Source organism: Protopterus annectens, chromosome 10.part0 (assembly GCF_019279795.1).
Source record: "Protopterus annectens isolate FY-2018-M chromosome 10.part0, PAN1.0, whole genome shotgun sequence".
Classification (NCBI taxonomy): domain Eukaryota; kingdom Metazoa; phylum Chordata; order Ceratodontiformes; family Protopteridae; genus Protopterus; species Protopterus annectens.
Window position 1 is genome coordinate 906,303,131 of NC_056744.1, and position 288,358 is coordinate 906,591,488.

Sequence of the window (288,358 nt, forward strand, 5' to 3'; positions counted from 1 at the left end):
CTGTACCTATTGATAAGTCATATAGTTATACAAGAGAGTTGTTCAGTAGACATGAGTGTAGGCAGATGGCTCAGTCAAATTTCAGTTAGAACTATTTCTTATAGGACATATAGGTGATTGTATGTTCACTGTCCTCTGTGGTACTCCCATTGTGATGATTAATTGATGTACTTTCATTGCTTCATTTCTTCCAGGCCCATCCTACCTGCAAAGTGATGAGACATCTGCACATGGTAAGCATTTTTTTTTCTTTTTTTCTTTTCACTATATTTAGAAATATATTATCTTTATGTGTTAGTATGGTGTAATGAATGTCTGCATTGCTGTAGCATCTGTAATTGTGCAAACAGTGTTACCTTTTCTTTAGATATTTTGGGTTAACATTTATGGAAGTAATACTTTCATTCCTGTGTTTGTTGCTTATTATCACAGGTGATCCTGACAGTGGAAGTGTAGGACACCTACCACTTGATGTCAGAGTACTGGTAGGCACTGATGATGATGGTGGCCAAACACAGGCATAGTTGAGGGGTATAAAGGTTGAATCTGAAACTAAAATTGTGACTCACACATCTCCCAGATTTCCTTCAGATATATTCAGCATGGCCCTGCATATCCATTCCACTGAGCCCTCAGATAATGGACAGGTTGAGGGTGGCAACAGTTGATCAGGGTAATGTGGTTACTGTGGTTTCAGTGCCAGTTGACAGTGGCCATAGCCAAAGTGTGGGTGAGGTGCCATGGAGAAGGGTTGATAGGATTGATCGGAGTAGGCCTGTTGTCCGCCCTCCACCTGATGTCATTATGTGCCATTCAACAAATGTTTAGGGATGTCATGGAGGCACAGGCACATTCCAATATGACCTCAGAGGACGTGTTTAGGGTTCTAGATGTGGCACAAGCTGACATGCGTGACTGCCTCCACAATGTATCCGATATAATGGATCAGATGAATGCTACAATGGAATGACCAGTGTCTGTGATGGAACATCTGCTGGGAGGGGGACAGCATCCATGTGCCCATAGGGTTGCAACATCATCTGGTGTTAGCCAACATGGCTGTGTCCGATCACGCTCTGTAGTGGCACTGCATCCACTGTACATCAGTGGTCAAGATGTCCACACCCAGATGTGGTAGGCCACGGGGTCGTGAACCTGGGAGTAGTCATCAGGAGAGCTCATCCAGCAGACATTGCTTATGTTCAGGTAGCAAAACCACATATGACCATGGGCATGGACATGCCAGTGCAACTCTAAGCAGAGCCAGTCCTCATGGACAGGGGTGATGACAATGAACTGATACCTCTACCACACATGGCTCATGCCTGTCCGACATGCCGGAGCATTGTGCTAGCACAGAACTTGGCTATGGTCATGGAGACACACACACGCACACACACACACACACACACACACACACACACACACACACACACACACACACACACACACATTTCACATTGAGAGCCCATACAGATAACCACACATACCAGCCACATGAGGCATTAATGAGGGTTACAGTCTGTCTCAGTTGCCATTTCATATTATCTTCATTTATGCATGACTGTTTTTCTTACTTGCACACATTCATTACCTTGGTGTCAGCACTGGCCTCCTTTCCCCACAAATCCCTACCCTGTGCAAATGATGATACATGTGCCATCACCTTGTTTCTATCTTTTTTTTAAACACACTTTCATTGGATTATCATTTGTGACATAGGCAATTTCCATTTATACAAAAGTAATCAAAATGTATTAACAAATTAACATTATCAAATATTATACTTCACATATATTGCTATATATCATATAACCTATGCAAAATTTCACAAATTATTCAATTCCTGTCCCTTTTCTTAACAAGAAACATCTTTATTAAATCATCATTTATGACATAAGCCATCATATATAATTATGTAAATGAAAACAAACCACACTAACATAATCCTAGTTGCAAGCATTTTACATCACAAACCATACTGACACATTCCCAGTTGTAAACATTATACATCACCTATAATCTACCCAATCATTTTCAGTCAAACATTGCATAGCTCATTTAAGTCCTGCCTTCTGTTAAACCTCATTGCTCCCCTGTATGTATTTTCCCACAATTCCCATTTTTTTCTTGGGTAATTCAGGGTTACTGCCTTTTTTAACTTCTACAAATCTTTTGGGTTTCTAATACCATCACAGGAATGGACCCCCCTCCTAAGTTAAAGTACAATTAAAGTTCATGAAACTAGTATTGTTTCAATCTTGGATGTCAGCCAGAAGTGCTTTTCGCAGCATCCGCAATGTACCCAGTAATGACGCCTTCTGGACTTTGTACAGAATTACATGTATTGGTAATATATCTAAATACAACTGTAGATTTATTTTTCATAACACCCATTGTTCTTACTACTATTGGAACTGCCTGGGTATCTTTCTTCCACATTGCTTTCATTTCTACGTGCAAATCCTGGTATTTTATGACTTTCTGTCGCTCTGTACACAAGACACTGTAGTCACTGGGTGTGGTGATTTCAGTGATCGATGCTACTTTTGCCTTCTTTTCATGGACCACTATATCCAGTTTTCTAGCATCTATCTTTTGAATTGTTGGTAATGGATGATCCCATATGATGTAAACTTCATCATTTTCTATGATGCTTTGTGACTCACATTTCCAGTGTTTTTCAGCCACTTCCAATTTCATAATGTTTGCACAATCCCCAGTGCAACAATCTTGCCACATTATTATGCCTGTCAGTATACAGTATTCTGCCATTAGTATGTCACAAGCAGCAATGAGGTGTGTGACTGTTTCCAATTTGGTTTTACAAAACCTACATTTGTCTGTTTCTCTCCCATGTTCAATGGACTTTGTAAACCAATGCGTATGCAGCCCACTATCTTGGGCCGACAGCATTGACCTTTCATCTCCTGTTTTGAATTGGCTTCTCCTTAACCATTCCTGCATTCGTTGCTGATCAACATGAGGTTCTTCCAGAAGTTTTCCGTACTTACAACTATATTTATGCATTTTCCACATTTCTTGCCTTCTCATCTGATCCTTCACCTGATATTCTTTGTTTTGTTTTTTAGCACATTCAGTTACTGTCTAATTTTTATCTACTGCTGGCTTGATTTCCATTCCTGCTTGACACTGATATGCTTCTGCTAGATTAAGCAGAGAAGTCATCTTAGATTTATACTCCTCATGTTTCAAAACTTTTACTACATTTGGGTCTTGTGAGATCAGCAGATATGTGTGGAGTCCCACAATTGCAGAGCTATAAATGTAATCAATTTCAAGGAGGCCCATCCCTCCTTCAGAATGGAGGAATATATAATCTTGGTATGCACTGATTTTTATAAATCATTTGGTGAGCATGAAACATCCTTCTTGTTTTCCTGTCTAATCTATTCAACACGTTTTGGGGCCAGTCAAACATTCCAAAACTGTAAGTTAGGACAGGAAGAGCAAATTGGTTTATAGATTTGGTTTTGTTCCTAGATGTCAACGCTGTTTTCAGGATTAATTTAAGTCTTCTAAAGTATTCCTTACTAAGTTTTATTATTGCCTTTTATTCTGTTAGTGATATCTTTTTGGCTTAATATACTTACCTTAAACAAATAAACAAATTTCCAGTGGGATGGGTACACTCAATCTGTCTCTGCCTATACAACAAGGCTGCCACTGGCTCCACATTTACTCTTAAAGCTTGTTGTCCTGCGAAGTGTTCACCCTCTCTGCCTATGCATATTGCCTGCAGCATCAGCTTCAGCTTCAGCCAGTAGCACACACATCTGTGTGTAAAAAGTTACTGCTACAGACAATATCTCTGTGATGACATAGTATGTTTACTCTAGTAATTTCCACCCCAGCATATGAGAAAGGGGTTGTAATTTACATTGAGTTCTTATATCTTGTTCATTGGTTGCATGTGATTGACTGATTATACTGAAAATCAGCTGTGTAGGCTGCAATTAACATTTCAGAAGCACAGATTGGTTCAGAGGCAATCACTTGCTAATGAGAACCATGTTAAAAAGGTAAACATCAAGCTAGGGGAACCATTGTATATGAGAGTTACTTTGCAGGGTGAACACATTGGCACAACATTTATATATTTGTACCTTTCAACAGAGGAGTATTATACTCCATCAGGTATGTAACCATTTTGTTTCCGACATAATGCATATGTTTGACTATAGTTAGGGGGAATGGGGATTACATCATTAAGCCTTTCTTGGAACTGTACTGGTGACATGTCATTGATCTCCACATATGTTACACCTACAGAGGAAGTAGAGTACAGTAAAGGTAGAATGCTTTGTGTTAAGTAGGTACACCGGTCTCCTGGAAATTCCCCTCGATAGCAGTTGTATTAGTAAACTTCTATTGGTTTGATATGGTTGTTTTTATGTATTATAAGAGGGTTTACCTCTAAGGCCCACACTACAATGGACTTCTGTGTTGGCTATGCGATCATACATTAGTATCTATCATGGCACAAAGAGGAATAGCTTACTATTGCTACTATCCTACTTGCATCCACACCCTTTGTATGTTTTCACACTGTTGAATATGAGATGTGTAATCAAGCAGTGATTACTGCTAGCCATTCTTTATTGATGTATCTCTACATAATCTACTCCCACATATGTGATCCTGACATGTATTCCCATTTTGTTGTCTTTCAGGAAATATGTATTCCCAACACCAGGACCCTTTTACAGACACTGAAAATGACATCATCCTGGAGGCCTTGCATCAACACCATCAACTCCTGCTGTCCAGGGGGAGGGCAAACAGGGAAGAGTGGGCAGCATTGTGGGCTGACCTAGGCCATGATGTGAATACTATCAGTCACTAGAGCAAGACATATCAACAGTTGCAACACCGTGCCACCAATATGATCAATGATGCACAAAGAAGAGCAGTGAACATGGCAAGGGATCATGGATTCACTGGTGGAGGGCCAATGGCAGAACAACCACTGTCAGCCACTGAGGAATTCCTGATGAACGTAGGAACACAGTACAGCTCCCACACCTCCATCAAACAGTATGTCGTGGATGTGGGTGCCACCATTTCCATGTAAGAGAAGCATCCAAGTATGTTTAGCTGGATTAGCATTGGAACACTGTAGCATTCAGTGTGCCAGGGTGTACATATTTTTTGTAAGCGTCATGTGTTTTTTTGGGGGGGGGTAGCAGTACTTTGAATTTCATGCTCAGCTTGTAACCAACATACCAATTAACAAAGTAGCTACTGTAAATGTGGGATCTTTGGATGCAGTATCCTGTTATAGTGCAATATGTGGTACTGTTTACATTACCTATCCCTCATATTTTCACAGGGCCGTCAGGAAGCAGACGAGGCCATGCTTCTGCTCCTGGTAAGCACAACACTGTTTTGTTAGATATGTAAATTTAATGCAATGCATTCAATAAAGTGTAATCCCAGGCCTGCTGGCTGATTTGATGTACTTTCTTCAGGACTGCTAACTGCACAGACATTTTCTGCTGTACACAGTTTAGACTCATACCTATGCCTTGTAAGTGTGAGCACATTGCTAAATTTCACAGTATTCTCAGGACATTTAGATTGCCATATGTGTCAGCTTTGCAGAGTTTTGCCAACTGTCAACAGTGTACATCATTGTTGCTCATGAGATTCCTGTGTAAAGAGCTGTTATTTATAAATAACTACAGATGTTTGTTAGAAAAGAATGTCCTCATGTCCAGCTATATGAGGTTGGATGTTAAACAAGTCTGTAATAGTGGCAGCAATGTATACAGCTTAACATATATTGCAACATAGTACTGCAGAGCATAGTAGTGCAGGTATTAATGTACTGCTTTTCCCTTTTTATCAGAGGTGACCAGGAGGGTTGATCTCTGTCCCCTTCACAACCTGATGTCAGTGTCTCTTCAGACTCTGAGGATGATGGTGGTCAAAGTGAGGCACAAGTAAGGATTGCAGGGGCTGAATCTGTCACAGAAGTTTACATCCCTCTTCTGACCTTATTATTACCGTACACAGGCAGTACGCCTACACATACCCAGTACCCTGAGGCCCAAATATTGGACAGTCAGAGGGTGGGGACACTGAACAGGAAAGTGTGGCTGCTATGGCTGCAGTGAGTGTCGATGCTGCCCATAGCCAAAGAGCTGGCGAGGTTCCATACAGGCAGATTGATAGGAGTGTTCATAGGGGGCCTGCTGTCCCACCACAACCTGTTGCAGGTGTCTCATCATGTGTCACTTGGTGTATGTTTAGGGCCATCATGAAGGCACAGGCATCTTATGAAAGGAACTCCAGATGAATGCTCAGGGTTATGGATGCAGCACAGTCTGACATCCATGACTGCCTCTACTGCTTTGCTGATACTCTGGATCGGTTGACTGATGCAGTGGAAACACATTGGTCTGAAACAGATAGCACACAATCTGTCCTGAAACACACATTGTCAGTGATGGAACATCTGGTTGGACTTGAACATCGGACTCATGAATGTAAGTGTGCAACTACATCAGCTGAGTCCATGTGGCTGTGCACAATCACGATCCCATAGTGGCAGAACATCCAGTGCTCAAGAGGGAAGTGTGCTGTCTACACCAAGACATGGCAGGCCATGGGCTCATGGTCTTGGACATTCCAGTGGAGGACATGGTTCCAGCAGACAGCAGTCACCCTCAGGTAGTAGCTCCGCTTCTGACCTTGGACATGGAGGTGCCAGCGCAATACATGGGAGAGCTAGTTTCCACATTTGGGGGTGGAGACGGTGAACTGTCAGCTCTACCATGCATGGCTCAAAGCTGTCCAACATACAGACACACAGAGCTAGCACACATCTTGGCTGTGTTCATGCAGGCACTTACACACCACTGTCACAATCATGTCGCCTACAGACACACATGCCACATTTCCATAGTCCATCTTGCTTGCTTCCCTTCCTCACTCACACACACGCTTGCCAACCTATTGGGTCAGCCTAGGCCTCCAGCACCCCCACAAAACACACTGTGCAAGTGATGATACCTGTGTCACATCCCTGTCATACTTGTCATCAATGCATGGAAATAAAGCTATGTGTCTAATGCACAGGGTGACTATATATATTACTATGTATTTGTTTCATCCATTGTTGCCTTTGACATTTCACTTGTACTGGTTACTGACAGATATTGTATGTTGCCATTTCTAATGAGTAAACCACATTATTTTATGTACATTACATTGGATGATGTTGTAATTGCTATACATTCACAATGAAAGATGTCTCATAGAACTGTTTATGTTTCAGTTTCAGGATTGTGTAGGACACAGCTATGGGTACACAGGTACAATAAACCCATAAATGTCAGAACAAAGGATGGAATGTCAGCACAGAAGACAAATGTCTTCAGAGAGGTAAAGCAGTATAGGTGTATGGCTCCATAGATTCATATGTGTATAATAGGCTAACAAGAACAATGGCTTCTTTCAGCCTAGTCATGCATCCCTAATCTCTGAAAAAGTGTGATACCCTTGTTAAGTGTAAGCAAGGTTTTGGGAGCTGAGACATCTACAAGCTGTGGCGTGGGAGATGAACCATCTACAATTTCCCTGAGTCCATCAGACACGTGTTCTAAACCAGTTATGATTGTCTTGTTCCGCATCTTATTGTGAAACTTGCACATGATGTGTGTTACAACGGAAGTGTACTTCACATGGATGGGGATCCTGTTACATAGAGGGTGTAGTCTCTGAGTTACATACCTCACTTTCCAGCATGTCTTACTTACACCACAGTCAAGGTGTAGGTGTGCAGAATAGGTAATTCTCGTGCAAGTCCTTTCTTGGATATGCAGGAGATACACAGTGGGATCTGACACCTCCCTATATCGCAGCCATACACCTCCCCTCCAAAGCATGTAAGAGACAGAATACATAGTTACAGCCTTGACATGGTCTGCATAGGATATGTTATGTACACTGTGTATTGGTTTACTGTGGAACCTTTGTGGCTGTTACAGTTGTCTGATATGTCTGTGTAGTTACATACCAAAGGTGGCATTATACTTGATAAGTGTGAAGGTGCCAAATACAGTGTAACAATGACATTCTAGGATTTACATGCTATACTTTTCTCTATAGGTTGTGCAACATTGAATAAATCCCCACATCTTACTGACCCATAAAAGTCAAAGGCTATATCACTCTCAGTGTCCATAAGATCCTGACTACTGGGTCAACTGTTGGAGTTGTGTGGACACTAAAAAAGGCTAAGAAAGGCTCAGATTGTTGGTGAACTTGTACTCAATGATACCACATATAATGAGCCTGTAGGCATAGCTAACCCATTGTCTAACAGGTTCTTTGACAAATACACTCCCCTATCCTCACCATACCTACCACATGACATCCCTACAACCTCTCCCATACCTTCTATATCTACAGAGCAGGTCATAAATGGCCTCTCTAAGGAGGAAACACAGCATCTATTGGATCTGCTAACATCCCAGGCTGCATCCTACATGGGATCCAGCAAGGATTAGTATCAGCATTGTGAACTCCTTGCAATCATAGTGTAACCATTGGCTGCATTCCAGCTGACTGGAAAATGACAACTGTTATCCCCTTGCACAGAGGTGGTGCATCCACCGACCAAGGGAATTATAGATCTATTAGCCTGAGTAGCCATAGCTGTAAGCCTATGGGGCAAATCATCTTGGACCTGATCAGCAAAGATATATGTAATCTACAAACAGTTGACCCTACAGAGTTTATATTTCTGAAAGGAAAATCATGCCTGTTAAATTTGGTGAACATGTATGAGATGGTCACCAAGGACCTGGATGAGGGGACCATCTGTACATACAACCCCCTGGACTTAGCCAAGCCATGTGACACTATCCTCCACTCAGGCATCATTGACAAAATCACCAAAGTAGGCATCAACAGTAATATACTTAGAAGGGTCACTAAGTGGCTCACTGATAGAACTCATTCTCAAAATAAGGGAATCTACCTCCAACAGCTGATCTGTAACTGGTGGTGTTCCACAAGGCTCAGTCATGGGTCCTTTACTGCTTGGAATCCATTTAACCAAAATACAAGCACAAAGTGAATGTCAGTGGCTGACAAGGTTGGCTGATGCCTGCAAACTGTGAGCAGTCATAGAATTTCTGTTATGTCAAAATCCTACAAGAAGATCTTCATAAACAAATGCTTGTTGATATACTCGTGGCTGTATATTCCATGTAAATATGTATGTAGTAGCATTTCCATCAGTAACACCAATGTCCCTGGTAAGAAGCACATCGGTAGCAACACCTGATGTATGTACTCAGGGTTGGATAGACCTGGGCACACAGGCCCGGCCACACAGGTTTACACCTACTTTACCTTAGATCACCATGTCTCCCCAGTGATAAGATGGGAATTATATCTTGCTCATACCATAACTGAGGTACTGTTGCCCAAAAATGATGTAGTTATAACCTCCATGTACTCATCCCTCAGCAGGCCAATATTTGAGAGCAATGGCCATTTTATCATGCACCTTTCCAAGTACTAGTGCAATTGCACACAGCACAAAGGTTCATAACAAGGGAACTTCAAGTCTTCAGTATCTGTCATATGGGGATCTGTCTGAAATAACTGTCATTGTAGCCTGTGTGAAGTTGACTATTCAGAGGTGATCTTTGCTTTGCATAAGGGGCAATGTCTGACCCTGCTTTGGAAATGCTGCATACATGGAAGTGGAATCATACATGGATTGCTCACTGTAAGGACATTAACATGGTATGTGACATAACTAATACATGCTGGTGGAAGATATATGTCTTCCAGAGTTTAACAAACCTTTGAAACAGACTCCAACCTAATGCCAAACAGAGCACCTTATTGGCCCTCTTCAGATGCAATCTGTATGATTGGATAGGTAACTGCCATTTCACCACAGGGCTTCTGGCTGTGTCCCTTGTGGACATGGGCAATATGTGCTGATTGTGTAAATAAGTGTAAGAACTCAGCTAGGATTGTAAGGGCCCTAGGGCCATTAGGCTAGTAAAGTGCAATGATCCTATGATCCTATACACTGATGTAAAATGCTCTAATATCCACACACACACACACACACACACACACACACACACACACACACACACACACACACACCTGGCTACAGTGTGAATAGCACCACTACCAATTAGTGTTTACAGAACACTGCACAACACACACACACACACACACACACACACACACACACACACACACACACACACACACACACACAGTTTAAGTTGAGGTTGGCTGTAATTAGATTAAAACTCCTACCTATCTAATGGTACACACTACAGATCACAGTATTTAATGCATGCACTACAGCTCAAGTCTGCTGTAAACATTTCTTTGGGTAATCTTATGCTAGATGACATCAGCACACCTTGTTGTGGTCTCGATATGGAGGCCCACGTCACCTGCTACAACCAAAATACTGCAAAACCCTACCTCTTTGTAAGTCAGTGTGGTGATCAGATCATATTTATTTTGCAGGGAGATACATACACACACTCACGCACACGCACATGCACGCACACACGCATGCATGCTCACGCACGCACACACACACACACACACACACACACACACACACACACACCAAGTGTCCTGGAGTGAGATGGGAACCCCTACCTACCTACTCTTACACACTACAGATCACAATACTTACTGCATATGCCATGGCTGAAATCTGACATAAGAATGGCAGTTGGTAGTCTTAAGGTATGTGACATCAGCAGGACTTGTGGAAGACAGGAGTTTAGAGGCCGGCATTAACTGCAAGGGCCAAAAAGTGCAGAATCATTGCAGTTTAGCAGTCACTGAGGGAATCTCATTTGTTTGGCAGGGAGATGTATACATATACAAACACACTAAGTGGCCTAGAGGGAGATTAGAATCCCTACCTATCTAGTATTATACACTACAGATCACAGTAGTTATCACACACGCCACAGCTGAAGTCTGTTTTAGACATGACTGCAGGTGAACTACTTGTGGAATACATAAACTAGACTTGTGTTGAACAGTATGTGTGGCCTTCAGAGTGACTTGGCTTCTTACTATTATCTGCATCTAGTAGCCTAGCAGTCAGATAACTGTTTCTTATCCTAGCTATGAGGCTACAGTAGCCATTTTAGTCATATGTGGCTGCTTGCATTTGGATGGGCAAGCCTGTGGGCAAAAACAATGTGCCCTGTCCATCCATGCATAGACAACAATATACATTACAACATCTGTTTACCTGTTGGTGTATGTGTGGTGACATCCAGCAGGCTCAGGAGGCTATACCAAAAGAAGAAGCAACACAGTGTATCCAACTGCCCAAATAAATCCTGCAAGCATGATGAATTAATGTACTGTTTATTACAAAAAACAAAAAATCACATAAAGTGCTTTTCATCAGGCCACATAGCCCAACGTCTTCAGATAATTATACAACATAGGACATACATCATATAGGAAGTGAAAAGGAAGTGAAAAGTCAGCTGGTTCCTGAATCAGCAGGAATCAGCTGTTCTTAAAGTGGCAACCACCTTAATTCATTACCTGAAATATATAGCTTAAACAGCTCTCATCTAACACATTGTTTTAAAACAATATTTTAAAATAATAGATGAATAGTGTAAAAAATCTAAAACCAATAATTATCTATTATGAAATATTAATGCGGTTAAAATTAAAATTAACAGTGTATGTATGTATTTATATTTTTATTTTTATGTTTGAGTATAATAAACCTTAAAAGCATGTAAATAAAAACATGTAAGTAAAAAAACAGCAAAACTTGACTTGAGAAGCTGAAAGTCAAATACACTCTAAGACAATAATATGCATAGACCATTTTAAACACAGCATAATAGTCAACTCCTAACCAAATTTTTAAGTTGTAGAATGCACTTAATTGAATACATTTTGTTAATGCCCGGAGGGTAACATGCAAAGGTATGTAATTGCCAACTCAATTCTAATTTCTCTAAGAGCAAGGATAGAGGCCCTCCTCTAGGGTCATAGGCAATACAATCTATAGCCCTAAAAGTAAAACCATGGGTGGGTGCTTTCATAATGTGCCTGGCCAATGCATTCTCTGATTTGTTAGACCTAATAGCGTATGTGTGTTCATAGACCCTGTCCCTAAGCCTTCTATCAGTTTTGCCGATATAGAAGGCAGGACAGGTATGACACTTAGCCAGGTATACCACTCCCTTGGAGTTACAATCAAATTTGTACTTAGTATTATATTCAAAACCTCTTATACATGTTCCCTGCTCCATATATTTACAATAGGGGCATGACAGACACTTGTTCTTACCTGCATGGTTAAATGTAACAAAGTTTGAGTACCGAGTTTCCACTAGATTCTTTAAGTTTTTTCCTTTTCTATAAACAATTCTAGGGAAGTCAATCGGACCACTTGGTAAATGTGTATCCATGTTTATCAAGTCCCAATTTTTCCTTAAAATATTAATAAAATCATAACTGTCTATACAATATGTAATAATAAGTCTGTTTTCATTTTCATTTAGCGTCCCATCCTGTAATGTACAACTGTTTGTTTCCAAACTCTGGTTACTTGATAATATTGCTTTGTAAAAGCCCACTTCTCTTTTATTTTTCACTTCCTGACAAATTTCTTGTAGGAGTGACATAGGATAACCTCTCTTTTTAAACATGTCCGTAAGTGTTGAGCATTCTTCAATGAACTGGTTGTCATCCGTAACCATTCGAGCTGCCTTTACAAATTGGCCCTTAACAACCGAAAGTTTTTGATGGGCCGGATGGCAGCTACTATAGTGAAGAAATGCATTTGAATATGTTTCCTTTCTATAAATTCTGGCTTTAAAACATTGATTTTGTTTATCCTTACTTAAATCAACATTCAAATAAGCAATTCTACCCTGTGAAATATTATATGTGAATTTTAAGAATGTACTAGTGTTGTTTAAGTAAGTTAAAAAAGTTAGAAGCCTCCTGTTGGTTACCCTGGAACAGGATAAATATATCATCCAGGAAACGTGTATAATATTTAATCTTACTTGTTTATGTAGTTACACCAAAGACATGTTCATGTTCCCAGTAGGCCATTACTAAATTTGCAAATGTACTACCACATTGAGAGCCCATCGCCACTCCTATTTTTTGTAAGTAGTATCTGTTGTTACAAATGATGTAATTGTTGGAAAGAACTGTGTCCAATAATTCAGCCATCAATTTTACTTCATTCTGGGGGGCTCCTATATCATGTAGTAATAAACTCACCCATTCAATTCCCTCTGTGTGGGGAATTGATGAATACAAGTCTTTCATATCTATTGTAAGAAAGTTTAAATCATCTTGGTATTGTAGGTGGTTTATATTGCCCAAAAATGTCCAAGAATCTCTACAAATGTACTTTTGTTGAACCACATATTTCTTTAAAATGTGGTCAATAAATTTAAAGCAAGCATAAGTAATACTTGCTCTAGCATCGACCAATGGTCTCATGGGTGGATTGTCTATGCTTTTATGTATTTTAGGTACTCCAAAAATAGTAGGTATCCTTGGGGCCGACATATGTAAATAATTTGCTACAGTCATAGCTATCCTTGTTTCAATAAATAATTCTTCAAGAAATACCTTAACTCTTCTATAAGCTGTGTTTAATTCATTCTTTGATACCTCCTCATAAGTGTCACTTTCTAAAATGGTCTGAATTTTATTGTTATAATCATCCAAATTGAAAATAACTATGCTTCTTCTTTTGGTAGTACGTATCCAATTTGTGTTTGTGTCCTAGGCACAGGAGGTTGTAAGTAAGTGCATTATCTAGTGTTGAGCCCTTACTTTTGGTACTTTGAGCAATGTTAGATGTGTGTCATAGTGCTATTTTACTCACCATTATCAGGGTTTGTAGGACAATACAGACATATACACACATATAAACATATATAGTTATGTATATAACAGGGACGTATATATATATATATATATATATATATATATGGAGGTGTGTGTGTGTGTGTGTGTGTGTGTGTGTGTGTGTGTGTGTGTGTGTGATATATATATATATATATATATATATATATATATATATATATTATGTAGATATATGTGGAGAGACAGTATGTATGTATATATATATATATATATATATATATATATATATATATATATATATATATAATGTAAATATATGGAGAGACAGTATGTATGTGTTTATATCTATATATATATATATATATATATATATATATATATATATATATATCTATATATATATATATATATATATATAATCTAGTCAGGTAGATCCATATATACATATAGAGAAAGCTAAATATCTATAGGGGGATAGAGACAGAGACATATATGTATATATATATATATATATATATATATATATATATATATATATATATATGTGTATCTATAGACATATCTATACATAAAAAGTCATTTTGAGCGAGGCAACAGAATTGTACTCTGCTTAACTAAGTGTATGAGCATGCCCAGTGGGAGTTTAACTAGTTATAAACTGACTCCAGCCCACACCTAACTGTAGTCCAGTCCGGGATTTTGTGTGTTACACAAAATGACATCTGTCTGTGTTTCTGCACTGCTGCATTCACTCAATTTGGCTAGGACTTTCTAAAGTTGTCTGATGTAATTAATATATAACAGAGGTTAATAACATTACAACACACACAGAATGACAGTCTGTAAAACGCAAAGTGATAATACCTCACTTCCAAAAGAAGTGGATACTTCTAGATTAGAACCATGAACACCCTCACACAAGCTAATTGCCCTAGTCTTTGAGCCACACAAGCAGCCTGACAGACAGGGGTCATTGATCACACAGTCACCTGCATAAATATGTAAATTGTTATTCCTGCATTATGTTGTGCACTGACTGGCCACACTGCACAACAAACACAGACTACCCTGGTAACATAGTACTGAAGTCACAGCACAGTTGTCATCATATACACTAGTGGGGAGAGACACAGTGAAAGGTGCTTGTACAAGTTTGGCTTTCACATTGAGCTATTTGTTTTTAAACGCAATGGTATTTGTCCTGCATCAGATCCTGTAGCCATTCCCTTATTAATACATTAAAAAAATCAATCCATGGTACAGTAAAATTACTGCACTGTTGTAACTGGCATTCATCTATTAACATTGCTAACACTGGATACTCAGATATTTTTAATTTTGTCTTCAGCAGATTGTTAATGAAAGCTTTCTTTCATTACAACTGCTTGTTGAATCACTTTGGTATTGTTTTCATTATTTTTTGTATATTTTTCCATAGGTCTCTACTGCCTATTCATTTTTGTCTACATTTAATATTAACTGCCTCAGTCTTGGTATCCACTTTCAGTTAGTTGTGTGAGAAGTATTTGGAGGATAGCTGCAGTTACTTTCCAAGGTACCTTCAGATGGGCCTCAATAACTGCTAGGTGGACTTTTCAACTACAAGACTGCACTCTATTACACATAAAAGGACCCTCTATTTCCACAGTCAGGAGTAGTGAAAATTCTCTCAATAATTTCTGTGTGACCTTTACAACCACATAACTGCACTCTGTTTCATAGGTTCATAGGTTCGTACTAGGCTGTCTGCCCTAAGGCAATCTCCCATCCTCACTCGCGAATTTCTCTGAATAGAGAGTCAGAGGGGCTCTGCCCTAACATGGACTGGATTCTGTTCCAGAGTGACAGATCACCAATGACCTCTTGATCTAGAGATGAAAACCCTTCATGATAAGGTGGGCAATATAGAGGTCTTTCCTATCACTTTGGCAATGTGAGTGTCAAATGAGAGGTTACTGTCAACCTCCCAAAGGGCATGACTATATGCCGAACAAGGGTCCCAGGACTGACCCTGTAAGGACACCGCAGGACCAGGCTTAGAGTCTGACATAGCTCCAGCAACTCTGACCCTGTGGGTTCTCCTGTCCTGAGTAGTTTGCAACCCATCTTGTGACACATATGGGACATTTAAGCTGGTGAGTTTGTCTATGATGCACACCATCCCGGCCCATATTGATGCTTTAGCTTTTTAGAGAGGCTCTCTTCACCTGGGCATCTGAGATGTTAGGGAGGCTACTTGCTGACCTGTCGCCAGAATGTTGGCAAATGTCAGTGGGTGCTCTTCACAGAATGCTGGCAATGTCAGTGGGTTCAGTGTATTTAGCAAAAAGGTGCCCAGACTCTGTTCAGTTAGGATAAGCTGAGAATGTTGAACAAAGTCCATCTGCTGCGACAAGTTGTTAGACTGCTTACAAAGGGTCTGTTTCCATGATCCCATTTATGTGTTGTGCAGCCTTAAGTAAATAGGAAAATATGAACCAATGTTTTCAGAATGAAAAGATGTGAACCTAATCACATGAAAGGAGCAGTAATTCATTTTTTCCCGATAAGAGGTCAACACAGTGGAACTCCGGTCCACTAATGATTGGCAGTAGATTTTTACAAAATGCCGAGGTGCCAGCTCGACACCAAACTTTCAACGAAGGCATGCACATTTACGCACGAATGTCTTTCGAATGCTACCCAACCAGGGGGGGACATACAGACTCCACACAGAAGGCACTCCCAAGCCATACTGAGAATCGAACGGGAAAACCTCTTGCTGTGAGGTAACAACGCTACCGCTGTACCACCGTGGAATTTTTTAAGCCTTTCAATAAACCGTCATATTTAAATTTCTTATTCTAATTGCCATATGCTTTTAGCCCAACATTTCATAGATATATAAATCAGTGATTTCCAAACATCTATTTTAAAGCTTGTTTGTGTTTTTTTTTTTACAGACTCCAAAACTACTTGTTACTAAAGCAATTTGTAGCAGTTTACAAAACATAATCTGCGTCAGTCAGGTACATCGAATGCTCATGATCCTATTCTCCTTGTTTGAAGGTTATGAGAATTAAATTGCCAGTATGATGTCAAGGCAGGTTAGCTGACAGGTTTAATTTCCTCAAGACTAATTCCTTTTTCATTGACAAGACATAATGCTAGAAACCCATTACAAGAAAGTAAGCTTGTACTTTGTTAGGAAAGGAGCATTATTTGGTTCTTGCATCACTGTTTTACATAAATACATTCCAAAGCTCTTTACAGTTGAGTATGTATATGCAGTGTGTGTGTGTGTGTGTGTGTGTGTGTGTGTGTGTGTGTGTGTGTGTGTGTGTGTGTGTGTGTGTGTGTGTGTGTGTGTGTGTGTGTGTGTGCGTGTCTGTGTGTGTCTGTGTGTGTGTGTGTGTGTGTGTGTGTGTGTGTGTGTGTGTGTGTGTGTGTGTGTGTGTGTCTGTGTGTGTGTCTGTGTGTGTGTCTGTGAGTGTGCGTGTGTGTTCGTGTGTGCGCGCGTGTGTGTATTTGCATGTGTGTTGCAAGGTAACAAACATCACTACCATTTGGGCAGAAAAAGGATAATCAATTATGGCAAATATAAGAGAGTTTAGAAACAGAGCCTAAGCATGTGGTGTTTAAATGGCTTGCCTGAAGGTTAACAATAACTGGTAGTTAAGGGATTTCATCTTTGATCTTCAGATTTGTAGTTCTGAATTCTGCTTATCCCATGAAAATGGGGCTTACCCTACGAACTTTTCCTAATAGCAGTAACTAAGACTAAATAGGGACAGCAATTACAGTACTGAAAATCTGCATAATTACCAGTTCTGGTATCAACTCAGAGTTTCCTAAACTGCTGATTAATCTTTTTGATCCTTAATATTTATATCTAGGCAACTGTTATACATGTTGTCGCATAGTATGCAGCAATGATAACTTGAGCCTAGTAACGTTTCTCAGAGACTACAAACCTGGCTTGTCTTGCTAGGATGGATTGAACTTTTGTAAGCTGTTACTGGGGTCTTTGGGCAGAACAAACACTGCCTTAAACTTAGTTGTGAGCTGCAAACCTAGGCTATAATTGTACTGATTTTATTTTTATAAGAAAAATGTACTTAATCTGTAATTTGCATACCAGTTTACATTTTACTAGTCAGTCATGAAAACTTAATCTGAGCAAAACATGATTATTCTGGTTATATTTTGCATTCTTTTGTTACTTCTGTGTTTCTGAATAGAAGTATCCAGCAATCTTACTGACAATTGTAGGGGTTATGCTAGTATGAACACACATTTCACATTACTTAGCTGATCATATTTTTGGCTAGATGTACCTATTTTCCATATTTCAATGTCTGCAGGTTGAGAAGATTGTATGAGATGTGGAAACTAGGTAAGTAAATCTCAAGGCTTTCTATCATGTCAAGGTGAAGACAACACTTCCTAGAAAGCTAAAGCTGCATTTTTAAAGAACAACAGCATTTCTTATCTCTTCACATTCATATTCAGCCCATCAATATTAACAGAGCATATAATTATAATCCAGCTCTATGGGCATAAAAGTAGAATAAATGTATGCTAATGGAAGAAACATTAAGGATATATTCACATAACAAAGTAAATGAGTAAGATCAGGCCCTCCAGCAGTTATATAAACTAGACTGACAAGTGTATATATTACCACAAATAAAGATTGTCATAAATTCCGTTGAAATACAAATGAAGAAAAAATCACTAAGGGAAGGTAAGAAAAAGCTTAGAGCACAGGATTATGGCTAGGAGCTGCTATTAAACTTCATCCAGTGGTCCAAAGCCCAAAGTTTGAGTCCTTCAGTTTCAATCTGCCTGCTTTGCGAATCTGAGCAATTCACCTAACCAGAGCGTGCTCCCAAATCACATCTGAAAAGAGAATAGTGTTTAGTGGGTTTATCCAGCTAATAAATGAATACAAATATTTATATGTATTTTGTAAACAATACTTTCAAGATTTGGGTAAAGCTCATTGCTCTGCAGGGCAGTTGGGCACCCTCTATAAATTACAATAACAGGAACTGTTTAGCATGCAGCCTTGTTTTGTTACCAGTGCAAAATAACATAAACCAAATGAAAGAAATAAGAAGATAAGTAAATCTGCAGGAAGACAGGATATTTTACTATAATTGCTATATGTCTATCTTACCACAGCAGGATAATAAAGATAGAAAAATATGTCTTTCCAAAAGCATAGTGACAACTGCGTAGTGGGCATGCTACAATAGAGGAATGTTGGTAGTTCTGAATTAATATTAAAAACAAGAATAATGTTTATATACTGGCTAGATATAACTTACAAAATATATATATATATATATATATATATATATATATATATATATATATATATATATATATATATATATACATGTGTGTGTGTGTGTGTGTGTGTGTACCAATTACTTATCTTTACAATACAACAAGCAATCAAACTCTTTCCTATGGTCCAATACCCATTAAATCACTGGTAAGAAAAATGTTATATAACTGAGTTTAACGAACAAAAATGCATGTTTAGAATAATTAAATTAATACAGTCCAGAAGTAAATAATCTCATTCAGCTTGGATAACCCTCAGATCTGAATTGACTAATGCAGAAGATAATAAATAATAAATGGGGCCTGGCCATATAAATACTTGCCATTTTAATACGTAATAACCCAAAGATAACAGGTATAAATATATATGACCAATATATTTCTAAAATAATGATGTTTGCTGATGATGTCTTGCTTACCTTACCCAACCCTAAGGAAATGTTAGGTGAAGTGGATATAGTAACAACAAATTCCCAAAAAATCTCAGGACTCTCCTTCAATAAATCTAAATCAAAATATTTATTATTAAATAAAAAAAGAACATACAGGTTCCAGTTAATCATATAACTGGAAACCAAGTTTCAGCTCTAGGCTATTTAGGAATAGTCCTAGGCAAGAATATAGAGGAAACCTTACAGCTTAACTATGCTAAAGCTATAGACTTAATTAAGACATTAATAAGCAAATGGAATAATTTGTTTATAACATTTGATGATAGGTTATGACTAATAAAAATGGTTTTGTTACCTAAATATTATATATAGCACAAGCCCTTATACTTCCACCAGGAAAGAAAAGCCTTAAAGAAATCACTTCAGCTCTGATGAAATTCCTATGGTACCCCAAAAGAAATAGAGTGGCATATTCTCATCATATCAGAAAATGGGAACAAGGGGGTTAAAATTCCCAGAGATTGAAACTTATATAAAGGCATCTATAATTAAAATAGTGATGAAATGGATAAATCTTAGATACTCTTCCAACTGGAAACAGTTACACTCCATTATACTAATGAATGAAAATTGTTTATCAAAGAATGCTTTGGTAACTGACAAAGATAACAAGATATGGCACTATTTAAGTTTAAATTTACAGTATAGTACAACAAAATTAACTAAACTAACACTAATAAACAATATTTTTGATGTGTTTAGAAAATTCATTAACACAAATTTAGATATAAAACTGTGGCATTGATTTTTAATACCATTTACTATTACAAGAGATTTCCCTGATAAAACACATAAAGAGATTTTTGGTTTAGGGGGAAAATAACCTATTTTGTTGTTTGCAATGTATTGAAAACTAACAAGCTTTGAATACACAAAGTATATTGTCATCCTATGGCCTATCCCCTAATGACTGGTTGGTTCTTCTGAGTGCCACAGCATACATTAAGGATCTGTGTAAAATAATACATAACTCATCCTTTAAAACCGTACCAAAAATTATAAACTGGATTTTTGGAATTCTATATAATAATATAAATGTTAAGAATGAATTATCATATCTATATAACACTTTAATCATCTATAAAACAGCTCCTAAAGATTCTTACTGGCAATACCTGACTAAAGGGTTTCAAGTATCATTATCAATGGAAGATAAAACAAACATTTTATTTTCAGTTAAACTAACTTCTTACTCACAATTCTGGAGGATTTTTCATTAGAAATGTCTACACAGATCCTTTTTGACACCTGAGAAACTCTCAAAAATGAACCCTTCAAACAGCAAGTTGTGTTGCAGATGTAATCTGTCCACTAATGCTGACGGTCTCATATATTTTATGGCTGTACTAATATTAAACCATATTGGAATGAGATTAACAAATTTCTTCAGGCTATCTATACTGATATATTTGTTTTGACAAAGTCTTTAATTTTATTGAATGTTGTTAATAGTAATAATATGAAGAAAGATGACCTGTATTTGTTGTGGACAATGTTGGCAATAGCCAGAAAATGTATAACTAATAGATGGAACTCTAATGTAGCACCCACAATGGAGGAATTTCTATCATCACTGAAGAAATGCATACTAACTGAGAAAAGAACTAAAGAGTTAAGAACTTTTCCTAAGCCATTGGTTAGTAGTCGGTGGAGGAAAGTTTTGAATTTGATTGATACCCTACAGATGGAACTAAACTCTTCCTAACTATCATAGTTTATATATTAACGTATTATTTAACTACAAATGTTTTTATCTGAATCATTTTTGTCAGGCTGAATGTAAATACTGTAAATAGTTATTGAATGTTATGAATGTATTAACTTATTGTGTTATTTCATTAAAATAAAAATCATTTGAGTAAAAATAAAAGATAATAAGTGGGGCAGTGTATGCAAATCTAGAAATTATATGTATTTGCTCCAACCCTTGCGTACATATTCCAATGTTATAATATAAAAAGTTATTATAAAGTTGAATTATGAGCGATAATATTATAAAATATTTAAGCACCTATGTAAACTGTAGACATAGCAAATAATTTACAGGCAAAGGTTAAAGGAGGGGTTCGAAAATGTAGAGATTTTAATTCATAATGCCTGAGGTAGAGGTTAAGTTCAAACACATTTAATTACCTTTCTACTTCAAAAATGAAAGTCTAATGCAAAACATAAGGACAGAAGATATAATTTTAAATAAAAAGGAAACAATGAAGATATTGAGAATAATTTTATAAGAGACATCCCTCTTGATCAGAAGGAAAAGGATTACTCTGGGTACTTCAAGGTTCCATGTCTCCAGCCTTATTAAGCAGATGTACCGTAACTTAAAATTTAACATTAAAAATTAGCTTGACAGACATATGTAGTGTTGAAACTTTAACATAAGAACTATAAACTGAAACTAAAGCAGAGCTGCAGTCATGTGATCACCTCCACTTCTGAGAGCCCCCACATCTTCCTAAAGGAACAGCCTCACTATTTCTGCTACAAACAGAACAGTGGCATAAAAGTAAATTTTTTAATTTAAAAAAAAGTAAGTAAAAATGTTATTTCATGTTTGTTTTCAGGAACATAAAAGGAAAACATCAAACACCAGATTTCAAAATAATATGTACTGTCTTATAGAGATTGCATATTTTGCCTAACAGGGCTGTGGAGGAAGGAAAATAAGATGGTAGACTTACTAAATTGTCAGTTAGTATCATCATTTGAATGATTGCTAAACATGCCTTCCTGAAGGAGGTTTGGTAATTCAATAGATAGTATTATTGACTTAAACATACATTTTTCTTTTGCCTGAGCACTGTAACACACAGAGAAAAAAACACTCTACATTAGTTTGTCACTAAAATATCTAGACTTATTTCCAGTCCCCATCAACCACTAATTTATCTGTAAGCACGACAGTACCTCACTTGGTAATCCAGAAATGGCTGCAAGAGGTGTCAGCACTTAACACCAGATTTGAAGTAATTGCTGTTAGGAAGCATATACATTAAAGTGGTTAAATTCAGTGTACAAAGGGGAACAGTAAAACCTGGAAACTTATTTTGGGTACCATCAAGTGCTAGCGAAGGTAGTATGAAGTCTTACAGGGAAGAGTTAGCATAGCAGTCCTGGAGGAGAGAAGTAAGTTGTCTGTAATCGGAGAAGCCCTTCTGGATTAAATTGTCAGAGATATCCAAGCAATATGCTGACAATGGTTTTAAAATGAGGTCACTTTCAAGTCTTCGCATTCAGAGTGAATAACATGTATTACATATTGTAGATAGTAGATCCAAACTGGAGTCACCACATGGAAAAGCCAAATGAGTAAAACGTCTTTTATTGTTCCATAAAAACACAAGCGCTTTCACGTAGATAAACTATGCTTCTTCAGGTGTAAATGTCATGAAAAAATCAAACTTCTTTTATACACAGCCTTTTGGCGCGAAAAACAAGATACAAAACAATAATGAGTCACTGATTTAATTAACTTCTCTTACTCTTAAGTCGGCGATGATCAAAATTTTAAAACAAAGAAAAACATCACTGATCACCTCATGGAAAACAGGCATATAAAAAGCTCATTCACTTACAATACTATAAACATTTAAAACAAAGCAAAATTGCAGTGTAAATACTAAAAGCGTATAACCGCTATAAACCTAGTTAGCGTTAAAAGCTAGACCTCTGCTGACTTAAGCTGACAATGTGTAAAAAAATCCTAAGAGGTTATATTATGTCCATCTCTACAGCGCCAACCTGGTTGATGTCTAGTTATATACTTAGAACATCTGAACCGAATAAAATTAAAATTAAAATTACTTTTGAAATAAGTGTGCTCGCTACATATAGTAATTAGTGTCACCAAACTCAAAATTGTCTAAACAGTGAAACTAACACAAACATTGCCGCTTGAAACCCATATATTCTGTAGCTCAAAGATTGGCACATATTCCACAGCTAACAAGCTGTGTTAAGCATAAGAGGCACTGTTTCAGTCTCCATAGAAACAGTAAACGGAAGACACAAAACATGTCGCCCAGCTTCCTAGACTTATTTCTAAAGCTATCTTTCAAATCCTAAACCTTCTGAATCATGAAATGCTAGTACTTACAATGAAAAATCATTCAACATGAAAACGGACTATCTACACATCCTATCTATTTGAGCCTTAGAAAAGGCTGTCAATACATTACTGACTATACAACTGACATTCATTAGAACGAGTTCATAGTAGTGATATAGTTATTCCGGTCGCAAAATGCTTTACGCACAAAAGAATGCATCTGTTTACTCATCTGTTACCTTTAATAGTATATTAGATTTAATCATTGTACAATACCGTATTTCAAAACTTTAAATTGCAATCAGCAGCTAATAGGCTGCGATAAAGGTAAAAAAGTGCAATATATTAGGGCCCATATATACGGCGAACAATAGAAGGGGAAAGCATAACCCAAATTCCAAAAGAACTTTCCTAAAATCAAATGTGCTTGTCATTTCCCTTGTAAAACATAAAACATCTAAGTGTTCCATGACCAGTCCTGCAGCACAAAACCATTACTGTGTACGGTCTATGCGCTGGAACATGAGGGAGACAGTAACTAAACATAGGCCATGTGACTAATGTATGCTGACTTAAATTCTCAGACAAACATGGTCCAATTCAGCTATATAGAACGTCTTACTCAGTGTAGTACATTTAATCACCCATCTCTTCCACACTGTAATAATATAAATTTAGTTAGTTGACAATATCCCATCACAACCCAAAAAGAGTAGTAGGGCAGTAACTGTAACAAAATCATGTACATTTACAATACATAAACTCTTTGCATCTCCCAAATAATCAAACATTGACTTCAGGGAACTCTCACTCCAAAAATCTGTGAAAATCATAGAATGCTGCAATTCACTTGTATAAAGAAGAAAGATATTCTAGTGACTATCTGTGTAATCGAAATATTTTTATGGATTAACTGAACTGACTGATGTAATTAATATGGTTCTTTCTAATTATCATATAAATACTATTGCATAAATATTTATATCTAACTTATAAAAATATAATATGTATAGACATAAAAAATTATGACAATGACTTTTATAAAAAATACAAAATTGAGAAAATAATAAATAAACACGCTAAATTTTATATGAGTATAAATACATAGTGATCTGAATATTTCTTTGTTAATTGTGATCAAATGTATTAATGAATTTATCTACAGGCAATTGAAGTTAGTGAAATACACCTCTGTTTTAATATTTCTTCCTGTTGTTCAAAACGGGCTTAACTGATACAGATTGATTGATCCCAGGAAATATATGTGCTTTCAAGGTCAGGATCCATTTCAACTCCCTGACGGCTAACTGATTGTTATTATCTCCTTCTCTAGGGTTCAGGGGCAACTTCTCTAGCACTTTAAAGCCAAATTTATGGGTGTTATATTCAATAATGTGTTTGGCTAAAGCATTACTTTCTTTCCCTTTTCTGATGTCATAACAATGGTTGTAAACCCTATCACGGAGCCGTCTTTTTGTTAATCCTACATAAAATACGTCACAGTGATCACATGTAGCCAAATATATCAAATTGCTGCTGTTACAATCACTGAAGAATCTGGGAATGAAGGTAAATATGCCTTCTGGATGTATAAAACTGATATGATATGAAATGAGGTCACTTTCAAGTCTTCGCATTCAGAGTGAATAACATGTATTACATATTGTAAAATAATTATTACAGATATAACTAACAAAAAAGACTAATAACTGAAAATTCCTCCAGGCAGGAGAAAGAGATTCTATTTGTAAGTGCTACACAGAAATTAAAGCAGAGAACAGGCCAGTAATATATGGTTGAAGGAAGAGTCATCTCAATTAAAATAACCATATATAGAAAGAGAGAGGGAGAATAACAAAATGTTAATATCTAATTCCAAAACTATAAGCTTTTAGCCTGGATATAGAGGAAATCCTGGTAGAACACAAAATGAGGAAGAGAGACAAGTCAAATTCACTCTTACATAATACAGAAACACAAATGTTAAACATCCTTTGTTAATTTATGCATTGAAAGTTACAGTGGAGCCCATACAGAAAAAAACAAAACAAGTACCTTCCATTTAATTTATTAGTATAATTCAGTATGCTGAGGCACTTAGGATTTTGATTAATAAAACAAGGGGATAGCACGTTTGGTTTCCTTTCTTCTTTCATAATTCATATATGAATTGTCCTGCCTAATATCTCGTTAATAACTTAAGAAAATGCTATAGTGGTAAGAGGTGGAACTGCCTCACTTCTTTTTTTTTTTGTTGAAGGAGTAAGAGAAAGTGAATTCATTTTTGACTTACACTGTCACTTCTCTTTCGAATGGGACACATTCATGGCATTCTCTGTACTCACAACTTCCAGTCTTCACAAGGAAACAGTAGTCTGTTCAACTGATGCATGTTTCTTCCATCATGTAATGAAAAGAAAACGGGAATTTGTAAGTTATCTTAAGTCAGGGCAGTTTAATCAGCAAAATCAATTCTTCTCTCTCTCTCTCTCTCTCTCTCTCTCTCTGTTTTAATAGGGTGACTTCATAGCCACTGTCAAAGTAAATCATGTGACAGCAGAAAAGTAATCTGCCCACTAGTATTGTGAATATTTTGTGATTTTATTGAAAATATGGGGAATGTAAACAGATTGAGACTGACTGTCTCTGAAAGAATTTTTGAACTCTTTCCAGAGGAATATCTCTGTGTCTTTTTTTATAAAGTGTTTTTGAAGGTAGTCTTTCAGGAAAATTATCATTTCCTTCAACCAGATATGCAAATTAGACTTTATTGAATGATTTTATAAATCATTATTTATTTCTGTCAAAAACTAGTTTTGTTTTTTGAAGAATTATAGTTTTAGTTCCATCCCCTGCAGTTACTTGTCATAAACAGAAGCTATAAAGATCTTAAAGATAATAGCTTTAAGTTCACCATGTCATTCAAGAACCATTTTTTTTTTAAATTAAGCAATGTTATCAAGATTTTTGCATTTTGTTACTATGAAGGACTGTTCAACTGAGCCATAAGGTCAGCTTTCACTGATGAGATGTATGCTTGCTGAGCAGATTTCATGGCTTTGAGGTAAGTGTACTTAACAAATAAGTAGTGTATGGAGCATGGTGATTACACTCTTGTTTGTGTCTTTTGGCTTTTCCTGGTTAGGGGTCGCCACAGCGGAACTCCGGTCCGCTAATGATTGGCAGTTGATTTTTACGTACTGGCTTGCCAGGCCTGATGCACAACCTTCAACGAAGGTATGCCCATTCACGCATGTCTCCACGCAGAAGGCGCTGAGAATCGAACCGGACAGCGTCTTAGTGTGAGGCGACAATGCTACCGCAGCACCACCACTGCTAATATTTGGAAAAAGACAAATCCATTAAGTGCCACTATAGCGCAAGACCCAAGTTTAACAAATAAGCACCCCTTGATTAACTTGTTACAGTTGGGTCTCATGCTAGGCAGTCAAATCCGATAGTAATGACCAGCAAAGACAGCGGCAGAATAAAAAAAACTGTTTTTGTCTGCTGTCCGTGCTGATAATGTGTCCCTGATTTCCTGTTATAAAATTAGAAAATAGCTAGAGTAACAAGATATGTGTTGCCCTGCACTTTCTGATACTGCGGTGGTGGTGCTTTGATAGCGTTGTCGCCTCACAGTAAGTCGTTGTCCTGTTCAATTCTCAGCTAGAGCGTCTTCTGTGTGGAGACATGCGTGAATGGGCGTACCTTCGTTGAAGGTTGTGCGTCAGAGCTGGCAACTCGGCACGTAAAAATCTACTGCCAATCATTAGCGGACTGGAGTTCCACTGTGGCGACTCCTAATCGGGAAAAGCCGAAAGACACAACAACAGCATCTGAAACTCAAATGTCTATCATTATTTAATGAAGTCAATCTTCAGAGATTTGTTAGAAAACCTAAGATTTTATGAGATAAAGACCAAATGTTTGAGGCAAAAATTTGGACATTCTGCAAAGATCTGGACAGTTGAGAGGCATGGAATGTGAGTGTAATCACAATAGACTATGTTATACAACCTTTCTGACAGCATTAAGTGCTTTATGGCTTTGAAAGCTGGCTAAGCACTTAACGCTTTTTTCATGCAACTAGTAATACATGAAACAGATAACCTCTATGCACTGTAAAGAATTATGATTAGATCTCTGATCATAGTCTTTAATTATGTGGTGTCAATATAGATACCAACAGTCACATCTTCAGCTTCACTCTTGAGAAGAAATTTCCTGTCCTCTATATCTCAAACACATATGTTTGCACTTAATTTTAAAATCGTTTTTTTCTCAAAACTTGCATATTTTCTGTCTTTGACCTAGCACTCTTGTGTGGGGTCATTTACTGCACTGTTATAACTTGATATTACTTGTGAACCTCTGCTATCTCTGAAAAACAAAAACAAAAAAAATCTTGCTTTTTTCCCACTTTTCTGAGATTTAGAAAAGTTCAAGTTACAGGCTTGCTGTTCTTGAACTGTTTTGTAAGTTTCTGTGAGGCCATTTTTGCTTGGGCTAAAGGAAAGTCTCTCTGTTGATCAGTGGCAGTGATAAACATTGAGCTGCTTCCCTGCCCCCCATGGGAGTGGTTACTGACTTGAAACTGTAGTTTTATTGGCTGTTTTGGGTCAATTCCTGGCTCTTTCCAGCCCCTGCTATCAAGCACGCTTTAAAGTGCTTTAGCGCGATTTAGCACGGAGTTGCCACTAGAGCAGCATCGGGCAGCGCCGGTTTAACAAGGTTAAACTTTTTCTGGCTCCATAAAGTCTGTTCTTCATTTTTTCCCTTAGAACTGCTCTACTATCTAAACAGTATATCCCTTAACTAAAAAGCGCAGCACTTGTTCCTAAAAGCTTTTACTTGTCTTAAAAGCATCTTCTTTTCAGGTTTAGCACTTCTGTATTATACAAAGTCCCCCCCCCCCCAGGAGTACCCACTTCCTTACTAAGTCCTGTCTTATTCAGTTACACCCCTAACTTCTAAATTTCTCTAGCATGTCGAAGGGCCAGATGCTGGCGCCCTCTCCTGTCCAGTTGGTGAATTTGGGAATATTGAGGCAATGTTACAATTGCCTCATGTACACTGACAACCCTCTCCTCCTCCCACATAACACAAATACTTGCGAGAGATGCAGCTATTTAGCCAAACTGGAGGCTGAGCTCTCTCAACTCAGGACTGGCAAGACCAGACAGGAGGAGAAGGCAACTACACACACCACAAAACCAGTCTCACATAAAGCTATCACAACAATGAATCAAACACATAAACACACAAAGTCATATTCGGAGGCTCTGAGCAAAAATTTACCTAAACAGCAGAGGCCTCCAAAGCAGACATCCAAGCAACTGCCACCTCATGACACACCACAGGCAACACATAAACCACAAAATCAGTGTGCAAAGCAGTCACAGCCCTTAAGGCCAAATACAACACCAAACATACTTGTCATAGATGACTCCATAGTCAGACACACTGACGTCCCACTCACCAGGCTGAACAATGAGAGGGTCACAGTAAGCTGCCTATCGGGCGCTAGAATCCGCCACATAACACAAGCACTCGGGTCACTCCACAGCAAGTACAAATATGACACAGTCATTGTTCATGCTGGTGTGAACGACCTGAGACGTACCTCCCTGGACTACATGAAAAGAGACATAGAGGAGCTCTCTGATTATATAGCCCAGGCAGGTATGACCCTGACCCTGAGCAGTATCCTTCCTTCACCAAGAATGATGCCACAACATAGAGACAAGATGATCAGCTTTAACAATTGGCTTAATTTCTGATGTCATTCAAAGGGGATCCAGTGTCTGTCTGCCTGGGATGACATGCTTGACAAGCCACGCTGCTTCGCAAGGGACGGCTTGCACCTGTTACCCCTGGGATTCCGGATATTGGCTAAGGCTCTTGCCACCCCCATAGTGCCTTTTTTAGGCAAGGCTCAAATTCTAAACCTGCCACCCTAGAAAACAAAAATGGGAAGAAACTAAGGGTAATGTTGCTCAATGCCAAAAGTCTAAATCTCAAAATGCACGCTCTCGAGGCCCTTCTCAGTATGGAGAACATCGATGTCTGTGCTGTGACGGAAACCTGGTTCAAGACTCCTGAGAGCACCCCGGCACTATCAGGTTTTACCTCATATCATGCGTTCCAGCTCCAAAACCCAGACCACACCACAAAAGGAGGGGGTGTATCCATATTCATCAAGGATACCCACACCTCCAGGTTGGTGGCAACGCACGAAGCATCGGAAACCATCCAGGTGCAATTAACCATAGGCAAAACCGCTCTACAATTTGTAGCATGCTACAGGCCACCCTCTCAAACTCAGGAACCCCACATAGCCTTCCTGAAGACACTGGAGGGTATAAATGTATCTCCAAACACCATTATATTGGGTGACTTCAACTACCCGAATATAGACTGGGAACATTACTCAAGCCCAAACTTTCTAGCCCAAAGGTTCCTGGAGTTCATAAATTCAAATGCCATGGAACAACTAGTCACCGTTCCCACAAGAGGAGAAAATATACTAGATCTCATCATCACAAACATGGGGACAAAATGCTCCACACGAAGTATATCCCTCATTGGTGAGATCAGATCACAAACTTATCTCACTGGAAATCCACATCCCGCCCCCCCCCCCAACAAAAAAGACCACAGTGAAGAACTTCTCTAAAGCAAACTTCACACTACTCAAGACTGGTGTGGGATCCTTCAAGGGCCCCGAGCCAGTGGAAACCACAACCCAAGCTGTGAAAGCCCTTACAAATGCCTTCTATGAACACCTCCAGGACTGCATGGATCAGGCAATCCCTAATAAAACCAAGACTCTTTCCACCAAGGGCAAACATCCAGTCTGGTGGACCCCAGCCATAAACAAACTTTACAATAAGAGGAGAAAGCTGTTACATGATAGAGCAAAATCCATAAAAGAGAAGACACCCTTGATCATTATTAGTAAAAATACGAGCACTCATAAAATCATCCAAAGCCAACTTTGAGAGAGAAATTGCAATAGATTCAAAAGACAATCATAAGGCCTTCTTCAGCTATGTTAGAAACCTGGGTGGAAACTCCCAGATATGCAGAATTAGTCCAAAATTATACAAAAATTACTGAACCCACAGACATTGCCAACATACTGGCAGACAGGTTCAGTGCAAACTTCACCCCTCTCCCAAAAGGAGAGATAACTATCCCAGCGGAGTGTAGCCTCCCAGACATCTCAAATGCGCAGGTGAAAGCTGCTCTCTCTAAAGCTAAAAACAGAGCATCAATGGGACCGGATGGTGTCCCTGGCTGTGTGCTACACGAACTCAATGAGGAACTAAACCCACATATAAGGCAGCTGTTTAATCTTAGCCTTACCACAGGATACATGCCCAAGGAGTGGCGTCACGGCAACTGTGGTCCCACTCCACAAAGGCGGTACCTCTACGGACCCTGAAATTACGCCCCATAAGCTTAACAAGCCTGGTCTGCAAAGCTATGGAGAGGATCATAATGGAACTCATAAACAAAGACATAGGGGACTTGCAGACATTGGACCCGACCCAGTTTGGCTTTGTCAAGGGCAGATCATGCCTTTTGAACTTGGTCGACTTCTTGAAACAGTCACCAAGGCCATTGATGAGGGAAAGGCAGTCCATACATCCTACCTTGACCTTGCAAAGCTTTGACACAATACCCCACTTGGGTATTATAGAGAAACTTACTAGCTTAAATGTAAACCCATATGTCACAAGATGGGTTGCAAACTGGCTAAAGGACAGAACCCACAGGGTTAGAGTTGCTGGCGCCATGTCAGACTCCAAGCCGGTCACAAGTGGTGTCCCACAGGGCTCAGTCCTTGGCCCCTGTTGTTCGGCATCTACTTCTCAGAAGTACAGGCAAACATAGCAGGACTATGGCTGACAAAGTTTGTAGATGACTGCAAACTGGGCGCCATAGTGGAAAGTACATCGGACACAGATATCCTTCAGAGGGGTCTCACGGAAACTGATAACTCGTGCCAGAGCCATGGCCTGAAGTTAAATGCCAAAAAATGTATAGTCATACTCTTCGGGAAAAACAAGGTAACCCCAAGCTACCATATAGGTGGCAATCCATTAAGCACAGATGAGGTTATCAGGGACCTGGGGACCCAGGTTGACAGTGGCCTTTCTTTTGACACTCACATTGCTAAAGTGGTTAGAAAGACCTTCTACATTGCCCACCTGATCATGAAGGGATTCACATCCAGATCAAGTGAGATCATTGTTCCTGTACTCTTCACTTATCAGACCAATGATCGAGTACAATGCCCCATTCGGGATGTATCTCACCCGACACCTGCAGCAATTGGAGAGACCCCAAAAGTTCCTCACCAAAAGGATAAAGGGACTCCAAAATCTGTCATATGCTGCCAGACTGAAGAAACTCCAGCTCTATTCAGTCGCATACCGCCTGCTCAGAGGTGACCTGTGCCTGACATACAAGGCCATGTCCAACCCGAATTAATGGACATGCTCCACCTCAAAAATCCAAATCTACCAGATCCACTAGAGCAAGTGACTTAAACCTTAGCACGGATATAAATAGGACATGCTGGAGGGATAGATTTGTCACCCAGAGACTTCCTATGCTGTGGAATAAAATCCCAGTCCATGTGAGGCAGAGCACCTCGCTGGCTCTGTTCAAGAGAAATCTTGACCGGTGGATGGGAGATCGTAGGTTTACCCTGGGAATCATCTCTGTGTCACTGCTGGACAGAGGCACAACAAACTAATGGGCACAGTATTTTTTAACATAAGGGGTGGCGTAAGCCACAAACCTTTGGGCTAGGCTTATAAATGCCTTAGGGCAGATAGCCTCGTATAAACCTATGAACCTATGAACCTATAATAAGCAGGTTATGATCGGCGACTGGCTCATAATCCTCTCTATTGGATCCAGTGATCAAAGTGGATAATTTTCTTCCTGTGGCCATTTAAAAATCTTCAAATTAAAACTGGATTCAGGTTACCTCTTAACACCTGTCCAGCATGTGAAAAGTTATGAACATCATGCCTAACTTCAGAATAAAAAGTATGCATTATAATACTGCTGGCAATAAGAAATATTTTGACATGCATGATATGTGCTTTTGAGCATATAGAAACTAATGTAGGTAGCTTACCTGTTATACTCAATTGTTTCATTAAAGATTTTTATAAAGAAGCACAGTGTTTCTAAGTGTACCATAAAGTAATAAGAAATTTATTTTACAAGCATAGATGCAAATTATACACTAAGATACCTATATTAGCATAAAATGCACCATAGCACCAAACCTTCCAAATCCACAAAACACCAACATAAATCATTTAAGTAACTTCTGGCTTATCATAGATGAGACAAATTATTCAGAGCACACCTGATGAAGTACACTAACTACAAGAAAGGCTGTCAATCTTAGGACTAATGGAAATGTCAGGAAAAGGATCTGATATCAGGAAGGGTATTTATGGCATGTACGAGTGTTCTGTTTCTTTATCTGTGCTAACCTATAAGTATAGTACATAAGGTAATAGTAGTATAACAACTTTATCAGGAAATTACACTACAAGGATGTGTCTGCAAACATTTAGGAACATGCAAGCTAACTTTTTTCTAGTAATTACTTTCCTTCATTCATTCATATATGCGCCAATTACCTGCTTAATCCAACTTGTGGGTCATAAGGAAACTGGAGTCTGTTCTGAATTTCATTTGGGCATAAGAAAGAAAAACAAATCCTGGATGGGGTACCAGGCCATCACTGATGACATACACTCACTCACACATGACAGGTAGTCATGCAAGTAATTTACCTAAGGCATGGCAGGCCATCACTGGAGACATACACTCGCTCACACATGACAGGTAGTCCTACAAGTAATTTACCTAAGGCATGGCAGGCCATCACTGGTGACATACACTCGCTCACACATGACAGGTAGTCCTACAAGTAATTTACCTAAGGCATGAGAAGACATCACAGGTGGCATACACTCGCTCACACATGACAGGAAATCCTACAAGTAATTTACCGATGGCATGGCAGGCCATCACTGGTGACATACTCTCGCTCACACATGACATGTAGTCCTACAAGTAATTTACCAAAGGCATAGGATTGGATGCAGAATACCAGATCACCCATCAACAATGTATGCAAATGCAGGATAGACATCCAAACAGCAGAAAAAAGGGCATCCCCACTGATGAATGAACAGCAGAATCAAGTACTGCAAGGCAGCAACACTATTTGTTGCATCACTGAGCCACCCCAAACTTATGCTTTGTAATCATCAAGGTATGCAACTGCACATGGAAACCAAAGTGGTTCTTGAGTCCAGGGGACCTTGAGTCCATCATCTTACCCACTTAACCAGACCACTTTACTAGATATTATTCATTATAGGATATAGATTTCCCAATTTTGCACATTTTCTGAAGTTATGTGTGTGAAGGGAGAAGTGTAGAGATGGCAAAAATGTATAATGAATACAAGATATTTTCTTTTTGGAATCCATCATGTTTCAAGATAGATTCTAATAGTTTTAGTCTATTTTTGATGAGCTGTCACCTGCCAACATGGATACTGCTAACATGGGTAGTGCCAGCATAAAAAAGTTCCAAAGTGGAAGATCAGAATGGGTGCCTAATATGGAAAGGCACAGATAAATGGTCAGCAGATTCTTAGGCAAAAATAATGCAAATGTGTTTAGTTTTAATTGGTCAGTAGCTACAGTTTAACAGACATAAAATATTCTTCTTGTAATAACAATAATATAAAAAAATGAAGTTTCTTGTGTTTGGTAGACAGGACCTTGCTTGCTTAGTCGCCCACATTTGCGTGGCCTTTGCAATAAGGAAGATTATTCTTCTCTACGGAACTGCATTTGTATCAACATATTTTAGCAATTTGGTGCCATGAAGTCTCATATATTTTTGAGCCATTTGTGAGTTGCTGCAGCAGAAATTACCTCTGGGCCCATTTTTACAGGTTTTCTGTCTGGTGAATATCTGGTGTGCCAGCACACGACTATACTCTCTCACCTTTAGCAGAGTTCGACATCTCTACAGGTAAGCTTATGCTATATAATATGGTAATTTTATGACAGTGGGTTAAAATTGTATGAGAGCAGGTTACAATACATATATTTTGCATGAAAGTGGTATCTAATCATAAGAAATAACAAGAAAAACACCCTTTGTTATATGAGAGTGGGTGTAATTACATATACAAACAAGAATGACAGTGGGCCGGAACAGGACTGTCTAACTTTACAGAGTATTCTGTCATATTCGCAAGATTTAAGTAGAATAATTAACAATTCTTCATTTAAAGAAATACCTAAATTTATGAAATACATATATGAAACCATATATAATGACTTTGACATGGGAAACAGTATTTCAAAATTTTACAAAATATTGATAAACTATAAAACAACACCCAAAACCTCCTATTGGAAATATATATCAAAAGGACACTCAATACAGTTAACTGAAGATATTAAAACAAATATCTTATTATCAATAAAATATACATCCTTTACACAATACTGGAAAGTTTTTAATTGGAAATGCTTGCACAGAGCATTCTTAACCCCAGACAGAATCAGTAAAATTAGTTCCTCCATAAAAGGAATATGTTGGAGATGTGAGGAAGTACACAATGCAGATTGGAACCACATTTTCTTTATGTTAAAATTAAGCCATTTTGGAAAGGTATTAATAACTTTCTACTAGCTTTATTTAATGAATCATTTTATTTAACTTTTAGTTATGTACTCACCATAACTTTAGATGTTTGGGATCCATCTCGCCTACATTCTGTACTGATGGGTTCGATGCTAGCTCCATTCGACATCTTATGCTATAGAAGCGAGGCACTCTTATTGGCTGAGCTATCTTTATCCATCCCCATGATCCACTAATCCCCCAGATCTTGTTTGTCCGCATTCATGCACATGCATAACTTGATTATATAACATTGTTAGAACAACAGGATTGAAGTAAAGATGTTAGGACCTGATGATATCCTCTGATCTCCAAGGAAGGGGAAGGAGGGTGGTGTGTGGGAATGTGAGATGGATCCCCAAACATCTAAGAGGTATAATCTATATGTTAAGATGTTATGTGATCCTATCTATGCATTTCTGTTTTGATGGGACAGCGTCCTATTTTCATCCCTAGTGGCTCATTGGAAACACTCCCTGAGCACTGTGGAACCCAAATGAGCTAGTCCTCTAGATGCCACATCTAATTTATAGTAGAGGAAATAAAGGAATTATTGCAGGGAAGACCATGTAGCCGCCAGCACAAATGTCACTAGCTTGAAATTGAAGAATGAAATGCTATCGAAGTAATCCCTTTGTAGAATGAGCTTTGACAGAGGCGTAAGCTCCCTGATGGGGACAGCCGCCCCTAGCACCTAAATCCCGGGTGGCTCACTGGAAAACACTCCTGAGCACTGTGGAACCAAATGATCTGAATTGAATAGATGCCACATCTAATTTGTAGTGGGAAATAAAGGTGCCGCAGGAAGACCATGTAGTCAAGAGCAATAAATGTTACCATTATGTTAATGAAATAACAGTAGCTAGAATGAGCTGACAGAGGCGTAAGCTCTTTTGTCGGAATAAAATAAGCTTGAGTAATACAGTCCCTGATCCATTTGGCAATAGTGATCTTTGTGACAGCTTTGCCCAATTTATTGTCTGCAAAGGATACAAACAACTGATCTGTTTTCCTTGATTGTTTGGTCCTATCTAGATAAAAACGTAACTGTCTGTGGACATCTAGTGTGTGGAATATGAACTCCGCTTTGTTAGAGTATTTTGGGAAAACTGGAAGCTCTAACGATTGCTGTAAGCAGAAACTAGAACAAACTTTAGGGACAAAGGAAGGATTTGGCCTGAGGGATACTCTGTCTTTGTGAAAAACCAAGTGCGGGGGTTTTACTGACAAAGCCTGAAGCTCTGAAACTCTTCTGGCAGAAGTAATCGCCACGCAGAAAGGCTGTCTTCCATGATAGAAACTTTAGATCACATGTAGCTGCCGTTCAAAGGGGAAAGAAGTCAAGGCGCGTAACACTATATCGAGATCCCATGGAGGTGCAGGATGAGAAATCGGAGGTCTTAATAGAGCAGCACCTTTCAAGAAGGTCTTACACAATCTGTTGCTCATTAAAGGTGGGTCCATGGATTCGTGAAAATTAGAAATTGCTGCCAATTGTACCTTGATGGTAGAAACTGAAGAGCCTTGATTGAAAAGAGAAGTCAGAAATTTTAGCACTTCTGCCACGGAATAGAAATGGGGTCCAGGCCCCGAGTTGAGCCCAAATAGCAAATCTTTTCCATTTGCTAGAATACAGTTTCTTCGTAGCAGACTTATGGGCCGAAGATAATATGTGAACAACATCTGGATCCAATGTATGACTCCTGACTATCGTCGGAAGAGGAGGAGCCAAGCCGTCAATTTTAAGGTGTGTAGGGACTGGTGGAATAGTCCCGACTGATGAACCAGTAGGTCTGGGATCTGATCCAGGAACCATGCACCTCCCAGGGCATGTTTCCGAAGATAGGGGAACCACACTTGACGAGGCCAGTAAGGAGCAATTAAGATAATTTTGCTCCCCAAGAGAGATGCCTTTTGAAACACTCTGGGAAGGAGAGGAACTGGCGGGAAGGCATAAAGCAAGCCGGTGGGCCAAGGATGGACTAATGCATCCATAGCTCTTCCCGAGGGTTAGGGAGAAGAATTCTTTGCACTTCGCATTCAGAGGAGTCGCGAAGAGGTCGCAACACGGAACTCCCCATTCGCTGAAAATCTGACTTGCAACTGTCATATTCAGAGACCATTCGTGAGGAGAGAGGATGGTTCTGCTCAATCTGTCGGCTATCACATTGGACTTGCCGCATGTGAGTAGCCACTAGGAACGCTATCGAGACTGCCCATTCCCAAACTCTCATGGCTTCTCTGCAAAGAGGATAGGATCTGGTCCCTCCCTGTTTGTTCAAGTACCAAACAACTGACATGTTGTCTGAGTGAACAGCAATTACGCCCTGAGGGAGATAATTGTGAAGGGCTTGAAGGGACAGAAGTACTGCCTCATTTCTAAGATGTTGATATGAAGCAAAGTCTCTTCCGGATGCCATTTGCCTTGGACTGTCCTGCTCAGGGAATGCCCCCATCTGGGAGGCCCGTGGTCAAAGTGGTCTGGAGGAGGTAGAACAAAGGGTCGTCCCTGATCCAAGTTGGAGGGCACTAGCCACCAGCGAAGGTCCCGTCTGCAAGATTCCGTGATCCATACAAGGTGACTGAGGGGAAGTTCCTGAAAGGACCACTGAGCTGAAAGAAGCCACTGGAGAATTCTCATGTGCAACCTTGCCAAGGGGACTAGAAGAACCGTGGCGGACATGGATCCTAATAGCTGCAGGACCATTCTGGCTGGGGCTTTGGACCTGGGAAGTAAGGCTCGAACTTGAGTCTGTATGGTTTCCATTCTGTCTGTAGGTAGATAGACCCGCATTTGGTTTGAGTCTATCTCTACCCCTATGAATCTTATTCGTTGAGATGGCAGCAACACAGACTTTGGCCAATTGAAGGTGATTCCAAGGAATTGCCCAGAGATATAGTGGCTTGTAGGCTCCGCAGAAGTAGATGCTTGGAGGTGGCAGTTAGGAGCCAGTCGTCTAGGTACGGAAACACCTGGAATCCTAGACTTCTCAGGTGAGCAGTCACGACTGCCAAACACTTGGTGAACACCCTGGGGGCTGTGGTGAGACCAAAGGGCAGCGCACGGAACTGAAAATGACTGCCTCCTAGGCTGAAGCGCAGATGTCTCCTGGATGCTTGATGTACCATGATATGATAATAAGCGTCCTTGAGATCTATGGAGCACATCCAAACACCTTTCTCCAGCAACGGGAGAATGGTTTGTAGGGTGACCATTCGGAACTTGGACTTTCTGACTGAACGGTTTAGGATGCTGAGGTCCAAAATGGACCTCAAGTCCCCGGTCTTTTTTGGCACCAAAAAGAATCTTGAGTAAGTCCCTAATCTGATCTGGTCTGCGGGGACCGGTTGGATGACTCCTTTTTGCAGCAGCTTTGAAACTTCTGAGGCTGCAGTATCCCGTTGACTGGGTGGCGGGTCCGGGATTTTTTTGGACTGAGGGGGGTGGTGAGAGAATGGGATGGAGTAACCTCCGGCGATAATCCGAAGCACCCATCGTTCCTGGGTGATACCTTCCCAGGCCTTTAGGTGCTTCGAGAAACGACCCCCGACTGGCTCCGGAGCAGCACAGCCAGGCAATCCCTCAGGGACTATGAAAGGCTGAAGAGCCACGAAAGGACTCGCGGTCTCCAGTGTTGCGAGGGCCTCTGCCGCCTCTGGGATGGCGTCTTCCTGAAGAATTTCCCCCTCCTCTGCCTCTGGAAGGGGAATCCTCCTGCTGAGAGGGGTAAGGCTTCTGAGATCTCTGGAACTACATTTTCCCTCCTCTTTTAGCCTTGGGATGAGGCCGAAAGGGAGTGGAAAATCATGCCCCTACGGCAGTCAGAGTCTTACCCTCCTGTTCACAGCGGGTTAGTGTGTCCTTTACCTTGGGTCCAAACAGGGAGGACCCATCAAAGGGGGCGTCAGCAAATGAAGACTTAAAGGCCTCCACAAAATGACACAGGCGGAGCCAGGCTTGTCTCCGTAGAGCAATGCCTGTACTGCTGCTTATCGCCTTCGGCTGCATAAGAAATGAGCCTCATGGACGAGTTCGAAATGGACGACATTGTAGCCAGCTGAGAGCCAACCATCTGGGCCAGCTCCTCAGGCAGTTTACCCAAGAGGGTATCGGATAGCTCCTTAATCAGATCCCTCTGAAATCTGGTAAAGTGCGTAAAGTAGTTCAAGGACCTCAGTGTAAAGGCCGCTGAACTGAGGGTGCGCTTTCCGTACCGATCCATGCTCCTAGACTCCTTATTAGGAGGATGGATGGACGTAGAAGCCTCTGCTACATCTTGCTGGGTAGCAGATGCCACCACCAAAGCATCTACAGCCACACCTTTAGTTAGGAACTCTCTATCAGGGGGCGCTGAGAGAAATTTGTTCGGATGAGCAGGCACCGGTTCCACAGAGTCTGGGTGTTCCCACGCCCTTCGACAGATCAAATCAAAGAGCTCGGCGAGGGCCGGAGACACCCAGGAGGTGGAGGGCTGAGCCCCGAAGGCCTTCAGGAACACCGACTCATCAGCAGAGGGAGGTTTGGACTGCCAGCTGCCTCATTGTTTTAGGGCTTCCAGGATGTCTGCAAAGGAGACATCATCCGAGGATGACTTGGGGGACCCCTCTGCATCATCGAGATCAGTGTCGGATGTCAGAGACTCATCAGGGGAGTCAACGTGCTTCCTCTTGCACAATCTCTTCCTGGGGGGTTCTTCCCAAGAGGCTTCAGAAGGACCTCCAGGAGGGGAGAAACCCCAGCAGGGGTAACCTGAGGCCCGGGGCTCCGCTGTCTAAGGACAGGGGACTGCCAATGACCCAGTCTCCGTGATGTAGGGAAGGAGCTGGGAAAACCGCGGAGGTAGCCAAGGAAGATTTGGCTAAAGCACTCCTCATAGCCCTGAAGGCGGGACCACCAGAATCCTGGGAGGGTCCCACCTCCGTGGCCACGACAGTGGACGGCACTCCCGCCGACGACTAAGAGGGAGACTTGGGACCGAAAGCATCAATCCCGAAGCCTCCCCCCCAGGGCCGAAGGAAGAAGTCCGTGTACTGAACTCCGACCCAAGAGCCGGAGTTGGAGCAAGGGTCGGGCCCGACCCTAACACCTCCACAGGTTCCACCAGCACCGGCTCCAACGGTGCTAAAGCTGTTGGAGGAGGAACCACAGTAGGGGAGTGGACCATCGGCTCCAAAGCCAAATGGGCTGGAGCCGAAACTAGCTTTTGGAACACCGGAGACTGGAAGAGTCGAAGGAGCACCCTGTCGATGTCCGAATCAGACATCTTGGATGATCTAGAGGATACCGATCGGGCCCGAACCGATTTCTCCATCGGCTCCGAAGGGCTCAGGGACCGGCTCCGAATGGACTCAACAACTATCGGCTCCGAGGGAGGTTTCAAGGAAATTTCCCTCGGTGCCGATAAGGACTTCGGCTCCGAGGGGGAAGAGTCTGAGCGGTATCCTTATCGGCTCCAATATCAGTGGAGCCGATGAGGGTGACCCGCCTCGATGCCCCAGACCTCGGCTCAAACCAGAGGGTCGAGGCTGGAGGCATCGAGGCAGACCGTTCTGACCTCGGCTCCGAAGTCCATGGAGCCGATGGAGAAGTCTGCTTAGCTTTTTTAGCGGTCGGTTCCGAGTGACTGGTCGGAGCCGACGCTTTCTTCTTTTTAGAAGGAGACTGAGAGGAAGATAAAGCCTCCTCGAAGGAAGGCTTGATTAATCCCTTGAGGATTAATTTGTTTTTCCTCTCCTGGAGGACTCTAGAAGAGAACGCGTGGCACACACTACACGACTCTTGTAGGTGTTTAGCACCTAAGCAATAGACGCACGAGGAGTGGTCGTCCGTTATGGACATTTTAAAACCACACCTCGTGCATTTCTTAAACCCGGAGGGTTTGTGTTCTTTAGACATGACTGCTATGCCACAGAACCTATCTAAGAGAAAAACACTAAACTCTAGTTAAATTCAACAACTTTAGCAAATATATATATATATATATATATATATATATATATATATATATATATATATTTTTTTTACACTAAACAGTTAGTAGACAAAAACGAGAGAGAGAGAGTCAAGACCCTCTAACTTAAATGGGTACTTGACCCAAGAAAGAAACACAAGCAGCAAAGTAACAGGGGAAGGCCCCTCTAACTAAAACGGGAAACCTTCCCTGACTAAAAAAATCACGAATTTACCAACAGAAATTCACCAATCACACTAATATAACAACAATAGCTGTAAAAACAGCTTTTGGGTTCAAAGTAAGGAAATTTGTGACAGGAAAAGGCCTAATAAATAGTACTTAGCCCAGCCAATGTTGAGACCACGTCTAAGCTTGTTAGCGGCAAACGAGATCTGGGGGATTAGTGGTGGTGCATCCTGGGATAAAGATAGCTCAGCCAATAAGAGGCCTCATTTATAGCATAGCGTGAAGGTGGAGCCGAGGGATCGGCTCCGAACCCATCAGTACAGAATGTAGGCGAGATAGGATCACATAACATCTAAAGCTCTGTATTATTAAATGTGAATGAAGGTCCTCATTTGAATAGGTCAAACATGTATCTAGTATGGACTATACTTGCAATTTCAAGGAAGTGTGTAACAATACAAACACAGTACCAACTTTGGAAGACTTCTACAGCCTACTGAAGACCACATCATTATTGGAAATTAAAATTAAAGAACTAAGAATTCATCCAAAGCCATTTATCAACAACCCTTGGGGAAAAGTCTTATCATTGATTGACACTATACAATAATTGATCAGACACTCTGATAATGGATTGGACATACTTATAAAGTACCTGTATACATTAAGATCTGTTATAGTGTCAGGCTAATGTAAATAATATACATAGTTACTTAAGATGTTATGTATAAATACTATGGAACTCACTCAAATGTATTTGAAAAATAAAAAAAAAATTTGAGAAGAATGACAGTGGGCTTTTAATCCCATCTGCATATAATTTCATGACACTAGGTTTTATTATATGTGAATGGGTAATATTATCATTGTATTGAAATAACAATAAGTGCGAATGTGGGTTTATTATAAGAGCCAGAGTCTGAGACTCCAGTCAGACATATGTTTAATAAATATGGCTGAGATAGTTGTACTTATTTAGTAAAGTGGTCTGAGCTCACTAAAAATGATAGTGCAGTGCAGTTCCCTGAAGATGGCACTTTTTAACTAGGTTATTTTAAAGAATCTTAAAAAGAAACTGAAACAGAAAGGAAATAAATTACCTGTCTCTAATTTTTCAGCTTTTAATGACTGGCAAGAAAAATCTAAATATAAGGAAAAGGAATCTCATTGTAGTCTAAAATATAATTCAGCTAGATTAAAAACACAGCTGCAGGCAACTAATATGATGGTAAATACATTACAAAAGTACATAGAAGATAAATATTGTGGCACCTGGGGGCTCTATTCTTTAAAACAATTAGAAAAATTCAAGATTACTGAACCTGACTCCTTTGACAATGATTGGCCTCTGATTCCTTCAGCCCCAGCTTCCACCTTATGACCATTCTGCTTCTTACGATGCAGACAACCTTTCCTCTCCAAGGTATCAGATGGAGGAACAATTCACAAGTAGCTCCCTTACTATTTTGGCTGATAATTCCCAAGTTGCTTCCAGCACTGCTGTCAATCTGCAAGGATCAGTTTACAGCACTAGATTTCAGAAGCAGTGACAGCAACACACTGATTTATATTCAGGTAAAATGTTAATGAGTATAGCAAATAAGGATAACCAGATGTATGAAAAACACAAACATGCATCTGGAACAAAACATACCAGTAAGTTAAAATGGTTTGGTAATAAAAGCACCCCTTCCAAAACAACTACATTAAAAAAAGTTTAAAAACCTAGTTACACTGTTTCCAATAGTCATTGATGGAGAACAATACAGGCGTAATTCACCTTCTAAACAATGTTCCAAGAATGCATCAGCTTCTGAGTCATCCTCTGATACTGACAAACCCACCACCAATATGCCATCTGATACTCAAATTTATCCTTGAGGGAGGGACCTAGTACTTTTGCAGCTGGGGACAGTGAAGTTGAACCTACCATAAGGATAGCCCACCTATGAACTGCAGTGGACTTTCAAACTATAGTAGATTGACTCCCTCCTATTCAAACACACTCAGCTAAATATGGTAAAATTTTAGAAGGACATGTGCAGTTACAAAACCCAACTACTGAAGATTTACAAGTAGTTTTGAAAGCTTCCACACCCCCAGAAATTTTCAGAAAAATTTGGGGAAAATCACCAATAAAGGATAACACTCCAAAGCACAAAGATGAAGATTTTTTTTAACTGCCAGAGATAAATGCTAAAAGTAATTACTATAGCATGTCCCCAACACCTAACTGGGCAAGAATTAAGGCAATTGTGCAGAAAGAGAACAAAACCATTAACGCATCTCCAGTGCATGATAGATTAATTCAAAGCCTTTTGTGGACACCTACAGCCTACAGAAGGAGAAGCAGCCAGTGGACTGTCAGCAGCCGGTGTCGGTGGCTTATTACCACCAATATAAGAACAAATTAACAAACTTTGCTTAAACTGGCCCAGCCTAGGTATTCATGAAATTGTTAATCAAGTACAAAATGTGGCAGACAATATAGTAAAAGAGAAAAAGGAACAACAAAAGAAATTGTTAGATGTATAGCTCAAATAATTTAACACCGATTCATGGGGATGATGGTGGAGGAATTGAGAGGAAGAGGAAGATTCAGATTCTTTCCACAAGCCCCACTACAATGTTAGCAAAATTTTTACCTTCCACGTTTATTACAAACACAGCAGCACGGGGAACATATTAGTCCTCCTTTTTAAATTGTGGTCAGAGAAGACACTGAAGTGATGAATGTTCTTTCTGTCAGCAAACAGATTTGTCTATTTAACCAACCATTCCAACAAATATCCAAGCACCACAGCAAGTGGAAAGACAACCTCCTACTTGGAATACCAGTTGGCAGCCAACAGCATAGCAATGAGATCATTAGGAGAGCCATGAACAGGAGTCACAGCTATTTCCTTTGGTAGCAATGAATCAAGAAGGGCCTTTTGTTGACATTACAGTATGCAATTCTACTGTTTATTTATTTATTTTATTTTATTTTACATTTGTTGACCAGGAAAGTCCAACTGGATTCATATCCATTTTCAGTGGGGGCATAGGGAGAAAAGCTCCTGAAATAGAAGTTATGTTAACAAATACAAATAAAAAAAGGACAATACCAACAGTTCAGCTACAATGCATGCAAACAGTGATTACAAGAGATAATAAGATGAAAGTAAACAATCTGAGTTGGTTTTGGGTACTAAAGTATATAGTGTAGAGTACTATCTGAGACAAATACCAGGAAAAATATGAAAGAAGATCAAAAATATAATTCAAAACCCATTGCCAGTAATAACCTGGCTACTCTTCCCTTTCTTGTTGACACTGGAGTGACTCAGTCTATGATCATCTCATCAGCTGCAGAACATCTCCCTCTATTCACAAAGACATTTGGGGGGTTGGGAGTCTCTAGGGTTCCTTTTGGTTATCCAGAGATAAAACCTATTCCTGTACAGATAGGTCCATTAAAAGAGCAACATGCATTTATTGTAGGAAACACTGTCTTTTAAATCTTTTAGATCAAGGTTTATTATGTAAATTGAAATGCACTGTATTTTGCACCCCAGATGGAGTTTTTCCTTGATATTCTGAATGATCCTTCCAATTTGGGTCTATATTCAACTGTTGTTTGTGCAAACAAAGATACACTCTGCTGTGCCAACATTGGAACAAACCTCTAAGCTGATTGTGGGGGGGCTGGAAAACATTTTTCCACAGCTGTGGAATACCCATACCATGACGTACAGCTCAAAAAAGATGTTGAACCCATAAAAGTAGTTTTAGTACTTTATGAGCACCTACCCATTGTAGTTCAGTATCCATTATTAACAGACGCAGAGAAAGGAACTGAACTTTCGATTTTTGCATTACTGCAATTAGGAATAATTGTACTGATTAGAATCACACATCATACACCTATTTTACCAGTTAAGAAACCAGGCAAGAACACCTATGGGTTTCTACAAGATTTAAGATCAGTTAATGTTGTAGTAGTACCAACTTTTCCTGTAGTGCCCAACCCTGCTTCCCCACTGCCAGCTACCACCTTTTCAGTGACAGATATCTCCTCAGCCTTCTTTTCTATTCCTATACACCCGGACAGCCACTATGTGTTTGCCTTTACATAAAAGGGACAACAATGTACTTGGACAAGATTACTTCAAGGATTTGTAGAATCACTTACTCTTTTCTCTAAAGAAATGAAGAAACAACTAGATAAAATTCAGTTCCCATGTGGGTTCACCTTAAATATAATATGGTGACCATTTCTTTTAGCTTTTGGTTCCCACCTTGGTTGTAAACAAGGCACTGCTTTTCTTTTAACAAAACTAGTTTAATTAGGATTTAAGGTTAAGAAGGCAAAATTGCAATTGTGGAAACCACAAGTACAATATTTAGGACATCTTATCTCAGAAGGCTGTCAGCAAATTATATCTTCTGTACTGCTACTCAAACTGCATCATGCCTACAGCATTAAAACAGCTGCACACTTTTTTGAAGTTGACATGTTTTTACTGGCAATGGGTTTCTAATTATACAGTAGCAATAAAACCATGTTGGAATTGTTAAAGAAAAATGCTTCTGAACCCTTATCCTGGCATGAACATGAAGAACAAGCTTTTGTCCAGTTAAAGACTTAACTTTCTAACACTCTTGCTCATGGGTTGTCTGATTATTCAAAGAGATTTTTTTATTTTGTTGTGAAAGAAATAAAGTACAATGTAAAAATGATGCCCCCAGATTTAATAAACTCTGTGTAGGAATAGTGTAAGTCCTACATGGAGTGCACTGTGGCCGTGTCTGCATATCCCCCTTGGCATATTAATGAAGGCGCGCTACTGAGAGAGAACCATGTAACATGGTACAGAATCAGTGTAGGGGGTGTCCGCAGATGAGTAACACAACACTGCACTGTTAAAGTGCCAGACGGCACTTAAATAATAAAGTGAAACACGTTCCTCTAAGGTTTTTTTTTTTTATGTTTGTGCGGCGTGGCGCAGCACTTAGCAATAGACATGTGCCAGACATAGAAATCAGATGCATTTAATTAGTTAACAAAGGTCACGTTTAAGCATAGCTAAGTGGGTTTGTGTGGCACAGTGCAGTGCTCAGCAGTGCTTAAACATAAGTGAGAGCTATATAGAAATGTATAGCTCTAATCACCATATCCTCGGTAGCTAAATGGCTAGAGTCATAGCCTCATGTTCAGTAGGTGCATGGTTCAAATACAGGCCATTCAGCTTTTTACATGCAATAGGGGAATGTCATAATTTTTTTTTTATCATGTATACATTGACATTTGTTAACTGGGTTATCCCAGCTTGACCAGAAGCCCATTGTCATTGGAAGACCACGAGGATAAAAGCCCCAGTTACACACACATGTCCAATGCATTAAAGTTACACTCCAAGATAATGTAGTGAAAGGCATATGTTTAGGAGATATAAAGTAAAATAGATACACATAATAATACAGTATTATTAATGAACAATTACTTTCAATAATATTTTTGTATTTTTGAAAAACTCTGGTTTGCCTATAGCTGAGCTCTGCTAAGCATTGCTAAGCCAAGCCAAGCAATGCTTAAACAGGACCCATTTTAGCAATACTTAGCAACATGCAGCTCTGTTTAGCTGGTTTGAGCACTGCTAAGGAATGCCCATTTAAGCAGTCCTCGGCTCAGCTAAGCTGCTTTGGGCACCACTAAGCATTGCTAATCAATGTCAGTTTAAGCACTGCTTGGCTGAGCTCAGTAGGTTTGCGTGGTGCTAAGCTTCACTTAGCATTTTAAAAAATGATCCACTGCTGGCAAAGGGCAGGAAAACCGCCTTATTTAAGCTGAACAGGTGGGAATACAGCCAGAACCTGCTGGAATTTGATCATTGCAGGAGCTATGGCTGAAGTTGGAGAGGGTGCACACTTCCGGGCACAGCGCTGCGGCATTTTGGAGTCCAGGGTTATGGTTGGGTTCCTTGTGAAAGACCATGATGACCAGCTGCTGCAGGGTCAATACCAGGGCTTCAAATACAAATCAGAGGCCTAGGACCGGCTGCCAAGTGACCTCACCACTGCAACTGGCATACCCTGCACTGGTGAGCAGGTGCATCATCATTACAATGACCTGAAGCATAGGAAGGGGGGCTCTTGGCCCAATGTATCCAAGACACTTGGGCCCGCAATGCTCCATAAGTTTCTAAGTATAGGCACCACTGATTTACCAAATTCTAGTATGAATATCTGATAGACAGGTTTGCATGATGGTGCGTTTTCCACCCACAACTACAGAGGAGAGGGTTCACAACCTGGAGGCCCATACAGGGCACCTGGCCAGGATGCACCAAGAGTCTGGTGAGTACAGATATAGCTTGCAATATATAGTGATCTAATTAAGAAAGAGTACAGTACCAACTGCCAGTAGGTATATTTCTATTGTGAGTCTACTGTAATGAATGTGTTCATAGACCTGGACTAATATAAGTGAGTACTGCTAAGTACAGTTTACTGTAGATAAAAGCATGGAACATGCTAATGTTATGGAAAAAAAGTTAATACTGCATTAATAATGTTTGGGAACAACATGTCTTGTTGTGTCTTTCGGATTTTCCCGGTTAGGGGTTGCCACAGTGGAACTCCAGTCCGCTGACTGGCAGTTGATTTTTACATGCTGAGTTGCCAGCCCTAACGCACAACCTTCAATGAAGGTATGCCCATTTATGAATGTCTCCACACAGAAGACGCTCTAGCTGAGAATCGAACCGGTCAGCGTCTTACTGTGAGGTGACAATGCTACTGCAACACCACCACCACTGTCTATACTATATTAATACTACATGTTTTGGTAATAAAGTACACCGGCATTGAAAATGTAAAGGGAATACATTAACTGCATTCCTAATCTACAGGAAATACAACTGCAGTCAAAATTGTGAAGAAATAAAGGTACTACTGCATAGATTGTATAATAACAGCTGTCTTCCAATGCCTGCATTATTTAAAATGTAGAACAATAAAGATTGTCAGATGTATACCAATCACTGTGTTATGTCACCCTCAATAAATCTGTATTCTGCCATTTGCTGTGTGTATTCTGGGCTGTTGTTCAAGAAATCAAATATTACAGGTGCTGTGAAGTAAACATGGATATAACACCATGAAGTGACTGAAGGTTGGCCAATAAAGAACTATTATGCTAAAGTGTAGATGTGGAGCTGTGCTAGAAGATATAATGCAATATGATATTTGTTCTGCTCTAAGATCTGAATCTAGAGTAGTACTGTCTAAGGTATTATAGTGTGTTTCTCCCAGGATTGTCTTTTATTAACCTTTGCATTTCAGCTATAAGCATCCCTGAATGTAGGTATACTGATGCAGGCAAATATGAAACTGTAATGGCTGTAGACTGCAAGTATATCATCTGCAAATATATATGGTCAGGTAGGCAACCCAGCACCACGGTATGGTCTGTACAGATCACACATATTCCCATCCACTAAGGGTTAATTGTGTACACCTGCATTCCAAGTATTAATAAACAGTTCACCTACTATCTCTGCCATGCATGAATCTCATGCATGTATGTTCAACTGTCACTGCAGTCTTGTGTAACACTCTACCTATATTACCATGTCAGACTTTGTCACCAGGTGAGCGTTAGGTACATATCACTCAATCATCATAAAGCAGTGGCCCAGTAGCTCAGTGTGATAAGCAATATATATGTTGTTCATTTTGCCACACACAGTCCGGAATTTAAATCCAGAGACTGGTACTAAGATATATTTCTAGTAACAGACAAGTAGTACAAACAGTTATATATGGTTAACAGATATTCTCCCCACAGCACTTACAGGTAAATAAATGTCTGTAGTTGCTGTATGATGGGTATACTAATGTCTGTGTCCAGATGTACTAGTGCATAAACAGCATTGTTCAGCAAGTTGATAAGACTCCATTAAATAAAATGACATGAAGTACACTACTATTCCAAGTTAATAAGACAAATTAAATGGTCTACTGTTGGTACGGCTGTATGCCTGGTGTGTTTGTGAATGTCTGCTAATAGTCTAACCTCATGCCTGCCAGTGACAGCAGGATAAGTGTAAACTCCCTGTACTGTGTACGATACATGCCTGTCAAGTGTCATGCTGTCATGGACAGTGATCACTGCTACCAAAAGCCTTGGACACAGATATAAACTCAGTTGAAGTATGCCAGTAGCACACTCATACAACATCAGTGCAGAGTACACCTTGGTAGTCATATATGTTCCCCTGACATGTAATAGTCCCCTGTAGTTATGTACCTGTAGGTGTTACAGCTTGGCCCATACCATCCATCTGGATAGCTTGAGAGGTATGTACATGCTACAGAAGCTATAGGGCACTTGTAGTCATAAAGTAAGGGCAGACCTGTAGTGTACTGAGCAGTATTGTTGTGAAAAATATAGCGTATACAGTTGGTAATGGAATGCCTTTCTCTCCCCCCACCCCTTATCTGCATCACAAATTATTATTCTTATACTATGGGTATGGTTCCATTTTCACATATGTTGTTCTCAAAACCTAATGTTGGGCCTTGTGTTGTATTATTGGTTATACCTTACAATGGTTGCATACTAACATGCCTTGTTGAAATACCAATGTTGCTGGCCTTTTGCTGTAACTGTTACTGGTATGCTGTTACAATAATGACTGTTATTCCATTTATGCCTGTGTTCTGTATGCTATGCAATTCTATTGTTCTAGGTTAATTGGAACACCCATGCATGCTGTTATAACTAATGTTGAAATGTTCTGTTCATGACTAACCAATATACTTTGACAAACCTCAACACTATAGCATGATTGGGTAGGCCAGTTCCAGCGGATTCACCTATCCCACCTCATCTGGTCATGGCACTGGGTCCCAGCACATCTGGGACCCAACCTGGATCTGCCCCCTCCAATCATCCTGCACCATCCATGGGTGGAACCACCTCAGGGGATGGGGCCCACCTCCTCAGGTGCGGAGAGGGACTGGTCACCCAGCAACAGTTTCCACGCATGGTGCGTAAGGTTATCCTTCCAGTGTGATTTGGATGACTGACTGCCCCAGATCAAGGGCAGACTGGTGCACCTGAAGGGGCAGGCTGGCCCCGGCACCCAGCCTCCAGCACAGCCACCTTTAGGGGCGTGAAGAAGCAGTGGTGATTGCCCATGAGTGGTGATCTCAGTCCCAATGTTGCTATCTGGGGGCACGTGATCCTCTGATTCCCAAACACCTTCCCTGTCCAAGATGTTTACCTCCCTCATGTGTCATACACTGCCCCTGCCTGCTGTCTTGTCTGTCTGCAAATGCAACCTCTCCTACCCAACTTACCTCCCCAAACATACCTACAACTCTTCCCCAACATTCCACTCTCTCCTTAAAAAAGGGGGCATCTGTCCCACAAAAAGTATGTCACCCCATACATAGCCCTCCATTTCGCCCCCACATATACTGCCATCAATCAATCATCCCAGCAATTAATCAACAAAGTTATGTCACCCACACCCCTTCCTGTGGGATGTGAGGCTCCAAATTCCAAATTGTCCACAACATGCACAGCTGTTGCTGTACAAGAAATGGAGAGTTATGGTCCTTTCTTACACCTGTCCTGCACATCCCTACCTTTGTTTCATATTGTCTTCCCCCCCACTTGCCCCCATTTCACCACTTTCCTATAACCCCTTTTTTCTTTTCTTTTTTTGGAAATAGCGCAGGTTTAACGGGACTAAGTGCTGCTTATGTAAATGTAATATATGTATTTTAAAAATATATATTATTATTTAATGATTTGCATTGCTTTCAGGACTCACTGGCCATAGTTTTGGCCATTTGCATGCCTACAGTACCATATCCACCCTTTTTCCTAACCTTTTACAGCCTCTGTGTGATTTTTGCAATCCAGTACACAGTTTGTATCCTCATACATTGCTTCTACTAACATGGTACCTACATGGGTGCCTTTCTGCTTATTGGTTCATAAATCAACCTTATTTGCATGGTTTTCAGCAGCTTATGAGATGATTTGCATTCTGCGGACACCTTCTTGTCCACACACTCATGCATGCCCCTCAGCCCTGTTTCCTGGATCACTTGGTCGTCCATGTTCCATGTTCAGGCTGTAACAATATGCCTACAGAGAAAATCACTCTGTGTAGGCTTTATTGAATTCTCCCCATGGTTTTTAGACCTGTTGCTTATTTTAGTACAAACCTTGATCCATTAACAGCTGCCCTCTCCCAATGCATTAGGACAGTGGCCACAATGGTACATAGTAGAAATCATGGCTGCCCTAACTCTTGGGCATGAATCTTTTGTGGCAGTACTGCAGTCTGTAGGAACTTTATAACTAAAAGCTAAAATGCAATATTTATCTGCTGCATAATTGTCTAAATATGAATTGTCCTTACTTAATAACTTTTTTTTTACAGATTATTAGATGTCCACCTCTTAACCCTGCTTGTTTAATTCCTACTACAGACAAATAAGAACTACATTATTGTGTTTATGCAGTTAGCCATGAGCTTCCTCCTAGGTCAGATTTGAAAGATACTCCATTACCAAATTCCAGGTTACTTTTATTTGTCAATGGATTTTGTGTTCAAAGGGAAGATAGCACATTAGTGGCAACATTTTGCATGTGCACACAAAATAACATTTTGATGACAGGCCAACTGAATGTAAATGTGTCTGCTCAAATAGCCAAACTTGTAACTATTACTTCTTCTTCTTTCAGCTTTTCCCAGTTAGGGGTCACCACAGTGGATCACCTGTCCACTCATGATTGGCAGTAGGGTTTTATGGTGTTGAGTTGCCAGCCTGGCACCCAACTTTCCACAGAAGGTACACACATGCACACACATGCCTAGAGTCAATTTAGAGTGTCCAATCCACCTACAGCATGTCTTTGGGAGGAAACTGGAGCACCTGGAGGAAACCCACGCGACCACAGGGAGGACATGCAGACTCTGCACAGAAGGCACTCCAGCCGAGGACTGAACCAGAGAACCTCTTGCTGTGAGGCAACAACACTAACCGCTGCACCACCGTGGCCGCCCAAACTTGTAACTATTACTGAAGCTTACAAATTAGCAAAGGACAAAAAATTATTAAAAATTATATTTTTGTTCATGAACTACTAAAAACACTTCTATTGTCAAAAGAGGTAGCAGTGGTTAAATGTGCCACAAATAATACAGATGATGCATGTATTTCTACAGGAAACAGTTTTGTTGATATGGCAGCTGGACAAGCTGTATTGCCTTATTCAAGCTTCATTTTTGCAGCAACTTCATGAAACAAATGTATCTGTTTCTTTACAGGAATTTTCTTTTCAAGACCAGGCTGATGGTCCTGAAAGAGTAAGGTGGATCTGTGATGGTTACAGCCGCCTTCTGGATTCTTTGTGGCACCACAAGGATGGGAGGCTAGTAGTCCTACCCCATTTTTTTATATCAGTTGGTTTGGGCTTATCATTTATAGGTTCATAGATGTGTACTAGGCTAATGGCCCTGGAGTTTTTACAAGCCTAGCCCATAGGATTACCCAGGCATTGTGCCACCCAACCTTAGTTCCTAGTGCCTCTGTCAAGTAGAGCCACTGGAGTGATCCACTCATCAAGATTTCCCTTGAGGAGCGCCAGTGAGGTGCTCTGCTTGACATGTATGGGAAGTCTATTCCATAGCATGGGCAGTCTCTGGGTTATGAACCTGTCCCTCCAGCATGTTCTGTTGATTGTGGTAATGAGGTTGAGGTCTCTGGAGTGTGTGGGTGTGGAGGGATTCAGATTTCTTTAGCTGTAGCATTTCTAACAGAGCTGGGTCAGACATGGCTTTGTAAGTCAAGCACAGATTGCTGTGGATGAAGGCAAGGTGTTTCATACAACCTACCTTGATCAGGCCAAGGCCTTTAATACCATTCCCCACTCAGGAATCACAGAAAAGCTCACTAAGCTATGCATCAACCCCTATATCACTAGGTGGGTTGCACACTGGCTCACAGATAGAACCCACAGTATGAAAGTAACTGACTCCAAGTCAAACTGCCGACTAGTCACGAGTGGAGTCCCACAGGGTTCGATCCTGGGTCCTCTCCTGTTTGGTATCTACTTCTCTGAAGTCCAGGCCAACACAAAGGGACTCTGCCTAACAAAATTTGCAGACGATTGCAAGTTGGGAGCTATTATTAACTCCCCAAGTGATGTTGACATCCTACAGAATGGCCTCACTGAGACCAACGACTGGTGTCAGAACCATGGCCTTAAGCTCAATGCCAAAAGATGTGTCATTATGCCCTTTGGGAAAAACTCGGTTCCCATGAATTACCACATTGGTGGTAGTCCACTGAATGCAGAAGGTGTTATAAGAGATCTGGGAACACAGGTTGGCAGCAACCTCTCTTTTGATCACCACATTGCCACTGTGGTCAGAAAGTCCTTCTATGTGGCACATCTCATTACTAAGAATTTTGCATCCAGGAAGAAAGAGGTCATTGTCTCCCTCTACTCTTCCCTCATTAGGCCAATCATCAAGTACAGTAACCCATTTGGCATGTACCTCACTAGACACCTGCAATAACTGGAGAGGCTGCAAATGTACCTCACAAAGAGGATCCTAGGCCTTAAACACTTGTCCTATATGGACAGACTCAAAAAACTCCAACTATTCTCTGTCTCATATCACCTACTTAGAGGTGATCTCTGCTTGACTTACAAAGCCATGTCTGACCCAGCTCTGTAGAGAAATGCTACATCTAAAATCCTACATCCCAATCCCTCTGCACCACATGCTCCGGAGACCTCAACCTCATTACCACAATCAGCAGAACGTACTGGAGGGCCATGTTCATAACCCAGAGACTGACAATGCTATTGGAATAGACTTCCCATACATGTCAAGCAGAGCACCTCGCTGACCCTCTTCAAGAGTGGGGAAATAGAAAATTCACTCCAGGCAATAACTCCAGTGGCTCTACCCGACAGAGGCACTGGGAAATAAGGTTGGGTGGCACGATGCCAGGGTAATCCTACAGCTAGGCTTGTAAAGGCCCCAGGGCCATTAGCCTCATACACACCTATGAACCTCTGAACCTATGATTTGATACCTAGATTTGGTGTTCCTTGCTGTATCCAGTCAGGTAGGGGAACCCATTTTACAAGTCAGGTAATGCAACAAATATGCAAGGCTTTGCCCACACAGACCACAAGCTTTAGGAATTGCTGAGAGAATGAATCAAACAGTTAAGGTTAGACTTGCAAACCTGTGTGAAGAACCTGACCAGAAGGACTGCCTTTAGTTTTATTTAAAGCATGCAGTGTGGTAAGTAGTACTAGAAAATACTCCCCTCATGAAATTCTCATGGCAAGACCCATATGAATGCCTGATTCCCCTTGCTGAAGAACTGGAGTTGCCAGATGTTGCCAAATCTGTTTTTATTTATTAAAAATTGATTTTCTCTATCCTGCAGCACCTACATCAAAGGGTAATAAAGAGGCTCAAAAACATCCACGGTTAACATCATAGCATGATATCCAACCCAAAGATACTATTTTCATCCAGTCTTTCTCCAGGAAGAATTTGCTCTAACCAAGTCAGACAGGGTCCTTCTTAGTTTTGCTTACCACTGCTACTACCATCATATGTGAAGGATCACCCACCTGGGTTCCTGTGCCACATATCAGGAAGATCCTATCTAATGACAGACATCAACAAAATGCCATTACCTCATTCCTTTCATTAATTATTACCCAATCACAGTCTGTACCAGAAGAAAAACCATGGAAACCAATCTATCCAGAAGTGAGATTCAGTGACTCAGCAATGCCACTGCGGTCGTATCCAGAAGTGAGGCCTAGTGATTCAGCAACATCATCACAGTCAGAGAGAGAAGACTTAGTTATTTTTCTTCTTCAACAACATTATCATCAATAAAGCAATTGGAAGTGAGGACTAATGAGTCTACAACATCATCTGCAATGGACAATGACTGGAAGTTGGCCCAATACCCAGACTATAATACTGGTGACCAAGTGTCTCTTGTGGAAGTGCAACTGGCTCAGACTACAGGATGGAGTTTGTTTGGGAATCAATTTTATATGAACTACAAAAAGACAATTTATCATTCATGTTTACAATTGTTCGAGAATCCTGTCCAGCCCCAGCCTTGCTCAATATTCTTATGGACTAATCATTGGGATAGCTACTCTGATTTTTATCATTATTTTGCTGCATTTCCTTTTTTCATCTATAGCCATCAGAACTGTTAAGTACTGAACATTTTATTTTATCAGAGATAAGCGCTTATCAAGAATCAGAGATCGACATTTGGTCAAATTGAGCACAGAACTCCAGATTAGCAATCTAAATTTAATACTTTCTCTGTTGCATTATATACCCATGCAAAAAGCTATGAGCATTAGTTATTGTTGGGCATGTACACACATACCAACTGCACATGATGGGGGTATTCCATTAATCCCAATACTAATAACTGAGGCAGAAAATGGAGCAGCATTTTGCACAATCTTTTTAACTAAAAACGAAAAAGCTAAACATAGTTCCTTGCATAATTCTACCACCCCCCCTTAGATGGATTTTTTTAAAGTTATCAATGACTCTAAAGGACATACCTGTTACATTAAGAATGAGACACTTTATGTCAGATGGAGCAACTGCAATTTCATTTAAAAGATACATGGTGTGAGTGGAGGGCTGGGTATTTCATCATTACATGGGTTTTATTATATCTGTAGAGAGCAAGCTTATCCCTGGTTACCAACAGACTGATCATAATGTTGTTACATAGGCCATGTAATCCCAGCTGTTTGAAATACAGAAACTTTACCTAGTTTAAAGATTTTAAATACTCGGCAAAAGAGGGAGGCAAAAGATATTAAAAATACAGTTAGAAAAATAGAGGCTTCTTGGGTTAATCACCATGCAGTAGAAAATACTGCATTCAAAGGACTAGTACGCATGGATCTTGGTGACAGTATTATTTCAGAGGCAGGACTTCTACCTGCTTATAGGGCAGTAAAATCAATCCGAGAACTGAGAAACTAAGTTATTAGAAATATTAAGTAATGCTACTTTTGAATCAAAACATTGATTACTGTCGAGATGACTGACACATGCAGCCTGGTGCTACAGAACAGAATGGCACTGACTTCACTCATCAAAATGGACTGCTGCTCATTCATCCTAGAGAATTTAGATGCCATTCATAGTTGCTTAGAAATTATACAAAAAAGTGTCTGAGATGTCTTATGCTAAAAAAAACTGACATCTCCCTGTGGGCATCGTCAACCAACCTGTTTTCTGATAGGGGAAGAGGTATTTAAAAATTCTTCGTGTTAATTGCAATTATTATTATCCTTTAAAATACCATTTTATTCGGGTGAAAAATTATGATTATGAAACTTCCCAAAACCAGAAAAAGCAAAATATGCATATTAAAAGTGAAGTAGAAACACTGCCACTGACCAAAACTGCAGAAAATCATAATGAAGAAGATAGAGAATAAAGTGCACTTAAAGATTTTAGTAGGATGTATGAAAATCTGTTTGAAAGTATTCAGTAGAAAACAATTCAAACTGTCTTTTTATTCCATCAATAGATAGACATGTTTCTATCACTAATAAGACCATATTTGCTAAACATTAGTACAAGCAGGGTGTTTGCCAGCGACAAAAAAGAAAAACGTGATGATTGTATGATTGCATGTGATAAAGTGTCTACCCATTTGAAAACTTGTTGTCATTGTCCAGTCATTAGAAAATGTATGACTTGAGTGATGCTTCATAGCATCAAATGGAGGTTTGTAAAGGGAGAAATGTGGAGAAGAAAAAAATGTGCAATGACTACACGACATTTTCTTTTTGGAATCCATCTTGTTTCAAGGTGGATTCTGATACATTAATTCTGTGTTTTTATGAGCTATTTCCTGCCAACACTGCCAGCATGAATACTGTCAACATGGATTGTGCAAGCTTAAAAAGTTCCAATGTGAAAGATCTGAACTGGTGCTTAATATAGAAAGGCACAGAAAAGGGGTCAGAAGATTCTTAACAAGCAAAAATAATGCACACTAAACTATTCCTGGAAGAAGAAAGGCTGGATTACGACATCAGCATCTGACATGGAAGACTCTCAGATGATAATGCCAGACATAAAATGTAAATTCTGCTTCTTTTTTCCACAATCATAAATTACATTAAGAGTTAGAAACTCAAGATGTATTGGCAAATACCCAAATAAAATCTGACACAACTTACGTTTATTTGCTTTTTTTTAATAATTCTTAGTCATTTGCCATTTACAAAAAAAGTCAGTATAGCAGTTTTATTGTTAATGTATATCTCACGAATTACTTTGTTGGCATCTTATACAACCACATTTATCAAAAGATCTGCCAAGTCAGATAGAAAATCTAACAAGCAAATGTTCCTTCTGGAAATTGTGTGCACCAAACAGCATACCAATTAATTTAGTTTAGAAAACAATTCATGAAGCGATCTGATATTACAAAGCCCTATGCAACACAAGCAGAAATAAAAGCTCTGTAATTTGTTTCCAGGAGAATCTTATTTTTGAAAGGAAAGGAAAATGAACTCTGGTAAAGAATAGGGCTGAGTTCCTTTGTCTTTTTTGGAACTAATGAAATCCTGGAATAGAATCTGGATCCTCTCTGGTTTTGTGAGGCTGTGTAGACATACCTCTCAACCTCTAAGGTCAAGAAATCTGGACAAAGCCATAAATAATGGGGGAAAGGCCCACAATTAGGGACAATTGTTAAATATTGCTCTTACAAACTTAAAAAGCTGATAGAATTACAGGTTTTGTGTTAGCATGAATTTTCTTAAGGATATGAAATCTAACTCTCAAATGTCATTATTTTCTGACTCAGTCTTTAATGACATGGCAATGTTTTGTCAGAAAATCAAAGTTTTATGAAAAATGGACCAAAAATATGAAATAGAAATCTGGACATTCTGCAAAAATCTGTACAGTTGAGAGGTATGTTAAAAAATCCATACTGCAAATGAAAAACCAGGTCAGGTACAACAATTTTACTTTGTTTGCTTATCATAAATGAGATTATACCAAATTACTAAAAACACATTTTTTTAATTATTTCTGCATTTTCAGTATCTCAACTGAGCAGACGAATCAAAAGTAACAGCCATATAGTATAGTAAAACTATAAAGATATTGTAGCAAAGAAACACAAAAGTTAGGATGCATTTAGAACAACTAGTAGAATATGGGCTAGCAATCAGTAGCAAGTCACTCACTGAATCACAGATACACTACAGCTGTAACAGGAAATGAATTTTACCATGTGGGTGTCTTTCATACTCCATAGCTACAGTACAATGATGCAACAAGAATATTCCAGATAAACTCCACCCTCAGATCACACACTCTGTCACCTCCTTCTTCACCCTGTTAACCAGTCCCTTTAGAATACCCACAGTTTTCAGTACTATCAAATGCATCATGCAGCATCACAACCATTTTGGCACCTAAGAGTTTCATCCTTTTATTCAGAGGCTATTAGATATTGTCAGTTCTATGGCACCAAGGGATGAATCCCTTTTAGTGTCCCAGGTAACCTAATACTGACTAGTGACCTGGGTGCTGCAGAAGCAGATAAAAGTGGCTGGGAGTGATTGGCTGATATGTGATTGCTCATCCGGGGAGGAAGGTACCCCATGGCCCAACCCACTACCCTACCAACATCCGCTCGAAAAAGAGGTCCACAGCATTCAGATTATTGGTAAGAGCATGCCACATCACTGTGGTAAACTTCCTGGAGCTCGTGCACAAATGAGCACATTTACAAGGGAAAGTTAGTGCAAATGTGAACCTCCAAAGGGAAGGAATTAGGAACAAATAGTGAAAAACCTTAACGGCTACCTAGATGATAGTTTCTTACAATTGGCTTTTGCCCCAAGAATGAACCATCAATCATAAGAGGGCTGCTGGTTGACAGGCAGAGAGAAGAAAACTGATAAAAAAGCTAAGTAAATTAAATATTGTTTCTTAGTATATCTAGTGATTCTTGATATATCAATGAAAGTCCAAATAATATTTCCGGTTCTTGTCTAAAATAGAATTTTTCTAAGAGTAACTTGCTTTTTACTTCTTGATAATTCATTATTACTTATTCTGAAGAAGAATTTGTAATATTTAAATTCCACTTACATTTGATACAGTATTGCTTAGTTCTGTTACCATAAAATTTGTTGTCTGAGTTGGCAAAAATGTTTTGAAATTGTCTGAAGAATGGAAGATGTGAAAGAGCTGGAATATTCATACAGTATGTGTTAGGTGAGCTGTAAGTAAAAAAATACAAACAATAAAATAAAAAAATAAAAATTGACAAAGCCTATATTCACCAAGTTAGGGTGGTAATTCACAGTCTAACTAGTGTGAGCTATTTTTTTAATTTTCATTTAGTTTCACAGACCTATATCCCAAATACTGCAGATGCATAACTAGCCCCATTAACTACATCCTATGAAGCTAAAGAAAAGAAAAAAAAATGTCTAAAGAGACACAATTTCCCAGTACATTCACTTCTTATATGTTTATAACATATATGGTAACATGACTCTCAACTTCTTTCCTGGTGTTAGAAAAATATGTATTAACAGTGGCGGCTGGTGACTTCAAATCATAGGGGGGCTGCAGGAGACAGCTGGATGGGTGTGGCCAACAAGACGGGGTGTGGCCAACAATACGGGGTGTGGCCAACAAGATGGGGTGTGGCCAACAAGACGGGGTGGCTATGGTGCAATGGGATCAATGCTTCACATACTTATTTACATGAAATAAATGCTCAGTCAGTATGGCACATGCTGAATAGTCTACACAGCACACATTACATACACACACATTGGTTTGAACACTTACCTCTGCGGTATACTGCAAACAGTAGTTCATACTCAGTTTCTGCACCTGAGGAGAAGCTGTCGTGCACCTTAGAAGCTGTGGTCTGGAACACATCAGGTCATACTGGATTTCTCCCACCCCCTTTTTCATGGAGGCTCAAAAGGGACAGTTAAGTTTCCCAAAGCAAATAATATTCACATGACCCCCAGCTGGTTCCAAATAGGTGCTTGCAGTCTTTCAGTTGTTCCAGTTAGGGGTTTGCCACATCAGATCTGTTTCCATTGGTTCCTGTCCTCTGCATCTTGCTCTGTCACCACATCACTTCCTGTACCACATCCATAAATCTAATTACAAGTCCTTCCTTTTTTCTTCCCTGGCAGCTCCATCCTTAGCATCCTTCTCCCAATATACCTAGTAGCATATACCTAGTAGCATCCCTCCTCAGCACATGTCCAAATCACACTACCTTTGGGCATGCCTTCCCCTTCTAGAGCCAACAGTAGCCTCCCCCCAATTTCTGCCTTCCCCCTCTTCTAGAGCCAACAGTACCCTCCCCCCAATTTCTGCCAGCACCCTTTTGGTAAATAGTAGTACTGGTGGTGGTGATTGTTAACTTGGGGCTCGACCAATCCTGTAACAAAATCTGTATTGCCCCACAATTTTGTCAGGAGGTTATATGTGGTGATGCCCAGGCTTCCTGATATAACCCTCCCCATTTATCCGGGCTTGGGACCGGCACAAAGAAATGCACTGGCTTGTGCATCCCCAGTGGCTGGGTTACACAAGTGCTTGTAGCACTAGTATAGTACCAAATAAGTGCCTCTTGTGTTCTTCTGTATGGTGTTCCGTTTCCTGTTCCGTTTCCTGTATGGTGTTCCGTTTCCTGTATGGTGTTCCGTTTCCATTACTTATAGATGAAGTCCATTCGTCTCTCTTTATTTTGGGCCTCGACCAATCCTGTAACAAAATCTGTATTGCCCCACAATTTTGTCAGGAGGTTATATGTGGTGATGCCCAGGCTTCCTGATATAACCCTCCCCATTTATCTGGCTTGGGACCGGCACAAAGAAATGCACTGGCTTGTGCATCCCCAGTGGCTGGGTTACACAAGTGCTTGTAGCACTAGTATAGTACCAAATAAGTGCCTCTTGTGTTCTTCTGTATGGTGTTCCGATTCCTGTATGGTGTTCCGCTTCCTGTATGGTGTTCCGCTTCCATTACTTGTAGATGAAGTCCATTCGCTCTCTTTATTTTGTGCAAAATAATCAATAACCCTCTGGTTGAAGTTGGGTATACTCTGCATTAACTCCTTTCCTATGGAAAGCATAGCCAAAGCATTTAATCTGTCTTGCCCCATTGTAGAACGAAGAAATGTTTTAATCCTTTTCAGTGTTGAGAAACACCTTTCTGCCTCAGCAGTTGACATTGGTGTGGTGGCTATAATTAACAACACTTCGTAAGTCTGTGAAAACACATGGGTTAAGGAGTTGTCCAACAAGAATTTTAACATCTTGACTGCACTGCCAGCTGCTTTAAAGTCTTCACGCTGATACACCACTCCAAGTTCTGTTCTAAGTTGTCCCTCATCAGGAATGGATAGCTGTCCATTGTTCCTGTGAACAGATTTTCTGGAAACTCTCTCATGTATGTTGAAAACTTTCCAGGCAGAAGTAACTGAGAAGCTTGAAGATGGCCGGGTTGTTGAAATCGTGATGTTGCCTGGAACCTTATGACATCACACACTTCCTTTGCAGCAATTGACAAGGTCTCATACAGTGGTCGGGAAGCTGATGGCCCTCGTCTACGTTTTGACCGGATGTTCTCTGTATGTAGGTACTGTTCTGCAATACCATCGATACCCGATCTGACAATGTCAATTGCATCCAAAAATGTACGAACATCCTTTTCAACAGCAGTTGCATCTGTGGTACGACACTGAAGTTGCCTGTACAGAACATCAACATGGGGCATTATACAATGGAAGATAGCAAGCCAAAATTTAAATTGGTCATCTTCAATTGATTGCAGTAGCCCATTTGCTTCCAGTACTGTTGCTGCACCAGATGTAGGATTCCTGCTCAAATAATCAAAGCACTCTTCCAGCGACTCCACGTTCTCGTACACTGCATTTACAGTACGGATGTTAAAATTCCACCGTGTTCCTGACACTCTTGGCATGCGTCGTGATACTATATTATCCAGAGCAGCTTGTCTTTGAGCTGAACGACTGAAAAGGGCTGGAATTCCACCAAGTGTTACAAAGAATATCCTTGCCTCAGTATTCTGTTGTGCGGCTCTTTGCATTACCAGATTAAGTTGGTGGGCATAGCAGTGTACATAGTAGGCATATTTAAACTTTTCTCTTATGATGGCCTGGACCCCATGCTGAATACCACTCATAACCGATGCACCATCATAACTCTGAGCAATCACTTTTTCATGCTGGTCTCCCACTACTTCCTTCAACTGTTGTTCTATCACAACAGCAATATGTTGTGCTGTCTGTCCAAGTGGTGTAAAGTATCCCCAAAACGTTCCACCACCTGTCCATTGACAATGTAACGGAACACAATAGCTATCTGCCACCACGCAGCAAAATCAGTGGTTTCATCTGCAATTACTGCTATAAATTTTGCAGTACGAATCTCTTTTTTTATTTCTTCTCTGCATACTGTCAGCATGCAGTCCAGGAGTTCATTCTGAATAGTTTTTGATGTTCCTTTGAAAACAGTTGAAGCTGTCATGTGGTCTAACAACTTCTTATCAAACTGGCTGACTAATTCTACTATTGCCCGGAAGTTTCCTGGATTCCTTGACTCTTCAGACTCATCATGACCTCTGAAAGCTAGTTCTTGTGCACCACACGCCTTCATGCATTCTATTAAAATAGACAGAACATGACGGTTGTCAGCCACTCTCTTGTTGTGTCTTTCTACTGATAACTGGTATCCACTACTTAACTGAGACCGGATATCCGCAGTTCCCAACACTGCTAGACTCATTTCATTGTCTAGATGTTTAGCAGACTGTTCATGCCTTCTGGACTTTTCTTCCAGTCTCTTCAGGTCATCCATACCCTTTGATGTCCAGGCTTCCTCTCCACCAAATAACAAACATGAGAAGCAGTACAAGCTGTTTGTTTCCTCACAACCACAGATCCAGGTGTGTTTGTCATACACTGACCTGTTGAAGCTGCGTGTGTATGTTCTTGACCTACTTGTACCTGCAGACTCTATCTTCAGATCAGGTGTGGGTCTTCCAGTCCTCTTGATTCTTAACTTCTCATTAAGAGTCAACTCTTTAAAATTAATAGATTTCAGATAGGCCACTGTAACACTCTGCTCACTCTGTTCACTCATTCTGGTTGTAGTTGAGTTGTTGCAACTCTGAAATGAAGATATTGCAGAAATTATTTAAGTGCCACTGTTGTATACATGTAATGATTTACAGCTTCAGAAACAGCACTCATTTCATTGACAGTGCCACAGCCATGATCTACCAACTATCTGGCTTGGCCTTGCCAGGATTAAAGACTATTAATGCATTTCTGATGCACACACTGTCACAGCTTACATTGTCTTTGCAGGACTAAAAGGGCAGTCATTCCATTGCCTCCACTATACTTTCTGCATTGATCCTTCCAGCATTAACATATCTGCTGCACAGAGACTGTAGTCCCACAGCCTGTATGCATATTGCTTACTCCCTCACAGTTTTGCAAAGCCAGAATTACAACACTAAATGGTTATTTCATTCCAACACTGGCGACATGAGTCCCCCATCCCAACAGCCTACCAAAAGTACCTGGCTCAAAAACTCTGAAATCAGAAAGCAAACAGTAATGAACTGCAAATGGCTGCATTAATTTAGTCCATTGCACAGAAATGGTAGTTACAGGTTTGCCCAACAGCAGACTTTACCCAAACAGTCATCTTGCAAAGCCATAACTGACAGTAAACAAGGGCAGTCACCTCAATGAATTCACAAACACCCCCCCTCCCATTACCTAATGAAGTAGCTGCTTTTTACTGGTCAGGATTAAAGTACAAATACTAACGACTGCATTGCATACTTTAATTTTGCTGACAGACTCACTATCACAGCTTGTGTGCATCAGCCAAGTACACATTTAATTTTACTTACCAGACTTTCTACAATAAAACATGGTTTAACAAAAATTCCTTGACCCCCCCCACCACACACATACAAACTGCCTGCTTATTTAGATTATTCTAATGCAAGCATTCTACCCTAATTGAAAATGTTATGTTTTTCATTGTCTTATAATTATAGCTACTCTCAGACAATATAGAAGTGCAGTAGTAGTAGTGCTAATGACCCACCCCCTAAAAATAATTATTTACACTCAGACGTCTTGTTCTGGGAAAATGTTAAGAGTACAACAAAGAAAACTATAACATTGCAGTGCAAGTTTAAGAGGGAAGCACATCAGCTAACTTAGATAAATGTGTCACTGGACTGCTTGCTGTTGCCAAGTTAACCACTGAATATGATCACAAGTACACTAAAACAAACACATGAAACATTAATCCTCAGGGAAGGGTAAACACCTGGACTGCCATAAACCCATAAAAGTCAGCATTTTCTGCATGTTGTAACTACCAATCTATTCAGCCTGTAGACACTCGGTCTCCAACTTCATTTAAGAGTGTGAAATTTTTATAACTTAAAGCCATTTACTTTGTGCTGCTATTTTTGGGGAGGGAATAGAATTCTTAGCCTTCTGATCTTCCAGAATCTAATAAGGGTTATTCTGCTCTTAAGTTAAGAGTCTCTCCACACTATATAATTAATCTGCATCCTTTCTGTAAAGTTGGTGCAATCTGAAGTGGGTCTTGGGGGAGGGCCAAATGAATGTTTAACTACCTCAGACAGTATTGTTTTGCCAGGTGTAGCCCGAAGCCAGTATGATTCACTGGAGTGTATTAATCCATTGTATTAGTCAATCATTAAAATTTGTTCATTTCCAACCAAGACATTAGCTTAAAATACTTTCAAAATAAAAATACACACACACACATATACATATATATATATATATATATATATATATATATATATATATATATATATATATACATACATACATACATACATACACACATATACATATACATACATACACACACACACGTTACACATATCCAGGTATACACAAGCACCAAAATAAAACATTTCCCAAACACTGACACAGTAATGAATAATTTTCCACAGTAACCCATTCATTAGTTTGTATTGTGTATTGTATTGTGTATGCACAAGCACTGAAATGACACAAATTATTCTGCCCAGTGGGCACTTCAGCTGTCTGACCATGTATGCACAAGCACTTCCCCGATACATGAATGAATTTCCCCAAGCAAAATCTTCATTACTATGTCCAGGTATACACAAGCACCAAAATGAAACATTTCCCAAACACTGACACAGTAATGAATAATTTTCCACAGTAACCCATTCATTAGTTTGTATTGTGTATTGTATTGTGTATGCACAAGCACTGAAATGACACAAATTATTTTGCCCACTGGGCACTTCAGCTGTCTGACCATGTATGCACAAGCACTTCCCCGATACATGAATGAATTTCCCCAAGCAAAATCTTCATTACTATGTCCAGGTATACACAAGCACCAAAATTAAACACTTCACAAATACTAACAGTAATGAATAATTTCCCCAAGTAACCCTTCATTAGTTTGTACTCTGTATGCACAAGCACTAAAATGACACAATAAATTATTTTGCACAGTTTTCACTTCAGCAGTCTGACCATGTAAGCACAAGCACTTCCCTGATACACAAATTCCCTACGCAAAATCTTCATTACTATGTCCAGGTATACACAAGCACTGAAATGAAACATTTCCCTAAAAGAAAAGACTCCTTCAGTAAAATGTCCAATTACAAGCAAAATCAAAACTCCAGCTCTATTCAGTCGCATACCGTCTGCTCAGAGGTGACATGTGCCTGACATTCAAGGCCATGTCCAACCCGGAATTAATGGACATGCTCCACCTCAAAAAAACCAAATCCACCAAAACCACTAGAGCAAACGACTTAAACCTTAGCACGGATATAAATAGGACGTGCTGGAGGGATAGATTTATCACTCAGAGACTCCCTATGCTGTGGAATAAAATCCCGGTCCATGTGAGGCAGAGCATCTCGCTGACTCTGTTCAAGAGAAATCTAGACCTGTGGATGGGAGATCGTAGGTTTACCCCGGGAATCATATCTGTGTCACTGCTGGACAGAGGCACAACAAACTAATGGGCACAGTATTTTTCATATAAGGGTGGCGTAAGCCACAAAAATTTGGCTAGGCTTATAAATGCCTTAGGGCAGATAGCCTAGTATAAACCTATGAACCTATTACTATGTCCAGGTATACACAAGCACTGAAATGAAACATTTCCCTAAAAGAAAAAGACCCTTCAGTAAAATGTCCAATTACAATATACAAAAGCACTAAAATTAAACATTTGCCCATGTGACCCCTTCAATAACATACAAGCACCAAAATGAAACATTCACCCAAGTGACCTCTTCAGAAAAATGCTGAGGTATCCCCAAGCACCAAAATGAAAAGTTTGCCCCTTTCCTTCAATAACATAAAGTACAATACAACACCAAAATCATAAACATTCACCAAAGACCACGTCAACATAACTATAAGCATCAAATGAAACACTTATTACCCAAGCAAGTAAATGTAATAACAAGAACAGGTGTAACACAAGATTAGTCAATAAACTAAATGCATTTGCACTTTGTACTGGTAACTGCAATACATAACACTTCAGCACAACAGGCACAATGGGAAATCAATTGTTTGACCCCAATGTATTCCTCACAGTCGCCATCCTGGTAAAGGGAGCTTCACCATTCTACCCCCCATTCCAACTCCAAAGGGGTTCAAGCTACTAGTCAAACATGCTTTGTCTGATATCAGGGGAACTACAATAGAGAGTCAATTATCCAAGCTAACTGGGACCTAGGGTAGTTTGAATAATCAAACTGTTCAGATAATCAAACATACACTGAACTGGATATGAAACTTCTAAAATCCTGTTTTTTCTGCACACAGGGATACACTTTTCAACGATTCAGCAATTCTAGTGGACAGTAAAGAATAGTTTTCACACGAGTGTACACAACAACATTTTAAACCACTAACTATCACACTTGTGAACAAATCTGCATCATGACTGAAAAGGGTCCATCTGAAGCAGCCTCCTCACTCAACATAGAGAAACAGACAAAGGGGAACCAGACAAGCACACAAATACACCAATAAAAATATGCCGTACACATCAGTGCGCAACTAAGGAATCTAATCTGATAAGGCATTAGATACCATACCACTTGTAAATGAAATAAGCAAGCTGAAGGAGCTCCAAACGGACCCATATCTAGTTAGGTGGATAATCATCTGGCTTAGAGAGTGGATCCACACAGTAAGAATAGCAGGTGCATCCTCTGAGAGCATGAATATGAACAATGGAGCTCCACAGGGCTCTGTGCCGCATGTTTGCTGATTGGGATCTACTTCTCAGATCTCCACTTAACAAATGAGGATGTCTGGTTAACAAAGTTCACTGTCGGCTGTAAGGTAGGAGTCATCATCAAGTCCCCCATTGTGCACTCTAGATCGAGCTTGAACTTGTCAATAGCTGGAGTAGGAAAAATGGTCTCAAGCTCAATGCCAAAAAGTGCAACATTGTAGTAAAACATAGTAGGCACCCCCTAGCACCATCTTATAGCATAGGAAACACACAGTGTCAGAATGAAAAGGTCATGACAGATCTGGGCAAGGGCTGGACAGCTCACTGACATTTGACCATTACATTATAATGGTGGCTAGAAAATCTTTTATCCTGCACAACTCATAGCAAAAGTATTTATTCCAGGTCAAAAGAAGTCCTCACCTTCTACTCCCCTTTGATTAGAACCCTTATTGAGTACAATATCTACATTGGAATGTGTCTTACTATGCATAACACATAAGTGTGTAAATAAAAATGTCAGGCCTAAAAGATCTGAGCTACAAAGACAGACTGGAAACATTATCCCTTTAATCAGTTTCTTATTGTAGACTCTTTAGGGAGACCTGCATTTTGCTTATGAGGCTATAAGGGGTTCAGTAGTCCAAGAGCTCTTTTACTTCAAAAGAAAATCAGACAGTCCAGCTAACACTGGGGCCAGAGATCTAAATCTACTACAGAAAATAAATAAGAGTAAGAGAGGAGATAGATTTGTCACCCAGTGCCTACCCCTTCTCTGGTACAATCTCTCTCTCAAAGTTGATCAGTGTGACACACTGTCCACATTTAAAGGAGAGCTGGACAAATGGATGGATATTCATAAATTCTCCCTGGTATGACAAGCCTGTCCATTCTTGAAATGAGAAGCAAGGCTTAAGAGTGGGTACTGACAAAGATAAAAATGGCCTTGAGGCTCACTTGCCTTGTAATTCTTATGATCTTATTAATTATACTGTTAGCGGCATGCTTTCTAAATTTAATTCTCTGTTACAAATAATACTGGCAGGTTATATGCAGGTAGTTATTTGGCTGAATAAAATTTGTATTAAAGCTTAAATATAACAGAGTATGAATTTTTAGGAAGGGAAATAAACAGGTAGGAAAAGAAACCCCAGTTAGGCAAGCAAGCAACAGTAATATAACATCAGCCCAATCAATATGCCCAAAAACAGTGTATTTGGTGCAATTTGAATACAACTACAACTATTTAAAATGACAGTATATATAAATGATAATTATTAAGCTATGGACAATACTTTCAATTCATAAATCTTCCTGACTTTATACACTGAAAGATTAAATCTCCTTGTTTTTAATTTCTGTATATGAACTATTACCATTCTGCTCTTATCATCTGTATCTATTTATTCTAAAACTTTATCCGACAATCTTGACAACCTAGATCAACATTTGTAGCTCATATTGAAATACTAATGTTATTCAGCACTGGACATTTGTTTAGCTAAAGTTATTGATTTCTCCTTTGTTGTGACATGCTCAGTTTTTCAAGGCCCAGTGATCCATTTCTTTGAAGCGGCCAGTAAGACCTAAAGATAAAGATGGTGACTGTTATTAACACGTGCAAGGATGGGGCATTCACCTGCTAGTTTACTTTAACACTGATTGAATGACACAATACCTGAAAACAGTGTTAAATTTGTAAACAGAAATGGTTCTTTGAAGAATACTGATACTCAGAAAGGATATGCTATTGCTAAGTAGCTTATTCAGTGCCAAAATATCCCCAAAAATGTGCCCAAGCAATGGGAAATATCTCCAGCAGTCTTTTTTATACGTAAAATTCTTTTTACTACAACTTTCATGAAAATGCATTGCTTCCATTATTAGTCCTTACTCACCTGTTGTCGTCGATTCCACTGATGAGAAGCACTGTCAGCAAACGATAAATCCACGGTCCACCACAGACTAGTCCTCCTGTCCGGATTGCCCCTCGCTACTTTAAAAGTAATTTACACAGGACTTCAGTTCACAGAAAAAAAAAAAATGTTTTAGTCACTAAACTCACTCAGTTGGTCAAGTGTGTAGGTGTAGTCAATCAACGCCGAAAAACGACTGACTGATTCGCGCTCTTTTCCCAGCACATACAGCCCGGGAAAAGAGCGAAAACCAATCAGCAGCATTTGCCCAGCAAGCACGTCATGACGTGCCTGCGGGCGTCGCAGTCCGAGCCTTCCATGTCTATGCGGTTTGTGTCTCAACCGCATAGACTTCTGGGAGGTTCTGGGCATCACAATGATGCCTTCTTGGCTCCTCCGGGCTGCAATGAAAATATTGCAGCAGTAATTAGAAAAAAAAAAAAAAAACGCGGTTGTGATTGATGCGCGCAATGTGCATGCGCATAATTTCGAGTTGCGGACTCGAAATTAAAAGGTACAAAGAATAGATTTTTTTTTTTTTTTTTTATATTTAAAAAAAACAAAATAAACTACTCAGCTGTCTAGCTGAGGGGGCTGCAGTCCGGCAGCCCGATGCCACGAGCCACCCCTGTGTATTAATATGTGTATGCTTAATGCCAAATTAATAATCAAGTGTTTTTAATATGCTTTTCATTCTATTTCTCATGCACTGTAATTTATATAAATTGAGTTTCATATGAGACTGAAAATATGCTTTACTAAAACTGCAGCATGCTTACTGAAACTTGCAAGTTGCCCTCTGACCTAGTAACTGCTAGCACAGCAATATTCATGTTTATGCCTTGTGGAAATGTACTTGAGAAGCAGGTGTTAATCTGCTAGGTCAGAAGCATATGAATAGACAATATACCATTTTATAAATGTAATGATTCAAGACAAACAGCCTTGTTCAGAGGATGGGAACCTCTGCAGCTGCAGTAGTTTAGAGATAAGGTAGACAAAGGATTATTAGAGAAATGAACTGCTAGCATTGTGTTCGATTTAGCTATAGTATCTTGAATGTAATATAACAAGTATCTAACTGAAAGTAACCAAGGCCATGTTGTTTTCCTCAGGAAGTTTCACATAAAAATTGTTTAAATCAGCAGAAAATCATGGGAAAGATGGTCAGCAGATGATGACCAAAAGGTGGTAATCCGTTACGTCAGCATGGTAGGACAGGATTAATTTGATAACCTATAAAAATGAATGCATTTCCTGTTTCTGGTTAGACAAACTCTGTATTAGCACGTTTTTGTCTCCTTGCTGCAAGATTAAAGTGCCTTAACCTGAACCTACCGTGTTTTGATCATTTTTAAAGTATATTTTTCCTTTGACAGATTGGTCCTTCGGACTGGAATACGTATCTCTCGCTCTGGACCTAGGTCAGAATTGGGCCCGGTGGCATGCATCCGTACAGAGAAGAGGCCAAATTGGCTCTTCTGTTTTGAAAGACCTCCGACTGAATTGTCATTCGAAAGAGGCCAGCCACTGTTTCTGATCTGGGATTGGAGGACGAGTCAATGATCCGGTGGATCAACTCACGGAGGGTCAGGTAAGGAGGAATTACCTTATTTCTGTTTCAAGATCAGGGACTAGTTACAGAATTGTTTTTTGTCAGGTAAATTTGCCTATGCAAATTAGGGACAGAAAAGGGGGTTACTGTTTTTTGTCATAGATCAGGTAAACAGAATAGGTAGGCAGTTATTCTAGATGAACTGTAAAAAAGGTGTAGACTTGTGGTACCACGTGATAGAAAGGGTTACGTAACAATTTACAGCTTAGCTAAGACACCAATGGGAAATCAGTGCACAAAAAGTTCCCGGGACATGCCTCTAACTGAAGACGCGAAGTATATGCAATTACAGCGTGCCGATAATATTAAATATTATACCAAATGGGTCGATAAGTACAAATTCGAGGGTAATTTAGATAAACTTGCACTTATGAAACTTGTAAAACAGTAAAAAATAGACATGAAAGGTCAATTAAAAAAGCAGAGACAATTAGGAGTCCCTCAGGCGCACAGGTGGCTTGAGGAAGCAAATCGTAGGGAGCAAAGAATTAAAAATTCAAAAACGATGTTTTTAGACAAAGAAGACAATAATTTAGTAATAGCTACGGCCCCTCCTTCACCCCCTCTACTTCCGTTACCAGAATATGAAGCAAGTGGACGAGCTGATCCACCTCAGCTATACCCAGCTGTCCCTGCAAAAGCACAACCGTTTGTCAGGGATCCCATCGAAACCAGGTCTTGAACACGCGACTTGAGAAGGGAAATTGAATTAAATGAATTAAATAGAGCATCACAAGCTATGAGCGAAGAAGAGATATGTCCGCTCATAGAAGTACCGAATCCTCAGGCAGGACAGGCAGGACAAGATCCGACTCTTTTAGTTTATAGACCGTGGACACCGGAAGATATCCAGAAAGCCACAGAAGGTATTCCCCACCCAAAGGTGAATTTTAGAAAATTTTTAGAAGACTTACAGGGTATGAGATTAATCCATTTGAATGGAGAGGAAGTAGAAAAAGTAGTTAGACAAATTGTGGGTCCAGATTGGCACATGATTAGTGGCAACTGGAATCCTCGTGACGCACAACTTAGACCACTCCTACATACTGATGCAGAACTGGATGGCAGAGTAAAGGGTCTAACAGACCGAATCTCTAAAAAGTGGAAGCCTAGGGCTGATTGGACTTGTATTAATCAATGCATACAGCAAGAAAAAGAAACAGTAGATGGGTACTATACCAGATTATTAGAGTGCTATAACAATCATAGTGGCATGACAGTTCCTGAAAATCAAACAAATGATTCCCCGTATGAACAATTGAAAAATGCATTTTTAAAAGGTTGCATTGCACCTATTATTAGCTTCATTACGAAGCATATGATAGATCATCGAACAAGTAGGTTACAAGCCTTACTTGAATATGCTAGACATGCAGACAGACATTTTAATAGTAAAAAGAAAAAGAAAACCCAAGTATTTTCAGCAGAAGATGGGTCAGAAGTATTTGTAGTACAAACTGGGAAAAAGGATAAGAAAAATACCCAGGGAAATAAACAATCTGACAAACGATCAGAAGATTTCAAGGAAAGAAAGAAAAAGGGTGAGTGTTTTAAGTGCAGGAAAAAAGGACATTTAGCAAGGGATTGCAGGCTAAACAAGAAGGCGACTACAGAAAATAAGGAGGATGAGGAATGACTATATGATAGTCAGGAATCATTAGATGAGAGTGAGCAGGGAAAGGTAAGTGTAAATGTGATAGCAGGAGAAGAGGATGTGACACAAGGGGTAGAGGATGTATATGAATACACAGACATAGAAGAAAATGAAATTTTAGACCTAGCTCTTTTGAGCTTAGAACTTTACTTAGCAGACACGAAACTGGAAGTGACACTTCTGGTGGAGGGGAGGGAAGTCAAGTTTTTGTGTGACTCAGGGGCTTCACGCACCCTGATACACCCTTCCAAACTACCGGAAGATACAGAATCACCAGATTATATACTAGTGAAAGCAGCTAATGGACAGCTGTATCGGGAGCCACTCTCCCATGACATTACAATAATAGACCCTGTTTCAGGGATGACTCAGAAATGTAAAACTGTAGTTTCTGCAAAATGCCCAGTGAATCTTTTGGGTAGAGATTTGATGCAGATATTTGGCATAGCTGTAGTTCCAACCATGCAGGGTATGGAAGCACAGCGACAAATGGATACTTTTGTAGTGCGACCGGAGGGTGAAATGTATTATTGGTACAGCCAGGACTTGGTTACAACTGGTCCAGGGGCAGTAACCGAAGAACTAATGAATGTAGCTATCAGCAAGTTCCCCTCCCTCGACACTGACAAACAGCATTTGTTGCATTGTACTCTATATTACTGTAATAGACCAGGTCCTGATAAAGATTATGAACAAGAATTGTTTCAAAACCATGCAAACATGCTAGTATTGCGAAACTTGTACTGGGATGCAGAAGGGAACAGTGTAGCAAGCTGTTCATTGCCCCAGGAATTTTTAGCACTTTACAAATCTAATCGACTGCCCCATGTTAGTTTGACTAAGAATAAAATCTTAAAATGGGCAGGCTTAGGTGAAAAAGTCACGAGGTGGGAAAAACAGACAAAATTAGAACTCTCAGAACAGGGAGTACAGAAACAGAAATTGAATTGGATAACACAGACACACCCAGCTGTACACTCACAAGCTAGTGAGAATAGCTGAGGATTACTCTTATTGGAAGAAGAGGAAAAAGCCTTGCGAGACATACCAGACATTCTCTGGTCAGCAGGGAAATCAGATGTAGGACTAATGCGAACAGCAGGACCAGTTACCATAACGCCAAAGTCAGCTTTTAGACCCCAGAAAAGACAGTATCCCTTGAGAAAAGATGCAGAGGTAGGAATCAAACCTATCATAGCAGCCTTACTTAAGGAAGGAGTCTTAATAGAATCTCCTGATTCACCATGTAATACACCTTTATTTCCTGTCAAGAAAGCAAACGGGGAATGGCGTATGGTCCAAGACTTACAAGCAGTGAACAATGCAGTTATACCCAGAGCACCAACGGTGCCAGATCCACACACCTCACTGAATGATTTAAAGCCAGAACAGAAATATTTTTCACTGGTAGACATAAGTAATGCATTTTTCTCTATACCGATACACCCTGACAGCCAATATTCGTTTGCATTTACATTTCAGGGAAAGCGGTACACATATACCAGATTACCACAGAGGTATTGTGAAAGTCCAACAATATTTGCACAGGAAATGGCAAGCAGCCTGGCGGGATTTATCCCACTGAAAGGTAGTCAGATTCTACTTTATGTAGACGACATTCTGCTGGCAGCCCTCACCCAGCAAGAATGCAAAGAAGACACGATAGCTTTGTTACAATTTTTAGCTACTCAAGGTCACAAAGCAAACAAAGGCAAGTTACAGCTTTGTTGAAACCAAGTTAAATACTTAGGATATGTAATATCCAAAGAAGGTAGAATATTAGATGAAGACAGAAAAACAGCGATTTTACAAGCACCTAGACCAACTACCAAGAAGGAAATGATGTCCTTCCTGGGAACTACTAATTTTTGTCGGAGTTGGATACCAAACTATGCTTTGGAATCTGCTCCACTGGCTGATTTAATATTTAAAAAGCCGATGGCTGCACATGATTTATTACAATGGACACCTGAAGCAGAAGCAGCTTTCTGTAAGCTGAAACAATTGATAGCATCATCCTTAGTTTTAGGATTACCAAACTATAACAAGCAGTTTATCCAGACTGTAGATTGTAAGCAAGGTTATATGACATCAGTATTGACACAGCAACATGGGGACAAACAACGCCCCATAGCTTATTATTCATCACAGTTAGATCCAGTGGTGCGGTCTTTGCCCCACTGTGTACAAGCAGTAGTTGCAGCTGCGATGGCAGTGCAGGCTTCAGCCTCAGTAGTATTGTTCCACCCTCTCACATTGAGATTGCCTCATGCAGTTGCAATTATTTTACTGCAAGAAAAAGTAGCATATCTTTCTCCAGCTAGGCATCTTTCCTGTATGACCATTCTGTTGAGCCAACCTCATATGACAATTGAATGATGCACAACTTTGAATCCGTCAACTTTGCTTCCAACCCCTGCAGATGGCAAACCACACTGCTGCCTGCAGGAGATTGAGCAGAAGACATTACCTAGACAAGACCTTATGGATGTTCCCTTGGATGATGCCGAGGTGACATGCCATGTGGATGGCTCGTGCAGGAGGGGTCCTACAGGACAGGACCTAGTGGGGTATGCAGTCGTTTCTGATACTGAAACTTTAGAAGCAAAATCTTTACCACACAACTTATCTGCACAAGCAGCAGAATTGATTGCCTTAACAAGGGCATGTACCTTAGCAAAAGGTAAGAAAGTGAACATTTATACTGACAGACAGTATGCTTTTTCTACTGTACATGTTTTTCGCAACAGTGGAAAAATAGAGGAATGATAACATCTACTGGTAAACCGATTAATCATGCGCAACTTATTTTAGACTTGTTAGATTCAATTCAGTTACCTGAAAAGGTAGCTATTTGCAAATGCGTAGCTCATACAAAACAACAGGATAGAATTTCAAAAGGTAATGCACGGGCTGATACAGCTGCAAAGCAGGCAGCCTCAGCCACAGGAACTTTTCTTTTGAGTGAGGAATTACAACCCTCAGAGACTTTAGATTTAGAAATGTTAAAAACAATGCAGACACTTACTACAAATCTTGAGAAACAAAAGTGGATAAAACGAGGAGCAATCCTCGAAAAGGGACTGTACATCTCCAAGGAAAAGAAACCGATTTTGCCATCAAATTTGTTTAGATATGCAGCGCTGTTGAGCCATGGGCAGAGCCATGTCTCAACAGGGGGGATGGTACAGTTAGTGAATCGAGTATTTACAACCTATGGGTTTACAAACTATACAAAAAAATTTTGTGCAGCATGCCATGTTTGTAACAAGCATCATGCACAAGGGGCATTGAAGCCTAAGCGAGGGAATTTTCCTGCACCACCATATCCATTCCAAACTATCTGTATGGACTTCATAGAATTGAATAAATGCGAAAATAAGAAATACTGTCTAGTTATTATAGACATGTTTTCCAAATGGGTAGAAGCATTTCCAACTAAAAATCCAGATGCAGCTACGGTTGCAAAGGTCCTTGTTAAAGAAATTATACCCAGATTTGGGATACCGGAAAAGATTTATAGTGATAACTGGACACATTTCGTGAACCAAACAATCCAACAACTTAGTCGTTATTTCGGAATATCATTAAAGAACCACTGCGCGTATCACCCTCAATCTGCAGGGCTAGTAGAGCGACACAATGGGGTACTGAAAAATAGACTTAGGAAATTGATAGAAGAAACACAGAAAAATTGGGTACACTGTTTGCCTTTAGCACTGTTGAGTATGAGAACTGTTGCAAATGTAAAGGGATTAACTCCTTTTGAAACTTTGTTTGGGAAGGCATATTACACACCTCAGTGGAAACCTCTCATGTCTACAGAGCAGGAGGCTGACAGTTCACTTGCAGGATATATGAGGAGATTTTTGAATAACAAACTTTTGCAGTTAAATTCTGTTTCAGATAAAGAGCAACCGAAATCGGAAGCACCAGCAGCCCCCGGCACCTGGGTTTGGGTGAAGATTACGAAACGGAAGAATTGGAGCTCTCTGAAGTGGGAAGGTCCATACCAGGTACTGCTGTCAACACCCACTGCAGTCAAAATCGCGGAGCGAGCTTCCTGGATTCATTTGACGCACTGTAAACTGGTTAAAAACTTTGAACTGGACAAAAACTTTGTTACTGTTGCACAACAAGAACAAAATGGCCAGATACAGAGTGAGTAGTGACACTGAGCAATTTCAAAAAACTTGCATGATTGTTTTTGTTGCAATATTGATCACACTGTTCTTTTTGCTGTGGTCGTACTTTTTTCCTGCCACAAAGGTTGAACTGATTAGACGTAATGAACCAAACATAGACTGGCATCCGAACTTTAACACTTATCAGGCAATTACACGTGTATATGCAGAGACTTTCAATGTTTCGAACTTCTGGGTCTGTACGACCATACCAACAGCATACGGGGGTTTGTTAATGACTGCTATCCCCCTAGGGGTCAATGAGACCTGGGAAAATCTGTTTTTTGACACAGTCGCTATTAAAGCACAAGATAAGGTAGCACTGTATTTGCCTGTGACACAAAAAGGAATTGTATGTTTTTATAAAAATGACTCCATCCGAGTTGGGTGGAGTAAATGTAATGTTACTGTACAGTATAAATGTTATAGAAAACCAAATGATTTGAGTGGATCTTGTAGTACAGATTATGACTCGTTTTTGAAATCTATGCATAAAACTCTTGATCAGGTACAGGAAAATCCTGTACTTTTCAAACAGTTATCAGTGATAGATAGGAAAATGTTTCATGCAGGGCAGTCATTTCGTAACAAAGGTAGAGGACTGTTATTTTGTATGTGGAAAAAAGGCATATAAATGGTTACCTGAGAATTGGTCTGGCAGTTGTTTTTTGGGATACCTGGTTCCGGCCATCCGACACACTGCAGCTTTGCCTCGGGGGAGTATTCAAAATACTCAAGACGTAACCAAAAAGACTGTTAAGAAACCGGAGAATCCAGTGGGACGAATCGAAGCAGGGTGGAAAGACCATCGTAATGTGGGAACCAAACTTGTGCACATGGACTTGAGCGATGCTTTTATATCCTGGGCAGGTATATCACCCATGTATGGCGGAGTCAAATCAATATGGGAACTGCGAAAACTGTCTAAACTTCTCGAAATAATGAGTAATGCAACTTTCTCTGCCCTTGAACTGATAACTGATGAACTGAATGCCATGAGAACTGTAGTGCTTCAAAACTGAATGGCTCTTGACTTCACCCTAGCGGCGAGAGGCGGAACTTGCGCTTTAATCAAAGAAGAGTGCTGTGCGTTCATTCCTGACCACCAGCATGAGATCAACAACCATCTCGGGGGGATTCAGCAAGTGACGGCCATGACCAAACCAGGCCCAAACCCTCTGACAGAGTTTTTTCAGAATGCCTTTGGGGGGTGGGGTTCCATCTTTATGAACATATTGATAGCTATTGGGGTAGGTTTACTCCTAATAGGAGTTTGTATTTGTTGCGGAATCCTCTGCATGAAGAAATTAATTAAGGAATTCATAGATATATCCGTATCTGAAACTATGTATCAAAGAACTGAATTTGAAGAGCTGCTAGAATGCGAGACACTTTCATAAAAGTTTAAACTGAATGACTTTCTTAACTGCAAACCCTAAATGGAAGAGGTTAGGAAAAGAAGCAAGCTGTTTATCCTTTTTTGAAAATAGAATAAAAAGTATTAACAGGAGGGAGATGTTAGAAAAATATGTATTAATATGTGTATGCTTAATGCCAAATTAATAATCAAGTGTTTTTAATATGCTTTTCATTCTATTTCTCATGCACTATGATTTATATAAATTGAGTTTCATATTAGACTGAAAATATGCTTTACTAAAACTGCAGCATGCTTACTGAAACTTGCAAGTTGCCCTTTGACCTAGTAATTGCTAGCACAGCAATATTCATGTTTATGCCTTGTGGAAATGTACTTGAGAAGCATGTGTTGATCTGCTAGGTCAGAAGCATATGAATAGACAATATACAATTTTATAAATGTAATGATTCGAGACAAACAGCCTTGTTCAGAGGATGGGAACCTCTGCAGCTGCAGTAGTTTAGAGATAAGGTAGACAAAGGATTATTAGAGAAATGAACTGCTAGCATTGTGTTCGATTTAACTATAGTATCTTGAATGTAATATAACAAGTATCTAACTGAAAGTAACCAAGGCCATGTTGTTTTCCTCAGGAAGTTTCACATAAAAATTGTTTAAATCAGCAGAAAATCATGGGAAAGATGGTCAGCAGATGATGACCAAAAGGTGGTAATCCGTTACGTCAGCATGGTAGGACAGGATTAATTTGATAACCTATAAAAATGAATGCATTTCCTGTTTCTGGTTAGACAAACTCTGTATTAGCACGTTTTTGTCTCCTTGCTGCAAGATTAAAGTGCCTTAACCTAAACCTACCATGTTTTGATCATTTTTAAAGTATATTTTTCCTTTGACACCTGGACAAAGCAAAAATGATGGGGGAGGGTCAAAATCAGGGATGACATAAATTTTACTTGAATTCAAAGTCAGTAGAACAACGGTTTTGCATTGGCCTACATTTTCTGAAGAATAAGAAGTATGAAACTTTAATGTCTGTCATTACTGACTGATTGTAATCCTCAGTGACTTATCTCCCACCCTCAAAAAAATAAATAAATAAATCAAACATTCACTTCATGACGTATTTGGAACAAATCCCTGCAACATGACTTTCTGTTTCATAGTACTGAAAATTGTCAGTTTGAAAATAATGTATGATCAAAATGTTTTTGTTTAATATTTCTTCTATAGTCTGAGAATATAATTTTATGAACCCACTTCCTGAACAAAAATAAACAATTAATTTGTTGCACAAAGAATGATTTTTTGTGTACTAAACAAAATCTTAGTATTGGTTACTAGAAAAAAATATTTATTGGAATCTTCGGAAAATAACAGTTATCTTCTTTATGAAGCACTATGTGGAAAAACTCATACTGCAGATTTCATTTTAAATTTTTGAAATTTGCAAAAACTCTATGGGTAAGTGTACCAGATTAAAAGAAAGCTTGTAACTCTGTTAATGTTCAACATTTTACTTAAATTTGAATCATCCTCATTTTAGCAAAACAAATAGACATGATTCCAAAATAGTATATGCTTATGTCAAGGTAAATACTAAACTGAAAAGGTGCAATTACAAGAGAGTCTGTGTGTGTGTCTGTGTGTGTTTGTTTGTGTGTCTGTGCGTGTGTGACTGTGTTTGTGTGACTGTGTGTGTGTGTGTGTTTCTGTGTGTGCCTCTGTGTATATGCGTATGTGTGTGTCTGTGTGCGTATGTATATGTGTAAATGTGTTGTGTGTATTTGTGTGCCCAACCAACATTATATTGCATATGAAAAAAGTACTTTTGGAGATCCAGAGTTGGCCCTTATATCAGCCGCCTGTACTCCCTCCTTTCCATCTTCCTAACACAATCTTGTGTATTAACATCATAATCTCCCATCATCTATACTTGTCTCAAGTAAAAAACTCCAGCTCCTTTAGTCTTTGGTAATATTCCTGCCCCTCCACCCCCACATCTTTCTGTACCTTTCGTCTGTATTCCTTACAGTAACCTAGCATTCCTTTTTTATATGGCCTCCAGACCTGCATGAAGTGCTCAAAGTGTGGTCTGTCCTAAACTGGTAGAGTAAAAACATTACCTCTTATCCCCAGGATCCTGTCTACCTGAGATACACCCCAGCAAGCTGTTTCTGCTGCCACTGTCTACTCACCTTACTCCATTCATGGTGGTCTAGTATCCAGTCCAAGTGTGATCAGCACCCCAGATCCTTTTTATCCTCAACTGCCATAATTTCCATGCCAAGCTGATACTTCATATCAGAAATGTTGTGGTCTGAGTGCAATACAAATTCCAAATAGCTAGAAACTTCCATAAGAACACATTTAATTGACAATTAAGTGCTTTCAGTACCAGTTGCTTGGAACTTCATCAGAAATAACACCAAACTTACAAGACATACACACACACACACACACACACACACACACACACACACACACACACACACATATATATATATATATATATATATATATATATATGGATCTACCTTGATACATCAAAGCCCGTATAACTGAACATCATTTTCCCAAAATGAATATCATGAAAACTGAAATATCTGAACAGCAAAGTTTTCCCAGGGTAAGTAAACACTTGCCCAACATCCCCTTTTCTCCACTGTAGTATGATCCTGGAGTTGGTATGTATAGTTAGGGGTTGTGGAAGGCACAGTCCCCCACCTATGTGGGTTTTACTTACTTCAGTTTGTGTTTCGTGTAAGTTTAGGCAAGTGTTTACTTACCCTGGGAAAACTTCGCAGTTCAGGTTTTTCAATTTTTGTTTTGGGAAAATGACGTTCAGTTATATAGGCTTCAAAGTTTCAAAGTAGATTCATATATATGAAGTGAAAAACCTCGAAGGAAGCCAATGCAGGTGCGATGGAATAATCCAATAACAAGCGGTAGCTGTAAAAACCGTAACGTATCATTATCATCTGATGTTACTATAATTTCTAGTTCATCTTCAAAGTCATCCCCCTGACAATTATTCCTTTGGTTAATGGTACCTTCATCATTTGAAAAATCATCCAAGCATTGTGCCCCTTGTCCCACACTGGGATGTTCATACCTATCTTTTTTTGAAATAACTACATTTCTTTTGACATTATTTGTGTGTTTTATATTCTTTGTTTTACCCGCAAGTGATGGGTTGTATATTGTTGTATGTCCCTCCTAATTTTCTTCTTCTTGTTTTCCCATAATTTATTGGTAGTAGCTTCTATACTTGTAAAAATACGAGCATAGTCGTACTTGTACCTTAAAAAATCTTGGTGTTCTTTAATTTTTTGTTCCAGGTTAGCTAGTTCCCCTCTTAAGATATTTATTTGTTCATCATAATGTTGCATGAGCAATCCCATGAACTCGAAACTTTGCTTATCAAATAAATCCAATAATTGAGTGTGAAATGGGGAACCTAAAACTAAGCCTACTGGGAAACGCCATTGCCTAAGCCCCTTTGGTACAATCCTCTTAGCAATACACTCTTCCAAGTAGGCGTTCTCTAATAGTAATTTCTTACACTTAAATAGCTTAGCATCAAACTCAGTGATAAGTATATTAATGTTATCAAACACAGAGTCAATAGCTTCTACACCAAGTTCGCTTTCATTTCTATTGTTGTAACAGTCATTAAAAAAGCTTTTCTTATTAAGGTATAAGTCCACACTAGGTGCCGAGTCGTGTAACCTATTTTACGTTACAGTACCTTGTCCTTGCCCGGAATTATGCATGGGCAAATGTCCTTGTCCTGGCGGGATGTAATATTCGCTGTTTGGGGTAATGTTCGAACTGTTCGTCTCCCCATTCACTGCTGTTTTACCACTTTTGTTGGATCCTGCGAGTCCCAAAACTTTGTTTAGACCCGTGGCGCCAACAACATTGTGACTGGTGTTACCCGCTGTCTCAGCGTGTTGCCTACATTCCTCCGATACTTTAGGCGTTCCATTCCTGTTGTCCAATTGATCAAGACGCTGTGTTAAAGTGTCCATCCTGCCCAGTAGCAGCTGTATCAACGTAGTTAGCTTGCCAGCTGCCTCCTCAGCTCCTCCGATAACGTCTATGCTGTTGTTCCCTCCTGCTTGATCTCGGGAGAATAATAATTCCTGCGAAGAGCAGCTTCCAACGTTGGCCATACTAAACACCAAACAGAAAATGCCAAACAAACTTTTGAAGTGAAAAACCTCGAAGGAAGCCAATGCAGGTGCGATGGAATAATCCAATAACAAGTGGTAGCTGTAAAAACCGTAACGTATCATTATCATCTGATATTACTATAATTTCTAGTTCATCTTCAAAGTCATCCCCCTGACAATTATTCCTTTGGTTAATGGTACCTTCATCATTTGAAAAATCATCCAAGCATTGTGCCCCTTGTCCCACACTGGGATGTTCATACCTATCTTTTTTTGAAATAACTACATTTATTTTGACATTATTTGTGTGTTTTATATTCTTTGTTTTACCCGCAAGTGATGGTACAGGGTAGGCTATCTTAGCCTTATATTGTTGTATGTCCCTCCTAATTTTCTTCTTCTTGTTTTCCCATAATTTATTGGTAGTAGCTTCTATACTTGTAAAAATACGAGCATAGTCGTACTTGTACCTTAAAAAATCTTGGTGTTCTTTAATTTTTTGTTCCAGGTTAGCTAGTTCCCCTCTTAAGATATTTATTTGTTCATCATAATGTTGCATGAGCAATCCCATGAACTCGAAACTTTGCTTATCAAATAAATCCAATAATTGAGTGTGAAATGGGGAACCTAAAACTAAGCCTACTGGGAAACGCCATTGCCTAAGCCCCTTTGGTACAATCCTCTTAGCAATACACTCTTCCAAGTAGGCGTTCTCTAATAGTAATTTCTTACACTTAAATAGCTTAGCATCAAACTCAGTGATAAGTATATTAATGTTATCAAACACAGAGTCAATAGCTTCTACACCAAGTTCGCTTTCATTTCTATTGTTGTAACAGTCATTAAAAAAGCTTTTCTTATTAAGGTATAAGTCCACACTAGGTGCCGAGTCGTGTAACCTATTTTGCGTTACAGTACCTTGTCCTTGCCCGGAATTATGCATGGGCAAATGTCCTTGTCCTGGCGGGATGTAATATTCGCTGTTTGGGGTAATGTTTGAACTGTTCGTCTCCCCATTCACTGCTGTTTTACCACTTTTGTTGGATCCTGCGAGTCCCAAAACTTTGTTTAGATCCGTGGCGCCAACAACATTGTGACTGGTGTTACCCGCTGTCTCAGCGTGTTGCCTACATTCCTCCGATACTTTAGGCGTTCCATTCCTGTTGTCCAATTGATCAAGACGCTGTGTTAAAGTGTCCATCCTGCCCAGTAGCAGCTGTATCAACGTAGTTAGGTTGCCGCCAGCTGCCTCCTCGGCTCCTCCGGTCACGCCTATGCTGTTGTTCCTCCGCTTGATCTCAGGAGAATAATAGTTCCTACGAAGAGCAGCTTCCAACGTTGGCCATACTAAACACCAAACAGAAAATGCCAAACAAACTTTTGAAGTGAAACCTGAAGGAAGCCAATGCAGGTGCGATGGAATCAATAACAAGCGGTAGCTGTAAAACCGCATTATCATTATCATCTGATGTTACTATAATTTCTAGTTCATCTTCAAAGTCATCCTGACAATTATTCCTTTGTTAATGGTACCATCATTTGAAAATCATCCAAGCATTGTGCCTTGTCACACTGGGATGTTCATACCTATCTTTTTTGAAATAACTACATTTCTTTTGACATTATTTGTGTTTTATATTCTTTTACCGCAAGTGATGGTACAGGGTAGGCTATCTTAGCCTTATATTGTTGTATGTCCCTATTTTCTTCTTGTCCCATAATTTATTGGTAGTAGCTTTATACTTGTAAAAATCTGAGCATAGTCGTTTGTACCTTAAAAAATCTTGGTGTTCTTTAATTTTTTGTTCCAGGTTAGCTAGTTCCCCTCTTAAGATATTTATTTGTTCATCATAATGTTGCATGAGCAATCCCATGAACTCGAAACTTTGCTTATCAAATAAATCCAATAATTGAGTGTGAAATGGGGAACTAGCTAACCTGGAACAAAAAATTAAAGAACACCAAGATTTTTTAAGGTACAAGTACGACTATGCTCGTATTTTTACAAGTATAGAAGCTACTACCAATAAATTATGGGAAAACAAGAAGAAGAAAATTAGGAGGGACATACAACAATATAAGGCTAAGATAGCCTACCCTGTACCATCACTATGGGTAAAACAAAGAATATAAAACACACAAATAATGTCAAAAGAAATGTAGTTATTTCAAAAAAAGATAGGTATGAACATCCCAGTGTGGGACAAGGGGCACAATGCTTGGATGATTTTTCAAATGATGAAGGTACCATTAACCAAAGGAATAATTGTCAGGGGGATGACTTTGAAGATGAACTAGAAATTATAGTAACATCAGATGATAATGATACGTTACGGTTTTTACAGCTACCGCTTGTTATTGGATTATTCCATCGCACCTGCATTGGTTTCCTTCGAGGTTTTTCACTTCAAAAGTTTGTTTGGCATTTTCTGTTAGATTCATATATATATATATATATATATATATATATATATATATATATATATATATATATATATATTTTTTTTTTTTTAAGACCTGCTTCTTAATATGTACCATAAATAAACACACTTATCTAAAGCATTCAGACACAAGCAATGTGCAATTTCTAAAAGTACACAAACAATTTTAAATTATTGGCATAATGTATTTAAAATACTTTAGCCATTTTAGTAGTTTAAGCGGCATTTAATATTAATACTGCCATTAAGCCCAGGTCTTCTGTCAGCAGCCAATAAAAAATTCCATGCCAATTCTTTAATTTCTAATAAATTATTCCAATCCCCATCTCTAAAATGTAATGTAATATGATCTACCACAAAAAGGTGAACATCCTAAATTCTTACATCCCTTACTATGTTTTGCCAGTGCATTAGTGTAGTTTTTATTCTTTATGTGATATATACATATTTATAAATTTGGTGCAATAACATCATAGTTATCCTGCCTACATAGATTCTGTCACAAGCTGAACTGATGTTTAGCCAAATAGACCACCCCTATAATTTTACATGAATAACTCTGTAAATTCTAAAAGGTTTGTTCATGTATTCTTAACATAAAAATAGTCCTACACTGTCGAATTTGCACTGCTTATAAACCCAACATGCAAAAGTACCCCTTAGTACAGGAATATAGCTCTCATTTTTAAAAATATGATTGTTTTTAAATTTGTATATATCTTATCAATGAATATAAGCCCATCTCATACAACTTTGTTTAAATCTGTGTTACCTTGAAAGATTTTCCAGTTAGTATGAAGCATGTTTTTTTTTTATAACTGTCATGGGAATTGCCATACTATTTTTATATTTATTGATTATGCCATTATTGTTTTTGTTAGCTTTCAAACCATTATGTCAAACTGAGCAGTGGGGGGATTTTTAATCTCTACCCTCTACAATGCATATGAGAAATAAAATCATTAAGTTTAGTACACATCATTGAGGCTCTAATATATTGTCCTCTTACCACATTTTTTCATATTCAGGGAATGCACATGATTGTTTATAACTGTGACCTTCCTAAATAATTTGCTATTAAATTATTTATGTATTCATTATAATCTTAATATGTAAAACATAATTTTTCCCTAATTCACCTTTCATGAATTAAAAAAAAGTGTTGCTATGACTGATGTCTTCTAAAAAACATATCCAAATTTATGTAATCTGCATTTCATAAAAATTTTAAATTATATATATATATATATATATATATATATATATATATATATATATATATAAACTAATTTAAATAAAGGATTATTATATAACACCTCTAATTCTAAATAAGCTAAAACAATATTTGCAAATACCGGGCTGCCATATCTCCCATAGCTGCTCCTTTGATTTCTTTATAAAATGTTTTTATTAAAAACAAAATAGTTTTATCTGATTCACATGTGTATTGGAGACATTTGTATACTTACTGAAAAAAAAAGATCTCATAAAATAGATTTCAATGTCTTGTGGTACATATCTATACAATAATTCTACATCAACTGCAACAAAAAAGTTTCAGTACCTGTAAAACTATAATTCCCTAAAGCATTCAAAAATCCCATGAACCTTTTATATACAAACTAATTTTATGTAGAACAGTGTTTAACAATAAATCTAAGTAACCAATATAAATTGTGGTTTACAGTCTCTATTATCCACTATCGGTTGAAAAGGTAGCTTGACCACATTTTTATATATGTATGTTAGGGACCTTGAAAGAGTCTCCTAATTTCAGACACTCTTCAGATTACTGACTAAATTACAATTGATGTGCCCTTGATGAAACTAATGTAAAAATCTTTATCTTTATCATTGTACACTTTCTTAATACATGCATAACTGTAAGCCTATAACTAGAATCATCAAACAAAAGATATTCTATTTGTTTTTCATGTATTACTGGGTCTTTCAGCCTGATTCTATTGCCTTTATCTGATTTTAAGATTCTTAGCTCCTACTTGTTGCTAATTTAAAAAAAATAAAATCACTGTTTACATACAAAGACTCTCTGAGTTCATTTTACAAGTTCATAAAAAGTCTGTAAAGTATGGTGCAAAGCAGTGTTGCACATACTATGTTTCTTTGGAATGTTATTCTTTGATGCATGGTAAACAGCTTATTTAAAAATATACTCTAAATGCAGTTTCCTGACAAAAGTCTTAATGTGATAAAAGTATCTGTGAGATTTCATTTATGAGCTAGAATAAAAAAAAAAAAAACTTCTAAATAAACAGTGTTCAAAACCTTACTACTTAAATTGAATATTAGGATCCTTACTAGTGTGGGTGCTTAGCCCTACCTCAGCTTTGTCCTCTACCTCTTAAGCCTATGTTGAAAGATATGCTCCATGTAATTTGAATTCATGTATTGTAATCTAATTTCTGGATCTATGATTATGCCTCCTGATTCTGAATGGAAACAGATTGTCTGGACTGGCTGGTTCTTCTCTATGACCTTCTCAATCTCACAGTTTCCACTTCTAAAAAAATAATTGATGATATCAGACTTAACTGAAGCCTGATTCAATCTAATAATCACATGACCCCATTTTTGGAAAGGGGCTCACAGACCATTTTCTGTATGTGGTATCATCTCTTAACATTTTTTAGTGTTTTTTACAATACTAGATGAAACATGTTTATCAATTCAATTAGAAATTACATTCTTTTTTTCTTTGTTTAACCTGAAAGAACTATCCATTTGTATCAATATATCATGTTGGTTTATCTCAATGTCTAGTCTTTTGATGTTATCCACAGTAAACCTATATAACATTTTTATTACTTTCATGCCTGTGTTATTAAATAATGAAACACGTTCTTTATACACATATTTTTGCACAGTGATACTCATTGGAAAACTTAAAAGCATGTAAACCTATAGGGACCTGTTTAACACTTAAACATTGGTCAAAATATAAATTATCATAGACCAAGGACTTTTATTGATTTAAAGATCAAGTGCAAAAATTTCTTACGCTAAAATAACACACTGAACTAGGAATGGCCAGTAAAACCACTTGCTTTTATTAACACACATTAAATTCTTTCATTCTAGTTTCTGGACTTCATCAGAAACACCAACTGTTGAGTTTTCAGGTGCATGCTGTTCTTGTGTACATGAATTTTACCTTATAAAATGAAATAGTATTCTTGCAGTGTATTCATATTTTAAAGGGGCACAAAATGTTATTCCTTTGCCCTTTAAATTTTTGTATATGTGTGTGTTTCAAGGGTTAACTTTCATGTATTTAATTAATTTAACGTGACATCAGTGTGATTTTATAAACCTAAGAATTTCATTGTTCAATTTGTTCTGATAAAGTCCAGAGGCTAGCACAAAAGAGCTTAATGTGTGTTAATAAAAACGGTTTAGTGTGTTACTGGTTTATTAGTTCTATTTGTGTTTTTTTGGTCATTATTACTTATTCTAAAATATGTAGTTTTACATTTGTTATTTCATTGGACCTATATTTATTATTTAATGTATGCTGAGTAACTGTCAAATTACTCCCTGAGTCCATGTCATCCAGCCCCACCTTCTGATGATGTGGTAGCAGGGAGAAAAAGTTTGTAGTGGGCGGGCATGGTTTCTTTAGCCTGCAGCAGATTTTATTACAAAGTAACCAGAATGCAGCACTATCAGTTTAAGTCAGACAGACAATAAATCAATAAATATATATGTGTGTGTGTGTGTGTGTGTGTGTGTGTGTGTGTGTGTGTGTGTGTGTGTGTGTGTGTGTGTGTGTGTGTGTGTGTGTGTGTATATATATATATATATACCAACTCTGACATTGCCCTACAGTGGGGAAAAGGTCAAATTCCCTGAAACCCACTGTACCACAATCTCAGCACAAACTGTTTGACATTTTGGACCATATGTAGTTCAACATTCTGAAAATTGATATTCTGAAGGGGTCCTATGTGTATGTATGTATGTGTGTATATATATATATATATATATATATATATATATATATATATATATATATATATATATATATATATATATATACTCACGTTGATCATATAGTCCATATAGCAACCTCTGTAACATTTACCACAAAAGATCGACAAACTCAGAAAGAACTTCAGTGCTTGTAAAAAGTAACATTATTGTTTGCAGGGGGGACAAGCCCCCCTGCACCCCCCACACCCCCTGCTAGTTATATATACTAACGCAATCCCCAGAGAGAAGGCATAATACCCTATCCCGGAATTGTTGATCTTACACATCAGTCAGCCATCTGCGTATATTGAACAAATGCAGTCAGTTAAACAGATGTCAGCACAAGCATTTAGACTAAAAGCAGGGAACCAATGTATGTGTGTGTGTGTGTGTGTGTGTGTGTGTGTGTGTGTGTGTGTGTGTGTGTGTGTGTGTATATATATATATATATATATATATATATATATATATATATATATATATGGGTCTTTCATTCATTGAAAGTACACTTACCCGAATCACAAGTTGGCAAACCCACTTCTACGAAAGACCAAAATATCGAAACCTGGAAAACTGACAATTATACGCATGGTAAGTAACCACTTGGCAAACAGGACAAAACAGCTAACTGGAACACATTCAAACCCACCCAAGTGGGGGGCTTTGCCCCCCCACACCCCCTAACTGAATATACCAACTCCAAGATTGCACTACACTGGAGGAAAGGGCAAAGTTCACTATGGTGGCCAAGTGATTACTTACTGTGCTTATAATTCTCAGTGATCTGAGTTTCATTATTTTGGTCTTTCATAGAAGTGGGTTCACCAACTTGAGATTCAGGTAAGTGTACTTTCGATGAATGAAAGTAGATCCATATATATATATATATATATATATATATATATATATATATATATATATATATATATACACAAAGTATATGTCCAACCAATGCCCAAAGTACGTAAAATGACAAAGCAGCAAGACCCAAGATGGATGATGAATGGATAAAAATATTTCCACAATCGAAAACCAGTTCCAATAAGTTGATATAAAACTTTTTAATCAAAAAGTGAAACGTTAGCGCTATCGCGGTATCCCCGCTTCATCAGACGTTACACAATCACTACTAACAAAGCAAATATATAGCTATTTAAAAAACGTCATTTCCTTGCAATTAATAGAATTGCATCAGTTCCTATAAAACATCAACTCGAAACAATCACAATGTAACATGATCATCTATTAAAATGTGTACATTCATACAAATTATATAGCATGCTGTTGCAATTTAACTTAACGCAACTATCAAAACATAACTATATCAAGCTCATATAGAAAATCTATACAAAAAATAAACATATGCTATTATAATAAAACGTCAATCCTATTAAATAATGACATAATCTAACCTTATAAAACTACATTAAAACAATGTATATATATATATATATATATATATATATATATATATATATATATATATATATATATATATAAAAAACGCATATAATAAGACTAAAAATCATAACAATATGTTATTAAATTTACCCAAATATTGCCAGATCTTAGTAAACTCATTTGATGGATCTGGCTTTTAGAACTGGCTTGAGGGACACACATTCATTAAGCCCCCTCCCACGATGTGCCGCTAGTCTCATAGTCCATTCAGTTTCAGACAATTCAGTGGAATTGACTATATCACCACCCCGCAACCTATAGGGCTGTACTTGTAATACCTGAAATAAAAAAGTATGTTTGTCATGCATAAGCATATGCTTAGCTATAGCACTGCATGTATCAGACCTGGCATAACAATAGAGATGGTCCCTCACTCGTTCTCGTAGGGACCTGTTGGTCTTTCCCACATAGAACACAAAACAAACCTGGCAACATGCCACATACACTAAATTCCTTGTGGCACAATCAGCTCTACACCTGATCTGCCATAATTTGCCATCATTCGGATTCCTAAAGAATCTCAACACATCTATATAGTTACATTGGGCACATGACCCACATCTCTTGGTGCCATACTCAACTACTGATATACACAACTGATTGCTGGCACACAAATTTGGAAAACATAGAAGCTGTTTAAAATTTTTCAAATTGTTATACACATAACGCAGACAATTACCTACAATATTACGTGTATCATTATCTAAAATGAGAATGTTCCAATTATCTAATAAGACTTTCTGAACTGACTGCAGGTTCTTCCCATAAGGAAGAACCACTGGTAATTGCAAATTAGAACTGGCTCTATTAGAATCAGTTCTCATGGCCCTGCTCGCCGAATAATAGGGTCTCCCTCTGCTATTCCTAAGTCTTGTCACCTCATCACATACAGAGTTCAGAACATGTCGTTCATATCCCCTATCATAGAAATTGTCCTTAAGATGCTCAAGTTCAATATGGAACTTGGCATCATCCGAGCAGAGACAGGAGATCCTTAATGCTTGGCCCTTGACTACATTCCTGAATGTGCCTGGCTAATGCATGCTATCCACTGCCAAGTATGTAGCTCTATAACAGTCCTTCCTGTATACGCTAGTTTTAAATGTTCCAAGCTCTCTATATACCATTGCATTCAAATAATTGATGCTAACCTTCGAATGATCCATGGTAAACTTCAAAAAGCCATCAAGGCTGTTGATGTACAGAAGAAATGCCTCCAAGGATGCACTAGTGCCTCGCCATAGGAGAAAGAGGTCATCGACAAATCGTCTATAAAAGATGATGTTGGAACAAGTCAAGATGACCTCTCTCTCCCATGCCATCAACACAAGGTTGGCGTATGAATTGGCACAACTAGTGCCCATGGCAACCCCTGTGGACTGCCTATATGGTTTATAGATTTTCTATATGAGCTTGATATAGTTATGTTTTGATAGTTGCGTTAAGTTAAATTGCAACAGCATGCTATATAATTTGTATGAATGTACACATTTTAATGGATGATCATGTTACATTGTGATTGTTTCAAGTTGATGTTTTATAGGAACTGATGCAATTCTATTAATTGCAAGGAAATGACATTTTTTAAATAGCTATATATTTGCTTTGTTAGTAGTGATTGTGTAACGTCTGATGAAGTGGGGATACCGCAATAGCGCTAACGTTTCACTTTTTGATTAAAAAGTTTTATATCAACTTATTGGAACTGGTTTTCAATTGTGGAAATATTTTTATCCATTCATCATCCATCTTGGGTCTTGCTGCTTTGTCATTCATATATATATATATATATATATATATATATATATATATATATATATATATATATATGTGTATATGTGTATGTGTGTGTATGTGTGTGTGTGTGTTTATGTATTTTGTATATATATATATATATATATATATATATATATATATATATATATATATATATATATATATATATATATATATATATATATATATATATCTATATCTATATATATACACATATATATATATATATATATATATATATATATACACACATACACATACATACATATATATATATATATATATATATATATATTTATATTTATATATGGGGTCTACTTGAGTAGACCGAAAATCCATTTAATCAAATCTTATATGACCAAGGCAACAAAACTAAAACCTTACGTTAATGAATGTTCACATCACCAGAATTTTAATATGGGAAAGGAGGCAGTTGGCCATCATTAAAAAACAAACACACCAAAGCATGTCAAACCCACCCAAGTGGGGGGACATCGCCCCCCACTACCCCCTAACTAAATATACCAGCTCTGAGATGGCACTATACTGGGGAAAAGGGCAAATTTCCCTATCTTACAAGAAATGTTAACACATAAATATAGAGAGGATAAAAGAAGAAGAAAAAAAGTTGATGCAAGATAACTGTGAGAGTACCCATTGAACAAAGTGAGTATGATAACCATGGAAATGCTGAATTCTAAGCTTAGTTCTGCTAGTATAAAGCAGATAATACAAGTGAAGGCGGATTTTGACCAGCAAGAATCTGGAAGCCAAGAAAAAAAGATAAGCTGATGGTAAATTATATTCTGAGAAACCCTTTATATTGACAGGACAACCTAAGGAAGGAAACTGAAGTATAGAGGTAGAATCTATTGAAACTGTGGTTGAGAGAGCAGCCTAAAAGGAAAAGAACACTTGAGCTCAAAAGATTATTATTACAAGAGCCAATAAAGTAAAACAGAAGATGATTTGTGTTTTAACTCATTGCTTCCTACAAGAGTATAGTCATCAAGAAAGCAAAGCTCCTGTGAATTCTGTAAGAGTTTACATGTCTTTATAGGAAATTTCCCTGTCCTGAAAAGAGTATATGCGCCATTGTTTTCAAGTTTCATTTTTGAAGTCTTAGTTAGGTACATGCGTAAAACTATGACACATACAAGCTGACATGATTTGTTAAGTATGGTCAGTAAAATGATCATCATGGAATGTACAGAGCTGACGTTATTGAGGAGTGTTTAGAAAAAATTATGTAAAAAATAAGAGCTATTTCCATGTTGTGCATCAATACTGCAAAAATAGTGTGATACTGTCACATTGGGAGTGGTGTATTCAAGGAATGTATGTTAATAAAAAATTACAGTAAAAAATAGTGGGTAATATGAAGACATGCTGAGATATAAATGCTCTTTTGGTAAGCAGTTATGACTAGTACCTAGATTTTTATAACTGAATTAATTTCATAAATGATGGTTGACCTACATGTGAACAAATGGTGCCATCTTGTATAAAACATTAAGGCTCAAAATGTTGCCACTGATACTCGCCATCTAACAGAAATGACTTTGTAGATTTATATTGTTTTGAAATATTGTGAAATTATTGTATGCATAATTTGGAGATAGTCTAGATTTGGCAATATCAGAAAACAGCAGTGTTCTATCCCTTCCTGCCATACATCCTTGGACAGCTATTGAACAATTCCCTCCTAGATATCATGGATCTATCATGCATATTTACAGGGATATAACACATTATTTGAACATAACACTAGTATTTTTGGAAAACAAAATACAGTTTTTCTTTCATAAATATGCAGTATAAATTTAGCATCTACTGACAGACATTTGATTCTAACAGCAGGGTATACCAAATTGTCTTCCAAAGAGCTATCATATTTTAATTTTTTTGTAACTCACACCATTTATCAGATATTAGTAGTTGCCGCGGTGGTACGGCAGTAGCGTTGTTACCTCACAGCAAGAGGTTCTCCCATTCGATTCTTGGCAGTTGGGTAGAGTTTCGAAAGACATGTATGCGTAAATGGGCGTGCCTTCATTGAAGGTTGGGCATTGAGCTGGCACCTCGGTGGTTCATAAAAATCTACTGCCAATCATTAGCGGACCGGAGTTCCACTGTGGCGACCCCTTACTGGGAAAAGCCGAAAGACAAGCAACAACAACAACCATTTATCAGATATTAGAAATCTAATTAACTGTGTTTTCAGTAGAGAATTTTGGAGAAAACTTTCAGGAAGCAAAATTTTTTTGGCTTAGATGATCTCAGGAAGCAAAGGTGTTAATTAGCCTCATACTGTTCCGGATTAAATGAGTTAAACAATATGTTGTTGGGGAAGGCATAGAAGAAGCTGCTGGGCCAATATTATGAGGTTATATCTTCCAGCTTAATGCAGGTTACTAAATAAATCCTGAATTAGTGGACTTATCAGCAAGCCAAATAAAATTTAAAAAGGCAAATTACACATATAGTCATGTAAATATGTTCCTCACAGCAGCAAAGCAAACTCAGAGTGACAGCATGAATGAAAATAACACTGAGGAATTCAAAGTGCACAGCAGCTCTGTGTTGTAGAGTGGATCAAACCTGACATGGCTAGCTGAAGAACAGGTTAACATGGATGGTATAGAAGTTCTAGACTGTATGTAGCCATACATACTAGACGCTCTAGACTGTATGGATGCATTAGTTGAAGAATGGAATCTGTGAGATCAAATAAGACAGTACCAGGGATCTATGTTATGATATTAAAACTAGTGATTGGCAATATGAGCCATGTATTTTAAAGTATGCAATTAAGAATCAACATGACAGTTCTGTATACATTGGTAAAAGTAGTTTTAAAGAGAAAGGTGAAAGAAGGGTTTGCATTTCTGAATACAGATATCATGTCAACAGGTAAACAAATTTCAAACACTACCTCTATTTCAGTTCCAGCACCTCTGGGTCTGGTCTCACTTACACAAACTCATTGCTAATAAAAACAATACTAAATTCATTGGTACTCCTAAAAAAAGATAAAAACTCCAAATCCCTCACATTGACTGATACTTGGAACAATGAAATTGTCCTCATTGCTACCTACACGTGCTTAGGAGTATACGTAGACTTGCATCTGTCTTTCATTTATCATATTGAATCCATAGCCCGGTAAGTTCTTGCCTGCCCAAAATATACATATACATTTGCAAGGCATCTTACTAAGGACACCAGAGTAGCCATAGTAAGCAAACAAAAAAAATTCACCCCCAAACTTGAAATGGGTCTGCCACAAGAATAACAACTAGACAAAAAATCTCTCTAATTTTGTAAACCTTTCAAATACTTGTACAGAACATTGTCATAAAGGTTAAGGAAGGGCCATCAGAGAAGCAATTACCCCCATGAAGCAGCTATGGCAGCTATTGAGTTCTCCCTCACCAAACACACATTACCAGTGAAGAGGGGCACTGGTGATCTCAGCAAGTGTAGTATACATAGATACTTACATAATGGTGGTGGAAGGACCTTGGGTGTTGCAGCACTGCAAAACGGATGATTCATAGAACAAGTGGCATTGAAAGAATTATAAAAAATATATGTGGAAAATATAAACATGCAGATGTAAATATGAAATATGTAGTAGCCTGAGGGAATGAAATGTAACAAGTATAGACGAGTGTTGGCCTATAATGGCAAAACAGTTAATTAGAAATAACTCTTTCAGTATATTCAATAATAACTACAATATGGGAGCCAGTTATTCTAGCTCAAGCTGTAACCTTAAACCAGAGCAGGCCTGCAAAGTAAGCAGTAAACATTATGGTAGTGGGAACTAAACTAAACCAGAAAATGTGGACTTTAGTGTGAAAATGATCACTTCACCTACAATAGACTTTGTTTATAAAAGCAGTACTTTAAGCATGGCCCTGCATGGTAAGAGAAAACACTGACAAGATATAATTTTTTATGTAAGAGGAGCTGCAAAATGAGCAGAGGTTTAAATATATCATTAGCAAAAATAATGACCTGAAGCAAAGCTGTATGAACCCGCAGATGCATATGAGAGAGAGAGAGAGAATATAAGAAAGAATACAAAGTAAGATAGCAATCTCGGGTCTGAAACTTATCACTACCTCAAAGAGAGAGAATTTGTTTATAAATCACTTTTATCACTGTCCTATGTACTGAGAGAAAAGCAACGCAAAGCTCTAATTTTATACCAAGATGTAAAATATGGTTTACCTTTATATTATCGATCACAGATGACCAAACGGCCACATTACCGAACCGTTTCTGCGAAACCAGAACCGCGAAAACTTTTGAATATTGAAAAACCTCATATTTTTTGACATTGCAGTTCAGTGTTCGCGGACGCGGGTTTGACATTCTGGAAGCCAACATTATGAAGGTAAACCATAAAATATACATACAATTCAGAGCAACAAACTGACCTGAGGATGTGAAGCAGAAGACTTTCTGTGGATAATTTTATTAGATAAATTACCGGTCATAAGGAACATCAAAATAAGATAATAAAGGAAAGAAAATATGTTGATAATAATGAAGAAGAAACTACAGAACACAGTTTTTTAATTATAAGAAGAGTAAAAAATATTCATAAAGTTTAAAAATAAATATAGATGGGGAAAATTTAAGTTTATAAATATGAATTTGATATTATAGAGAAAGTATGATAGTAAAAAAATGTAATATTGTTAAATGGGATTAATTATTGTGTGTGGCGATATGGGTGATGTGGAAAAGAAGATGTGAGAGTTTGTTATATAACAAGAAAACATTTTAATTAAAATAAGAAAACAATTGTGGAAGAAAGGGTTGGGATAGAGGGTAAATATAAAAAAGAAATGAAATAAATAGAGTTTGTTAGTTGATTTCTTTGTGTTACATAATTTTAAATATGAATGTAAATAATTGATTTGATTTGTTGTTGTTTTTGTTATAGTATAAAATGAATGAAAATGTTAATAAAGCAACTCCTTTTGATATGTGCCATGAGATCTTTTTTATCCACCTGAGCTACCATCAGCTCAGGCAGATGGGGTCAGTGTTTAACAGTTCTTTTGAAAAATGGCACATTCAGGAGTAAAGCATTCCCCTTATGCTGGACTTCAGTGTCAGTACTGGAAATTAATTCAACTACCTGGTAAGGGAATAGAACCTGACACCTTTTGTACAAAAAGTGTATGAGCTACCTGTTTATAAAAGACTGTCAAAATCAGTGCTCAGACATAATCCAAAAATGATAGAATGATCTCAGTGAGACTCCAAGGAAAGCCATTCAACATTACAGTGATGCAAGTCTGTGTTCCAACCATAAGTGCCAGACTGGAGGAATTTGATCTGTTTTATTAGGATCTGCAGCACTTTCTGGAAATAACAACAAAAAAGATATTACATTCATCACAGATTATTAGAATGCTAAAGTTGGTAGTCTGAGCATAGCTGGAATAATGGGCAAGTCTGACCATGGAGTATGAAATAAAATGGAACACAAGCTAAACAGAATTCTGCCAAGATAATTAACTAGTCATTACAAAGTCTTTTTTGATAGCTTGAGAGACAACATTACACAGTGATATCATCAGATGGTCAATAATGAAACAGATTTACTGCATACTTAGCAGTCAGAGATTGCTCTGTATAGCCAACAAAAGCAAGGCCTGAAGCTGTCTGTGGTTCAAAATATCAACTTTTTATAACAAAGTTTAGAATAAAAAAAACTAGAAAAGTCTTGAGATCAAGTAGATATGAGCTCAGAACTATTCTAAATGAATTAGTAGTATTTGGGAAGAACAAATTTAAGAGATTAGACCTGATGGATAGAACTCTTGAAGAAATATGGACAGAAGTTTGTTATATTGCTCAGGAACTGTCAACCAAAAATATTCCAAATAAAAAATTAAGAAAGCAAAGTGGCTGTCTGTGGCGGCTTTAGAAGAGGACGACATCAAACTGAATGCAGAGTTTCAGAGCATCACAAGGAGAGGTAAGGAGACACATTTAAATGAGCAGTATAAAGAAATGGAAGAAGACAGCAGAATGTGAAAGACAAATGATATTAAGAGGAACTTCCAGATAAAAATGGGACTGATAAAAGACAAAGATGGGAGGGACCTAGCAGAAGCATAAGGTATTAAAAAGAGATGACAGAAATGTAAAAAAAATGAAAAATGTAAAAAAAAAGGAGAAAAATGTAAAAAGGATCCTGAAATCATTGATACAATTGTATTTTCTCTACTTTAGATCCAGGCATACTGGAGAGCAAAGGCAAATGGGGTGTAAAAAGTTATGTTAATAAAAAAGCTATATGAAGTGATAGAAATTCTTTATAATCATGCAAAGTAATACTGTTACAGTGCTGTTTGTAACTTTCTTGTAAATTTGGAAAACAAAATAGTGCCTATGGTATTGGTAATGATCAATTTGCATTCCAGTCCCAGAAAATTCCAAACCTAAGAATGCTTAAATTATTGAATATCAGCTTTTGTTTCATGTGCTATCAATGTAATACTCAATATCCTGCAAGTTAGATTTCATCAATGTATGGACCAATTACTAATAGATGTAAAAGCTGGTTTTAGAAGGAACAGTGAACAGAGATCACATTGCCAGCATCTGCTGAATAATAAAGTAAGAGAGCTTCAGGAAAGTATGTAATTCTGCTTTATTGACTACTCTAAAGCTTGTGACTGTGTGGACCATTACAAACTGTGGTAAGACATTAGAGGAATGGAGATATTAAGTTACCTTATTTTCCTCTTGATAAATCTATATGCAGAACGAAAATCAACAGCTAGAACAAAATATCGAATAACTGATGCAAGATTGGAAAGGTGGAATGGCAAGGCAATATATTGTCACTCTACTTATTAAATTTATATGCTGACTATGTCATTTGAAGTGCTGGGTTAGAAAAATCACATCATGGATTTAAAATCATCAGGAGAAATATTAACAATGTCAGATATACAAATGTACCACTCTGATGGCTCAAATCAAAAACAAGTTGAATGTCTCACTTGGAAAAGATGAAAGCAGAAAGCTTGCTAATCAACAGAAAAAAAACTATTATCTGGCCCTAACAATTATTCGCAAATAGATAGAGAAGAACTGGCAATGAGATACTTTATTTTCCTGGACGCAAAGATCTCTGAAGATGGTGATTGTAGCCACAAAGTTAAAAGAAGCTTGCTTTTAGGAATAAAAGCTATTCCAAGTATGGATACGGTTTTAAAGAGTGATAATATCACATTGTCAGCAAATCATCATATAATCAAAGCTGTGATTTTCCCAGTAATAACACATGGATCTGAAAGTTTATACATAAGGCTAAGCATAAATAAACTAATGCTTTTGATCAGTGGTGTTTGAAAAAATTCTGGGAAGTCTGTGAACCCCAAGAAGATTAAATCAGTTAATACTTAAGTAAATAAACCCAGATTATTCACCAGAAGGTCTGATAGTAAAATTAAAATTTGAATGCTTTGGTCACATAATGGATAGCATGATTCACTACAAAAAGTCACTGATATTGGGAAAGATTGAAGGTAAAAGAAGAGTGTGGTAGAGCCTAAGATGGCTAGACAGTATTACTGAAGCAATAAATCTGAACTTGCAAGAACTTAAAGAAATAGCTGTTGATAGCCAGCTCTAGTGTGCTAGTGTCCCTGAGGTCATGCAGAGTCAGACTGCACATCAAACAACATGTTTATAATTATGAATAGATTAAAAATGTCTGCCACGTTTTTTTTTTTTTTTTGCTATTAATGTTGAAACAATTTTAAGCAAGGTTGATGTGTATACTGTTTTGGTTGGGACTCCACTACCATTCAGGTTCTTGAGTAATTCCTTAACTTATTTGTCAGTGATTGCATAGAAATATAAAGGAGAGAGGTATATAGGGAAAGTGTTAGGAGTCTATGCATTTGTACTGATACAATATTAAACATTTTATTCTGGAACATATTGTTTGTTTGGGAAGGGATCTCGGTGGCATGGAAATCAAATCAAATCATTAAACGTTTGAATGGAGAGTCCATGTTATGAATGTCTTATTTTGTAGTGCTGTGTCTTTAACAATTTGCCAAAAATGCTTCTGATGAGAGACCATGTGCATATATTTTGTTTTTAGGAAGGAAATGCTTATTTATATGTATTTCTACAGAAGAGGAAGGTGATGTATTCACTCTGGTCTTCAAAGTAGTACAATTTGGTGTACATACTACTGTAAAAGATCTTCTAAGTTCTGCCTCTGATCTACTATCCATTTCTCTCTCCTTTGGTACTCAGCCCCATTAATTTCCTTTTTCCTGTTTATGGGTTAACATGAAAATGACAGCTGTCACAAATTAAGTATCTCTGTGAAATAATGGTTGCATTGACAAATTTGAGGCCAGTGTTTTCAAACTTACCAAAGTTCCAAGGGCAACTGTAAAGTTCAACATAGCTTCATAAATCCCTTGCTTTTATTTTTCATAGTCAGGATGCCATTTCATGAAAATCTGCAAGGTTTTTTTTCATTTACTACCCTAAACATAATTTTGTTTACTAAAATGAAATCAAATTTCACACCAAGGGAGAAAATCCAGAAAAGCTGTTAGGTTTATGAGGTAAAAGAAGGAAACAGCTACAATATGAACTCAGGAACAAAATATTGTCTACCTGAATTATGTATGTACTTATAACTGCTAGAAGGGATTTGTAACTTTATTATTTTCCCTCCTAATTAACACATTTTCTTCTGACCCCATTCCTTAAACAAGAGCAAAATGAGTGATTAGTCTTTCTAGTTTTATTTCTCTATTAGATTAAATCATGTGAAAATATTTTTATGAGACATATTGCTCTTATGATGGTTCAACTGATCATAAGGCCTGGTCCTCCCTCAGAAATGCTGAAAATTTGTGTCAAAGTACTGAAAAGTTCTTGTTCTATATCATTCAGCTCCAATTTTAAGAGAAATAACTGTAACAGCATATAATTTAGTTTCACACCCCACCACTGAAAACTAACAAATCGTCCTAAGTTCAGAAAGGAACAGCATAGCACCTAAACTGCCAAGAAAGGGCAGGGATAGATAACAATAAACTGGTACTGGATGAGATAGTTAGTTAGGATGGATAACAGCACAAGTGCTACTCAATAGTTTTCTTCTTTGTAAGTAATATTACACTGAAGTAATACAATGACAGACTACTGTTTTCAACTTTTGAGTTATTACTTGCATAAGATAGCTGGTGAGTATCAAATGCATCCATCCTCAACCCCTTTTCCCATTTTTGCACATGGGGTCATGGTGTCACATCAACAGTGACAATCAACTCGAGCCAAGGTTTACACCGCCAGGTGGCTAACCCTGCCTCAATATCTCATCCATACCACTCACTCGCACCTAGACCCAATTTAGAGTGTTCAATCCACCTACTGCAGCACCCAGAGGAAACCCACACAATCACAGGGAGGATAAGCAGACTCTACACAGAAGGCACCCCAGCCGAGAATTGAACTGGAGAAACTCTTGGTATGAGGTGATAACATTAACCCCTGCACCACCGCAGCCAAGCATCAAGTATTAAAAAAAATGACATGATCTGTTTATGCATATGTTCTCATCAGTGTGGGGAACTATGGCTTACACAATACTTTTGCTATTTATGGTTGTCAGGATAATACACTGTGACAGGCAAATTTATGTGAGTGGTTTTTGGATCCACCGTTCTACCCATTTACATTGTCTGCTTTATCCATTTCATAGTTAATGGCAGCCAGAGCTTATCCCAGCCATGGGTGCAAGGCTGGAAACAATCCTAGATGGGATGAATGGAGGAAATGTACACACTCACATGTACACTACACATATACCTAGTGGCTAACCAAATCATCACCCGTTTGCTTGTCTATATGTCTTTGGTATGTGGAAGCAAACTGGTGACCAGAGAAAGCCCACTTGGACAGCAATAGGACATATATATTCTGTACTGAAGACACTCTGGCTAGGAAACAGACTAGATAACCAGGTGCTGTAAGGTAAAAATTCTAACCACTGCACCACTTTGCTAACAATGAGTAGTTTACATTTATTTTATAAAAATAGTGCAAAATAATATGGTATGGGAGACAGAATACACAAAATGTTACTGACATTTATGGGGTTTAATGTGGGTAGTTTAATGTATATCTACTGACAACAGATATCAGTGTGTTACTCCCCCCCCCCAAAAAAAAAATAGATCAGCTGTTTCTTATCTGGATATAAAGCAATAAAATAGCATTCTTTTTTATGGAGCATTATCCGTCCTATGAAAATGGATGAAACTGCAGGCCATCAAGCAACTGTCAGTATCAGGACTACAAGGAGAACTTTCAGATTTATGCTGTCAGGCTTCTGAATTTGACAATTGCAACTAGCCAGCAGTACTCTGTTTTCAAGATGCAGACATATAAACAGTGAAATAATTTGATTAAAATTTTATTTGAATGTAAACCTTAAAGTAAGTTTTGAGGAAGCAAAGTCCCCATCTTCCATGCAGGGGGCTGGAAACCTGTAGCTGACAATTAATGTAATTAGCTCTGGAGACACTGAACCTTAGGAATAAGGATAATCTCCGCTTAACAGTAATTTCATTCAGTAAAACGTCTGCTTGCTTTCCAGTACCAAATCACTTCATACATGGTAACTTTACTAAACTGTCTGGTACCACGTGCTGCATCCAGTTCTTGTATGTCATACATGTAGACATTCCATTTTAAACATTTCTACAGTTAAGTGGTAAGAACAGTTCAGAGAATATGACATTTAGAACATACAAGTGTGACACAACAGCATTCATAGCACAAGTGTAACATACATTTGCACTACAAGTATTGCACTAGACATAGGGTATAGCTTTTTCAGTATTAGTCCACTTTAATATTTTTCTGACTCTGAAGGTATTTTCTCTTAGGGCTTATGAGATTAATATACATTCAGATAATACTGCATTACACAGCTGTAAAGTATTTTTGCATTACACTTTGTATTCATTAATGACTATTCATCTATGTACACATGGAAAGTCTTCCTTACCTAAAGGCATACTTAGCAGACAGACAGATCCTTATCAGTAATGCTCTCCCAAGAGCAATAGGAAATCAGTGACATTTAACAATGATGTGTCTGTTTGCAAATAGAGAGCTAAAGCAGTTGACAGTAATGCAGAGGTTAGCACTCACTTATTTACATTTATCTTTTCCACACACAGCAGTTAGTACACATTTGTATCACCCCAAGCCATTTGCCAGTAACTCATTAGTTTAAATCCTAAATGACTTTTACAATGAACTTTGTTTATTCACACATTCATTCTTAAACTTTCTAAATAGACTGACCCTAACTGGGCCTGGAAATACTCAGAAAAAGTCACAGAGCATTACTGTAGAGTAGAAACTATTGTAAGAAAAGTCATTTCTCTACCATCTGCCTGCAGCCACAACTTAAAATACTTCGGTGTCAAATAAACAAACTAGTAAAATAAAATTTCCTGGAGAAATACTTTAATTTCAATTCAATTAACTTTGGATCTTTCCAGCAAAGTGTGGCAGCCTGACACATCATCAAAAAAAAAAAAAATCAGGTACTTCTTTACATGAACAGGCACCAGGTATTTCTAAATCCAACCTTGCATTCACAAATGTCAACAGTGCTGAACACGAAGACCAACAACACTTCTGGTTTTCTTCCTTGGTCATCTCTCAACTCCTGCTACCTTCACCAGTTACCTTGAAATGCAAAGCTTTTGGCAACATCAGATGTCTTACATGCAGCAAAACATCTCTTTCAGGTTTATTCTTCCAGGACAACTAGAGACCAAATGTGAAGATGTGGCACTTCTATTATCTTCATCGACTGAGTATGAGGTATAACTGATTGTCCAGAAACTTTACAGTAGAAGCGTGACTTATAGATTGTGGGATGGTACACTGAAGTCCAATAAAATCCAGGTATTCTTCAACCCTCTGCTCATCTCTAATTTCAACAAAAAGAGTATCAAATAATCTCTCATCTCCATAGTTCAGTCCAAGACATTTCATTGTGCCAATTTCATACCATAAAAAGCTGACACGGTGGTACTAATGGAATTTAACAACAAGACCGATACTCTCTCACCATCAGCTCATGGTGGTGGTCCACTAAGCTTCTTTTCTTAACTTTCTAGCTCTGTATCAATGTCTAATTATAACAACCCATACCCTTTCATACAAGCCACTGCTTATAAGAAAATAACAGTCATTATCAATAATTCCACATGCCATGATGAAGTAAATATGTGGAAACAACTATTACCAATGCAATTTCACATCTAGAAATTATGTTAGCTTTTTCTTGATTTTAGACACTCTGAAAATACAGGTACCCCATAATTTACATATCAGGAAACAATGTACTCCTGGGGAGGGGATGCAGGACAGTTAATCCTTACTTCAGGTTGCAAGCATCTAAAATTGCTGTAACTGAATTTTATTGTACAAGTCCTTACTTTTGCTCCTTTATTGGAATGCTTTCAACTTTGCAACATTGTGGAAATCTAGAGTTTTTAATGTCAGAATAATTAATCACATAAAAGTCAAAATTAAATGGCACAAATACTGCATTTTGGGTGCAGGATAGCTAGGCAGCTACTTCCATCTTGTGATAGTATTATCTGAGGTTGTTGAGATATAAATTACAGACAGAAGAAATGTAAGAGTGCAGAATTTTCTATTAACTGCAATACTATCAAGTCTGTTATAAGTTTTCACAAGATGAATAACCCCTTATTTGACTGCTCAATGACCATAATGCAACAGAAAAAGATAAAGGTTTGAGCAGTTCTAGACATGTCACTCCAGATGAGTTATGATGAGTAACAGTTGTCTTAATTGCTAACTGTTCTTAGAAATTTACTGCACCTATGACTGCATCACATCATGGGTGTTGGGCAAAACTGAGTCAGGTCACACAGAAAGGAATAGCAGCAAATCATTTATCAAGGCAGAAAGGTGATGCCTAGAGAGGAGGCCTATGTCTATATTGATGAAAAGCACAGTTTAATCTAAAATATGTTCTGAAAAGGGTACAGTTATGTGTAAGGAAGTACACTATAAGCAAGCACATTCATAATAACCATAAATGAAAGTCACAAGTTAGAACCTTATCAAATTTCTTTTCTATGAGCAGCAGGGCAACCAGGAATTGAAATATGTATTTCATGTGTATCTAGATGGAAAGCCCTGACACATGCCATGATAATTTGTCATAAGTAGATAAGTTTGGTTTAGAATTTACTTAAAAGAAAAATCAAAGAGACAACAAATACAGCAAAACATACTGCCATAAGAAACTTTTTACCTATGAAGTTCAGTGTTTTCAGTCATTCTGAATATATCTATCTGAAAAGTTGCATTTTTTCTTTGGTGTGTTTCTTAGTGTTATTGTTATCCCCTTTTCCAAATGGCATTTCAGTAGAGAAAATAGGTCTAACTGAAAGTGAAAATTAGTTGCTACTTAAGATTAATTATGTTGTAAAGTATTATGTTTCTGATATCTTTTAGGGACATGTCATTTTTATGAAACAATATTGATTTCAATAGGAAGGATTCCAAATATGATAAAAAATATTTTATTTAGTCATTTGTTGATTGACTCAGACTCTTTTTGGCCCTGGCCATTGCCAGAGTCAAATGGTGATTTTAAGGTATTTCCAGCAAGCAGTTTGGAAAGGGAATAAGATAAAGCTGTACAGTAAGACTTCACAGTTTAGTGATCATATTTATTTAAAACATTTACACATTGTTCTGCATTTAAGGTGTTTTTTTTTTTAGTTTTATAACTCTTAAAGTTCTTAACAAATAGAATAATAATTCAGACTGATTCAATTATACACAATGTCACCTTAGAGCTCTAGTTTGATCAAATTAAGGTAGGGGTAGTAGTCCAACAATTTAGAGAACATTTTCATTTATCATATTATATCACTTGACACTGTTTAGACTGTCACTATTGTCAAGCAACACAGAGTTCAAAGATGAGGTTAATATTCAGGCCTAATAACTACTAGAATTTTCATCACGTCATAAAATATATTTAAATATATAACATGAATGTCATTTTACAAGGTTTGCATTCTAGTTGCATTACTTTATTCTGTGAGATATAATAAACATTATTGCATGTATGTGACAGATACATATATAATGAAATCTAAGATGGATTATTTTGACTTCATACAACTTAAAATGCAAGGCAAAAACTTGTCATTTTTTTGCTGCATCAGACTGTACTTCTATTTCAGTAAGCTTTTTGTTCCTTATTTTTTATTACTCTCTTAAAATTTGGCTTTTGAATTCCGAGCCTTTTTAATAGTTTGCTTAAATGATTCAGATATGTCAGTTTGTCCTTTGAGTAGATCTGGTTATAGCACAGCCACAGATTGGGGTAGCAGTGCTTTATGTAATATGGGTAGAAGAACTGGCATTAATGAGTCTTTGGCAAGTTGAATAATTAATGTTTATGTATGGAATGTTCTGCTGCAGATATTTGATGATATGAATATGAAGGAACCATGCTGACTCACTAACTGCAATCAGTCTGACTGCCAGACTGCCATTATCTGTGACTCCACATCACCGAAATCCACTTTCAGATATAAAATAGTTTTAGGTTACAGTAAGCAACTAAATGAGTTGGGCTAACTGGAATGGGGTAGGGCTATATTGCAGTAGGTAAATGAACATTTTCATGTGGTCAAATAAAAGGAAAGTTCAGTCACTTTTATCTGTAGACTGCCACAGTATCCACTCTTTCTGCACACATTATTAACTAACTATGGCTCAGATGTCTTTTTGTAATCAGCTGTGTCCAGCCTTAGGTGAAATGGAACCATAGACAAATGACTCTGTGATGCCCCTCCTGTGGCACTTCCAGTTCCCCACAGTTTCCTAACATCCAGGCCTCCCCACACCATCCAGTTAGAATACTTTCTTGTTTTTACACTTGGTCTTACTCTTCTTCCATCCTTTTAAAACAAACTAACTGACAAAGACTGCACTAAAATAACTATGGTGTAAGCAACAATTAAACCAGGGTCTGAGAGCTGCCACAGCCCCAGCAGCCATGGGATTCTAAATACTCTGAGGAACATTTTAGAGCTTTTTGTGAAATTTTCTGATCCAATGATGGTGTGAACAAATTGCTGGAAGGAAATAAATTCAGTCTACTTTGCTATTTGTTCATAGCTAAGTATTTCTCAATAAAATGAGAAAACAAATGCTTGTGAGGATACATAGATCACATCTGATAATAATGCCTGCCTCACTACTCCACAAAAACTCAACTTTTGTAAACCCCTCTGGTATCAGACCGGGGTGAAAGCAAAAGAACAAATAGCCACAATAAAACATTTCAACTTGTTGATGTCAGACATATATCTACAACATGCCTATTTACCCCTACCCTCAAACGATAGCCACTTGTATACATATCAGAACACTGAGTGTGAGAAAAGTAAAAATAATGATCTCAGTAATGTATTCCAACCTTTTATTCCTAGACGTTACACTGCCTCAAGACAAGCTGTTGTGACCTTCCATACACAGCTTTGAGGTTTGATTTCATAGAAAGCTAAAATAGTGATCACTCTGTCTCCAGCTTCCACACAAGGTATAATGACCTTCTGTACAAACTTCTAAGCAGAGCTACTTTTAGACTAGCTGGAACCCTGAGACAGAGAATGACTATATGGCCCCCACTACATCTTTGTCAAAATCCTTTTACACAGCCCTGTGGCTAGAGGTCTAGTGACTTTCAGAAGCTTTGAGGATCTAGATACCTGTGATCTATTTTATGCCTTGTTTTTGAAGGATAATCACTTGCCAACTATTCTTTTTTACTGCTAACCAGAAGAGTTTATGTGTGTGCTCCAATTTGTGTATGCTCACAGATAATGCACAGTGGTGGAGTGGTAGCATTGTCGCCTCACAACAAGAGGTTCTCCAGTTTGAATCTCAGCTGGAATGTTTTCTGTGGAGAGTCTGCATGTCCTCCCTGCATTCATGTGGGTTTCCTCTGGGTGCTCAGGTTTCCTCCCGCATTTCAAAGACATGCATCTGGAGCATTTCTCCCCAGGCCTCCACTGAAAATTGGCTTTGTTCCAAGTCAGACTTTCCTGGTAAACAAATGTTAAATAAAATAAAACTGGTGATATTATTTTTTCACACATGCATTCACATATTGATATTTTTACCAGCCAGATAAGACCTAGCACAAGATGCACACACACACACACACACACACACACACACACACACACACACACACACACACACACACACACACACACTCACACACACACTTTTTCACTCCACGCACTTATCTATAAGCAAATTGTCAGAATGCCATCTCACCTATATTTCACCTTTGTGGTGTGTTTAGGGTGTTAAAGGTAAGCAAAGCACCTGTATATATCTGACACAGATATAGGAAAGGCATGCAGATTGTATACAGAAAAACATTATAGCCACAAACTCAGCCTAGCAATACTACTTACTGTGCCATTGATCATTTACTATCACATACACATCCTTTCCATACCACCAAGGATAGCCATTTACTGTGTTCAGTGCTGATGCCTGACTGTGATGGAATATGAAATACATTATGGCCAACATGTTACTTTTAGATAAACTGTAACACTTATATATATATATATATATATATATAGTCATTTTCATCAAGACACAGTCCCTCTACATATCAATCACAGCCACTGTATGAATTGTTCACACCTCATCTTTCTGTTTGTGTTTAAAATGGTCAGAGTAAAATATTACAGCTTGTTTCCCACCAATGCATACCAGATCAGAAAAGCCAAATCAATGATTGTTTAATTTTATCATGACAGCAGATTTACTCATTTTCATCCACAGAGACCTCCTATACCCAGCAATTATGATAACATGATATAATGTTCACTTTTACCACTTAGCTCTATTTCTCACTTTATATAGGTATCTTACTGTAAATAAGATAACTTAAGTACAAGAGGCATTCATCCACTATGCATATGTAGCAAAAAAGAAGTTAATGTTATCCCTGAATTTCAAGAGCTACACTTGTAAATTTAATGAAAATACTCTATGTCATCATTGTAAATGTTCAAAACTTGTACACTTTCTAGATTGTATTATCATATTCTGTGTTACATGTGATGACTTCTTTGTAAATAATGTAAAACTCTTTATGTGCTATATATCCTGATATAATAGCATTGTATGGAGAATGTGTTAAAGCTTTTCTTCGAGGCTTCCACTGAAAAGGGGTTTACTTAAAAATCCAGTCAGATTTTCCAGGTCAACAACAGTAAAATAAGTAAATAATTTATAGCAATTTTTGTTGACTGTATACTTGTCAGATATCTGACTATGATAAAAAATAATGTTCACATTAATGTATTTTGTTTTTATTCATACAAAAAGTAGCCACAGTAAAGTATACTAGCTTACTTCACAGAAATACACATTAACCCTGCAAAACCAGATTATTGACTGCTTAACCTGAGCAAATGAAAGCAAGGTGACTTTCCTCCATACAGGTCCCATACACAGCAATTATAAACTTCGTGTTAACTGTTTACACCTTAGATGTCTGTTTGTGATAACATGGCCACAGTAATATAGTTTAACTTTGTTTTTCACAAACACTAGCCACAGTAAATAATTCCCATGTGATTCACAGAAATGCACATTACTTCTACAAAGCCAGAAACATAACTGTTTGACTAGAACAGATTATATAATGGTCATCTAGATTAATTTTCACTCACAGATATTTCCCATATTAAGCAATTACAGCCACTTTATTGACTGTGGACACCTCAAATATCTGATTATAATAAATTAAAAAGTAAAATTGGCCACAGTAATTTATTTCAAACCTTCTACACATGTATGCGTACACAAACACGCGCTCTCTCACACACACACACACACACACACACACACACACACACACACACACACACACACACACACACACACACACACGTGTGTGCAAAGAGACTCAAATATAGACAGATGTGCCAATTACTGTCACTTTATTGAATGTATATACCTCAGGTGTCTGTGATCAGATTAATGACTGGATACATAGATAATGGTAACAGTAATGTATTTTAGCTCACCATTGTTAGAAGCATACAGTTCAGACTACTGCAACCTTGTGCATGCACAGACATACACAGACACACACACACACACACACACACACACACACACACACACACACACACACACACACACACACACACACACACACACACACACACACACACACACACACACACACACACACACACACACACGCACACACACAGTTTACAATTACTTTAAGGAAAATTGCAGGAATGCCAGTTCACCTGTGACATGTCTTTGAGGTGTTAAAGGAAAACAACACATCTGGAAAAATCCCATATAGAGACAGAGAGGCCATGCAGTCTGTGTACAGAAGGAATCACATCCAAGAACTCAATCAGGTAATGCTAGTTACTGTGCCAGTAATCAGCTGCTATCACAGACATCCTTCCAAGTCCACTAAAATGTGCACCATGCTGATGTTTAACTATGAGGGAATGCAAAAGAAAGTATAGCCAACTTGTTCATTTTAGATACACTGCTACTCCACTCCTACTTACAGTCATTTTCAACCAGAGACAGCCTCTGTACCCAGGATTTGTACCTATTGACTGTGCACACCACAGATATCTGATTGTGTTTAAAATGACCACACTAAGCTATTCCAGTTTGCTTCACATTAAATGTATACTAATTCTGTGAAGTCTGATTAATGACTTTTTACCTTAACAACAACATTAGGGACACTCATTTTCATCTACAAACAGCCTCATAACCAGCAATTATAACCACTTTATTTACTGTATAAGTCAGATGTCTGCAATAAAATAATGCTCAGAGTAATGTAGTTCAACTTTTGTTTCACACAAATAGTACCCACAGAAAAGTATTCCAACTCACTTCACACAGCCAGGTTAATGACTATTGAATATGAGCAAATGACAGCAGGTCCAATCAATTTCTTTTTCAATAAGCCTATGTACCCAGCAAATATAGCCATTTTGCTGATTGTGTATACCTCAGGCACTTGATTGTGATTATAATAATTGACCATGGTAGTGTATTTTAAATTTTTTTCCACCAACACTGGCCACAGTAAAGCATTCCATATTCCTTCATATATACATGCACACACACACACACACACACACACACACACACACACACACACACACACACACACACACACACACACACACACACACACACACACACACACACACACACACCCATTTGGTGTAACCCATTGCAATCCTCCTAGACACACACGCACACACATACACACACACACACACACACACACACACACACACACACACACACACACACACACACACACACACACACACACTTAAATAAGGAAAATATATATATATATATATATATATATATATATATATATATATATATATATATATATATACATATATACACACACACCATCCTAAAGACTGGCTAACACTGGCATGCATAGTACTATTAAAAATAAAAGGAAAAAACTTAATATTTTTTTTCTCACACAGTTGCAGTACCATATACAAGTCTCCCTTCTTTACATTTGGGAGGGCTAGGGTCCAATACTATGAGCCACCCCTTCCTGTGCCCATCATGTCTGAGGAAAAAAATACTCACTAATCTATATATACTAAATTCATGGTCCTACAACAGTGAGGAAAATGGGGACTTTGATAATTGCTGAAAGTGGCCTTCAGTGATATGAATTTATATAAACAGCATTCTTTGTCATTGGCAAACTGACTTCTTCTCATTATGGAAGGCTATAGGTTCATAGATTAGTACTAGACTAACTGCCCTTTTGGGCCATTTTAAGTCTAGCCAATTACCTCATGTAAGAATCAAACCCTGCACCTTGTGTCTGTAAGGTAAACACCTTACCCATTAAGCCAACCTCCCATCCCAAAGCTGTTACAGACAGCACTGCTGTTAGCATACAATAGGAAGCAGTACATGTAACTCTGTTTTTGTCATCTCTGTGCATGTTATGATAGAATATAGATACGCTTAATAGCATAATATTGCCATTAGATGTTAATGAATGAATATACACGGACCTAGGGGATTACAGATCCTTATCTATACATATTATTTTAATCAGCCAACAATGTAATATTAGAACTGACAGCTTTAATTCTGAATCATCTAGTGACTGATGATATGTTACTACATTAAAATAATTTGTTATGAAGATAAATGCAGACTTTTTCATCAGTTTTACTGTGCCATACTGCCTAAATTTAATTCATTTGATAAATGTGTACTTGAATTAAACAAATTAAACAAATACATTTTAATGAACAAAAACGAACTTTGTGATAATACTTGCATCTGAGTGGGGTTATAAAACACAAGCGTCTTTACAGGAAGGTTTTTAATCTATTCTTAATTGTTGAAGATCATAATGAAGTCTTTGATTCTATTGTTTATATGAATACATCAGTTAGAGAGGTTCACTCCTCTCCATATAGAGATATGGCACTTTTGACAGATTATTAGCTATACACGAGGGGATATTTTCCTGTTCTCAAGCAATGTGACAAATAATCCAGAATAATTAATGGACTTTGCTGTGTACCTTGCCCTCAACTTCAGATTTCCCTGAAAGTCTACTTAAGCATATGTAAAAGGTCAGAGTACTGAACACAAGAGGGAGATGGTGGGGACTGAAAAAAGAAAAAGGTCTTTTTAAGCATGGCAGGAGACACTAATTAGCATTTTTTTCTTCAGCTAAAAGATTGCTGTTTGGCTCCATTGATTTTTGGATTTTTCCTATCCAACCATTTCTTGCTGTGTTTTTAAACTTGGTGGTTGTTTTTAGCTGCCCACCCCTACTATACACTTTGCAAGCTTCTACCAGTGCTATATCTACTATACTCTGATAGCTCAAACTGATAACACACTCCCATTAGCCTTACCAAGCTCAACACAAGTTAGTCACTTTCATTTCATTCCATTTCATCTAGTGACACTGCAGTATTCAAAGTGTTAACCTGAACTGTTTATTGTTCTTTTCTGTATTTTCGTTGTTTTCACCAAAAGACAACTGTTTGCATTTTTAACATTGTCTGGGACCTTAGTCTTGTAGCATCCTTCACAGTAGTGGGAGAATTGTGAGTTGTTGCAGGATATGAGACTCATTTATTTTATTTCTACTGCTTTTTTACTGTTTTTATTTTACTTGGACTGGGGGCCTTGGTCTTGTAGCATCACTCACAATAGTGAGAGAATTGTGAATTGCTGCAGGATCTGAGCCTTACACACACACACATACACACACACACACACACACACATATATATATATATATATATATATATATATATATATATATATATATATATATATATATATATATATATATATATATATATATATATATATATGTTTGTTTGTGTCCTTCGGCTTTTCCCGGTTAAGGGTCGCCACAGCGGAACTCCGGTCCGCTAATGATTGGCAGTTGATTTTTACATACCGGCTTGCCAGGCCTGATGCACAACCTTCAACGAAGGTATGCCCATTCACGCATGTCTCCATGCAGAAGACGCTCTAGCTGAGAATCGAACCGGACAGGATCTTACTGTGAGGAGACAACGCTACTGCAGCACCACCACCATGGTATATATATATATAACTTGTACTCCATTTTTACTATTTACTGAATGTATTCTTCTATAATTCATCTCCTATCACCGGTGCTGAGATCTGCAGCAGTGGTTTGCAAACCCTGTATAGACTTCGGCACCTAGAGTTGTAATTTTCCATATAAAACTTCCACTGCTTTTTTCTCAAGTATGTATAGAGAAACTATTTTGCCTCCTGAGAAGCATTATTTCAAGAGTGTTGTTTTAGATCAATTCTAGACCTCTCCCCCAGCCCAACAAATCCAGAACCTGATTGCACCACCCCTCATATATCACATAAAAGAAGGACCACAGCCATGGATGTGAACTTTCCTACTGTCTCTGTAGCCTGCCTGGTAGAAATGGGCATCCTGATACAATGTAGCAATTGTCTTATATTTACTGGCAATTACCTTATTCTTAAGCAAACTGACATAGCATGGAAGGGATATAATTACACTATGTCTTTTCAATGCAAAGATCTTGAATACAAACATTGAAATCTTCAAACAGGCTGCCGGTGATATATACACTACACCTACTATGGATCAGAGACATAAACTCACATATGCTAAGGATCCTAAATGCAGTCTACCCAAACCTCAAAAGCCTCCCATATGCTGTCCACAGCAACCACCCAAACACTTGACAAAGACAATGCTCCCCAGGACACATGCAAATACCCTGGAACAGTTACTCTGCACACCTACTAGGGGTGTAAATAGGTTAATAGGTTGGTACTAAGCTATCAACCCTAAGGCCTATGCAAGCCTAGCCATAACAATTCCCTGGATATTTCTTCCCACAATATTTACTTCTCTGGACCCCTGTCTAGCAGGGTGACTGACATGATCCCTGGGGTGAATTTCCTATCTCCCATCCAATCATCAAGGTTCCTTTTGAAGAGGGCCAGTGAGGCACTCTGCTTGACATTTATGGGCAGTCTATTCCAGAGTATGGGGAGTCTCTGGGTCAGGAACCTATCCCTCCAGCATGTTTTGTTCATTGTGATGACAAGGTTTAGATCCCTGGAGCATGTGGCTCTGAGGGATTGGGATTTCTTTACGTGGAGCATATCCAACAGCTCAGGGTTTGACATGGCCTTGTATGTTAAGCAGAGATCGCCTCTGAGTAAATGATATGCCACAGAGTATAGCTGGAGTTTTTTTAGATGGTCAGCATATGGCATCTGCTTTAGGCCTGTGATTCTTTTAGTGAGATATTTCTGTGGCCTTTCCAGCTGTTGCAGATGTCTTGTGAGGTACATACCAAATGGGGCATCATACTCTATAATGGGTCTAATGAGGGATGAGTACAGTGGGACAATGACCTCCTTTTTTCTGGATGAAAAGCCCTTAGTGATGAGGTGTGCCACATAGAAGGATTTCCTGACTGTTGTGGCAATGTGGTTATCAAAAGTGAGACCATTGTCCACTTGTGTCCCTAAGTCTCTCATCACACTTTCGATGTTTAGTGTCCTGCCACCTATGTGGTAATTCATGGGTACATGTTTTTTTTCCAAAGGGGATAACTATACATTTCTTGGCATTAAGCTTGAGCCCATGGCTCTGGCACCAGACATCTGTTTCTGTAAGGCCCTTTTGTAGAATATTCACATCATTTGGGGATTCAATAATGGCTCTCAGTTTGCAGTCATCTGCGAACTTTGTTAGCGAGAGTCCCTTAGTGTTGGCCTGTACTTCAGAGAAGTAGATGCCAAACAAGAGTAGTCCCAGGACTGAACCCTGAGGTACTCCCCTTGTCATTTGTCTGGAGCTGAATTTGGAGTCGGCTACTTTTACAGGCTGGGTTCTGTCAGTAAGCCAGTTGGCAACCCATCGAGTGCCGTAGGGATTTATGCCCAGCTTAGTAAGTTTATCTATGATTCCAGAGTGGGGAATGGTGTCAAAGGCCTTGGCAAGGTCCAGATAGGCTGCGTGGACTGCCTTACCCTCGTCCACAGCTCTGGAGACTGATCTGAAGAAGTCAATCAGATTCAGGAGACAAGATTGGCCCTTCACAAACCCAAACTGGGTGGGTTCCAGTGTTTGAAGGTTGCCAATATCTTTGTTTATAAGTTCCATGATAATGTGTTGCATGCCCTTGCACATCAGGCTTGTCAGGCTGATGGGATGGTAGTTCCCGGGATCCAAGGCGGATCCTCCCTTGTGGAGCGGGATAACTGTAGCTGTGCACCACTCAGTGGGCATGAAGCCTGAGGTGAGGCTATGATTAAACATGACACCTAGGTGAGGTGCCAGTTCATTTTGTAGTTCATGTAGTACACAGCCTGGGGTGTCATCTGGTCCCATGGATGCTGTATTCTTAGCTTTGGAGAGTGCATTTTTTACCTGTGTGGCCGTGATTACCGGAATTTGGCAATCTTTTGATACTGAGATGGGCCCTTTAGGGGGTGAGAGGTGGGTGAAGTTGGCACTAAATTGATCTGCCAGGATATTGGCAATATCCTTGGGATTAGTATATTTAATGTCATTCTGTTGTAGCTCAGAGCAGATCTGAGCATTGCCATTTAGATTCTTGACATAACTATAGAATGTCTTGTGGTTGTTTTTGGAATCTTTGGCAATTTTATTTTTGTAACTAGCTTTTGAGGATTTTTATGAGGGATCTCAGCTTCTTACTGAGGCTGGTGAGGGAGTTTTTTGCATCCTGGGATTTTCGTCTTTTCTGCAACAGTTTCTTCCTTCTGTTGTACAATTTGTTTATAGCAGGGGGCCACCAGATTGGCTTCCTTTTTTTGGAGAAGAGCATCTTGGTTCTCTTTGGGATGGCACGATTCATGCATGAGTGGATGTGCTCGTACAGTGCCTTAGTGTAGGATTCTGCAGTCGAACTTCCAGATCCCGTCTGTGTGGGTGTAATGAAGTTCGTCACTTCTGACTTCAGTAGCACGAAGTTGGCTTTGGAGAAGTTTTTTAAGGAGGTTTCCTTACTGGGGGGTGGGGGAGGGACGTGGATGTCAAGGGTGATTTGCTTATGGTCAGACCTGACCAATGAGGGGGTGACCACTGGTGTGGAGCATCTATCTCTCATGTTGGTAATGATCAGGTCTAGGATATTGGAGCCCCTGGTGGGATAATGGATTAGTTGATCCAGGGAGTTGCTGGGAGCAGCCACAAAGATCCCTCACTAAAAGGATATAGGATGTAAATAATATGTCCTTTGCAGACCACCTCAAAGCCATTTCCCTGTACTTGGTCTCCTACAGACTACTGAGGGGCAATCTATGCCTAATCTACAAGGAATTCTCAAATCCAGCCCTGATGAATCACAAAACAAACAGCAATAGAATTACCCAGTATAAAGATCTAAACCTTAGACTGACTTAAAACATGTTGGAGGGACAGCTATGTGTCTCTCAGAGATTACCCCTTCTATGGAACAGACTCTACATTCAAGTAAAACAGAGCTCTTCCCTAAGCCTATTCAAATGCAGTTTGGACCAATGAATAGGAAATTATAAATTCACCCCTGGCTTGTTGCCTGTGGTCCTTATGGACAGTGGTAGTTTGAAGATGCACTAAGGCACAAACATATACCAAAGCCATTTTAGCCCATGGGCATTGATAACTGGGAAAAATGGGGCAACGATGGCTAAGCTTAAAAAAGGCTCTAAGGTCGTTAGCATTGTAACCTCCTATGATCCTATAATCCTATGATTGCTACAAAAATATATACTGTAAATATTTACATATTTTTGTTTACCTTTATACTTTCACAAGGCATACTCAAGAAGTTATGCTCATTATAATGAATCCAATAATTCCTCACTGGGAAGTATGTAAGAGTTTTTTGAGGACCATTATTCCTGTTACTTTGAAATACAAAGTAGCTACCACACTTACAACTTTCTGATTATGGGTAATAAAGAATTATCCATAACTAAAGTGGGCCTGCAGGCAGCAGAAGCATATGCAGCTAGGATGAACCCTTTCTCGTTGCATTTATTTGAAGTCGGAATACTTACTGGCTTTTGAAGTGGAAGAAGATAAACTCAGTGCACTTATAAACTGATAACCCATTGGAACGAGTACAAAGAAGTTCAAACATTATGTAACTTAACAAATACAGTTGTGTTTATATCATGACATATTTCTGTAAAGAGTGCTTCAGCTGAGTAATTTATATGTGCAGTTTACCCCCTATTAAAGATAAACAAATGCTGAGACAGTGATAATGTGAATGCACATATTTATGCATAAAAGAGATAAAAATTAAAGAGCTCTAGTCATTGATAATGTATTGTGCAGTTCTTCTAAATGATTATTTATATAAAAAAATGCAACAAACAACTCCAAATATGACCAACTATTCCTAAAATCAGAATTTGGAATCATATAATTTTTCACTCAATGTTAAGCATATTGGTGTCACCTTGGAAATCAGCCTGTCATTCAAAGACTATCTCAACAACACAATCAAAAGTATAAACAAAACAAAACAAAACATGGTTCCTTCTCACAAGCAAAGATGTAATAACAACAAATACTTATAGCATGGTACTACAGCAATAGGCAGTACAAAAATCCACAGCAAACAAAATTTAAAGTAGTCTGTTTTAAAATAGCCAGATTTATTGTCCAAATCCTACTAGAACATACCATTGTACCATATTAATTAAACTGAGATGGATGATCCCTGAAAATAAACCCATCCATAACTCAGCCTTTCTTTACCCACAAATTACTCCTAAAAGGTCAGTGATAAAAGTAACACTTTCCATCCTAGTCTTCTGATATATTACCATTGGATACATTACATCTAGCAACTAATTTCTACTTCAATTTGATAAATCCATATACTACTTATTTTACCAGCTAAATGAAACTCAACTTACCCAGAAATAAGATCCATCCCAACCTATTTACAGTACAAAAAGTAATGAAAATATATTAATAACTATTATGCTAGATGTGAATAACATTCAGAATTTACACTAGTGAATAACATTCAGAATTTACACTAGTACATATTTGTAACACATAAACTATAATTTTAGAAACTTTGTAAACGTTTAGATGTAAACTACTGTTGTTTGAATCAGATTAACCTGGGTCTATGTATGTATGTATGCATAATTATGTTTTCAGAAGCCGTTTTCTGTATTAATCTATTGTCTAGTTTATGCCCTGTGCTGGATTATATGCTTCTTTTATGGTGCATCTCTTTTACATATTTTTTGTGCTACAAGTTCAATCTTTTTATACCTGTAAAATGTGCTTTTGTGAAAATATATCAAAATTGCATTGCAGTATGTGTTTTTGTGAAACACTAACAGAATTATACATGCCTGTATTTCTATTATTCTATCTGTAATACATTTTTGCTGAACATTACAGAACTCTCTCTCTCTCTCTCTATATATATATAATATATATATATATATATATATATATATATATATATATATATATATATATATAATATATATATATATATATATATATATGTATATTTCATTCTATATGTATCTCGTATAGCCTTACTGTTAGTCACAAAGTGATTATTCAAATAGTAAGAGGAAGAAAAGAGGCAACTATCATCCTCAGTAAGTGTGCATGATGACAAAAATGCTCCTGCAGGAAAGATCATTGATGCTGATTCTGGCCATTTCTTCCAGTTTTCTTTCTTTCTTTCTTTTTTATGTTTACTGGACCATGAACCCATAATACCGATAAACGTGGACAATAAATATTGCTTTGCTGTTGCAAAAATCTGAAAATCAAAGTATTTTAAATGTATAATTCAACAATGGACTTGAACCTTCCCTAACAAAAACCTATTCACAAATTTCACCATTCCAAAAGACAACACCCACAGATTGACATTTGCATTTACTTTTTAATGGCCATGTATATATCACATAATTTCTTTTGTACTCTTAATGTTATATAGCAATATGGCTCCTTTAAGACACTGCATGCAATATGTGCCATGTAGTTGCTGTATTATTTTAATGTTTTAATGTTGTATTTACAGGGCATTAGAGTTTTATTTCATTTTAGGTTTGAGTTTGCTGACAGCTTGTAAAAATGTGATAGCTATTGCCATGAAATATAAAACACTTTAAGTGGCATTGTTATATTACACAGTGACATGTGAACAGCTGTTATCTATTAGATTTAACGAGCATGAATACATGCATGTAATGTGAACTGATGCATGAATTTTCTGGAGTATGATCTGGGGATTCATTTTATTTCAAGGAGCATCACGTGTTAAGCAAACATTTGTCATTTTGTGATCCAAGGAATGTTTTATGAGTTTCAGTTTCACACTAGATTTGTATTTTATTTTATTGGTAGTTGTCATTAGTTTGAGACAGCATAAGGGCTTACTAGTTAACCTTCATTTTTGTTATTTCCCAAGCTGACACCTGGCATCTGTGATTGAAAATGTAAAAGGATGATGTTCTATAACATGCTCTACTGACTTTGTTGTCTTCCAACTGTTTATTAAAATAAGCATATGGTAAGGTAAATACATTATTCAGTGAAATGAAGGCATTGTATCTATTTTGCTATATGCCAGACTAGCTAGTGTACTAATTTAGCATATTTTGCATTTCTATCCCATTTATGAAAGCAGCAAATTAAGAGTATACAAAAATGGTACATTTGCATATACATATAAATGTATAATGTACAAAGAATGCAAATAGAGGAATGTTTTCTTAAAATATAATTAATTTAATTTGGTTAATGGGGTGCATAGAGAAACAGTAGACATTGCTTTCAACATGTTTCAGTAAGTAGGCTGAATACATTTTATTTAGTTTAATAAAAAAAGCATTGCAGTATTTGTTAATGTTCTGCTTTAAATTTTTTTTTTTTTGCATTAGGTTTTGGTTCACTATGAGGCAAACTATAGTCACTTGGGTTTCTTATGTACAAGCTGCATGGTTTATGAGTGTCTGTGCTTATTCAAATGTCAACACCGAAGGGTCTTAACTTTACAATATTAAAAGTATTATAACACTGAAAGGCTTATTATTGGCTTTTGTAAAGGAGTTCAATAAAAATACAGTTTTTCAATTCTGTGCAGTGAATGTGAAAACAGAGACACTCATTTCTAATTTTGATGTATTGGAAACAAAATCACTTAGTAAGAAAGCCAAGATGACTAAAGTTTCTTTCACATTCAAATCCACTCCCATTTCAGGAGAGAATTCACATCAAGAAACACGTTTTGAGTGGTTGGGGTTCCAAAGGGATTAGATTTTGCAAACATCTTAAATGCAGAGGTTTTAAACTACAGATCAAGGTGACTTTGAAGCAGCCTTTTTTTTTCAGATATAATTTTTATTTCTTTTTCCACATTTTTTCACAAATATATAGTACAGTAACAGAAATAGAGAAATATATAGAACAAGGTACATGGACATTCCTTAGTTGCATTAGAACAAATTAACATTTAGAGAGCATAAATCATAATTTCAAACTTACATAATTAACATAAAAATAGTTGAAAACTTTTTACTATATATATACATTAGTAATATAAACAATCCACTCATAAATTTTGAGTCTTAGTAAAATCTATCTTTGAGTAAGAAAACAGTTTTCTTTATCAGATTCTCTTAATCCTAACAGTACCTTGTTAAAACTATGTACAGTATGTACAATTGATGCCATCTATGATGGTCAGCATGTCTGCACTTTCTGTATCTTTACCATTTTAGTATGAATATAATTCGACTGCATTTAGATTATTGTGTTTCTCATTGTCTTTAAGAAATAATAGAGATGTTTATAGTCCCTTATCTGCATTCTGATTTTACCTTAAGATTTCTATAAGCGTTTTCCAATATTTCTGGTAGTACAAAAGTTTTTTTGGCTTCTTGTAATTAATTTACTTGCTAATGCATATTTCATGGGCATACCTATAAAATTGTCCCATATGATTTTTGTCCTATCTAACCAATTTTGAGCTATGTATGATTTTATCATTGCACATAATGTTACAATGATGTGTTTGTTTTCATAAGTATAGTTTTTAGGAAATACATGAAGCACTGCAATTTCTCATGACAGGGTAGATTTGGTGTATCCCTTATTTTTCCAACTTGGTTCTTAATGAGCATCATAATTTGTTTACCGTTTTACAACTTCAGAAGATATGAAGTGTATCAGCTGGGCTATTAGGAGAAAAGAGACAAAAAGGAGAGATAAAGGGATTAATTTTACTTAAAAAGAGTGGCGTATGACAGGCATTGTTATTTATCATAATTTGGGTACAAATTATTTTTTAAGTGGGGTTAATTTTAAGGTAAGTTCAATTGCTGCAGATTTTTGGTCTAAAGTAATCTTGTCATTTTTTCCATCCCAATATTTTGAATATAGGAGTGGATCTTGGTTTTTAATTTTTGTTATTAATCTATATGTGTTAGCATTTTAGATCTCATGTGTAATAAGTTTATGATTTGTTGGTATAACTGCATATCTTGATTGTTTAAATTAAAGTCTGAGGTAATTGTATTAACCAAGTATAGTATTTGCCTAATGATACTGTTATAACTTTTATTTACTTCTAGCCTTTCCCTTAAATTCTCAATTGGTAGGTTTTTACTTTGACAGAAGTCCCAAATGGTAGTATGTTTTATTAGTGGGCATTGGTTTAGATTAATCATAGTGTTGCTTAGTTTAATGTTAGGATTTAAATGTATTGGTTGTCCCAATATCAAAGTATATTTAAGATTTAAGGAGGATAACAGCTTTTGAAATGATAATACATTCCTTATAATTGTGGGGTGTATTTTAAGACAGTGCAGAGTCTTACAGTTTAAAAAAGGGTATTGCTTTAGGATTTATGTTTGCTGAATTTAGATGTTTATTATATATCTTTATCCAAATGGAATAGCATGCTGTATTAGACATTTCATAGTTTGCAGTTTGTATTATTCGACTGGTGTTTATAATGTCATAGTAAGTTTGAAAGTCTGGTAGCCCTAGTCCACCTTTCTGTTTGGGTAGTGTCAATCTCAAATATTTTATTATTGTATTTTTTGGATGCCAAATAAATTTCCCTAAAAGCGTTTCAAGCTTGGAAAAGAAACTTTTTGGAATATTTTTATTTATAGCATTAAAATGAAACAGTATTCTTAGAAGTATATTCATTTTAATTATGGCTGCATTAGAGTGTGGTGATAGGTTAAGATTACTTCATCTTTTAGTGTCTTCTGTAATGTGTGCCCATGTTCTAAACAGATTTTGTTTAGTTAATTCTGATTAGGGATGAATAAATGTGATGCCTAGATATTTCAGATTATAATTTTCTTTTATTCCAGTTTCAGGGAAGTAGAATTCTTTGTGTCCTTGAGTATTTAAGGGAAAAATTGACAGACTTGATTGGATTAATGGCATAGTTAGACATTTTTGAAAAATTTTCAATGGAATTTAATATATTGTTTAAATCTGTGTTCGGAAATTCAAAATAAATGTTAAGACCATCAGCAAATGCTGTATACTTTACTGGGATTTTATAAAGCTTCATGAAGTGATGGTATGTTGTTTGTGATATTTTAAGAAGAGTTTCTATGTAAATATTAAATAGGTAGGGTGATACGTGGGAACCCTTGCCTTGTGCTATTTATAATTTGAATAGGTTTTGATTGCTTTTTATTTATATATAGTGTTGTCATAGCATTGTGTATGTATGTATATATATATATATATATATATATATATATATATATATATATATGTATATAGAGATATAGATATCCCTCACCATGTTTATAAATTCATCAGGGAGGCTAAATTGTTTTAGTATCTTAAAAAGAAAAGCTAGGTCTACCTTATCAAAATCTTTGGAAGTTTCTACTGATAGAGCATAGCTAGGACATTTATCATTAGCTTTTAAAGTGATGATTGAATCAGTGGTGACCGTGTTATCCCAGACCTGTCTGTTTTTCATAAAACCTAGTTGTTCAGCGGATATGATGAAGGGTAAAGTTTTTTTAACTCTGTTAGCTAAGATTGTTGATAGGATTTTAATATCAATATTTATAAGTGCTATTGGTCTATAGTTGTTTGGATTTAGTGGATCTGAGTTGGGTTTTGGTATGCATATGGTTTTTGAGTTATTGATATATATATATATATATATATACCCTTTATTCTAAATTTTATTATGTATTCGTATACTTTCAGTAATATTGGAGCTATTTGTATTGTAAAAGTCTGGTAGAATTCCACTACATACCCATCCAGCCCTGGAGATTTACCTGGTTTCAACTTATCTATAGTAGCTATGATTTCCTCTACTCTAATGGGGGCTTTAAGAAGATCTATTTGTGTCTCTTTTAGTACTGGAAACTTTAAGTCATCAGTAAATTGACAATATAATGTAATATATATATATGTAATGTAATATAATGTTTCATTATACTGGTCATGTGGTCCATATAGTTTTTGATATATCTCTTCAAAAGCTACTATGATCTCCTGATCTGTGTCTAGAATATCATTTTCATAATTAAGTTGTTTTATTTTGGTTGGGGAATGTTTAATGTTTATGATTCTAGCAAGTGCTTTTGAAGGAGACTACGCCCATTCTGCATATTTGTGGAGAAGTTTAATTTCAGTGAAAAAATATTGTTGTGTTTGAATTTCATGTAATTGTCCTTGCAGGATGTACATTTGACTTTCAAGTTCTGGTGAGTACTTAGCTTGTAATTGTAGCTCTATATTTTTAAACTTTGATTCTAAAACTACAACTTTATCCTTGTTTAGTTTTTTATAGACCGTAGCTTTTTGAATCAATATTCCCCTTACAGTAACTTTTATTGCTTCCCATTGAATATCATATGGTATATCTGATACCTCAAAATTATTTTTAGCCTGAATAAAGATGTCCTTTAGTTCTCGTAGTACCTCTTTATCCCTTAATAAGTTAGTATTTAAGGTCCAGTTCACAAAGGCTAGAGATTTTTGTGTGGGACTAACCAGCTTTATTGAAATATTTATGTTTGCATGGTCTGATATTGTTCTGGGTTCAATATTATATGTAACTGTGTTGTTTAGTACGATTTCTGATATTAGAGAAGCAGCCTTATAGATTAACCTTCATCAGCTTTGCATTTATAAAAAAAAAAAGAAAGAAATACCTGCAGCTCTTAAAAGCAGTTATACTACCAATGAAGTATATAAACCAGCAAGTAAAATACAAAAGGCATATACACCAGGCAAATAAGCGTATTGGATTCAACATACATCAACAAGTTTTGCAATACGTTACATCAACTCAAAAGGTACATATGTAATGCATAAAATGGATACATTTAAAATCAAACAAAATATAAACCACTTAAAAATAATTGAATGGACTCTGTCTAAGATGCACTTGCTTTAAATTGCCATGCAGCTTTACTGATATACAAACAGTTGTACTAGCACATTGTAAGGCATATTATTACTTTATCCTTCCATATGTACAGCCATGAAATGGGCAGGTGTGGTACCACAGGTGGAGTCTTCTCTGCAACACAAATTACCCAAGTTCAAGCATATCTAGTCTTTAAGGAGTCATTTGTGGTGGGGGTGGGGAGGGGGGCAATGGAAGAAGTAGCCATTTTTCCAGGTCATCTATCCCAGGGGAACAGATGGAATTGTCATCAAGGGACACATGTTACTGTGGACACAGAGGGCTCCAACCTTGTCATATTGATGAAATCCACCAGTAAATAATTTGAAGTCTTACCCTTACTGATGTCAGTGCATACTGGGCAGGGTAGGGTACCACCCAAGGATGATGGATAACTTCATGCGAGCTATCATTCCAAATGGCAGTGTGGCTACACACAGTTACTGATGGAATGAAGGAGTCAGAAGGGGAAGCAGGGTTTTGATGACCCTGCTAGGAAAGGCAACTGAATAAATAAACAAATATATAAAATGGGAAGGTACCTTTTTATTGTTAACTAGTTATCTATGCATTGCTTCAGGTCTGTTATGGACCAGAATCAGATTTGAACCTTTATAGGAGCAGAACAGGATTTCTTGGAAAATTAACCAGAAGTTAAATGAACTATAACTCAATTATTTATGACAGAAAAGGAAAGTGGAGAATTTCAGAAATGTATAGAAGGAGAAAAAAAGAGGAGGATATAAAAGAAGTTTCTAGTAACGGCTAGCCAGAGCAGAAAATTGCCAGTCCTAAGTAAATTCAACCTTTCCGTCACTGGAAGAGGAGATAAGCTGTATCTCAGATCTGTTGCTCGATGCAGCTAAACTGATCATTCCAAATCAACTGAGACATGAAATGATGAAAATGACACAAGTCACATTTTGGAGTACAGATGTGTTAAGAAAGTAAACATGATGTACTATTTTGGGTCAGTATCTAATTTTTCACTCATTTACCCTGAAATTCCATTTCTCTATTTTTTTTTACCCAGCTTTCTTTGCTAATTTTGAACCTAGAATGCAAGACTGTATTTTCTCAATGTACTGTGCTTGCTCTGTTATGGTGTTTTTATTTTCTCTGTGGTTACATGGCCATAGAGTTAATATGTTTAAGTAAGGTAGTGCAGGGATATGGGGAGATTTGGCCCAGTGGAAAAAAAGTTTTAAGTTTTTTAGGAAACTATGGTAGATTAAGCAGTTTACTTTCAGTCAAACGGTTGTACTGGGATTATTAATTCAGCCAGGCATGTTAATGCAGACAAAAAAATTGCATTGCAGTGTGTTTTCTGTAACTCATATCAAAATAATAAATAATAATTCACTACAGCAAACTACATCATAATCAACTCTAGAAAAGCCACAGTCCAGGGTTGGTACAGATCTCTCCCAGTATCACTGGATTATCTACCTGATATGGGTTAACTACAATTTGAATTTGCCAGAATTGCTAAATAATGGACTTGCATTTACCAGAGTTTAGAGTTTAATATGTATGCATTTTTGTATGGCTTTTGTACAATGATAGTTCTAATATTCTTTAGGTGACATAGAGAATGTAATATGCATACAAATACTATGGTCCCCTGATGACATCTTCTATCTCGACAAGTTTGTATTGTGCATTCATAAAACATGCTTGATTTTCGGACTTTGGTGGTTTTTGGGTATAATAATAATCAAACTTCTTTCAGGATTTTACCTATTTAATAGAATGCATAAACATGTGGTAGACTTTAGAAATAACATAGAGCTGAGTATATGATTTTATACTATTTACATGCGATAAAATAGATTTTACATGTGTTTTAGTTTTATGAATAAGACACATAACCTGTGTGTTTACTTACATTTAGTGTATTCATTTGGTTCTTTTTGTGAATTTAATGCATGATCAGATTTTAATATTGTGGTGCATAATTTACCAGAGTTTAGAGTTTAATATGTATGCATTTTTGTATGGCTTTTGTACAATGAGAGTGCAAATATTCTTTAGGTGGCATAGAACTTGCTGACTTAGACATACATGGTCACCTTTGATTTTAAATAACGTCTGTAAAAGTTTTTTCTTTTCTTCCCATAATGGGAATGTTTTTTATAGCAGATAGCACTTTAAACTTTAAAAATAGGCAATGTTGCTTTAATTTTAAATGTATATGATGACATCATTTTTGTGGCTATCAGTTCATTGGCTTTGAACTTTCTGAAAAAGTTTTAAATTGGGAGACTGGGAGCAAGTTGGTTTATTTAGTCTGAAGAAGCTGATATTCTGGTGTCAGTGAAAGCGCTTACAAGAATAAAGTGTTGAAGACTCTGTTGCCTGCTCGTTTTTATGTTTAAATAATGGAATTGTAACTGCAAGTCAACATGTCATTAATACATTAAAAGCTGTTCTTGCAAAGCATGTTATTCCTGATGTTGTGTTAGACAATGAACTTTAAAATGTAAGTGCAGAACTGAAGAATTTTTTGAGTAATGGGAGTTGCAGTATATTAAACTGCAACCAGGTTATGCACAATCTACTGGACAAAATGAAATAATGGTGCAAATAGTGAAGCAGTTCATGAAAAGGGGTGAGTTAACATAATGGTTAAGGTCTTTTACCTCACATATTCAAAATACAGGGTTAGGGTTTGATACTGACCTCTGGTTATTGTCTAGGGTTGTAGTAGTCTGTAAACTGATAGTTTACTATTTCCTATGAACCTATAAGAAGACACACAATGTTGCAACAATGACAGTGCTTTCTTAAAATATAGAAATGCCTCAGTACTTGCACAGTTGATGGGTACATGGCTGAAAAGTAAAATGCCCATGTCTCCTTTGTTGCTGATGCCTGTGAATAAAGATCTTGTACAAGACAGGCTAAAACACAAGAGCGGTATAAATGCAATCAGTTAAGACAAAAGTTCATTCTGTTATGATAAACAATTTTGACATTTCTGATATGTATGAAGGAGACAATATGATAATTCAACAGCACTGCCAAAACAGGCATCCAGCATTTGTTCTTTTGAAGCATTTGCAGCCAAGATCATTTGGAGTGAAGACTGATATTAAAGTGGCCAGAAGGAATAGCAGACACTCGCTCAAAATGACTGATCACAAGTTGCTAAGAAAAAATGAGGGTCAAGAAGAAACTGTCCATGATGTCAATAAGTCCAGAGACTCTGCTGAGGTGTCTGGAGTGTTGAGAAACTATGTTGAAAAAATGGCACCAGGTATTGAAGTTTTAAGCCTGTTTTAGCTATAGGTACCCAGGAGATTATGCTTCCCCATTATTAACTCATTGAGATTTTTGCAGAAATGTAACAAATGAAAGTTCATCATGGCTACAGTTTCTGAGCTTTGTTTTCAGTTAACTGTTTTCTGAATTTTTGCAGAAATATAAATGTATGCTTGATATTTCACCAAGTAAATTTTGTATAGTGAACATCTCAAGTGTATTGAAAATAAGATTACTGCATTGTAATGTATAATATTTGGTTTATCATCAAAATGTTGACTGCACATAGTCAAACGTGTGCATCATTGACAAATTTACGCAAAATCCATACTGCTGACTTTTCAGAATGTTGAAAAAAAAAAAAAAACATTGACATTTCTGACTACTCCACACCTAAAAACAAGTGCTAACATGGCTCAAAAAGGGGGCAGAATTTTGTGTTTCAGAATATTGGTGTTTGACTTTTTCAGCAGTTGGAGTTTGGAGTTCGTGTAAGTGGTGTCGATGATGTGCAATCAACATTGTGATGGTAAACCATAATATTTAATATATTTGCCTCAAATATGTAATGGGGATGTCTCTTTGAAAGGAAGGTGTAACATCTAGTATTATTTCTTTAAATAATTGTAATATTTTATTTGATTTTTTGGCTCTCCTTGTCCTTGATCATCATGTCCCCCTTCACTCTACTGACCCACTCATTTAACCAATAGCTGTCTGAAGCCACACTGCCTCCTGGGATGACAGTCAGGTCAAGGTGAGCTATCATCTGCAGTTAGTTCAGATTTATTTTATTTATGCCCTTTTTGCCTGCCCCATGCTCAGCTTGTATTGACAGCAATGCAGATCTAAGTATGTGGGTGAGATATCATTGCATTCTCCGCCAATGTCTTTAAGAGGACTGAAGTTTACAGGCTCTAGCTTGGGTAACAGCCTTCCCTGCTAAACCCCTCACCCTTCTCTGGAATAAGTAAGCTGGCAAAAATACCACTAATTCTTATCTCTCTCCAGCTAATTCCACAGCAACTAGTTTAACTAATCAAAACAACAGTCAGCTTCCTTCCTTCTGCTGTATTAGAATACCAGGATGTACTCAGTCAAGCAATAGTTTGCATAGTTCTTGTAGTTGCAATATGACCTGGAAACACATCATATCATGTCCACTTCTTCAATTACATGTCATTAAGAACCAATAAATTACAGAATGCTGAAACTGCAGTGCAAGAAGACACCATATCAGAAACTGTAAGAGAGGAGAAAGAAGAAATGCCCTTCTGTGATTGTGACCCTGCCGTATGCAGGGGTTTGTGTGATCCTTACACATACACTGTCAAAGCTTATGCTAGTGCCAGAAACACCCTTAGTAAATTGGTGTTCCAGGAGGTGCCAGACCAATAGTGATCGACGATGCCCCTCATGATGGCTCTGTCAGAGCTGTAGCTGGTGCTTGATGCCATTTCCTGATCTGACATCATACCTCTCAACTGTCAAAATGTCCTTTTTTACCTCATATTTTTGTTCTGTTCCTCATAAAATGTGTCTTTTACTGGCAAATCAATGAGGATAGAAGTCACTGAATAATTATGTGCATTTGAGTTTCAGACTTCATATACTTCATAAAATACATGTTAACACAAATTCTGATACTCTATCAATAGTCTAAGTGCAGAAGAATCTGCCCCTATTCTTGGGACTTTGTCCCACCATCATTTTAGGCTTTCTCCAGATTTCTTGCAGAGGTCGAGTGCTACAACTGCCATGCCTCAACTGTAAGCTGAGAAGCAAAAGGTCTGTGATCTGTTGTCTGGTGCTCCTCCTAAACTCAGGAGCTGACCTGGTATTATTTCTGTACCCTGCCCCTCAGTTCAGCTGAGGAGAAAATTAAGGCTTTAATAATGCCCAGCCCACTGGTCATACAGTTACTTTTCAGGAGTGACTCAGAAGCAATGTCTGGTTAAGCACATTTCTGAAGGTCACACAGCAGGCAAATGAGGGCTTAGAGAATCAAACCCTGCAGCACAGGAACTACAGCTTACAGCCTTTACCCTCTGAGCTGTCAGACGTTCTTTTAAACTCCACCAGACTTCTTTCCTTCACTTGTAGTAAGCAGTCTGCTACAGTTCTCCTACCACACATAGAGAACAACAGTGCTTCAGATTACATCACAAATTGAATTCTTGCGTTTACTTATAAATGCCAGTATGTACTAAAGAGGATCAGCCAGTCACATCCCTAACACTTTGTTCCTAGGGTGGCTGCCACCTTTGCCTCGTCCTAGCTTCACTACTGGGAACAATTAAAGATGCAAGAACCTTGCAAAAAATAATTAACAATGGGACCCATCCCTGGAGACATTACTAGAGGTGGCATTTGCTAGTACAGGCCTGGTGGATGGATGATCCATGTTGCCTTGTTGCTGTCAGCCTGAACAAGCTATACAAAGCCAAAATATGAGCCTACCATATGCAAGGTGAAGTGTGGAAACTAGATGCAATGCCAGTTATGTGCCAGGGTGGACTGGGATGGATTAAGATGGACTAGACCAGTAAACTGACTGTTGAAATATGAAATTTCCTATATTTGTTGGGGAATGAGCTGGAGCTTGGGTGGAACATTAAAAAGTACCACCTAGATTGAGTTGGCTGTTCCTCTACATGCAAAAGGAGTTTCAGAACCAGACTTCTGAAGGAGGGATTACCTCCCTCCTACTCTTAACCCTCAGGAGAAGGCCTTGGTAGATGTGGGGATACTCTCAAACACCTAGCTAGGTGCTGTTCAGTTAAAGTTTTTGCAGTAAACGAGGATCACGTGACTGGGAGTTCACAGAGACAAATTGTCTGTTTATAAAATACCAGCTTATATATATTTACCTAACAGCTATTCATAATATTCAGTCTTTCTAGAGTCTTGGATGCAGTGTTCCAAAGAATGCAGCCTATAGATTATGCAGTTTTACAGGAAGATTCCAACACTCTTGTAAGGAATGATAGAGACAAAAGGAAGCATGTGATTTCGAGGAATGGTTTGCATGAGCTGGGCCTGAATGGTGAACTGATTTTGTACTTCTCTGCAAGCCATGGCTGTCTATACAAACCAACATGTTTGAAAACAAGGATGTTCATAAGTGTTCTTGGCACCAGTGCACCTTGGGCCAAAGGCCAATGACTGACTTGCCACTCATGTCATGACTCACTAAACCTGAGACCATGAGTTCAGTGCACTGAAATCAAAAGAAGTGCTGAGTTGTCAGGTCATTACCATGCGGTAAAGAGTTGGATCAGATGTCTGGGCAGAGGATGGACAGATGAAGGAAATCCAATCATATAAGTGGTGATGTGGAATACCTGGCAGATGCTTTTGTGTGTGTGATGAACAGAACTCCTCCTCCAGGAAGATCTTCTGTTATATACCTAAGGTCAGGGATTTGAAGTCTAAATGGTTCCTGTTCAAGACCTCAGTAATTGAGAAGACAGTAATCAGCTGTGGAAAAAAAAAGCTGGTTAACATTCACCATGAAGGTAACATTAGTACCTGCTGGTGGACATCATAGGTGAGTAAAGTTATGAGGTTAAATATATAGACCTTTCTTGCAATGCTAGCAGAATGAGTCTGGATCTGGTACCAAGATGACAGGAAAACAGCAGCTGTAGTAGTCACCAAAGTGAAGATGGGGATGCGGGAAAAGTTTGGAAAGGCAATAGAGAATGACTTTTTGGCAGCTTTAAATAGGTCCTTGCAAACCATCTGGCAAATTGTTTGGGGAAACAGGAGAAGCAGGATATTGCTCAAATTGCTCTCTGGAAGGAGAAAGAAATGCTGTTCTCAAGTGAGGACGCCCCAAGAGGTATAAAGAGCACTTTGAGGAGTTCCTGAATTTGGTAGACTCACCTTTTTTTGAGAAGACAGTGCCAGAAGTAGACAGTAAAAATGGATCCATTTTGTTAGATAAAGTCATTGTGGGAGTAAAGCTTTTTCCCCTGTGGGAAGGCTTTGGCAGTAGATGAGATCCAGCTGGAAATGTTGTAAGTGCTAAATATTGTTGGTGTATTGTGGTTAACATACTTTTTCAATGTTGTGTAGAAGGCTTGGACAGTACTTCTAGACTTGGAAATTACAGTAGCCATCCCTATTTTCAAAAAAGGAGACATTAGGGTGTTTTTGGATTACTGAGGTATTACACTCCTCAACATTCCTGAAAAAGCATATGCCAGGGTGCAGGAAAGCAGACTTCAACCAACAGTTGAGCATTTCCTTCAGAAGGAGCAATGTAGATGTCATTGTGGTTGTGGAACAGACTTGCACAGATATTGTTGAGAAACATGAGTTTGCTGATACTGTTTATATGTGCTTTGTAGAACTGAAGAATGCATATGACAATGTACCATAAAATGCCTTACAGCAAGTAAGGGTTCCAGGGCTGCTGTTACACACCATTTGGTCCATGTGTTTGATGACGGAGAGTTGTGTCTGCATTCCTGACATCAAGTTGAACATGTTCAATGTGAGTGCAGGACTCTAGTGTCGTGTCTCACTTCCTGTTTATATTTTCATGGGCAGGTTACCAAGGTACTGCTAAGGTGTTGAGATAATCCAGCTTGTGGGTATTATGGCTGCACCTTTGCTATTTGCAGATGATGTTATTCACTTATCCTCAAATGTAGTGGCATAGCTAGGGTGAAGTGCTGTCTTGTCCAGGGCACAATTTGTGGATGTACTAAAAAATATATATTTTTTAATCACATATATATTTTTTTTATTTCTGTTTAAGGGAAACAGCAATGCATTTGCCCTAAACAGATGTCCAAGACACTCTTTTGTGCATCCCACTCCACTTATGTCATCTTGCTTCGGCAGTGCCCCAAAAGACCTGTGATTGTTTGCCAAAGTAGAGGGAGAGTGACAATAAATGTAACCTGTATGGCTATATGTTTGCCATCCATAGTGAGCTGGGGGATATTGTATTTAGCAATTGAAATTATTTGCTCTGGGTGCATTTAAAAAAAAATTGTTAAAGACTTATTGTTCCTGCCAGGCAGTGGCAAAATTCCAGCAACTGATTCAATTGCTGGGGGGCAGGGCTGAAGGGACAGCAGCAGCAGCTTTCTGGTGTGTGAAGACATGGAGAGAGAGAGAAACTGAAAGGGTAGAAAAAAAGAACAAGTAAGTAGGGGGGATTACGTACTAGTATGCTTGTGCATACAAGGACTAGCTACTGAAGGAGTCATTAGGGGAATGAGTCATTTTTGTGCTTGTGCATAAATGGACAAACTACTGGAGGGGTCATTGGAAATGTTTCATTTTGGTGACTGTACATGCATGGGCAAACTACTGAAGGGATCTTTGGGGGGAATGATTCATTTTGGTGCCTGTGCATACATGGACAAATTACTGAAGAGATCTTTATAGGAAATTATTCATTATGTTATCATTTGAGTGCTTGTGTGTACATGGACAAACTACTGAAGGAGTCATTGGGAGAAATTATTAATTTTGGTGTCATTTGAGTGCTCATGCATATGTGGACAAACTATTGAAGGGGTTGTTGGGGGAAATATTTCACTTTGATATCATTGAAATGTTTGGGCATACATGGACAAACTACTGGAAGCATCTTTGGGGGGGAAATTGTTCATTTTGGTGTCATTTCGGTGCCTGTGCATACATGTGCAAACTATTGAAGGGAGAAATGGTTAATTTTGGTGCTTGTGCATACATAGACAAACTACTGACGGGACCTTTGGGAGAAATAATTCATTTTAGTGCTTGTGCATACATGGACAAACTACTAGAGGGGTCATTGGGAGAAAAGTTTAATTTTGGTGCCTGTGCATATATGGACAAACTATTGAAGAGACCTTTGGAGGAAACTATTCGTTCTGTTATCATCTGAGTGCTTGCGCACACATGAACAAACTACTGGAGGCATTGTTGTAGGAAATGTTTCATTTTGATGTCAATGAAATAATTGCGCAGACATGGACAAGCTACTGACGGGATCTTTGAAGGAAATGTTTCATTTTTCTGCTATTTGAGTGCTTGTGCATACAGGGACAAATTACTGGAGGAGTCATTGGGGAAATGTTTAATTTTGCTGCTCTTGCAGATATCAACAAACGACTAAAAACATTGTTGGGGAAACATTTCATAGGGGTGTCATCTAAGTGTTTGTACATACATGGACAAACTACTGAAGGAATCACTGGGAGAAATGTGTCAGTGGTGTAACAGATAGCACAATCACCTTTAATGCAGAAGAGTATGGGTTCTAGTCCCACTCCACATAGGTCAAGTCCTGACACAGCAGTGCAGCATAAGGAGGGTACTACATTCCTGAGTGTGCCATCTTTTGGATGAAATATTAAACTGAAACCCGATCTGCTTGAACTGATGGTAGCTTAGATCGATGTAAAATATTCTATGGCACCTATTAAAAGAGTGTAGGGGTCCTTTATTTATGTACAAAAATAACTCTTATTTAAAAAATATTTACAAATTTACAGATATTTGCATAAGTACAGATACATAAATATACACATCTGTTTATACATATTCATAGTTTCCTTTACAATCATGTTATATTTTCATCCATATTAGACCCCCACTCTTTTTTCCATAACCACCATTTGCTTTTACTTAATATTTACAATTAAACATAATTTTATTCCATAAACCCATATAACATAAAATAATGTTTATCTATTGTTTAATATATTCTTTAATATATTATTTACTTCTATTCTTATAATATCCATATTTAATCATTTCCATGTTTATTTTATCAACTTCTTTTATATCTTCAAAAAATCTTCTTTATAGTTTCCCCATAACTTTTTGACTCTTTTACATTACAAAAACACTTGTTCCATAGTTTTTTCTTCTTGACAATGTAAACATAGTCTATCACATTTCATTTTATATGGCATATTTCCTTTTACTAGCAATTTATCTGTTACCATTCTCCACAAAAAAAGCTTGACATTCTACTTTCTGATTACATTTGCTTCTTATTTTTACAGCTTTATTTTTTTCATCTGTTAGACTTTCCTATGGTTTTACATAGTAATGTTTTATCACTACATTCTTACACCATACATTTCTATCTTATTGTATAACATCAATTTTTATTTTCCACAAACAAATTTTTCTTGATAACATTTTATTTCTTCATTTGTACACTGTTTTTCTCTTTTATTCTTTTTTACCATACCCCCAAATGTATCATACTTATATTTATAGTTTTGCTACTAATCAATCATCTTTTTCATTTATCCACTTTAATACTTTGCACAAATTTAATGAAACAGTGTACACCACTGGGTTAATTAACTGTAAACCTCCTTCTCCTTTATTTACATACAAAACTCCTCTTTTTACTGGGTTTAATCTAGAACCCCATATAAATGAAAAATATCTTCAATAATTCATTTTCAAATACTGTTGGCAACATAAATACACTTTATAAGTATATTGTTTTTTCCATCAGTACTGAATTTATCAAATAAGCCTGTTTATGAATGATAATTTACATGTTCTCCAGAAAAGACATTTGCTTTATTTCTTTTATTGCTTTTTCCCATTGAATTCAGCTTACATCTTTATTCACAAATTTTATACCTAACACAGAAATGTCATTCATTGTAGAATATATACCGCCAATCATTATTATATCACCCAAACCTTTCCTTTTCTCTTTATTTAAAGCCACCCTTATCATCTCTAGACACTCATTTGTGCAAAGTATTACTTCTTTTATCCAAATTTTTGTAGTTTGTAATTATTATAATGTCATCTACATATGTTAACAGAACTGGAATGCTTAAACCTTCAGGTACTATATACCCCACCTCCTTTATTTTGTAATTTATATCACGTACTATCACATTCATAGTTAATACAAAGAGTATACAGTTCATTGGACATCCCTGTCTTACACCACTCTTCATATGTACATCTTGGCTTAACCAGCCATTTACATGCATTTTTATTTTATTATTATTATTCACTGACATACATAATTTCCTAACTTTCTCACTTATATTATATTCTCTCATTATTACCCATACGATTTCATATCTAATTGAGATTACTCGTTTACTCCAAAGGAGTTCAGGAAGTTTGTACTTTAACTTCCAATGGGTGGAGCCTAAGCCTTTTGACAGAATCAAATTATGTCCTGACATTTCAAGCAAATGTTCATATCTCTGGAACTACAGGGGTTATGAAAGAAATTTAAATGGAAAACACTTCAGCATAAACTATTTTTATAGTGGCAGTATTCTTTAGGTTCTAGTTCTTAAACTGAGTTTTATAAGTCACAGTAAACACAGTAACTATTAGATTTGTAATATTTTGTAAACAACTTACAATATCTCAGCAAGTAAACACAGTAACTATTAGATTTGTAATATTTTGTAAATCACTTACAATATCTCAGTAACCACTCAAGTTACACACGTACTGTTAGCAGCATTTTATTCATCTTGCTGAGAGCTTTCATATGAGGCTAAAGAGTCCAGTCTGTGTTACTTGGTTGTTGAAATATTTAGAAGAATGTGGACATTATATCTATATACATCAGTATCATAAAGACAACAGTTAATATCTCTTTACCTGTATTCAACAGAGGTCAAATATTAATACAGTTGAGTTTGCCATTGTGTAAGCTTTAAGATGAAATGTTTTAAAACCTTGTACATACCATGGTTTTGGAATTATTGATGCAAACATGAACAAGCAATATTTGATGTCTACAGGCATCAGTAGGAGTTAACTTCAGATGCACCCGGCGGTGTCACTCGGATGTAATGAGTTAAATGCCTTACTAAGGTCTCCTATCATGATTATGCTTTTTTTTTCTGTTCATAATATCATCCACAATTTCACTGTTATTAATAATTCTTGACAACCCTTACCCTTTATACTATACATGCTATCCTCCATAATATTTTCCATTTAAGTTTCAAATCTTTTTTGCATTACTTTCATAATGATCTTACAATAGAGAGTCGATTATCCAAACTAATTGGAACCTAGGGTAGTTCAGATAATCAAACTGTTTGGATAATGAAACATACATTGAACCAGATAAAAAACATCTAAAATCTTGTCTTTCCTGCATGCAGGGAATGTACTTTTCAACCATTCAGTGATTCCAGTGGACAATAAAGAATATTTTTCACACATGAGCAGGCTAGAAGCTCAAAAATATGCACAATCAAATATGTATAACATTTATATATTCAGAGTTTATGATTTTTCCTAATCAAAAACTTTGGAAGACTGTTTTCGGATAATTGACATTTTAGATATTTGAACAACAAACAAATGTGATGACCAGGAAGGAAACGCTCCTACCGCAAAAGTAAAACATTAAGCACAAATTCAAAATGCTGAGGAGCAGACCAGGACTGTTCAGCTGTATCAGCATATGATAACGTACATCAGCATCAGATAAAATGCATGAACAAATGAGTTTCAATAAGGCAGGAAGCCAAAAAAACAAATCCACGTAAAGACTAAAATCCAAATGTTTATTGCAGATAGTGGCAAGCACTTTCACCCATGAGGGTTTCTTCAAGCCTAAAAGCACTCATAAAACAGAGCTAATTTATACACACATTAATCACAACAGTTATTGCATCATATCCTTCTACATTGTTATTCTTAAAGTATCAGCACATCTCGGTGTTGAAAAACACAACCTCTTACCTAACATCTATATCAACATATGCACCATAAAAAATTCATGTTTAAGAAATCTATTTATAAAACTAGTACTGATAAAACTAATAAGGCAAATAACAAAAAAAAAAACTCTACTAAAGATCATTCTCTTCTAACATTATTAAAAAAATCACTTGGCATTTATAATGGACAATCAAAACCTTATTACAAAAAAATGTATACATAGAAGCATATATAAAATAAGCAATATGTTTATTCAAAAAGTGCAATCCACAAAAAGCATCAGAAAAACATTTAAAACTTTACTACTAGCTTCCTGCTTTTCAGGGCTGGTTTAACAGAGATTTTTATCATTCAAACCAGGCTCCTGCTCTGCCCGTAACCGAATGATCCACTTAACTTCTGTTCTCTCAGTATAATTCCTTGTATCCCCCCCTAATACTAGTGGTGTTAATTTGCAGCACTTGGAACCTAAAGGAATGCTGTGCATCAGTTCCCTGAATATGCTTCAAAAGAGCATTCTTAGTAGATTTAATGTGGATATGATACAGATGTTTCTTAATCCTGTCTCGGAGCCTTCTATCCATTTTCCCTACATAAAATGCAGGGCAAGCTGTACACCGGGCGAGGTATACTACATGCTCAGTTGTACAGGCAGCTGTAGAGTTGAACCTGAAAGTTCTCCCTGTAACTGGGTGAACAAAGTTGGGGTCACTACTTAAATAAACACAGTAGTTACAACTATTACATGGAGTGGTACCCAAAAGGGGCATGCCTCTTGGATCCGTGTTACTGGCCCTATCATCACATAGCATTCTTTGCAGATTCTTCCTATTCCTGAACTGGAAATAGGGTCTATCACCTACAATCTCTTTCAAGTATGAATCTACCATGAGGACTCCCCAATTCTTGGTAAAGATTACCCTGATATCATTAATGTCCTGTGTATAACTAAGGGACACCCTAATCGCTGGATCATAATTCCTCTTGATTTCAATTCTGGACTCCATTGCCTTTGCAACTCCACTCCTGTCAGCAAAATAAGGGGTGACAACATCCTCTCTAAGCAAGTTCACCCCTTCAAAGCCTGCTGTAACTACATTGGGATTGTAAGATCTTTCTACTAGTCTATTCTGTAAACCCAACAGTTCCTTAGTAAAACCATCATCTGAAGGGTTCAACCTGGATGCACGACTCGCCTGTCCTCGCACAATGTTTCTAAAAACATACCTGGGGTGTATACTACTCCTGTGTAAAAATGTATTTTTATAACAGGATTTCCTAAATACTCCTGTGTTGAGCAATCCACTAGGGAGACATTCTACAAACACATCTAAATAAGAAATCCATCTGTCTGATTCTTCCATAGTGAACTTCAAAAAACTTGTAAGTGAATTCACCTCATCCAAAAATCATTGTAACTCTATATTTGTTCCTGTCCAAAGCAGGAAGAGGTCATCCACAAACTGTGCATAAAATATAACATGCCCCTTGAAGCTCTCCAGGGGGAACAATTTCTCCTTCTCCCAAACTGCCATGAATAGGTTGGTGTAACTACTGGCACAAGAAGTGCTCATAGCCACGCCATCCCTTTGAATGTATGGAACCTCACCAAACAGAAACACGTTATTCTCAAGAATAATCTCCAGTAAAGCACACATTAGATCTATCTGTAGTATTGTGTAATCTGTCTCTTCCATACAGCATCTGTGTATGCTCTCTATGCCTTTACCATTAGGTATGACAGTAAACAGGGATTGTACATCCAACGTAACAAGCTTATAAACAGAATCTTGTGGTAACGTAGCCATTTTACTATATAACATAAGTAGGAATTGTTTAGTATCTTTTAAAATGTTAAAATTTCTCAACTACTGGTCTCAGATACTTTTCTATATATAGGGACATGGGTTCAGTAACCCACCCTCTTCCTGCCACAGTCGGTCTCATGGGGGGAGAAACAGGGTCCTTATGGACACAGGTCCTATTGCTGCCATTGGCTGAATGCCATAATCTAACTTAAGTTGTACATTGCGTCCAAATAACTTAACATCCATAACTGAATCTGTAATATCACTTCTAACAGAAGGTATAAAAGAAAGCCCTTTGCTCAAAACTTCTAATTCTGTCATACAGGGGAGGAAGGAACAGATCAATGAGCTGAGGGAGACAGAAACGGAAGGTGTATGGGGAGGAACATTTGGGTCCAACCCTCAAGAAAATGTGGGAGAAAGTACCCAGACGTGAGTATGGAATCTCTCCAGTAGAATTTTAACTGAGGGAGAATTAGAAGCTTTGAGTAATAGGTCCTGTGTTTAAGAAACCTAGTACTTATGTTCCCATGTTGAATCCTTTATCGGATGCCTTTGTCAAGTTGGTTGAAGATGACTTGCACAAATTGGACACTGAAAATAGGAAGAGAAAGTGGTTTGGTAATCTTTCCCCTAAATTAAGAGCTGCCCTGAATCAACTCAGGAATGATACCATGATAATGATTAGGCCTGCAGATAAGGGAGGACCAGTGGTAGTAATGGATAGAGTGAGGTATCAGGATAGCATGATAACCATGTTGAGTGATGATAGATTTTATCTCACTATTTCCATGGGAGATATAGAGGATAGGGTCTTACATATCTATGATACGTTAGATGATCTATGTAGAAGTAAGACAATTAGTTTAGATTTGTTTCAATTCTTTTTTGTAGAGAACCCGTTGCTTCCCGTTATCCAGGGTTTACCCAAGATCCATAAGGACCCTGTTTCACCCCCCATGAGACCAACTGTGGCAGGAAGAGGGTGGGTTACTGAACCCATGTCCCTGTATTTAGAGAAGTATCTAAGACCAGTAGTTGAGAAATTCCCTTACATTTTAAAATATAATAAATAATTCCTACTTATGTTATATAGTAAAATGGATACATTACCACAAGATTCTGTTTATAAGCTTGTTACCTTGGATGTACAATCCCTGTTTACTGTCATACCTAATAGTGAAGGCACAGAGAGCATACACAGATGCTGTATGGAGGAGACATATTACACGATAGTACAGATAGATCTAATGTGTGCTTTATTGGAGATTATTCTTGAGAATAATGTGTTTCTGTTTGGTGAGGTTCCATACATTCAAAGGGATGGCGTGGCTATGGGCACATATTGTGCCAATAGCTATGCCAACCTATTCATGGCAGTTTGGGAGAAGGAGAAATTGTTCCCCCTAGAGAGCTTCAAGGGACATGTTATATTTTATACACAGTTTGTGGATGACCTCTTCCTGCTTTGGGCAGAAACAGATATAGAGTTACAACGATTTTTGGATGAGGTGAATTCACTTACAAGTTGTTTGAAGTTCACTATGGAAGAATCAGACAGATGGATTTCTTATTTAGATGTGTTTGTAGAGCGTCTCCCTAGTGGATTGCTCAACACAGGAGTATTTAGGAAATCCTGTTATAAAAATACACTTTTACACAGGAGTAGTATGCATTCCAGGTATGTTTTTAGAAACATTGTGAGAGGACAGGTGATTCGTGCGTCCAGGTTGAACCCTTCAGATGATGGTTTTACTAAGGAACTGTTGGGTTTACAGAATAGACTAGTAGAAAGATCTTACAGTCCCAATGAAGTTACAGCAGGCTTTGAAGGGGTGAAATTGCTTAGAGGGGATGTTGCCGCCCCTTATTTTGCTGACAGGAGTGGAGTTGCAAATGCAATGGAGTCCAGGATTGAAATCAAGAGGAATTATGATCCAGCGGTTAGGGTGTCCCTTAGCTATACACAGGACATTAATGATATCAGGGACATTTTTACCAAGAATTGGGGAGTCCTCATGGCAGATCCATACTTGAAAGAGATTGTAGGTGATAGACCCTATTTCCAGTTCAGGAATAGGAAGAACCTGCAAAGAATGCTATGTTATGATAGGGCCAGTAACACAGATCCAAGAGGCATGCCCCTTTTGGGTACCACTCCATGTAATAGTTGTAACTACTGTGTTTATTTAAGTAGTGACCCCAAATTTGTGCACCCAGTTACAGGGAGAACTTTCAGGTTCAACTCTACAGCTACCTGTACAACTGAGCATGCAGTATACCTCGCCCGGTGTACAGCTTGCCCTGCATTTTATGTAGGGAAAACAGATAGAAGGCTCTGAGACAGGATTAGGGAACATCTATATCATATCCGCATTAAATCTGCTAAGAATGCTCTTTCGAAGCATGTTCAGGGAACTGGCTCACAACATTCCTTTAGGTTCCAAGTGCTGCAAGTCAACACCACTAGTATTAGGGGGGGATACAAGGAATTATACTGAGAGAACAGAAGTTAAGTGGATCATTAGGTTATGGGCAGAGCAGGAGCCTGGTCTGAATAATAAAATCTCTGTTAAACCAGCCCTGAAAAGCAGGAAGCTAGTAGTAATGTTTTAAATGTTTTTCTGATGCTTTTTGTGGATTGCACTTTTTGAATAAACATATTGCTTATTTTATATATGCTTCTATGTATACATTTTTTGTAATAAGGTTTTGATTGTCCATTATACATGCCAAGTGATTTTTTTAATAATGTTAGAAGAGAATGATTTTAAGTAGAGTTTTTTTTTTGTTATTTGCCTTATTAGTTTTATCAGTACTAGTTTTATAAATAGATTTCTTAAACATGAATTTTTTATGGTGTATATGTTGATATAGATGTTAGGTAAGAGGTTGTGTTTTTCAACACCAAGATGTGCTGATACTTTAATATTAACAATGTAGCAGAATATGATGCAATAATTGTTGTGATTAATGTGTGTATACATTAGCTCTGTTTTATGAGTGCTTTTAGGTTTGAAGAAACCCACATGGGTGAAAGCGCTTGCCACTATCTACAATAAACATTTGGATTTTAGTCTTTACGTGGACTTGTTTTTTGGCTTCCTGCCTTATTGAAACTCATTTGTTCATGCATTTTATCTGATGCTGATGTACTTTATCTTATGCTGATACATTTTAGATATTTGACTCTCTACTGTACAATCATTATTATTCAATACTATTGGTCTCCAGTTTTTAATCATATTCTGTATTCCTTCTTCCATATGAATTTAAGTATTCTACTACATAATTCTTTATACATAAAACCTTCACTTAACCATTCATTCAAAAGCTTAATTTTTTTTTCCAATCCCTTAAATTTTTACACATTTCTTACCCTATCCCATCTGGGCCTGCAGCCAAATCTATATTTACTTGTCTTATTACTTTAACTAGCTCATTTAAAAAAATCTCCTTTTCCAAATCTTTATTATCTTTTTGTGTGAACTTTCTACTTTCCATGCTTTTTTACTACCTTCTTTTTTCTTTAAACATTTCTTGTACATATTGTACTACACTAGTCATACTCTTTTCCTAAGTTCTTTCTAGTTCTCCTTTTACATTTTTTACTTCTCTTGTTACACTAGAATATTCCTTTATTCATATGCTTAAGTAACTCTGTACTTCTCTTTTTCCTTGTAAAAATATATTTGCATATATAATAATGCTTGTATTTTTTTTATTTATTTCATCTAATTCTTTTTCTTTGTCAAAGTACTTTCTATTATTATGTTCTAAATCTTCCAATGCATCATTATATGTTCTTTTATATTTTTCTTTCGCTACTTTTCTCACATCATATTGCCACTGTAAAATCATTTTTTATACTTTCCCTTAAATATTATCTGCCATTCAGACTAATTTTTTGTAAAATGTTCTGGCAATAATATGACCTTTCCATAACTGTATTACTAATCTCTTTCCTTCTTCTTTCCATGCTTTCTAATTTATCCTTTTTATCCCTTTGCTTGTTTTTGTATATATTCCTTGTCTTCCTTTATATCTAGCCATACTGCAAGATGATCAGAAAATCCTGTTTCAACTACCACCCCTTCTCCTATAACTAAAACTTCTGATACTATAAAATAATCTTTTTCAGTTCTCTACATACCCCTTTTGTAAGTCCAATAAATTTTGTCCCAGAGTTTTAACTTATTACATCTTATAACTTCTAACATTTTTCTTATATCATTTCCTTTCTTTATATGCTTGTCTCTTAAAATCACAATTAAAGTCTCCTGTTAATATAATATTCATATTTATCACTACATAGTCTAAAATCTGATGAAATAAGCTTACCCTTTCTTTGCAGTTAGTATAACTTTATAATGTTATAATTCTATATACTTATTCTTTCCATTTTAATTTTGGTTAGTCTTCCCATTTTTGCTAAAGTAACATCCACTTTCTTTATTGTATTTCTAGAGAATACAGCTATTCCAGAATGTCTCTCATTTCTCAAATTCCAGATTATCTTTCCTCCCCATAGTTTCTCTGTTTGCAATATTTCTTCATTTGTTAAAAATATTGTGTCTGTTAATATAATTACATCAACATCACATGTATTACACCACTCCAAAATTCCTTCTGTATTCTTAATACTATTCATATTTATAGAAAGCACTCAAAAATTTTCATTTTCCCATTGATTCATGGTTTCATAAGTTCATAGCTAATTAGCAGGCTAGCTTTCTTAATAGGCCATTCTAAGCCTAACCAATTTCCTTCCCAAAGCAGAGAATCAAACACTGCACTTTAAGTCCATGAGTCAAACACCTTAACCATTATACCAACCACAGTCTTTAACTGCATATATTATTTTTCATCCATTTTCCCTTCTTTTTTCTTTTGTACTTATCCCTTTATTTTTTTCTGTCTTTTACCATTTTACCAATAGAATTATTTTTTTCATTTTACTACCTCCTAGTTTACATTTTCTTTGACATTACAATCTCTCAAAAGCTTTCAATATGGTCACCCATCAGCTACTGCTCAATACCCTACAAACTATCGGTTTAGACCAACACGCAATACAGTGGTTTCACTCCTACCTAAAGAGTAGACAGCAGGCTGCCTTATGGCAAAACAAGCTGTCATCCCAACTTCCTCTAACCCTAGGTGACCCACAAGGGTCCATACTAGGTCCCCTTCTTTTCTCTATCTTTAACAATGATCTGCACACCACCATCCCAGGAGCCACCTGCATCCAATATGCAGATGACTCAACACTAATATGCTCTGCCTCCTCTCCTACACAACGTCTAACCCTAACCACGACCACTTTCAGCATGGTAGAAACATGGCTAGCTAATCGCTGCCTGCTTCTAAATCCTAACAAAACCAAGCTACTACTTTTCTCCCCTAACCGTAGAATTTCTCCTCCTTCCTTCAACATCAAATCTAGCAATGACACCATTATCTCCCCTGATGACCATACAAAGCTTCTAGGTGTAATAATAGACAACAACGTTAAATTTGATAAACATGTAAATCACACTATTAAGTCCGTCAACAAAAGAACTTGGCTCCCTGTACAGAGCCAAACCTTTCCTCACCCCCCAGCTACAGTAGCTATTGCAAGATCACACCTCCTCTCTACCCTTATGTATGCCTCCCGTGTACTCACCAACCTATCCAAAACCGATCTCAAACAAATTATCAGGATGTTACAATCATATAGCCAGATTCGCTACTGGCATGGCTTTTAGGACCCACCATTGCCAGAACCTCAAAGCACTGGGATGGCAGGAATATCCTACCCTTCTACATTTCAACCAGCTTATAGTAGTGCATAAAATACTCCAGCAACCTGATAACACCCCTGCCCTTAAAAATATTCTCACCCCTCATAGTGCCCCCAGGCCATCACGCTCAGCTGATAAACTATTGATACTGACCCAAATATCCAACAACTCTGCAGGCGATGCTATATTTGCCAACTCAACCAGTAAAATCTGGAATCTACTCCCTACTACCATTACCAAGGAAACCTCACTATCCCTATTTAAAAGACAACTCAAAAAATACCTCACATCTCATTGGCTGTGCTCTTGTTCTAAACCTGATTAACAACTTCACTAAGACATGTCTTGCCACCCAACCTGCTGTTTAGCTAAGTATCTATGCCTCATAGCATTTGAATGTCTAAGCATTGTGAATTATGAAATCTGACTGTATTCTATGTTCACATTTTCTGATATGTCTCTGCCAATCAGATGTAAGTCTGCACATTGTGTATATTGATATCTGCCTGTTTTCTTTGTCTATATTTTTCTAAATATGTCTGCCTGAGTTTATCACTCAGTGATGTATGTACTGTCTCATTTTTGGTATGTGGAGCTTTTCTCCCCAGGCCTCCACTGAAAATGGACATATATCCAGTCGGATTATCCCGGTCAACAAATGTAAAATAGAAAATTATTTCAGAACCTTTTTCTATGTACTCTTTATTTTTTCTTGTCTAATTTTTCTTCTATTTCTACTAATTCTAAAAGGTCTTCTCTTTGTTCATTTTCTTCTCTTTCTTTTTCTTTTTGCTTATTGTTATTTTCATTTTTGTAATCCATCCATAAATGTCCAATTTTGTTACATTTATAACATTTCAATTCACATTTTTGCATCATGGTCCATTTCTCCACAAATATAACATTTTCTTTTGTGACAGTTACTTATAAAATGTCCTTTTTCCATGAAAAGTATGTTTTGGGTTGTCCCCAGTATTTTACAACACTCCTAGTCCCCTCCACATTTACCATGCTTGGTATATGTATTTTTTTCTCTATTTTTAACACAACATTACAATCCCAGCCACTAGTCTATAAACCCTTTTTGTCATAAACTTTTGCAACATCCAGTACTTTTTTACATAAAGTTTTCAATGTTCTTTCAAAGTCTCTGTTTCTACTTCTGTTTGAAATTGTATGTGAATTTTCTTTTTTGTTTCCCTGTTAAATACTTTTATCACATAAAGATTCCATGGGTTGCAGTCTGTCTTTATTTTCATATTCTCCAAGAAAATTTTCATCGAAAAAACAGTCTCAGATATAATGTCACAAAATGTATGTTTATTAATAAGAATAAATGCTCTTACCTCATGTGCTTTTACACCCAAATGAGCTATTAAATTGTCCCACACTTCATACCTGTCCATTTATTTGTCTTCTTTACTTTGAATCTTTACCACATACTTCCATTTTTCATTTTCTTCTGCCTTCTTTTCTGCTACGCAACATTTGCCTTCTTTTACTTTCTCTGCATATGTTTTCTCTTCCATCTCACCATCATTCTTTAGAATTGTCTCTGCATCCTCCTTGTATTTTTTCCATAATGTCCTCCAGAAAACATCTCCTTCATTTTCTGGCTCACTCTGCACCACCATTTCTTAAAGTAAATGACCACGCAATCAAACTGAATGGAGGTTTGTATTTATACATCCATCATTTGATGACTGAAAATAGGCTACTAGCCTAGTGGGACTAACCCAGTCAACAAAGGAAAAATAAAAATGCTTCATGTTGATGCTTGTGCATATACAGACAGACTACTGAAGGTGTCTTTGGGGAAAATGATTCATTCTGGTAACATTTGAGTGCTTGTGCATACATGGACAAACTAGTGAAGGGGGTCTTTGGAGGAAATTATTTATTTTGGTGTCATTTGAGTGCTTGTGCATACATGGACCAACTACTGAAGGGGTCTTTGCAGGAAATGATTCATTTTGGTGTCATTCTAGAACTTGTACATACATGGACAAACTAATGAAGGGATCTTTTGGGGAAATTATTCATTTTGGTGTTGTTTGAGTGCTTGTCCATACATGGAGAAACCACTGAATGGGTCTGTTGGGGAAATTATTAATTTTGGTGTCATTTAAGTGTTTGCGCATATATGGAAAAATCACTGAAGTGGTTATTGTGGGGGAATGCTTCATTCTTGTGCTTGTGCATACATGTACAAACTCCCAAAGGGGTCATTAGGAAAAGTTATTAATTTTGATTGTCATCTGAGCAATGTCTTGTATTTTAGCTTGAATAGTAACTGTTAAAAGGTACACAACACCCAGGACATATGATTGTGTATCCAATAATGTTTTAAAACTTTATGCCACAAAACTATGATGTTGTTCAATCATGCTTTATTTTTAATATCCACGTGGTTTCTTTAAATCCCTAAAGCTATGTTGTATTTGGCTATGCATCACATGAGTTAAATGATTAACTCTGAAAATGCTTTAAACTTTCAGTAAAATATCCTGTTTGCACATGCTTTTGAGTGTCTTAGTCTTTTATGTTTTTGTGGAAAGTTGTCAAGGCATTTTTTTCCCATCCCTATTCAAAACTCTGTAGGTGGGGGAAGTCCAAATGAGGGTCTCACTCTGTGCTCCAAATGGCCTAGTTATTCCTCTGCTCAAACGGACATGATCTCCAATGTGAACTTGAGTGATTCACTACAGAATGTGAATTGGTTGGCATGAAAACCAGCACCTCCAAATCAGAGGTCATGATTTTCGTTCCAGAAGAGAGTAGATTGTTATTTGCAGACCAAGGGACGGGAGAATCAGATGTATCAAATGGAGAAGTTTAAATATCTCAGGTCTTATTCATGAGTGATGGTAGAAAGGATTTGGAGACTGACCAGTGGATTGGTACATTGACGACAGTACTGCAGATTGTGGTGGTAAAGTGGGAACTCAGTCATAATACTAAGTTTTCAGTTTTCTAGTCCTCATCCTCACCTATAACTACAAGCTTTGAGTAGTTATTGAAAGTATGAAAATACAGAAAGAAGTAGCAGAGATAAGGTACCTTTACATGATGGCTAAACTCATTCTCCATGACAGAGTGAGTAGCTCAGAAAATGGGGGGGGGGGGGCTCAGAGTGCAACTACTGCTCTTTTATGCAAAGAGAAGTCATCTGAGATGTTTGGTCATATAATGAGGACTCCTTTTTGCCATTTCGAATGGAAGATGTACTATGTATGATCCATTAGCAGGCGATCCTTCAGCAGACCTATAATATGTTTAATGGATTATATCTTTTAGCTTGCCTGGACATGTCTGGAGATCTGACATGATAAACTAGAGACTATCATCGGGTTTACGGATGTCTAGGTTACTAAGGCTAGCATGCTACCTCCATCACCTGCACCAGGAAAAGAAGCTTAGAAGACGGATAAATAAGTGGATGGGAAAATACTTGAAGAATTTTAACAAGGTACAAATACAAGTTCAAAAATAAGTAAAAAAAGGGCACCTATCAAAATGAAGATGGTTTCAAGTTATGAAATATAACAAAAACAGATTTTCTATTTTTACAACGAAAACAAAGGAGAACTAGAGTAAAACTGTTGAAGTATGGGATGACAGTAAGGAAATTATAAGTAGCCATGAAAAGGGAGAGGGTACTGATAAGCTGAATGCTAGTTTAAAAGCTAATAAAATAATTTGCTTGCTTCAGGGTGTTAAGAATAAGGTAGACACATATTTTCATTTTAACAGATGGTAAAGTAAAGATTAATTTAAGGGAGTGGTGACAGAATGAGAAAGGTAGCAATGTGCCATGTAGTAACACAAGGCATTCAGGTATAATTTAGGTCTAAGAAACTGAAAATGGAAAGTTGCTAAGCTTACAGAATGAAATGAGAGAAGATCAGAATTGCTGGATGTTGCAACTGAAGGAAAATGGCTTATTATATTTTAGCTTATAATCAATATTTTTTATCAGAAAGTTTAATATGGAGAGGCGAGGCTTCATGATCAGTTACTTAAAGAGGTAATAAAGAAAATGGTATTTTATTAAGAAAAGAATACAACTCTAAATAAGCACAATAAAGGATAACTCGTTCCACCCCTCAGTTAGTCACCACAAAATAAATGCTACTCATCCATCCCTGAGCTAGTCACCACAAAATAAATGCTACTCATCCATCCCTCAGCTAGTCGGCACTAAACAAATGCTAGTCATCCACCCCTCAGCTAGTCAGCACAAAATAAATGCTACTCATCCATCCCTCAGCTAGTCAGCACAAAATAAATGCTACTCATCCATCCCTCAGCTAGTCACCACAAAATAAATGTTACTCATCCATCCCTCAGCTAGTCAGCACAAAACAAATGCTACTCATCCATCCCTCAGCTAGTCAGCACAAAATAAATGCTACTCATCCATCCCTCCACTAGTCAGCACAAAATAAATGCTACTCATCCATCCCTCAGCTAGTCAGCACAAAATAAATGCTACTCATCCATCCCTTAGCTAGTCAGCACAAAATAAATGCTACTCATCCATCCCTCCACTAGTGAGCACAAAATAAATAATACTCATCCACCCCTGAGTTAGTCAGCACAAAATAAATGCTACTCATCCATCCCTCAGCTAGTCAGCACAAAATAAATGCTACTCATCCATCCCTCAGCTAGTCAGCACAAAATAAATGCTACTCATCCATCCTTCAGCTAGTCAGCACAAAATAAATAATACTCATCCACCCCTGAGTTAGTTAGCACAAAATAAATGCTACTCATCCATCCCACAGCTAGTCAGCATAAAATAAATGATACTCATCCATCCCTCAGCTAGTCAGCACAAAATAAATGCTACTCATCCATCCCTCAGCTAGTCAGCACAAAATAAATGTTACTCATCCATCCCTCCACTAGTCAGCACAAAATAAATGCTACTCATCCATCCCTCAGCTAGTCAGCACAAAATAAATGATACTCATCCATCCCTCAGCTAGTCACCACAAAATAAATGTTACTCATCCATCCCTCAGCTAGTCAGCACAAAACAAATGCTACTCATCCATCCCTCAGCTAGTCAGCACAAAATAAATGCTACTCATCCATCCCTCCACTAGTCAGCACAAAATAAATGCTACTCATCCATCCCTCAGCTAGTCAGCACAAAATAAATGCTACTCATCCATCCCTTAGCTAGTCAGCACAAAATAAATGCTACTCATCCATCCCTCCACTAGTGAGCACAAAATAAATAATACTCATCCACCCCTGAGTTAGTCAGCACAAAATAAATGCTACTCATCCATCCCTCAGCTAGTCAGCACAAAATAAATGCTACTCATCCATCCCTCAGCTAGTCAGCACAAAATAAATGCTACTCATCCATCCTTCAGCTAGTCAGCACAAAATAAATAATACTCATCCACCCCTGAGTTAGTTAGCACAAAATAAATGCTACTCATCCATCCCACAGCTAGTCAGCACAAAATAAATGATACTCATCCATCCCTCAGCTAGTCAGCACAAAATAAATGCTACTCATCCATCCCTCAGCTAGTCAGCACAAAATAAATGTTACTCATCCATCCCTCCACTAGTCAGCACAAAATAAATGCTACTCATCCATCCCTCAGCTAGTCAGCACAAAATAAATGATACTCATCCACCCCTGAGTTAGTTAGCATAAAATAAATGCTACTCATCCATCCCTCAGCTAGTCAGCACAAAATAAATGCTACTCACCCATCCCTCAGCTAGTTAGCACAAAATAAATGCTACTCATCCATCCCTCAGCTAGTCACACAAAATAAATGCTACTCATGCATCCCTTAGCTAGTCAGCAAAAAATAAATGCTACTCATCCATCCCTCCACTAGTCAGCACAAAATAAATGCTACTCATCCATCCCTCAGCTAGTCAGCACAAAATAAATGATACTCATCCATCCCTCAGCTAGTCAGCACAAAATAAATGCTACTCATCCATCCCTCAGCTAGTCAGCACAAAATAAATGCTACTCATCCATCCCTCAGCTAGTCAGCACAAAATAAATGCTACTCATCCATCCCTCAGCTAGTCAGCACAAAATAAATGCTACTCACCCATCCCTCAGCTAGTCACCACAAAATAAATGCTACTCATCCATCCCTTAGCTAGTTAGCACAAAATAAATGAAACTCATCCATCCCTTAGCTAGTCAGCACAAATTAAATGCTACTCATCCATCCCTCAGCTAGTCAGCACAAAATAAATGCTACTCATCCATCCCTTTGCTAGTCATCACAAAATAAATGCTACTCATCCATCCCTCAGCCAGTCAGCACAAAATAAATGATACTCATCCATCCCTCAGCTAGTCAGCACAAAATAAATGCTACTCATCCATCCCTCAGCTAGTCAGCACAAAATAAATGCTACTCATCCATCCCTCAGCTAGTCAGCACAAAATAAATGCTACTCATCCATCCCTCAGCTAGTCAGCACAAAATAAATGCTACTCATCCATCCCTCAGCTAGTCAGCACAAAATAAATGCTACTCATCCATCCCTCAGCTAGTCAGCACAAAATAAATGCTACTCATCCATCCCTCAGCTAGTCAGCACAAAACAAATGCTACTCATCCATCCCTCAGCTAGTCAGCACAAAATAAATGCTACTCATCCATCCCTTAGCTAGTCAGCACAAAATAAATGCTACTCATCCATCCCTCAGCTAGTCAGCACAAAATAAATGCTACTCATCCATCCCTCAGCTAGTCAGCACAAAATAAATGCTACTCATCCATCCCTCAGCTAGTCAGCACAAAATAAATGCTACTCATCCATCCCTCAGCTAGTCAGCACAAAATAAATGCTACTCATCCATCCCTTAGCTAGTCAGCACAAAATAAATGCTACTCATGCATCCCGCAGCTAGTCAGCACAAAATAAATGATACTCATCCATCTCTCAGCTAGTCAGCACAAAATAAATGCTACTCATCCATCCCTCAGCTAGTCAGCACAAAATAAATGCTACTCATCCATCCCTCCACTAGTCAGCACAAAATAAATGCTACTCATCCATCCCTCAGCTAGTCAGCACAAAATAAATGCTACTCATCCATCCCTCCACTAGTCAGCACAAAATAAATGCTACTCATCCATCCCTCAGCTAGTCAGCACAAAATAAATGCTACTCATCCATCCCTCAGCTAGTCAGCACAAAATAAATGCTACTCATCCATCCCTCAGCTAGTCAGCACAAAATAAATGCTACTCATCCATCCCTCAGCTAGTCAGCACAAAATAAATGCTACTCATCCATCCCTCAGCTAGTCAGCACAAAATAAATGCTACTCATCCATCCCTCAGCTAGTCAGCACAAAATAAATGCTACTCATCCATCCCTCAGCTAGTCAGCACAAAATAAATGCTACTCATCCATCCCTCAGCTAGTCAGCACAAAATAAATGCTACTCATCCATCCCTCAGCTAGTCAGCACAAAATAAATGCTACTCATCCATCCCTCAGCTAGTCTGCACAAAATAAATGCTACTCATCCATCCCTCAGCTATTCAGCACAAAATAAATGCTACTCATCCATCCCTCAGCTAGTCAGCACAAAATAAATGCTACTCATCCATCCCTCAGCTAGTCAGCACAAAATAAATGCTACTCATCCATCCCTCAGCTAGTCAGCACAAAATAAATGCTACTCATCCATCCCTCAGCTAGTCAGCACAAAATAAATGCTACTCATCCATCCCTCAGCTAGTCAGCACAAAATAAATGCTACTCATCCACCCCTCAGCTAGTCAGCACAAAATAAATGCTACTCATCCATCCCTCAGCTAGTCAGCACAAAATAAATGCTACTCATCCATCCCTCAGCTCGTCAGGGCAAAATAAATGCTACTCATCCATCCCTCAGCTAGTCAGCACAAAGTAAATGCTACTCATCCATCCCTCAGCTAGTCAGCACAAAACAAATGCTACTCATCCATCCCTCAGCTAGTCAGCACAAAATAAATGCTACTCATCCATCCCTCAGCTAGTCAGCACAAAATAAATGCTACTCATCCATCCCTCAGCTAGTCAGCACAAAATAAATGCTACTCATCCATCCCTCAGCTAGTCAGCACAAAATAAATGCTACTCATCCATCCCTCAGCTAGTCAGCACAAAATAAATGCTACTCATCCATCCCTCAGCTAGTCAGCACAAAATAAATGCTACTCATCCATCCCTCAGCTAGTCAGCACAAAATAAATGCTACTCATCCATCCCTCAGCTAGTCTGCACAAAATAAATGCTACTCATCCATCCCTCAGCTAGTCAGCACAAAATAAATACTACTCATCCATCCCTCAGCTAGTCAGCACAAAATAAATGCTACTCATCCATCCCTCAGCTAGTCAGAACAAAATAAATGATACTCATCCATCCTTCAGCTAGTCAGCACAAAATAAATGCTACTCATCCATCCCTCAGCTAGTCAGCACAAAATAAATGCTACTCATCCATCCCTCAGCTAGTCAGCACAAAATAAATGCTACTCATCCATCCCTCAACTAGTCAGCACAAAATAAATGCTACTCATCCATCCCTCAGCTAGTCAGCACAAAATAAATGCTACTCATCCATCCCTCAGCTAGTCAGCACAAAATAAATGCTACTCATCCATCCCTCCACTAGTCAGCACAAAATAAATGCTACTCATCCATCCCTCAGCTAGTCAGCACAAAATAAATGCTACTCATCCATCCCTCAGCTAGTCAGCACAAAATAAATGCTACTCATCCATCCCTCAGCTAGTCAGCACAAAATAAATGATACTCATCCATCTCTCAGCTAGTCAGCACAAAATAAATGCTACTCATCCATCCCTCAGCTAGTCAGCACAAAGTAAATGCTACTCATCCATCCCTCAGCTAGTCAGCACAAAATAAATGCTACTCATCCATCCCTCAGCTAGTCAGCACAAAATAAATGCTACTCATCCATCCCTCAGCTAGTCAGCACAAAATAAATGCTACTCATCCATCCCTCAGCTAGTCAGCACAAAATAAATGCTACTCATCCATCCCTCAGCTAGTCAGCACAAAATAAATGCTACTCATCCATCCCTCAGCTAGTCAGCACAAAATAAATGCTACTCATCCATCCCTCAGCTAGTCAGCACAAAATAAATGCTACTCATCCATCCCTCAGCTAGTCAGCACAAAATAAATGCTACTCATCCATCCCTCAGCTAGTCAGCACAAAATAAATGATACTCATCCATCCCTCAGCTAGTCAGCACAAAATAAATGCTACTCATCCATCCCTCAGCTAGTCAGCACAAAATAAATGCTACTCATCCATCCCTCAGCTAGTCAGCACAAAATAAATGCTACTCATCCATCCCTCAGCTAGTCAGCAGAAAATAAATGCTACTCATCCATCCCTCAGCTAGTCAGCACAAAACAAATGCTACTCATCCATCCCTCAGCTAGTCAGCACAAAATAAATGCTACTCATCCATCCCTCAGCTAGTCAGCACAAAACAAATGCTACTCATCCATCCCTCAGCTAGTCAGCACAAAATAAATGCTACTCATCCATCCCTCAGCTAGTCAGCACAAAATAAATGCTACTCATCCATCCCTCAGCTAGTCAGCACAAAATAAATGCTACTCATCCATCCCTCAGCTAGTCAGCACAAAATAAATGCTACTCATCCATCCCTCAGCTAGTCAGCACAAAATAAATGCTACTCATCCATCCCTCAGCTAGTCAGCACAAAATAAGTGCTACTCATTCATCCCTCAGCTAGGTTGCACAAAATAAATGATACTCATCCATCCCTCAGCTAGTCAGCACAAAATAAATGCTACTCATCCATCCCTCAGCTAGTCAGCACAAAATAAATGCTACTCATCCATCCCTCAGCTAGTCAGCACAAAATAAATGCTACTCATCCATCCCTCAGCTAGTCAGCACAAAATAAATGCTACTCATCCATCCCTCAGCTAGTCAGCACAAAATAAATGCTACTCATCCATCCCTCCACTAGTCAGCACAAAATAAATGCTACTCATCCATCCCTCAGCTAGTCAGCACAAAATAAATAATACTCATCCACCCCTGAGTTAGCACAAAATAAATGCTACTCATCCATCCCTCAGCTAGTCAGCACAAAATAAATGCTACTCATCCATCCCTCAGCTAGTCAGCACAAAATAAATGCTACTCATCCATCCCTCAGCTAGTCAGCACAAAATAAATGCTACTCATCCATCCCTCAGCTAGTCAGCACAAAATAAATGCTACTCATCCATCCCTCAGCTAGTCAGCACAAAATAAATGCTACTCATCCATCCCTCAGCTAGTCAGCACAAAATAAATGCTACTCATCCATCCCTCAGCTAGTCAGCACAAAATAAATGCTACTCATCCATCCCTCAGCTAGTCAGCACAAAATAAATGCTACTCATCCATCCCTCAGCTAGTCAGCACAAAATAAATGCTACTCATCCATCCCTCAGCTAGTCAGCACAAAATAAATGCTACTCATCCCTCCCTCAGCTAGTCAGCACAAAATAGACGCTACTCCCCCATCGCTCAGCTAGTTAGCACAAAATAAATGCTACTCCTCCATCCCTCAAGTAGTCAGCACAAAATAAATGCTACTCATCCATCCCTCAGCTAGTCAGCACAAAATAAATAATACTCATCTACCCTTGAGTTAGTTAGCACAAAATAAATCCTACTCATCCATCCCTCAGCTAGTCAGCACAAAATAAATGCTACTCATCCATCCCTCAGCTAGTCAGCACAAAATAAATGCTACTCATCCATCCCTCAGCTAGTCAGCACAAAATAAATGCTACTCATCCATCCCTCAGCTAGTCAGCACAAAATAAATGCTACTCATCCATCCCTCAGCTAGTCAGCACAAAATAAGTGCTACTCATCCATCCCTCAGCTAGTCTGCACAAAATAAATGCTACTCATCCATCCCTCAGCTATTCAGCACAAAATAAATGCTACTCATCCATCCCTCAGCTAGTCAGCACAAAATAAATGCTACTCACCCATCCCTCAGCTAGTCAGCACAAAATAAATGCTACTCATCCATCCCTCAGCTAGTCAGCACAAAATAAATGCTACTCATCCATCCCTCAGCTAGTCAGCACAAAATAAATGCTACTCATCCATCCCTCAGCTAGTCAGCACAAAATAAATGCTACTCATCCATCCCTCAGCTAGTCAGCACAAAATAAATGCTACTCATCCATCCCTCAGCTAGTCAGCACAAAATAAATACTACTCATCCATCCCTCAGCTAGTCAGCACAAAATAAATGCTACTCATCCATCCCTCAGCTAGTCAGCACAAAATAAATGCTACTTATCCATCCCTCAGCTAGTCAGCACAAAATAAATGCTACTCATCCTTCCCTCCACTAGTCAGCACAAAATAAATGCTACTCATCCATCCCTCAGCTAGTCAGCACAAAATAAATGCTACTCATCCATCGCTGAGCTAGTCAGCACAAAATAAATGCTACTCATCCATCCCTCAGCTAGTCAGCACAAAATAAATGCTACTCATCCATCCCTCAGCTAGTCAGCACAAAATAAATGCTACTCATCCATCCCTCAGCTAGTCTGCACAAAATAAATGCTACTCATCCATCCCTCAGCTAGTCAGCACAAAATAAATGCTACTCATCCATCCCTCAGCTAGTCAGCACAAAATAAATGCTACTCATCCATCCCTCAGCTATTCAGCACAAAATAAATGCTACTCATCCATCCCTCAGCTTGTCAGCGCAAAATAAATGCTACTCACCCATCCCTCAGCTAGTCACCACAAAATAAATGCTACTCATCCATCCCTCAGCTAGTCAGCACAAAATAAATGCTACTCATCCATCCCTCAGCTAGTCAGCACAAAATAAATGCTACTCATCCATCCCTCCACTAGTCAGCACAAAATAAATGCTACTCATCCATCCCTCAGCTAGTCAGCACAAAATAAATGCTACTCATCCATCCCTCAGCTAGTCAGCACAAAATAAATGCTACTCATCCATCCCTCAGCTAGTCAGCACAAAATAAATGCTACTCATCCATCCCTCAGCTAGTCAGCACAAAATAAATGCTACTCATCCATCCCTCAGCTAGTCAGCACAAAATAAATGCTACTCATCCATCCCTCAGCTAGTCAGCACAAAATAAATGCTACTCATCCATCCCTCAGCTAGTCAGCACAAAATAAATGCTACTCATCCATCCTCAGCTAGTCAGCACAAAATAAATGCTACTCATCCATCCCTCAGCTAGTCAGCACAAAATAAATGCTACTCATCCATCCCTCAGCTAGTCAGCACAAAATAAATGCTACTCATCCATCCCTCAGCTAGTCAGCACAAAATAAATGCAGCTCATCCATCCCTTAGCTAGTCAGCACAAAATACATGCTACTCATCCATCCCTCCACTAGTCAGCACAAAATAAATGCTACTCATCCATCCCTCAGCTAGTCAGCACAAAATAAATGCTACTCATCCATTCCGCAGCTAGTCAGCACAAAATAAATGATACTCATCCATCCCTCAGCTAGTCAGCACAACGTAAATGCTATTCATCCATCCTTCAGCTAGTCAGCACAAACTAAATGATACTCATCCATCCCTCAGCTAGTCAGCACAAAATAAATGCTACTCATCCATCCCTTAGCTAGTCAGCACAAAATAAATGCTACTCATCCATCCCTTAGCTTGTCAGCACAAAGTAAATGCTACTCATCCATCCCTCAGCTAGTCAGCACAAAATAAATTCTACTCATCCATCTCTCAGCAAGTCAGCACAAAATAAATGCTACTCATCCATCCCTGAGCTAGTCACCACAAAATAAATGCTACTCATCCATCCTGCATCTAGTCAGCACAAAGTAAATGCTACTCATCCATCCCTGAGCTAGTCACCACAAAGTAAATGCTACTCATCCATCCCTGAGCTAGTCACCACAAAGTAAATGCTACTCATCCATCCGTCAGCTAGTCAGCACAAAATAAATGCTACTCATCCATCCCTCAGCTAGTCAGCACAAAATAAATTATTCTCATCCATCCCTCAGCTAGTCAGCACAAAATAAATGCTACTCATCCATCCCTCAGCTAGTCAGCACCAAATAAATGCTACTCATCCATCCCTTAGCTAGTCATCACAAAATAAATGATACTCATCCACCTTTGAGTTAGTTAGCACAAAATAAATGCTACTCATCCATCCCTCAGCTAGTCAGCACAAAATAAATGATACTCATCCATCCCTCAGCTAGTCAGCACAAAATAAATGCTACTCATCCATCCCTCAGCTAGTCAGCACAAAATAAATGCTACTCATCCATCCCTCAGCTAGTCAGCACAAAATAAATGCTACTCATCCATCCCTCAGCTAGTCAGCACAAAATAAATGCTACTCATCCATCCCTCAGCTAGTCAGCACAAAATAAATGCTACTCATCCATCCCTCAGCTAGTCAGCACAAAATAAATGCTACTCATCCATCCCTCAGCTAGTCAGCACAAAATAAATGCTACTCATCCATCCCTTAGCTAGTCATCACAAAATAAATGCTACTCATCCATCTCTCCACCAGTCAGCACAAAGTAAATGCTACTCATCCATCCCTCAGCTAGTCAGCACAAAACAAATGCTACTCATCCATCCCTCAGCTAGTCAGCACAAAATAAATGCTACTCATCCATCCCTCAGCTAGTCAGCACAAAATAAATGCTACTCATCCATCCCTCCACCAGTCAGCACAAAGTAAATGCTACTCATCCATCCCTCAGCTAGTCAGCACAAAATAAATAATACTCATCCACCCCTGAGTTAGTTAGCACAAAATAAATGCTACTCATCCATCCCTCAGCTAGTCAGCACAAAATAAATGATACTCATCCATCCCTCAGCTAGTCAGCACAAAATAAATGATACTCATCCATCCCTCAGCTAGTCAGCACAAAATAAATGCTACTCATCCATCCCTCAGCTAGTCAGCACAAAATAAATGCAACTCATCCATCCCTTAGCTAGTCAGCACAAAATAAATGCTACTCATCCATCCCTCCACTAGTCAGCACAAAATAAATGCTACTCATCCATCCCTCAGCTAGTCAGCACAAAATAAATAATACTCATCCACCCCTGAGTTAGTTAGCACAAAATAAATGCTACTCATCCATCCCGCAGCTAGTCAGCACAAAATAAATGATACTCATCCATCCCTCAGCTTGTCAGCACAAAATAAATGCTACTCATCCATCCCTCAGCTAGTCAGCACAAAATAAATGCTACTCATCCATCCCTCCACTAGTCAGCACAAAATAAATGCTACTCATCCATCCCTCAGCTAGTCAGCACAAAATAAATAATACTCATCCACCCCTGAGTTAGTTAGCACAAAATAAATGCTACTCATCCATCCCTCAGCTAGTCAGCACAAAATAAATGCTACTCATCCATCCCTCAGCTAGTCAGCACAAAATAAATGCTACTCATCCATCCCTCAGCTAGTCAGCACAAAATAAATGCTACTCATCCATCCCTTAGCTAGTCATCACAAAATAAATGCTACTCATCCATCCCTCCACCAGTCAGCACAAAGTAAATGCTACTCATCCATCCCTCAGCTAGTCAGCACAAAACAAATGCTACTCATCCATCCCTCAGCTAGTCAGCACAAAATAAATGCTACTCATCCATCCCTTAGCTAGTCAGCACAAAATAAAGGCTATTCATCCATCCCTCCACTAGTCAGCACAAAGCAAATGCTACTCATCCATCCCTCAGCTAGTCAGCACAAAACAAATGCTACTCATCCATCCCTCAGCTAGTCAGCACAAAATAAATGCTACTCATCCATCCCTCCACCAGTCAGCACAAAGTAAATGCTACTCATCCATCCCTCAGCTAGTCAGCACAAAACAAATGCTACTCATCCATCCCTCAGATATTCAGCACAAAATAAATGTTACTCATCCATCCCTTAGCTAGTCAGCACAAAATAAATGCTACTCATCCATCCCTCCACTTGTCAGCACAAAATAAATGCTACTCATCCATCCCTCAGCTAGTCAGCACAAAATAAATAATACTCATCCACCCCTGAGTTAGTTAGCACAAAATAAATGCTACTCATCCATCCCACAGCTAGACAGCATAAAATAAATGATACTCATCCATCCCTCAGCTAGTCAGCACAAAATAAATGCCACTCATCCATCCATCAGCTAGTCAGCACAAAATAAATGCTACTCATCCATCCCTCAGCTAGTAAGCACAAAATAAATGCTACTCATCCATCCCTCAGCTAGGCACCACAAAATAAATGCTACTCATCCATCCCTGAGCTAGTCACCACAAAATAAATGATATTCATCCATCCCTCAGCTAGTCACCACAAAATAAATGCTACTCATCCATCCCTTGGCTAGTCAGCACAAAATAAATGCTACTCATCCATCCCTTAGCTAGTCAGCACAAAGTAAATGCTATTCATCCATCCTTCAGCTAGTCAGCACAAACTAAATGATACTCATCCATCCCTCAGCTAGTCAGCACAAAATAAATGCTACTCATCCATCCCTTAGCTAGTCAGCACAAAATAAATGCTACTCATCCATCCCTTAGCTAGTCAGCACAAAGTAAATGCTACTCATCCATCCCTCAGCTAGTCAGCACAAAATAAATGCTACTCATATATCCCTCCACTAGTCAGCACAAAATAAATGTTACTCATCCATCCCTCAGCTAGTCAGCACAAAATAAATGCTACTCGTCCATGCTGCGTCTAGTCAGCACAAAATAAATGCTACTCATCCATCCCTCAGCTAGTCAGCACAAAGTAAATGCTACTCATCCATCCCTCAGCTAGTCAGCACAAAACAAATGCTACTCATCCATCCCTCAGCTAGTCAGCACAAAATAAATGCTACTCATCCATCCCTCAGCTAGTCAGCACAAAATAAATGCTACTCATCCATCCCTCAGCTAGTCAGCACAAAATAAATGCTACTCATCCATCCCTCAGCTAGTCAGCACAAAATAAATGCTACTCATCCATCCCTTAGCTAGTTAGCACAAAATAAATGATACTCATCCATCCCTCAGCTAGTCAGCACAAAATAAATGCTACTCATCCATCCCTCAGCTAGTCAGCACAAAATAAATGATACTCATCCATCCCTCAGCTAGTCAGCACAAAATAAATGCTACTCATCCATCCCTCAGCTAGTCAGCACAAAATAAATGATACTCATCCATCCCGCAGCTACTCAGCACAAAATAAATGCTACTCATCCATCCCTCAGCTAGTCAGCACAAAATAAATGCTACTCAATCATCCCTGAGGTAGTCACCACAAAATAAATGCTACTCATCCATCCCGCATCTAGTCAGCACAAAATAAATGCTACTCATCCATCCCTCAGCTAGTCAGCACAAAATAAATGCTACTCATCCATCCCTCAGCTAGTCAGCACAAAATAAATGCTACTCATCCATCCCTTAGCTAGTCATCACAAAATAAATGCTACTCATCCATCCCTCCACCAGTCAGCACAAAGTAAATGCTACTCATCCATCCCTCAGCTAGTCAGCACAAAATAAATGCTACTCATCCATCCCTCAGCTAGTCAGCACAAAATAAATGCTACTCATCCATCCCTTAGCTAGTCAGCACAAAATAAATGCTACTCATCCATCCCTCCACTAGTCAGCACAAAATAAATGCTACTCATCCATCCCTCAGCTAGTCAGCACAAAATAAATGCTACTCATCCATCCCTCAGCTAGTCAGCACAAAATAAATGCTACTCATCCATCCCTCAGCTAGTCAGCACAAAATAAATGCTACTCATCCATCCCTCAGCTAGTCAGCACAAAATAAATGCTACTCATCCATCCTGCGTCTAGTCAGCACAAAATAAATGCTACTCATCCATCCCTTTGCTAGTCATCACAAAATAAATGCTACTCATCCATCCCTCAGCCAGTCAGCACAAAATAAATGATACTCATCCATCCCTCAGCCAGTCAGCACAAAATAAATGATACTCATCCATCCCTCAGCTAGTTAGCACAAAATAAATGCTACTCATCCATCCCTCAGCTAGTCAGCACAAAATAAATGCTACTCATCCATCCCTCAGCTAGTCAGCACAAAATAAATGCTACTCATCCATCCCTCAGCTAGTCAGCACAAAATAAATGCTACTCATCCATCCCTCAGCTAGTCAGCACAAAATAAATGCTACTCATCCATCCCTCAGCTAGTCAGCACAAAGTAAATGCTACTCATCCATCCCTCAGCTAGTCAGCACAAAATAAATGCTACTCATCCATCCCTCAACTAGTCAGCACAAAATAAATGCTACTCATCCATGCCTTAGCTAGTCATCACAAAATAAATGCTACTCATCCATCCCTCAGCTAGTCAGCACAAAATAAATGATACTCATCCATCCCTCAGCTAGTCAGCACAAATTAAATGCTACTCATCCATCCCTCAGCTAGTCAGCACAAAATAAATGCTACTCATCTATCCCTCCACTAGTCAGCACAAAATAAATGTTACTCATCCATCCCTCAGCTAGTCAGCACAAAATAAATGATACTCATCCATCCCTCAGCTAGTCAGCACAAAATAAATAATACTCATCCATCCCTCAGCTAGTCAGCACAAAATAAATGCTATTCATCCATCCCTCAGCTAGTCAGCACAAAATAAATGCTACTCATCCATCCTCAGCTAGTCAGCACAAAATAAATGCTACTCATCCATCCCTCAGCTAGTCAGCACAAAATAAATGCTACTCATCCATCCCTCAGCTAGTCAGCACAAAATAAATGCTACTCATCCATCCCTCAGCTAGTCAGCACAAAATAAATAATACTCATCCACCCCTGAGTTAGTTAGCAGAAAATAAATGCTTCTCGTCCATCCCTCAGCTAGTCAGCACAAAATAAATGCTACTCATCCATCCCTCAGCTAGTCAGCACAAAATAAATGCTACTCATCCATCCCGCGTCTAGTCAGCACAAAGTAAATGCTACTCATCCATCCCTTAGCTAGTCAGCACAAAATAAATGATACTCATCCATCCCTCAGCTAGTCAGCACAAAGTAAATGCTACTCATCCATCCCTGAGCTAGTCACCACAAAGTAAAGGCTACTCATCCATCCCTTAGCTAGTCAGCACAAAATAAATGATACTCATCCATCCCTCAGCTAGTCAGCACAAAATAAATGCTACTCATCCATCCCTCAGCTAGTCAGCACAAAATAAATGCTACTCATCCATCCCTCAGCTAGTCAGCACAAAATAAATGCTACTCATCCATCCCTCAGCTAGTCAGCACAAAATAAATGCTACTCATCCATCCCTCAGCTAGTCAGCACAAAATAAATGCTACTCATCCATCCCTCAGCTAGTCAGCACAAAATAAATGCTACTCATCCATCCCTCAGCTAGTCAGCACAAAATAAATGCTACTCACCCATCCCTCAGCTAGTCACCACAAAATAAATGCTACTCATCCATCCCTGAGCTAGTCACCACAAAATAAATGATATTCATCCATCCCTCAGCTAGTCACCACAAAATAAATGCTACTCATCCATCCCTTAGCTAGTCAGCACAAAATAAATGCTACTCATCCATCCCTCAGCTAGTCAGCACAAAATAAATGATACTCATCCATCCCTCAGCTAGTCAGCACAAAATAAATGCTACTCATCCATCCCTCAGCTAGTCAGCACAAAATAAATGCTACTCATCCACCCCTCAGCTAGTCAGCACAAAATAAATGCTACTCATCCATCCCTCAGCTAGTCAGCACAAAATAAATGCTACTCATCCATCCCTCAGCTAGTCAGCACAAAATAAATGCTACTCATCCATCCCTCAGCTAGTCAGCACAAAATAAATGCTACTCATCCATCCCTCAGCTAGTCAGCACAAAATAAATGCTACTCATCCATCCCTCAGCTAGTCAGCACAAAATAAATGCTACTCATCCATCCCTCAGCTAGTAAGCACAAAATAAATGCTACTCATCCATCCCTCAGCTAGGCACCACAAAATAAATGCTACTCATCCATCCCTGAGCTAGTCACCACAAAATAAATGATATTCATCCATCCCTCAGCTAGTCACCACAAAATAAATGCTACTCATCCATCCCTCAGCTAGTCACCACAAAATAAATGCTACTCATCCATCCCTTGGCTAGTCAGCACAAAATAAATGCTACTCATCCATCCCTTAGCTAGTCAGCACAAAGTAAATGCTACTCATCCATCCTTCAGCTAGTCAGCACAAAATAAATGATACTCATCCATCCCTCAGCTAGTCAGCACAAAATAAATGCTACTCATCCATCCCTTAGCTAGTCAGCACAAAGTAAATGCTACTCATCCATCCTGCATCTAGTCAGCACAAAGTAAATGCTACTCATCCATCCCTTGGCTAGTCAGCACAAAATAAATGCTACTCATCCATCCCTTAGCTAGTCAGCACAAAGTAAATGCTACTCATCCATCCTTCAGCTAGTCAGCACAAAATAAATGATACTCATCCATCCCTCAGCTAGTCAGCACAAAATAAATTCTACTCATCCATCCCTCAGCAAGTCAGCACAAAATAAATGCTACTCATCCATCCCTGAGCTAGTCACCACAAAATAAATGCTACTCATCCATCCTGCATCTAGTCAGCACAAAGTAAATGCTACTCATCCATCCCTGAGCTAGTCACCACAAAGTAAATGCTACTCATCCATCCCTGAGCTAGTCACCACAAAGTAAATGCTACTCATCCATCCCTCAGCTAGTCAGCACAAAATAAATGCTACTCATCCATCCCTCAGCTAGTCAGCACAAAATAAATGATTCTCATCCATCCCTCAGCTAGTCAGCACAAAATAAATGCTACTCATCCATCTCTCAGCTAGTCAGCACAAAATAAATGATACTCATCCATCCCTCAGCTACTCAGCACAAAATAAATGTTACCCATTCATCCCTGAGCTAGTCACCACAAAATAAAGGCTACTCATCCATCCCTCAGCTAGTCAGCACAAAATAAATACTACTCATCCATCCTCAGCTACTCAGCACAAAATAAATGCTACTCATCCATCCCTCAGCTAGTCAGCACAAAATAAATACTACTCATCCATCCCTCAGCTAGTCAGCACAAAATAAATGCTACTCATCCATCCCTCAGCTAGTCAGCACAAAATAAATACTACTCATCCATCCCTTAGCTAGTCAGCACAAAATAAATACTACTCATCCATCCCTCAGCTAGTCAGCACAAAATAAATGCTACTCATCCATCCCCGAGCTAGTCACCACAAAGTAAATGCTACTCATCCATCCCCGAGCTGGTCACCACAAAATAAATACTACTCACCCATTACCATCTTTGTTCTCAAAATTCAGATTAATTTATTTGCATTTATGTTTTGCTGAAAGGGTTAGTTCCCTCTATGTTTATGGTTTGTTTTCAAGGAAACCTGAAGTGGCATTCTTAGTAACTAGGTGAATATTTGCCAGTACCTCAAGGAAATTCCTCTAGTCTCTTCAAGGTGGTGTTGGACAGAATTTCCAGTCAGACGGGGAGTAAGGAAGGGCTTCAATATAGTAGAGAGCACTGCTGTGACTGAAACAAATGCATGCAGTGTAACTGAACTAAATGACATAATCCAGATTAGGGGGTGTCAGTAGGTGGAAGATATAATAGTACTTTTAGAAAAGGAGCCAGAAGATTATTCCATGTTATTCTGGATGGATGCGGTATACATGTGCATACAAAGTAAGGGGTGAGAAGTAATGAGTTATGATGCTGTTTCTAGCTCATAGATATATATAAAGATTATCAAAGGATAACTAATGCAGAAGGTAACAAGACAGATGTATTTTTGCTGTTTTCAGAAGTACACAGAGAGACAACTGTGTCAACAGTGTGAATGACTGGGCTGAAGGATGTATAAATCACAAGCGCCTCCAGAGATTGCAGTTGCTCCTGGTACATAAAATGACAATGGAATGGTAAGATACGTTGATAAAAGAGCTTATGCATCAGCATTTGTGGATGGTGGAAAATAACAAAAGAAATTCAGTAGAGGGAACAGGAAGAATGTTTCCAGTGCAGCATATAAAAACTAGAAATGGTACACCCAGCAACAGGTATGTCATTTGGGACAAAATTGTTTAGACATGCAAAGTTAATGATGTCAGAGCAATAATGCACCTAGGTACTAAAACTTTTTGTGAAATCACATGTGTAACTTTTGCTTTGGCAGAAAGATTTATTAATGAATGTGATAAAAAAATGTTTGTGTTCTGTGGATTGAATATGTTTCTGAACTCAAATAAGCAAAGTAAATGAAAATTGCTAGTGCAGTTTAGAACTTGTGGTGCAAATGAATATGAATTACAACAATATTTTGCAGAACATTGCCTAAAGATGTATAAAGTGAAATAAATGCTAGATTATAAGAAGGCTTGGGCAAGGGCGGGGACATTTAAGTAGCACTGAGTGGGTTAAACATGCAAAGGTGCAGCATTTAAGTCTAATAATAATAGTGAATTGAAAATAAGTGACTCTGATTGGATACAGCCCTTGTTTTACCGAGGGATACTGCAGATCTAATTCAAAAATGTAATAAAAGTCACTGTTCACAGTATGAGAAGTGTGAACACTTGCTGAAAAAATAATAGACTCTTTTGTAAAAAATGTGGAGAAGTGGGTAAGTAGGGCATTTGTGGTTTGGCTGCCCATACAAAAAGACACAGATGATATTGTTAATGGCATCAAAACTATTAGAGAAGATATATAAGATGGTAAAATTGGCAATTAGGTAACAAACTCAATGATGAAGGTGAATTTAATAATGACAGACATAATGGAAATTATGTGAATAACAATGGCAGTGACAAAGAAAATAACAGGGATGATTATAATCAAGTACAAGAAAGAGATGAAATATTCACTTATGATAAAGAAAGCAGTATTGAGATAACATCTGATTGCAATGTGAATTACACATGATAGATAATACTACAATAAGTATTAAAATTGATTTGATGCATTGGAATTAGATGAATGGGAAAGATGTTATTGCAGAAACTGGGTCAGAGGTTGAAGAAAAAACTTAAATAGGTCATAGACTACATTACAGGAAAAGAAAACTGAAAAATATTGTTAGTAACAATACAAAAAAATGAAAAGAAATTAAGTAAATATTGTTGCAGACAATGTGAGCAGTACTAACATCACTTAAGAGGATTAATTGTAAGAAGACCGATGCACATGTAATATGCTTTATAGATATAATGTTTCTGGATAAAAACACAAATCAAAATGTAAAGAATTTATAAGGATAGACTTATATGGAGTTTTGAGAAATAAATTTGTTCTTGTATTGCTATGTTGAAGAAATGAAGGTATAACAATAATGGATATGACAGTCAGGGTTATCAGGGAGGTTGGTAATGTGTGACTTCATTAGCAATTTAGACTAAAAAAGTTTATATTTATAATGCAATTGGTTAGAAGTTAAGTTATTTGAAGAAATTAATAAATCTGATAAAGTAAATATGATTGTGGTGGGTATGAAGAATTTTAAGTGCAATTTGAGGAATCTTAAAGGAAATAACAATATAAACGTGTAAAGATATTATGAGGTATGGAAAATGGATGGTAGGGAAAGGACAATCTATACAGGTAATAGTTACTATTAAAAAGAAATTCAGGGATTTTTATATCTGATGTACTAAAGAAATACAAGGAAAAAGACAAGGAGGATCTTTCACAGACCATGTTGTTATATAGGATGTGATAGGAGAGAATGAATAAATTATTTAGGAAGGAAAATGGATTATGAGATTGGTTAGATAGGCAACTAATAGTGAGTTTATAAAAAGTGAAAGAGATGATTTTGGCTTGAGCATGGGTCTGTGAATCTGTCTTTTTAATTCATGGTTGAAGTTTAAGAAAATATAAGAAACTATATGAAGAAGTTGAGGAGGAATTTAGAAAAGATTATGTGAGGTTAATACATGGACATAAGAACTATTAGAACATATGAAGACCACATGAAATTAGAAAGGGAAATATATAAAATAAGGTAAAGATAATGTGATGTATAGGGATTTGTTATTGAAATGTAGAAAATAAGATGTGACTATTTTGCAGGAGGGAGAATAAAGTATAATGATAGGAAATGTTGTGGGAAGATGCTGAAGGAATATTGAGATGTATACAAGAAGACAATGCAGATAATGAACAGGAAGGGAAGGCATTTAAGACAAAATGTATTTTTCATATAGTTCAATATATGTGTGTGTGTGTGTGTGTGTGTGTGTGTGTGTGTGAGAGAGAGAGACTGTGTAAGCATATGACAAAACTATTGTCTCATACTAAATGTATATGAAAAAAACTATTGTTATGTACTATATGTCTGTCCTATATTTCTTGTATTACTTTTTGTGTAATGCCTTCAATGCCTGGGTCAAGCCTAAAAAGGGACCATGGATCAATGTACTTTCCCAGTTATCAAATGTATACATAAATACATGAATATTGTATAAGTAAGTAAGAAAGTTACAGTATAAAGGAAGAATGGAAGTTATGAAAGCTAGATAAATTATACAAAGAAAGTTTGGAAAAAATAAAGGGAGAAATGGAAGAAGTGTTAAATGCAAGCAGCACAGCTGCTCCCTTGCACATGTTCAAGATGGAAATTACTTGAGCATCAATAGCATGAAGAAAAAAGACAAATGTCATAACTCCAAACACTACTTCCCATAGGAAATCATGGTTAGTGCTGTTTCTAAGTGTGCTCTGGCAATGATTAATTTGTTTTGGGAGATTTCTTCCTTCTTCAAGAAAGTGCAACCTTGGAGTTGGTATATATAAGTTTGGCGTATGAGAGACTTGTCTCCCACATTGGGTGGGGGGTGCAGGGGGCAAGCCCTCCCACAAAAAACAAATAAAAACAAGTCTTTTGCCTATTTGAATTTCAGCCATTTTTTTCATACTTTTGGCATGTTGACTTCCAGGAGGTCGACGTTTCATATTAGAACCCAGCAAACCAGGTTTCAATGGATTACATCATGAATTTGTAAAAAGAAGACATTACATTTATCTAGAAAATTAATGAATGGCTTTATGTATGAACAAGGGATAAGTAAGTGTGTGATGGCATTATCAAATTTATGTAGAAGGTAAGGCACAAGAAAGCTATAAATTGGGGAATGATAATTCTGAGAAAATAAGGATTATAAGGTATTTGTGAAAAGTTTGCAAAAATGATTTTGCACAGGTATAAAGTTAGTATTATATGATTGTGAGTATGGCAAACTGGAAAACAAGTAAAAGAAATACTGATAATAATTACAAATTATTGGCAGAATAGTGATAGAAAAGGAGATGGAAAAATATTATGAGATGGATAAGGAATTTAACAGTATAAACATTGCTATGCTTTGCAAATTAAGAAGTGCTATGGTAATGGAGGAAAAATGAAGGTGGTGGAATCAGTGTATGAAAACCCATGGGTGAGAAAGATGATGAATAGATGAGTAGGCGAGAAAGTGAATGTAGAAAAAACTGGTTAAATAAGGATATTCCATGAAAGGGATAATTTTTGCAAAGGTGATGAATGTGGTTGTAGTAAATTATCTAAATACATTGGGTGAAGCAATGTAGGAAATAAAAACATATATGTTAAAGTATGCAGATGATGATGTAACAGCAAAAAGTAGAAACTAGATAAAAGAAAGTATAATAGAATTAGAGAAACAGTTGCAGAAGATAAGGTTAAATAACGGAAAAAAAACAAGGGATTTGGGGATATTATAAAAATAGGGTGGTATATTTTGCAGTGAATGAAATAAGTATATTAGGAATAATAATAATAATATCAATAAGATTTCAGAAACAAGAGGAAGTACACAGCAGTGGAAGGATTAATTATAGGAAGTTAGGAAATAAAAGGTATATGATAAATTCATAGAGTTTGAGGAAGTCAGTATGTTTGTCTGTGTGTGAGTGAGAGAGACAGAGTCTGTCTGTGTGCTCTCAATGATGAAAATAGAATTGATAGAAATTATATTTGGTGCGGTGTGAGGGTCAAGATTAAATTCCATTAAAAGCAATATTATGCACAGTATTAGGGACAGTCATGGTCTGGATTTAGTAAACCCAGTTATGAACATGGCCTTATTGTATTGGTTTTGGGTTTTGGGTATTAATGAAGACAAGAGAGGAGGAAGAAGAAGTAATGATAAAAGCATTCCATATACAATATGAAGATGTATACGTAGAGGAAAAGATGAGGAAAAGAAGGATGTTGGCTTATTCTAAAATTAAAGAGTAGGTCAGACAAATTAATTCTAAAATTAAAGAGTAGGTCAGACATATGAATTCTAAAATTAAAGAGTAGGTCAGACAAATTAATTCTAAAATTAAAGAGTAGGTCAGACACATGAATTCTAAAATTAAAGAGTTTGTTTGTTTCTTTTGGCTTTTCCCGGTTAGGGGTCACCACAGCGGAACTCCGGTCCGCTAATGATTGGCAGTAGCTTTTGACGTGCTGGCTTACCGGGCCTAATGCACAACCTTCAACGAAGGAACGCCCATTCACGCATGTCGCCACACAGAAGACGCTCTAACTGAGAATCGAACGGGCAACGTCTAACTATGAGGTGACAACGCTACCGCAGCACCACCACCGCAGGTCAATCAAATTAAGGTATGGAAGTTAGATGTAGAGAAGACTTATGGACAGAGAAACAATGGTATGAAAAATAATGAATAAAACTGTTATACTAAACCACGGATGCAACCACATGAGTGCAAAAAAAAGGCTATAAAAAACGTTTAAAAAGATTTGAAGATTTATGTGGCTGTTAATATTTGTGGAAATTAATGTTAAATACATTTTGTGTAAAACCACAAATGAAGTATAAAATATAGTAAGTTAGATTAAGTAATATGGGTAAGGTGAAAGAAATGACAGCACCTATGTTTTTGAGATGTAAAAAAATGGAAAGATTTGGGGATTCATTTAAGGAAATCTTTCAAAATTAATGCTGTGACAACAATACCATGGGCAGGATATTGTATGGGAGACATGTAACTAGAAAAAAGAGTGTTGTTAACACATTTGCTGTAGTGAAGATCATACCTGGCAAAACAGCGTGGCCTATCAACTATGTCCTCCCAGGCAGGCAAGTGCTGGATCTCTTTGGAATGACACTAGTAGCTAAGCCAAGAGTTAAAACTGATAATTTTCTGTTGGTATTGTGGCATCATCCTTGGAGAGAATAGAATGCTGCCCAATGCTAGGCTCATACCTGCCTGTGACCCATATTCTCAGAGCTCAATAATGTGTCTCTTTATATAGTCCAAGGAGGTACATCTCAGGTCATTCATGCCTACATGGACTATAACTGAGTCATACTGCTGCTTAGGGGTAAGTGACCTGAGTGCTTGCATGATCTGGCAAGTCCTGGCCCTATGACAGGCAACTAACTGTAACCTTCCCCTTATCCAGCCTGCTTATAAGGACATCAATGTGTCTCACAATGGAGTCTCTATGACTAGAATATTGGCTCGTGGAGTGTTTCACTATATGGGCTTGATAGCTGAGGCACAGTGAGATGTGGCTTTATGTGTTGTGGTGGGAATTGTATGTGTACATGCGGAGTTCCTGAGGATTGCACCTCAGAAGCCTTTGAGGTTTGAGTAAGTTACATGTGAGCACCTCCACATATGTGGGTGTATGTGTGTGGTCCTTTGTGGCTGTGGTGAGTGATGTGTGTGAGTCGCTGATAACCTGTTTGTTGATTTTTGTGTCTATATGTGAGGGTCTAGCTTCCAATGTCAATGTGTAACTACATCTCTCACATACTGTATTTGTATGTTCAAGAATTAAGTGGTAGTCAGTGTACATAAGGCAACTGTTACATTGCCTCAGGATATCCATGTCCACCAAGCCTGATGCAGACATAGCAGGAAAGTGCCCATCCATGGTTGCAGGTCCTAATGTGTACTTGAAAGGAATAGGAGGAGAGAGTGTTTGCAACTGGGTGAGGGAAGGGTACTTACGTGGTGTAATCTGCAGCTAATCTAACCAGCACCAAAATCAGATGCTGTCTGAGCTGCAATAGTCCTGGGTACTATAATAAGATTACTGGCAGAGTAAATCTTCACAGTATAATGAAAATAAGCAATGTTTCCAGATGTTTACATCTGTACAGGGCACTGGCACTGTGAGCAGCTCTGTGCAAATGTGCAGAATTTATACCAGCACTGGAAATAAAGAAAACTGACTGAGATCTCTGGCCAATACAACAACTACACTTAGAGCCCTTTTGTGTACTTCCCACCTCAGACAGACCAGGTAAGTCTGCCACTAGATGAGTAATCCCAGTCCTCCTAATGTAAAAGCACAGTAAAGGAGTGTCTGGGGTGAAATACTACCACAAACAAACTAAAAGTTATAAATACAGCAGTCTTTGGGTCTTGCTATCCCAACCTCTGGATACTGGGGATGAAAGACAATTGTTAAAAGGGGCAGGAATGTCAGTGACTTTTTTCTATAATCCCTAATTCTCCTATCCTAGGCTATACATGTCATGAGTGCCAACAAAGCTGGCATCTATAAAGCTGGACCACTGATGCACACTTGCTTCTTTGTCTGTACTAAATCCAGTTACAATGTTAGAGTCTCCACCGAAGACTCAAGTATATGTCTAAAATTACTGATGGTTGATTTTGAACCTGGCCTCCACTCATAGCTCTCAACTTCTTTGCTCAAGAATTCTCTGGACAAAGGCAAAAATAATGGTGAGAAGCCCCCAAAGTCAAGAACAACTTTTAAATATTATTCTAGTTTACTTTACAAAGTTAACAGAACAACGGATTTTACATCAACATGCATTCTGTGAACTATAAGACATGAGAAATTCTAGTGTCTGATATTACTAACTGACTGTAATTCTGTGACTTACCAGGAAATTAAAACTATTATGAGGCACAGTGCAAGAAATGTGAAGCAAACCCATTGACATTCTGCACAATTCTGGATAGCTGAGCAGTATGCCTACTCTATTAGTGATGCAATGCACCAGGCTGCCATCAGCCCAGAATGGGTGAGGCATTGTTTTCTGCTCACTCCGTTCACTCCAGCTAGTTCATCCATCACCCTGGTTGCTAGTTGATCCCAATACATCTGAAACAGAGGGAGAGACAAAGTAGCAGCTAAAATATTTTTTTTTCCAAAAGGTAGGCCTGTTGTGTTTATTGCAAATAGCTAAAACCTAGTATCATGTATTTTAGTGTTTATTGCACCTAGCCAAAACCTAGTATCATGTATTTTAGTGTTTATTGCACCTAGCCAAAACCTAGTATCATGTATTTTAGGTATGCCAAAAAAACAGTTAAACAACCAGGATTCATGAAACACACACACACACACAAACACACACACACACACACACACACACACACACACACACACACACACACACACACACACACACAGAGCAAGAACAAGAAAAAGAGAGAGAAATAGTCTTAGACTTCAGTACAGGTTAACTCACTAAATGCATCTTCAGTGTGTGGGTACCAGCTGTCCTATCAATGAGCATAGAGACATCAGTGTGGTCTCAGGATTTATTAAATTACATTGGGGCTATCTAAACTAGTACCATAACTGGGATACTTGACATCTGTACACTTAATATTGTGACTTGCTTACTCACAGGAACACCTGACTAGTTAAGAAGATCAGGTCTGGCGTCATTCTGCTTGAACACTGCTCCTGCTAATTAGCCAGAGATAAGTGAATACCTGTAAACTTCTATGTTGGACCCAATGGGTCATTATAGTCAAGATTCTTATAGAAAACAAAATAGTGAACTATAATAGAATTGTTTACATCTGCCCAGAAAATAAAAGGCAGGTCTCATGGAGGATGACTATCTGTAAGATGTCAAGAGTTTATTCTGAATCCCTACATAACCTGTAATGAGAAGGTACCAAGTGTAGGCTTAGCTTGGCTGTTATATTTAAGTAAAGCCATTTTGACTCTGTACATGTTATTCAGTGCCAGCCGCAATAATAAAAGGAATCCTGCACCCACCTTTGTTCAGTTTTCCTAAGGCACTGTGCAACCATGGAGATGATGACAGGAGTGAGGCACTCCGCAAGCATGTTTGGTGGAATGTTAGAAAGTGTGAGATTGCGTGTGTGTATGTGTGTCTGTGCATGTATGTGTGTGTGTGTGTGTGTGTGTGTGTGTGTGTGTGTGTGTGTGTGTGTGTGTGTGTGTGTGTGTGTGTGTGTGTGCACGCGTATGTGTGTGTGTGAAACTTGGCTTGCTTTGCAGGATATACATGGAATCTTCTCCTAAATAGATGGCTGCAATTTTTTGTCTGTTCTTGGCTACTTTCCCTTACAACCACAGACCTTGGATGCATAATGCTGTCATTTGGCTTGTTATTTCTATTCATACCACATACCTCATGTAACCTAGTTGTGCTAGCCCCCCTTAAGGGGGTCATATACCACTAGCATTGAGAAAAAGAATAGGAAAAGATCCTCAAGGTGCTAGACATGAGCAGGAAATAAGGACTTCAACAAGGAAAAAGAAAATATTTGATATAGTTCTCATCATTATCAACATGATGACAAGGGTAGATATGATAAAACTACAAGGAAACACAGTAATCATGCCACACATGGCAGCTACCAATGGATGGCCGGCTACAAGAAATATTATTTCACAATAAGGTGGTCGGGCTATAGAATATACTGCCAGGAGTCAATAGAGGAGATCTGGTATGTCTAGAACAGATTTAAGAGGAGCTGGGGGGCAACTGCATAAGGATTAGCTGTTACAGTCATACGGACTCCATAGATACTGTAGGTCTACTTCTATGAACATTGTTTTATGATCATACATAACTGAAACACAGTTCTTGCAAAGTTGAGATTGTTCTGAATTCCTATAAATTTAAGTGATTTGTTAGAAAGCTTGAAATACCAAGGCTTGCATTTGTCCTACAAAATGTATAAATATATTTCATTTCCCATGCTGTAATTTAAAAGATACACTTAAAAAGTCATGTTAATGAAAATAAACCTCCAAACAGTCATGTTAATGAAAATAAATCTCTATTGTTTAATTATTCATCTGTAATTGTCTCAGAAGTTAAAATATGAACTCTGAATAAATCTGATGACTGTTTCCACTGCTGTAACTTCACAGCAAAGGATTATGTTGCCAAATTAAAAAAAGTTAAATATCTGGAACAGATGGTGTCCCAGAGGTTAATAATCCCACTTTGTATTAATCCAAAATGTTTTAAGGAAAAGTGAAAGCCAAAAGAAAATATGCAAAACCAAATTAATTAATGCATATCTGAAGTGCGTGTGTGAGGGGAGAAGAATGCTAACCAAAAAAACATCTGTGGCGCATTAAGTAATGAGTAGTCATTTCCAGTATCCCATTTAAAAAGAGTAATAAGGGAAAAAATAAAATAGTTAAGCATTCACCAACAAATGTTGCATGAAAGAAAAAACTGTTAAAAGTCATTAGTTCACAAATCTTAAATAAAAGCATCTGATAATTATGTTGAAAACTAGATGCATACACTAAAAAATTGTTAACATTTGCAGTTCTTCCACAGTATCATTTTTTAACAATAAAAGAAATAATGATGAACATTTATTAGATGGCCACTTTTTATACAAAAAAAAAAATAAGAAAACAATGAGGACTTCTGGATAAACAAGCTGTAATAGCTTTAATACTCTGGCACTTATATGGAATATTTAGCAGTTCACATTTTATTCACAGGTTTTCTTTTTCTTTGCATAGCTTCATCAGGAGGTCTTTATTTGCATATCTTTTTCTGTATGCAAGTACAGTACATTATGCATAAATGTGTTCTTTGACCCTGTGCTCCCCGGCTTTGTGTGTGACTATAACTCTAGGCTTACTTAGAGACTGTTAAATAATATCCCTGTGTCATAGGAAGAACCTATAAAAAGTAGGGCTGCATTTACAAAACCATATCTTTCTCTGGAGGATACTTTTCTGGAAGAAAGGAAAATGTGAGGTTAGATCTAAGGAAATGACAACACGATCCAAAATGATCGAGAGCCTGAGGAAAATGTCAAATTAGACTGGAACATAAGTATGAATATTTTAAGGGAAATGTAATATGGAGGTACAATGGAAATATTAAGAGTTCTCAAAGACACAAACAGGACACATGCAAACATGAAAAAGTTAGTGATGGATAAAAAACTGACAGCTACAAATTGCTTAGGCACAAAAACAAGGTTTCTGTGATTATAATCAAGCTGGGTTAGCCATTAACTGAGACACGATTACTTCACACAGAAATTAATCTTCACAAATGTGTTAAGCAGGCTAAAGTCAGTTATTTTAAAAGTATGCAAAACTCTTTTAATAACCTTAAAGCTTTCCAGAAATACATCAATTTTGAATGCTGTTTGGAAAACACCATGCCCAGGACTCAATAAACTCTGTGTAGGTTTTGTTGTGTAGGAGTGTTTTCACGTACGTGATGTTGCTCATCAAGTGGCATCATGACATGCATATTAATGAGGCACTACGAGTGTAAGCAAGGTTTTGTGGCTCGCAGTGGTGTTGCTGGCCATGAAACCTCTAACATGAATGCAAAATTGTGGCTAGCATTTCCGCGTATGGTTGCTGGCTGCAAAAGTGGATTGTATGACAGCACAGCAATTACTTTTTCCTTTTCTGAGTTTTCTTCATTAAACAATTTCTTTGGGGCACTGCCATAGATTGTTTTTCTTCATTTCAACTATTTCTCAATTTTTTTTTTTTTTTTGGTTCAGTGTTTGTGTGATGTGCTGTTTATCACAAATGGGTTTGGCCGTGCTCATATGGTTTGACCAAAGCACAGTAGTGCATAAACTGGATGAATGGACCACCCATGTTGCAGGCAGGACTCACAGCCACAAACATAAGCTGTATGCATTCAATTAATACCATTGGCAATCTCGCAAATACAGTAAGTGGCACTGCAGTGCTATTAACAGTGAGGACTTTACAATAAATACTAAGACAGGGAATGTCATGTAAGTAATCCTGTGGCAGCAAATGTTAAATGTAAGTCTGGAGTGCAGATGGTCCTAGCTTCTAATACAGGGTGTGCAAACTTTGTTTTCCTGTTGTGACATTGCAGATTATAGCATGAAGTGCAACATACACAACTGTTTTTTCAGCCTTCTTGAGGCAACATTTAGAAGTGTAGGACTACAATACACATGGTCCAGTGTTTGAATACAGCATATTCCATGCACTTTTAATGTTGTCCCACTTCACATTATAGTCATTCTCACTTTTAACACTTGACATAGTGTAGCTGATATTAATATTTATATGTGTGAGGGCTGAGACACTAATATTGTGTCAGTTATTTATTTATGTATTGTTCATTTATTATCAAAAGTATGACTGTGAGTATACTGCATACTATGTTCATAGGATCATAGGATCATAGGAAGTTACTAGGCTATTGGCCCTGAGGCCCTTACAAGCCTAGCCAAGAATTTAGACCATGTTCAGACAAGTCAGCACCCAATGCCCCTGTTCAGCAGGGACACAGGTGGAATACCAGGGGTATATTTTCCCATCCAGTTATCCAGGTTGCGCTTAAAAAAGGTTACTGGAATACTCTGCTTGACATGGAGAGGGAATCTATTTCACAGAAGGGGGAGTCTCTGGGACACAAATCTGTCCTGCCAACAAGTCCTATTGATGTCACAGACCAGGTTGAGGTCATGTGTGTGGGTTACCTGAGTGGAGCTTGACTTGCGGATATACAGTAGTTCCATCAAGGTGGGGTCTGAAATTGCTTTGTATGTCAGACAGAGGTCACCTCTGAGGAGTCTGTATGAGACTGAGTAGAGGGACAGGGCTTTTAGCCTATCTGTGTATGATAGATGTTTGACGCTCTGGAGTCTACTTGTGAGGAACCTCTGTGGTCTCATCAGCTGCTGCATGTGCTTAGTGAGGTACATGCCAAAAAAGGCAATATACTCAATAATGGGCCTTATAAAGGAAGAATACAGTGATGTTATGACCTCCTTGTCCCTGGATGAGATACCCTTATTAATGAGGTGGGCCATATACAAAGCTTTCCATACAGTGGAGGCAATATAGTGATCAAAAGTCAGTTTGTTATCAAGCTGGGTGCCCAAGTTCCTCACAAGTGATTACGAGCTTAGGATCTTATTATTAATGTGATAATTTGTGTGGATGTCACTCTTCCCAAACGGGATGGTGATGCATTTTTTGGCATTCAGTTTGAGGCCATGTTTCTGGCACCAGTCATTTGTTTGGGGGAGTCCATCTTGGAGGATGTCCACATCACTAGGCGAATTGATGACAGAGCCCACCTTGCAGTCATCTGCAGACTTGGTCAGCCATAGACACTGGCTTTGGCCTGCACCTCAGAAAAGAATATCCCAAACAACAGAGGCATCAAGATCGATCCCTGGAATACACCTCTCATTATGGGTCTACTGCTTGAGGTGGCTTCACTTATTTTGACTAGGTGGGTTCTATCAGTGAGCCAGTTTGATAACCATCTGGTAACATACAGATTGATGCCTAGTTGAGAGAGTTTATCTATTATACCCAAATGAAGAATAGTATTGAAGGCTTTGGCCAGATCAAGGTAGGTGGCATGCACTGTCTTCTCCTTGTCATTGGCTTTGGTAACAGTTTCAAAGAAGTCGACCAAATTTAACAGGCATAACTTCCCCTTGAAGAAACAAAACTGTGTGGGATCGAGTGTTTATTTATTTATTTATTTATTTATTTATTTATTTATATTTGTTGACCAGGAGTGTCCAACTGGACGTAGATCCATTTTCAGCAGTGGCCCGGGGAGAAAAGCTCCACAGTTAAAATAAACAGACAGTAGTTACATTGGATTACATAGTGATAACAATTTACATAGCAATTACTTACAACATATTTACAGATGAAGAACATAGTACATCAGTAGACAACTAGAATCTTTATCTGTGAAGTACATAAGAGACATTAACAAATGTTACAAGAAGAAGTTCCTGCTGTATAATAAGTACTGGCTTATGAGCAACTGAGCTTGCTATAATCAAGGTAGTTAGTGGAGTGGAAAGAAAGGTAGTGGTTGGATGGGGAGGGTGATATTAGAGTGGGAGTTGCAAGGGCATAGCCAGCATGTTTTTAAGTGCACTTTTAGTAAAGTTTTGAAGTGGGTACATGATGGTATGGAGGTAATTGTGGGTGGGAGGGAGTTCCATAATTTGGCTATGGTGCAAGAGATTAGTGCTTCACCAGCAGAGTTATTGGCTTTAGTGATCTGCAAGTGATTTTTGTTACTGGATCTTAGTGGTCTGGTGGTGCGATAGAGTTGGAGTAGATTCTGGAGGGATGGGACATGGTTTACTAGTTTGTGGGCGAGTGAGAGTTGATAGCATTGAAGGAGGTGAGGGAGTTCAAGCCAGCCCAGTTCAGCAAGTGAGAGATAGTGGTGACTACGGTAGGATGCCCCTGTGGCGAATTTGGCGATTTTGTTGTAGCAGGTCTCTAGCTTGTTTAGATCACATTGCCTTAGGTTGGTATATATTGGAGAGGCATAAAGTAGGGTGGAGATAAGGTGGGAATTTGCTATTGAAATCTTTGCTGCTTTGGTGAGAAGTTGCTTATTTCTGTATATCACTCCTAGTTTTTTGTGGACTTTTTTTATGGTCATGGATATGTCAAATTTTAGTTTATTGTCTATTTCCACTCCTAGCAATTTGGTGTGTTCAGTTGGGTATATAGTGGTGTTGTCTTTGTTTTGTGTTTGGAGGTTGCCAATGTCCTTGTTAATGAGATCCATGATAATCTGTTCCATGGCCTTGCAGATCAAACTAGTTAGGTTGATGGGTCTATAATTTCCTGGATCGGTGGATGCTTCTTTGTGCAAAGGGATGACAGTGGCTGTCATCCACTCGGCTGGGACAAAGCTGGTACTAAGGCTTTGGCTGAATAGGGTGCCTAATGGTGCTGCAAGTTCCTGCCTGAGTTCATGTAGGATACAGGCTGGAATGTTATCGGGTCCCACGGAGGCTGTATTCTTTGCCCTTGAGAGGGCAATGATGACTTGCTCCTTAGAGATAAGGGGAGGAGGGCAGGTGCTGGGGATGTCCTAATTTACTGATGGGGGGACAGAGGGGTGAAGTTTTCACTGAATCTGTCAGCCAGCAGGTTGGCTATATCTACAGCGTTTGTGTATGTGGTGTCCTTGACCACCAGTTCTGAGCAGATCTGAGTGCTTTCTTTGAGACTGTGGGCATATGTGAAGTCTTATGATTGTCTTTAGTAGATGTGGCCAGTTTGGACTCGAAGTTTCCTTTGGATGATTTCACTAGTGCTCTTATTTGCTTGTTTAGGCTAAGGAGAAATTGCTTCCAGTTGGGCACCTGCTCCTTCTTGGTCCTGGACAGCAATTTTTTTCCTTTTATTATAGAGTTTATTTATTGCAGATGTCCACCAGACAGGTTTACCCTTCCTTGAGTAGGATGATTTTGTCCTGTTGGGGATTCCTGATTTATGCAGCTATATAAATGCTTGTACAGTACTTTGGTGTAAGTTTGGACATATGTTCCAGTTCCTATGGAGGGGGAGGGGGCTGTGAAGCTGCTTATACCTTCCCTCAGGAAGTTGTAATCTGCTTTGGAGAAGTTTTTTTGTGTGACCCTAGCTGGGGGGGCAAGGGAGATTGTGATTTCAAAAGTGACCACTTTGTGTTCAGATCTTACAAGGGAGGACGACACTGTAGGGATGCTGCACTGGTTACTCATGTTGGTTAATACCAAGTCCAAGATATTATCAGCTCTTGTGAGGTTGTCGACCAGCTGGTCCCAGGCATTTGCACTGAAGAAATCAAAGAATCTCTGGGCATTTGTATTTTGGCATACGTAGTTCTTCCAGTCAATGGTTGGATACTTAAAGTCACCCAGGATCAGGGTAAATGGTTGAATCTTGACAGATTTGAAGAGGTCCAGATAGGTGGAGTGGGCATCTTGAGTCAAAGTTGGAGGCCTGTAGCTAGCTATGATTTGAATATGGGTCTTGTTAATGGTTAACTACACCTGGAGTGTCTTCTGTGCATCATATTGTTTGACCAGCCTGGAGGTGTTTATGTCTTTAATATATATTGCAACTCCACCTCCTTTTGTTTTGCTGCCCACGGTTTGTGATCTGAATGTATGATATGATGAGTAACCTGCTATTGCTGGGGTGCTCTCCACAGCTTTGAACCAGGTTTCTGTGACTTCACAAATGTCAGCATCTTCCAGGGTTAAGAATGCTTGCAATGAGTGCGGTTTCATGTTTAGACTGCTAGCGTTGAGCAGCATGACCTTTAATTTGTGTTTTGATGAAATGTTCATGTTTGGTAGTTTTGATTTCATGGCATTGCCTAAAAAAGGCACTATGGGGAAGGCAAGAGCCTTTGTCAGAAGCCTGAAGCCCAGGGGAGACAGATGCAGGACATCTCTGGCAAAGCATCATGGTCTGTCAATCATGTCTTCTCAGGCTGTCAGATACTGGATCCCCTTGGAATGACACCAAAAACTAAGCCAATTGTTAAAGTCAATCATTTTCTGTTTGTATTGAGACATCATTCTGGGTGCTGGTAGAATGCTGCTTAAGGCTAGGAACATACCTGCCTGGGACACATATTCAGTGAGCTCAATCAAGTCTCTCTTCATATAGTCCAGGGAGGTATGTCTCAAGTCATTCTCGCCAACATGGACTATGACAGAGGTATAACAGTACCTGTTGTTGAGAGACTTGAGTGCATGGGTGATAATGGCGGATTCTGGCACCCGACAAACAACTAACCGCGACTTTCTCCTTTTCCAGCCTGGTGAGGGGCACAATTGTGTGTCTCACCATGGAGTCTCCTTTGACTAATATGTTGGGTTTATGTTTAGGCCTTAGTGGCTGTGAGACACAGGTGTGTGTACTATATCTGGTGTGTGGTGTGGTGGGCAATGGAGTTTGCATGTGTTTTTGCCCCGGAGGTCTCTTTTGTTTGGGTATATTTTTGTTGAGGACCTCCGCATATATGTGTTTGTGTTGTATAAGTGTGGGTGGTGTTTGAGGTGTGGTGTTTGTGTTGACAGGCTTCTCAGTCCCAGATATACTGGCTTGTCATTGAAGTTTATTTCTGCTACCTGGACTGCCATGGCCTCCCCATTTGACTAACACAGTTACACAAGTGCTTGTATTTCAAATAACATTGAAATTACATTGCTTGCCACTGTTGCACATTGCTTAATATCATGCAAACATGTTGCCTGGCAGTGTGCACCCTTGACTCCCTGGTTTGCATGATGGTAAGCAATTCACAACTTTTTCAAATGTTGCAAAACCAAGTGCACACTCTCAGCAAGCAGGATACATGCAATTGGTGGGAAAACATCAGGAAACAAAATGCAATTGTTGGGAAATGCTCATTCTACATTGGGCTTGATCTATAGTAGTTATGTCTGTTGTTTCTGGTGAGGGAGTGCAATTCTGAGCACAAAGGTGGGGTGTTCAGATGTCCAAAGTCTTCACTGGACTCCCAGTTAAGGAGCATGGGACCCAGTTGCTGCAACGGGACTATTCAGGTTCAGAATACAAGTCTGAAGCCTGGAATAGTATTGCCAGGGCTTGACCAGTGCTGCAGGTATCCCCTGCACTGGTGAACAATGTCAACATCATTTTGATGACCTCTGGAGGAGGAAGTAGGATACCCTCAACCATTGGATTAGGAAATTTAGTATGAAGGACAAGCCACAGACATCTAAGCATCAATTACAGTGACTAATTGTAAGAGTTAAAAGCTGAATATAGTCAAAACCAGTATTCATAATGGTATTCTGTTCTGTTCTTTCCACAAATGCCATGGAGTGTGCATCAAATGTGAGATCCCATGCTGTATAATTGTCAAGGATGCAAGAAGCATGTGGTATGGATGTATCAGAACAGTACTGCTATTGCAGCATTAACAGTTAAGGACAGCTTAATTAGTATTTAATGCAGTTCTATCAAAGTGAGCATGCATAGCTCCACTGTAAAAGAAAGTACGCATCCCTTAATCTGTAGCACAAAGCAAAAGTTTCATATTCTCAAATAACAGTGAGCATGCATCTCGAAACCATAAAAGGAAAGTATGCATGCAGTAGTCTGTAGGACAAAATAAAAGTACAGTATTAGAGAGTAGTCAGCAGTTGGGATTCAAAAAACACACTTCCAAAATATACAATACTGTTAGGTTTTCATCATTATTGCAATGTAACTTCAGCCCTCTATATCTGCAATCAGTATAATTTGAGCACGCATATATGCAGTATATGCACACATTAAGGACTGCTAGCAGCAAGATGTACTATAGTGCATATCTGTTATGAACTGGGTAGTCTTAAAAGTAATAAAGAAATTTGTTAAGAGTTTGTAGTTCTAAAAGAAAAAGTAACAGAACAGAGTCAAATAATGGTATCAGTGCTTTGTATGTCACATACGAAGTTACTAATGTTCTTTTTTTTCTCACCCCAGCCCTTATCTTCCTCCAGCCCCCACTCTACCGGCTACAGCACTGCTGCCCAGTATGTCTGGTTAGTGATCTGGCAGCACCCTCTCTGCTGCCCCTGCAATACCTGGCCCCACAGGTAGTTCTGCCCCAGAGGATAGGCCTGTGGCTCCCTCCAGGAGCAGTGGCAGGGGGGGTGACTTTATCACCTGAGCACCTGAGAAGAACTGCCAGGGTTGGTGCATAGTATTCTGCACAACACTGTGGGTGCACTCCTACCCCAGATGGAGCACCTTCTCTCCATCATGATTCAAAATACCCAAAAAAGATGCAAACAGACACTGGGCACTGCAACCAGTGGTGCAGTGAGGTTACAGTGATGACAATCCAGTGGGTGAGGACTTGATTCTCACTGTCACAAAGCTTGACATGCATGTGACCTCAGTTTCTCCACCTTCTCCCCAACCATGGTATTCACCCACCTCTTGTGTCCTTCAACATCCCTGTGTCTTGTCTTGTATGTCCTGTCTATCTACCATTTCTCCTCACCTCCTCAACTTACCTGACCCAGACATACATGCATCCCTTCCCCAACATTCCTCTCTCTCTCTCTGCAAGGGGGCACCTGTCCAAAAAAAAAATAAAAATTCATCCCGTACACAGCTTTCCATTTCACACGTGTCTTCTTGACATCCTTGATTCGGTCCAATTGGCTATACAGCATGATTGTGTTGTGGTTACTCCTCATTCTGGTGGTAACAGTCCAAATTCAGCTAATATTTTGCCTATATGATCATGTTTTACTGTTGAAGAAATGGATAGCTATGGTTCTTTCCTACATCTCTCCTGCACATTCCTGCCCTCCTTTCACTTTGTTTTTCCCCCTGCTTGCTCCCCATTTCACCACCTTCCTCTCTTCCCCATTTCTTTTCTTTAAAGCATAATCACCAATGAAAAGTAACAGTGAATAGCAGCAATATAAGTAAATGTATTTAAAAGTATCATGTGCACTTGTAAAATGACTACTTACATCCATATTTGAACCCAGTAACATCTGCCTCCAATAACAAGACATTAACATGTGCTGCCACAGAGTCAGTTAAGCAGCATATGTATTTCATACAATCAATAGTAACTGTCACAGTTTAGCAAGGATTTCCCTTTGCCCTCTTCCTGTGCTTGCTCCCCATATCACCAATGCCGTATCTCCTCATTAATTTTGAATGAAACATCATTGCCCAATCTCCAGTAATGTTTTATAAATCATTATTGCGTGAGATCCATTTAGTTTTATAAAGCATTAGTGTGCGAAGGTGCACATAGCGCATCATCACTAAATGTTAATACAAAAGTAGTGCAATGTATTAGCTACAGCCATATTCAGAACCAGTACCTTCTTACCCCAACAAGGAACATATCACTGCATTAAGTGAACTAATACCTGCAGCCACAGAGTCAGTTCAGTAGTAGGTGTATGGAATAGCAGTTAAGTCTGTCATTTGTTATTCAATCTCTAAACTACACCTGCTACTCAACTGAGTCTGCAGCACCATCTGTTAATGCAGTGATCCATTCATTTTTGGGGTCAGAAGGTACTGGGTTCAAATCCAGGTGTATGTAACAGTTTCAAATACTTTGACATGTAAATCCAAATTCTAAAGTGTGAGAGTTGGTATGGAGTCTCTAAAATATACCTGCTAATTAACTCGTTCTGTGGCAGCAAGTGTTTATGGACTCAGTGGAATAATACATATGTTTTTGGGCTAGATGGTATTGGTCTCCAATACAGCTTACTATAACAGTTAGAACTGCTTTTTTTTTTTTTTTGCAGTAGCTCACTGGTGAGCAACGTACTTCCTTGATGGCCAGTAGTATTACTTGAATGAATCTGGTTTATTTTTGTGGCTGTCTAGATCCTGTCTGCTACCTGGGTGGTCCATTTGTCCAGTTTGTGCACTGCCACTTTACGCACAAACCAGATGAGCATAACCAAACCCATTTGTGCTAAGAGTGCATCACACAGTGCCCACCCAAAAAAAAATAAATAAATAAAATAACTGAGAAATAGTTGAAATGAGGAAAATCAGTCTATGACATACATAGTAGAAAATGTTAGTACACATGAGATATGTCTACATAGGTTTGGATTTCAACTCTCACTCGACTGTACCTTAAGAAAACAAAGTGGGTGTGGGTGCCTTATCCATCTTTACCACACAAACAGCTTTGCAGCAAATAAATGAAGTAATTCCTTACAGCACCAAGTGCAACTGAATGTACACCGATATCAATCTGTTATTTGTACATTTATTATGCTTAATATATTTGAATGTAGTGCACTTAGTGATCACACAACCTGTTATGATTATTGCTTGCAAATATACATCTCTCTCTTACCTTTCTGTGTTTCTTAGTCATTCATCAGTTATCTGGCCAGTACTCAGAGGCATGCAGTGTGTAAGCCGGTCTACATAATTTACCTTAAAATGTGTGAGGATATTAACTGGGAATACTATGATATGCAGTTCCCATCAAATGAAGGGCAGGTTGGATGGCAAAAACAAGCATAGACTGCTCTTTTGGGGGGGCAAAGGTGACTTCCTGTTATGGCACATGCAGGGGTACACAGTTTTTTCAAAGGGGGACCAAGCTAAGCTACTCTTATGACAAAAACAAGGATATGTTGCACTTGTTACTCTCCTTGTTTTGCATCCTGCCTGTTTGATCTTGTGAGGGTTGTGAAGTCAAAAATTGTAATGAGTCTTATTACTTTCTAACTTCTTTCTTTAATGATTTCCCATTACAAATGCATGGTGCTTAACTGAGGGTATGCAGTGAACATCAGTACTTTGGAGAGGTATGAATGTGTTAATCTTTAATGCCTGAGGCCTACTACTTGCTAATGGATGCATACAAATCAAATAAAATTCTTCTGCCATATGTTAATTTCTGCACAAATATCCCACCTTTTACTTGCTGACTGTAATAAGTGATGAAATACAAGATGTGCCATAATATCATTATACGATACAGTATATGTTCAGAACTTACCTTGTAAATGCAGTAGTTGCCATAGTGTTAGTTCAGGGCTGACTGAGATACAAGCAGTACGCAGCCAATGCATGGGGAGGTAAAGGGTCTGTCTCTGAGTTGAGGCCAGCAGAGGTCCCAGAGTTCCTGTAGTGTGTCCCTGTTCACCCGTCCACCCTGTCAGACTCTACATTGTCCATGTCATGTATGTTGTGATAAGATAAATGTGGCATGAATACTCTTCTCCATCTCAGCCTAGGCCTATTGGCAGCAGCAGCAGCAGCATTGCCTGCAGCCTCTAGCACATACAAATGGATTAAAACAGCAGCAGGTCCTAACATTCTATCTGTGCAGACTTTCTGTGTCTGTACTCCACAACTTTTGAAATCCGCAGGAAAATCCAGCATGGAGTCTACATGGATGTTTTATAACTTGCTGAATAGCTCCACCAGATTGGTTGATTAGCATGCAATTCAGCTGCTTATGTTGTAATTAACATATCTGAAACACAGGCTAAGACACATGTAATGCATTAATAATCTTCTCTATTACATAAAGGCAAATGTGTAGCTAGCCAAACCAATGGTGAGGACACCTGCTACATATTTGCAGGACTTCACAGAAGCATATTTCTTCACAAGATATCTTTACAGAGAAGTATTGAACTCCAGCAGGTATGCTCCCATTTTGTTGCTTATTTTGGAATATATTTATGAATAATGTGAAGCAAAGGCTTACAAACTTTTATCTGTATGCATTAGTTAGAAGTGTACTGATGGCATGGCCTTGTTTGTCAAGCCATTTCAGAGGTACACATGACGACAATACATGAAAATAGAATGCTGTTTGATAAATGTTTTATTTATTTCATTAATTTATTTAACATTTATTAACCAAGAAAGTCCAACTTTGAAGAAAGCCAATTTTCAGCAGAGGCCCAGGGAGAAACACTCCAGACACATGTCTTTGAATGTGGGAGGAAACCAGAGCACCCAGCAGAAACCCACATGACCGGAGGGAGGACATGCAGACTCCACACCGAAGGCACTCCAGCCGAGAATCAAACTAGAGATCCTCTTGCTGTGAGGTGACAATGCTACCGATGCACCACTGTGCCAGCCAAAGACACCACTGCCAGGTATCAAACATAGGACCTTCTGAATTACAGTCAGAGAAATGCACCACTACACCAACTCAGCTCTAAATATGTACAAATGTTTCAGAGATAGGTCCTTTGAAAGCACTTTTAGTATTTCAAAGATGTTTTATTAGCAAAATGGTTCATTTGTCTGTTCTTTTGTGGGTGGTGGGAGCAAAGAAGAGTTACTGTTATGTCACAAACTAGAATGGATGTTTCTTTCGGGAATGAGCACAGTTGAGTTACTGCTATGGCACAATCCAGAATATGTTACTTTGCATTCTGCCTTTTGTTGGCATTTCACATCTGTAGACTGTTTTGTGTTTTTTCAGTGAGTAATACTGATTGGCTACCTTTACTGTTTATCTGGAAACAGTTACTTTGTAGTTAATGTGATACTTATGAGTATTATCATTCTGTTGTCTTTTAGTACACAAACAATGTCAGTGAGGCGATGACACCCATTCATCGATGTGGAAAAAAAACATCATTGTTGACACTCCGCCAAAATGGGGCATTTGTGCTGGGAAGAGGTAGGCCCAATATGACACACAGGCTACAATTATGGCAGCACATTGTTGAGAACATCAATTCTGTGGGTGGCCACAACTGAACCTATGGATTGGTGCGCCACAGGGACACTAACATGATTATCACTGCATGGAAGCAAGCAGCTGCAGTTGCCCAAGACCAAAGGGTAACTGGGGGAGGGCCTGCTACAGAACTACCTCTTACCCCCAATGAAGAGTTCCTGGTGAATATCCTCCATTATGAAAGCTCACAGCAGAGTGGACCACAGTATATCCTTGACGTGGGCGCCACTCCTTCTGAGTCACAAGAAGAACTTTCAGGTAGACTTTGTTATATGACCAGTTGAAGACTGTTGTATAGTAAAACAATTGACATAAATGTTACTTCTGTATAATATGTCTTTTGGGGGGGAATTGAAGATTGCTACAGTTATAAGCTTAGTTTGGAGTTGTCAGCCATGTTCTTGTTGAAAACAGATTTAATGCAGATATAGAGGAATACATGTATTACCCCAGTATTACTGTTAAATGTGATGATGTTGCCCTTACTTCTTGCTTAATGTTTTTCAGGACCATAAGAATTCAGCAAGATATGCATCCTGCAGATGGTAAACCAAATATATTTATGTCAGTACTGCAGATCAATTTAAAGAAATATCATAATGTGTCATTTTAGGCCTGTTGTGTGTATTGCTGTACTGTCTGTAATAATGGCAGTGCGGTTAGTTGTTAGTAGTGTAGGTATTAAAGTATTCCTGTGTTTCTTCCTTTTTATCACAGGTGATCATGACAGTGGGAGTGTGGACCCTGTGCCACCTGATGTCAATGTCTCAGCAGACACTGATAATGGTGGCCAAACTGAAGCACAGTCGGGGAGTGCAAATGTTGAATCTGATGCAGAAGTTGACATCCGTCCACCACCTTCATTTTCCCCGGACACAGTCAGTAGGCCTATGCCTACCTAGTCCACTGAGACCACAGATATTGGACAGGTGCAGGATGAGGACATTGATCAGGGAAGTATGGCTACTGTGGCTTCACTGCCTGTTGACTGGCTGTAGTCAAAGTGTGAGTGAGTTGCCACGCAGGAGGGTTAATAGGGGTGCTGTGAGGGGGTCCTGTTGTCCCTCTTCCACCTAGTGCAGATGTCTCTTCCCGTGCCACTCAACATATGTTTAGGGCCATCATGGAGGCACAGGCATATTCAGAAAGGTGATCCAGACAAATGCTCAGAGTTGTAAATGTGGCACAGTCTGACTTACGTGACTGGCTCCACCGCGTTGCTGATGCAACGAATCAGATGAATGATGAGTTGGAACGAGCAGTGTTTGTGATTGCACATCTGTTGGGAGTGGATCTGTGTCATTGTGGGAGTAGGTCAGCCACAACATCTGCTGATAGCCAACATGGCCATGTCCGATCATACTCCCGTAGTGGCAGTACTTCCACTACTCTGTCAGTGAGTGTCCTGTCCACACCCAGACATGACAGTCCATGGGGTTGTGACTCTGGGAGTTCCTGTGATGGGAGCACATCCAGCAGACATCAGTCATGTTCCAGGTAGCAGCACTGCATCTGACCTTGGGCATTGAGGTGCCAGTGCAACTCCTTTAAGAGCCAGTTCTCGTGGTTGGGGGCATCAACAATGAACTGCCAACTGTACCATGCACAGCTCACACCTGTCTGATATACCATGACACAGAGCTAGCACTGAGCTTGGCTGTGTTCATGCAGACTCTCACACACCTCTTTCACATGGAGGACCCCTACGTACGCTCACAACAGTTACATGGTTCAGCCTGTCTGCTTCCCTTTCTTACTCACAGACATTCACCTACCTTTTGTGTCAGCCTAGGCCTCTTGTCCCCCAACACAACACCCTATGCAAGTGATGATAACTGTGTCATATCCCTGTCTTCTCTTTTTTGGATTCAGGGATACAAAAGCTTGGTGTCTTATGTATAGGGTGTGTAGTTACATTAGTGCTTAGTATATGTGCATTTGTGTTGTTGAACTGATAATTATACCTGTCACTTATATTTGTCTTGCCAAGTTATACCATGGATATCATCATCATTTCACTACTTCATACTGTATTGGCTTGTAAGGGTTGTGAAGTCAGAAACTGCAATGTGTCTCATTACTTTCTAATTTTTCTCTTTAATGATTTTCCAGTACAACTATATGGTGCACATCATAAGTCACATCATCACATTCAGATCTCAAGATTGTATGACAGCACTATTGTCAAACCTCATCAGAAAAGTAATACAATACATTGTTCTCCTTTTCATGTACCTCACCAGACACATGTAGCAGCTGGACAGACCACATGACTTTCTCATCAAGATAACACAGGTCCTGCAAGCCATGCCATGATGTATGTGGATAGATTAAAAGACATGTCACTGTAATCTGTCTGGTTTTGGATGAAGTGACATCTGCCTGGCTTCCAGGCTAGCATCTGATCATGCTCAGGTGAGATGACTGCATATGCAATAATCTGATATAGCCGATGACATCAGCATTGTCTGTTGAGCATATGGCAATAACAGTGTCCCCATAGTGTAAAATGCTCTCTGCAATGTCAAGTAACAGCTCACACACAGGCACACACACACACACACATTTGACTGTGATGTGAACAGAACCCCTACCTAAGTACACAGACTACATAACACAGTACTTTACACAAGCACCACAACACAAGCCTAAGTGGATGACATCAGCAGTTCATGTTGGAGAAAAGAAGTTGGGAGGCCTGCTAGGAATGGATCTGTAGGCAGTTGAATGCAGTGAGAACAGAACCCCTACCTAAATACACAGGTTGCAGAACTCACTACTTTACATAAGTGCCACTGCACAAGTCTGATTTATACAAGACTGCAGGTGAACTTATATTTGATGACATCAGCTGGCCATTTAGAGGACGACAGGTTGGGAGGCCTGCATAGGCATGTGGATTCATAGGTTCATATGATGGCAGTAGCCTAACAGCACTAGAATGTGTAGAAGCCTAGCTGTGTAAAATCACAAGTACCCTTATTGAGCATAGTTGGCTGTTTGAGTTCAGCAGAGCGAAGTTGTGAGCACCACCAACTGGCCCTATCCATGAGGGAGCACACAACATTATATATTACACTTGGTAGTGTGATTGATATATGTGTGGAAAAAATACTGAGACCCCAGGGTTATCCTGCTTGGTGTGTGGGGGGGACAACACATGGATGTATTGTAAGTATATGACTTATAGTTAGATCATGTCCTTAGTCTGTAATGTTTCCACATGTAGTTTTATGTCACAAAGGAAATGAACAATAAACAGCAGTAAGAAAGTATCATATATACAGTTCCATAGCATGGTGGAGCAGTGGATTTGTGAAATGGTTAAAGTGTACACGCATCTGAGTTACTTCTGTTTGTGGGTAGGTAAGCAGTGTGCAAATGCAAGCCTCAGTGCTAAAGTCTGACAAGCAGAATGCAACAGTAGCAAGCAATTGCATGTATAGGCAATCATGTATGTGTTTTTCACAAAAGTTAAAGCCATGCCGGTCAAGATGGCAGGAATACAGTTTCAAGACTATACTACACAGTATACCTGCAGTTATACATTTGATCATAAATGTGATAATACATAGATTATTCCATCAGTAAATGTAATACTGTATGGAATATGCTGTATTCGAACCCGTGGCCATGTGTATGTAGTCCTATACTTATACCTGTTGTCACAAGAATGTTGAGGAAACAGTTGCTATGTTGCACTTCATTGCTGGAAACTGCAATGTCACAGCAGTAAAACAAAGGCTGAACACTGTGCACTAGAACCCAGTACCCTCAGTACACCAGGCTGGGTTTTCATGATGGCCAGGGCATTCATTGAATGTATCTGGTTTCTATTTTTGGCTGTCTGCTTCCTAGGTGGTCTACCATGCAAACCAGATAAACAAAGCCTAGCCTGAAATTTATTTGTTCCCCACTTCCACTGTTTGTGCTATGTGGCACATCACACAAAAATTGCAATTAAAAATAAGAAGAATAAAAAAAGCTTAGTAAGTGACACATATAATTAAAATAAGTGTCTGCTGTTACATGTAAAGATACTTTCTGTACAAATCCCCCACTGTTTACTTGATTACTGCACCAAGTTAAGAAATACAAGGATATGCCATAATATTATTAAATAATACATTCTAGGTTCAGGACTTACCTTGCAAATGCAGCAGTTGACACAGTTTTATTTCACGGCTAAAATTTCCTTATCTCTACCCCCATGGTATTGAAGTATTCAGGAAAAAACAGAATGGAGGCTACATGGATGCTTTATAGCTTGTTGAATGGCTCCAGCATACTGAAAATCACGTACTTATGCTGTAATTAGTACCTATGAAAAACATCTGCTGCTTAACTGAATATATGAACTCCGCTGGTGCTCATTAGTGCTTGATGCATACCTCCACACCCACTGTGTGCATCTATGCTTAAATAATGTAAACATGGGTATTCTTGTTATTACTTTCATCCGTTCCTGTGATATCATGCAAACGTGCAGCTCAAAAAGTGAAGAAAATGTTGCAGACCCTGTACTAGAACCCAGAACCATCTATATCTTAGTCCTACACATACACATGCTGCCACAGGAATAGTTATGTGACAAGCACCAAGAAATCTGCCATACATTCCACCAATTCCTGTGGCTGTGCTAAACACTGCATTGTGCAAACAATGACAAAAATTTTAAATAAATTATTTAAAGAAGACAGACCCAATACATTTTATTAAACAATAAAGAGGATGAAACAGAACTTGTGAATTGTGCATTGCTTACAGGCACTTTCACACTTCATAGACCTACATGTACACCTCTGTAAGTGTAACCTGACACCCCCCAATGTCATAATTCACTGTCTCCAGTCATGGAAAACAAAAAACTGTGGAAGTATCTACACGACATGAACATCCCTACATGGTTACAGTTTTTGGGGAATTAGCAATTCTAATGAGTTTTGACCTCATTTGCATCTTCACTGTGCTGACAGCCCTGAATCTACATGGTTGGTAACAGTGTGGGCAGGGAAACTGAAAGGGAGCACAATGTTGTACACACAAGGCAGGGTATTACTTCACTATATATCTGCAGAGGAATAACGGTTCTGATAAAATTTGACTGCATTCCATCAGATACATACTGCATATACTTACATGACAGTATGAATAGTCTGTTTCATGGTGTTTACACTTTTATCTGTCTACATTAGTTGCAAGTATATTCTTCATTTGGGGGGATAAAGATGCACTTATGTCATGGCACTTAAAAAGGATTGTTGCTATCATTACTATACTTGTATAGCATCCACTCTGTCTAATAATGTCATAATTTATCTGCTGTTACATGTTAAGGTCAGTTCTGTTCAAATCTAATCACTTTTACTTGCACCAGGATTCCATAACATCTGTGTAGGCTCTGTGTAGAGCCTACATGGAGTGTGTCTATGAACATGTCTGCAATCAGTGCTCAACAATGCATATTAATAAGGCATGGTACAGTTAAATAAGGTTTCTGTGGTGGTGGTGCTGCGGTATCGTTGTCACTTTACAGTAAGACGCTGTCCAGTTCGATTCTCAGCTAGAGCGTCTTCTGTGTGGAGACATGCGTGAATGGGTGTACCTTCTGGCTGGCAACTCGGCACGTAAAAATCTACTGCCAATCATTAGCGGACCGGAGTTCCGCTGTGGCGACCCCTAACCGGAAAAAGCCGAAAGACACAACAACAACAACAACAGTTAAATAAGGTTTCGTGGCTGCAAAATCTATCCATGAATGCAGATAGCACTTCTGCATACTACTCAAGTATACAGATTTTCGCAGAATGTCCAGATGTTTGCCTCATATTTGTGGCCTGTTACTTGTAAACCTCATGTGTTTTCTGGCAAATCATTACAAATTTTTGGAGGACTGAATGCAGAAAATAATGACAGACATTTGAGACTCAGACTTCATATGCCTCAGCAATATCATACTAATGCAGCACCTGTTATTTCATCAAATGTCTAAGTTTGTAAGAACAATATGTAAAAATCAACCCTATATTCTGGCCTTTGTCCCCTCCATTATTTATTGCTTGGTCTAGATGTCTTTCTCTAACAGGTTGAGAGCTATGCACTTCTGTACAAGTTTGCTGCTGCAACAGGTTGATTGCAGGGCAATTTCTTCTCCCATGCTTGATATATATTAGGATTATTGTTAATTAATATTTTATGTGTAATTCTTTATTGTTCTCTCTATTTTTTTCCCACATTTGCAAGATGCGCCACTCTTTTGCATGACTGGACCATCCATGTATCAGACTTGACCCAGACATTCAAAAATGGAAACCGGATGCATTCAATTAATAGTGCTGTGCATCACGCAAACCCAGTAAGTGAGGCTGCACTATACTAACACCATGACATTAACAATGAATAGTAATATACGGGACATCATGTAACTAATCCTGTGGTGACAGGTGTTAAGTGTTGGACTGGAATGTATTTAGTCCAGGGTTCTAGTACAGGGTACTTACATTTTTCTTATACTGTTGTGACATTGCTGCTTATACAAATAAAGTGCCACACAGAAAAATAATGACTCAACATCCTTGTGGCAAGAGCTGTAAGTTTAGGACTACTGTACACATGGCCCTGGGTTCTATACATTTCATACTTGCTCCATGGCAAATTATATTTACTTCCACGTATAATACCTGACATGGTTTTGCTGATATGACAAAATTTTGATGAATGTATAGTTCTGCTCTCCCAGCTGAATAACAGATTTGCACAAGTGGTTGGATATGAACTAAGCTTGGAATTGCATTGCTTGAGAGTGAGCACTGTATACTGTTTGCTACATCTGAAAAAGCTGCACTCTGCTTACCATCATGCAAACATGTTAAGACAAGTGAATTTGTGCGATGGTAATCTGAGCGCAGCTTTTTCAAATGTAGCAAAATGCAGAGAGTGACCACTCTCAGTAAGAGCAGTTGGTGGGAATCACATGGAATTGGCAGGCAATGCGCATTAGACATTGAGTATGATCCTGTGTAGACATAGCTGGTGTCACTGGAGAGGGTGTTCACTTCCGGGTGCAGTGTTGGGGTGTTCAGGAGTCCAAGGTCTTTATTGGCTCCTGATTACGGATCATGACCCCTGCCTCCTGCAGGGAAATTATACAGGCTCTCAATACAAATCTGAAGGCTGACATGGGCTCTCTCCAATGCGACTAATATCCCATGCACTGGGAAACAATATCTTCACCATTCAGATGACCTCCAGCAGAGGAAACAGGATACCCTTGATTGTTGGATCAGGGACTGTCAGGCAGTAAACACCCCACAGATGTGTAAGTATTCACAGCATTTATTAATTGTAAATATTAAAGCTGAATATGGTAAAAACTGGTATTCATAATGCTTTTTTCTTGTTTTTCTCTTTCCACAGCTGCAGAAGAGAGGGCCTCAAATGTGAGGTTCCATGCCAGGTGATTGGTCAGGATAAGAAAAGCTTGTGGTATGTAAGAATAAATATATAAAATACTGTTGTTGCAGCCTTAACAGTTAAAGATGGATTAGTTGTTATATCATACAGTGGTCTAAAATAGGGAATGCATATCTGAACTGTAAAAGCAAGTATGCATGCATTACTTCTATAGCATAGCTCTCAACTGTCCATACTTTTACAGAATATCCACATTTATGACTCACTGTTTTGGTCTGTTCACAGTAAGATTTATGTTTGGCAAATAATTGATATTGCAGTCACTAAATGATGAGTGTCAAAATGTATGTTAACACAAATCCTGTGCAAACGTTCAATGTGTGTAAGAGCAATATTTAAAATATGTTCCCATTTATTGGGTTGCTGTACCCCCATTAATTTATGATCTGTGCAGATATCCTGCTCTAAAAGTTTGAAAAGGATGGTCTGTAACACAAAGCAACAGTTACACATTTTCAGATAACAGTGAACATGAATCTATAAAATAATATAATGATAATAATAATAAAAATATTAATAAAAAAAAAAGAATTCCATTAAAAAAACAAAATGAAAAGAGGGGTGAGGTGAGAGAAAAGAGGAGAACATTAGTAATGTCACAGATAATATTCAAAGCTTTCTACAATTACTTTACTGAATTCTGTTACATTTTACTTTTAACAGGACCAACTGCTAAGAAATTCCTTTGTTATTTTGAATACTCCCCTGTTCCTAACACATACACATTATAATACAGACCACATTGCATCCAACAATCATTCATGGGTGCATATATTGCACATATGCATGTTCCATGTACACTGATTACACTTGACAGGAGTCCATGCAAGCCACAGGTATAGCGGTCTGTACTTAAAATGTTATCATGATGAATACATAACTACTGTATTTTTATTGATGAAATCCTAAAACACTATGGTAAACAACTGAGTTTTATATTTGGGGAGTGTGGCATTTGATCCCACAACTAGTAACTACTGTAATACTGTATTTTACCTTTGGAATACAGCATAATGCAAGCATGCTTTCCTTTTACACTTTATAGATTCATGTTCACTGTCATTTAAGGATGTGCAACTGTTGCTTTGTGTTACAGACCTTCCTTCTCAAGCTTTTAGAGCAGGATATCTGCACAGATCATAAAATAATGTGTGTAAAATGACCCATAAATAGGAACATATTTTTAATATTGCTCTTACATACATGGAAAGTTGTATAGGATTTGTTTTAGCATATATTTTGATACTTTTGTGTGTCCTAGTTATAATGATAATCTTAAACAGGCTATTGTCATCCCTGATTTATAGGTCTTATGTTACATTGCAATGCTGATGTTAACTTCAACAGTATTGTATAGTTGAGAAGTGTGGTGGTTGAACCGATGAACCCTGTATACTCTGGTACTCAGAAGCAAAAGGCAACTGTAGACTGTAGAAAAACACTCTTTAATTCCTTAAGCACTACAAAAGCTTTTTGAAAGATCGGAAGACATTTTTTAATTATCTACATCCTTTAAGTAACTTCCTGCTGGTCAGCTGATGTTTCGTTACTAATTATATTAAAATTTTTAATTACTTAAAAATAAACTAAACAATTTAGAATAGTTTAAAAATTAAAAAGTTAAACAACCAGCATCAATTCAGTTTGTAAGAACCTTTTAAAACATACATTAAAATAAAGTATTTCAAATAGTGAGCTTTTGAAAAAGCTTCCGAATTATCAGAGAATGACTTTAAGCAGCTTGCTAACCTAATGATAATAAGTTATACCATTCAACTTATTATATCTGTATAATAGGTGTTTATAGTTATCTCATATCCCAGAGCCATATTCTAATATGAACATTAATAAATCTGTACCTACTTGAAATTATACAATAAGTAAGTCTTATGTTGCTGTTAGCATTCGAAATATATATATATATGTTGATACAATTAATAACTAATAAATTGCAAATATAAATACACATATTGAAAAAAGTTTATACTGTATACCATATTGACAAGTATTTATATAATGTACCATGTGTACATAGGAAAGGTTGAAGAAAAGGGACCGAAAGAAGGGGGGGGGAAGGAAAAGTAGGGGAAGGGGGAATGGGGATGAGTGAAAGAAAGAAAAAGGAAGGAAATAAAGGGAACAGTATGAAAAGAAGAAAGAGAAAAAGAAGATGAATTACCTTGTTAGGCTACGAAGTTTTAAAATAGGCATGATGGAGCAGATATCATTTAATCCGGGTAGGCAATATGAAAATAATCTAATCTGCCAAATAAGTTCCAACCGTTAACGGTTGGAACTTATTTGGCAGATTAGATTATTTTCATATTGCCTACCCGGATTAAATGATATCTCCTCCATCATGCCTATTTTAAAACTTCGTAGCCTAACAAGGTAATTCATCTTCTTTTTCTCTTTCTTCTTTTCATACTGTTCCCTTTATTTCCTTCCTTTCTTTCTTTCACTCATCCCCATTCCCCTTCCCCTTCCTTCCCTCCCCTTCTTTCGGTCCCTTTTCTTCAACCTTTCCTATGTACACATGGTACATTATATAAATACTTGTCAATATGGTATACAGTATAAACTTTTTCAATATGTGTAATACTGTATTTTACCTTATTAATTGGAATACAGCATATATATTAATGCTAACAGCAAGCATGCTTTCCTTTTACACTTTATAGATTCATGTTCACTGTCATTTAAGGATGTGCAACTGTTGCTTTGTGTTACAGACCTTCCTTCTCAAGCTTTTAGAGCAGGATATCTGCACAGATCATAAAATAATGTGTGTAAAATGACCCATAAATAGGAACATATTTTTAATATTGCTCTTACACACATGGAAAGTTGTATAGGATTTGTTTTAGCATATATTTTGATACTTTTGTGTGTCCTAGTTATAATGATAATCTTAAACAGGCTATTGTCATCCCTGATTTATAGGTCTTATGCTACATTGCAATGCTGATGTCAACTTCAACAGTATTGTATAGTTGAGAAGTGTGGTGGTTGAACCGATGAACCCTGTATACTCTGTAATACTGGACTGTTGTTTTATCCAACAGTCTAATGCATGCATATTTTTCCTTTACAATTGACAAATGCATACTCAATGTGATACAACTGTTTAACACAATAAGCTGTATTTACTCTTAATGCTACGATAGCAGTACAGTTTGGATCCATACATACCACTTGGGTCTCTCATCCATGCCAATCTTGCTTCATAAGTTTGCAGATTCAGTAATCTATCAGCATCAGCTGTGGAAAAAGCAGAACATAAAAGAATATCTTTAAGAACACCTATTCTAAACAAATGCAGCTGCTAACTCTTACAATTAGTGCCTGTGATACTTACACATCTGTGGAGTGCCACCATTATGTCATTCCTCGATCCAATGGTCAAGGGTATCCCTCTTCCTCATCCTGAGGTCTCAGTAGTAATTCTAAGAAGTTCAGAAGGCCTCAAAGAACCACACACCAAAGATGCCCGAAAAGATATAAATACAACTTTTATTGTCACGTTAAAATAAAAGTTGTATTTATATATTTCCGGGCGTCTTTGGAGTGTGGTTCTTCGAGGTCTTCTGAACTGCTTACATTTTGTTCTGGTTTAAGTGTTGAAGGCGGCTTCCCTATTTTCTTTTTGCTTTTTGGTCTCAGTAGTAATTCCTACACTGTCCGTCAGTGCGGGGCATATTGGTACCACTGGACATGTCCCAGGCCAAACTATCCCATGCATCTGATTTGTAATCAGATCCATGATAGTGCTCCAGCAACTGCCAGGGACCATACTCATTCACCACGAGTCCAGCAAACACTTTGGACTTCTGCACACTCTACCTTTGAGACCGAAATCTCAAAACCTCTCCACAAACACCAGCCATGTCTAAGGCAGATGAAGACCAATCTATAATGATGTTTCCCGCCAATTCCAGTTATGACAGATACTGAGAGTGCGCACTTTTCGATTTTACAACATTTGAAAATGGTGCACGTTGCTAACCATTGTGCAAACACACACAATGTGTCTGCAGGGTAGTAACCAATAAAGAGATGTTAACCAATCAAATATTACTACATAAGTACATAAATAACACAATATTAGTGTGTCAGCCATAAGGAAAATAATCATGATATAAGGAATACTAAGTCGACTGCTATAATTGAGGGTGACTATAATGTGAAGTGGAACAACATTACAAAAACAGATGTCTGCTGCATTAGAACCATGGACCTTATCTATGGTAGTACACCTACACTCCTAGCTGTTGAAAGAAGAAGAATGAAAAAATACATGTCTATGTTTAATTTCATTGCTATCTAATGGAAGTTCACATTACTAAAATACAGGCTGTAATCCTTGTATTCAAACCCAGGACCATGTGAATTTCAGCCTGACAATTAACATTGGCAGCCACAGTAGAAGTTACGTGAACATCTCCTAAAATACTATTCATCCTGAGATTCACTCTGTTAAACCCAGTGCAACGGCACTTAGCAAGTTTGCTTACATTAGTAGAATGCATTCTGTATATATTTTTAGATGTCCGGGTCCTGTCTGCTACGTGGGTGGTCCAATTGTGCAGTTTGTGCACTGCCACTGTGAGCACAAACCAGATGAGCATGGCTGAAGCCATTTGTGCTAAGCACACCACCATGCAAACAGTAGCCCAAAAATTAAGAGAAAAAAAAACAATAACAGGCAGAAACAGAAATCAATGCATGACATAAACAGTACAATATGTTACTACACATGAAATATGCCTACAAAGGTCTACAGTCCAATTCACCATCCAATGCACTTTCAGAATGCAGGATGGGTGCCTTAACCCTGTTTTCATACATACACCTTTGTAGCAAGCAGCAACATTCATTCAGCACACAAACAAATTGAACAGAATTTACAATTATATTAAAATATTACATGTTACATTTACATGCAGTGAAACATTTATCTTTGAAAATACTGCACTTAGTGGTTGCACACCCTGTTATGATTCTTGCTTGTAAATAAACAGCATTGTCTTAATTGCCTGTGTTCTTTAGTCATTCAGACGTTGTCTGACCAGTACTCTGGTACATACAGTGTGTACACCATTCTATATCATTTCACTTACAATGTCAAAGGATATTAAATGGAAATAATATGATATGCAGTTGCCAACTAAGAAAAAACAGGTTGGATGTCACAAACAAGCATTGACTACTCTTTTGGGTGTGGGAGAGCAAAGTTGTGTTCCTGCTACAGCACTAACAAGACTGTGTTGGTCTGGTTAATCTGCTTGTTTAACATCCTGCCTGTTTTCTGATTTAGGTAGGTCTGAAAAGTGATAAACTGCAATGTGTATCTTTACTGTTGAACTGTTATCTGCAATGCTTTCCCAGTATAAAAGTATATTGATGTAGGAGGATGGTTTTAGGCTCCCAGGTGGTGAGTTAGTGTGCTAAGATTCAAGGTTCAACACATACCTTACTTTCCACTGTGATGGGTTCCCTGCATTTGGCTCTGACTGTGAGTCAAGACTGCCAAAGGTTTCACAGTTCCTGTACTGTGTCCTTGGCCTGCAAAGTAGTCACCCTTTCTGTCTATGTCTATTGGCAGCAGCATTGTCTTCAGCCTGTAGCACAAACAAAAATATTAAAAAATCAACAGCTGCTAACAAGCTGTCTGTGATTATTTTGAGTCTCTACAACACTATTTTCTCAATATGCATAAAAAGCCAGCATGGAGTCTACATGGATGCTTTATATCTTGTTGACTAGCTCCACAAGATTGGTTGATCAGCATGCAATTCAGCTGCATATGTTGTAATTAGCATCTCTGAAGCACAGACTAGGACAGATTATTTTTTGACCCCTGTTGAATCTCTAAAGTTTATCAAGTGGGGAATACTGACACCCTTCCTTTACTGCAGTTTCTGGAAAGTGTTTATTTGTACTTATGTGATCCTTACATGTGTTATTATTTTAATGCCTTTCAGGACACAAAATGCCCGTTAGACATAGGCTCCCATTTGCTGAGGCTGAGAATGACCCAATCATAGAGGGATTACGTCAGCATCATGCAGTACTGCTGTCCAGAGGGTGGGCCAATATGTCTCAGCGTGCAGCCCTATGGGACAAATTAGTACACAGCATTAATTATATTGGTCGACACAATCGCACCTATGAGCACGTGTGTCACCAAGCAACAGACATGATGACAGCTGCAAGGAGAAGTACCACTGCAGTGGCACGTGATCACCAGATCACATATGGTGGGCCTGCTGCAGAACCCCATCTCACTGCCACAAAGGAATTCCTGGCCAATATTGCCACACAGGACAGCTCCCAGCAATCAATGACCCAGTATGTTCTGGATGTGGCCACCACTCGAGCATCTCAACAGGAGCTTCCAGGTACGCTTTGTTAGATCATCATTGGAATACTGTGGCATTCTGAAATGGTGTCAATACTTTATCAGTTTGTGTAAAGTTGTTTTTTTGGTGGGGGTAGTTAAGATAGCTGCACTTTTATGCTTATTCTGAAGTTGTCAGCCACATTGTTGTTAACAGTTGTGTTAGCGAAGGTTTAGATGGGTAAAGGTATCACCCCCTGTTATACTGTTAAATGTGGTGCTGGTGCCATCACCTCTTCCTTTACTTATTTCAGGACAATCAGGTGTTCTGCAACATAGGCCTCCTGCAGTTGATAAGCATAATAAATTTATGTTATTACTATAGATAAATACCAAGATATCTGCTAATGTGTCTTCTCAGGCCTACTGTATTGCTGTACTGTCTGCACATCTGTCAACTGTACAAATTTTTGCTGAATGTCTAGATTTTTGACTCATATTTCTTGGCCATAGTTCATATCACAGTGATTTCCTGCCAAATTATTGACAAGTTATGAAAGACTGAAGACATAAAATAATGACAGAGATCTGAGTTTCACACTTCATACCCTTCATAGATGTCATACTGAAGCAAAACCCGCTATTCTATCAGCTGTCTAGGTTTGTAAGAGCAATATTCCAAAACTGACCCTATTCTTGGGACGTTGTCCACCCATTATTTATAGCTTTGTCCAGATGTCTTGCTCTAAGTGGCTGAGAGGTATAACTGCCTGTAATAGTGACAGCAGTATAAATTGTTTAGCATACATCATAGCATGGTAGTGAATGTATCACCTTTTATCACAGATGATCATGGAAGTGGTTCTGTGTCCCCTGCGCCACCTGATGTCAGTGTCTCATCTGACTCTGATGATGGTGGCCAAAGTGAGGCACAGCTGGGGGTTGCAGAGGCTGTATTTGACACAGAGGTTGACACTTAGTGACCCCCCCATTTTCCCTGAACACAGCGATTATGCCTACACATCCGCAATCCACTGAGGCCACAAATATTGGACAGGTGGAAGGCAAGGACATTGACCAGGGAAGTATAGCTACCGCTGATTCAGAGTCTGTTGACTCTGGCCACACAGGAGGCTAGATAGGGATGCTCAGAGGAGGCCTGCTGTCCCACCTCCACCTGATGCAGTTGTCTCTTCATGTGTAACACAATGTATGTTTAGGGCCATCATGCAAGCAAAGGCACATTCAGAAAGGCTCTCCAGACAAATGCTCAGGGTTCTAGATGTGGCACAGTCTGACATCCATGACTGCCTCCACCATGTTGCTAATTCCATTGATCAGATGAATAACACAATGAAGCAAGGTGTGTCTGTGAAGGAGCTCAAAGTATCTGTCATGGAATGCACATTGTCTGTGCTGGAGCATCTGCTGGGAGATGAACGTCAGCCTTGTAGGCATAGGTCAGCAACTACATCTGCTGTGAGCCAATGTGGCCATGTCCAATCATGGCTCCTGTAGTGGCAGTACTTCTCAGGAAGTGTGCTATCCACACCCACATCTGGGTGAAGGGAGTATGTCTAGCAGACATCAGTCACCTGCGGTTAGTAGCCCTGAATTAGACCTTGGGCATGGAGGTGCCAGTGCAACTCCTAGCAGAGCCAGTTCTCATGGTCAGGGGCAATAATGATGAACTGTCAACTCTACCATGTATGGCTCACATCTGTCCAACATACAGACACACAGAGCTAGCGCTGAGCTTGGCTGTGTACATGCAGACAGTCACACACCAATATTACATTTAGGGCACCTACAGACACACACACACATTTTCATTGTCCATCTTGCCTACTTCACTTCCTTACTCACACACACTCACACACCTTTTGCGTCAACCTAGGCCTCCTGCACCCCATGCAACACCCTCTGCAAATGATGATAACTGTGCCATATCCTTGCATTCTATCTTTTTTGATTCAGGGATATTAAAGCTATGTGTCTAATGTACAGGGTGACTATTTACAGAAATAATTATTACATATGCATGTGTGGTGTTGAAGTGATGATTGCACCTGTCAGTTATATTGTACTTGGCCAGTTAGACAGATGCTACCATCATCATTTCACAACTTTACAGTGGATACTCTAGTAAGGGTTGTGAAGTTAACAACTGAAATTTGTAAAATTTTAACATCAAGTCCTCTAGGCTGCTATAAAACAGTGTCATGGAGGTGCTCAGCTTGACATGGTTTTGGAGCCTATTCCAGAGTACTGGCAACCTACTGTCTCTCCAGCATGTTCTATATGTGTCAGTCTATACTGATGGCCCTTTAGCAGCTGAATGTATTCCCAAATGACATATGTATGGGCATTTCCATCACTATTTGGTCAGAGATAGCACTGTAAGGCATACATAAGTCATCTCGAACCAGTCTATATCATATTGAGTACAGTGACAGCTACATCAGTCTGTCCATATTAGACACATGCTTGAAAGATGGATATATATTACTTGTAAATCTCTGAGGTCTTCAATTCAGAATTGATGATTAGGGTATTCAGGGTTACGTTATAATAAGCTGGAACATTGTTAATACCAAAGGAAATGATGATGTATTTATATGATGGTAATTTAACAGCACAGAGATGTCATCAGTCATTGGTCGGTGTAAGCCCCTTCTGAACAGCAATCACATTGTTAGGGGATAAAATGATAGCACCTAAGTGTCATTCAATCACAGACTTGGCTAACCACAGACACTCAGTTTTTGTCTGGACTTCTGAGATGTACATGGCAAACATGAATGGATACAGCAGTGACACTTGTGGTGACTCATGGGCAACAATTCTGTTCCTAGAGGTCAACTCTCCAACTATGAATGAGTATTGTTTGTCTGTGAGCAAGTTTGCAACCCACAGACAAGATAGCAGTTGTTATTCACCTGGCTTTACTTCACACTGACCCACAAATGTGGGATTGTGTGGAAGGCCTTGGTCAAGTCAAGATAGACAAACTCAGTGCTGATGGTCTCTGATTTCACATCTGTGTGGATAAAGCCAGTACTCAGACTGTGACTGAATATGGTGCCTAGTGTAGTTGTTTGCTGGTTATGAACATTAAGAACCCTATCCAGAATGGCATCTGGTCCCATGGAGGCACTGTTCCTATTCGTGGAGAGAGCAGTGATTACTTGCTCTTTGTAGAGGGAGGTTGGAGGTGATGCTGAAGATGTGTTGTGGCAAGTGTGTGGGTGGGTGGCGGGATAATTTTTATCCAAGCATGTGTGCTAGCTGGTTTTCATTTTACACAGGTTCAGAGTGTGCAATACCATTCAAAATTAAATCAGCATACATCTGAGTTATAACTTTGATTTTGCAGATGTAGCAGAGGAAAGCCTTATGGTTATCCTTGGCTATGGTTTTGACATATTTCCCATAGCTGCTGTGTGAGGATTTTACATGGTGTCTTAATGTCTTGCTTAGACTGGTGATATTAGTCTTCCAGTTTGGGATTTAAACTTTTGTACTTGTAGACATCAGCCTTGTTCACTTACTGTATACTCAAGTAATGTCAGTCATCCGTCAGCATGGTTATGATTTTCGTACAGATCTCCCTTTGATCCTATCAGTGAATTATGTGTCAATACATTTGTGTAGCTATTTATACAGGTCATCGGGGTATACCTTACTATACTTGTCAATGTTCTCATGAAAACTGGAGTGTGGAAGATGATTATACTATCCCTTAGGATGGTGAATTTACACTGGAAAATGTATGTTCAGCTGATCTATCATTTTTACATTCTGTACGTATTGCAAGTTGAGAACAAAATACTTTATGGTTGGATTGACATAGTGCAGCCACTACACATGAGGGGTTGCATTGGTCAATGCTATTTATGAGGACTAGATCTATAATATTACAGACACTCGTGGGGTGGTGCAGTCTTAGTTCCATGACATATGAATTATCAAAGTCCAAGAATTCTTGTGCAAGTGAGTTTGGGCTCATATAAGTTTTAAACTCAATGTAGTTATAGTTGTAGTCATCCCTGAGTAGTTTGTTTTGTTCAACTTTAATTGTTACAAGAACTTATAAATAGGCTGTGTGGCCTTTCTTGTTCATGGAAGGGGACATAAAACTGTTGAGAATATTAAGGGGTTTCTTAGTTACATTAACTCCATGCAGTTATGTTGTCTAATCCCTACAGAGGACGAACCAGGTTATTTACTGCAACATTTAATCAGGTTTCTGTGACTGCACAGAAATCCACCACTTCCAGTCTGACAAATGCTAACAGAGAGTACAGTTTCTGATGTTAACTCCTACAGTTTAGCAGCATCACCCTTACTTTGTTGGAGTTATATATTTTCACATATTAACCTCTGGTTTTGTGACATTGCCTAATAAAGGCATTATGGATGAGGTACGTGCCTTAGCCAGCAAACAAAGGTCCATGTCTTGCAAAGAAGCGTGGTCTGTCCAAAATGTGATCCCATACTGACAGGAGCTGGAGCCCCTTAGAATGACACCAGACACAACCAATTTCAGAACATCATTTGTTCTTGATATTGTTGTCTCATCCTAGGAGGGCTTATAATGCTGGTCAAATATAGGGCCATACATGCCTGGGACACACATTTAGACAACTCAGTCATGTCTGTCTCCATATGAACTATAGAGATACATCTGAAGATGTGCATACCAACAAATATGTGTCGAATGGCCACTTCAGCGAATGGCCACATCATCGTTTCTTTCCAAGGGAAAGAAATCGGTTGGCCGTTGTTTTACATCTGCCCTTTTCTCCACTGTAGTGCAATCTCAGAGCTAGTATATTTAGTTAGGGAGGTGTGGAGTGTGAAGCCCCCCGCTTTATACTGTTTGTTGTATTGTGTCATGTGTGTTTGGCCTACCGATTTGGAAAGAAATCGATGATGTGGCCATTCAACACATATGCGTTGATGAAGACGTCGACATTCTGAATGGTCGAGGTTATAATATAGACCCGACAAGTACTTGTAATACACAGATGACCTAACATTTCCCCTTGTTTAAGCTGGAGAGTGGGGCAGGTGTATGTCTCACTGTGCAATCAACTGTAAGGCAACCTTTGCAATAGATAAGTACTGCCTTAGGCACTTCCTGGTTGAAACACTGGTGCTCCTTTATTTATGTGTATTGTGTTCATAGGTTCATAGGTTCATACTAGGTTATCTGCCCTAGGGCATTTATAAGCCTAGCCAGAATGTGTTTGGCTTTTGCCACCCATTTTAAATTTATTTTGCTATGCCATTTTTCGAGGTTAGTGTACTGTGCCTCTGTCTAACAGTGACACAGAAGTGATACCCGGGGTAAACCTATGATCTCCCATCCACTCATCAAGATTCCTCTTGAAGACAGTCAATGAGGGACTCTGCCTAACCTGGACTGGGATTTTATTCCAGAGTGAAGGGAGCCTCTGGGTTATGAATCTGTCCCTCCAGCATGTCCTATTTATTTCAGTGCTGAGGTTCAAGTCTCTCGAGTGCGTAGCTCGATGGGATTTGGATTTCCTGAGGTGCAGCATGTCCATTAATTCCGGGTTGGACATGGCTTTATACGTCAGGCACAGATCGCTTCTAAACAGGCGGTATGCCACTGAGTAGAGCTGGAGTTTCTTTAACCGGGCAGCATATGGCATCTGTTTGAGCCCTTTGATCCTCTTGGTGAGGTACTTTTGGGGTCTTTCCAGTTGCTGCAGGTGTCTGGTAAGGTACATCCCAAAAGGGGCACTGTACTCAATTATGGGCCTGATGAGGGATGAGTAAAGAGGCATGATGACCTCCCCTGATCTAGATGTGAATCCCTTCATGATTAGGTGGGCTATATAAAATGTTTTTCTAACCTCTTTGGCCACGTGGTTGTCAAATGAGAGATTGCTATCAACTTGGGTCCCCAGGTCCCTAATTACTTCTTCTGTACTTAATAGATTACCACCTATGTGGTAATTTGTGGGCACTTTGTTTTTGCCAAAGGGGATGACTATACACTTTTTGGCATTTAGCTTGAGGTCATGGCTCTGGCACCAGTTGTCTGTTTCTATGAGGCCCTTTTGGAAGATGCTTGTGTCGGCTGGAGAGTCGATTATGGCGCCCAGTTTGCAGTCATCTGCGAACTTGGTGAGCCACAGTCCTTCTGTGTTGGCCTGTACCTCCGAGAAATATATACCGAACAAGAGAGGTCCCAGAACTGAGCCTTGTGGGACACCACTTGTAACTGGTTTGGAGTCTGACATGGCTCCAGCTATTCTAACCATGTGGGTTCTGTCCTTGAGAGTTTGCAATCCATCTAGTGACATAGGGGTTTATATTTAAGCTGGTGAGCTTATCTATAATGCCCGAGTGGGGTATTGTATCGAAGGCTTTTGCGAGGTCCAGGTAAGCTGTGTGGACCACCTTCCCCTCGTCAATGGCCTTGGTGACTGTTTCAAAGAAATTAACCAGGTTTAAGAGGCAGGATCTGCCCTTAACAAAGCCGAACTGGGTAGGATCCAGTGTCTGTAGGTCCCCAATATCTTTATTTATGAGGTCCATGATAGCTTCTCTGCACCATTTGGAGTTTGTAGTGGTGAACAAAGTCAAGGTTAGGTAATTATACTACCTTGCTTATTATATGCTAAATGGATTATCTAACGTAACAAAACTCTAAATGATATGTTTACTGTGTAGCCTTTTATGTAGCCTTTTAGTGGATCTGGTAGAGTAGTGATCCTTTCCATAGCTTTGCAGACCAAGCTAGTCAGGCTTATGGGGCGATAGTTTCCAGGATCCGTTGAGGCACCACCTTTATGGAGAGGGACCACTGTTGCAGTACGCCACTCTTTGGGCACATATCCTGTAGTAAGGCTGAGATTGAACAGTAGTTTTATGTTTGGGTTTAGCTCTTCTTGGAGTTCATGTAGGACGCAGCCTGGGACACCGTCTGGTCCCATTGATGCTGTGTTTTTTGCTTTGGAGAGGGCGGCACTTACCTGAGCATGTGAGATGTCAGGGGGGCAGCACTCTGCTGGGATAGATATTTGCCCTTTTGGTGGGGAGAGGGGGGAGAAGTTTACGCTGAACCTGTCAGCTAGGATGTTGGCAATGTCTGTGGGTTCAGTGTATTTTTTGTCATTGCTTTGGTTTTGCTCTAAGGTGTACCATCGTTGTGTTTTGGATGTCTCTGCTATTTCTGTATTTTGCTGTGTAGACTCCTGTAAGCAGAAAATTTCCAAGTACACTACCAACACATACACAGAGTCTACATGGCTTCATTTTAGGCTGTTGGATCACTTAGTCACATCAGTTTGCTTCATTTGCATAAATTTCAGCTACATATGCTGAAATTTGCATTCCACAAAAGTTTCTGTATTTGTGTGTGAGTGCACATGATTGCCCACCCCTACATGGAGTTTTCTGAACCTAAAAAACCTGCTGTGCCTGTGTACACATCGTGTTGCTATGTACACACAGTAAAAATTATCGTATAAGGTTTATTGAATTTCCCTCTTTCTCTTGTTTCAATGTTGCTGTGTCTTTCGGCTTTTCCCAGTTAGGGGTGGCCCCCCCTGAACTCCGGTCCGCTAATGATTGGTAGTTGATTTTTATGTGCCAAGTTACCAGCCCTGACGCACAACCTTCAACGAAGGTACGCCCATTCATGCATGTCTCCATGCAGAAGACGCTCTAGCTGAGAATCTAACCGGACAGCTTCTTACTGTGAGGCGACAACGCTACCGCAGCACCACCACCGCGGGATTTCTCTTGTTTCAATGTAGACTCCTTTTTCTGTGTAGACTCCTTTCCATGGCTGTATTCAAAAAGTTTTTGAATACACAAGCAACACGAGCATGGAGTCTACACAGTTAATTTACAGCTTGCTGAATTGCTCCACCATGTTGGTTTGCTTCATTAGCATACAATTCAGCAACTAATGCTGTAATTTGCATGCCATGGAAATTGCCATGTTTGCACATGAGTGCGCACCACTGCCTGTAGTTTCCTGAATCAAAAAATATTCACATGCCGTGTGTGCATCACACCATAACGTGCACAGGATCAAAAATGACTGTGTACATCCCCCTATCTCTTCCTTTGATCAACTTCATTTGGTCAATGACTGGAGGTCAATGACTGGAACCTCACAGTATAGTTTAACAGCAAGATCACACAACCTTGAAAAAGAGCCATGCCTTTTTCCCTGTGGGTGTGTAACATAGAAGTAGGTGTTTATATAACGAAGGAGCTGTGGGGGAATTTGAATGCTTGACACTTGGTATTGCAGAAATTGATATACTTGTAGCAGTAGGAAAGGAAGAATCTCCCAGATTAAAAATCTACCCCATGATCCAGCCTACTACTGCAGTGTTAAAATTCTAGACATTATTTAAGAAGATTTAAGTCTGACTAGTGAACCAGAGTTACAGTGCAAAAACAAGAAGGCAGAACTCAGTTGTCCATGTCCTGTTCTTCTATTAAGAGGGGAAAGGGAATGAGGACCCTCCAACACGTGAGTTTTTGCTAGTAGAGTCCAGGGGCTAGCCCCAAGGAATTAGAGTCATATGTTGGTCCAGATGACAGTTGATACCCTTTATATCATATGAGTATGGCTGATCAACAGTGAAATGACCTGCATAAGAAAAACATCACTGTATCCAGCAGTGTAATGCAAGGTGCTAAGTGACTGCCATGGACATTCCTAGGGTCTATATTATATCATCGAATGCTTAAAAAAGCGAATGATGATGATTAATTGACCCCATGTAAGCGAAAGCTTACAATGTCGAAACCTCAGAACAGCGATTTTTTTTTCCAAGGGAAAAAAATCGCTGTTCCAAAAAAAAACAAAAAAAACTTTAAAACATTACATAAAGTGGAGGGCTTCGCCCTCCACACCCCCCTACTTAAATATACCAACTCTAAGATCGCACTACAGTGCCAAAAATGACAAAGTAACGGAAGCGGCCAAGCGAATTTGCTTAAAAGCACTTCACTATTTTGCCTTTTCGTTCTTTTACATTCAATCGAGACGCATTTGACAGAATGCGTCTGCGATCACGTAATAGGAATCCCATTCCTACAACTACCTAATTTGCACAAGTAAAAAAGTGTTTAACAGTGAGACATATTTCATTAAGAAAATATCACTGATGTTCTACTCATAGACATCTTTAATGAGTGCATAAATGTGCAAAGATACAGATATAAAATTATATAAATGCTTTCATGTTTAACTAATGTCGATAATTTAAAAAACAATACAGCAGGGTTCTAGCAGTTTTTATAGGTACATAGCTCTGTTTATGTTACTATATCGGCATGCCTTGTGTAACAGTCATGGCTGAAAACTCCAAATTTTATAGTTATAAAATAACCAAACAAACACATAAAAATGTATAAGTTGTGAGTCACATTCTGACTGACAAAGGAAGTCACAGCTGGAGGCTGGAAGAGCAAGTTGTGTTTCTGCAGTTTGCACTTACCTCACCTTATGTATGATCTGGAGTTTATATTATCTAATATGGGGGAGGGGGCAAAAAGACCCGCAGTACCCTGTTTTATGAGTTACCACACTGTAGTTATAAAGTAGATGCAAATCATTGAATTCAATTTCTGTTTCAATAGTGTCAATATATTCCATTGTTGTCTGCACTACATTCTCTTAGCTTGTTGTTGAGATTCTCATAGTTGGGAAAATCTTATCAACCAAAATAAATAAGTGCTGAAGTTATTCAGCATGAAATATCTGCAAAATGAGTAGTGTTTTATGCCCCCACGTAGGTGACTGCTGAAATTCTGAAGACTGTAATTACAATCTTCTGAACTGCGGAAATGCAAGTGCAAAAGTTGTGGAACAGATACAAAATCAAATATCGGGGTACCTCAGAGTACTTCCCTATATTATGAGATACAGTGGTATTGGAGTTAGTATGTATAAGTTGCGGGGGGTTGGAGCACAAGCCTCATATTTGGGGTACAGGGACAGAACCCACAGCAAAAATGTTTAAAGTTGTAACAGCACATTGGGGAGTATCTTGTTCTTTTGTAGAATCACAGTTTAACTGTCAAAGTGCTGAGACTCAGTATCTGGATTCATATTTCCAATAGAGAACTGTTTCTCTTATATATGCCATTATTTTTAAATGACAGGCAAAGGCAAAAGAAGTCAGATTCCCCATATAAATGGAAACAATCTGGTAACCGGGAACATGAAGCATGAGTAAGCTGGCATCAGCTGCTCAAGCTCATCCTCATTCATCTGATCCCTCAGACGCCTGTTCAGCTATACAAGGATCGCCTAGGTTGTAATCAGGGTTTCATCCATGTGCTCCAAAGGGCTATGCATGGCAAAGTCACTTTTGAGTTTAAAATTGCACATACCTAACTTAATGAGATGCATATGTCTCATGCAGTCCCCTTATATCAAGTCTGTGTACGGACTGATTGCCTTGGTTGTTCTATGATCCTATATCAGCCCATCCATTGCCCCAGCAGTGAAAGTCAGGTGGTAGGGAGCAGGCCCATTGCCAGTCTTGCACAGCAACAACTATTCCCCATGGCTGCCTTATCAGGTATATGAGGCATGCATGCATGTGCTGACATTCACCTCCTGCTTCCCAAATTCAGCAAGGAGGTCATTGACTGATACAACATAAGACAATATGGCTTATAGAGGCAGGCAATACACCTATTCACCAACACTGGATGTCACCAATACTGTGGATCTAGCAGCCTCACTCCTCCAAGCATGAGTAAGCTGGCATCAGTTAGTTCTCTGGTTCTAGTGTTGGCTACACTATTTGCCTTGCCTAGGAAAAGGAAGTCAAGAATGGGCGGATCCCTAAGAGCATGGTAATTGAGGCAGAAATCATCCCCAGGAGTTTATAATACACAGAGTGGAGTGACAAGGTTTCCAATCTCTACTGGTAACTAAGATTTTTGACACCAGAGATCTTTCTGGTTAGAAACCTCTATGTCTTTTCAATTTTTTTTTCTGTGTCTAGTGAGATACATGCAGAAGGGTGCATTTTATTAAGCAATGGGTCAAACCAAGACAGCATGTAAAGGAATAATGACTTCCTTAGATTTGAAAGAGATGCATTTGGCAATTACTTTAGAAATACAGAAGGATTTCTTGACTACAGTAGTCGAATGGTGATCAAAGGAAAAGTAGCTATTCTCCTAAGTGCCCAGATCTCTAGTCACTGTCTTATTTGATAATGGGGTGCTGTCAGTGCTGTAGGCTGCATTGATTAGCTGTTTCTTGCAGTGAGAGATAGCCTTGAGCTCATGCCCCACCCAGGCCAGTGTCAACCATCTTTCCATCTGCACCCAAGTCATTGCTTCTAAACTTCAGTTTCTAGCAGAGATCCAGGAATGTCACACACCCAGTGCATACAACCCCCCCACCCATCCACCCCCCACAGGATAGTCATGTCCATCCTCCCTGGCTGTGCCATCAAGTGCTACTTCGTAACACAGTATTGTAGAATACTGTGTAACTCCTCAGGGCAATGTCTTCTAAAAAACAAGCTTCTCTGCTGCCAGAATCAGGCCTCATAGATTCTGTATATGTCCTGCTGCTGTTGTTTCCTTTTTGGTGTATAGTTTATATTTAAGATAGCAGAATGCCTACTTAAACCACAAGTAAATAGCAGTTCTTGCTGTGTGTATTGAAAAGAGGCTATGTTCCATGTATAACTATTATCTGGTGTGGAGGATGGCATAATGATTACGGTGTTTGCCTTACAGACACAAGGTGCAGGGTTTGAGTCTCACATGGGTTAACTGGCTAGGCTTAAATGGCCCAAAGGGCAGGTAGCCTAGTACTAACCTATGAACCTATATTTCATTGAAGTGCATTGGTGACATAAGCTTAGCTACAGCATGCTACCAATGCACTGTAAACAAATGTGTGCATGCTGCCTGTGTCTATACGCACAATGAGCTTTGCAACACCATTAGGCTGAGCTGCACATTTTAGTGTTCACATCTCCAGTGTGAATCACAGGCACCATTCTGTTTTAGAGTACATTCATGACAATTGATGCCAGGGCTAGTGCCTCTTGGGGACCACCTGCCTAATGCACTAAAGAGTGCAATAAGATTATGATCTGCCTTTTGCATAGCCAATTCAGGAAGTGGTGACTGGGACCCCATCATGGCCCATTTCAGAAGGTGGATGCCTGCTTTGAAGTGGTTAAACTGTGCAATGACACCACTGACAGCTCCAAGACTGGTGAACAATGCAGGTAATTGTATGATGACCAGCAGTGCTGACACCCTAAATATCTTTAGCAGTGAGTGTGGAGGTTAGGCAGGAAAGGCTTCAATGGTATAATAAATATTTACAACTGCTATGTTTTTCAAAGCATAATTTTTAAAATTTTGTTTCTGTCATTCAGAGCAGTGTTCCCAATAAAAGGATTTTTGTTTGTCTGATACCAAGACATACCAGGTGGGCTACTGTGGAGCACTTTCCTGTGTGCTGTGCCTGTTGATTGTGTGTCTGCCATGTTACTGCTGCATGTTAGAGTACTGCCTACCTGTTCAGTTGTGAGAATTTGTGAGTCAGGTCAGTTTTCTACAGTCTTACATGTACATGCGAGGCTGTATCTTAGTTGGGAAACTCTGGGCACAGGAACATGTATCTGCTATCAGAAATGTACATGTTGAAGAAGAGTTTCTCCCCTACACCTGTGAGCAGAGGCTGTTATGTCCCTTATGTATTTTAGTATGGAAAAATAGTCAGTTATGTTGGCTGATACAAGAGGCAGCTTGAGACTTGCAGCACAACAGGGTTAATTGGCATATTACCTACTAACATGTACTATATTAATTGCACACTTTGTAGCACATCTTTACTAATGTTATCCTTCTCAGTCTTTCTCCCTCCTGCAGGTTATGATGTGGAGGAGCTTTTGCTGTTTCAGTCACAGTTCACCCCTGACACTCTGAGTGGGCTTGTCACAGGTGATAGACTGGGAGTGCCTCACTGAATACAGACTGTAGTTTCAGAAAATGGAAATATTTAGGACCAAAGTGCAGACAACCTTACTGCAACTGAATGAGGAAACAATTAAACATTGCTTCTCATTCTCCGACCCCACCATTCTACCACCATTCAAACACTACCTCGTAAGCCTACATTTCACTGTACAAATTCTTAAAAATAATACAACCACTGAGAAGAACATAAAGGAAAAAAATAACATTCAGTAGAGCAGATGCAATTAGCAAAACTATCATGCAAATAAGTAATGTTTGTTTTTCTTTTGCTAATGTTAAATTCCTCAGTGAAATGCATATCACAGAATTGATTGTTCTCTCATAGTGTGTATACAACTACTTATAAACTTGCATTTGTAAGGAAAAGATGTTGTATCATCAAGGATCTAGGTACAGAAAAGACAATTTCACTCCTGAGAAAAGCCACATCCTCATGGATGCACTTAGGACATATGGAAATGTCTTTTTGGAAAACGGGGGCCAAAGCAGACAGAGTGAGCAAAGGCATAGACTGAAGCTGTAACTGACATAAATGCTATGGGAAAAGGAACTCCACTTTGAGACAACGTAGTAAAAGAGCTAATGATATAGTGGGGCTGTGCAAGGATAAAGTCTAGGCAAAATGCAATTGTGTTTAGTAGTACCGGAGGTCAGCCTTCCACTGTCCAACATTTAACACCTAATGACAAGTACCTGCTCTTATTTAGGGATGATGACTTAGGGATTACAGGAAAGGCTGTGGCTATATCTGCTGGCTCAGGCAGCATGACAATGTCTTAGAAGTTTGAGTCATGAGATATGAGACATAAAAAGGTACAAAGTCCAACATGTGTATCCAATGGGGATGGTATACCAGAACTACACATGACATAAACTGTAATTCCTTTGAGATATGTACATAGGGAATATCAGAGATACCATACCTTATCTACGTTTTCTTTGTCTTGCATCAGCATTTACATACTATGTGGTAACAGCTAAGAAGAAATATACGAGAATGCCAGTAGGGAAGTACACAATTGTCAGAAAAAGAAGAATGAAGTGCATGTACAGCAACTACTGGGAACATACTTGCATGTATATGTCATGCATGTGGTCCATGTTATTGTTACTCATAGTGCCAAGATATATTCATTGCATACATGGACTGTAGTGTATGCAGAGAGCACACTGGGGACAGGAGGTGGGCTGTTTGGTTGTGGGTAGGATGGGAGGGTTGTAAGGACCCGCATAAGGGGTTGGGGTTGGCATAATGGTTAAGGTGTTTGCCTCACAGACAAGAGGTACAGTGTTTCATTCTCACTAAGGGAAAACTGGCTAGATTTAAAATGGTACTAAAGGACAGCTAGCCTAGTACTTACCTATGAACCTATGAACCTAAGGATGCAGGACTGAAGTGTGATAAAAATACATAACTCACATGGCATGTTAACAGCATGCTATGGCTGAATTCTTTCCATTATATGGGTTCTATACTGTGCCAGTGCAACATCTGAAATGCGAATATATCGTGCAAGATGCGTGGCATGCGGGTTACAGCAGTGGCAGAGGGTGGACATAGCCTCCTAGCCAGGAATTCCCATGGATAAAGGCAGTGTATGACTGACTGTCATTGACACACCTGAACAACATTTGATGGTATAACCATACATATAACTGCAGTGTCTAAATACAATGCAAAGTCGCCCTGTAATGAAAAACACAAAACCTAGGATTAGAACGGTCTTAAACATGTTTTGGAATGTGCAGAATCACATATGTTTCATGTATATGTGTTATGCCATACACACATGGAACTGCTAATTTTATAAGACTGTTCTGTCACATTGTAGAATGCATGTGTTATGTCAATGTGAAGTTTACTCAGTGGCAGTACCTAAAGAAAACATACCACGGTCAAAAACACAGATATGCCATTCCACGTGTACTTGAGCAGCCAGTTGTGGCAAACAACAAAAACATGGCTGTGAGTAATAATTTACATAATAACAATGACAACATGACTGCATGTGATGTGTAGAAAAATGCCATTGTAGCAAAATGTTAAACATGCTTGTCAAAAATTATTCATGCCCCAATATATGTGCCTTAAATTGCTATGACAGATTACTATGAGATGTCAAACCTATGAACAAATGTACATGATATTTAAAATACAATGACATGCTTTGAGTAAATTACAACAAAAGTAGTATTCCTGTAGCATCAGACTAGTCTGTCATGGTCAGCACAATGGTCATCATTACCACAGGTTCAGGGTGATACACAGCAACCCCCCCACCACACACACACACACACACACACACACACACACACACACACACACACACACACACACTCACACACTCACACATACACCTTGCCCCAGCCATGTAAGGCAACCTCAGCCCCATGGTATTGTACAGCAGATCTGGTGGTGGCATACTGTGTAGGGTGAGACACAGTAGGGGTAATCTGTGCAGTGGCTTGTGCCACAAGATGTGATGTGTCAGTTTGGGACTTAGTATGGTAATCTACAACAGCTCTACATGCACATTACAGCACAGGCACTGAGTGCCATGACAGGGCGCACAAGAGGTGGTCTTCCTCTACTACATGATGACATGCTGATACTACAGGTAGAGCTGTTATGACTTCACCATGCTTGTTCTCCTGAATTTTGTGCAAAACATGGATGTTATGTGCCAAATGGTGAGCTGCACAAGCAAGTGCATAAAATTCTGTGTGCCATGACAATGTTGTGACTGATCATGTGCCTGTAACAGCAGGTATACACCTTCTGACACACATCGACTCAACACTGCCAACTAGCCACATACTGCCCTGCAGATATCTGCCATCATTATCAGACTCATGTGGGGTCATTTACCCAAAGTCTTCATCTTGGCCAGTAGCTGGTACTCCACTACTAGTAGACTGGATAGGTTCACTGTCCACCCAGTCAGTGGAAATAACTTGGGCATACATGACAATACAGGCAAGACAAGGTAAACTTAAGTGCAGTGTCCTGTGCATCATCAGCTGTGTTGCTCTTTACCACATCACATCCTGTATCAGGATTAATGGATGAGCTCTGGAAGGAACTGAGAAGTGGATGAGCTGTAAGCACAGCCACAGAAACACAAGCACACGTTATACATGCGCACACAAGTAGACATATGTTGAAATACTTTGAAAGCAAGGTACAACACTCTTCTACAGCATTGTAATTCTACACATACCTGCTCATCATGTCAATGACCTGACAGCATGCAAAGGACCTGTAACATAGGGCATGTAAGGACAAAAGGCAGCACAGGAAATACAGATATACTGATATGACAGAGGAATGACATGACAGATGAAGAACACTTTCCTGACATGTCCTACTAGGGTGAGTAGCTGTGAAAGAAATGACTTGCAACTTATGTTAATCTGTGAAAATATTATCTAAACTGTTAAAAAAAGTTATGTTGCTTAATATAAGCCATACCTCTGGGTCTAGGTAGGCCAACCTCCTGGTATAAGCTGTTTCTGACAGAAGTGGTGGTCTGATGCCATAAACAGCTGTGTCTCTATTGGTGCCAGAACTGTAGGCCACCCCTGTGACATCACACTATCATCATCACTGGCTCATATGTGTAGAGGCATGAAGAGGGTCTACTTTACATTGTTGAAGGCCGACAATATCGAAGCTGATATTATCGGCACCAGATTAGCGAAAGCAAAAAACATAGATCGTTTAAACGGAAATCTCTGTAAGGGGAGATTTCCATTTAGTTCAATGTAGTGCGGTCTCGGAGTTGGTATATTTAAGTAGGGGGGTGTGGGGGCATAGCCCACCCACATGGGAGGTGCATGGGGGCTTGCCCCCCTGCTTGCAAAGGTAAGTTTTTATTTATTTCTGTTTTTAGGCATTTTTTTTTTATCTTTCGATGTTTCAGAATTCGATGATATGGTGTCGACCATATCAGATTCGATATTCTGAAACTTCAATAGGATAATATTGATGCCATGAAGAACCATGTTGCTGCATTAACAACTCCAATGCCTTCCCACAGCACTGACACTGCTGGTAATATCATCCCACACCTGGTGCCTCTACACTATATTACCCATGCTTCCCAGCAGATTGCTACCATGCTCACATACGGCATCCAGTATTATTTTATTTTCATGGGTTGAGACGTTCCTCTTCCTGGAAAGAGATGGGCTCATCTACAGCACAAAAAAATCTGCTCTTGAAGACTGTGAACACCATCTGTAGTACACTTATGTGGTGCATATTTGTAAGGTAAACCAAAATACGTATGCACAAAATATGCATTGTTATGTCACTTCACAGAACATATCTTATGTGTTATAATCGCAGGAATAGGAAATGTAACATCATCAAAACTGATGATATGTAATGGCACTGGAAAAAACATGACATGATAAACAAATGAAAAGAATGGCGCACATAACATTGCACAGATGTACATGTATAAGACAACATTGTACAAAGAGCAGATGTAGGATTCAAAACCAGAACTGTGAAATGCTACAGTACTGTTTAGTGCAAATGTATCGTTCTGTGATAGCCACAGGAATTATTTTGCATACCTTCCTGTGGGATCATAAAGCTGAGGGCACAGTACTGTTAAGATAGTTACTATCATAACTTGAATTGTTAACAGAAGTGTGCCTCATACATGTAAAGCTGAACTCCTATATAGTTGTAAGTGCTGTTATGTTAGTCAGGGCATTCATCTGTAGAGGTGCTGATACATATGTGTGTGTATATATATATATATATATATATATATATATATATATATATGGATCTACTTCAGATTATCAAACTTTCAAAATGTCAACTTTCATATGGCCTACACCATATGACCGTCATTTTGAAAGGCCAGCAATCTGTAGTAGAAGCGTTAACTATTTAAAACTGTGTTTAGCAGGGGGCAAGCCCCCCTGCACCCCCCACACCCCTTGCTACTTAAATATTCTCATGCCGAGATCGCATTACAGTGCAGGAAAGGGGATATATATAGTAAGAAACATATTGCAGCAGTCACCAGGGCATAAAGCATAAAAAGCACTTTATTAAAACAATAAAAGATAAAATAACGAGATAAGCACTTTCGGGCTTCTCCAAGCCCTTCCTCAGATCTGTTATTTATGAATCTTTTCCATTTATTTATATAAAGGACAAGCCAATCGAACATCCTTAAAGGGACACAACCTCATAACAACCAATGAAATCTTCCTGTGTAGTCTACTCCCCTTAAACACCATCTTAAGCAATGAATTTGCATTCAATCCTGGAGGTTTATAGCTTGAAATGCCACAACGCAATTCATCTTACATTTTTCTGTTCTCAGCAAAACATCTCCTCCACATATATTTTCATGAAGAACTTGTAAGACCATAAACTGGAAGTGATGGTTTGGGTTGTCTATTCTATTTTTATAAAGTGGATTTTTGTCATCCCTCAACGTAATATTACTAACATGTTTCCAAATACGCTTCCTTAATTGCCTATCTTATCTAAATAGAAACAAGTGCATAAAGCACAAGTAGCAATATAAATGACATGCTTAATGCTGCACTTTGCATATTCATGACAATAATAGCCTGTTCCAAAAGACAGATGTATGAATTCATCATGGCTGGTAAAATATTAGCAACAGGAACAAACTCTGCAAGGAAAAGTGCCATACCTACTAGTTCTAATTACAGGGCCACTATTCTTAGATTGACACAGAAGTTCTTTAAGATTTTTATTTCTTCTAAATCCAAAGCAAGGTTGTTCACCAACCTGTCTTTCAGATTAGTATCAAGTGTTAAGATTTTTCATTTATTCTTAATGATGTCACAGCTATAGTAGGTATAACTAGAATAAGTTGGTATTAATATATTCTGTTGCTTTTTATTATAATTATCACCACTTTGTCTCTTAGTAATATTCTCTTCATTAGTGGATGCAGTATCTTCTGAACGAAGGTAATATGGTTGCGTTTTGGTTTTTCTAATATTGTTGCATTAGTTATCGCTTTATTTATCTCTTTCTGTTTATAGCCATGTTGTTGAATCTCATTATCCAACTGCTTCAACGTCCTAGTAAATTCTTCATCTTTAGTAGAAAGTCTTGATATTCTGCACATTTGATTAGTGATAATATTGGAATAAACATATTGTGGATACATGCTATTTTTATTTACTAAATTATTCTTCCTGCATGCCTTCCTATAAAGGCTGGTGTTAATATTTCCTTCTTCATCTTTAGAAAGTCTTGCATACAAAAAATCTATAGCTGTGGATGAATAATGCAGTTTAAAAATTCAGTAGTTTCTAAATATGAGTACATTTTTCAAATGTTCCGTTTTATCTTCCCGCATAAAATAAATGTCATCCACAAACCAGCCACAGAATTTTATAGCAGGTAGATATGGAGTATCACAATGAAAAACATACTGATCTTCCCAATCAGCCAGTACCAGGTTCGCATAACTATTGGCACAGGGTGTGCCCATTGCCACACCCCATCTTTGCCAATAGATGTTGTCAAATACAAAGATGTTATAGCAGAATATAAGCTCTAAAGGGGTACATATCAGGTCAATCTTTCCATCAGCAAATTCAGTATTGGTCTGCAGGAAATGCTTTAAATGCAATATACCTTCGTTGTTGGGTATAACTGTAAAGAGACTATTTACATCAAGCATAACCATATAATATGGTGTATTAACTTCCCTTGTACTCATAGAATTTGAGAGTGATTCCAAGAACTGTTTAGTGTCCTTAACTATACTGTTTGCTAATTTAAGCGCAGGTTTTAGTTGATGTTCAACATAGATGGAGAGGGGTTCTGTTTGCCATCCGTTGCCTGTTACAAATGGCCAAAAGGATGGATTTCTCTGATCTTTGTGTATTTTGGGGAGACCACTTATGATAGGTATAGTTGAAAATTCTACTAAAAAATAGTTGTATAGATCCTTGTCACTTTTAAGTGCTAATAATTTCAGTTCCACTTCATTAATCATTGAATTAACTTGAATCTTATTGATGCAGCTATAAGTTTCATCTTCTTGCAACATTAACTTCATTCTACAAACATAATCAGATGAATTCATGAGCACCATAACTCTCCCTTTGTCAGCTGGTCTAACTACTATATCTTTGTTACTCATCAAGTCATGCAATGCTTCCCTCTCCTAATTCAAATTATGAAAGTGATGTCTCTGTTGATTCAATCACTGCAATATTTCTGATTCACATATATGTAAAAATGGATCCACCGCTGGTAAATTCTGTGGTATATAGATAATCTGCTTTTGAAAAATATTCGGTGCATATCCATTCTCAATCCGATAGAGAGTTTTTAACATGATATTGCGTCCAAATAATTCCAAACTAATTATTACATCATTTAAATGGGTGGGAGCAGCTGGTACAAAACTTAAACCTTTATTCAACAAAACTTGTTGTTTCATTAACTGGATATTGGAAAGATTAATAAACAAGTTGTCTGTCGTTTGGTCTGCCCATGCTACTCTCTCCATTCCATAGAGTGTCTCCATTTTCTCCTCCCCCTGCTTTAAGACCATATCCACTCGACCTGTCTGATGGCAGAAATTTGTAAAGGATATTTCGGAATGACTGATGATGAACATTAGTATCTTTAAGTTTAGCCCCATGTTAACTTCTGAGTATGAAGATAATGTATGCAGCTCATTATTTCTTGATGACATTTGATCGTGATGCACGATAGTGGAGCTATATTCAGTTCATTCTTCATTGCTGTTGTTATCCTGTTCTAAAACATTTTTCTTATTACTTCCTTTCTCAGTGATTACACTTCCCTTCAACTGCAGCCAAATGAAAATATGGCCATTTTTAAAGTCTCTATAATCACTTGTCAATTTCTTACACATTACTAATTCTAATTTGGTGTCATACAGTGATATATTCAAATATCTCATCTAATATTGTTTGATAAATATCTTCTATATATGTTGATTCCTATTCTTGTTGCAGCTTCTCAATGGTCTTAATAAGCTCTTTTTCTATAGGTGCAAAATAATCAATGAGCAGCCTAGTATAACTGAAACTTAATTCAAGATTCAGGGCTTGCCATTTCCTAACCAAGTTAGGTAAGGCAAACAGGCAATTAAGAGAACGTATTCAGAAACATGTTAGTGATATTAAGTTGAAGGATGACCAAAATTTGACTCTGTATGACACCTCTCGTGTAGACAACAAGACTATGCACGTCTCATGTAGACAACCTAAATGATGACCAGGATGACACACACACATGTATATATATATATATATATATCTATATCTATATATATATATATATATATATATATATATATATCTTTCTAAATACACACACACACACACACACATACATATATATATATATATATATATATATATATATATGTAGCCATATAGCCTGCATAGGATAGCCATGTAGGTTACAATCCTGTGCACATTACTCCATCTGACAGCTCTGTTTTCCTTGTAATTTCCCTCTTGGAGTGTTACAGGTTCTTCTCTTTCGGTATCCGTTGCCATGTCACCATTTGCTGTACCTTGCCAAATGCCTCTTAGTGTTCTGTGATGTGACAACCTCTTGTCCTGTATACTCAGAAATAACATATACAGTTGTCTGTAGGGAAGTACATTACAGCAGCACATTCTACACATCTGTACAGGAGTATAGTGTTACCAAATATTTATTTATTTCCTTTTGTTTATTGGGAAAGTCTAATTGGGTACATGGCCTATTTTCAGTGGCGGTCGGGGAGAAATGCTCCAAAGTAGTTATAGATAACAGAACCGAGGTTTTACAAAGACATTTACATTTATGGTTATCTAATATATGTACCTAACGTCATATAGGATAGAGATATTTACATAAATATTTTTTTCTTTTTAAATATATATACCTATAGTAATTTAGGACAGTAAAGCGATCAGAGTGCGGCAAGGTTAGTACAAGAATTTCAGTATTAGTATTGGGTAAGAGAGCTAGGGAATGGTTTCAGAGAGTGGGTATAGGAGAAGGAACGTTTAGAAGAGAAAGCAAGAAAGTAGTATGAGAGGATGAGAAGAGGGGGGCTTATGTGAAGGAACGATGTAAACTTTTATTTGAGCAAAGTAATATTTACCTGGGAATAGTGCCGGTGCATAGCCAGGAGTTGAATAGGTGAGATTTTAGGTGTTGTTTGAAAGCTGTTGCTTGACAGATAAGGGGATTAAGTTCCAGACTGTTGATGCATAGGGGGAATGGATTTTCCTGCTGTGTTGTTGGCATAACTCTCAACCTCTTAGCATAAGAAATCTGGACAAAGCCTAAAATAATGGAAGGAAAGATACCCGAAAATAAGGACACATTTTAAATATTGCTCTTATAAACTTAGAAGGTTGCTAGAATAACAGATTTTGTATTAGCATGCATTTTCTGAAGGATATGAGTCTGAAACTCAAATGCCTGAAATCATTTAGTGACTTCAATGATCATTGATTTGACAGAAACCCACAAATTTTATGAGGAACACACCAAAAACACAAGTCAAAAGTCTGGACAGTTGACAGGTATGGTTGTTGACGTTTGTTACTTTTAGTAAGAGTTTATCAGCTGAGCAAAGTGATCTTGGAGGATTGTAAAGATGTACAAGGTTATTCAGATATGGACATTTTTTTTATTGTATATGAGGTTGTGAAAGAAAGGAAGTTGTGAATATGTGAGATAATGAGGTAATTCTGGCCAAATGAGTTATTTAAGGGCAGTGCAGTGGTGGGTTTTGTGAGTGGATTTGTAGCAAATGTAGGAATTTTGTTATATCATTGCTCAAGTTTATTTTGTTGGCTTACTTGCAGGTTGGAAAGGATATGTGCTGAGTACAGAAGTGAGGGGAGGAGTAAGGAGGTGGCAATGTATTTTCATGTGTTGTTAGACATATATGCTTTGGGCCCATACCGGAAACCAAGCTTTTGGTGTGTTTCCTTTACTATGTGCTGAGTATGATATTCAACATTTATATCTTTATCACTGTATACTCTTAGTAGTTTTATTTGTGAGATGAGTTCATTTATGGCGTTGTTGGCAGAGATGATGGTGAGTGTGTAATTATTGTTTACATGATGTGTAGGAGCAAAAAGAATTTGTTTGAATTTGTTAGGTTTCAAGAAGAGCTAGCAGTTTGTTAGCCATGAATCTATTGATGTGAAAGCTTCCTTTTTAAAGAGTATTGATGTTTTTTGCCAAGGAAGTATGGTAGAATCGTCAGTGTATTTGGTTAAGGAGGAATTTCCACATGCCATGTTAGGTTTGTTAATAAAGATAAAGAAGTCAAACAGTACAGAACCTGACATGGAGCCTTGGGGGATACCAACTGAGACAGGGAGGAAGAGTGAAATATCACCTAGCTTGTGAACTTTCACAGAGGTAGTTTTGAAACCATTTGTGGGATCTATTGTCAAGGCCTAAATAGCATAGTTTGTGAAGGAGCACTGAGTGAAAAACAGGTCAAAAGCTTTTAAGAGATCAAGAAAAAGAGCAGACACTAGCTGGCATTCATTCCTTTCAGAGCTGATTGTGTTGATGAAAGTTAGGAGGGCACTGGAGGTACTATGATGAGGCGGAAACCATGTTGGGATGGTGAGAGTAGGGTATTTTTTGTTATGTATTTTAACAGTCTTGATTTAATACATTTCTTAAGAATTTTTGAAAGGAGACAAGGATAACCTATAGCTTTTAAGTTCCAGGGAGTGCCCACCTTTGTGCAGAGGCAAGCTATAGCATTTTTCCAGAGGAGAGGGACATAGGATTCCTTGATGGGACAGGTCAAAAGGATTGATATTAGGTATGCAATTACTTCAGCTGACATTTTAAGGCATTCACTTGGTAGATTATCTGGGGTCAGAGTGGTGGGTTTTCGTTTTTAGAAGTAATTTTTTTATGGTAGCAGTTCAGACTGGTTGAAGGGTTAGTTTATTTAAGGAGCTGGATATTTATTAGAGGGGTGACGTATGGTTTGAGAAGAGTTTTTAGTAACTTTGAAACAGACTGGATTTAATACAAGTTAAAGGCATCAGAGATTTTTTCTTGATTTTGGAAGACAGTAGGAGATGGTTGGGTGGTGCGACCTGGCTTCAGTAGTTGATTTATAGATGTCAAGAATGCTTTGGGGTTACTATAATTTTTGTTCTGAAGTTTTCTAAAGTAGCTTTTTTGTCTATGTTAATGTGACCCTTTGTTTGATTTCTGATTTGTTTGAAGGCCTATAGATTTGTAGGGCTTTTATTTTTTACCCAGGCCTTCCATGCCATGTCTCTAATCCTTTTGAGTTGCTTTGTGTCTTGCATTAGCCAGGAGACAGGGTTAGCTTTAATGCATTTTTTTCATAATTAGGGCTAGGTCATTCAGAATGTTTAGAAAGGTATTACTGAATACGGCTACTGCATTTTCCAGCATGTTTTCCAACTGCAGCATTTAAAGTAGGAGTTGAAGGTTTCTATTTTAAAGTTTGAGACATCATGTACAGTGCTGCAATGGTTTATTTTTTGGATGTTAGATTGCATCGAAGGTGGGAAGATGGTCATTTAGAGAGTCAGGGAAAATACCTGCTATGGAGATTTTATTTGGGTTTGAGATTACTATCCAGTCAAGTAAAGTTTCTTTGTTATTCTTGATGTTGCAGTGAATAGGGGTAGTAATTATTTGAGTGAGTCTGTAAAGATTTACAGCTTGTGCTGAGATATCAGAGGAGATGGATAGCCTGTCAATGTTGAGGACACCTTGTACTACCTTTCATGGGGGATGTTGATTGATAACTAACAGAAAATTTCTTCCACTGTATAGAGGTTATTTCTGGAGATATATATATATATATATATATATATATATATATATATATATTCCAATCCTATACAGTGATTCGTGGAAGTTTAGTTTTGAGTGGTGGCTGTGAGGGTTTCAGTATTACCTATTTGTGGTGGGTTTTGTGAAGCTTTAGATATTAATTATTGTTATAAAAAATGTATACACTTCTGGCTTGTTTGTGTTGTCTGGCTGTCCTGAATATGTTTTAGTTTGGTGGGAAGAATTTTGTTGCCTTTGATGTCATTTTTTCACTATGTTTCAGTTATTACCATAATATCTGGGAAGTACTAGGTTAGCCAGGCATGGAGTTCTTGCAGCTTGCTAGACATACTTCTAATATTTATATGTACAATGGTTAGAGAGGAGGATGTAGGTTGGTGTTTTGTGGACTGTTTTTAATAGGAATGTTTGGTGACTGGTCCAGGGTTGGGATGCATGTCACCGCTTATATTTAGTTTAATGACCCTGTGATTATTGTTGGGGAACCATTGTATTTTTACTGTTTTTTTTTTTTTGTGGTTAATTTAAAATTGGTGTAGTTTGGTGGAGTACGTTATATTTACAAATGTCTGCTGAAGTTATTTTAAATAGGGAGAGAGATATATTGATGGACTTGTGGTAGAGACTTTGTGGTAGACATTTGGCTGCACTGGTTTTTGGATGGTTGCAGCTTTTTAGTGAGATAAATTGGCATAAGGTTGTGGGATATAAGTATTGGAATTATAAATATTTAAGTATTGTAATGTATTCTGTTAATAATACAAGTTAAGTTTCAGGATTCATTTCTGGGTGCCAAAGGCAGTAAGGGGAGTGTTGGCAAGAAGTATGTTGCTGAGTGACTGCAGTTTGATGTAATGATAGAGCAGTTTTGAGAGCTGGGATAATAGTGTATATATTTACCTTTTTATAAGAGATTTAATATGATAAGAGAGCTGTAGAAATAGAAAAGTTAAGTTGCTAAAGGGTAGTGGTATTGCTTATAGTGAGGTAGTGGTGGAATGGTAGGGGGATTGGAAGTTGGGGGTTGGTAATGAAAAAAGATATAATAAGGGAGATGGGTGGAGATCAGAGGAGAAGGTGTGGTCTGAGAGTTGTAGGGGTGTCTAGGAAATGGAAAGTTAGAGGGGGAAAGTACAGTGAGTGGTGATTGGTAGAACCTTTTGAGGGGAGGAGGGTGAAGGTATAAGTGAAAATGTAGTGACATGGCTGGGAATTTGGGATGAGATAGGAGGAGCTGAATGAACCCAAGCAGAGCAAGGGCAAATGGAGCAGGGCCCTTCCATTACCTCAAGGAAATAGACAAGGAAAACAATCTATTGGAAGTACAGACTTGTGCTATACTTGGCAATTAAGAGAGGAGGCTTCACTACTGTCAGGTACATGCACAGTGCAAGCTTTTTACTTCTTGATGACTTAAAAAATTAAATTGGACCATCCAGTTGTATCTGTCCTGAAGTGCACTAGGGTCATAGTTAATAACAGTAGCACAATTTCTCCAGTGATTCTTGCCTAAGTTAACATTCCTGTTATATTGACATTGTATATGTACTTGCGGAGTTGCAATGCTGATATTGTATGGCATGTATCTGCCTTTCATCACACTTTGTTGAGTGTGCCACACAGACATGTTCCCCATTCATTTAGTACTGTCATCAATCATATGCACCTCCATCTCTTGCAATGGTTCACAAGAGAGTTTTTCTTCCTTTTCTGCAGTGAGTCTTTTTGTTAAATCACATGCACATCAGGGACAAATTCAACTGCTCTGGAAGTCAGACTAATGTGCATCAGTGACACATTCAACAATGATGTATAACTATCCTGTATTTCTGTGTCTGTGTATATGCATCTGATTCTTGTGTCTTTCATCACATCAGTGGGTTGTACTTCCCCAAAAATTGCACTGTCCATGATTCTAGGAATTCTGTTATGTTGCACTGTACCACATTACAGGGGAATGCTATCTTCACACGATGTTGTGCCTGTGTGGCTCAATTGACTACTCTTGAGGTGCAGTACTACAACTTCTCCTTACAGTTGAACATCATGTTTGTGTATGCTGAGTGGGTTCCACACATTCTCAAGCTGTGTACATTATGCATGAGTTAAATGTTGTATTTGTGTGCCGCTTGCACCTGTTGGCATGATCTATCCTTAAAATATTATGTCACATTGCTGCATGACACATACGCATGTATCACACATTCTTAGCAAGTCCTCTTAAGGCTTGGTAGTCCACTGAGCATTGTACATGTCTGTTTGCCACCATTATGATGAAACATTTCTTTCAGCACATGGATTTCCATGTATCCCTTCCCACACATATGTTCATAGGTTCATAGGTTTATACTAGGCTATCTGCCCTAAAGCATTAATAAGCAGCCTAGCTTTTTTTTGTGGCTTACGCCACCCCTTATATGAAAAATACTGTGCCCATACCTTCCCACCCAATGTGGGATTGTTGTCTCCTATATCTGCAGCTATGATGCCTGTTGATATGAGTTTGCATGGCTGTACACACAAGTATATTAAATGGCTTTTATGAAGTGTTGATGCCATAATACTTATGACATATTTACTACTCTTGTGTAGTAATATGTTGTGTCTCATTTGCACACAGCTATGTATGACATGTAGTTACATGTCTATTTGACAAACAGTGATCATATACTACAGTATATGTAGCAATGCTTAACTGACTATAATCAGTGCCTTGTCCATGTGATGTGTTAGTGCACACATTACCACATGGACATGTGGTATTCAGCTGCAGACATCACACTACATGTAATCCATATGTCCTGTACCCATGCTCCACAATGACTATTATGAATTAGATTTTCTGTGCATGACTAGTTACAAAACAACATCTACATTATTGTTTGCACATATGGTATAAGTAGGAGTGGCATGGATGCATTCATGTGTGATACATGACTGCACATATTGGTGACAGTTGTGCAGCAAACCTGCAGAAGTTCTTTGTTGTAGTTAAGATTTACATAGATAGCTGATATTTCTTTGCACTGCATTTGTAGTACCATGACACAGGTGTACATTGCCCATGTGTATGTCAATCAATGGTACATGTCACCTTATTTGGCTTGCATGTACATCATCATGTCTTCATGATGTCATACGTGATACATTGTTGTACAGTTACTATGCTGTGGCCACAGTAGGGCCACATTACCATATGCATACTGCACAAAACCATAATGGAAACTATTGTACATAGGTAGCTGCAGCATATCAGGGATGTTAAACATGTACAGTACAAATGTGTGCATGCAGCAGGCATATTATTGTCCACAGATGGCACATGATGCTCTATCAGTTCAGCTGCATTTGTTTGCAGTTTTTAATGTATATGCAGTGATGACTCTCTACTGCAGCAGGAACAATTTTCTGTTACCTTGATAGAGCACTAACGGGTATATCTGTAAATTTCAGGGTTGCAATGTGGTTTAGTGGACAGATGCATGCCTCCCAACTGTATGGCTGATGATTCTATCCAGACTTCTGTCCCTGTGATCCTATATGTGCCTGGATTTGTCTTATTTGCGACATATACCATTTATGTACACATCCAGAACTGCAAACCTAGGACATGTGTACAGTTACACATATGTATGTCTGTGCCATAGTATCCTTTTTGGACAAGTATTGCTTCATATACCATGCTAGCAATCATTTCTGATTCCCCCTGTTAGGTAGCAATACATGGTTGACAACATCACAGCAGTGATGTTGTGTGCATTAGTGCATTACTTTATCTATGTTAGCATACTGGTCCATGTGTAAGTTACAACCCTGCTATATTTTGTTACCTGCCCTTGTCCCCGCCTGTGCATGTACATGTTTATTGTATGTGAGACACATCCCATCCATTTGCATTTACCACCATGTGTGTGTGTGCTTTGTGGTGTCCTTCATGTTATGTAATTCTTCCTGACCCAATTCTTCTCTAGTATTTTCCAACACATGCTACACATGCCCCTCTGGAACTATTATTGACTTTCCTTTCTTCTTTGTGCGTCACATTTCTTTACACTCACACAACTTCCATTATCCTATCTTCCCCACTCCTCAGACTATGTGCATTTTGTGTACCCCCTAACAAATCTCATTCCCCACATAATTTTTAGATACCTGCCTAAAGTAATACTAGTGATCTAACATTGACTTTTTTAATGTCCTCCACTACCCAATGGAATCGATAATATTCTAACATTGTACATATCTATATATCTGCATATTGATATGCTTTTATGTACATATCTTGTATGCTATTAATTTTCAGTTGTCTAAATAATTCTGATGTCTTTATTTCATGCATTTACTCTCTTTATATAACATACACATACATTTATTTATCATTATTTGCAACATATGTAATTTTATAAAACTATCTTATTTCCAAAGAAGACTGCTATTTTTTGAAGTGTTACTTTTAGCATATTGCATGTTTTTTTTGAGTCTTTATAGTTGCAGCTAATTAACAGCCTTTCTGTGTTCTAATAGAGTGAATGGTGTTTGCCAAAGTGCTAACTCTGCACTGAATCTCATTTATGTATTACATTGCATGGCAGGTTTCTTGCACTGGGCACAGTCCATAGGGTTGCACTGATGTTTTGGAATCCGGTCCCAGTATTGCAACAAGACCAACTCCAGCAAGGCATCTAAAAAGTTCTGTCTCTACCCTATTACTGATAAGTACATGCTTAATAAGGCAAAAAGCAGAAAAAATAACAATACAAATAAAACATACTGACATACGCCCCATAAAATGTCATACAAAATGACATGTGTAACATTCACCACATTTAAAATAAATTTCATTCCACAAAACATAAATGTGACCATCGTAGTTAAAAAATACATAAAAAAGTAGTAACTGAAAAAGAAGAAAAAGCCTGTAAATACATCCCAGTTTCATAAGGATCTAGGAAGATACAGATATTATTTTCCCAAAGCATCTAAACATTGCCCTTCTAAGACTTCCAGACATCCATCCAATCCCTCTGAGAATATCTACCCTATCCCCAAGCACCAAACCCTGTCAATGATCTATAGTTTATGCCTGTGTAGGCCACAAAAACAAAATGTATTTTTAAGAATTCCACTATTCAACTTAAGAGTCCAACAAACATGATCGCTAAAGATAAATAAAAAAATGAAAAAGTTTCCAAGAAATACAAAAAAAAAACAATACCTAAGCTATAACCAAGAAAATAAAATGACTTCCAGTCCAGCTGAAAAACACCACCTGAGCTAAGAAAGCCTTTGCTCATAAAAGACATAACCACAGCAAACTATTAGAAAAAATATGCAAACCCTTTATCCCAGTTGTATCCCAATACGATTAAGTCCATTAATGAGGACTCCACTTAACAGAGGCCAGAAACTGCACATTAATGGAATTCAATAAAAACAACTGAAACATAATTAAAGCAGATGAACAATATGTGGGGTTCAGATGTTAGAGATGGATAATGTCTTGCGCTATACAGTTAGAGAATGAGTCCTGTGCCTTACAGCTTCTTCACTATGACCTGTTAGTTATAGTATTAAATTCAAGTCATGACACTAGGTTTATTCAAATAACAATAACAACATTTGTTGGATTGCCTACTTTCTCCTAGGTTTGAACATCAGTAGAGCTAACTGACAACCAGCCCCAAGCTGAGCCATGCTCCTCCTTTCTTCCCTAACTCTCAGTAGAGCTATCAATCATCTCCAACCTTAACCAGACTCCTCCTTTCCATCCTAAGTCTTAGTAGAACTGACAGCCAGCCCCAAGATGAACCCCAGTCTTCCTTTCCACCCTAACTTTTAAGCTTTTGTACCACAACTAGTACCCCATACTTTCCCTTAACCTTCTCCCCTCTAAAAAAAACTCTTCATATCTCAACAGCGTCTTAGTACTGTACAAACCACAGTTGTCTAGCTTTAGGCAAAAAACAAAAAAAGTTTTATCAAAATGACTCCTACAAACGGAAAAGATCTACCTTCCAAAGTTTGAAATGAATAAGAGTCTGCAGACTTTATACATAAATTGTTAGCTCACCTCAAAGACACTTAGTCCTGCAAATGTTGTGATGACCATGGATAGCTGCTAAGTGCACCGGGTCACATCCTCATTATTTAGTCACAAGATATGGGCAGGAAGACTTTCTTAGATGTGCTAACAAGTATACCGTTTTGTAAAATATATTTCTGAATTTATGCAGATATGTAAGTATATTTTTTGAACATAAGCATAAAGTCTTTAATCTTCATTACTTACCTTTGTGAAAAATGTACCTGATAAACCTTAGAAAAGGGACAGAAAGAGAACAGTGTAAGTGGCCCAACCAATAGGTTCATAGGTTGGTACTAGGTTATCGGCCCTAGGGCCTATGCAAGCCTAGCCATAACAATTCACTGGATATTTCTTCCCACAATATTTACTTCTCTGGACCCCTGTCGAGCAGGGATACTGACATGATTCCCGGGGTGAATTTCCTATCTCCCATCCGATAATCAGGGTTCCTTTTGAAGAGGGCCAAGGAGGCGCTCTTCTTGACATGTATGGGCAGTCTACTCCAGAGTATGGGGAGTCTCTGGGTCAGGAACCTATCCCTCCAGCATGTTTTGTTCATTGTGATGACAAGGTTTAGATCCCTGGAGCGTGTGGCTCTGAGGGATTGGGATTTCTTTAAGTGGAGCATGTCCAACAGCTCAGGGTTTGACATGGCCTTGTATGTATGCCACAGAGTATAGCTGGAGTTTTTTTAGGCGGTCAGCATATAGCATCTGCTTTAGGCCTGTGATTCTTTTAGTGAGGTATTTCTGTGGCCTTTCCAGCTGTTGCAGATGTCTTGTGAGGTACATACCAAACAGGGCATTATACTCTATAATGGCTCTAATGAGGGATGAGTACAGTGGGCCAATGACCTCCTTTTTTCTGGATGAAAAGCCCTTAGTGATGAGGTGTGCCACATAGAAGGATTTCCTGACTGTTGTGGTGATGTGGTTATCGAAAGTGAGACCACTGTCCACCTGTGTCCCTAAGTCTCTCATCACACTTTCGATGTTTAGTGTCCTGCCACCTATGTGGTAATTCATGGGTACATGTTTTTTTTTCCAAAGGGGATAACTATATATTTCTTGGCATTAAGCTTGAGCCCATGGCTCTGGCACCAGGCATCTGTTTCTGTAAGGCCCTTTTGTAGAATATCCACATCATTTGGGGATTCAATAATGGCTCTCATTTTGCAGTCATCTGCGAACTTTGTTAGCCAGAGTTCCTTAGTGTTGGCCTGTACTTCATAGAAGTAGATGCCAAACAAGAGTGGTCCCAGGACTGAACCCTGAGGTACTCCACTTGTCACTTGTCTGGAGCTGGATTTGGAGTCAGCTACTTTTACAGTCTTGGTTCTGTCAGTAAGCCAGTTGGCAACCCATCGAGTGACATAGGGATTTTTTTTTTTCAAATAACTTTTTATTTATTTCATAAGAATGAGAAAAAAAAAAAAAACAAGAACATAGCATGAAGACATGAATAAGCAAGTAAACAAAATACAGATTAATCCTATAAAACATACTAAAGTATATACAATATTTACAAACTAACTAATGTGCTACCATATAGAGAGATGGATTAGAAGAAGAGAGACATAGTTCTCAGATATATCGGTGTAACTAAAGATTCATCCTGAAGTGTGAGGTATATCCTTATCCTAATCCTAAACAAAGGTGTAAAGTCGGTTATTCGCTAAGGATAAGGTCTAGTACCCTTTTCCAGATTTTTCCAAAGAGGGCTATTTTCCTGGGTCCTTTTGTAATAAATTTCTGTGCTGAGATATATGTAAGAGCCATTTCCTTAAAGTTATTCCAACAGAGTCTGGTACGATCTAACCAATTTTTGGTGATATATAATTTCATGAAGTAACATAGAATAACTAGTACATGCATATCAAATTTAGAAAGATTTGTAGTAGGTATGTGAAGGATCGCTATTTCCCAGGAAAGGGTCGATTTGTGGTATCCCATTTTCTCGAGACAAACTTTTAATGAGGACCAAAGTTTGTGTTAGTAATTGCAGAACCATAATATATGTAGAAGATCGGCATTTGGGAAAGAACAACACGAACATGAGGGAGAATTCTTGGAGTCAAACTTATTAAGGACAGATGGAGTATAATACGAGTTGTTATTAATCATTAATTGTGTGTAAATAAGTTTTTTAAATGGGGATAGTTCTAAGGTAGTTTTTATGGCAGAAAGCTTTCGTTTCTCCGAAAGATGGATACTATGATTGTCCCAATATACGGAGAAAAGGCAAGCCGAGTTGTGTATTATGGAGTTCAAAAGACTGTACGATTTAGAGAGCATTTTCTCTGAACTCGAAACAGTTTGGATAACTTCATCAAGTTTGCTGATATCTTGACTGTTGACCTTAAGGTGGGCAAATTTTGATGAAACTAGTTCTCGTAATTGACGGAGAATAGTCGTGTATTTATTATTGATCTTAAGAATTAGGCGAAGGTTAGTAAGTGATTCATCTCTGTATTTAAGAATAACCCAGACTATAGCATCTTTAATGAGAGGAAAGTTAGAAAGATTGATCATCAGATTATTGATCTTAATATTAGGATTTAAGTGGAGGGGATGGAGTAGAGGAAGAACATTATCAAGTTTAATAGATTTTATCAGATTTTGGAAAATTCTGATTTTATGTTTTAGGTTAGTGGATAATTTAGAGTTGCTGATAGCATCCGGAGAAAGAAAGGGAAGAGCTTCAGGGTTAATTTTATTGGCTTGAACATGTTGATACCATATTTTAATCCAGGTAGGGGAAGAGTTATATTCTCCATGATTGAGTTTCGAGATAGACAGAATTCTATTAGCACAGATAATTGTATAGTACAGTTGGAAATTAGGTAAACCAAAGCCACCCTTAATCTTAGGGTATATTAATTTAGAGTACAAAATCCTAACTGATTTAGGAAACCAGATAAATTTGGCTAATTATTTATTAATCTTAGAGAAGAGAGTTTTGGATATTATCTGATCTGAGGCGTTAAATTGATAGAGGAGTCTGGGTAAGATGTTCATCTTCACTATCGCAGCTTTGGATAAGAGAGATAAGTTGATTAATTCCCATCTGTGAATATCCTGTAAAATTTTCGACCAAGTTCTAAGAAGATTATTTTGGAGCATGGACGTTTGGTTATGTTCGAAGTGTATACCAAGATAGCTAATGTTGAAAGTTGTCTGAAAGGGAGAATCCAGAAAATAATTACATTTGTGACCAACAGGGTTAATAGGAAAGATGTGTGATTTCTTATGATTAATCTGATAGTCTGAGGCCTTTGAGAACTTATTAATAGAATTGATGATTTTACCAAGGTCAGAGTTAGAAAATTGGAAATACAGGTTGAGGTCATCTGCAAAGGCAGAAAATAATATCTTAGTGTTTAGGACTTTGGGAATCGTGTGAAAGGTATTCTGAGCAATATAGAGGAAGAATGGTTCTATAAATATATTGAAAAGAAAGGGGGATAAAGGACAGCCTTGTCTTGTACCATTTGTGATCTTAATTGATTTGGATAGGTTTTTGTTGATACAAAGATATGTGGATGTATTTTTATATAAAGATTTAATCATATCAGAAAAGGCGCGAGGTATATTAAAATGAGCCAGGGTTAGGAAGAGAAAATCCCAATTCACTCTGTCAAAGGCTTTAGAAGCGTCAAGAGTTAGTGCATAGATCGGATTTTTTTCTTTTTTTGTAAAATGAATTAAGGAGTCCAGTGTTAAAGTATTATCCCAAGTGTGTCTGTGAGACATAAAACTGGCCTGATCCAGGGAGATTAAAGAGGGCATCATTTTTTTCAGTCTGTTTACCAGGATAGACGATAGGATTTTAATATCAACATTTATTAGCGAAATGGGCCTATAGTTATGAGGGTCAGCTTTATCTTTCAAGATTAGAATGGTTTTCGAAGTATTCCAGTGTAAATCAGATATTCCATTTTTTATGATGTAGTTGAATACCTTTAGAAGAATGGGGGAGATTATCAGATTAAATGCTTTAAAGAATTCAGAAGTAAACCCATCAGGGCCTGGGGATTTGCCTACCTTGAGATTGGCAATAACATTTTGGATTTCTTGAAGACTCAAGGGAGCAGAAGGCATAGAACTTTGGGTTTCATTCAGGGAGGGGAAGTTAATAGAATTCAGAAAGCTCTCCATATGCAAGTTAATAGAGGAATCTTCTTTCCTACAATACACATCTGAGTATAGGGAAGAGAAAAGTTGGATTATTTCTGAGTCCGACTTATAAATTTTATTTTGGTAATGTAATAAGGAAATTCTGGGGGAACCCTGATTATTTTTTATTATTCTTGCAAGAGTTTTAGAAGGAATTTGCATCCATTCTGAATAGGTTGCAATGATTTTTTGTTCAGACAGGGAAAGGTTTTGTTGGTGAAGTTCTAGTAATTCTTTTTGAGAGTTGTTAATTACTTCGTTTAAGTTAGGGTCTCGATTTAATCTTTGTTTCTTTTCTAAATCAGAGATTTTCAGATCAACTTAGTTTCCTTACTTTTGTAAAGTTTTTAATAATAAGAGGCCTTGTTGATTAGAAAACCTCTCATCCTGGCCTTACAGGCGGCCCATTGGATATCAAGTGGGATTTGTGACAGTTCAAGATTAGAGCTAAAGTCTGTTAGTATTTCTATAGTTTCTTGAGTTATGACCTTATTACGAAGCAGGTTGTTGTTTAGAGTCCAGTTGTTATAAAGGGGGGTAGGGGTTGATCCTGGAGCGTATATGATCTTGAGGGAGATTCTTGAGTGATCAGAGAAGAATCTAGGTTCTGATGAGAAGTTTATCTTAAATTTAGAGAGGGAATCGGACACTAAGAAGAAATCTAAACGTGACCACGTATTATAGAATTTCGAATAATATGTGTATATTTCATCTTTAGATACAGGGTCACCGAATGATATGGGGTCAATAAGGTTAAAGTCATTTATCAGTTCCTCTAGAGCTAGAGATGCTTGGAAGATGTATGAGGGAGATTTGCTGGTGCGATCTATACTGGGGTCTATAACAGAATTCCAGTCCCCCCCTAAAATAATATGGTGGTCCTGAAAAGCAGAAAGAATATTATAAATCTCTAAAATGAAGACTTGTTGTTGTGCACACGGGCCATAAAGATTGGAGAAAAGGATTGGTTTGTTGAGGTTAGGAAATTGAGAAGTGAAATAACACCATCTACCATTTTTATCAGATTTCACCTCTAATATTACCCCATGAAAATCATTTTTAATTATAGTAGCCACCCCCTTAGAGTTAGAACTATCTCCTGCAGCAATGATGAATTTTATCCACTTTTTTTTAGTTTCTTTAGACCAGTCCTCTTTGTACATATGCGTTTCTTGTAAGAAGCAGATATTGGCTTGCAATTTGAACAATAAATGAAAGAGAAGAGATTTTTTGGACTTATTTTGTAGTCCTCTAACATTCCATGAATCGATGGACCAAGCCATAATAACTAACTAATAGGGATCAACAAATTTGGGACTTGATACAACCTTACCCTCAAAGAAGGTATTCTACTCGTAAGAAGGAAAAGGGTGGAATATGAGATTAGGTATTTAGAAGAAATGAAAATCCATAACAAACCATCATATAGTGAAAAGAGACTAATAATAATAATAATAAGGGTAGCACAGTATTCCTTCAAATCTAACCCAGTGCCTAACCACCCCACCCCCTTGAGTGAAGGAATACAAACGTAGAAACAGAAGTTCCATTGCACCTTGGTTAACAATAAAAGCACATTGTAAAAAACTGTCATAGATATAGTCCTAAGAAGGACTAATATTTCAATGAGTAGTACTATACATATATACATAGCAAACCACATCCAAAAATAGATCATACTAGGACCCTAACACCATGCATCCATGAACTCCACTAAAGGCCGAAGAATAGTACAAGAAAAGTAACAGTAAGTAACCTTATAATGACAGATAGGAGGGGGAAAACTTAGGTAGTGATTAATGCTTAGAGAAAAATTAACTGGCGGTTAGATTGGGAAACAGTAGGGAAAAGCACTAGCAAGAATATATTCTAACTGCTTATTATTTATCTATGAAAGCTGTCGATTTACCAGTAGCAATAACCACACTTAAAATATTTATAACATAGTAATAAAGGCAAAGGACAAAGGAGAGGCATGAGAAAGAGATGTAGAGAGGACAGACAAAAGATGAAAGACATAAGAGTTAAGCTCATAAAGCATGCATGATTTAAATATACACATAAGGTTATAAATCTAGCACTAAATAACATAGCCCAATAATTTTATATGCTAACATTATCTAACTGGGTGGGAAACAATGATTTGTCTGTATATACTGACAAGATAATATAGAGGTGACTAGGTAATATAACATAAATCCTAGGACTAAGTAAATACAGTATATATTGAACCAACAGAAATAAGCAGTATGTAAATATCTCTCAGGTAGGCAAGGATCATTACATCTGTAACTTACTAAAACACGGGGAAAGTCTAATATGGACAAATCACGATGATCCCCGAACATCTAAGTTAAAGATTACAGATTAGATATTAAAGTAAGTAAATAAGCTGCTGGCTAGTCAGAATCAATGAGTATGGCAGTATGTTCAAGTAATTGAGATTTTTAAACATTTTAATTAAACATTGCTGTTAAAGCCTCCAATTTGACCGATATGGCAGGTTGTTTAATTTAGCCATAGCCTTATCTGAGTGAGATCGTCGAAGAACAAGACATACTGAACCAGTTACAACAGGTGCATCAATAGATAAGCAACATGAAGGATTTAACAAAAATATTGGCATCACATTGAAGTATGGCGAGGACCTGGCGAGAAGTGCTCATAGCGTGTGTATAGCATTGTTTGACCAAGGCGAATGCCGACAACACTAGAACACACTTCCAGCTTGTTGGGAAAGCCAGGCTCTAGTTGTAGGAAAAATATTTAGCAAGTAACATTGGTTAATATAATGTTAATGTTAATGTCTTGAGAAGTCACCGAAGGCTTACTTCTATGTAAGCGGAGACAAATCAGTCATAAGGCTGGATGCTGACAGACCGAAGAAACAGTTTGTGGCTATGACATTGGAAAGGCTATAGATGGTGTGGGAACCACTGAAGGTCGCTAAACAAAAAGATCTCCTGGACCACTAAAACCAGATACAGAAAGGTTCCCGGCTGCTCCAAAATTAAATGACTCCCAGATGGACCAAAAAGAGATATGGAACAAACAACATTATTCATTTCTGTAAGGACCCAACTGCTCTTTAAGATGTAGCCAGGAACAGAACACAATTATCCGGTGAGTGAAAAATTATGTTAAAGACTCCAGCATCTTTAGCAAATCTGTTATAGTAGTGAGGCACATTACAGTACAGGGGCGTTATTAATGGCTTAAGAAAAGCCTATTTTGCTTCTTTTGGAGTGTTGACTGTGTATTTAGTTTCATTGTATGAGAAGATTAAAACGTTCGGATAGCGCATCTGGAATTTGATATTTTTCTTGATTAAATCTGCACAAAACGGAGCCAGATTTTGCCTGCTTATTTTAATCGAGAGAGGCAAGTCTTGAGAGAAGGTAAACTTGTGTTTGTTCCAGATAAGATACTTTTGCTTTTTGGCAGCCATTAAAATTTTTTGAGTGTCCTGAAAGCTAAGCAGCTTAGTATAAATTTGACGTGGAGTAGAGGTGTCTTGGCGTTTGTGCATGGCTCAATGCACTCTCTCCACAATTAAGTCAGTAGGATAGCCTTCTGAGCACAGTAAAGCTTCGAAGATCTGCTTGGTGGTTGATAATAAATTGTGGTTATCATAGGTCTCGGGGAGACCTCTGATTAGTATGATGTTACGACGACTTCTTGCTTCTAGGTCCGTTAATTTAGTTTGTAAATCCGAGAGTGATGTAGTTTTGGCACGTAGTTCTTCAGATAAAGACTGGATCAAAACTTCATTAGCCTGAGTCTTATACTCTAGAGTATCCACTCTGTCCACAATTTGATTAATGGTTTTCCCAAAGTTGGTTAGCTGATCAGAGAATCCTTGTATGGCAAGTTGGATAGGTTGAAGTGCTAATTTGAGCTCGTCTAAGTGGAAGTTGGATTCAGCTTTAGTTTTAGCGCTTGTTTTACTGGGTTCTGCTGATTGCTTAGTGGTTTTTTGCCTTTTGGAGACAACATCTTTCTCTGGAGAGAAGATTGTGGAGAGTTTAGCTTTGGTAGTTTGTATCTCCATTGTATCTGAATTATCAGCCATAGTCTAGTCTTAGAAAAAATTAGTGTGCAATGGTTGGTCCAGGGCCCTTTGGATACACGTGGCTGAGACTCCTGGAGTGAAGATACGATAGATTAACTGTTCTTTTGCCCAGATAGAGCTAATTAGTCCTCTGACTTAGAAGAATGGAGTTAAAATAGTTTATTCTTTGCATAAGCCGTAATAATTAGTACTTAAAGGATGATATTTTCAGATGAAGCTGTAACTGAGGAAGGGAGCTCTATGGAGAGGGTGTACGCTAGATGACCACCATCTTGGAATGACCAAGTGACGTAGGGATTTATGCCCAGCTTAGTAACTTTATCTATGATTCCAGAAGGGGGGATGGTGTCGAAGGCTTTGGCGAGGTCCAGACAGGCTGTGTGGACCATCTTACTCTCGTCCACAGCTCTGGAGACTGATTCAAAGAAGTCAATCAGATTCAGGAGACAAGATCGGCCCTTCACAAACTCAAATTGGGTGGGGTCCAGTGTTTGAAGGTTGACAATGTCTTTGTTTATAAGTTCCATGATAATGCGTTCCATGCCCTTGCAGATCAGGCTTGTTAGACTGATGGGACGGTAGTTCCCGGGATCCAATGCAGATCCTCCCTTGTGGAGCGGGATAACTGTAGCTGTGCGCCACTCAGTGGGCACGAAGCCTGAGGTGAGGCTATGATTAAACATGACACTTAGGTGAGGTGCCAGTTCATTTTGTAGTTCATGTAGTACACAGCCTGGGATGTCATCTGGTCCCATGGATGCTGTATTCTTACCTTTGGAGAGTGCGGTTTCTACCTGTGTGGCCGTGATTATCGGAATTTGGCAATCTTTTGGTATTGAGATGGGCCCTTTAGGGGGTGAGAGGGGGTGAAGTTGGCACTAAATCGATCTGCCAGGATATTGGCAATATCCTTGGGATCAGTATATTTAATGCCATTCTGTTGTAGCTCAGAGCAGATCTAAGCATTGCCATTTAGATTCTTGACATAACTATAGAATGCCTTGTGGTTGTCTTTGGAATCTTTGGCAATTTTATTTTCATAACTAGCTTTTGAGGATTTTATGAGGGATCTCAGCTTCTTACTGAGGCTGGTGAGGGAGTTTTTTGCATCCTGGGATTTTCCTCTTTTCTGCAACAGTTTCTTCCTTTTGTTGCATAGTTTATTTATAGCAGGGGACCACCAAATTTGCTTCCTTTTTTTGGAGAAGAGCATCTTGGTTCTATTTGGGATGGCACAATTCATGCATGAGTGGATGTGCTCGTACAGCGCCTTAGTGTAGGATTCTGCAGTCGAACTTCCGGAGCCCGTCTGCATGGGTGTTGTGAAGTTTGTCACTTCTGACTTCAGTAGCATGAAGTTGGCTTTGGAGGTTTTTTAAGGAGGTTTCCTTACTGGGGGGTGGGGGTGGGATGTGGATGTCAAAGGTGATTTGCTTATGGTCAGACCTGACCAATGAGGGGGTTACCACTGGTGTGGAGCATCTACCTCCCGTGTTGGTAATGACCAGGTCTAGGATATTGGAGCCCCTGGATTCCAAGAACTGTTGGGAAAAGGAGTTGGTAACCGAGTAGTTTTCCCAATTAATGGCAGGGTAGTTGAAATCACCCAGTATTAGGGTGTTTGGCTGTATCTTAATATTTTCCAGTATGTTTAGAAAGGTGTAGTGAGAATCTTGGGGCATGGTGGGGGATCTGTAGCAAGCTACAATTTGGATTGCAGTCTTACCTAGTGTTAGTTGCAGCTGGAGAATTTCAGATGCATTGTGTTGGACAACTAGCCTGGAGGTGTGAATATGCTTGGTGAATATGGACACTCCTCCACCTTTAGTGTTTCGGTCTTGGTTTTGTGGCCGAAAAGTGTGGTAAGAATTGTAGCCTGGTATTGCAGGGGTGCTCTCTGTAGCCTTGAACCAGGTCTCAGTTACTGCACAGATATCAATGTTCTCCATTTTTAGGAGTGCCTTTAGAGAGTGCATTTTGAGGTTTAGACTTCTAGCATTGTGTAGCATTACCTTCAGATTTTGCATGCTTGTATCTATTATGGTGGTGGTTTTATCCTTTGAACCTTGCCTAAAAAAGGCACTATAGGGGTGGCAAGAGCTTTAGCCAGTAACCTGAATTCCAGGGGTGACAGGTGCAGACCATCTCTGGCAAAGCATCGTAGTTTGTCGAGCATGTCTTCCCAGGCAGACAAATACTGGATCCCCTTTGAATGACACCAGAAGCTTAGCCAATTGTTGAAGTCAATCATTTTGTCCTTATACTGTGGTATCATTCTGGGCGAAGGCAGGATGATACTCAGGGCTAGGATCATACCTGCCTGGGTCACATGATCCAAGAGCTTTTCCATGTCTCTTTTCATGCAGTCCAGGGAGGTGCATCTCAAGTCATTCACTCCAGCATGGATAATGACAGAGTCGTATTTCTACTTGTTGTGGAGTGACTTGAGTGCATGCATTATGTGGCAGATTCTGGCACTCGACAGGCAGCTGACTGTAATTTTCTCCTTGTTCAGCCTGGTGAGTGGGACATCAGTGTGCCTGACTATACAGTCACCTATGACTAAAGTGTTGGGTACATTGTCTTGCCTTAGGGGCTGTTGTTGGGTGGCACACTGGTGGTGTGAGCTATGTGTCACTTTGGTTGTGACTGGTGTTTGTTTGCATTTTGGCTTCGGAGGTCCTTGTTGCTTGGGCAGGTTAATGTTAAGGGCCTCCGCATATGTGGGTTTAGTGTTGCTATGTGTGGGTGTTGATGGTGTGGGTTTTGAAGGGCTATGAGTTGCTTGAGGTGTAATGCAGGTGTTAACCTTCTCCTCTTGACTGTCTAGCACAATCTTGGCCAGAGAGAGCTTTTCTTCCAGTTTGGCTATGTAAGTGCATCTCTTGCAGGTTGTAGTGTTGGGTGGTAAGAGGAGAGGATTGTCTGTGTACATGAGGCAGTTGCCACACTGCCCCAGTATGCCCAGATTCACCAGGTGGACAGGAGAAATCACCGGAAGCTGACCCTTGGACATGCCTGTTTAGCTGTTTTTTGTAAAGTTTAAGAGCTGTTTTCCCTTATCTTTGCAAGGTACTTTGTAATTATAGGCTGTTTAGTGCCTGTGATTAATTTCTCCTTATTGACAAGGAAAGCTGAGTGCTTGAATCAGTTTCAGGCTTCCTAGTGCTTTCCAGCAGGTTCTAGAGCAAGTGCTAGTCACAGGGGTTCGGATTTTAGTGCTACTAATGAGAAACCAGCTAGTTCTAAGGGAAATTTGAAGAGCAGACTTTCTGGCACCTGGAATAGTTTAACTGTAGCCTCGCAGTGCTGCACGATGTGAAAAATGTGCAAACACACACGTTTTTAAGCCAGAAAGTTGAAAGGGATAGAAATCAGCCCAAAAAGGCTAATAAAATTACAATTTCAGAGGCTGGAAACCACTCCTCTAGCGTTAGATAGGCAGTACAATGCTCTCCAGTCCCACTGTTAAGCAGTAGGACTTCCCTCTACCACAGCAAGGTCTGGATAGCTCTGAGCACAGAAAATAAAGTCCTGAGACAAGCAAAGCCTGGGATATGGACTGGCTAGAAAAGGTGGGAAATGAGCAAACAAGATAGTATTTTTTTTGTTGTTGAAACAGGCTAAACAATGCAACATTTGCCTTTGGTGCAAAAGGCTGTGGGATCTATTCCCACACCAGATAAATCATTTGCTGACACAGCTGTGCAACATAAGGGGGTGCTACACTCCTTCAGATAAAACATTAAACTGGGGTCCCATCTGCTTGAGTTGGTAGTAGCTCAGGTGGTTGTAAAAGTTCCCACAGCACCACAAAGAATAATGGTCCTTTAACTAACAAAGCATTATTTACAAATATACACACCTGCAAGCACATATCTATGTATTTCTATATCACATCATCATTATTATTCTTCCATAAATGACCCCCACTCCTTCTTCCACAAGCATAACCTAATTTTTGGCATTATATATCAGCCAAAATTAGTTTTCCATTAAACAAAATTTCATTCAGTATTTCATTCCAAATAACCCATATCACATAAAATATATTCTTATCTACACTTCTGCTTTATTTTGTTTTGTTTTTATAATATCCATACATAATCATATCCATATGCATCAATAATATAAATTAAAAAAATAAATTATTCACACAACTTTTTCCAGAGTTTAATCACTCTTTTTCATTTCAAAAACATGTCCTGTTGTCTCTTCCTCCCCACAAAATAAACACATTCACAACAAAGTCAAACCCAGCCCTTATATTTATCTTTATTCAAGGTCATTCCCGTTTCCTTCAAACATCCATTTAGACAAACCAACACTTCCCTCATCCATATTTTATTCCTAGCAACCACAACTATATCGTCTGCATATGTCAAAATTGCTGGATTCACCACTTCTTTTTGCATCACATATCTAACATCTTTAATTTTATAAGCTGCTTCACTCATTATCACATTAATTACTAATGCAAACAATATCCCAACATGGGACATCCTTGTCTTATACCATAATTCATGAATATTTCATTACTCAGGTAATCATTGGCTAACACTCTCACTCTATTATTTTGATATGTTGACATCCACACTCTCTAATTCTATTACCCATTCCATTCTTCTCCATAACATCCTACAAAGCATCATGTCCTACTATATCAAATGCCTTATAAATATCCCCTACCATAAGTTTCACATTCTCTCCTTTTACTTATAATATCATCCACAATTTCTTGAACCACCAATAATAATTCTTGGCATCCCTTCCCTTTTATACCATATATATTTTCTTCAATAATGTCCTTTATCATTTCTATTCTCCTCTGCATTATTCTCATAAAAAATTACAATCTGTATTATTTAATGTCATAGGTCTCCAATTTTTTATTATTTTATTACGGTCTTTTCATCTTTCTTCCATATAAAATTTAATATCCCACTACATAAAGCTTCATAAGCAAACCCTCCTTTCAACCATTCATTCAAAACATTTACAAAGCACTCTGCCATTCCCTTAATTTCTTGTACAGTCCATACCCTATTACCTTCTGGACCGGATACTGAATCAATGTTTACTTTCCTAAGTACATCATCCAATTCACTAATAGTAACTTATTTTTCAAATTCCTCCTTAACTTGTTCTTGCTTTTTTTCTTTTCATTCTCTCTTATTTTCTTTCTTTTTACTCTTCCACATAGTTCTACATGTTGTACTACAATAGCCATAATTTGCTTGTGTGTTCTTTTTACCTCACCTTTTACATTCCCCTCATTTACTAATATCCTCCTTTACTATTTTACCCAAACATGAAGACACCTCCTCCCTTCTCCCTTGAAAATATATCTGCTTAAACAGTCATTTGTTGCCCATCTCTTTTATATATGTCCTTTTCCATTTCATTATGCTCTCTGTATTCATCTCTAAATTCTTCAGTACATTTCTATACATCTCTCCATGCTTCACTTTCCTTCTATTCTTACATCATCCTGCCACTGGAAAACAATGTTAAAATCAATCCACCATTCAGAACCTTTTTTATAAAAGTCCCTCGTGGTTATATAATCTCTATATAACTGCAATGCTTCTCACTCTCCAAATTCATCCCATAATTTTTAATTTATTCTTTTTTATTTCCTATTTTAATATATTCCATTTCCTCACTCACCTGCATCCATATTGCTAAACAATCTGAAAAACCTGTCTTGACTCTATCTACTGTATCACCATCTGCTGTACCCAAACCTTCCAATAGTATAGAATAATCAGTTTCCAATCCAGTTGCCCCTCTTCTTGACTTGTATTCCACATAGCTTGCTTACCACATTTAATCACTTCTTGTATTTTCAACATCTCCCCCTTTTCTTTTCACATTTCTCCTAAAATCACTATTAAAGTTCCATGCAATAATAATCTTCATGTTATCCACAACATAATCTAATACTTGATAAAACAGATGTTCTTTTTCCTTTTCATTTGGGAATGCATATAATGCTATAATACTATACATATATTCTCTCCATCTCAAACCCACAACAGTTAACCTTCCCATCCTCGCCAATATTACATCTAATATTTTTACAGTTTTTTTATATGGTAAAGCAACTCCAGAACAACATTCACTTTCTAGATTCCATATTATTTTTCTACCCCACCATTTTTCTTTGTGCAATCTTCCTTACTTATCAAGAATTGTACATCACCTATAAGAATAATGTCTACATCACATTTGCACACCATTCCCTCTCCTTCTTACAATATTAATAATACTATTCACATTTACTGAAAGTACTCTAAAATTATTACTTTTCTTTCTTGTTAAGTTTAAGGGAAGTATTTTAAAATTTCAGTTTCTTATGTTTTATTCCTTCCCCAATTTAATTATATCCTGAGTTAATGTACAACTATTCCTCAAGCCTCAAAATCATATTTGTCATTATTTTCATTAATTGAAACATATCCAAAACTAATCCTTACCATTCTTTTTAATCTTTGGTGATGTATTTTTAAATTTTTTTTTTCCTTGCCGAGCACCTATCAAATTTCTTTTTCTAACATCCTTTACACTCCCTTCACAAACATCTGACTTATCATTTTCAATTTCTTCATTTTCAATACTAACGATACATTCACCTTCACTCTCCTGAAATATAACATTTTTATCAAAGTCACCTTTTATTACTTTATTCTCTTTTTCATTAACATATTTTCCCCTTTTTTCACCAACTTCTTTATTATTTTGACATTGCAATTCTTTCTTCATCAACATTATATAGCTTTGCAATCAAACTAAAAATGCCCTTCACTTTTACATATTCTACATTCCTTTCTACAATTCTTTCTTATTTTTGTACACTCATTTGTCAGATTGAAATCCCCACAAAAAATAAAACATGTTTTTAGATGTTCTATATAACCAATTGTTTCTCCATTACTGTCTACATATATAACACTTGCTAAATACTTTACCACTTTTTTCCCATATTTTAAAATAACATCCACTTCCTAGCACCCAATTCCAAACACCCTTCTCATCTTTAACTTTCACAACATCAGAAACTGAATAACACATAAATAAAAAATAATTTTTAACATCTTTTAACACAAGTTCATCAGTACAAAGCTGAGCAAACACTTTTTTAATAAAGGCCCTTGCTTAGAACAAAATATATTTATTCCACGGGTAATAGCCCTTCTTTTTTTCATAATTAAACAGAAATATTTCCATTAAGTCTTTAGTCTGAACTGTTAAGTCAAAAATGTCTCTTTCCCCAAATGAATCAAGGATTTTATGTATTTTGATTCAAACCGAAAGGTAACACTAAATTATCCATATAAAGTATCTGTCTATTATTTCTTATTTCTTATCCAAACAACTAACCCTTTCTTCTTTTTAATAAAGTTTACAGTACCTTTTGTTCTTCCAACTGCATCAGAATATGATATTCCAGATTGCATCCCACCTGTAACCTTATGTCCATCCAACTTATGGCTCATTTCCTCTTCACCCAACTCACTGTCCATTCAAATACTTTTTTCATCATATCTAACCACAAAATCTCAGACTCGTCACCAGGATCACCTTTGTCAATAAACCAATCATTTTTTCATCAGAAAAAAATCCAGAAGCAACTTCAGTTACAAAACCTTTTCCAGATTCCTAAGGTTTAAAGTCAGCTAGAGGATGAAGATGTTATTTGTACTATCCACACAGATTTCTCCCTCTGCTACTGCACAACTTCTCCTAGCTGTCTGTACACTAGGAACAAAAGCAGGAAGTGTAGTAGCAAAAATATTCCTCCTCCCAATGTAAAGAGTAGGGGAAGTTCCATGAAGCCCTGGCCAAATTTCCCTTAGTAGCATAAATACCACCTTCAGTCTCCCCTGAAAAGAGGATACTACCCTACGAGAATAAATAGATAAATGTTATACAGTTTAGTTTAGTATTCTCTTGTAGTATCTCTAATAATCTAATTTCAGTAAATATATGTTCATATTTAAATATAGGTTTTCTTGCATGCACAAAAGATGCTACTGTTAACCTTTCATGTACTGCCTCCATCAAGACTATATGTATCTTATGTGTCTAAAGACAGAGAGAAGGAAGACACCAACACAGAAAGGAACACAATCCATCCACACACACACACACACACACACACACATAAATACGTGTGTGTGTGTGTGTGTGTGTGTGTGTGTGTGTGTGTGTGTGTGTGTCCAAATATCTATATCTATCTAAGTATATGTATCTAATATAATCTCTGTTTCTCTGTATATAATATATATAATATGGGTCTATATTATATGTTCGAAGTTTCAAAACTTTGAACGTTAAATAATCAAATTTAAATGTTCAAAGTTTCAAACATCAAACATATAATAAAAAAAAATGGAACTTACCTGACTAGTGTAGGCACCCCCCACACCCCCCGTTCTTTAAATATACCAACTCCGAGACCCCCCCTGCCTACAGACGTTCATTTTGGATTTTTTTTTTTTTTTTTTACATATGTTCGAAGTTTTATAATTTCGAACATTTAAATTCGATATTTTAACATTCGAAGTTATAAAATTTTGAACATATGATATAGACCCATATAATACATATATACATACACAGTGGCTATAAAAAGTGTACACACCCCTGTTAAAATGCCAGGTCTTTGTGATATAAAAAAATGAGACCACAATAAATCATTTCAAAATTTTCCCACCTTTAATGTGACCTATAATTTGTACAATTCAGTTGAAAAACAAACAAATCTATTAGAGGAAAAATATAAAAAATAAAAAATGTACAATAAGTTGGTTGCATAAGTGTGCACATCCTTGAACTAATACTTTGTTGAAGCACCTTTTAATTTAATTACAACAATCAGTCTTCTTGGGTAGGAGTCCATCAGCATGGCACATCTTGACTTGGCAATATTTACCCATTCTTCCTTGCAAAAGCACTCCAAATCTGTCAGATTGCGAGGGCATCTCTTGTGCACAGCCCTCTTCAGGTCACTCCACAGGTTTTCTATTAGATTTAGGTCTGGGCTTTGGCTGGTCCATTCCAAAACTTTAATTTTCTTCTGGTGAAGCCATTCTTTTGTTGATTTGGATGTATGCTTGGGGTCATGTTGTGTTGAAAGGTGAAATTCCTCTTCAGCTTTAGCTTTCTAGCAGACGCCTGAAGGTTTTGGGCCAAAAGTGACTGGTATTTGGAACTGTTCATAATTTCCTCTACCTTGACTAAAGCCCCAGTTCCAGCTGAAGAAAAGCAACCCCAAAGCATGATATTGCCACCACCATGCATCACCATGGGGAGGGTGTTCTTTTGGTGATGCGAAGTGCTGTTTTTGCGCCAAACGTATCTTTTGGAATTGTGGCCAAAAAGTTCAACCTTGGTCTCATCAGACCATAACATATTTTCCCACATGCTTTTGGGAGACTTGATATATTGTTTTGCAAATTTAAACTGGGCCTGGATGTTTTTCTGTGTAAGAAAAGGTTTCCATCTTGCAACGCTACCCCTTAATCCAGACATATGGAGAATATGAGAGATTGTTGTCACATGTAGTACACAACCACCACTTGCCAGAAATTCCTGCAGCTCCTTCAGCGTTGCTGTAGGTCTCTTGGCAGCCACCCTGACCAGTTTTTGTCTTGACTTTTCATCAGTTTTGGAGGGACATCCAGTTCTTTGCAACGACACTGTTGTCCCATATTTTCTCCACTTTTTGATGACTGTCTTCAGCTGTGTTCCATGGTATATCCAATGCTGTAGAAATTGTACCCTCCTCCTGACTGATAACTTTCAACAATGAGATCCCTTTGATGCTTTGTAAGCTCTCTGTGAACCATGGCTTTTGCTGTAGAAGGCAACTGAGTAAATGTCAGGAAATCCAACAAGGTCAGCTGAACTTTATTTGAGGTTAATCAGAGTCTCTTTAATTGATGACAGTTGTGTACCCAAGAAGGCTGAATGGTGTAATTAAATCAAAAGGTGCTTCAACAAAGTATTAGTTTAAGGATATGCACACTTATGCAACCAGCTTATTGTACATCTTTTATTTTTCCCCTAACATATTTGTTTGTTTTTCAACTGAATTGTATGGATTATAGGTCACATTAAAGGTGGAAAGTTTTGAAATAATTTATTGGGGTCTCATTTTTTTTATATCACAAAAACCTGGCATTTTAACAGAGGTGTGTATACTTTTTATATCCACTATATATATATATATATATATATATAGAGAGAGAGAGAGAGAGTGAGAGCTTGACATATACAGGTTTATAATGGCAGTTTATCAAGCTGCTACTTCATTAGGAGTCAACGTATCAGAAAAAGCATCACCTCCAAAGCCACTGAATTTAGGAAAAAGCTTTTAGTGAGAGGCAAGCCCCCAGCACCACAATGTTGGGTCTATATTTTTATAAACAGTAAATCCAAGAACTCACAACAGTGCAAACAAGGCAAAACTACCATAATCACAATGTTCTGTGATCAGAAAGACACATACCACCACTGCCTGCTGCAGTCCTCAACAAGTACAACCATTGATACATATCAGCAGTCCCAAGACACAAAACTACTCAACTAATATCACTGCCTAACAGTGTAGCATTATTAAATTAATTGATCAACACTGTTACGGAAATGTAAAGATTAAGTTGACTGAAGTACATCGGCAACAGAACTACATCTCAAAATACTCACATTTGCCATAATGACATGACCGCATGTATATATCTATATCTGGGTCTACTTCTAAATCTCAAAATACTGAAAGACCGACTTTCAGTATCTCGAGATCTAAATACCCAACACCCACTATACCGAAATATTACAAAACCGAAAGTCACAATACCAAAATTTCAAAATACCGAATTTACGGCAAGTGACATTCAGTTCTGTAATATAACCTCCACCACATCACAAACACCACTTCCCCCCCTAAACCTTTACTAAAACATACACATCTACAAAACCTATGCTTAAGCAGGGAGGCAAGCACCTCTGTACCCCCCATGTGGGGAGTTGTGCCCCCCCACATCCCCGCTACTTATATATACCAACTCCATAAAACACACAAAAAACCTTCAGCTACCCACCTTACACTTACTTCACACACCATCACACACACAAGCAAAAAACACATGCACTACACATTCAAAAATCACACCGCCTTTGACAGTAATACACAAACACTCACCCATCTAACCCAACCAACTCCCAGAACTTCCCACAACAATACAAAACAATAAACCCAACCCAAAACCCTTAAACACTAATAACTTACCTGAATCTCCATACACAGCCACACATCATCCACCATATCTCACTCCCAAACCACAATGCACCGCAAACACAAACCAAAACACAACACCCCAACAGCAGATTAGGCACTTTCAATATTATAGTCTCAAGATACTGAAAGTAGATCTTTCAGTATTTCGAGATTTAGAAGTGATCCCCTATATATATATATATATATATATATATATATATGTATAGATATCTATATATATATATATATATATCTATCTATATATATATATATATATATATATATGTATATATATATATATATATATAAGCATGCATTTGTAGGAAATAAACTTTAGATAATATTTCTATTAAAACAAGTTGAAACCATCTCCGATTTTGCAGAATTTCCCCTAACTTTACCTCATTTAGAATGCTGGTTCAATGACTGATATTGTGATGATGTGAGGCATTGCCAGCTATGGCAGGAGAAGTAGGGCAGTGGATGTGTAACATATGCCAGCACAGCTAGCTGGAATTTTGTAAAGAATTATATGTCATTTGTATATCAAACTGATTTGTACAGGTTCTTGTGTTGATAAATGTATTTGTAAAGCTGCTTGTGTTAAAAATGTACCAACAATGTGCCCTGCTGATCAGAAAAAGAGATATGCATGTATTATTGCAACTGTTTAAATGTATATGTTTTAACAGAGGATACCAGAAGAGAAGAGGTTAATTTCAGTCCACCTGACTGGAAAATAGTAAGAAATTAAATTACTGGGCCTAGGCCACTAGAGACAAAAAGTCTGTACTAGGAAGATTCTTGCATTGTCATTTGGGTGAACTAATTGCTACTCTGGAAGGGAGGTTTGAAATTGATTTATGACTTCCAGGAGCTGCTGCAGATCTTAGCAAGGCTCTCTGTGTGTATTATTGACACATAGGTGATAACTCCTGTCAGTTTCTAGCAATGGGAGGTTGCATGGGAACCAGAAGTCAGATGACCAGATGTATGTGATGTCATTTTGTAATCCATCACTAAAAGAATGTTTAATACTAGGTGAGAATGCAGTCTAACCTGACAAAGAAGGATCTCTCACCTACTTCATCTTGCCTTGCTCTAGTAGGCAACTAGGGAATAATAATTCTTTAAATCAGTCAGGAAAATATAGTGAGATAAGTTAAGCATTGTTTTTTTCTGTAACTGTGCGAACCTATCCACCTGTGTTTTTTTTCCTGTGATTGAAACCCTGGTGTTTATTATAAAGAGATATTTAGTATTTCATGTTATTTTATTAAAAATATTTAAACTTTTCATTTTGGCTGGTCTTTTAGAGAATATTTTAACCTTTGATAGTACTTATATCTATTGGTGACACTGTGGCCACTCCAGAAAGCCTGGTTGTTTGGTCAACATTACCATCTGTATTCATATTACTTTCACTCAGTATAATTGGGTACCCTTGTAACAGCCTTTGAGTAGCTGGCTTTGGAGTGTCTTGTGGCAGTGCAACTACCTTATAGTCTGAGCAAAAGTGGGCATAGCTACTGAATCTGTGCTAGCCTTTCCCAGGTGTGTGTGTGTGTGTGTGTGTGTGTGTGTGTGTGTGTGAAAATCAAATTTCAAGTGTGTGTGTCAGCTACTTAGAGCAGAGACACAAAGCACTGGTTTTATAGACAGGGTGCTGGCGAACTTGGCTTGGGCATACAGCTGAGGACTCAGCCCTACAGCTGTGCCAGTGGGGAGTCTTATTGGGGAGGGAGACAAATAGAGAAACCCAGACCTCGGACTGAGTGTGTTCCCTGTATGCTCTTAAGGGAAACTGTGTTTGATGCAGAGAGCTGCATGGAAATACTGGGTGTATCCATTTTTGTTCCAAGTGAATGCCGCTCTCTTGGGCCAGTGGTGAGGATTCGGGCTCCTTGATTGCCGTCCCACAGTGGAGATGTCAAAGATATGTTCTGGTATTTTTTATACTGTGCTCTTTTCCATGAGTCATGCTTGAAAGTATTGTGATTCAGTGAATAAGATTCAGGTGTAATCTTAGAGGTCCTAACCTGTCTTGGAAGCATTTTGTTAGTTAAACGACATTTGTAAGAGTTGTGCTTTTAAAGAAAATTAGATACTTTTTTGCAGGAAAAAAATGAAATGTGTTTTCCTAACAACCAGGATACATGCTCAATAACTTGTTGACAGAAAGAGCTGCTGCAAAATTAAAATTGAATTAAACAAACAAATCAATAAACAAACAAATAAATAACTATATTGATATTTTAAAGGTGATGTCTTATCTTGGCAGCAGTTTTTTTTTAATTTCCATGGCCTTTTTATCCATAAAACTTATACAATCAGGCCTTTTAATTAACTATGTATACCATCAGCTGGATACGATTAGAGAGGTATGTAAGCATATAGTGAAGGCAAGATATAAATTAACAAAATTTTTGCAAAAGTTGCAGAGAAAAAAATGAAGTTATTTATTTATTTATTTTACCATTTGTGACCGGGAAAGTCCGACAGGGTCAGGAATCCATTTTCAGTGGAGGTCTGGGGAGAAAAGCTCCACAGAATTTTTTATATACATTTTATATGAATTACATACAAAGATAAAACCTAATCTAACAAGTCAAAGTTGAGTAAATCAATAATGTGAAATATTAAACTGTATGTATATATTTGATTTTAAAATTTCACAGTTATGAACAGGTGTTTTGCAAAATGTAGACAAAGAGATCATTTGAAGAAAAAATATGATATTCTTTGCCAGTTGTTCTACTTACAATAAAAGCAAATAGTTAATCTTCTGGAAGCATTACTGTGGTAAAACGAATTCCTAGCATTCTATGTTAAATTAATTTAGGACACTGCATCACAACATATCAGAAGAAAATGTATTTTAGAAAGTGCAAAGAGGACCACAAAAGAGCAAAATAATTTAAAACAACAATGATTTCAGTTCAACAGCAGAAAATTCATGAAGATATGTTTACTAACTATTTATTTTTGAAAACTATATTTATTGGAAAAAAATGTCTCTTTTCTATAGTTAATAAGGAAACTAAAATATAATATGTAAGTTTTACAGAACACAAGGTACGAATATTGGATTATTCAACTATTTATCCATAACATTTCAATCAGTTTCTTGTCGATTGAAATAAGGACTCATTAGTGACACTCATCATCTCATTCTTCCTGCAGCAGATTTACTGTGAGGAAGATGGAGGACATTATTAAATACTGTACACTTAAATCATCGAGACACAGTTAATCTAAAAAAGCAGTCAATCTGTTTCTTTTTCTAGTCAGTTAGTGGAAAAAACACAGAGGCACTGTTGGGGAAATGGCATTTGGTACTCTAGTGTGTAGAATTGTGGTAAGGGGCAAGGGTAGGGGAAGGATTAGGGTTAGTACATCAGTAAGGCTGGGCACAGGGACATTGCCCTTTGTTGACAAGGTAGCCTTGGTGACACCATCACTAGCATGAATATAGTTAGCTTTAGTGAATGTTAAAGAGCAGTGGTCAGTGTGATATTTTATTTGTTATACCGTTGCTGGGAATTGGAATATCACTACAATCATATTGTATATAATTTTGAGCTTATTTTACTACTGCCAGACTTCCTATACAGAAATATTGGGGAGGGGGGTGTTATAGCATGTGCCTTCAAAAGGAACATGCACTGAGAGGTGTGCAGAGAGATTGCCCACTGTCACCAGCCCTACCATCTTTACCCTAAGTCCTGGCCTCATTTAACGGCATAGAAATGGCACAACATATTTCTTTCCTGTAGCTTTCTTTTAAACTAAATGCTGAATTTACATAGAATCAAACCTCATTATTAGCTTACATTGGGTAATTGTTTAAGTATCAAATTCTGTCATTTGCTTCATTTTAAAGAATAATGTTGACTGCTGTGACATTAACTGATGTCTGCTAATAAGCAAAGTGCCACTTTAAAATAATGATAAGAAGTATTATAGCCCATAATGCATTGAATCTACTGCCAGTTGCCAGTGCATTCATGGTCAGTGAACTGTTAAAATCATTCTTATTGTTTTGGAATTTGGTATAGAATAAAAGTTGCTGTTTTTATTGAAAGCTGGTGTATCCTGACTTTTTTGACATTGCCATTTGTCATAACTGGGTAACCAGATGTGCACATCAACGTCACTTGCCATTTACTGTTTATAAACATTACAAAAACATTCAGTATAATTAATTTTGAAGTAATGAACCAGCACCACAAAAATTGGCTTTATTCAGGAAACTTAAAAAGGTTTAAGGTTTTCTTTAGGTAGTGAATCCAAGGGTCAGGTCTAATGATTCTGCTATCATCTGTGGCTAACTGATTTGGCTTGGCACAGATGCCAGCACTTGACTTACACTTATTCTCATTCAGTAAGCACATTGAGAACTTGCATCAGCAGTCATCTGGACCCAAGTCAGATGCATTAAAATATTGAAAATTGTGCTTACAGCACCCAGAAGCATTGTTGAAAATGTCATTCACAAATGGTTACAGAGTTGCACCCTCACAAACATATAACAATTTCTACCACCAGAAGCAACAAACTACATAAGAATTAATTTACAAATCTAAATCTAAACAAAAAAATGGGTGCACTTGATTTTAACTAAAACACAAATTGTCAGCTGCAAAAACATCAACCACATATGGTTGAAAACATGGAAGCTTTGCTGCTTGTCAATTTTTATGTGATAATACACATCCTGAAGATCTATCGAGCACATCCAATTGTCTTATCCTAAGAACGGAGATATAGACTGAATCATAACCATCCAGAATTTGGTTTGTTGAACTGATTTGTTCAATACACTGAGATCCATAATTGGTTTCCAGTCCCCTGTTTTCTTTGGCACTAAAAAGAATCTTGAGTAAACTTTGGATCCTACTTGGTCTGGTAGGACTGTTTGGATGACTCTTTTGTAAAGCACTTTTTGAATTTCTAAGACTGCTGAATCCCTGTGACTGGGTGGAATGTCCGGGATTCTCTTTGGTTGTCTGGGATTTTGTAAAAATGGGATATTGTAACCTCTGGTTATAATCCCCTGCATCCAATTGTCCGTTGTTATCTTTTGCCAGGCAAGTAGGCGCAGGGACAACCATCCTCCAACTGCCTCCAGAGGAAGGCAATCAGACATCCATTCAGCAGTGCTGATAGGAGTTACCATTGGAAAGAATCCCTGGAACCCTGGTTTTGTGGGCTACCTCTGCCACAAGCATGATGTCGTTCATTGTAACTCTCCCCTCTGCCCCAGGGGAATCATTGCCATGAGAGTCCTGGAAAGGTCCTTGGTACTTTTCAAACAGCAGCTTTCCACTCCTCTGGTTCCTGGAGTAATACCATTGAGGAGTGGAAAAGCATATGCCTATGGCAGAAAGAGTCTTTCCATCCTTCTCACACCTGGCAAGAGTCTCTTTAACTTTGGGGCTAAAAAAAGGATGCTCCATAAAATGGAGCATTGATGAAAGAAGACTTAAATGGCTCTGCAAACTCACATAAGAGCATCCAAGCATGTCTCCTCATGGCTAAACCAGAACCTGCTACCCTCATCATTCCTTTAGCTGCATGCACAATAAGTCTCATGGATAAGTTGCATATCAAATAAAGGGTTGCTAGCTGAGAAGCTACTTTGGCCTGAACTCCCTCAGCTACTGCTCCTGTTAGAGTATCTGATAGCTCCTTTACCAGATCTCATGAAATGTGCCATGTAATTCAAGGTCCTAAGGGCAAAGGTCGAGGAACCATATACCTGCTTCCTGAATCTATCCATCATCCTAGACCCTTTATTAGGAGGATGAATAGTAGGACTTTCATCAGGAAGATCCATTTTGGGGGCTGCCACTACCACCATGGTATATACTGGTATCCCTTTAGCCCAGTGTTGTTGGTCATGAGGAGCTGACAAAATACGATCCGGTCTCTTAGGAACTGGCTCAATGACATCAGGTATTTTCCAAGCCCACGCTGCACAATCAATTTAATCAGATCATCGGTGGGCACAGAGATCAAAGCAGTAGAGGGTCAGGCATGAAAAGCCTCAAGGTACACCGATCCCTCTGAGGAAAGCTGAAGGGAAGTTCAGCCCCCCCCTTTGCTTCAGGATTTCTAGAATGTCTCCGAAGGAGACATCTTCTGGGAGATGACTTTGGGGAACCTTCCCCTTCATGGAAATCAGTATCTTCTGTACAAGACTCTTCAGGGGAGTCTAAGTGCTTCCTCTTGCACTTCCTCTTTAGGGGTACCTCCTTGATGGGATGGGCTAGAGAGGTGTCTGAAGAGGAAATGACCACTATGGTTAGATCCTGAGGCTTGTGTGCTCACTGTCTCAGGGCAGATACTGGATGAAGCTATGGGAGAGGGGTAGGGCAGGGTTGTTGTTCCAATGAAAGTGGTATCAACTTTGAGCCCACAGTGGACAAGGCCATCTCCATGGCCTGGAAGGTGGGCCCATCCTGTAGAGGAATGGGAGCCCAGAACTGAAATAGACTCCTTTGGAACTGTGGTCCTATCCCGCTCCAAGGAGGCCACCTCTGAAGCTGAAGCTGGGGTTGAGCTAACGTGTGCAGAAACCATGAGGAGCATGGATGGGTCCGATAACACTAGAGTGGAACCATGCTGTCCAGAGCCGGCAACGAAGTTGTGACCCTGGGAGGTCTCCAGTTCAGAGAGAACCAAACAGCTCAAGGCAATTATTGGTGCTGGAGAAGTAGCGCTGATCGGCCCTGAGACAGTCAAAGCCATAACTGTTCAAACCAAGAATTCTGAAAGCTCAATTAGAGTCAGAGGAGGAACAATAACTGGTGTAGAGACTGGTAACATTCTGGAGCCAGATAGGCTAGGAGCCATGGAAGTGGACAATCCCTTGCCACCAGGAGTTGGTACACCAGTCTCAAGAAATCTGATTCTGTGAGGCTCTTAGTGGAATGGACCAAAGAGACTTAGGGGAATGGGGATTCTCTAAGAAGGGGCTTGGAGGTCAGTCTGCAAAAGGATCTACTGAAGGTGACTATTTGATATGTGGTCTATCATGAAATGAGAACTCCTTCAGTTCCAAAGTTACTGAAACCGAGGAAATAGAAGGCTCCAATGTTGCTTGGCCCAAGACAATAGTAGATGCCGAGACTGTTGGTACAGAGGTAGGCACTGCTAGCACTGATGTTGAAGTCAGTTTCCCAGTCAGTTCCGCCAAAACTTTGGGAACCTGGAAAGTCTTAGCCACTTTAAAGGGTGGTGCCGATGATACTGTCAGCACCTGGCTGCTCCTCTTCTTAGGTCCTACATGCTTGGAAAAAGAAGAAGGAGAGCTAATATCTATTTTTGATTTGGAAGAACCACATATGGCCTCATCAAAGCTGAGTTTAATAAGACCCTTAAGAATACGTTTATTTTTTTCTTTCTATGAGGGCCCAGTGACTGAAGCTTTGATAGATGGTGCAGTCTTCTTGAAGATGCATTGGGCCCAAACAATAGACACATAAAGAGTGCCTGTCAGAGTTAGGTAACTTGCGATCACATTTCTTGTATCTCATGAAGCCAGAAGTACCTCTAGGTTTGGTCTGCCATAATAAAGAAGCAAAAAACACACAAAGGAAAATAGAAGAGTAGTTTAATGTTTCAAAGCCTTTTCTTTTTTTTAGGTAGATAGAAGAAAGAGTCATACCAACAATGGTATAAAAGATTTACCTAACAGTAAAGTACAATAGGAAAGAAAAGAACAGTACCAAAGAAAATACCATTATGGCAAGGAGAAAAAAAATACCAACGATGGTATGACAGGGAAAAACTGTTCATGTTAAAGGTAAAAGCAGAAATTGAGGAGCTGGGTGAATAAAGAAAGGAACAAGGAATCCTGAATAAAGAGTTTAACAGAGAAAAACACAATTTGTAGAAATATAGCTTCCTCGACAGCTGTAGGATAGACACATCTAGCACTAAAAGTGGCAAACGAAATCGGAGGTAATCCTGTGAGGAGCATTATGGGTAGAGCTAAACTCAAGAGTTTTTGGAGAGTGTGAGCTGAAATAATGGCACCAAAATATGGAACTGAACCCACAGTCAAGGATTAAGTGGACTGACATCAGATCATAAATTATCTAAAAAAATATTATGTGGTGGCAAAGAACCTGCCAACCTCAAGCAGAGAGAAAACACCCTGAACCCCTGTGTTTGAGTAACAAATACAGGGTTGTTTTACTTTAGAGAAAAGATTATCTGATTCTGCAAATTTCTGATGAACATTATTTCATTTGACATAATGCATTTCTGCAGTTGTCACAGTGGTACATTGTCTAGCATTGCTGCTTCATAGTGCTTGGTTCCACAATTCATTTTCTTGCTGAGATACCTTGTGTGTGGAGCCTGCATGTCCTCTTTGTGTCCATGCTGGTTTTCAATGCGTGCTTTAGTTTCCTTTCTCATCCCAAAGATATGCTGGGGTGGACTGCCCGTTATCCAAATTGCCCAAAAGTGTCTGTGTAGTGTGTGATTGATTATGTGAGTGTGTCTGTCTGTCTGTTTAGGTGTGTGTATATATGCATCCTGAAATAAATGTATCAGTATTTCTCTGCCTTATACTCACTGAAATAATGTGCAATATTCACATGTGAAATAGGTATAAGTTCATATAAAGTTTAAAAGCAACTAAAGAAGCCTTCACCCAAACAGGGACTTGAGCCCTGGACTCCTACATTAAAAGTGAAATGTTTTACCAACTGAGTTATCCAGAACTCTAAAACCTACAACCTTCTGAACCAAAGTTTAGTGTGTTACCATTCGAGCTTCTGAGACTGCTTTGCTGTGTGCTACTATAGGTTCCAACTTCACCATGATCCTGAACATGACAAAAGCCGGTATCAGAAAATGAATGAACCATTTCTGTCACAAGTATTAAACATCACTGCAGAGTTATATGGCAATCTGTAGTGCTTCTCTGTTGTCTACATTAAACTAGAAGGGCAATTTTACAGTCAAGTCTTAATACAGCTCTAAAAAGAATTTTGTTATTGTTACGAAAAAGATCAAGTCCATGATTTTTTTTGAGAATCCTGCCAGACACTTTGTGTTCCTTCTTTAATGGGCCATCAAAAGTCCAGATAACACACATCTTGAAAAGTACAGCATTTAAGTACCATAGTATTTGGCTTGATCTTTCATTAGTTTAGTCTGCATATTAGTGTGCTAGTTTTCTACATTTTGGGTTAAGCAGGATGCTGATATAAAATCAGCAGATTGTTGAACCATACGCACGTGCGCACACACACACACACATGTATGTATGTATATATATATATATATATATATATATATATATATGTATATATAAACTATAGTAATTTGGTATTCGGTGTCTAATTAAAATATGAACTCACATTAAAATCTCACATTCAGACTTGTTTTATGGACTTGACAAACTACATAGAGCAAAAGCTACTGATCCATGCTATTTGTATGAAAGCAAAAATACAACTACTTCCTGCTTATTCTGCTGGGCTTGCTTACTGCTAATAAAATAAGTTGTGTGACATTCACACCTCTGGGATGTCTACTACAATTCTTACATTAATATTCCATTGTAGCATATAGGTAGTATCTATTGTGCGCTCCTTAGAAAATTCTTTACTATAATTAAGGCAAACTGCATTTGCCTGAAATGATAATGAATCTACCTTTCACCTAGCACAAAGAAGGCATGTGAGCTACATCTTTTTTATCATAGGACTCCAGATACAAATATTTGTTGAAACACTAGGGTGAATGACACTTGCCTTAAATAATTCTCACCTTACGTTATCCCTAAATATCACCTGTGGGTGTTGTGATGTATAAATGTTAGCCTGTCACCACTTCTGCTACTAACAACATAAGGTTTTGGTATATTATTTTGCATTACTTATATGTATTTGTTTCCATTCATCCTGCCATTTGTTGTTAATTCATTTTACTATATAGTTGACATATCTTTTCATTATTTTTGACATGTGAAAGCACTAGGATAGTAATGGAAAAACTGACCATTTTGCCTCTGTGCTGATATGTAGCTGAAATGAGCTAAATGGGTTAGTTTACTTACCAAAGAAACAAACATTGTAAATAAATTCTTTATTCCAGTCAGCAGGCTCCAAAATTCTTTCTCCAACATATCTCTTTCAGTGACTGTTTAACCCATAATAACCTTCATTATTTTATTCTTTTTGAGTTATTCACAATTCAAATTTCATCCCTGGGTTCTAGTCGCCCCTTGTACAACAAAATATGTACTCTAATGTCCCTTAACTAACATCATTGAGAATCAAGACAACAGCTGCCTCTTCTGTTCAGAATATCCTTGCCCTGCCTAACACCTATGGAGTGCTAACAAATTAAACCCACTCAAACATTTTTAAGCTTTATCACAATGTGGCTTCATTTGCATATCTTCTATGACATTTACTACTAATTTTGCCACTAGTTTGAAGAAAAATCTACTAGGTCATTTTTGTAACCCACGCCATACATATTATGTTACTAAAAACCCTATTCCTAACAATTCTTCTGTTCAGATGATACTATATCTCTGTTTTGTTAACAGGGTTTACTGACAGTGGGATAGAAGTTTTCAATGTTTGCTCTTTTTGCATTCACTCATTTATGCATGTGCTCTTTTTTCTCTCATTTGTGTCACCCTGTTATATAGTCAACCAATGGTGATATAATGGTGTGTGTGTGTGTATATACATCTGTGTGTGTGTGTGTGTGTGTATTAATATGATTCTGGCTGCTAAAAAGGACACTTGGATAAAGATCAGATTCTTAAATGAGTTGCAAGAACAGAAATATTGATCTAGTTTTCTGTCAAAAACTTAAACATTTTGAGCAGTTCAATGTGCTTATCTTGCAATTCACTTCAATACCAATCCTCATATTGTTCCAGAAAATTCCTTAATGGCATACTTTTTTTCTGTCATACCTGGAAATAAACTTTGAAAAATTACTTTATCAGACATAGAAATCGCATACATTCTTGTTTACTTTCTGGCAAAACCTATGACTGAGAGAGTACTGTTGTTGATATAGTTCATAGGTGTTTTCTAGGCTAACGACCACAAGAGCCTTTTTAAGTCTAGCCATCCATCCCAAATCTCTGACAAGTTCTGATACCCTTGATAAGTATAAGCATGGGCCTGGGAGATGAACCATTTACAGGTTACTTTCTGTCCATTAAAGACATAGGTACCAAACCAGGGACAAATTTCTGGTTTCCCATTCAATTATCCAAGTTGCACTTGAATTGGATTAGGGAGGAACTCTGCTTCACAAGGATGGGGAACCTGTTCCATAGATGGGGTAGTCTCTGGGATACATACCTATGTTCTCTAGCAGGTCCTATTTATATCACAGGCAAGGTTTAAATCTTTAGGATGCGTAATTCTGATGCTGTTTGTTTTGTGGATATGCAGGAGGTCCATCAGAGTGGGGTCTGACAATGCTCTGTATAGATCCCCCCTCAAAAGCCTGTAGGAGACAGAATACAGGGATAGGGTCTTGAGGCGGTCTTCATAGGAAATATTACTTACGCCATGTATTATTTTAGTGAGGAACCTCTGTGGCCATTCCAATTGTTGGATATGCCTGGCTAGGTATGTACCAAAGGGGTCACTGTACTCAATGATAGGTCTGATGAATGCAGAATACAGTGGAACAATGACTTCCTTGGACTTAGATGCCATACCTTTGTTTATAATTTGCCCAACATAGAATTATTTCCTCACCACTGTATACACATAATGATCAAGGGTTAGATTACTATGTATGTGTGTCCCTAATTCCCTGGCATCTGGGTCAACTCTAAGGGGTGTGTTGTTAATATGATAGTTACCAGGGATGGATGACTTCCCAAAGGATACTATTATGCATTTCTTGACATTTAGTTTTAGTCCATGGCTCTGACACCAGTTGTTTGTCTGCCTCAGCCCCTCCTGGAGAACATTTGTGTCCTTGTGAGATTCAATGACAGCTCCTAAATTGCAATCATCTGCAAATTTAGTCAGCCAGAGACCACTGACATTTGGCCTTGACTTCTGAGAAGTAAATGCCAAAAAGGAGCGTTCCAAGGATTGATCCCTGAGGGAATTCACTTGTGACTGGCCTCTTTGTAGAGGTGGACTCTCCAATTCTAACGTCCTGGGTCCTGTTTGTGAGCCAGTTGGCTATCCACCAGGTGACATATGGGTTTGTACCTAACCTCTTGAGTTTATCAACAATATCCGAGTGGGGTATTGTGTTAAATGCCTTGGCTAGATCAAGGTAGGCAGTGTGAATGGCTTTACCCTCATCCATTTGTTTGGTGATCTTCTGAAAGGAGTCAACCAGGTTGAGTAGTGAAGCCATATGATATGTGAGTATACATAGAATTACAAAATCTTAATAAAGCTATAAAAATGGAACATTATTCACATCACAGAACTGAAAAAGTAATTTCTGCTATGCCATATACAAAGTATTTATCTGCAGTTAATGCCAACCAGGGATGTTAGAGAATTAACCTTGAAAAACAAAGTTTCTAGCTGTATACATCTAATATGCTTATAAAACAATATAGGCTCCTCATATTTTCATTAACTACTTTCATCAGTACCTGAGGTGTTTCAGAGAGATGTAAACATGATCAGGGCTTTTGAAGAAGTTGTTACTATTACTGATACTGTACTGGAATCAGTATGGCCAAAGAAGAACATGAAAAAAGACTGATTCACTTACTGAATAGACAAAGACAGTACAACCTCAAGCTAAACAAGAGCAAATGTAAAATAATAGTGGCAGAGCAAAGATACACGGGCCATGTTCTGACTTCAGAGGACTTGAGACCGACAATAAAAAAAAGCTGTTCTATGATATGAATGCCTTCTGCACCACTAGGATATAAATGACCAGTTATGACACTTCTACCTGGAAACAGGAAAGTGGAAGTAGGCCAGTGTGTTACAAGTATTAATATGAGGTAGACATACTAGCTAATCCATTAAAGTAATCACAAGCACATGTAAAAGTATTAACTGATATGCAGGAGTGCTAAAGTGAACTTACAATGAAGGCAATAAAAATGTGATGGGACTTATGGAATTCCTGAATGATTTCAAAAAGACTATTTAAAATGAATGGCGGAGGTCCTTTTTCAGAGCCTACAATCTGTATAACAATCTGTATAACAAGAAAATTAATTAGAATATATAGATTAATTCCAATGCTCTTGAATGCAAATTATCCATCTCAGCCTTTTCCAGTCGTCGAGGGGTACATTTCTATATAACCTAGAACCCCTATATTCCTTATATTACAATAAAGGACAGACAATGATAATTAGAATAATTGCCTAGACTACAGAGAACAGTTCCCATAGACTACAATGTAGCAGTATGAGTCAGAATAGCAAATTACAGTAAAACCAAATTATTTTCTGTTTTAGTATGTGCTAGTACTATTAATCATTTTCTCTGTGATATTATGGTCTATGTGGAAGTTACTACTATTACAACAATGAAACTATATCTAGAGCCTTAGTAGATTTTTTTTATCATCACCAGAACTAATAAATTATATTAATGGACATTATAATGTTCACAATCAATGACATTCAGTGTTTATTCATAATAAAAATTATTTTGTAACTGGACCCGAGATATTCATAATGAGTACTGTAAGCACTTCAGATCAGTGACATTATTAAAACGTGAAAATACTGCTTTTTTTTTCTGTACAAATAACTTGCATAATAAGACTTCTAGAACACTCAGAGCTTTTCTTCTTTAAGTAATAGTTATGTTTAGTAGAAGATCTTTCCAACAAAGTAGACATAACAGGGTCAATAGACAAAGTATAAGTAGGCATATTGTCAAGGTGCCTATGTCATTTGTCAGAATATTTCCTTTTTTCTGAGGTATGGTGATCTCATATTTATTATAAACAAGTCTGGGGAATGTGGGGAGCTTGCCTACCACATTAGAAGGTGCAATGATACTTGCCATTCTGCAAAAAAAAAAAAAAAACTTTAAAAAAAGAACAGCAATGCTAAACATTTTCTGTTTCTCATTTTTGTAGTTTTTTTCTTGTAATTCTGATTCCCACACTTTGTAGTTTTGGAATTACAAGAGACAGCCTTAGCCTATATAAAGGGGTAGTATAAGATGGTATCCTTACTTGCTTCAGCCTTGTGGATAGCATATTTCCAACAAATTTGTATGAGAAATACATATATAACTACCTATTGCATAGTTCATAATTATTCCAATGCAAGACCTTTTGGGGTGCACTTTTCTGAAACACCATGCAGACTGTATAGTGTGGTAGTAATTTCTGAATTCCACATATTGTTTCTATGTTTTTTTTTTTAAAAAAATAAAAGTTTTCCTTCCATGCTACTTTCCTAAAAGGTGATTTTTAAAAACTGTTTCATTTACATTGACAGATGAAACAACACTACAGCATGATGATGTCACTGATGATGATAATTATAACATTTCTGGCCTATAACATATTTTACAAATGCAAACTTTCTCCTTGTTCTAATGCTTTTGTTACTGACCTGGGTTTATTTAAGCAATAACCCATGCCTGGGTGTGGGTAATGCTGGATTTACCCACGGTTGGTGTGGTTTGGTCACGAGGGCAAAGCCTGAGTGACCAAACAAAGACAACCGTGAGTAAATCCAGCATTGCCCATGCTCAGAAGTGGGTTATTGCTATTATACGACATTAAGGAAAAAAATATTTACTTTTCTTAAATAATGGCATTGCATAATGCCTCCGTGTTGCCCTTCCGCAGATGTCCAGTATCCTGCAGCAGTTCTGATGTACTGCACATGCATATGCTTACGCAGTACATCAGAGCTGTATGTGGAAGCAACAGAGAAAGGAAGATCTACATTGCTTTTTTTAAAGCGGTCTCACTATGTTAAATGAGTTTAACATAGCGAGATATCTTTAAAAAAAGGAAAGGAAGATCTCCATTCCCTTTTTTAAAGCTGTCTCGCTATGTTAAACTCATTTAACATAGTGAGATATTTTTAAAAAAGCAATGGAGAAAGGAAGATCTCCGTTGCATTTTTTTAAAGATATTTCGCTATGTTAAATGAGTTTAACATAGCGAGATTGCAGCAACGGAGCTCTTCCGTTCTCCTTTGCTACCTAACACAAAAAAAAAAATCAAGACTTATACTAATGGAAAAAGTCTGGGTGACCGGACCTTTTTCCATTAGTATAAGTTGGATTTACAATAGGCATGGTGACCAATCAGCATGCACGTTGTGGAATATTAATGGGGGGGAGGTCATTGTATAATTAACTTTAACTTATTGTTTTGTATATCATACCTTTATGCATTTTTTTCAGAACTCATACATTTTATTAGTATCTCTTTTATTAGAATGTTTATGAGAATTCTTTTCACAGTTGTTTATATAATGATGTTTTTTCTTGGTTGTTTTTTTACTTTGCCTTGTATTCTTTTTAACACTGTTACTTTTACAGTGGGTTATGCTTAAATTTTTATAATACTACAGCATTTTGAATGATCTCTAAAATTTACTTTTTTATTTTCTAGCTAGTGGATATTCATTTAGTAACCCTTACTCCAATGTTTTTGTAACCCTTACTCAAGTACTTTTTTTTATTTATTTTTGTTTTTTTTGTTTATTTATACTATTTACTGCACTTTGTATTACCTGCCCTCTACATTAATACTGCATTTATATACAGTGTACTAAACTATACTGTTGTACTACAATTGTCTGCCTTACTGTGCCTGTGAAATTATAGTTTACTGTTGTTTTTACTATTTGCTATTTTTACTGTTAAGTATTTGTGGGTACTTTTCACTGCTGCAAATTAATCTGTTCTGCTTGTTCTGATTTTCCCTCCAAGCAGTGTTAAAATAACTGATTTGTCTGCTGTTTAAAACATTTTTAGAGTCTCCTTGCTGTGTTTCTGCTGTTTAAAATGTTTTTAGGGTCTTACTGTTATTTTACTACTGTGTTAAACATCCTCTAGTGCTTCCCACTGAAACCAGGGTAGCTAGTAGCTGTTGCATTGTCCAGATACAGGTTTGCTGCATCTGGGTCTGTTTGTAGTGGCTGTTTGTTCTGAGCACATTTTCCAGGCTATCTTTAATTGGAAAGGGCCCTTCTGCACTCTAGTGAGAGAAGTGTACTGATTGGAACCTGTCTGGCAAAGGGTGGTTGGTCTAGGGCTTGGAATAAGCATCCTCATTGGTCCTTTTGAACGGGGAATTACAGACCCATAAGCCTGAGCAGGCTCATCTGTAAGCCATGGAACATATCATTATGGACCTCATAAATAAAGACATAGGCAACCTTCAAACCCTGGATCCAACCCAATTCGGCTTCGTCAAGGGCAGATCCTGCCTGTTAAATCTGGCAGATTTCTTCAAAAATGTGACCAGGACCATTGACAAAGGGTAAATCTGTGCACATGGCATGCCTTGACTTGCCAAAGGCTTTTGACACAATCCCACACTCAGGCATTACCGAGAAACTTAGCAAACTGAATGTAAACCCCTTTATTGTAAGATGGGTTGCCAACTGGTCACAAACTCCTCACACACTATCAAAGTGGCTGACTCCACATCAATCAGCAGACCTGTTACCAGTGGGGTTCCACAGGGGTCAGTGCTGGGCCGCCTACTCTTTGGTATATACGTCTCAGAAGTTCAGGTCAAAACTAAGGGGTTGTGGCTGACCAGGTTTGTGGACAACTGTAAACTGTGCAATTATCGAATCCCCAAATGATCTCTATACTCCAGGAGGATCTTAGGCAGACCTACGACTGGTGTCTTCGACACTTTCTCAAACTGAATGCAAAGAAATGCATTATCATTCCCTTCAGCAAAAACAATGTCCCTTTACACTATCAAATCAACAACAGTACCCTAAGTACCCACAAAGTGGTAAGGGATCTGGAATCACAAGTAGACTGTGACCTTAACTTTGACCACTATGTGTCTACTGTAGTAAGAAAGGCTTTCTATATAGCATACTTGATTAGTAAAGGCGTAGTCACAAGATCAAAGGAGGTTATATCTTGTCTATACTTGGCACTAATCCAGCCCATAATTGAGTAGTATACACCATTTGGCATGTAGCCTACAAAGCACCTGCAGCGATTGGAGAGAGCTCAGAGATTTCTAACAAAGATCAAGGGACTCCAGCACATGCCAAACACAAACTTACTAAAGTCTCTGTCACTATACTCTGTATCACATAGACTTTTTAGGGGAAACTTATGCCTGGCCAAACCTAATGAACTTGTTGCATATCCATAAATCAAACGAGACTGGAGCTACTCATTTCAGGGGCCTAAATATGGCCTGTGACTTAAATAGGACATGCTGGAAGGACAGATTTGTCTCCCAGTGACTGCTGCATCTTTGGAATAGGCTGCCATTTTATGTGAAGCAGAGCACCTCTATGACACTGTTCAAGAGGAACCAGGATGAGTGTAAGTGGCACCATACATTCTTATCTGGGATAGCACCCATAACCCTCCTGGACATGGGCAGTCATCACTAAATGCAATCCTAGGTATTGACTAGCATATCTATAGTATTACATTGGGATGAATTGGCTAGGCTTGAAATGACCTCTGAGTCGATAGCCTAGTAAACTCCTATGATCCCATGAGTAACACCTGCTACAGTGAATATTAGCATTTTCACTTGTTTAGACAGCTGTTACAGAGTGTAATGACTTGGAAATCTCCTGTAAAGAATGAAATGGTTTTAAAGGCTTTATAGAAAAATATGTTTTTTTTTTGTTTTGTTTTTATGACAGTGTTATTTGAGACAGTTATATGATCATTTTTCCTCCAGCATTCCATACCACAAAAAGTAGCAGTGCTGTAGATGCCACTTTATTAAGGCATGTAAGGTCGTTAGGTGCATAAGTCTTGTGTATACCTTGTGGGAACCATTTCCATTTCAGAGACAGCTCTGCCATGGTGTTGCACCAAAAAGAGGTGTAGCTCCGTAATGAGTTGTCTTCATGACCTACTGCAAATGCTAATGAGACATTCTGGAGGAGCACCCTATGCTAATTATGTACTTGCTCTCTCCTTCCAGAAATGCCTGCAGTAAGGTATTTATGCAGCCAAGTGATTTAGAGAATCTCTCTGCTGAGTAAGTAACCTTTGCCATCCATGTTAATGAACTCAGCCAAAAGTTTGTATTCACCCAATCATGTTAGAAATCAATGCCATGGAATTTAGCAGACAGGTAGAATTGGGGTGGTATGTACATATGTGTGTATGTCTGTGGCTGAATGCGTGAGTGTATGTAGAGATATGAGTGTAGTACATGTGTGTGTGTGTGTGTGTGTGTGTGTGTGTCTATATGTGTGTTGGGGGGCTGTCATACTTCCACTCTTCCTTAAACTAATGAGCAAATCCTGCAACATTCATGGGGGGGGGGGACACTAGACTTCAGGGCTAAATCGTTATACTGTGCTTTAAATAGAGCAAAGTTTTGCAGAACAAAATATATGGGGATGGGGAAATATTAGACACCAAGGATACTCTATATAACATGCCTTAAAAGTACTTAGAAAGATTCAACCCTGTGCCCCTTTGGACTTCCATACAGTGTGTTAATCCTCTATGCCACCACCAGATACCAGGGATACTTGAAAAATATTCCCTAAGTCTTTGAAGAAATAAATAAATAAAGGGGGGTTTCAAACCCTCCACCAGTGACACAGACAGCAGCCTTAACTCACAACACGAACTGATATGTCAGTGGAACTTTTTTTTTTTACATCATAATAATAATAATAATAACAATAATAATACATGTGAAACTCAAATGTCTGGCATTATTCAAAGACTGCAAAATCCAGGACTTAGACAGGGCACCTATAACAGGCAACAGCAGGAGTCGTCTGTAAAAATCAGGTACAGCTGAGAGGGAAGGGGGTGTGTCCATTTGGGGAGAAACTTCGAGACAAAGGCGTCCAGAACACCAGATGGCACCAGCCAGAATATTTAAAGTATTACTTGGACTCACATGAAAAGGTAATACAGCAAGCAATCTAGCATCACAATGTACTTTACAAATGGTAAGAAGACTGACATTCTAAAGTCTGTGAAATATGAAGGGCAGAGAAAAACTAAGAGGACACATCAAGGATGTTCTGTCATCTCAGGGACACATAAAAGGTGTGTGTGTGTGTGTGTGTGTGTGCCAACGAGATGCATATATTGCCAAAGTTGACTACATAGTAAAGTGCTGATTTGTACTTGCGGTATTTAAAGGCAATTCAGCAACATGAAAATTGGTTGATAATGAGATCTTTCCTCATCATGGCTAATATGTCTCTGAATCACATTTACCCTCATCATGGAAACAGTTCCATTTAACCGTAGCTCTTACCACTAGTGGTGGGATTCATTCTGAATCACTGGGGTAGTATTTGAGATTATTTTGTTTTTATGGCATATATTTCAGTGTAGGTATCATCAAGTGACCCTCCCAAGTTATGGTTCAAGTCTGAAACTAACTGGCAAGGAGCTATAATTATACCCTGGGTAGCATGGGAAGCTATATATTATGAAGGATCAAGTAGGCAGTTAAACACATTATAAAGAAAAAAAGAAATACCAGCAAAACTGCCAAGGCTTATACTATGTCATCAGGTTAAAAATCTTATAATGTTTCAGCTGAATAAGTGGACTAGCGAACCTGTTCCATGTTTCACCTGTTTATAGACTAAACTGCTTTCTTCCAAGAATGTGCGATATAAAACACTGTATGTGGTAAGCTACAAAAGTTCCATATCTGACCACATGGCTAAAGAATTTAGTCGAATGGACTCAGGAAATTTATGGCATTTCCCATCTTAAAAAGGCTGCACTTATTAGATTGGTACCGTGGAAAGAATGGAAGGACCCTGATATGTTTTTAGTATTTTGACACAAGCCTTGAATATAATTTGGACAAATATATACTGAATAACCATAGAATATAATTACTCAATAAAACCAAATTCATTAATAAAGAAATGATAGTGTGTGTTCTATAATCAGCTTATACTGCCTAGCTGATAAATAAATCTTAACGGTACATGTAGCAAGCAAGGAAGGACCCTGATATTCAACTATTGACCAGAAGAGGTTGGTGCATGGCAGCAATGACTGTTATTCTTCACTCTGTATGCATTACATTTTCCATGATGTTGCACTTAGATTTCCCATTACTGTTTCTAGGAGTCCTTGCATGTTAGAGTGGTGATGGGCATGCTAGTTGCTTGTTTCTGTCTTTCTCTGAATTTGATGTCTAGGAAAATCTATGTGCTGCTTATCTCAGTAATACCTGACACCAGTGTCACCTTGCTGGTACAGCGATTTTTCCATTTGCAGACATTTAAGGAACTTGACTATATACATCAGAGCACTTATAGAAGACTTGGTTGCTTGCTATGATATCAGTACATCGCTGCTACTGCTAACATCAGTCTAATATACATTGTTAGGCACTCCCATGTTGTACAGTTACAGTGAATAATGAGTGGTCAGCCTTGTGGGTGGAGAGGGGATGGAGTACAGTAGCATTCTCTGAGATGCTGTACCATTGCCATGTCTTCTTCTTCGTTCGGCTTTTCCCGGTTAGGGGTCGCCACAGTGGATAACCGTCTGCTCATGATTGGCAGTGGAGTTTTACAGTGTTGTGTTGCCAGCCTGGTGCCCAACCTTCCAAAGAAGGCACATACACACACACACTCACACCTAGGGCCAATTTAGTGTGTCCAGCCACCTACAGCATGTCTTTGGGATGTGGGAGGAAACCCACGCGACCACAGGGAGGACAAGTAGACTCCGCACAGAAGGCACCCCAGCCGAGGATCGAACCAGAAAACTTCTTGCTGTGAGGCGGCAACGCTATCCGCTGCACCACCGTGGCACCCTACTGTACCATTGCCATGTAGTTGTCCAAATTACATTCTAGACTAGTCCGCTGATCTTCCTTAAAACGTGTTCTGGCTGGTAGGCTGGCCCTGTCACTGAGTGATGAGTGAATTTCAACATTCATTCACTTAAATTTCATTAACAGAAAATCACTGTGAGCTTACGAGGTCATATGAGTACACATCTGGTAAAATATCAGCTCTGTAATCAATAAATCAATAAACATTCTGAAGTAGAGGCCTCCCATCCATTCTTATTGCTATTGTTCTTTGTTTTAAATGTTCCTCCAAGTCAGACATCAGAAATACTTACTGTGAAAAGGGAAACAGACTTAACTGATGATATTAGAGCACGGATGACTGATTTTTTTTCTAGCTGTCTTCTTGTCGCTTTGACTGCTTTAACAGCAGTTTCTGTTACATATTTATTTATACTTCTTTACCGGGGTAGTGCACTGATCTCAATGGACCACTTGCAGGCACAGCCTTGGTGAATAGAATCACATAAGAAATGAAAAAACATATTTACAGATACAGAAATATGATATAAAACATATACATATTCATATTTACAGATGCAAAAACTAAACTGAATCAAAAGCATTTGAATTTTTACCTCACAAAAAAGGTTTATTGCCTTTGGAAATGCATACTTAACATCATAAATACTGTAACTCATTCTGCTGGATCAGCATATACTGTTCTACTTAGCTATTTAAAATTTGTTTTTATAAGGGTGAGGATAAATTCGATAGCCATGTGGAATGCCAATATCTTCTTTCATCCATGGCTAGAAACAGTAAAGCAAAACCACTTTATATATTTCAGAGAAAGCTGTCTGGTGCAGAGCATAATTTGTTTCTTCTAAGGTCATTCTTCTTATTCAGTTCTGATATAGAAAATGCCCCACTATGAGTATGCGTTTAAAATATGTATCTCCTGTTTTCATCATTTGTGACATAAATCCCATATGTCATTCCAAGTTCTTAATTTCTGGCATTATGCAAGTTAAATGTGTCTACCAAATGCCTTTCATGAACTATAACGAAACACGTTGTTTTCTTTGGTTAATGTTATCCAAGGCAGTATTTCAGCACTTCCTGCTAACTTAGTCACTGCAGACAAAATACAGTATTCCATATGCTAAACTTAATTCAATGTTAAAGTGTTTATACAGTTGCATATATCTGGCTGAACAAGTAATATGTATTTGTTAGGAATACAGCTACAGAAACATATCTTTGCATTATTTTTACTATATATTAGAGTGCAGTTACTAAAGTGTTCATACATCACCCACAGTAATTGCAGTTAAAATTTACATATATTAAAGAAGCAGTTGCAGAGTAAATGTCTCTGAACGAATCAGTAGAACTTCTTTTATCACACTTCCAAAGACCACCACGGCTGTTTCCAACATTTTTACTTTTTATTCCATTAATAAAAAAAACAGAACAATATAAAAGCTTTTCGTAAGTGCTTTTGGGTATTGACATACCCTTCTTCAGACAAATGGCTATTAATTTCTTAACAATCATTTAAATAGTCAAAAAGGTGCCAAAAATTCACCTTAAAGACATACTGCCTATATTCACGATGAGATGTCAATATATACACTTCATAATACTCATTGTTCTATATCTATATGTTAACATATCCCACTGTGATCTACAAATTTTTCATAATATAAACAATCATATAAATAGTAAATTTCATTTAAATATTTGAACATTTCATATGATTAGTAGCCATTACATAATGCTCTCATCTTATTAAAATTCATATATATAATAAAAAAAAAATGCTAAAAATATATAAAAATATATCTATAAAAATAAAAGTATTTATATACATAGACATACATTGTTATTCAAGACCATTAAATATGCACCAACTACAACAGTCTACTTATATACAAAAAATATATAGTAATAATATATATAATCTATTGTCTGTTTTAACTAATATTGGAATTAAAGTTATGATTTATTAGTATGTCTTAGTGGCCTATCTCTAAGGAATGGCTTGAGAGTTATCCTATCATTCAAGCCCTTCCCTTTGTCAGACTGCATTCTAATAATCCATCTAATTTCCTCCTGTTCAGTGTAGTTCTTAACATTCCCTAATCTATTGTTTCTCCCAATTAATTCTATTACCATAAACTTGAATTTATGGTCCAATCCATTGTTTAGTACATGTTCTGCCAATGCGTTTGTCTCATCTTCCCGATTTATTACATAAATATGTTCTCTCACCCTTTCTCTCAACGTCCTATTTGTCTTACCTATATAGAAGCTGTTACATTTTAAGCAACTAGCTAAATAAACTATGTCTCTGGTTTTGCAGTCAGCATAGTGCTTAAAATAATAATATATCCTCTTAGTATCCGGGTGAGTGAAATTATCTGTTGCCATCATATAAGAGCATTGATTACATCCTCTGCAAGGGAATGTCCCTTGTCTGTAATTTTCTTTTTACTGCCATCTTCATAACACAGTAGCCATTTCAGAGATTTATTGTTTCGATAACTATAACTGGGTTTATGTCCTACTATACTTCTTATTTCATCATCAATATTCAATATAGCCCAATTTTTATCAACGACTTTACGTATGTCCTTATTGTTATTAGAGAAAGGGATATTCAACCTCATTTGTATTCTGGATTGTCTAGTGTCTTTCTACACATTATCCAGTATATGATTTTCCTTCTTTCTAAAATAAGGTTTCCCTTTCCCATTTTTATCTATGATTACAGCGTCCATTAGGACATCACTTTCTCTATTTGAATATCCCCTTTGTAAAAATTCATTCCTTAATTTGTTCATAGTTTCATTACATTTAGTATCCTCACTAGTTAAATGTTATATTCTTCTCCCTTGGTTTATCACTATATTTGGAAAAATGTGTCCTGGATGCATACTTGTACGATGAAGTAAATTATTTCTTCTACAGCTCTTCCTAAATAGTGTTGTAGTAAAGGCTTCATTTTCTCCAATAATGGAGACATCTAAGAATTAAATTTCCATTTTTGATCATTTGCCTTCAAAACTCAAGAAACCTGTAGTCTGATTAATATATTCTATAAATCTAATTAAATCAATTTCTGTCCCTTTCCATAGAAAAAACACTTTGTCTACAAATCTCTTGTAGTACACAATTCTATTGGCATATTCAGCATCTATAAGTCTTCTCCCAATGCGCCATTACCAAGTTTGCGTATGAGTTTACACATGGCGTGCCCATTGCTACGCCTTGTTTCTGTAGATAGTATTCATCATTGTACATAAAGACATTATTTTCTAATATTATTTCTAATAACATCATACATCTCATTATTATGTTAGAATCAACATGATTATAGCATAGAAACTGTCTTAAATATTAAAGTCCTTCCTTGTTGGAAATCATTGTAAATAGTGATTTGACATCTAGGTTTGCTAAAACCATGTCTGATGTATTCATTCCATTTCCTATTTCTATACTAAATGTATTCAAAAACTCGTGTGTCTCTAATTATACTTCCTGTTTTCCATACTAACTCTTTGAGTTGATGTTCAACATAAATAGAGAGTGGTTCCATCAGCCACCCTCTACTAGAGACTATCGGTCTCATTTTAGGTTCATATAGATTTTTATGAACCTTTGGAAGACTTTTAATTGTTGGTATGGTAGGTAACTCAACTAAAAAATATTTGTATAGATCCACATCTATAACATTTGACATAAGTAGGTCATATAAATTACTATGCATATTATTGATAAGCATAAGACATACTAATAAATCATAACTTTAATTACAATATTAGTTAAAACAGACAATAGATTATATATATTATTATTATATATTATTATATATTTTTTGCATATAAGTGGACTGTTGTAGTTGGTGCATATTTAATGGTATTTAATGGTCTTGAATAACAATGTATGTCTATGTATATAAATACTTTTATTTTTATAGATATATATATTTTTATACATTTTTAGCATTATTTTTTATTATATATATGAATTTTAATAAGATATGAGCATTATGTAATGGCTACTAATCATATGAAATGTTCAAATATTTCAATGAAATTTACTATTTATATGATTGTTTATATTATGAAAAATTTGTAGATCATAGTGAGATATGTTAACATATAGATATAGAACAACGAGTATTATGAAGTGTATATATTGACATCGCATGCTGAATATAGGCAATATGTCTTTAAGGTGAATTTTTGGCACCTGTTTGACTATTTAAATGATTGTTAAGAAATTAATAGCCATTTGTCTGAAGAAGGGTATGTCAATACCCGAAAGCGCTTACGAAAAGCTTTTATATTGTTCTGTTTTTTATATTAATGGAATAAAAAGTAAAAACGTTGGAAACAGCTGTGGCAGTCTTTGGAAGTGTGATAAACGCAGTTAAAATTTAACTGGACACAAAGCATGCACTGTAGTGTGTTCATAGATAAATACTAGGCTATCAGTCTGCTACTATTGCAAGTCTAACCAATAACCCATCAAATCAAGCCCGGTACCTTGTATGTGTGGGAAAGACCTTAACTATTATGCCAAACCCTCATCTGTGCAAACAAACCTGATGGAATTTGAACCCTCAGATTTCTACACTGACAATCTACCAAGCACTTCAAACACTTCCTTAACAAGCTGAGACATGGAAGCCCACACAAAAAAAAACCTTCCTCCCCTTTGCATAGCACAGGATGGTTTTGATCCATCAACCTCTGGGTGTTTAAAGAAATGTTTCAAGTACAGCATTAGCTAGAGGGACACAAATTCAGATTGGAATTTTTAGTTACAGAACATTGCATTTGGATCTGCTAAGAAATGAACCCAGGTGCACAGAAAACATTCTTGCAAACTAGCCATTCTGTGAGCTTACAGAGTCCTTAGATTGGATTTTCTCAACACACTCTTCTCTTATGTTTGACATGGCTTGCAACTAGAAACACTTAGCCTTAGATAAACCACATACAGTTAGTCTGAAAAGTTGCTACAAAATTGGTGTAACAGAGATCTAAAAATAATGGTGAGAATGGAAGAGCCAGATTATAAAGAAATATGTAGACTGCATATGTGCTCACTTGAATGGGTTATGAAGAGGCTGTACTGTGCTGTTAAGAGGATGAATACAATGAAGAGGAAAGACAATGGGAGGTCAGAGGAGCAAGTGGCAAGTATGAAAGAGAAATGACTCATGAATGACTTGAATGATGAAATTCCGTTTTATGGAGGAGGGCTGGAATGCACTGCTAAAAGGAATAGAGTATAGGTAAAAATAATTTAGCTTATGCCTGTATATCTTTATCGATACCTTAAGCTTCATACCAGTCCTATATGTATATCATATGGTCTAGGTTTCCTGTGGTATCTTACATTCTGAAAGAAAGTGGTGGATCTGGTAGTGCTTATACTCATCTTTTTATTTATACCTTGAATACTAATTACATGGTGCCAGAAACAATCACTAATTAACAGTTTTATCTTTCATTTAAGGATGATGAAGCTACAGCCTTCAGGAAATTTCTCTCTGAAGAGCAATTTGTCCAAGAAGTGGTAACCATTGATACGTATATTTGATATATTACCGATTGTGATTGATTTTTTTTGAAAATCCAACATATGTTTCTGCATGTAGCATTGAGAAGCTTTAAAAGTGTATAATACATTTGATTTTTATGAGTAAGATATACAAAGAAAGGAGAAAGGGAGAGAAAGAGGAAGGGAAGGGAGAAAGAGAGAGAAAGAAAAGCAATGCAGTGAAGAGGGAGAACTTTCAGAGTTACTGAGAGCTAGGAAATTCTGCCAAGAAACCACCACTTATCTTCATAAGGACACAAAGTATAACAGAGAGCACTGACACTCAAGTTATAGAATTGTAAAAAAAACAAGTTAAAGCCTCTCAACGTTCTCGACACTAATCAAGCAATAGGCCAAGGGGTGTTGTGAGACCCAATACTGCACCAATGGAAATAAGGAAGTGTTTGAGAGCATTCAGGCTAAACATCAGGAAGGTTTATATAGGTGGTCAGCAAAAGACCTGGAAATTGTAAGCTGTCCTAGCAAGAAATTAGCAGCTTGGACAGTACAGACAGCTCCTATATGGAGATGTCTCTTAACTGGGATAACACTGGGATCTCTGTTCCAGGACTAGTAGTAGAAAGGAAGAAACCTCATAATAGTCACTGTCTCACCCAAGAAAGATTCCATTTTTATCATTTCCTCAGGAGCAATTTACACATTTGAATGTTGCCTGACAATTTTAAGCTAAGAAAATCAATGGCTCAGGGTAATTCTCATCCATAGTAAGCCATAGCTATGCTGTAGGTGGATTGGACACTCTAAATTGGCCCTAGGTGTGTGTGCGTGTGTGTGTGCCTTCTGTGGAAGGTTGGGTGCCGGGCTGGCAACTCGACAATGTAAAACTTCACTGCCAATTATGAGCGGACAGGTGATCCACTGTGGCGACCCCTAACCGGGAAAGCCAAAAGAAGAAGAAGTAAGCCACAGCTAGAAGATCTGTATCCAGTTTTGTTAAGGGAATGCAAGACTTTTATTAGCATTCCTGTGGCTAATATTGTAAACATATTTCCATGACCTCTTCATTTTCCTGATCTGTGCAAATTATTTGCACTGATTCCACTACCAATGAATAGCCCTTAGGGAAAAAGCTGATTCTTACCATCCAGTCACACTGTTAGTACCAATATCTAGAATCTTTGAGAAGAAAGAAGCATCTTAAATTAAAGGACATTTAAAGAACTCAGTGTCGCATTCTGAACAACATGATGGACTAGTTTACATTTACCAAAAGCTGACTCAGTATGAACTTCAACAAAACTAAGGTCATGTTTGCTGCAGATAGTGTGTCTATGTCATCTCAAACTACTGGCTAATTCAATCATGCCCCATTATGAAGCAGGTTGAATTAATGGGGATCATAGCCCCCATCACAACAGCTTCAGTTTGCTGATAATTATTAAGCAGGGATATTTATTTATTAATGTATCAGCTAGGAATGATTATGTCAAGAAGCATCATGTAGTTGTGTGTACGTCATATGGTATTTCAGTAATGTATTACACAGGTGTGACTAAATTCCCCACACTTATATATGTGAGTGAGTTACACATGAATGGTACAATATACCAGCACCATTCAGATAACCTGCATGACACTCTGGAACCAGAAGTCCATTCAAGTGAAGCACATGATTTCTTTGTCACACACACCTAATTCAGAATTTCCATACAGTGGCCATTAGTGTACCTGAAACACATGTATTACCTCAGTCTCTCAAGGACTGTTTTACTTAGTTATTCTCATTTTTACAGCTCATAACAGCAAGGCAATCACTTGGGAAAGAGAAATATGCCTGCTGGTTGATGCACTTGTATTTTTAGGGTCCTAGAGCTGAATGAGCAAATAACTTTTTCTCATCCGAAACTGTGACTAGACGTATTTCACTGTGGCCCAGTATTGCTACCAAAAACAAATATAGTAGCATATTTCAAAGTGCCATGCCGTTCAGGTAAGCCTGACTTTTTCTAGATACAAGGTACGTCATGTACACTATCAACATGACATTTTGGAGTCTTACAGTAAAAAAAAAAATAAAATAAGACAAAACACAGTTGTTTACTCACTGTGATGTAGCAAACAAGTTTTATTAGGCAGCAGACCATGCTAGATTAAATACTTCTTACCTTAGATTTTCATATTCTTTACATTAAATGTCAGACATCAGACAGTGCCAGCACAGTCAAACACATATACCAAAGTAAGTACGGAATGATTCGGCTGTAGTTTATTCAAGGGCTGACATTAATATATTATAGTTATAGCCTTACATCAAATGTGTTATTGAAATTAAATTACTGACTTTAAGATATGGTTAACAACATGCATTATATACTAATGCAGATAAAACAGTGAACTGCAAAGAAATGCAGTGAAATATCACCTGCTGTAAGGTCTACGAATTATCTTCTCACATAGTACATGCCAACTGACGTACAGGCCAACACTAAGGGACTCTGGCAAACAAAGTTTGCAAATGACTTCAAACTGGGAGCCATTACTGAATCCCCAAATGATGTGGATATTCTACAAAAGGGCCTTACAGTAACAGATGCTTGGTGCCAGAGCCATGGGCTCAAGCTCAATGCCAGGAAATGTATACCCTTTGGAAAGAAACATGTACCCGTGAATTACCACATAGGTGGCAGGACACTAAACACCGAAAGTGTGATAAGAGACTTAGGGACACAGGTGGACAGTGGTCTCACCTTTGATAACCACATCGCTACAACAGTCAGGAAATCCTTCTATGTGGCACACCTCCTCACTAAGGGCTTTTCATCCAGATAAAAGAAGGTCATTGTCCCACTGTACTCATCCCTCATTAGACCCATTATAGAATACAACGCCCCATTTGGTATGTACCTCTCAAGACATCTGCAACAACTGGAAAGACCACAGGAATACCTCACTAAAAGAATAAGACCTAAAGCAGATGCCCTATGCTGACCGTCTAAAAAAACTCCAGCTTACTCTGTTGCATATTATCTACTCAGAGGCAATCGCTTCTTAACATACAAGGCCATGTCAAACCCAGAGCTGTTGGACATGCTACACTTAAAGAAATTCCAATCCCTCAGAGCCACACGCTCCAGGGATCTAAACCTTGTCATTACAATGAACAAAACATGCAGGTGGGATAGGTTCCTGACCCAGAGACTCCCCAGACTCTGGAATAGACTGCCCATACATATCAAGCAGAGTGCCTCTTTGGCCCTCTTCAGAAGGAACCTTGACGACTGGATGGGAGATAGGAAATTCACCCGGGGGATCACGTCAGTCGCCCTGCTAGACAGGGGTCCAGGGAAGTAAATATTGTGGGAAGAAATAGCCAGGGAATTGTTATGGCTAGACTTGTATAGGCTCTAGGGCTGATAGCCTAGTACCAACCTATGAAACTATAACATTTTCTGCATTTTCTTTAATATTTTCCAGAGTCCTGTCAAGAGTTCTGACAGAAAAACACATTCCTCCTGCCTCAGCCAGCAACAAACATGTAGTGAATGGGAAGCTCAACTTTATTTACAAAAATAATGCATTTAGCAATAATAGGCGGGATGCATATTTGCTATAATAAAATACTTTGGTAGTTCAGTAAACACTTTTAAAACAGTCTGTATGCCCTGACAGACATACTTTTACCATTTGAAAAATTTGATTAAATGGAAGAGTATAATTGCATATGACAGCAAATGCCATAGATTCATAATGCCCTTAAATTGATTATTTATTTTTCTTATTAATTATACTGCAGTGAACTGGGAGCATGTCAGGAAGTCAAACATTAGTTCATTGAATGTCAATATGGCAAAGACTACTCACGGAAAAACAACTTTCAGCAACAGTGGAGTTTTCCCTTTTCTTTAAGGTGCAACCCCAGAGGGAATCTGTTGCCTTACACCTGACCTTTGGTGAACCCTTAGTCCCTATCTGAACACCCATCTGAAGCCATTTCTCATGGCTGCCACTAAATCTCTTGCCATAAAGCCAAAACGTCTGATAGTGTAGCTGATCTTGATTCCACATTCTTCTCCATGCTGTCCCAGGGGCTCTCCTAACACCAGTTCTATGCTTCTGTAGTTGAGATGCTCCTGATTTTAATGCCCCTTTCACTTTCCACTGCTTAAATCATATGGCTAAGCACGTAGGCCCCCTACTTCAATAGGGGGTAGTAGTGCCCCGTAAAGCATATCAATCCTACAAGGCAGATCAGGTTTCCACATGAAAAAGTGAAAAATCTTTGAATTAGCAGCTGCATTTAGGAGGTCTTCCTTGGTTAAAGGTGCATTGAAGCTGCACAAAAGATATTAACCACATATTTCAGAAGTCATTCTGTTTCTACATCAACATCCTTTTCAAAAGAAATATTCTGATGCTTGGAAAAATGAACATTTACAAGATATATAAACTTATTGTTTTGCAAACATAATAGAAAATGTTTAGCAAGCTCATAATGATCTTTTGAAACAGTAATTAACTAATGAGTGTTTTCAGAACATCTTCAAATACTTTTCAAAATTTAAAAAAACATGCAAGATAAGTAGTGCATCTGAATCTTTTAACTCCTTAAGCCTTATATTTCAGTGGGTAATTATAACCTTTAACTCATTAACACACCTGAGAAACGGAATGTCAAACCTCTAGGATCAGAGACATATCCTTACATTCCAAACCATTTTCCAAAAAAATCAAGTTAAAAGGTATAAGCCAAACAAATGTTAATATCTTGTGAGCAGTAAATGCTATTAAAATGGTAAAAACAGCAAAGCCATCAGTAAAAACTATTCTTTATAGTGATGATACTCAGTGAATTCACAGTCATTGCAGAAATACCATATTACATTATAATGTACACAAACCCAAAATTATATATTTTCTTAAATTTCACAAAAAAAATCATATCTTGAAAACTGTACATCAACATTTAGTCCAGGCTTCAGAAAACTTTTCCTTCTCTCAGTGAAAATGCTGCACTCAAAAGGGTCAGTGTTTACGATCACAGGAAATGTGACTCAGAGATATGTTTAGCTGCAATGAGCAAAAGCAATGTATTTCAGCTTCTCCTGTTAGGGGTCACCACCGTGGATCACTGCTCCACAGACTGATTGGCAGTGGAGTTTTTATTGCCAGCCCGGTGCCCAAACTTCACGGTAGCCACATGCACATATGCACCTACATGCATGTCTTTAAAAGACTCTCTCAACCTGCAGGGAGGACATACAGACTCCACACAGAAGGAGCTCTAGCTAAGAATCAAACCAGAAAACCTCTTGCTGTAAGGCAACAACGCTAACCACTGCACCACCACAGCCAATGTTTAGCTGCAATGAGGAAAGGAAAGGCCTTATTATTGGCTAATTTGCATGTCTGTGAATTGTGTGGTGTTACTGCTCATGCTCATGCAGTAATCACCACTGGCTGCCAGTGCTTTACTATGGCACAGCCCCCTCATTCACTCTACCACATACAGTGGATATAAAAAGTTTACACACCCCTGTTAAAATGCCATTTTTTTTATATGAAAAAATGAGACCACAATAAATAATTTCAAAACTTTCCCACCTTTAATGTGACCTATAACCTGTACAATTCAATTGAAAAACAAACAAATCTGTTAGGGGAAAAATATAAAAAATAAAACATGTACAATATGCTGGTTGCATAAGTGTGCACACCCTTAAACTAATACTTTGTTGTATGTGCACACCCTTAAACTAATACTTTGTTGAAGCACCTTTTGATTTAATTACAGCATTCAGTCTTCTTGGGTAGGAGTCTATCAGCATGGCACATCTTGACTTGGCAATATTTGTCCACTCTTCCTTGCAAAAGCACTTCAAATCTGTCAGATTGCGAGGACATCTCTTGTGCATAGCTCTCTTCAGGTCACCCCAAAGATTTTCTATTGGATTTAGGTCTGGGCTCTGCCTGGGCCATTCCAAAACTTTAATTTTCTTCTGATTAAGACATTCTTTTGTTGATTTGGATGTATGCTTGGGGTCATTGTGTTGAAACGTGAAATTCCTCTTCATCTTCAGCTTTCTAGCAGATGCCTGAAGGTTTTGGGCCAAAAGTGACTGGTATTTGGAACTGTTCATAATTCCCTCCACCTTGACTAAAGCCCCAGTTCCAGCTGAAAAAAAAAAACAACCTCAAAGCATGATACTCCCACCACCATGCTTCACTGTGGGGATGGTGCTGTTTTGATGATGCAAAGTGTTGTTTTTGAGCCAAACATACGTTTAGTATTGTGGCCATAAAATTCAGCCTTGGTCTCATCAGCCCATAACACATTTTCCCATATGCTTTTGCGAGACTTCATGTATTGTTTTGCAAATTTTAGCCGGGCCTGGATGTTTTTCTGTGTAAGAGAAGGTTTCCATCTTTCAACCTTACCCCATAGTCCTGACATATGGAGAATACAGGAAATTTTTGTCACATGTAGTACAACACAACAAGTACTTGCCAGAAATTCCTGCAGCTCCTTCAGTGTTGCTGTAGATCTCTTGGCAGCCTCCCTGACCAGTTTTCATCTTGTCTTTTCATCAATTTTGGAGGGACATCCAGTTCTTTGCAACGTCATAGTTGCCCCATAGTTTCTCCACTTTTTGATGACTGTCTTCACTGTGTTCCATGGTATGTCCAAAGCTGTGGAAATTTTTTTGCACCCTTCTCCTGACTGATACCTTTCAACAATGAGATCCCTTTGATGCTTTGTAAGCTCTCTTTGAACCATGGGTTTTGCTGTAGCAGGCAACTGAGTAAATGTCAGGAAAATCCTACTAGGACAGCTGAACTTTATTTGGGATTAATCAGAGTCTCTTTAATTGATGCAGGTATGTTCCCAAGAAGACTGAATGCTATAATTAAATCTAAACGTGCTTCAACAAAGTATTAGTATAAGGGTGTGCACACTTATGCAACCAGTGTATTGTATGTTTTTTATTTTTTATATTTTTCCCCTAATAGATTTGTTTTTGAATTGAATTGTGCAGGTTATAGGTCACATTAAATGTGGGAAAAGTTTTGAAATGATTTATTGTGGTCTCATTTTTTTATATCACAAAAACCTGGCATTTTAACAGGGGTGTGTAAACTTTTTATATCCACTGTACATGCAAATATCAAACACAAATACCATATCTGTCAATTTTAGAGAACATCATTGAGTTTGCCTCTTAAATTTTCCCTGCCTCTTGTAAATCATGGACAATTGCAGTCTGTCAATAATGGCAGATAGAGTTTCATATTTTTTATTGCTCAGAAAATGCTTCATGCTGCAAATCCTGATGCTCTTTTAACTTTTTAAGTAACTTAGAATAATATTTAAACAGCATTAAACAGTCTCCCTGGTGCTTTAGAAAGAATTATAATTTCAATTTTTTATCTACACTTTAGGCTGTCTGATGTTTGTTGTGGATGGAACTGTGGAACTCTTGCCTGGGCATGCTATTCAACTGTTGTTTAAATGATATTATTTTCATATTTGCAGTCTTTTTAACTTTCCCTGACTTGGCTATGCCACTTACATGTGTCCATACCAGATTGTACTTCTGTGTGCTATTCTCTGTGTGTTACATAATTGTTTGAGTGGGGAGGTAGTTATTATAAGGATACCCGTGATCACATTGTGTAGTGACTAGTATTCCAAACACTGCAGAAGTCTT